The sequence below is a fragment of the Dicentrarchus labrax genome, unplaced genomic scaffold (assembly GCF_905237075.1).
Source record: "Dicentrarchus labrax unplaced genomic scaffold, dlabrax2021, whole genome shotgun sequence".
In the NCBI taxonomy this organism is placed as follows: domain Eukaryota; kingdom Metazoa; phylum Chordata; class Actinopteri; family Moronidae; genus Dicentrarchus; species Dicentrarchus labrax.
The window spans coordinates 15,196,221-15,447,761 of NW_026136704.1; the positions used below are offsets into that span (position 1 = coordinate 15,196,221).

At 40.3% G+C, this 251,541-nt stretch overlaps 10 protein-coding genes across 25 annotated transcripts; 5 read left to right on the top strand and 5 right to left on the bottom strand.

The window, feature by feature from the left end:
* Positions 1–762: 762 nt before the first annotated feature.
* megf6 (multiple EGF like domains 6) lies at positions 763–65,052 on the bottom strand. Of its 2 annotated transcripts, XM_051396825.1 has the most exons (37): positions 64,784–65,052; positions 63,651–63,785; positions 63,144–63,253; positions 62,874–62,978; positions 40,065–40,187; positions 36,668–36,790; positions 34,994–35,119; positions 32,793–32,915; positions 31,547–31,669; positions 30,718–30,855; positions 30,456–30,578; positions 29,964–30,086; positions 29,591–29,833; positions 29,355–29,483; positions 26,983–27,111; positions 26,249–26,377; positions 22,114–22,248; positions 21,477–21,611; positions 19,882–20,013; positions 19,532–19,660; positions 19,232–19,363; positions 18,780–18,908; positions 14,531–14,659; positions 13,605–13,733; positions 12,665–12,793; positions 12,349–12,477; positions 11,776–11,904; positions 11,548–11,676; positions 9,825–9,956; positions 9,404–9,532; positions 9,023–9,151; positions 7,889–8,017; positions 7,310–7,438; positions 6,967–7,095; positions 3,603–3,731; positions 3,346–3,474; positions 763–2,955 (listed from the first exon to the last, which is right to left on the bottom strand). In XM_051396825.1, exons 1-37 carry the CDS (start codon positions 64,870–64,872, stop codon positions 2,876–2,878), a joined length of 4,752 nt encoding a protein of 1,583 aa, XP_051252785.1. In that variant the 5' UTR covers positions 64,873–65,052; the 3' UTR covers positions 763–2,875. The 2 variants fall into 2 exon arrangements, with proteins under 2 accessions (XP_051252785.1, XP_051252786.1); XM_051396826.1 differs by lacking the exon at positions 14,531–14,659.
* Positions 23,008–26,164, top strand: LOC127361842 (EH domain-containing protein 2-like). The gene is made up of 6 exons (XM_051396878.1): positions 23,008–23,366; positions 23,478–23,654; positions 23,921–24,018; positions 24,442–24,854; positions 24,964–25,128; positions 25,239–26,164. The coding sequence occupies exons 1-6, from the start codon at positions 23,146–23,148 to the stop codon at positions 25,797–25,799; spliced, it is 1,635 nt and encodes a 544-aa protein (XP_051252838.1). The 5' UTR covers positions 23,008–23,145; the 3' UTR covers positions 25,800–26,164.
* Positions 65,053–65,778: 726 nt separating the features above from the next.
* On the top strand, positions 65,779–70,913 carry mffa (mitochondrial fission factor a). 4 transcript variants are annotated; one of them, XM_051396886.1, is made up of 9 exons: positions 65,779–65,969; positions 66,367–66,453; positions 66,589–66,806; positions 67,201–67,370; positions 67,490–67,581; positions 68,510–68,674; positions 69,596–69,652; positions 69,851–69,935; positions 70,034–70,913. In XM_051396886.1, exons 3-9 carry the CDS (start codon positions 66,593–66,595, stop codon positions 70,163–70,165), a joined length of 915 nt encoding a protein of 304 aa, XP_051252846.1. In that variant the 5' UTR covers positions 65,779–65,969; positions 66,367–66,453; positions 66,589–66,592; the 3' UTR covers positions 70,166–70,913. The 4 variants fall into 4 exon arrangements, with proteins under 4 accessions (XP_051252846.1, XP_051252847.1, XP_051252848.1 ...); XM_051396887.1 differs by having other exon boundaries at positions 66,627–66,806; XM_051396888.1 differs by lacking the exon at positions 68,510–68,674.
* On the bottom strand, positions 70,914–73,404 carry dnaaf1 (dynein axonemal assembly factor 1). The gene is made up of 2 exons (XM_051396863.1): positions 72,205–73,404; positions 70,914–72,125 (listed from the first exon to the last, which is right to left on the bottom strand). The coding sequence occupies exons 1-2, from the start codon at positions 73,160–73,162 to the stop codon at positions 71,197–71,199; spliced, it is 1,887 nt and encodes a 628-aa protein (XP_051252823.1). The 5' UTR covers positions 73,163–73,404; the 3' UTR covers positions 70,914–71,196.
* mrpl44 (mitochondrial ribosomal protein L44) lies at positions 73,397–75,625 on the top strand. The gene is made up of 4 exons (XM_051396883.1): positions 73,397–73,606; positions 74,127–74,595; positions 74,739–74,917; positions 75,057–75,625. Exons 1-4 carry the CDS (start codon positions 73,431–73,433, stop codon positions 75,229–75,231), a joined length of 999 nt encoding a protein of 332 aa, XP_051252843.1. The 5' UTR covers positions 73,397–73,430; the 3' UTR covers positions 75,232–75,625.
* A 1,046-nt stretch (positions 75,626–76,671) lies between these two features.
* agfg1a (ArfGAP with FG repeats 1a) lies at positions 76,672–97,936 on the top strand. Of its 9 annotated transcripts, none has more exons than XM_051396865.1 (14): positions 76,672–77,060; positions 83,294–83,387; positions 85,764–85,879; positions 86,838–87,003; positions 87,316–87,478; positions 88,652–88,768; positions 89,999–90,070; positions 91,948–92,163; positions 92,817–93,006; positions 93,182–93,261; positions 94,210–94,326; positions 95,759–95,911; positions 96,076–96,170; positions 96,433–97,936. In XM_051396865.1, exons 1-14 carry the CDS (start codon positions 76,894–76,896, stop codon positions 96,490–96,492), a joined length of 1,806 nt encoding a protein of 601 aa, XP_051252825.1. In that variant the 5' UTR covers positions 76,672–76,893; the 3' UTR covers positions 96,493–97,936. The 9 variants fall into 9 exon arrangements, with proteins under 9 accessions (XP_051252825.1, XP_051252829.1, XP_051252824.1 ...); XM_051396864.1 differs by having other exon boundaries at positions 76,673–77,060; positions 88,649–88,768; XM_051396867.1 differs by having other exon boundaries at positions 76,673–77,060; positions 88,649–88,768; positions 89,999–90,031.
* Positions 97,444–102,454, bottom strand: slc19a3a (solute carrier family 19 member 3a). The gene is made up of 7 exons (XM_051397248.1): positions 102,194–102,454; positions 99,225–99,460; positions 98,567–99,137; positions 98,392–98,470; positions 97,963–98,155; positions 97,709–97,850; positions 97,444–97,593 (listed from the first exon to the last, which is right to left on the bottom strand). The coding sequence occupies exons 1-7, from the start codon at positions 102,338–102,340 to the stop codon at positions 97,444–97,446; spliced, it is 1,518 nt and encodes a 505-aa protein (XP_051253208.1). The 5' UTR covers positions 102,341–102,454.
* A 411-nt stretch (positions 102,455–102,865) lies between these two features.
* On the bottom strand, positions 102,866–107,350 carry slc19a3b (solute carrier family 19 member 3b). Its single transcript, XM_051396896.1, has 8 exons — positions 107,040–107,350; positions 106,708–106,887; positions 106,264–106,429; positions 105,804–106,101; positions 105,408–105,559; positions 103,937–104,129; positions 103,352–103,493; positions 102,866–103,090 (listed from the first exon to the last, which is right to left on the bottom strand). The coding sequence occupies exons 1-8, from the start codon at positions 107,187–107,189 to the stop codon at positions 102,944–102,946; spliced, it is 1,428 nt and encodes a 475-aa protein (XP_051252856.1). The 5' UTR covers positions 107,190–107,350; the 3' UTR covers positions 102,866–102,943.
* A 1,042-nt stretch (positions 107,351–108,392) lies between these two features.
* On the top strand, positions 108,393–117,243 carry daw1 (dynein assembly factor with WDR repeat domains 1). Its single transcript, XM_051397132.1, has 13 exons — positions 108,393–108,478; positions 108,692–108,764; positions 109,360–109,504; positions 110,290–110,348; positions 110,449–110,571; positions 110,701–110,800; positions 111,065–111,172; positions 111,779–111,885; positions 112,043–112,145; positions 112,653–112,767; positions 113,065–113,141; positions 115,589–115,751; positions 115,951–117,243. Exons 1-13 carry the CDS (start codon positions 108,439–108,441, stop codon positions 115,983–115,985), a joined length of 1,248 nt encoding a protein of 415 aa, XP_051253092.1. The 5' UTR covers positions 108,393–108,438; the 3' UTR covers positions 115,986–117,243.
* Positions 117,172–222,741, bottom strand: sphkap (SPHK1 interactor, AKAP domain containing). 4 transcript variants are annotated; one of them, XM_051397126.1, is made up of 13 exons: positions 222,576–222,741; positions 168,764–168,860; positions 143,805–143,907; positions 142,340–142,450; positions 129,673–129,732; positions 129,152–129,292; positions 128,115–128,382; positions 123,269–126,656; positions 121,490–121,651; positions 120,403–120,486; positions 119,534–119,583; positions 118,847–119,031; positions 117,172–118,371 (listed from the first exon to the last, which is right to left on the bottom strand). In XM_051397126.1, exons 2-13 carry the CDS (start codon positions 168,805–168,807, stop codon positions 118,219–118,221), a joined length of 4,749 nt encoding a protein of 1,582 aa, XP_051253086.1. In that variant the 5' UTR covers positions 168,808–168,860; positions 222,576–222,741; the 3' UTR covers positions 117,172–118,218. The 4 variants fall into 4 exon arrangements, with proteins under 4 accessions (XP_051253086.1, XP_051253088.1, XP_051253089.1 ...); XM_051397128.1 differs by lacking the exon at positions 168,764–168,860; XM_051397129.1 differs by lacking the exon at positions 121,490–121,651.
* Between the last annotated feature and the right edge of the window lie 28,800 nt (positions 222,742–251,541).

Here is a 251,541-nt window from a genome sequence, read left to right on the forward strand (position 1 = left end):
GGAGGGCTGATCCAGAGGTGCAGTGGCCACCCAGAGCTCTGTGGATGGATGGCCTCTCTGGGCCTGTTTGACTGGAAACAGGTGTGTGTCATCTGAAGATGAAGGCCTGGCCGATAAACATTATTGGAGAACATCTGCTGCCTGTCACAACACAGGGCGAGCTGGAGTGGCCCCCTATCCATCAGCCACACCGGAGTGGGTGGGTGCGGGGGGCTCCATCGTCCGCTGCCGGGCCTGTTCGCCCATCACTCACCCCGGGGGATGCTGGATATGGGTTGCATGTTTGGTCCAGGCACCTGCCTGCCTCCACCAGACCAGAGCCGCCTTTGGCCAATAGAAGAGAAAATGCTCCAGCGCGCTTGAAAAATTCCTCTGGGACAGTGCTCACTCTGACACTGAAACCCCCCCATACAAACACAGAAGAGCGGGCACATACACACACCTTACACCACCAGTGGAACCTGCTCAGGTGCCTCCAACACCCCCACTCACTTTGGACTACTGTCAGAGAGGCAGGCATGGCCTTAACGCTTGACCCTTCTCCGGCTGATGAGAGAAGCCTGGTAGTAGCCTAGCACAAAAACACACACTGACATATCCACACACACAGGATCCCATAGCTCTTTATGACAGCTGGAACCTCTCTCCCCCTTCTCTACCTCCATACCTTACTGCTCCCTCCCACAGAAATCAATACTATGCAACACTGCATTCAAAGCACACAATTCAACAAATGAATGGTTAAAAGCAGGTGTCCACAGATGTTTTTGTTGTTATTTATTTTTTTGGATTGTTTTTTTGTTTTGTTTTTGTTATAACACAACCACAGATGATAAAGACACATGGGCAAAATAATGGAAAAGAGAACAGTAGAGTTTTTCGATTTTATACAAACAAAACGTATGTAGCACCACTGTCATAGATGATGAGCACAGTGGGTTATGACTGATATGAGTGGCACTGACCTGAGATATAATACAAAAACAGTTTTTGCAAATAACAACAACATTTAAATGAAATGCACATGTACGGTAAATAATAGCAGTGGTGATATATGGGATTTGTAATCTTATCTTCTTATATTATACGATCATAAAAATGTGTACAGGTGCTGCAGAAAAAAAGTCATTCTTTTTTTCAATTTCTATAAGACTCCTAAAGTCTGTTTCAGCTGCTGACTCAATAAACACAGATCTGAAAGAAGTGCAATGCGAGCAAGTTTTACCTGCAGTATTTCGCGACCGCACACCGCGCTGCCATAAGAAAACCCATGATCACGATGCCAATAATTGGAGAGTGTTCATATTGTGGTAAATGAAGCTTGTTCGTGTCAGATTCAGATTCCATGAGCCATGTTGGAATAACTTATGGATAGACAATGTCTTCACAGACCTTTGTAAAAAGTAGGTGTATGGGAAATAAAATAAATTAAGGTGAATATGAGTCCCATTGCTGAATGCTCATTGCACCAATGATCTGAGTTGCATTCGTTTTGGGAAATGATGCAGTTTCACAAAGAATACAGGGTAAATGTAAAAATGTAAAATTATAAGCAAGGGAATAAACACACATGAGTAATATGACAGGGAGCCATTTCAGTGTTTTGTGGGTTACTGTGATGGAACTGAACACTGTTTCAGTGGTGTGTGCTTCATTTACTATAACACAACTGCATTTTAAACCTAAAATATGTGTATGTGGTTACAGGATATTTTCAGCAAAATATATTTTTTAAAAATCACAGATTTAGTATGCTTCTTTATACGTCAGTCACCCTCAACTCCAAAATGTGTTTTGCTTCTTGTTGTCTCAGTTGGATGTGTGTCACTGTGTAGAATGATGTATGTGCAGAGTTTGACACAAGAAGGATGTTGTCACTTTCATCTGGTGAAGGGGGAACGTTTTCGAGTTTAACACATATACAAGCAGAATTTTATAACATTACAACTAAAGGCAACCATGCTCCAGTATGCAACTGTGTGTGTTGTTGAAACATGAAACCTCCAGCACAGATACACTTTCCAGTGAAGTATGAGACATCTTGTGACTAGTTTTGAAATTAAGCATCTTTGTTGATAGATTCTGGATTTCTGGAGAAGGGGTATGACACAACTTTTTGTGGGAAAAAAAACATATCAGACATAAATGATCATTTTAAGCAGAGTATTATATATTATATACAAATTTTATTATGAAACATCTCCTGATTTACCATTTATGGCTCTTCTACTGAACCATATTTCTGTGGCCCTCATGCCTGCAGTCCCTGTATGGACCTTTTCAGAATAAGCACATAAGTCACTCATATATTTCTAAATCTGTTTTAGAGGAATTTAATGTCCACCAGAAATATGCTTGGCATTCTGTTATGCTAACCATCAAGTTTTTTTGTGGATAAACATAGAAAGAAATGAAATGTTGGTAGCAGCTGTAAAGGTTCTCCAGTGACAAGAAAGTCTCAGATTTAGTCACATCTTGTCCAAATGCTCTTAAGAAAGAAACTGAACCCTTACCAGTTCAATAAATTAATGCTTAATGAATGCTTTCAACAATCACAAACATCAACAATTACAAACATCACAATGTGACGCAGATATTTGTGTGTATTGCTAAGAAGTCTGTGTAACCCTAGAAATTCTGGGGTAAAGGTTTAGAATTTATGGTCCTTTGAAGGCCCCTCACATGCCAGGTCCACTGGGTGATAATTGTCAGCTCCGGGCTCAGAGATGGAGTGCCAGTTTTTGACAGCTGAGTACCAGTTTCACAAAAACACAGCATTACAAACATCACCTTTACTGAGATGATCTGAGTAATGCCTCACGGAGCCAAGCCCTGTGTCTGAACATCCAGTCAGGAGTCTGCACCTCTGCTTGGGTTATGTGGCTTTGCTGCCTGCTCTCCTCTTTCTCTGGGACACAGAAAAGTTCAATGGTCCTGGGGTTTGGTGTAGCACTTCTGAAAAGAGAAAAGAAAAAAAAGCCAGAAGACATCAGCACTATTTGAAAATCAAAAGCAAATGTGCCGTTTTTTTGGAGGAGAAGTAACTGGTACGTAGTCTCCCGTGTGCTCGGCTTTGAGGAGGTAAAACAAAGACAGCCTCAAGCCCGGCTCCATGCTGGGTGCAGATTAAAATAACTGTCAGGAGACAGGAGCAGCTATTGAGGGAGACAGGGTGACACACAGAGTGATGGGGCTCAGCCTCTCACACTTCATGACACAGTATTTCACTAAAGCTGGTTCAGCTTTACAGCCTGTGACCTTGTGTGTGTGTGTGTGTGTGTGTGTGTGTGTGTGTGTGTGTGTGTGTGTGTGTGTGTGTGTGTCTCAATAGGAGATTAGGTTTACCTTCACTACAGGTGGGGCCCAGCCAGGTGAGCGGGCACAGGCATCTCCCATTCAGCCCATCACAGCGGGACCTGTGGGAACACTGGCACAGCAGGGAGCATCCAGGGCCAAAACGTTCTCCCCCACAGTCTGACACAGAAAAGATGGAGTGGAAGGGAGGGAGAAATTTAAAACATCCATCTTTTTTTCATTTTAACTATTTTTGATTTGTGTTAGTCCTGTTAATAAAAGTGTAGTTTCCCCAAGGTGATGTCTACCTTTGTCACACCTATGTCCTGTCTTTCCTGGGGGACATTGGCACTGTCCAGTTGATGGGTCACATGGGGCCTCACCAGCACAGTCACATGATTGTCCACAGTTCAATCCAAACCTGCCAGCTTCACACCCTTAAAATGAAAAAACACAGATACACACATTTAGTTGTATTGCTGCAGTTATGAGCACATTCGTTGTCTGTGAGGTAGAACAAAAAAATGTCTAGCTTTTGAATGGATGGTTGTATAAAAATATTTGACTAAAAATGTATACACTTAAACTCATATTAATTATAGGCGGAAATTGAGTAGTAAATAAAAAATCCAACACCATGGGTAATGTAAATACAAAAGTTTGTGTAAATGTCTGGTTCACAGTACACAAACCAAGACAAAAACTATACATTTAATAAGGGTTGGGAGGGTTACTTTATAATTTGAATCCAAGTATTACAATATTAAAGTAATGTAACTTGACTACTTTCTGTTTCGTTTTGGATTTCTCAACACCAATTGCTTGAGAGACAAGAGAAAAGAAAAATATCAATAAGATGACTTTTACCAAGTGTATTCCATAAGACAACAGAACAATATAACCATAGAAGAAGAATGATTTTTAGCATCAAAATCCTGTCCACTGCTCAGCGTATTTTTAAAGAAAAACTTGCTTTTCATAAAGAAAATTCTGATCATTTTCACAGCTGGAAGGCAGAACTTGCACTGTACACTGATGTTGTTCCTCTTTTCGGCTTTAATGATGGAATAATTAAATGTCAAATTTTTTTTCACTACAGGCTGATATTGAGTGGTTATTGTTCAGGTGCGTCGCATTGTATTCTGGTTGTTGTGCGCTTTTTTCCTTCTGTGCAAAAGGGAATACCACAGCATCTTTTTTTCCTTTGATCACATAGAGCCAATTTTTAAAATATTTGTGTTTCTACCCAGTTTTATGAAAAGACCATCATTTCAGTGATGAAAATACCATGCAACCATGCTGTCATCCACAATTCTGTTAGGGCAGTCTAGAAAGTTAGAGGTACAGAATTCAATGTATGGCAATCCAGCTGCAAAAACAAGGACATTTTTTCTGTTGTTCTGTTCTGCATTGTTTCTCTTTGCAGTACAGATGTGTTAGATCTTGCACTTCTTCAGCCTTTTCATACATGATTGGTTTGATGACTGTCTCCTTCCATCATCTTTCACAGATTGTATTGATTGTGTTGTATTGATTGGAACAAACCTCTCTTTGTCTGTATGACATATGTGCATTAGGACTGAAACTGAGCCAAACATGCTGCAACTTGCATAATACAAGCATGTCAGTGTCATCACTCAATGATGATGTCTTGGTGAGGTGGACAGCATGTAGCACTGTTTTGATGTCAACCTCTTCTTGATTACTCATCTAATCAGCCAGGCTCTCCATGCCATCCTTTGGTTTCTTCTGGTTTCTTCTGGATCGTCTGTTCCTCAGCGAGTCTACGTGTACCTGAGCTGGTTATGCAATTGCAGGCAAAAGTAAAAAGACTGTCAAGTACCTCTTATAAAAACCAAGGCAATTGATTTCTCCCCATGGCAGTGAAAAGACAGAAATAAATGGGATGACACTGAGTTGTGTCATGGTGCTTGTATTGCTTTTCTTTTATGCAAGTTGTGGCATGTTTGGCTCAGTTTTGGTCCGAATGCACAAAGGTCATACAGGCAAAGAGAAGCAAGCTTGCCATGCACTGACAAGCTGTGATATTACGAGCAGTTATTCAAAATAAGAAAAAAAAAATGCTTTCACACAACTTCAGAAGCACTTGGAGGGGCTGCAAGTCACTTAACAACAAGTCTTGAGGACTCATTGCCTGCAGCCAGGCATCACACACTCATTTTGCTAGAAGAAGAACGATAAAGGGGATCAGTTTACCAGTCTGGATGAGTTTAGGTATTTACTGGCACCCACCTGCATGTACTCAGAACCAGATATTCAGCTCGAGGGATGGATGTAAGTCTGCCTACGCAAACACATCTCTGAATAAAAGTTCATACAATTATGCCACGGACAGCGCTTGCACTCAAGCAGAAAGTGCACATATCAACCTCAGATTCTGAGATCACAAACTCATGCTGCCTGTTACAGCCTTAGTCACCTCGACTAATAAGTCAGTGCCATAGATAGGGATAACTTTCAGGAGTCAGATTTGGTGCCATTTGGTCAACCACCAAATGCATGTGCTCTGGCTAACAGGAAGTAGACATAAGGTCAAAAGTTAAATGTGTGCTGCACCCATTAACAAGATCAGAGCAACAGATCATCCTGTGTTTTAATCTAAAAATAAATCTAATTAGTAATTATAGTATTTACACTTTAAATATACAAAAATATAAATAAGCCACAGATATGTACACCCAGTCCCAGTTTGGTAACATTCTGATATTTATTTACAGAGATAATGTAATAAGGCAGACACTGTAAATGTTCACCATTTTCAGTTTTGGGAAGGATCCAAATATCAGTCAAATAAACAAATTTTGCAGTAAAACATTTTGATACAACCATCCACTTCACAAACTAGAAATATTAAAGTTATGAAAAAACATGGATGTACCCCAGGTAACGGTATCTTAAAAGCAAGTGCCGTTTTTTGGATATGTGTTGCTCTACCTACATGTTAAAAGGTGAAACACAGATTATATAATATATAATTCACAAGTGCATTTAGTGTTAAGAAAAGAGCATTTTTCTCACGCAGACACACAGATAGAGCCAGGTCTATCTCTGGAGCCTCTGGCTGCCTTACAGCTGCTCTGCAATGCTCAGTCATATCTCCTGCTGGGACCGAAGTGGCCATTTAGGCGCTCACACTGCGGCAGAGAGCCCCACGAGCAGGCAGGAGGGCGCAGGGATGTAACAGGAATGCATTAAGCAGTCTGGAAACACCTGTCTCTCATCAAATAACCAGCCTGCTTCCCTGCCCACCTACCTACTAGCCTGTCTGTCTGCCTGCCAGAACACATTCATACACACCAACTTTTTATCTCTTATTCATGTATGCTCATATCTGCCCATGTCCCACTGCAGCTGGGCATCGCAGGTGGCTGTGTATTAATGTGCACTAACTTAAGACTCACTATGCTTAATAGTGTTTCTGTCTTCATGCTGCTGCTTAACTGTAAGAATCTCTAAAACCTATAAAATGCTTGAAAGAAGATATTTGTATTCTCTTTAAAAGGATCTATAAAATTTGGTTCATTAAATCTTTTGTCTTTTTGATTTCAAATTTGATGATTTTTGCCCTTTTTGCAACCCAACCAAAATGTTAACATGTAGTTTTATGGATTTCAGTTGATAATTAACCTTTAGATAGCGATATATACTCACGTCTTTGGCATTGTGGACCATAGTAGCCTGGTGGACACACACATTGACCTGTCACATGGTCACATGTCTGCCCTACTTTACAGTCACATGTATGGGCGCAGTTGACTCCAAAGAATCCAGATGGGCATCCTGGGAGACACACAAGACACTGAATTTAGACTGAGGTTACTTGTTTCAGGATGTGGTTAGAATTGGTCACATAATCATGTTCTATCAAGGTTCATTCAAGTCACAGACTGTCACCTACTTCACTAGGAGAGTTTTACATTACTGTTAAAGAGGTCACAGTCTGGTAACGTCATCACCAAGTTTCTGTTTCTATTACAAATGAGTGTTTGCATACCGTGTTGACAGGAGGGGCCATAGTATCCAGCAGTACAGCTGCAGGTGCCGATAAAACGGTCGCAGGTCCCGTTGTTGAGGCATGAACAGTCTTGTGCACAATCAAGCCCATAATTTCCCTGTGAACAGGCTGCACACACACACACACACACACACACACACACACACACACACACACACACACACACACACACACACACAAAAGACACACACACAAAGTTGTACATTTTCAATTGAAACTGTATTTATAAAGAAACTGGGATGACAAGCAAAATGATATGGCAACTTCTGATAAAGCTGACACACTATGAACAACACAAACTCTACTATAATGGATGCTCATGTTGCTTGATTGCTTATCTTAACCATTTGTTACCTTTAAAAAACAGAAATAAGTGAATCTGGAGACATTTCCTTAAAAGAAAAGCTCAATTAAAGTGCACCATCTGATAGTAAACCAGGAAGTAAACAACTGCATTGAATTCAGTTTTGTTGTTTGTTGTTTGATTTCCCATGACTGGTGTACCGTTGTGTTCAGTGTGATTGTTATCTGTTGTGTCTATTGCCTGTGAAGCTGTACCTGTGTCACAGTGGGGTCCAGTCCAGCCTAGTCCACATTTGCAAGTCCCGTGGACAGGATCGCACAGACCCCCATTCTGACAGTCGCAAGTGTTTCTGCACTGCAGGCCGTAGCGCCCCCTAGGACACGCTGGAGAAACATTCAGAGAACATCAGGACAAGACAAGAACTATAGGCCAAACGGTCGTGCACATCGTGTGCTCTGTCTATCTATCTCTTTCACACACACACACACACACATACAAGATTGCACTAACCACATTCATGTTTATTTAAGCAACAGTTCATTAAAGAGATGGCAAAGTAGTCTAATTTGGCACTGATATAAAAGAATAATCATGTTTCTCTGGGTAATTTAGGTTGGGAAAACAATAAGCAAGCCGTCTTTGATTTTCCTGTTTATTTATTTGCTTCCTTGCCAATTCCAGCGACACGGAACACAGAGAACGAGCTACTTATAGGTTTCTGTAAACATTCAACAAGAGGAACTTAAGAGGTGGTATGTCCAAGTACATGCAGGAGGCTAAAGAAGAGAACATTTAGCACAGGCAGTGATGGAAATCCCCGCTTGCAATCCAGCTGAATTGCTGATAAAGGGAGAGATTAGGAAAACCCGACTCTGCCTCTGTTTGCCGGGAAAACAGCCCTGTGATCATCTGAGGCCTCAAACTGAGGAAATGGAGAATTTGTTACTTAAATATACAATGAAAAATGTTGAAAAACACTCCCTCATTTTAGTGCTTATTTCTCACTTTCTAGTTAAGACCTATTTCTGAAGAACTCATTAGGGCTAGTGGTTGCCACTGATGCATGTCAGCCTCAGTGGTGACTCTTTGTATACTCTAGAGAAGGATAAAAGATAAAAGGCTAGATACAAACCATGTTTGATAAGTGTGATATCGTTTTGCTCAGAGTTTAACTTGTAATTTAGTACATTTACACAGTGCTAGTGTGCATAATATTTACTGTATGGCAGCTGTAAACTCCACAATACTTTAAACCAAACTACAATTATTAATAACAATATTTTTTTACTTTAACTCTAAAATTATTAACATTGGCATAGCATCCTGGTATGTCATAGCTTCCCAACATGGGCTACAATAAACAATTAAAGACATCAGTTTGGCGTTACCTTGTTGGCAGGACTGTCCCATCCTACCAGGGGCACAGATACACCTCCCGGTTGCTGGGTGGCACTGACCTCCTTCCCCACAGGAGCACAGCTTAGCACAGTCCTTCCCGTAGTAGCCATTTGGACAACCTGTGGAAATAAACATGTGTTCATTCACACAAAAATAAAAGTACAAGAAGTTATGAAGATAAATATCTTCATTTCATAGGCCTTGTGGGTTGCCTCAGTCATGGTTGACCTGAATTTTCCAATACAACAACGAGGCTGCAAAAACCAGCTTCACTGAAACAGTAACTCCAAATAATGATAATAAAGGGGTGCAGAAAGACAAGACTCTTTTTCATTCTGGAGTACAAACAGGTGCAAAGTTTCCTGACTTACTTGAGCTGCAATCAGCTCCAATATAACCAGTAGGACAGTAACAAGCCCCAGTCCTGAAGTCACAGCGACCACCGTTGATGCAGCTGCATCTAGACTTACAGTTTGGCCCAAAGGTTCCTGATCGACATCCTGGAGACAAACCATAGCAACGGGAAGAAAAGAGAATATAAAAAAGGAGGGCAAAGGCCGTTGTCGTTGTTTTAGGTTATTTTACTTGCAGGATACAGTGGACAGATTAGCAGAACTATTAGTTTTGCTTTGTAAATAGAACAGGTGAACAAAAATGCAATAAAGTCCTGAGTGGACTTTTATTTATGAATAATATCTTAATCTTTGACTTCAATGTGCAACCCAACTTTAACTAAAGGCATATTAGTACGTCTTGTATTAGTCCACACGGAAAAATCAACAGTATACTTACGTAGCTCACAGCGTAACCCGTAGTAACCAGGTAAGCAGCTGCATTTCCCCGTCACCGGGTGGCACTGCTCTTGGTCTCCTGAACATTGGCACAGCTGGCTGCAGTTTTGTCCGAACATGCCAGCAGGACAAGCTAAGATGATACATCCAGAAACATAGATCAGCCTTCAATTGGCATAGTAAAATGCATAACAATGCTATGATATGTGAAATCATTTTCCTAATTAAAATAGAAGAAGAGAAGAGCACCTCTGTAGCTGAATGGTTACAGTGCATGCCACATGGTTGCAATCATCACCAGTTTAATTCCAGCTGGCAACCTAGCATGTCATACCTTGCTCTCTACCCCATTTTCTGTCTGCCTCTTCACTGTTGCTGTCTAATGAACGTAGAAAATGCCCCAAAACAAAATCAAATGCTATGCTCGTCTGTACAGCTCAGATGCCGTGTGCTGAGCTGTTTAAGGTTTTAGAATTTAAACCAATATAGGCAATCAGTGTTTCTGGATACAGGTGTTACATTGGTAAAATTAAAAGAAACTCAAGCTTCATAATGCACTTAAAATACAGCTGTCAGATTTTGTCTGTATCTGCAATACATTATCGCACACCAAAAATCAGCGAATGAATGCTCATAACAACTCCAACATGACATTAAGCCATTACATTGTACAGTTATGTGTAGTTGTGATGAAATTAAGACAACAGATTGGGCCTTAAACAAGCAACGTTTGCAGTAGTTGGTGGGAACAAAGACAAATGCCCTTTCCCTTTTACTTCATCAGATTATTCTGTGAACATACAGGGACATTCAGCATTGACTGGCAACCAAACCAAAACTCCCAACAACTTTCCCTGGTGCCCAAACCCAGATGGACGCAGAGGGGCATTCTTTCACACACCCTCTCTGCATACATACGTATACGCTCATCACAATAATGAATGGAGTCCACAGACAATCAGTCATAGCGAACAAGATGAATCTGTGAACCGAACATGTTTTCGGGTGAGACCGCAGCACTCTCAGTCAGGCAGCAGCAGGCAGCGTGGGGGACAGATAAGAAAAGACTCCAGACTAAAGAGGCAATTACGGCGCTGTCATTATGCATGTCTGCCTTCCAAAGGCCCTTATCCGCCGCCGAGGAGACAAAAACAATGCCTTCTGTTTTACTTGGCAACTGGTGTGTAACATTTATCAGATGTCTGGGGAGTGTGTGAGGAGAGGAAGGGAGCTGAGGTGGTGAGAGGGGGGTGTAGAAGGAGTGGTGAAGGGCTGAGTAGAGAAGCTGCTCATATACAGTCCTAAAGGGTCTAAATAATGAAACATTAGCATAAAGTCCTGTGACAGTGAGGGTTTAGTGCCGGTGTAGAGTGCATTTCCTGGAATGGAATAAATGGTAATCTTTCCCTGGAGGACAAGAAAAAAAGAAATTTTAATCAGTATTAACAGAATGATTCTTGGAGATCACTTCACTCCCATGATGCCTTTTGGGGGGTGACAGTGTTTCTATCAACAAGGCACATATGTTAGCCAAATGGTTTTTAATGCTTTGTGCAACAGTGATATTAGCCAAGTGCCAATAACCAGTTATTCATAAGGGGCATCTACATTTCCAACATTTAGTTATTACCTAACTGTTAAAACACAAACCTCATGAGGGAAAATCTTTATATTTGTGCAGTAAAGTTTTATTTTTCCAAGATAGTCTTTCTTTTCATTCTTACGTTTCTCGCAGCCAGGTCCTGCGAGTCCAGCTGGGCAGCCGCAACTCCCCGTCTCATGGTGACAGGACACCCCAGCCTGGCACTGACACCGCTGGGCACAGGAAGGACCGTAGGACCCCGGAAGGCAGGCTGCGTACACATGCATAGTCACTTTACTCTCATGTTCAAAAGGTCCTCTATTGCCAGTTTCATTCCGTTGCAATTTCCACGGTCCTATTACACACTCACGTTTGTCGCACCTGGCTCCCCTCCAGCCTGGCATACACTCACAGCGGCCCGTCACATGGTGGCAACTCGCATTATGGACACAGTCACAACTCCGCTCACAGCCCTCTCCAAAGAATCCCTTAGAACAGGCTTCAGACAAAACACAAACGTTTGCGTACAGCATACAACATTAGTCTGAGAACAAAACCTTTTTAAAATGTTCCCTTTTTCAGTGCTTATTTACTCTAGCCTAATTGTACAAATTGTTTTGACACAGTAAGTTTTATCATTCCAGAAGTAAGTAAACCTTCACTTCTTTTTTGCTGCTGTTTGAAGTGTTTGCAAATGCAGCACAAAGCGGTGAGACAAATGTTTTTTCAAGATGCAAAATCAGGCACTAGAGAGAGCACAGCTGGATGTCAGAGTGGCTGTATATATATATATATATATATATATATATATATATATATATATATATATATTTCACTGGGACAGGTGAAAAACAGATTACAGATAATATGTCTGAACTAAAATGCTAAATAAGAACTAACATGCTGCCATGCAACAGTGCTGATGTGATGCTTAGGAAGTTACCTGACTGACAGAGCTCTCCTATCCAACCAGGCAGACACACACATGTCCCTGACACTCGGTCACATCTCCCGCCATTCGTGCAGCTGCAGGACTGGGTGCAGTTCTCTCCAAAACGTCCTCTCTCACACTCTTGAAGGGAAGGAAAGATGAACGGTACATTCAAGAAATTATTCACCTCATTAATACAGAAGGGTTTTCCTCAGACATTGAGTTGGGAAGGCAGGGACAGGTGGGCAAAATGTTAAATCAAGAAAAGTACATTTAAGAGTCACATGTGTCACCCTTTCAATGTAACACATGGTACTTCATGACTCACCTAACTCACAGGCAGCTCCAGTCCACCCGGGCGGGCAAGAGCACTGACCAGTCCCACTATCACAAGAGCCTCCGTTCTGACACAGACACTGGATAGAACAGTGTTCCCCATATTGTCCTGCAGGACAGGCTGAACTCACGCACACACACACACACACACACACACACACACACACACACACACACACACACACAACAACATAGTACAGTAGAGAGAGTTAATTATCTGAATGGGTTTTAAGATTATACAAAAGGCTAGCAGTGACGAAAATACTAAGATTATATCTATCAATGTGACATTGATTATTATATAATGTTGATTAGAATCCATCCAGCAGTATGCACTACGTCCATCTGATCATGACTATTAATCACTTACTACCATTAAGTGTCAGGGTATGGGTTAGCACACCTGACTGCTCTTAAAACAGGTGAAAGCTGCCCCCACACACTGTCAACTTCATGTATATTTAATATTTGATCTTTTCATTGAGAAACAAATGTAAGTAAACCTCTAGCTGCAATTCTCATTAAAATGTTGATTCCTGAGGTGTGTGTATTTGCAATTTTTTGTGCATATTTTTATATCAATGCATTTTTATACCCATTTATGTGTTTAGGTTTTTCGCATGTGTAACAAAAACATAACAATTTAGATATTCTGGGTGATTATACACTAATGAAAACAAACGTATGAATATTTCTCCCATTTCTGCCAACAGATCCTCCTAAATGTTACACACTGTTCCTTTAACAGCAGACAAGATACATCCACTCCACCATTTCCAAGACAAAACAGCATAGTTTGTAAAATGGATAGCTGGGATGTAAAGTCTAAGTAATTTGTATTAAATGAGCTAAAACCCACTGCTATTGTCTCTTAAGTAAAAAGCAAGAAACGGTTTGATAGGGTTTGTCATGCTGAGTGATGAGCTACTCACGCAGTTGGCAGCGGACTCCAGTCCACCCGGCCGCACAGCTGCATCGCCCGGTGACGTGGTCACACCTGGCTCCGTTCTGACACTCACAGGTCTCACTGCACTGCTCCCCAAAATGACCCTCTGGGCATCCTACCCACACACACAACACACACACACACACACACACACACACACACACACACACACACACACACACACACACACACACACACACACACACACACACACACACAGGATAACATAATACACACACAAAATTAACTTAAATGCAACTGCAGCTGTATTTGCAGCAAATGTATGAGACTAGAGGGCTAAAGGACATTTTGAGACATTATGGTTTTCAGCACACAGATTGTAAACTTCTCCTTAATGATCAAAGTCCAAGATGACATTTGGAGTCTAAGAAGGAGGAAAATGCGCTAATGATAGAGATGCATCATTAAGTCATGCTAGTGGCTTTCTGCTGACTCTGGCTCTGGTAGTTAGGACCACAAAATGGCTGTGGCAAGAGGAAAGTCTTGAATAAGCCTACAGAATGACAGACTAAGAACTTTAGTGGGCATTTCACTGGATCCATTAAAACAACGGCATGAAATCCTCAAGAAACTTTAGCATGAGAACACTGATTGGTTTGCTACTAAAGAGTCTTCCGAGTTATGTTCTCCCTCTCCTAATGTTGATCGCTATAAACACGTGGGTGCATTTATCCAGAATAGACCTCAATTAAACCATGTATGCTCGAGGGCAGTCTTGTCCTCCCTCCTTTCTCCACCCTTACCCATCCCTAAAAAAAGTCATTGGCAATGTCTCATTATAGAGATAATTGTTCACAAACACATCGTAGTTGTGTTTAAGGAGAGGATGTCGTGATGGGCTGCAGTGAGGGCCTCCCTCACACCCCGTTTTAATGATGTGGCTTCCATTACCCAGAATGCAGTGTGGTCCTGCCCAGCCGGCGGTGCATAGGCAGGCTCCTGTGATGTGGTGGCAGCGGGCACCGTTCCTGCACTCGCACATCTGGCCACAGTCAAGACCGTAAAAGCCGTCCGGGCACACTGTGGGCCAAGATAAAACATCCGACTGGTTAGAACTGGCAGCTTCATAAAAAAAGAAGAGGAAAAGGGTTAGATGCCAACTTCTTCTTCTTCTTTTTTAGTTCTTTCTCTTCCCTTCCCCATCTCTCACTCTCTTCTCCTCCTCCTACTTTCCCTCTCTGTCTTACCACCTACTGAAAATACCAATATCAAATTGCAGTACCATGCTGTGGCTGTTCATTTGCAGAGGGTCTGCGTTCGTTAAGCAAGCTCATGTCCCACATGTGTGGTGGATCTGGGCCACATCAAAGTCGACGGCGGCTCAGAGGCTGTTCCCTTTTTTGGGGGTTTGAGGGGGCACATAGAGCTGGTAATTAGAGCACCTGCTGAGTCCACAGGCCTCACCAATACACAGCAAAACAAAGCCAGGTTACTGTGTCCCTCCAACACACACATACCTACAGTATCGCTGCTGATGCAAGGAGATGCCAGTGTAAGTCTGTTTCCCATTCTCAAGGAGAGCCAGAGAGATTGTTTAAGTGTGTGTATAGTCAATTGACACTCAGAGAGTTTGGTAAACATAGTGCCTCCCATCCACCAAGAACCTAGCCAGAGGCAGTGGGATGAATGAGCCTTTCCACTACTGGCATGTAAATATTGTCTGTAAGCATAACTTCACCAGAGCAGGAAAGAATGACTCTGTTTATTCACAGCCTATTTTTGATCGCTCAATTTGTCAAGAGATCATATCCTAACTCAAGCATCATGGCTGTATTTTGCAAAACAAAAAAAAATAAATCTTCCATTCTGGTCTTTATTTATTTTTGTGCAGCCAAGGTTTTAGTTATTGACAGCCATTTGCAGATATGTCTCTCTTCGAGTACCCTCTCCTGTTTTCTGTTGCAGTAATATTTGAAAAAAACTGAGCTTGGCGAGGGTTTGGGTAGATTCTGTCCCAATTATCTCAGCAGCCAGCAGCTTTTCATTCCCTTTATGTACTACCTCCTCTATCTATAAGAAAAGCAGCGGACCGTGTTACCAAAGGAAGCCACAAATAGGGAGGGCAGGAGAAATGTGTAACTTGGTGGTTTTATGTATATCTAAATACCACAGTACTCAGGGTGTTTCCCTACAGTTTATGCATCATACCCTCCTTCTCCTGCTCCAATTGATGATGCTGTCCACTCCTCCTTCTTCTGCCCCAAGGCCTCAAATTGGGAGAAGTATCTTTTTTGCTCAGCAGTTTCTGGCATGGTCATCGCTGTGTTCCCACGCTGACAGCATGACGTCTTTGCTTGCCTCTGTTGTGGTTAGGCTGCGATGCCATTAAAGTCAACCCACTGACGATGCTGTCATTTTAACCCAGCTGTACATTAGGTCTGTGGTTGTACTGTAGCAAAAATCACTGGTTTATTGTCTGCTGTTTATTATTATAATAGCAATGGCTGACACCATGGCAACAATCTTTCTGTCCTGCGGGAAAATGTTTAGGGGATGTTACTTCAATATATCATTTATTTACCAATGAGAAAGTGTCTCAACGCATCTGTGATGTTAAAAAATAAACATCTCAGATGAGTGATGCTCCCTTTTAATGAGGTCTTTATACCAGACTCAGTAATCACCTAAACATGTTTAAACACTTTGCTTCCTTTTCAAGTGCAGCAGACAGTTTACTGCAGCACACACACTCTACGTTAAATCTTCAGGGGACATACTGACACTTCAGTTTATTGATCGTTTATGCCAGCAGGGGGCGACTGGTTTCCATATAAACCACAGAGCAGCAATCTGTCATCTGGTATTAGCACAGTGTCTGCATGTGTTTGTAAGTGAAGACTCATCCCTCTGTGTCTTTGTTTATAGGTAGGCACAGAGGATTCAGTTCACCACACACACACACACACACACACACACACACACACACACACACACACACACAAGTTCCAACGCTGAAAGACTCCATCTCTAGACTAAATGAGCTCTTTAAGACAGGAGGATTATTTCCAGATCCCTGGTTGTGTAAGAGCCACTGCTGTCAGCCCATAAAGCAGGTCCAGGGACCACACAGCCGGGGAGAGCAGACCACAGAAATAGAGCGGATAGGGAGAACATAGAAAAGAACTTCCTGGTGCCATTCAGGGTCTATACACTGAAAGAGGTCAACACAACAACAATAAAACAATCCAGCTTCTTCGACAATAACGCGGATGTTCGATGCCAGTTCTTTTTACTGCGACCAAACAAACTATTTTTGATACAAACATCAAAGCTGCAGACCAGAAACAGAGCTCCATCCACGTTAATTGAAGAAGTGGTCTAGTGTGCGGGACCCATGTCAGCACAATAGCTTGTTTCCTCTGACAAAACTTCACTGAAATGTTTAGCATCAACCTCAGGGCCACAAGAATGCTCAATGAAACTATGCATTTGCCATAGTAACAAGCTTTTGAGTCTTGTAGAAAGCAATTATTCCCATGAATAACATCGCCCACGTAGAATCAAACACAGAAGGAAAGTCATCTCTTTCCATTTTAATTCTGTGGAACAGATGAACTGGAGAGATCTGGTCCTTCTCACAGCCCAGGCCTCTTCCTGATTTCTCCTGAAGGAAGAGGCCCAGCAGAAGACTGAGAAACTGGACACCTCTGTTAGAGGAGAAAAGGCCTTCAGAAAACAGAATCTGGTCAGACCGATAGCCCTATTTCCACAGCAACGTCCAATCAGAGTGACGTGTGTGTCTGAGGCCATTAGACTGTTATGACTGGGGATGTGAAGCTCTGTTCTAATGTGACATGGCCATGATTTACAATGCTCCATGTGCTATGGAGGTGGTATGAATTTCTGGGCCTGGTAGTACACTTACACTAAATCTTACACTTTGCAATAACACGGGGCCACTTCAAGTCAAAAGACTATAATCAAGAACAAATCTATTACGTTGTTAAGACTGTTGGACTGTTGGTACGTCTTTCAGTTCAGTAAAAATATCCCAATGATGAGAAGAATATTTGTTACATGAAGGGTTTGCTATGGCAGGATGCTTGAAAAGACTCTGCAGGCTATGAATTACAGTCCATCTATCCCAGAATGACTAATACAAATTATATCTTGGGATTTGTGTGGTTTTAAAGTGGTTTGCTTATGACATTACTTGGACAATCTGATGATTCATTGAATCTGTGTGATGATTCACTGAAACGGTGTAAGAGATGAGAAATTCAGAAGAATATCCTGCAGCGCCCTCTAGTGTATTAACAGTTGAAGACTACTAATGTCTCACAACAGAGAGGAGGCTTTTAAACAAGTGGGCGATCACATTTGTCCCACATCATTTATAGCTCAACAAAGTCAGCATGGATAGTTTAACAAACAATCAGAGAATAAAATGTAAGTGCTTCCGAATATAGTATTTAAATCTTTCACTGTAAAATTTCAAATGTAACTGAATTCAGGGATTGAAATGTTGTCAACAATCCAATTTCACTATTAATAATATTAAATATAAAATGCAACTAATTATGATTATTTTATTATCAATAAATAAATGAACGACACATTGTTTTCTGGATTAATAGAGTAATTATTTCGTCTGAAAAAAGGCAGATAATAGTAAAAAATTATTCACATAAGTATAGATGAGTAGATTGATGATAGACTGCATGTTCCAAACGCAAAGATATTCAGTTTACTTCCTCATACGGCAAAACAAGCAGCAAATCCTCACAATTGAGAGGCTGGAGTGTATTGTTTGAGTAGGTATGTGGTGGACGGGAGGACAGGTGGAGGGAGGGTTCTGTACTAGTAAGTGATTATCTTGGATTACCTGTGTGCTCAGCTTTAAGAAAAAATAAGCATAACTATATTCCTATGCTTTTAGAGTGAAGGAAGGGAAACTGAATTTCACATTTTAGTCAAAGGAGCACAAGCCTTTTAAAATATAACCTTGTGTACATTAATATTAACTTTGTTTTCCTACAAGTCGCAACTGCCAAGTGGACCTTAAATTAATCTTGTAAATTTCCAAAAACCATTTAATAACATTTCAGTTAAAATGACTCCAAAAATAACAGATACGTTCGGGGGGAAAAAATCACTTTTCTCTCAAAACAGCCACTTATCAAAAAAAAGAAATTCTTACTTTTTTCACAGTACGTGCCAGCATATCCAGGAGAGCATGTGCAGGCTCCGCTCACATGGTCACAGAGGGCTTCATTCTGACACTGGCACTGCTGGGCGCATTCCTGCCCATAGCTGCCATTCACACACTCTAACAGTGAACATATGAGGGAGACAGACCAAGAGTGACTTAACAAAACAACAAAAACTATTTCAGTTTTAGGAAACACTGTCTTGTTGCTGTGTAATGCTTGGTACTAAATTAGTTCCTGAAGATAAATCCCAGAACTGTAGGAGAAAATGCAAAACTCACTGAAATAAAACACACGCTATAATATGCTACAAAATATCCAGGAAATTACCTCCAGTCTTGGATATGAGCGCAAAAGATGTTATGAGTGACAATCGCCCCTAGGTGGCAGCATTCACTAAAATATATCTTTTGAAACTATGATATTTAAGAAGCAAACTTACTCTTTTCACAGTGGTCTCCAGTGAAGCCAGCCTCACACATGCACTGACCAGTGACTGGGTCACAGCCCACAGACATCTCTTTGCACTGGCATTTACTGAGGCACTGTTGCCCCCAGTAACCAGATTCACATGCTGCGGAGGTCGGAAAATATTGGAGTGAAAGTTAAGCACAAACTTTTAATACATTCACTGTTTTACTGTCATGTTGTCGTCTGCCACTCTAACACTGTAATTTCTTTAAACTTAAACTGAAATGAAGTACAGTATTATGATTTTTGTAAGGATAATTACAGTTCTTACATGTTGCACAGTCATGCCCTCTTTTGCCAGGAGGGCAGACACAGTGTCCAGTCTGTGGGTCACAAGTAGCATCAGGGTGGCATGTACAGCGCATTAAACAGCCTGGTCCATGGAAACCTGCGGGACATTCTGTACACAAGGTGACATTCATAGGATCATGCTTTAGTAATCCACTCTTTTTGACTGACAGAGTGGGAACTGAAAAATCTCAGATTAGATCATAGCAATTGCAAAATCTCCATTCACTTAATTGTTCAACTGTTTTTGTTTGAGATGTACAGATTTGAATTAAAGGTCAAACAACATCACATTAAAATGGTTTCTTGACTCTTAATTGGATTAAAACTCACCATTTTGGCAGAGGTTGCCCATGAGGCCTGGTTTGCAGTCACACACGCCAGTGTGCTTGTTGCAGGAGCCTCTGTTCTCACAGTTTGGACAATATGACTGGCACTTCACCCCCCAGAATCCATCTGGGCAGTCTGAGGAGCATCACATATCTTTCAGATTAAGTGAGCAGTAAGCCACTTATGTCAGTTATTTCTCTATAAAGCCCTAAAGCTGCTTATTTTGGGGAGAAATGCATTAAATGGCAAGTAAGCTGCAAAGCAAAGGACAGCTTTCTAACTGGTTTGGTTTAGCGAGGCACCAAAGAACACAAACATCCTGGTTGTTCATTGGGCTAAAGATAATACTGCAGGCTCACAGTGTCAGTGAGTTCAAACAGGTCCTCAATCTGTATCACATGTCATCCAATTTTCTATTTTGTACCACAACATCATTAGGCTATACCAAAAATCAATGGAACATGAACACCATCCAAAATAAATGTACCTTCATGACACGGAAGATTAAAACATTAAAACAGAGACAGATACAACACAACAGTCACGGCAACACATGCACACAAACACAAGCCAGTGTTGTGCAATATTGCATAAATGGGCTAAGAAAGAAGAAATAATAATTTTCTGTTTATCTATTCAGCCTCTGCCAATAGCTTCTACAGGAGTAACTGAAGTAAATTGCCCCTGTCGAGACCTGGCCTGCAACTTACTTACTTACAATCCAGAAATTGTGGATATGTTTTCCCTTTTTTTTGTTTTGGCTTTGACAAACCCAGCAAGCCAAGGCCTGGACTGTGCATTAGTGCTGACATACTGTAACTCTGCTCTGTTATCTAAGTCCACTCCACAGAGACATAAAGTCATGTTTTTACCAGAGGCTCCTGAACAATATACAGTATCACTTTAACTCACAACACAGAGGGTTGAACTTTCCATCAACCGGCAAAGTAAACAGTCAGGGGACACCCTGCTGTGGAGGAACACTCATAGTTTCAGTTGTTCAGTTTGTACATAGAAGAACACCTGCACTGACCAGGTGAATTCAAGAGAAAGCCTTATTTATTTCACCTAGTAAATCCACTCAATCCATCAAAGGTAGCAGAGAATGAATAGAAAAGGACAGAATAAAGAAAGATTTATAGGCAAATTGAAAAAGGTTGCGACAGAGGTTGAGAAATTCAGAAACTCATTCATAACAATTTGTGTTGACATCAGAAAGGGCACGCATTCGCGCAAGCATGAAGTATGCAAACAATATCCACACATGTAGACGCATGTGTCTGTATGCAAGCCCACGCACTTCACATATCCACACACATGCTCACAGTCAGTGTATCCACAGTGATACTTTACTATAAAAGTTACGGCCACATGAGGGCACTGTGCAGGGGGACATCCCACATCATCAGCTCTGTGTTTAAAATCATTGAAAGTAAAAAAAAAAAATCGTATGGATGCATGCCAGATGTTTGAAAGAAACTCTAAAACAAAGACTACACCTGAAATAAAGTGCTCCTTACGCTTACATTCACTTTTAGAAGTACTTTTAGAACACGTTTACAGTCCGATGAACAATGTAAAGCAGTTTTTTGTCTCACCCAGCTGACATTTATCTCCATGAAGGCCTGCAGGACATTTCTGGCTGCACTCTCCAGTCCTGGGGTCACATGACCCTCCACCTGGACAGTCACATGGCTGCTCACAGCCTGCACCAAAGAAGCCAAGCTCACACTCTACATTGGGGTATATACACACACAGCAAAGGGGGAAGATTAACAATCTCAAAACACACTTGCAAACATTTTGTGAAACTACGTAGCATAGACAGGTTATTAAGATCTTAACCAGTGATCGACTTGATTCTGTGATCACTGTAGGCTGGTCTCTAAGAACAATCACAGCAACTTCTTAAACTGCTATTTCATTGTACACCATTATATCAAAACTGCACTGCAAGGAAACAGCAGGCTCCAAGTGTATTTCCCACAGAGCAACTGAAATTATTGGCACAATAGTCCTTTTACTGCACCAGGAAATAAACTTGGATCTATATAAAGCTGTGAAATAGTCAATACAGTAATTTATCCACAAAATCAACTTGGCTGAAAAGTTAGGCGGTAGACCTGAACATGTTTGTGTCAAAACGTAACTAAGCACGGATCTTAACCATAATTCCTTGCATGCCGAAGCTGTCGGTGAAGAAATGAGCTGGTGTTTTAGTTTTAGTGCTTATACCTTTCTCACACTGTGGGCCATGGTATGCAGCCTTACAGAAACATCTCCCTGTTTTGGGGTCACAGCCAGTGGAATGTTCTTGAACACAGTCACATTCCTTGGAACAGCCTGCACCGTGCGTCCACCTGGGACAAGCTGAGGGCCGGACGAGATCAGTTTAAAAGAGACAAAAAAGGATGAGTTAGGTTGATGTAGAGCGATGAATGGTTTCAACATGTTTGCATGTTTGTATCATGTAGTACAAAAAAATACAGAATTACACTTATATTCATATGAAGAGCAAGCTGCACCTCCTACAGTATTACTGCACTAAAACAAGGTTTAAGGTTAAACAAAGAAAACAAATTCTTCCACGAATTTATGTTTGTTAAAATTAAGGTGGTCATGGTTAATTGAGGAAAAAACATTGAAATGAAACCTTCTGTGCTATCATATTACATTTTTGTATGAGCCAAACGAACACACCCAACGACCATATTATCACAACATCTGACGTCTGCAAGTTTAAGTCATGTGACCACTGCTTCCAGATTCACTCGATTTATAGAAAATGATGGTGCATCATTCATCCTTACTAGTGTATAATTATGAATATAATTTGAGATAAGGCTGACAATTTGGGCAAACAATTTCCAGCAAAGTTTGTTGTGTTGTCAGTAGCCATCGCAAACTTTATCACATTAACAGAAACACTGAACAAACATATGTGTATGTGAGACTTTTAAAACTGAAGCACTGCCACATCTCCACTCAAATGTTTAGCACAATCAATCTGCATGTATTTTGCCAAGATTGTCCCTACTCAGCAACAAAAACTCCACTCCACCCTGTCCCTCTCAGCGCTGGCTTTATGTTAGGTGCAGCTGCAGGCTCTGGTTACACCCTCTCCACCCTCTAAATGTCCCGCTGCAGGATGAAGCAGACAGCTGTGAGAATCTGATAATATTCCTTGTGCACATTCTTCCATCATTCAGTTTGGTCTTAGAAGAGTGAGCCGCTTCCACGCTGAGAAAGTAAGAGCAGAAATCCGCCATGTCCATCCGGAGGCTTAGGAGCAACCCTAAAACACTTGGGGATGTCAATATGGTGACTGGGGAGCTGAGGAATCTTTATTATAAGAGGCTGCTGCCGATAGAGAAGTATTACTCTTTCCATCACTTTCATTCTCCAAGCTATGAGGATGCAGACTTCGACAACAAACCAATGGTCTTGGTGATGGGTCAGTACTCAACGGGAAAGACAACTTTTATCAGGTCAGGATCAGAACTTTTTAAAACCTCAGATTTGTGCATGTATTATGCTGAATGTATTGCACCCGTATGTTGGGGTAATAATGTTGGTGGTATGGTATTGCTATGTTTCAGGTATCTCATAGAACAAGATTTTCCTGGCAGCAGAGTTGGACCAGAGCCAACCACTGACTGCTTCACTGCCCTCATGTATGGAGAGGTGGAAGGAATCATTCCAGGCAATGCCCTCACAGTGGATCCGAAAAAGCCCTTTCGCAACCTCGACCCTTTTGGAAATGCTTTTCTGAACAGGTGAGAAGATACAACAGACAGAGAGAGAGAGATGAAGGAAGAAAGAGAGAGTGAAAGAAAAGGGAAAGGGGAGTTGTTGTTGTTCTTTCCTCCTTTTTTCTTCATTTATCATTTTTATTTCTTTTACTTTTTGCCAATGTTCTGCCTTCAATATCATAAAAGTACTGCAACAAAACATGTAGTGTTAAGATACTTCAAATTTATGAGAAATAGCTAAGAGATTATTTTGAATGCTTTTTGGTGACGCTTTTTTTTTTACTTTGCAGGTTTCAGTGCGTTCAGATGCCAAATAAAGTCCTTGAGAGTGTCAGCATTATCGACACACCTGGCATCTTAACTGCTGCTAAAAGAAAACTGAGTCGAGGTGAGAAAGAGTACCTTTCTAAGGTCCTTTTCAATGTCAGGAGGAATTAATAGGTCTTTACTTTCAGTTTTTTAGACAGTTAAGGTTGGAAAGCATTGTCACTGTCAGAAGGATTTACATTCCTGCTAAGAGAAGAGTCATAGTAGCTGCATTTCAGCCCAACACAATTCAAACACTTAAAGTCAGAAGCACAGCAGATGAAAGTAATATCACAGTGAGTTGGAAGGAGAGGAGCAGAAAGTAACTAAGCATTCCTTGCTTTGTTTTATGGACGCATTAATCTATGGGTGTAACTGAAATGGCTTGAAACCAGTGAGGGCCACTGGGATACATTATATGTTCCTCCACTTCTTGAGGCAGTGGGACTTGCCCCATTACATACAGTGTTAATGAAAACCCTGTGTTTTCGTTCCTTATCCCCAGGCTATGACTTCCCAGCAGTGCTACGCTGGTTCGCAGAGCGTGTGGATCGAATCATCTTGCTGTTTGATGCACATAAACTAGAGTTCTCTGATGAGCTCACTCGAGCCTTTGGGGCTCTGTGTGGCCATGAGGACAAGTTGCGTGTTGTTCTCAACAAAGCTGACAGGGTGGACTCACAACAGCTCATGAGAGTTTATGGTGCCCTCATGTGGTCACTGGGGAAAGTGTTTCGAACCCCCGAGATCTTGAGGGTTTACATCGGATCTTTCTGGTCAGAGCCGAGGCAGATGTGTGACCATTACCAGCTGATAGAGATGGAGGAGGAAGATCTGTTGGCTGACATAAGGAACCTGCCGCGCAATGCTGCAGTACGCAAACTGAATGACCTGGTGAAGAGGGCACGCTTAGTAAGGGTGAGAGATTTCATATATTCAATTCCAACCCATACTTTAGGTAACCATTTACAAACCCTAATGCAGTTATGGTGATTTTTGGTTTCATTTGTGCTTTATCCCCTCCTAGGCTCATGCCCACATTATCAGCTACCTGAAGCAAGAGATGCCAACAATCTTTTGCAAAGAAAGCAAGAAGCACAATCTGATTTACCAGCTTCCTGTCATTTTCACCAAGATCCAGCAACAGCATCGAGTCCCAGCCGGCGACTTCCCTGACTGCACCAAGATGCAGGTCAAACATTACTTTTCAATTGCTGTCTAAATACCATATATACAGAAATATAAAATTGATTTGCCTAAATGTGCTTTGTGAGCCTTACGTGTGATTGCATATATTTTCAGGAGAAACTTTTGGGTCAAGATTTCTCAAAGTTCAAGACACTGAAACCAAGTCTAATGGCTTCCCTGGATAAACTCCTGACCACTGACATAGCAAACCTGGTGCCTTTACTTCAACAACAAGAACTGAGGAAGAAATCTCTCCATGGTGTGTTGGACGGTGACTTTTTGGGGACATTCAGGCCCGAACATTACAGGAGAGACCCTTTCAAAGAACCCCCCAGAGATGACGAGAGCAGTGAGGCAGATTTCGATGAGTGGGCAGTGGAGAAATTCAAGCCAAAATACGATGAGATTTTCTACAACCTCAGTCCAAGTGAGGGCAAACTGAGTGGCACCAAAGTCAGAGAGTGGATGACGACCACCCTTCTGCCCAACTCTGTGCTTGCTCACATCTGGAGGCTGTCTGATGTAGATGGGGATGGCATGCTGGACAATGAGGAGTTTGCTTTGGCAGTCCACCTTATTGAGGGAAAACTGGAGGGTCACTGGCTCCCCCGAGAACTGCCGTCTCACCTGGTACCACCGTCAAAACGGCTAAGTACAGCCAGCGATGAAGAGTAGACATGACATTGAGAGGAAGCTGAGGCTCTGTGTACATTATTTGTAAAATTTGTAAATAATTTCTTAAATGTAACCTAATCTGGTAGTAGCAGTCTGGTAGTAAACTAACCAAGTGTACCGTGCCTGTCCATTTGTATGTCAATCATCGTGACACCAAAATTGAAAGATTCCCGTTGATGTTTTGATCACTGCAAATTTTTCACATCATATTTTTTCCTCACATATCCATGGGAATAAGAAAAATATCATCATCAGAACTTATCTTCAGTTTGGTATATTCCTTTTTCTTTATACAATATAAGTAATATTTCACATTACCATAATGTATTTTTATCAATGGCATTAAACTTGTAAACATGACCAGACAGTTTTATTTCATTGTTTGCGATAGTATCATCATCACCACCATTATGCAATGGGTATTATGTTAAGGTCAGGTTGGTACTCACGCAGGTGGCAGAAACGGCCATAAAGCCCTGGAGAGCACAGGCAGCCTCCATACAGACGATGGCAATGTCCATTGTTGGGACAGTTGCACTTTCTTTTGCAGTGCCTCCCGAAAAAACCCCTTGGACAACCTGTAAACATGAATACTTCAGGATAGGATGCCCACTTACATTCAAATAAGCTCCACTGTGATAAGAGCCAACATTTAAACAAGGTTACAGTTCAAATAAAATAAAAAATACGATACAGTGCTCATCTCAAATTGGAAGACAGTATCTGTGGCAGTGTTGACATGAGATGACACATTCAGCACACTGAAGGCTAATGTAGAGCAGTGGTTCCTAACCTGGGGATCAGGACCCAAATAAGGGGTCCAAGATTAATATAGTGTCACATGATGATTGCCCAGGTGACAAATAAGATAATACATAATTGACCTTTCTTAATGTTTTTGGCTTCCCTCTTGTGAAATATTGTGGCTTTATCCTATTGGATAAAAATGAACCTCTGAAAATAATTCAATTGAAAGACTTTTTTAAGGATAACATTTATTGTTCCACTGAACTGCCCACAACTTGCAGACATACAACCTATGACAGACTCATCAGGAGATACTGTATTATATTAAGGGGTCACAAGGACAAAATGTTTAGAAGCAGGGAATAGGAGCCTGGTTGTTGTATTCACACCTGTGTGTGTACTGTGTGTGCATCTATATAAATGTGTGTATACAAACCATCCTCGCAGAACAGGCCCTGTACCCCAGGGGGGCACAAACACTTCCCAGTCACAGGGTCACACGAGCCTCCATTCTGACAACGGCACAGGCTATTACAGGCCTGCCCATAGGTCCCCTGGGGACAAGCTGGAGAGGGAGAGGTGGGAAAAAAGGGAAACATTGGGAAAGAGCATTGACACCTTAATAACTGCAGTATGACTTAATGAATCCAACTGTGGAGAATGCCTTTGACACTCAAACACAGACTCATGTATGAGGGAAGACAAAGTACATGCAGCCGTGTTAAGAAGTCAGTCAACACTTCCACCCTCCATCCTGTCTTTCCCCATGGTGTGTGCCCTCATGACACTCTTAATCTTTCTGGCCTTGTTAGCAGTTACAGCATGAACCAGCTGGTTGTTTAAGATGTGCTAAAGTGTTACAATCCATCAGGGGAATGTCTGCTTAAATTCCATGTCACATTTTATTCACAGCAGTTTCATGTCACTCATGGGAAGACAAACCAGTTTGAAATAATCAATGGGCTTAACAGCATTATAGTATCTTGTAATATCAAAATAGACACAAAAAATACAAGATTATGTGGTGCTATAACTTGCACTAGACGTGATGTGTACATGTGGAAATGCAACCAAAGTAAATGAACAGTACAGTGGGTGGGGTTATGAGGCATTGATTCTGCTTCATAATGATGGAACTGATACTGGGGTGTTTCCTTAGGCATGTTGAGGCAACATGCAAAACACACAGAGCTTAGAGTTTAAATAGCACAAATTATTGCTCTACCAATAATATTAAAAGTTGACTCTGGGAACTTGTCAACACATGCTTCTAGGCCATCTGATTTTCTGTTTGGTCAGAATTAAGTGCATAATCAGTAATTAGATAGCCGCAACATTTTGCAAACAGAATAGTCAAGTTAATTCAAAATTTAAACAAGATAATAGGCTGTGTGTGTATAAACATCTGGTAAAACACACTGACTGCATAAGTGAAATCACAAAAAAACAAGAAAAAATGAAGATAGACATGTTAAAGAAGGCAATTAAAAGAGATTTTAACTGAGATTTGAATTGTAGAAAAGGAGCTAAAACACAACATACTGTAATGCCAGGATGATACTGTATTTTGTACATTCAGCACACAAACGTTTAAATTATTTAAGTCACATATTTCTTTCTTGTAGCTATAACTTCATAGTGAAGTGACACCTATCAAGTATATAAGGTCCTATGTCCGGCCACTATGTTATTGCCTACTCTAACAATTCCCATATCTTTGCTTCAGGCAGTAATATTGCTCATCCTCTCTACCTCAAAATGCTACCCGTGTCCAGATCCATCACCTCCAGGGTGTGCATCTGAATACTGCCACCTCAGGAGCTTGTTTCTAAAAGTGACAGATTGCTTCTAACGGACTTGTCCCACGTGGCTCTCCTCTTATGATTACCAGCCCCACTCGGGTTCAGACCAAAGACAGCCATTAATCATGGAGCTGGATGGGAACAATGCAGCCTTGCTTTCTAACCCAGTAGTGGACATCCTTGGCCTCAGGCTGTGCTCTTGCTGTGGGCCCTGGCCTCACTCCAGTAGCAGACGGATTGATTCCCCCGGTGCTCTTGTGTTCGGGAGCCCATAAACAACCCAGCCTCCCACGCAGAGGAGCCGACAGGTTTTGATACATGGCCCTGGATCAATGCACACAGGGAGCTATCTCATCTCTCTCTAAAACTAGACCACATTGGTATGTGTGGTTCAAATAGCCCAAGAAGACGATGCGTCCTGTGGGAAAGACCAGGTTGTGTGCATGTGCATGTATGCTGCACTGTTAACATTATCCACTTGTCATGTATCTGGGATCTGGGAATAAATTATTCATTTTGGTCTCCGGTCCAGGCACATGTCTTGGCCAGAGAGTCATTTATATTTTACATCCTACATAATGGAATATTCAGGTCCCCAAACCTTTTAAGAGATAGTTTGACATTTTGAGAAATATGCTTATCTACATTCTTACTAAAAGTTAGATGAGAAGACCACTCTCGTGTACCACTCATATGGTAAACATATGAAGCAGCTAGCCTGTGCAAGGGTAGCAAAATCTAGTAGCTGGAGAGGTGGTAGTTCCACCTCCTGGGCACTGCAGAGGTGCCCCCAAGCAAGACTACTAACTCCCAACTTACCCTGTACACTGCCACAGCCCATCACTCCACTGTCTCACAACATTTATATGTCTGTGTGACTGTATTTTGGGCCAATGTGTGTAAAAGAGATTCGTAAAGTAAATCTTCTTTGAGAATTTTTGTTGCAAAGAAAAGATGTAATATACAATGCACAGATGTAACTGTATGTGCTGTTAACTACACTTACTCCCATTGCAGATGATCCCAGTCCACCCAGGTGAACACTGGCATCTGTCTCTGTTTTCACTACACGCTCCATTCACACAGTCTTCACAGCTCACACTGCAGTCATCCCCAAACGAGCCATCAAGACACACTGAAAAAGAACACCGGTATAGAGATTTAAAAGGAAAACAATACAATTATATCGAATATCTATTTAATTTATCACCAGGCGTACATCATTCATGGTTTTTACTGTACCTATGCTGCTGTCCAGTCTAAGTTCTCCTCGACGCTCCCTCTGAATCTCTAATTCTTTTTCACTGTCACCATCACTACCATAATCATCCTCAGTGTCATAACGGGAGTGCAAGGCTGCTGTGTACTGCAGGAGCTGAGGAGCCTTGCGGAACAGCAGGTCTGGTAATCTGTGGACCTCCAGCTGTTCATCCTCTTCATCCTCTTCCTCCTCTTCTTCTTCTTCCAGTTCTCTGCCATACAGAGCTAAACACACCCAGTACGAAATTAGAGTCAAATGATTTTAGATGGCAGAAACACTTATAATGTGTTAATTGTCCATGTTGTACAACAACTATTCAATCCAAGAATAACTGTGATACAAATGTCAACTCACAAATGCAGGAGTGCTGGTCCTGATCCAAGCGGAAGCCCAGTCGACAAAAGCACTCATATGTTCCCAGGGTGTTGACACAGTAGTGTTCACAACCTGAGGTTTCTGCTACACACTCATCAATGTCTAACAGAAGAATACACAAACAACACACAGCTCAGAGAATGAAAGGGTATTAATAACAAAAGTTTGCTGGGAGAGGGGTTGTGCAGATCAAGTTCAGGTGGGACCATTACTTTTGTTTCACTTCAAGGTACTCATTTAATTAAACTTTTTCTACCCATCTGGCAGTTCCTCTCTAGATTGTACAAAAACAGTTGCTCCTTAGTGAGAAAAATGCTCTTTGTATTGTTTACTGCTCTGCAATGGCCTTGAAAAACTTAATTTCAACTGAGCAATCAGTGAGTAAATTCGCACTTGGAATTTATGTCCTTGCACACAACATAGAAAACACAAAGCAGTCTAGGTAAACTGCTATCAATCTAGCACTCTTACCATCACAGCCACAGCCATCTGGGTTCAGTCTGTGGCCAGCTCTGCAGCTGCACTCGTAGCCACCTGGGTTGTTTCTACAGAAGTGACTGCAGCAGGACTCCCTACTGATACACTCATCACTATCTGATGAAGGCATGCAGTGGTAGGGTACAACAGAAAGCAGAAGTAGAGAGTCAAAAAAGTGTGAATGAAAAAGAACGAACAGGGAAAGAAACATAGACAGAGACCTGAACTTAGCTGCGTCACAGAGAGAAGTTCTTACCTACACAGGTTTTCCTGTCATGGTCCAGCTGGAAGCCGTGGTTGCAGGAGCAGAGAGGACCGTTGGTGGTGTGCTCACAGTGATGAGAGCAACCTCCGTTGTTCTTCTCACAGCTGTTGACGATCTCCATCTCAATGCCTGGAGGAGAGAGGAACAAAACCACAATTAAAGTGCACAACCAGAGCTGAAACATAAGGACAAGTTTATGGGGCATTTATGAGGCCTATTTTGGTTTCTCCCAGTTTTGTAATTACAAGTTACAGATGAGGAGAAGGGGGAAAAATCCATTCTTAAGCACAGATATAGTTTAAATTACAATGGAATTAGAAAGGTAAGTAAGTAAGTAATTAAGTACATTTCATTGTACTTACCTACATACCTAATGTGACTGCCATGGCTTTGAAACTGACATTTCTGATGTATTCTATGAGGCGTATCATTATCATTGTCATCCCACATGCTTCCTTAAGACTCTTGCAAGCATGCATGCAAGTTAGAGTGCAGCTTAGGATGTTTGTCAAAAATGTCAAATGTCTTTATTTTTTTGCAGTCATGAAGTAAATAATCATTTAACTTTATTGTGAATTACAATCTATCTGTTGGTAACTAAAGTGGCAGTATACTATAAACTAAGTAGACACAAAACTATGTTGCAAGTGTAGTTTTGGTAATTGTTTTGTTGTTTACATATTGCATCGACTGCACTGGATACAAATATTCAAATTTATTTTCCTTATTTACAAGAGAATTAAAGGACACAAAGAATCGTGTTCAACAGTCAGCTGGAGTTTGCAGAAGGCCATCTTTAGTTTCTACGGCTTTTACTTACGGTAGCACTGTTTTCCGTCAGCACCAAGTTCAAAGCCTGGATGACACACACAGCTGAAGGAGCCCAGCATGTTGACACATCCATGGGAACACTTGGCATGGCCTGAACCGCACTCATCAATGTCTATAAGGGACAGGTAATAAACCACAAAGGCGGGCATGTTTACACAGAGATATAGTGTACTGTACATACAGATAGACACACAATGCTTTTAATGTTTGATTAATTGATGTGCGTTGTACATATATTGTTTTAGTGTGTTGTTTCTATTACTTATCAAAGTTATTTATATTAACATATGTGAAGTGTCATTGAGTTCCTTGACAAGAGTTCTATAAATAAAATGTATTAATATTATTATTATTATAAAAACAAAAATCATAGGAGCATGAGAAAGTCATGATGGCAAACATTTCTTATCAAAGATTTATCTGTTTTACAAAGTTGCAAAACACAAGAAAATATCTCTGGGTCATATTGAGACATAGTCAGGGTCCAGATATTTTCAGAGGTGACATATGTCTTCCTGTCCTCTTTGACTAGGAATAAGCAACCTAGCCCTCTTGGCCAAGTTGCAGTTTACACAAGACCAGAAGGCCCTGGGTTATTATGGTTCATACTGCAAAAGAAACACAGTTTTTTCAACAGACACACATGAACATTGAGACAAAAAGTTTATACACCAACTCAGAGCCCTTGCCTGAGTTTTAGCTACATGCACACACTGACAGAAAGTCACAAATGTTTAAGGTCACAAGTTTTTGGGGGTCAGGTAGAAGCACTTTTAAGGGGCTGAGATAAAGAGAAGCTCAGTGATGCCTTTGTTTGGAGCTGTTTCTGGCACTAGATGTTAATGAACCAAACACACATAATGTCACAGCATTAGGAAACTATGCTCCCATACGGTCTTAAAAAAATCTGGATGGGTAAAGGATTTCAAAACAATATAGCAAACACTTCCTCCAGCAGGAAGACTTTCAGGTCTCTCAGGTATCAGATTTCTCAAGCTTTTCCTTTCATTTTAGTAGGATGGATGTAAGTAAAGTTTCCAACATCAGCCTCTCAATCTATACTGCTCTGTTATAGAGCAGATTTGCTTTCAAAAGGAGGGTCAGTGTTGCTGCTTATGGAAAAATCATGTATTTCATTCTCTTATTAAACTGTTTGATAAATCCACTCTCAAGGTATGTGTTTGTGTGTGTGTGTGTGTGTGTGTGTGTGTGTGTGTGTGTGTGTAATTCCTCACCTTCACAGTTCTTGCCATCTCCAGCCAGTGTAAAACCAGGTCGGCAGTTGCAGCGAACCCGGCTGCCTTCTGAAAGACACAGCTGGCTGCAGCCTCCATTCCTCTCCTCACAGGGGTCCCTCACTGATGCACACAAACACACAGAGGGAGAAGCACACACACAGAGACACACACAGACACAAAAATGTAGCCAGGTCAGCCCAGCAGGTAATTCCCTGACCTGCTGGTTAGTTCATGAGCACAGATTAAATTCAAAAGTTTGACTTCTGCACTTAACAGCATTTTAAAAAAATTAAAAAAGGTTTCCGATACTGTGTGAGTCTGGTTATGACATCTGTAAGATGCCCAGTAAAAAAACAAAAAACATTTTCAAATCTGGGAGGACAAATCTGAATTCCTGCTCTTTACTGTACATTAACTGTTTCCAAAGCTGTTTCTCAAATTAATTTTTTTTCTCTACAAGGAGTAGCCACACAAAATGTTAACAGTAAAAGCAGCTAGCTAAAGACAATAGATTCCTTTTTTTTTTTTTTTTTGGATTCTCCAATTTGCTTTTAGTTCGACAGAGTGACCTTTCAGCCCATGTCGGTACAGTACTAGTTTCACTGTGGATAAAACACACCTACCAGCTTCAGCCAGCATCTTCACAAGGTCTTTGCTTTTGTTCTTGGGTTGATATGCACATTTCGGACCAAAGCACGTTCAACTCTGGGACACAGAACCCGTCTCCTTCCTGAGTGGTATGATGGCTAGACACTGCCATGGTGTTTATACTTGCGTATAATTATTTGAACAGATGAACGTGGCACCTTCAGGCATCTGGAAATTGCACCCAAGGATGAACCAGACTTGTGCAAGTCCACAATTCTCTTCCTGATATCTTGGCTGATTTCTTTAGACTTTCCCATGATGTACACAAAGAAGCAGTGCGTTTCAGGTGTGCCTTTACAATACATCCACAGGTGTGTGTCTCTAATTAACTCAAATGTTGTCAATAAACCTGGTTCTGTGTCCCAGAGTTGAACGTGCTTTGGTCCGAAATGTGCATATCAACCCAAGAACAAAAGCAAAAGACCTTGTGAAGATGCTGGCTGAAGCTGGTAAGAGTGTGTCTTTATCCACAGTGAAACTAGTACTGTACCGACATGGGCTGAAAGGTCACTCTGTCAGGAAGAAGCCATTACTCCAAAAGACACATAGGAAAGCCAGATTACAGTTTGCAAATGCACACAGGGACAAAGACCTTAATTGTTGGAGACATGTCCTGTGGTCTGAAAACTAAAATCAAACTGTTTGGCCATAATGACCATCGTTAAGTTTGGAGGAAAAGGGGGAAGCTTGCAGCCTGAGAACACCATCCCAACTGTGAAATAGAGGGATGGCAGCATCATCTGTTGGTTGATATACACATTCGGACCAAAGCACGTTCAACTCTGGGACACAGAACCCGTCTCCTGAGCGGTATGATGGCTGGACATTCCCATGGTGTTTATCTTGCGTATAATGTTTGAACAGATGAACATGGCACCTTCAGGCATCTGGAAATACACCCAAGGATGAACCAGACTTGTGCAAGTCCACAATTCTCTTCCTGATATCTTGGCTGATTTCTTTTGACTTTCCCATGATATTACACAAAGAAGCAGTGTGTTTCAGGTGTGCCTTAGTTGCAGCGAACCCGGCTGCCTTCTGAAAGACACAGCTGGCTGCAGCCTCCATTCCTCTCCTCACAGGGGTCCCTCACTGATGCACACAAACACACAGAGGGAGAAGCACACACACAGAGACACACACAGACACAAAAATGTAGCCAGGTCAGCCCAGCAGGTAATTCCCTGACCTGCTGGTTAGTTCATGAGCACAGATTAAATTCCCAAGTTTGACTTCTGCACTTAACAGCATTTTAAAAAAATAAAAAAGGTTTCCGATACTGTGTGAGTCTGGTTATGACATCTGTAAGATGCCCAGTAAAAAAACAAAAAACATTTTCAAATCTGGGAGGACAAATCTGAATTCCTGCTCTTTACTGTACATTAACTGTTTCCAAAGCTGTTTCTCAAATTAATTTTTTTTCTCTACAAGGAGTAGCCACACAAAATGTTAACAGTAAAAGCAGCTAGCTAAAGACAATAGATTCTAATGAACCCTGTTTGCCCAGTGATTTCTGACATATTCTTGCATCTGCTGGCAAAATGACTTACATTCACAATGTCTCCCATCTCTCTTCAGGTGGTAGTTCTTTCGACATTCACATTTGTAGTGATTGTTCCCCATGTCCACACACTTATGTTCACATCCACCATTCAGAACCGAGCAAGAGTTAACAGCTTAAAAGAAAAAGGGACACAGAAACATGCATGATAAATAAGCATAAAACCCCATCATCTCTGGTATCCAATTATGGAAACATTGGATGTTAAACTCTGACCAGTTAAAATCTGAACTCACACAGGATGACAAATATAATTGAATTTGTTGGCAATCTAAAATGGCTTTCACACCTCAAACTCTGTGTAATTATTGAAAACACTCGGGCAAAGGCTGGAAGCTGGAAAATGATATTCAAGCTGGGTCCAGCGGGTACCCCTGGTTACTTTCTAATGATCTTTCCATCCCATTACCCCTGTGATTTAATGATGTGCCAAATATGAATATCAGCCCTGTGCCTTCTGGGTGCTCTAAACACAGACATGATGACACAGACGGCCTGTAAAACTGAGAGAACGGCTGGCTTTTAACATTGATGACTTCAACAGGCACAATTAGCTATCCCTCTGCCTCCATCCCTATCCTCTACCACTAAGCTGTGGTGTATTAAGAATAAAAAATAAGACCAAAAGCAACAGAGGAGTTCCGATTTACAGCAAGTAACAAATTCTCTCATTACCTACAGATTTTATGGTGCTAAAATGGGAAAAAGTACTACCATCTTATATTTCTCCATTTCAAATCATGTCAGAATTTCCCACTAGACACTGGGATTAATCATGAAGCTCAGCACTCCTTTTCTTTGTTACTTAAGTGTTGCTGGAAAGAGCTGCAATGCATCTGCTATAAAGGGATGGAGATATTCCTCCAGGTGTTCTCACACACTGGGCATGGCTCACACTGTCAGAATTGGTTGTGATGTGATCTTTGTATCCTGAAGGACCGTAACAATATGAAACATTCAGCATTCGAAAAAAAAGGAAAAATATGTCCAATAATGTGTATGCATTGGATTACTTTAGCATGGCAATACTTTGACATAAAATACAAAACAATAAAAATACTGATATATTGTGACCTCTGACAGATGAATGCATCTGTATTTGGTTGTGTTTTCTCACTTTGTAGCATGTGCATCTAGAAAATTTGCAATGGAGTTTTTTTTTAAGTTGCAGTACATTGAGCTTTTTGCAGCCACTGTAGTATATAGTTTAGTCTATACTAAACTTTTTGATTTGATTACACTACTAGTTATCATATGACACCATTAGCTGTTGTTGTTGCCGTAAAGTTGCCAGGCAACCAAACAAGAAATAGTCCAGCACAACTTTCCTCTATTTATTTATTTTTTTATTAACATACAAGATATAACCTTTTTATTACTGAGCTTTAGAGGGGCTATTACCTGCACACAGAGACAGGCTAACTGTTTTAAGTCATTATGCTAAGCTAAGCTACCCTGCTACTGGCTCCAGCTTTATACTGAACATACACATATAAGAGTGGTGTCAATCTCCTTATCTAACTCCAGGCGAGAAAGTTTTAAGCTGCATTGTATCCATGTTATTCCTCTACTCCATTAATGAGGAGAGAATGCAGTGTTTGGGGAGGAGTCCAAGGACTTTTTTTTAGCACAAGTGTAACAAATATTTCTGTTTTGTACTTACCAATACATGTCCGGCCATCAGTGTGCATACGGAAGCCTTCGCTGCACTCACAGTGATAAGAGCCCGGTGTGTTGACACATGTTTGCTGGCATCCTCCATTGAGCTCCTCACACTCGTTAACATCTGAACACACACATTGTCAGATGTCAGTCTGCTTCTGACTGTGTCAAAGACTTCATTTAGCAGCATGCCTGTCATGAATAAGGCACAATTAGAAGCCCATATAAATGGCCTCTCTGCTTGAGTCATCTTGTGTGTTAAAAAACTGGGACTTCAGCTGCTGAACAAGGACAGATTGAGAACTTTGGTAGGAGTTGTAGGATAATAATTCTGAATTACATCCTTTATAAAATCTCACATCCAACTTTGAGGCGGTCTAATTAAACATTCCTTCTGCGGTGAGCGAAATAAAGGAAAATGAAAAACACATTTGTATTTAAAGAGTTGTAATTGTGTAATTTTTACCAAGTTTTACTTTTGAGTAGAGTTCAGTGTGTTCAATGTGTCAGTGTGCCTTTGAGCAAGACACTGAATCACCGTCTGCTTCACAAGCACAATACCACACCGACACTGTACTCTGACTCCTGTAAATACATGTATAATAGGGTGAATGGCTTATCGTGCTCTTTGTGCAGTAGTACGCGTGTAATCCATTTGTTTCCTGCAGAGGAGAGAATTGCATATGGCTGCACGTGTGTCAGACTGAAGCTCATGTTCCACAGAGACAGAAGCAAGCTGAGAAGACAACATACCTGAACACTCCACTCAAGGACAATCAGACTTTACTACACATCTGGACAACACATCACACATCCTCCTGACCTCCTCCAGGTTGTCATCTCTGACTCGCAAGGGCTTTTTCGGCTCACGCTGGTGATGACAGAGTAGATGTGTGCGAGGAGCGTGGGAGGGGAATATAATGTTGCATTTACCTTTTTTAGGGGGAGGGGGTTGTTAAACACTAAGAACATGTGGTTCAGTTTATTTGAGCATGCAACACTACCATCATTTTGGTTCCGCAGAGGTTTAAGTGCTTCCCAAGTAGTGCAAATATTAGAAATCATTTTTAAATAGTTTGCGTGTGAGTGTGTGCGTGTGACAAACCCGTGGGAAAAGAAAATGATTTCAAGACTATTTTAATTAGCTTGTTTCCAATAAAAGGAGCTAAAGAGAAAAGGGGGAGGGGGGTGTCAAAGTGGAGCCCAGTTGCCAGTAGAAGAATCCTTTTCATGCCCTGCACATAGTGTGATCAGGTTTAAGGAATTCATATTCATTTGCCTAATTTATTTAGACATCTGTCTGAGTGAAGAAACAAATAATTACTAAACAACCGCCTGTGAAGAATCACACATTCATGAACCATCCTATTAGGGGGGCTCTTTTGTATATTAACACATTGGCAGCTATTGTAGAGAATGCCTAACATACAAAACAATAGACGCAGGGGGAGGTTTGTCAAGGTTAATATACTTATTGGTCTCCTCATGTGAGAGGATTTCAATGGGAGACACACAATGGCTGCTTTTCACCGGTGGAAGAGGTGGTGTGTGTGGCAGCAGGGGCGGGGGTGGTGGTGGTGGTGGTGGTACTGGTGTCAGAGGTCGAGGGGCATGAGGTCTGAACGGTATCGCGTGACACTGTCTGGCTCTAAGTGGAGCTGCTGAGCTGGCATCTACAGCTATACAATGTGGCGGACCAAACATTTGGGAGCGCTGCTTTGGAAATGAACAGGTGGTTTTCAGAATGAGCACCACAAGAACTGAAGTTACTAAAATAAGAAGAGGACCAGAGGCATTCTGGTGTGAGAGCAATCATTTATATGTGTTACCTTATATGACAGTATTTATCGTACTTTTCGGCAGTCATCTCCCACAGCTCTCAGTTTCCAGAGTGGCATACTAACTTTGAAAGTCCCACAATGATTGATGATTTAAAAACAATTCCTCCACAGGTTTATTCTTCTTCAAGAGTTCAGACCCAAACTCGCTGTCTATCCCCATAAATACTACACATACAATTCACACAAAAAGCCGTAAAAGAAGAACTTCACAGCTGCTTCTGTTTTTCTTCTCCATTGGTTAGTTCTCTGACTTTAAATCATTAGTAAGTGACAATATCCTGTCTTAAAGGTTAAAGGTCAGGGGCACTTGTTCACACCTGTAGCTCTAAAGAACAAATGGGCCTTAGTGCCCAACACTAACTCAGCATATTTCTGTCAGATGAGACGGGCAAACTGCTGCTAGTATACTGTCTGAGAAGAGAAGGTTATTAGAAAGCGGTGCTGCCTGTGTGGTTGGTTTAGACCTTTACAGCCTCGAGTCTAGACGGTTAAGTAGGTCTTCAGTTGGTCAAAATAGGCTAAAGCATGACTAAATCAAACGACTAAATATTTCTGTAATTCAGTCCACATTGAATTCATTCTAATTAATTCTATTCATACTAAAATACATAAAAAATAAAACTTTTTAGAGCAATAATGGAACTGTATGTTTACAATGTTTTCTGATAAGTGGGTTGAGACTCAACACACTGCTACAACCTGCAAGGCGAGGGTAACTTGACTGACAGCCAGAGGTTTTTGGTAGCCTTGCAAGCTTGTCTACTTGCATTGCAGAAAAAGGACAACAGTGAAGAAGCACATAACACAACTGAAAATGAGTAAAACAGGTCTGACGTGATACACAAGAAAACAGCATTGTACATTTATAGTTAAAAAGTAGCAATGTGCCAATAAGAGGAAGAAGAACACCTCAAGCTGATGTAAACAATGCATGTTTCAGAACACAAAAAAGAACTTGGCAAATGTTTATGAGGCGCTGAATGCATTCAACATGTTTTTGTTAAGCTCAATTCATTTTGGTGAGAAACACTGAAGGTAAACAAAACCATGCTTCTTTACAATGATAGCTTCACATAATACCTTTAATCTTGTAATTTTCCCCATTATGCGCTATAATATACTGCTGTACACATTACACTACACAGTGGAATGCATATGACTAAAGACTAAAAGGAAGTTTAAAGTTTTTATTTTATCTTTGCAAAAATAGCTCAAGGGTATCATAATAAAACAAATAAATTGACTAACATGTGTACTTATCTAAATCTAATCAGGGCAAATTAAGACTTATTTTGGTTCACTGCTTGTGAAAATAGCTATTTTACAGCCATAAATAAATTACATTAAAATATAAAAAATGTGTTATCGTATGCGTCGTGTGTGATATTTTGTGTTTGTTTTTTGTTGAAAACATAACACGCAAACCCCGGAAAAGTCATTCACATTCTGACATAAAAAATAAATAAAAAACAGTAAAGGAAGCCCTGACTGGGCAGAGAGCCTTCTACAGTGTGTCTGTGTCTGTACACATCAGTTACATCCAGATGTCCATCTTACCATGACATGCCTTGCCATCTGGCCCTAGTCTACTGCCTTCCGGACACTTGCAGTAGTAGCTGCCAATGGTGTTACAACAGTATCCCTCACAGCCGCCTTCATTCACTTCACATTCATTAACATCTGAAAGAAAAGGATTAAAAGACCAGTTTTACATAACATAACATAACATAACATAATGCACAGTCCACAAAACACTGCAGCTGAATGAGGACAGAAAGGTTTCTAACTACCTTTCAGCTAACCTTTCTTGCTTTCTGTTTAGTCCCTTCATGTATTCATTTATTTCCCCTTTTCAGCAGGATAGAAATCTACAAAACCTTTCTAGAGTGTATTTGCACTTATCACTTTACAGAGCCCAACACAGTCTCTATGACAGAGATACTTTTGGTGTCAGTTAACTCCCAGAGGTAAAAACAAAACTGTTGTTTGTGAGTCTGTTGCCAATCATTACCAACCAGAGCATTCCTGGTGGAAAATAAAAGGAAAAGGAGAAGCTATAACTTGCATTTTTCTACATGTTGTGGTTCACCAATTTAATTCACAACAGTAAAACTGAGAAGTCTGCAGTCTTCTACCTTCACTTCATACAACATATGCCAGTAGTTCCACTCTGTCATTAGTGTGTATCTAAATCCAATCAGCTATTTCCAAAGAAGCCTTATGTTGACCCACTCTGTTTTCATGGTCTTCCCATGTTTCCAATGTTCTTACTTGTCTCTGGGGGTGAAATGGTTTCCAGGTTTGTTCCCTGTTTAGATCTTACACAGGAAGGGCTCCTTTTTCTGGTGCTGTATAATGATTCCTATCAACTGTGCATCACTACCAAAGAATGTCTCTAAACACATTATTCTTTGTGACACGCAAGAGAAAAGTTCTAATATGATCAATCTGTGACACACAAGATGTTGATATACCCCAGTGATTGTCATTTTTTTTAAATTAAAACTGGCTTATGTAAATGTATAACAGGAAACATTTGCCTCATGGCACTGTTGGTATCTGCAAAAATGTTTTTTTTTTTTTTTTCACACTTTATTTATTGGTTTTCACAGTTGAAAATGTGACAGCATGTATACAGAAATACAAGAACAAACTTTTTCCAACCCCGACCCCCCACCCCTGGGGACAAGCAAAAAAAAAAAATAAATAAATAAATAAATAAAAATAGATAAATAAATAAAAAATAATAATGGACCTTGTATCAATGACAAGAGCAATCAAAGCAGACTAACGGAAAAGCAAAACAGAAAAACAAACAAAAAAACAAAACAAAGACAAAGCGTGTGTGTGAGATAACAAACATGTGGCTTTCAGTAATAGTAAAAGACAGTATATATAGCTGACCTATAGGACAAAACCTCATGTTTGTTCGAGCAGATATGTAATGAAAGGTTGCCATATCCTGCTGAAATTATCATTAGGACGTCGTAAAGCCAGTCTAATCTTCTCTAGCTTCAGGAGTTGTAGCGTATCTCTAATCCAATGTTTGTAGGACGGCGGGGTAGCCTGCTTCCAATTAAGTAAGATTATTCTTCTCGTCAAGAGGGTGACAAAAGCAATGCGATTGGATTGTGCCCTAGGAAGATGATCAGCCTCACATTGAATGCCAAATATGGCCGTGAGAGGGTTCGGTTCCATTGGTCTTTTAGATATCTTGGATAAGGCATCGAATATAGAAGACCAGTAATCTGAGAGTCTCGGAAGAGACCAGAATGTATGAGCCAACGTTGCAGGTGAAAAATTGCTTCTATTACATGAATTATCCAATGCTGGGTACATCTTTGCGAGTCTGGCTTTAGACAAGTGCAGTATGTGTACAACTTTGAATTGAAGTAGGCCATGTCTGGCACAGATTGATGAGGAGTGTATTCTTGAAAATATGTCTGACCATTCAGTATCTGTAATTTGTAAATTCAGATCAGCCTGCCATGCTTCTTTCAATGCATCAAGAGATGCCAACTGTAGGGATGAGAGTTTCATATATATGGCGGATGTTATGCCTTTGTTAGATAGGGCTGTTGGAATCAAAGTATCCCTGGGCTGTTGTTCAGGGGCTGCTGGATATGATCGTGTTTGATTACGAATCCAATCCCGGACCTGCAGAAATCTTAAAAAATGTGATTTTGGTAAATCAAATTTAGCTCTGAGCTGGTCAAATGAGGCAAAAGTATCTGCTATGTATAGATCTTTAAATGAGATAATACCTTTCTCGCGCCAGACTAATAAAGAGTCATGTTCAAGTGAGGGGGGAAATTGATGGTTTGCCACGATTGGGGCACAAAGCGAGCCAGCCTGCCAGCCGAAGTGTTTTCGTACCTGAGCCCATATACGCAGTGACTGATAGACTAGGGGGGCAGTAGATGTGTGACGTGGTGTGATGGGCATTGCCGAATACAACAGGGCTGGGAGGGATAATGGGAGGCTTGCATCAGCCTCCATTTGGACCCAGGCGGGGGTTTCATTGTTAGCATGGGTTTGAAGCCAATAAGCCAAGGCTCTCAGGTTACTCGCCCAATAGTATAGTTGGAAATGGGGTAAAGCCATCCCACCCACAGATTTGGGTCTCTGCAAAAATTCCTTACGCATACGAAGTGGTTTCTTTTTCCAAATGAAGTCAGAGATAATCTTATTGAGATGTGAGAAGAAAGATTTGTTGATAAAGATCGGTATAGTTTGGAACAGGTATAAGAATTTGGGCAATACGTTCATTTTTATTAGGTTAAGTCTGCCAGCTAGTGAAATAGGAAGTGTAGACCATCTGTCAAAGGCCATCCTGGTGCGCTCTAAAAGAGTAGTAAAATTAAGTTTAAAGAGGTCTGAGATTTTTCGAGCTATAACTATGCCCAGGTACGTGAATTTATCAGTAGACACCTTGAAAGGGTAAGAGCTAAAAGAGAGTGATTGTGCAGCAGAGTTGACAGGGAAAAGTTCACTTTTCGAGACATTAATCTTATACCCAGAGAGCTTGGTAAAACGATCTAATGTAGTCATAATATGCGGTAAAGTATTCTGGGGATCAGTGATATATAACAATAAATTGTTAGCATATAACGATAACTTATGTTCCTTTCCACTCCTTAATATGCCGCGAATCTCAGGTAAAGAGCGCAGTGATGCTGCGAGAGGTTCGATAGCTATCGCGAATAAAAAGAGGTGAGATTGGGCATCCTTGCCTCGTGCCACGTTGCAACGGGAAATATTGGGAGTCCATATTATTAGTGCGTACTGACGACATTGGGGATTTATATAACAATTTTAACCATGATATGAATTTATGGCCAAATTTAAATCTCTCTAGACACTGAAAAAGGTAGCCCCACTCGACCTTATCAAACGCCTTTTCAGCATCCAAAGAGATAATTATTTCAGGTAGCGGCTGATTGGGATCCGCGTTCTGCATAATATTTAAGAGCCGACGAATGTTAAAAAAGAAAGGCGTTTTTTTATAAAACCAGTTTGATCTGGAGAAATAATTGAAGGTAGGGTATCTTCTAGACGGTGAGCTAAGATCTTAGCTAACAATTTGCAGTCCACATTCAGGAGTGATACTGGACGGTAAGACCCACAACTAAGGGGATCCCTATCCTTTTCAATATAACAGAGATAGAGGCCTGAGAGAACGTGGGTGGGAGTTGGCCCTTGGCAAAGGATTCCTCAAAAACAGTGAGTAAAATTGGCAGCAACTTATCACTAAATCCCTTTAAGAATTCGACCGTAAACCCGTCAGGTCTGTGAGATCCTTAAAGCGCTGTTTCCTACTCCTACCCTCCCAGGAGGTGTATGAAATAATCACTCCTCTTAGAAAAGCTTTAAGCAAATCCCAGAGAATAGATTTGCTAACATCTGGTGTGTCATTTGTGGACAAGAAAAAATCAATTTGTGTGTGTATGCGGTTAACGAACCCTTCGTCACTGAGTGAAGCATTGTTAAAGCGCCACGGACGCCGAGCAACTTTCTTAGGAAAGGATATTTGCAAAACTACAGGCCCATGATCAGAAATGACAATGCCTTCGTACCTGCAATCTCTGACTGAGGTCAACAACTGACTATCAATTTAAAAATAATCAATGCGCGAGTAGGAATGATGCACGGGAGAAAAATGAATAATGTCTTAAATCAGGATACAGGAAACGCCAGGGATCAGTCATGTTATATACTTGAAGGAAGGAGTTAATAATCTTCGCTGATCTTGTTATATTGTAGGGGGTGCTAGAGGAGCGGTCTAATACCGGATGTAGTACACAGTTACCCCCTAGAATAAGCCTGTGTGTGTTTAAATTGGGTAGTGAGGATAAAAATGTCTTCAAAAATTGTGCATCATCCCCGTTCGGCGCATATACATTAGCCAGAATTATAGGTATATTATACAGGGTACCTGTGACCACAACATATCTCCCTCGGTGGTCTGCAGTTTGCATAATAAAAGGGGTATTCCTATTAACAAGAATTGCAGCTCCCCTACACTTGTATTGATAATTAGAGTGATATAATTGCCCCACCCACCCTGTACATAATCTGTTATGGTCGGAGGTCATGAGATGGGTTTCTTGAAGGAAAGCGATGTTAACATCAAGCCTTCTCAGATGGGATAAAACTCTGTTACGTTTGATAATGTGATTAACTCCCTTGGTGTTCCAACTGATACAATTCACTGCAATATCGCCATTACTCCTGGTCAGCACTGAATTAACCATAATCAGAGGTAAGCAGGGAATTGACTGCTGTTAAAGCATCCACAGAATATCGCTGACGCCACCACACACACCCATTAATACGAAACAATAAGTTAAGCATACAGACAAAAAAAAAAAAAAAACATCATGCCCCCTCCCCGGAATTACCTCTTCCCAAACGAGAGGTAAAAAAACCCATAAACACTTGGTACTCTTCTTCTTCCATAGCGCTTCCATACGCAGAGAAAAAAAACCACAGCAAAAAAGAAAAAACAGCACACTGCTCCTTAGTGTTATATGTTTCAGTAGTCACAATTAAAGAAAAATTTAAATCTCTGCCTTCAATATCCAGATATAAACATGGATATAACCATGGAGAACCTCTCGTGATGATGAGGGAAACTAAATATACACACACACAAATAAAATGTTGTGGTCTGCTAGAAACGAGGATATGAGCTTGTGAGCTGTATATCAAGATGAAAACATATGAACATACCAGTCCTGTACCTCGCCAAGCCTAGGATCAAAGACCAGGAAAATATAGCAGCCCGTTTCTTGTTATGTGTAAGTGTTCATCCAAATACGTCCCACACCAAAAAAAATAAATAAATAAATAAAATAAAAAAAATAAAAAATTAGAAAATAAATAAATAAGACATAAGTGTCTCTCTTCCTTCCTCATTATTAATAGGTCTATAGAGAATAAATCAGGGACTGATCAAAAGTCGGGTCCAAGAAGACATGGAATAGATAAGTAATAAGGATAATAGTAATAATGATAATGGTATTTGGATGGGAAACAAAAAACTTAAAACTTAATTCAGTTGGAGGTAACAGAAATATGGCTACATCATTACGGGTTATAGTTCTAGTAGGAGAGATTCGCATGTAAAACGAGACGTCTGCGGGTTCCTTGAAGGAGTGTGATACGCCGTCGCAGGTGAGGCGTAGGTCAGCTGGATGAAACATGCCATACTTGATGCCCGCCTGTCTGAGCTTCGCCTTGACCAAGTTAAAAGCTGCTCTGCGGCGGCTAAACTCGGCGCTCATATCCGGGAATATATGGATCCTTGCCTCTCTAAATTTTAGTTCGCCCTTGTTTCTGGATAACTGCAGGATCTTAGTGTAGTCGCACAATCATGGGTCTCGGGCGGTCGCCAGGTTTGGGTTTCGCAGCCAAGGTCCTGTGAGCACGGTCGAGCACCAAAGGGCTCGGTATCTCCTTGCCCAACACCTCGGTGAGGCCATGAATGCAGTGGGTTTGCCGTTTTCTGCGCTCTCAGGGATCCCGATAATCCTCAGATTCTGGCGGCGGCTTCTATTCTCTAGGTCATCATTCCGGTCCTTTAGTTTCCCGATCTCCCGTTTGAGCTCCAAAACGACGCTCTCCATGCTGGTGATGCTGGAATCATGACAGTTCAGCGCGCCCTCGATCTCCCGAACAGTAGTTTCCGTCTCGGTCTGTGTGGAGTGCATAGACGCCATTTCAGCTCTGAGCTCAGACTTTAGAGAGGCGATGTCAGCCTTTGTGTCTTGTCGGAGAGCCTCGAGGTCTTGTTTAATTTCAGCACAAAAAGTCACCATCTCTTGTTTGATTATATCGGCCAGTTGTCGATGAGAAGACTCCATCTCAGCTTTAAGTAGCTGGACAAGAGCGTTTTCCTCGGGTATCTCTGGCGAAGACGGGAGGCCCGGGTGGTGGGTGGTGGTAGCGCTAGCATTAGCATTAGCCATGAGCGTTCGCTTGAGTGACGGGCTAGCTAAACTTTGCGCTGCTGCTTTGGTCGATTTCCTCTGAGTTTTACTCGCCATACCACACACAAGTGGTTCTGCAATACATGCGCAGCAGAGATATGCCACCAAAAGGTTAAAATGACGTGTCCTACTCAAAGTAATAAGTTAACATACGGAGCGTGTTGGACCTGCGGCTACTCCATGTCAGGTGTTAACTGGAAGTCCCAATCAATCTGCAAAAATGTTTTTAATCATAATTTTAGCTGATTAATATTGCAGTATAGTCATTCAGGTAAAAACTAAAAACATTGCGGTTAATCGAAACTTAATTTCCTCGTGTGCTAAATATATGCTATGACATTCAATATATCAAAACACTACAGCACAGTCTATTCTACATTTTCGCATTTTATGTTGAAAAAACTATTTCTCAGTTTTCTGTTGACAGCATTCTTGGCCAATTATGATAACAATGCAATTCTCATATTGTGAAATGCTTCCGTATATGCAGAGATGGCTTGAGAGGTAAGAGGAATTTCTCATCCCTTTCAGATGGAGTTGAATGAGTCCATTCCTTGAAATAATTCTGATACAAAATATTATTTTCTTATGTGAAATACAAAATGTTCCTGGATACAGTATTTAATCTAATGTCCTTTGAACTGTATCCTGATCCTTGTAGATCCTTGTAACAAATGTTGCATCCTGTCTTAATGGGTTAAACTGATGCTATTTTCACTGTAGTACAAGTCCATGTGACAGCAACATAGCCAAACCTTTCACAGATGATGCAGTGCTGTATGTTTGGTTTAGAAAAAGGAGATGGTGACAGAGAAATGCATTGCCCTTCCATGGACACCTCCTGTCAAGGAGGGAGTTTAAGGTAACAGAGGGGAAAGGAAAAGTTATTTAGTATTTTGTCCCCATCTGTTTAAATGCTTAAAGGGACCCCTTAGCTGTGCATTGAGCAATAGTTTGTTTATCTTTGAATAACAGGAAATTTCAGTAGCTCAACTTGGAGAAACAATTTGGAAAATAAGTGACAGGAGACTGTGAGAGGTAGACAGCAGAATGCTTTACAGAAACAAGATGGCTGGCAGGTTGTTTGTGTAGATTAATTTAGATTATGAGATTATATAATTAAGGTGTATTACCCAGTTGCCTATGGCTCTTCTTTAATAAGCAAACCAATAATTTCCACGCTTGTAATTAAGGTTTTTAACATTTATTTAGGCTGTAATGTCCCATTTCGTAAATTTGCTGGTGTAAAGGCATTTTTGCAAAGGTAAACCTAAAGCACATACTGTTAAATGCATCGTTAATAAGTAAATGAATACATAGATGCGCTCTATGACCCCTCTGGTAAAAACCTGAAAACTACTTGTGTTTTAGGTTTCAACATGCTATCAAGTAGACTCAAGGCCTTGCCAGTATTCTCCTGTTGGTCCATTCAAAGTTATGTCCACATTGTGTGTATTTAATCTGTCTCTAGCCTGGAAATCCATTTGAGCAAAATTATCTCCAGCTGACCATGTGACATGTATTATCAATACACTATTCAGATCATTTTAAATGATGGGATGCATAGCACGGTGGTTTGGACATTGCTGAATCATTACAACCACATGTATGATATGAAAGCATTTGTTACAGTAGGTGAAACAAGCCAAAGAGAAAGAAAGGCAGCTGAGGTAAGCTCATAGAACAAATATTTCTCTTCTATAGAAGTTATTAAAGGGTAATACAAAACAAATGTTTTCGTGTCCCTGGCATTTTGCCATTGTTTTCTTAGACAATTGACATAACAATTTACCTTACTTTACATTTAGTATGCTTAATAGAAGTTAACCAAATGCTAATATATAGGCCTACTGTGTATATTTGTGTAAGTTTTCTATTACGCCTTAAAATTAAAAAGGCCTACTGACCTCCATTAAACTTTGGCTTGTGCAACATCTAGTGGCAAGTAAATTTTAAATACAGTATATACCCCACTGACAGTATATATGATGAATCAGAGTCAGAATCTGAATCAGGTCTATTGCCAAGTAAGTTTTCACATATGAGGAATTTGCCTTGGTACATTGGTGCATAAGAAGAGACTTATTAGAGCTTACAGGTCTGAGAAGTGAAGCCAATGTGCAAGTGTCCTAAACTTGGATTCTTTGTAATGGCCAGCAGGGGGCAGATCCACTGGCTGCAATAAAAACTAATACCATGCACTCTTATGGAGAAATGACCTGACTTCTCACTTGATTTGTTAGCTTAGTAAACTGTTTCCTAATGAGTTTATGGTCTCGATTGCTAGTTTCAATTCTTTTTCCATACATTAGGATGTTCATTTAGCAAATCACGGTTCAATTTAGTAAAATAGGCAGTAAAGCGGAGGATGCTTTTGAGCATGGCCACCTTTCGACTGACAGATCATTCTGAGCTAAACTGTCAAACTACGCAGGAAGACCACAAGATTCTGTTTCTTGCGTTACCTATTACTCGCCTAAAATCATTTCAGAAACATATTTTAGTGAACTGTTTATCTGTAATACGAGATCACGTGTGACTAGGCAAGCTGCCATTGTTTTCTGCTGTGGACAAATCGGAACTGCACAGCCAATGAACGCAGCTCAGCTCGCAGTAGGTCACATCTGCTCCGACGAACTGTCATGGCGACGACAATAATGCCAAACTCAAGGCTTCAAAACAGTACTCCACAAACCAAAGGGTGACGTTGCGATAAGTTCCCACTTGGTATGTAGTATTCTGCAGGACCTCAGAAACTAAGGATGGGTCGCCATTTTTGTTTTTCAGGCCACACCCACACTTGGTTTCTAAGGGCAGGCAGTGTTCTGGGTCATCTGGCCTTATAAGAGGATACAATAGAAGAGAATGTTCAGCTGTCCTTCTGGTTAGGTGGTGGTAGTTATTTTATTGAAAAATAAGAAATAATTGCCTAGTTAGGATTATATGTATGCAATTTGTTGTAAGTGCATTGTTTTCCTCAGCTAAGAATAATAAATGGCAGAGTGACACTGCTCACAACAGCTGTTTAACCCTCCTTGCCCTGTTCTGGCCTCCTTAGCTGCATTGCCCTGCTTTGGCCTTTATAAGCCTATACTTCCACAGTAGTCCAACGTTCAGCACATTCCCCTTCACTAGGGGGATCTAAGAAACCTCCGGTCTAACCCTGAAAAATGCACACGCACACATACACAGTTGCACACAGAGAAATAACCCTGCTCTGCACTTTTCATTAACTTCTCGGGAAGTGACAGTGGCCCATAACCTCAGGGTTCTGCCCCCTTACACATCTCCACTTTGATCCTGCAGCTCCTGAGAGCCCTAATGAGCTCTCCATATCAGCTCAGGGTCATTTGCCATCACCATCAGAGCGAAACCAAATTTGAAGAAACATTCATTCAGGCTCTGTCAAGGCATTTAGCGTAACATGTTAGCAGTGCCTACCAAGACCAAGCTGCACTGCCAAAACTCATCTCCGTTCCTAAGTATAAGCCTTATTTTAACTGTGACCTAAAATAAAACCTGCATTTGCTATTTTTGAAACTTTGTGGCTTGGCCTTCCACAAGAGTCATCCATCATGCTGAAAGTCATCAAATGAACATAATTCTGGAGTAAAAGTGCTTTAACATGAGAACGAGAATAGCTGACTTGTTAGTGGGATGACTCTTGGACCAAACCTTCAAGAATATTTTACTATAGTATGTATGTATTTGAGATACTTAAGGAATTGAATTATAAAAATAAAATGAAATATAAGTAGATTTAAGTCTGTTACATGCAGCCAAAAAACCCATGGTTTTTACAACAATCGCGTGAACTTTTTAGTAGCATAAAATGGATTTATAGAAGGGCAATTATCGCTTTTCTCTGGGTCTAGACATTACAAGAGAGTGAAAGTTCATGAAAATGTCACTGAGATATGAAGAAATAGCACAACTTTAAAGAGATCTGTTGAACAGACAGACACAGTTGAGATAATCCACATGGTATCTGCACACTCTGACTTTTAATTCCTTGCTAAAAAGGCTGAAGCAAAAAGAACATAATATTATTATTATGTGGATCAGGGCTACATACACAAGACACTAACAAAAATATAGCAACAACAAGCTAGATACTATAAGACTTTAAACGGTATATGTTTTGGGGAATGTTCACCTTCACTTTTTTCGTACCTAAAAATCTGGATCATCAATCTTCATCTGACTGATGGACTGACAGAATAAATGACACATACTTACTTACATACTGACACACCACTTACCTCAACACAGACTCATTCTTTTATACATTTTGGAAACACATCCGTATGTCTTTGAAAGTATTAGAACACTCCATCACTTTCCTACTCAGTCTTTCTCTCACACACACTTTATTAACGCTGTCTTGTAAAAATAACTGAAATACTGTTATATATTTCAAATGTATTAATTTGTATACACCCCTTGAAAGAGATCATTCATAGTGCTGGTCTCCTCTTGGTTTATGAATGGTACTGTGGTTTCCCATCAGGAAACGGAGAGAACAGACAGCTGCTTGAATGTTCTTGTGTTCTCTGCGGTCACACATCGGCCACCAAGTTCTGCTTTTCTCATTAGGTGTTATTGACATTACTTGTCCTCTACAATATAGTACCTCCTCTCTCCAATTCCCCCAAGGACCAATGCTCTTCCCTCCGCTGAAAAACTATTAAAAATACTTTAGCATTTAATAAATCAACAAACATTCAGCCATATGCCCATTCCCCATCATGTTAAAAACATTAGACGAAGAAAGTGAAGATCAATAACTGAATCAGCAGGCCTCAGCTGCAGGCTATGTCTCTCAGCGCTGTTCAATCAATGTGGAAGGCTTAGATCTCAGACCTCAGTGGTCGGAAGTGATTTATTGTTTCTTCCTTACTAGATGGAATTTCAATCTCTGGTAGGAATGTCTTGTATTTCCTACATTTTCTAAGTCTTTATTCCCACATTTCTATTGTAACAAATGCACACAGAAAAGGAATGTGACTTACCAAACAGCTTGTGTCTATTATCACAGCTGGGCTGGCAACTTTTATTTAAGAAAAGACTCTACTCATGTCCTAAACCCTACAACTCAACAACTTATTTCCAAGCTTTTTTATTTAACCAAAAATGATTACCAAAAGTAGACAAGATATTTGATATTGCAACATCCACTCTAGTAAACCAAAGGGGACAAATGAACTATCATAACAGGAAATATTCTCTAACTGTTCTTTTGAACATCAGAAGGAATACTGCACCAGAGCCAGCTAATAAAGTTTTCAAATCACTGCAGTTTGCCAGCTGTTATATTTTAATACTGAGATATTCCAACTGATGATTTGAAAGGCTAATTTCTGTTGCTTCACCAGTTCTTTGAATCCTTTTTTGGCCTTATCACAGCCACTGATGCATTCATTATTCTAATTTGCAAGCTGAAAATGTAGGGCAACTCCTTGTTTATTAGGATTATTTATTGTTCACACTACATTGTGGCAGCTGCACTGGTGCTGTGATGTGTGCATTTACTGATTTGTTTCTATGTCTTTGCAAGTTCCTTGGGGAGCACTAAGTGGTACGCACAAGGTTTGATGTCACGTGTGTTTGGTTTGGATCTAATCAACCACTTAACTGACAATGACCCCACATAAACGTGGGTCAATGTCGCTGGGTTGGATGTGAGCTAGGCTGCTAACTGTTAACTCACTTCAAAAAAGGTTCAAGCTCGACCTCATGCCCCCTTCAGGATGAATTGTAATAACTTTGGTTAGACCTTTAATCCTAATAACACCACAAGGATGACATTATAACTTTCTGGCCAAATACTTACAAAAACTAATAGCATTCTCATTAACCACAATTAATTTGTGTTTAGTGCTAATTAGCAAATATTAGCAGGCATCATGCTAAACTAAGATGTTTAACATGGCACGTGTATATGGAACATTATATCTGTTAAACATTCACATGTTTTCATTGTGACTATTTTAGCATGCTGATGTCACCATTTAGCTAAATTGCTTGATTAAAAGCATGTTAATAACACGTATTAACCATTTACACAGTTGCAGTCCCATGAGCTTTTATCCATTCAACAATATGCAAAGACTAACACTGCAACTTTGCTCTATTCCATGCTATATTTTGGGGGGATGTACAGTTAAGTTCAAGAATGGTTATTTCTAGAAACTCAGATCCACAGATTTCATCTTTGAACAGAAGATGGCCATTGTGATAGAAGGTTAGTTGCACTTTGGGCACTTCAAAGAGCATTTAAGTAGAGGAAAGAAAGGTCCATCGAGTGCTGTTAGGAATAATACAAGAACCTGTGACCTAGACCAAAGGTCAAAGGTCATTCATAGACAGCTGAGGAGCTTTAAGGAACCTGTCACAGAGAGGAAAGTAAGCTTCAACAATCAGCTCAGTGCCAAATAAAGAGACAAAAGTTGGATTGTTTTCAAGATGTTGCATTGAATGAAATGGACAGCTAGCTTGAGAAAGAGATACAATCAATCATGGCTTTCAACACAAAGAAAGAACATCTTTGTCTTCAGGTTCTCATTCAAGCATGCAATAATAGAGAAACAGAGCGAGTGTTTGATGATGCAGAATCAAATTTAGAGTATTTTGTTATCTGTCAGATAATGTTAATATGACTGATCACGGGGGGAACTAGCGTTGAGAAAAACTAAACTTACTAAATTTGTCATTCAGTAATCCTGTGTATTTTGGACCACATGGTTGCCTGCTTCTACCACTTCACCCCAGCAGCTCACATGTTTCCCATTTGTCCCTTCAACACAGAATTTATGTCCTAATGTACTGGGGATTTTCAGAGACTGTACAGTTTATGTTTGAATCAGATGGGACAGTCTTAGTGGGGCACAGTTTCTTCCCTTGCTGTGCACATATTTTCCCCTTTTCGTCTTTTTACAGCATTAATACAATTTCATTTGTTCCCTCACAGCATGGGACAAATGACTTGAAAAAGGAAAACTGGGTGATGTTCTGTTTTTCAGCAGACATATTCGCCACATGAGTTACAGGTTACACACTTAGTCCATAAACCGAAGTCCATGCTTGACTTGACATGAGAACTAAATCACAGAGTTAAAATGATAAAAGTGATTTTCCTTTATCAGTCCTAAACAGAACTGCAGTGATTCCCACATGAACTAAAACTGAGATCCATTCAAGTGCTTCAGTGAGTTTTAAAGGAAGTGCAAGAAAGTGTCTCCTCACATATGCACAGTGTGAGTCACTTGCACATTAGTCTTCACAGCTATTAATCACACAGTCTTGAGTCTTGAGAACATCCTTAGTTTGCAAGTGAGTTGATATTACCAGATTTTGCTTATTACTCAACAAATGTATTCTGACCTGCGCTTAAAGTCTAACTTTTTGCCCTATATCGCCATGAAAGCCTCTGCCAACTACATCTGGAAAAGCCATTCTCTTTGGTTCACCAATAGATAGGATAAAAAATGTTTTCCACAGAAAGGAGGGAATGTGGCTGTAAATGTATATGCCTTGCTCAGCAGGTATGTGACTACTAACAGTAAAAAATATAAAAATAAAAATTATTTGATTTCACAGACATAGATGAAGCATAATTTGTGCTCAGAATTCTTGTTCTGTGAAAACTACCATGTGAAAATTGATTTCACTCTTGGAATAGACTTAATCCATGTCTATAAAGTCAACCATGAAACAACATTTAGACTAAGTCACTTTTGAGAGAGTTACACAACTTGCAATTGTCATACATCTTACCAATAACTAGTTCCAGTGATGTATACTGTAGTGCCTACAGCCTCATGTTTGTCTAAAACCTGGTGAGGTTTGTATGTCCACCTGACTGACTGAGTGAGAGACTTCTCCAAACGAACAAAAGGAAAAATCAGCATATTCCAAAAAGCGCAAAAAGAAAAATGAGAATAAAGCTACTCCAAAAAGCTCATACTGAAAAACCATCATCTTTACTGTCTTATTCTGTAGCCAAACAGCTGTACAATGGGTCCAAAAGTCAGATATTTATCCAGTGTTTTGACTGATCAAGGCCAAAAGGGGTTTAGGTTTATCAAGCTACCTTGCTCAAAGCCCATTATCAGTAGGTTTTAGTACAGTGAGGAAGATTTTAATATGCTCACATGCCCATTTAAAGGATTCCTACCAGCTCATGCTAACACTACATAGGTATAGCCGACCCAAGTTCAAGGAGGATGAACTCCTTTAACTTGAGAGTGCTGCACTGCTACTGTTGGAATCTCACAGTGAGCCTGGAAGCACATGGTCAATCACACAGACCATTAGCTCCGGCCCGCTCAGCATTAACCTGGTAAACAATGGTGCCTTGATGCATTTGAAGAGATGAGTGTGTGCTTGTTTAGTGTGTGAGAACTTCCCAGCCATATGGCAGCCATTAAGGTTCTAATGAGCTTCTTCCTCTGATAGCTATGCTAAGTATGTAGCACTTGCGTTGCCCAGTCTGCCCTCCTGTCAGGCCAGCCTGTGTAGTGACTCCTACATCCACAAAGTTAATGGCAGACTTGAGAGTGAAAACAGGAAGTTGGGGTACACAGGGCTTCGGGAAAGCAATATCAGCAAATGACAAGTGGATGCTGCCATCATAGTTGCATTGTATTATGGACATGGCTCTGTTTATCTATAGGAAGAGTCACACAAGTCACACAATGTGTACTTTGTGCCTCTTTCCAGGTCTCCATGGTGGAGAGGAGGGTCATGTGGCCCAGGTCTGTTTGGTGACACCTGAAGGTGCTCAACGTCCTCCCGAATCCATATTCTTAATAAATGTCTATAGTCTATCTATAATTATGTCATCCTGATTGCCCATACTGTGGACTTTTATTATGTTGGTCTATTATGTATACACAGCATTTATAGCATGTCTGTCCATTGTTTCTCTCCTAAAGGGCTTTTTGGGGGGAGTATTTTCTTATCCAAATTGAGGGTCTAAGGATAGAGAGTGTCATGTGCTGTACAGAATGCTGAGCCCCCTGAGGCAAATCTGTGATATTGGACAATACAGATAACATTTTCTTGACTTGACTGCTGTTCAACTACTTTGTGTTCATGATGATACATTACTTGCATCCAATCACTATTAGTTATTGGACTTCAATGCTCAGCTTCCTGTAAGTAATAAAAACATAACACTCAAAAACAGCTGCGCTGACATTGCGTGTGGAAAAAAAACCCAGCTTTAGTTGAAACAATAAGCCACCTGGGTTTTGAAATCTTCCCACAGGAAAAGTTTGTAAAACTCTGTCTACCTTTCCAGTAAGGCAGATAATCCTCCTAACATAAACGAGAAAACATTTGACAAGATTTTCTTTGGTGCTTTGGTGGCCATTGATTTTTCTTATTCCAGTTTCTTAACTGAACAATCAAACAAGGGCTCTAGTGGTTCAGTAAAGCTTGTCTCCATTAAAGGTCTGAAGTATTCTGCCATTACCTAAAGAGGCTTTTAACTCTGTGTTCAATTGCTGATCATCACCATAAATAATTGCCTTAAGTAATATATTTGAATGTGTTTGGTCAAGTATAGTTCTGGGTGTCCAAAGAAAATGTCTAGGGAGAAAAGTACTGATTACTCAGTGATTAAGTTCATATTACACCAAACTGGCTAGCTTTAAAGGGATCCGTTCATCTCTGAAAGCTTACGTTGTTAATACAGCTTTCAGTGAACCTTTTCAGTAACCTCCAATAAACAGAACGAGAGAGCTGCCAGCCAAAGCAAAGACCAACCTGTCAGAGGTAATCATGAGGTCTGCACTGCAGTTCTTTATGAAAACAAAGCACATCATGACATCGACACCCCAAAAACTTCAGCACCACAGTGGCTATAGCGACTAAATTTTGGTTAAAGACATCTTTGAAACGAGACCAAAACAAACAATAAAGCCCGCCATCATTACAACCATATGGTTGCCATCATATCTTAATTCAAAACACAGTCTGCTGCACACTTTTGACACTATTCAAGCCATTTAATCTGTTAGATTAGGGTCCAGAATCCAGGATTAAACAGTGTTAAAACCTAGAGAGAGTTTGCTGCATAAATGTTATTGCAGACAAGATTATTTCCTCAACTCACCTACTGACAATAATTCAGCCTGGAACAATGGCAGTCCTACAAATGTATCATTTTGCCTCATTGTCAGAGAAATGCTGAGAAAAATAGATGTTCAATAGGCTCATGTTACTCAGGAGCCAAAACAAAATGCTTATAATTGACCTGGAGCTCTGCAGAGAAACTAACTGCATGGAAAGACTCAGAGAGGATAAGCTCTAGGCATAATATGTTAGAAAGATCTTTCCAGACCTGTAAAAGACATCACTGTTCCTTAAAGTTGTGAGAACAACCACAGGAGTTACAAAGACATCATCTTTTACACCCTGTTTTTCATAATAAAATGTTCACCAAAAGAATCCACGTCTACATTTATTTATTTTTCCTCAGCTAAGTTTCTGTTGTAACCACACCTTGAGATTTTGACTTGACTACATCTTAGAGCTTAATAACCTCCAGAAACCCAAAAGAAAGTATAGTTTCTTTCCATTTTAAAAAACAAATTCTTTCACAGGCACTCTTGTTAAGGTTCAGTGCAGGAGCAGCCATACCAGTAAAATGAATAAAGGGAAGATTTCTCCTCTGTCCAACAGAGTCCAATGCAGGGATGTATGATTTTACTGTGTAGTATATGTGAAAGCAGTGGAAGAGAGAGGATCAAGCTGATGGTGATGAACTGAGGACATTACCAGATTTTTGTTCCTGAGTTTTCCCAAGATGCAAATATTTTTGAGCCACATTCAAAAGCACCTGTCTTAGATGAATTTTACTTTCCTTTTTAAATGGACACAATAGTGTACAGATAGCAAATGCCATTCTTCAAGTGTTACACCATGAGCCTCATTGGGAGGGAGATGCTATACCTCATCTGTGCTGAAAATGGAGGAGAAAGGTTTTTGCAACTCTACTGAGACCTCCTAGGGCGACACACAAACAGAGCCCCTGTAATGAATGTGGATGACACAAACAACACCTGCCTAGTGCATATTGTTCACAGGAACAGGAACAGACCTAACAAACCATGAGGATGAATGCACTGAGGATTTTAAATGTAGAGCTCTGAGTCAGCATCTTTCCCCCCATGTTTTATTCCACTCTACCACAAACCAACCTGTACAAGGAGCCATGTGGCCACCCTGAGTCCTGACTTTACCTCAGTCTACTGTGAACTTCCATACACTCAGAGATAACTGCTGTTTTATTAACAAAAAAATATATTTAGAGTTTAAGGAAGGTGACTTTGAAGAAGGACATATATTCAATATTTTATCCAGTAAAAGCAAACACACATTGTATGTTTTACCCAAAGACTCCAGACCGGCCCTACTGAAAATTCTGGTGTTATCAATAAATACTACTCTCATAAATAAGCACAACTTAATACAGACAGACGCAGGCATATGTTCATAGGTTTACATACATGGATATACACAGAAACAGGTGTGTTTCATTTAATAGGGAAGGAAACCAGACATGAGCTCAGTGATTGAGGTGAGAACCAAGCCTATGGATGACAGCCCAAGGTCCTGGGGATTAAACACTTGAGTTCATATGAAGAAAGACGATTCCCATGTGTGAAATTGTGATTTACATTGCAGCGGCAACAACTGTAAAGCTTTCTGCAGAGTTCCCCAGAGTGAATGCTTGAGGATAACACTGTCCACAGCACTTTTATTGGTAAAGACAATTTCTCACATGATAAATTCAGTCTTGACTTTGGGGGTGTGTCTATATGTGCATGTTCGAAAGAGAAAACTGTAAAATGTATTGTATTCCCCCCCCCCAAAGTAAAGATTGTTGGAATTAATGTAGAACAGTGCCATCACAACCTGATTCGGCCCCTTACTTTTCCTAAAGGTCCAGTGTGTAACATTTAAGAGGATCTATTGGCAGAGATTGAATATAATATTCATAAGTATGTTTTCATTTGTGTATAATCACCTAAAAATAAGAATGATTGAGTTTTTGTTACCTTAGCATGAGCCGTTTTTATTTACAGAGGGAGCAGGTCCTCCCTACAGAGGCTGCCATGAACGCCCAGAACAGACAAACCAAACACTGACTTTGGATAGAACCTTTCATTTTTTTTTCCATTGGGAGAGTGAGGTGAGGAGGTAGTACTCTCCAACTTTGCTAGATGCCACTAAATCCTACACACTGATCCTTTCAATGGGAGAAATTCCTCCATTCTGCTGACATCATTAGTTGTCTCATTACAGATCTACAACCTCCACTACAACAGGATCCAGTTTTAGGCACTGTCCATAATCACTCTACTATAAAGTGCTCTGAAAACAACCAGACTCCCTTAGTGAGGACCAGATGGTTTCTGTCCTCACACTGTTATGTGCCTGTGCTCTCTTAATTTCATGCAGACCCATGCACCAATTTAACCAAAGCAAAGCGTAATCCAAAGCTTAATAGAGTGAGACAGAATGGCATTCACAAGCAGGGGTAAATACAACTATTACAGAGCAGGCTCCAGTGTCTCAGCACATGCTTGGGCTGTGTCCAGGCTGTTTATTACCTCACACTGTCAACACCACAGCCTTGGTGTCAGTGGCTGACATACATTTCCATAGACGGTGCCTTCTGTCTCCTATCAGAGATTGGAAGCAGGTGGCTGGTCGGCCCCCACAGCACACAGTGGGCTCTACCACCACAACTTGGCAGGGTTACTAAAGAGAGTAACGTTCAAGAGGCCAGTCCCTGATGAGTGCTGAAAAGACGGGAGAGGGAGCAGAGCACAGATTCTCACTTGAACTATTACCAGAGCCAGACTTTTCTTTAAAATTGCTCTCAGTGTACATTTTCCTTCTTCTGAAGTCTAGTTGGAGTGAATTGTGCTGAAAAGGTGAGGCTGATAAGTTGTCTCTGCAGCAACCCCTCACATCCTGCATCCTTACTGTATGATTTAGTATCAGAAGAGTTAGTAACGATAGTGAATGATTATTTGCCATACACATAGTGATCCAAAATAATATTTATTTTTCAGTAAAAACCTAATTTCATCTACTAATTTGCAGTTTAGGCTGAGCATCCTGTGCCATTTCCACCTCAAAAAGAAACCCATTCTTTAAACCTGCAGTAAATGAGTGAGTTGTGTTTCTGTCAATCTGGCAAATGTAAATCCAATAATCCAATTTTGGCTCTGTTTTAGGTCTCTACCAACTCCAGAGTGAAATATCTGACTCTTAGGCTGCTAAGTGTTCCACTATGTTCATCAACTATTTGCTAACGTTTTCTGTGTGCCTTGTATGACGCTGGGTAGGTAGAGTAGCGGGTATTTAGGGGTTTTGCTGAAAAACACCTTGTTGTGGCTTGAAATGAGGTTGATGAGAGTGGTGAGAGTTAACCAAAAAAGTAAAGTAGCAGACCTGAAAGCAAGAAAAGACCCAGGTGAAAATGATCTGTGTTATGTGATTGATGGTTAAATGAAAATATAGATTATTGCTCCTTTAATTTCACCTTGCGACACACAAAAGCATCCGAGCAACACTGGCCGGGTGGCAGGGTGGAAAACAGACAGAAGCACAGGGAAGCCAAAAACGTACACGCTACAATACCACAGGCATTACATGCAGTAAGATCGAGAGCCCATGGGAAAGGATAAGAACACGCAGGAAACACAATATAATAAATCTGATGAAGCCTTGTGAAACATCTTCATGAATCTACAGAGGTCAACATCCCTGCCTCTTTCTACCGTATCTGCTTTTTCTCCATTATACTGTGCATGAATCACATACAGGACAGTCATAAGTCTGTCATTGTGGAATGCTAAAGCCCACAATGCAAATCTAATAATAAAAAGGAAACCCTGGTGACTCAGTGTGCACATACAGATAACCAGGTTCCCAGGTTGAGCTATTCCCTTGTGGTAATTATGTTATGCTGGAATGTGCAATACATACCTTATATCCATTGTACACACACATCCGTTTCCCTGATCTTACAGATAATTCTGTTCAACAAAGCCTTAACTTTTGATAATAAGATGTTAATAGTCAGATTTGTCAGAATTGTTCATGGTTTAATATTGCTGATGTAGGTTTATTTTGTGATCCTCTATCCATTTATATGCTTTCCAGTGAGCTTTAGCTTTGAAAGATCTAGCTCCCTTATATGGAAACAAAACAAGTTACACTTGAGGGTTCTTTCCTTTATGGGATGCAGTCAAGGCTGGACAATGGACCAGGCCAGTGGGGACAGTGCTACGGGCTCTGAGACTGCAAGGAGGCCTCTAAGCCTCGGGCCCCACATGGCACGTGGCCTAAGACTCCCAAATGAAGTTGAACGCCAGGGCACTCAGCACAAGCTGACCACTAGGCTCCTAGGTGCCAACAGTGTGAGTTAACCACTGAGGCCCCCAAGACCGCTCAGCACTTACAATGTGTGGGCCCCCAGGCCCCTTGGTGTTTAAATAGTGAGCTGGCCACCCCTGGCCCCTGGTGTATACATCAAACGTAGCCCCTGTGTGCCTTGGTACATACTAGGGTTGCATTTTCAGTAGTTTTTTATAGTAAGTTCTTATATTCTCACGTTTAAGATAATGCTAAAGGCCAGCAACATTGTGTGTGTTAACAAAAAGTCCTAGATCAAACTACCAGGGATGATTTTCACATTTACGTTCTCACCAGCTTTGTGTATTCCTGGTATTGTTTTAGCAGTTAAGGAACAAACCTCAACTGTTATTACTCTCTACAGAGCATTGTCATTGTCAAGTAACATATAGTAGTACGGACTATATAAGACTTTACAACTGAAATGCTCTAAAAAAGGCCTGTACTCAAACCCTTAAAATACAGGGTCATTGGTGTATATGCCTCTGCACTGACCAGAGGTCCAGGGAAGGAGCCTGGCTGAACACAGGAGCTTGGCTGCCTTTCTTATGGTATAATGATTTTGGCAGAGGAGTGAGGATAAGTCTGTCTCGAGAGATGCGAGAAGGAAAAACGTTTTACAAAAAGAGAGGAGCAAAATGAGATCACAGCACAGGATGTCTCTGATTATATCTAATATCTCTATCTGTTCCCAATCTGTCACTCTGATGTGTGAAAACCAAAGAGTCCATGTCAAAACAAACGCACGAGAGAGCTACCTCTAACAAACAACGACACTTTCCTGTGAAATGTCTAAGCAAGAGGAAGAACTGTTTAAAAGCCCTTGCAGGCAGACCCTTTCTCCTGGGAAAGTCAAGGAATCAAACGGGAAAGCCTTTGCGGTGTGTGTCTGTGTGTGTTTGTGTGGGGGGTAGGAACCAAATATCCTCTGTTCACCATTCTGTCTCAGCAGGACTCTTTCAAAACACTAACAACCATCCTCCTGTTTGCGTGTTGACGTAGACCGCAGGGGTTTGGACAGTAGAAAGAACAGACGCTGACGGTAACGAGACAATGCTCACAGGCAAGAGGGACAATCAGGTTTTGTTTACTGCTTACTGTAAGTGTTTACCATTTATTGACGACAGATCCCAGGCTCCCTCTCTCGGGGTCACTGTTCAGTTGCTCTGTAGGTGGAACTACCTTGTTTAGAAGTCTGAGCCTGAGGTTACTGGGGCATTTGTGTCCTCAATAAAGACCTCAAAGTCTTTAACAGAGAAATGTTTTTCATTTAATTAATTCTCAAGTTAGTAAGCTCTTAGTTTTTAAATACAACTCAGTAAGTGATAATAACTGATTACATCTTAAAGGAATTGTTTGAAATTTTGGGAAATTTGCTCACTTGCATTCTAGCGGATACTATACTACACTGGTACCGCTTGATATTTGTCACAACAAAAACAAATTTGAGTAATCGAACATATTAAAGAAATGTTGAACTACTATTCCTGAAATATTATTACATGTGACAAAATTTGTCCTATAAGCTTTTTTTTCTTCTTAATCATGTCAAACTACAACTGCATGCATACTCATTAGCATACAGTTTTTATGGAGTGTAGGCATAGCTAGGTTAGCTCCAGGCTTCAACCTTCAAAGGAAACCATTCCTCCCAGAGAGCACTTCTTCTACCTTTAACAACCCAGAGACCCCTGCAGAGCAGCCTCATCCAATCACAGCTACTACAGGCCCATTCTGCAGAGTAAAAGCATAACGTCTAACCTGGGCCTGTTAAAGCTTTTACAACATGTTGTCCTCTGAAGATGTAAGTCACTTCGGTGGTTCACAAAGCTGTGCTAGTTCATTGCTGTACACTGCATATGAACGCCTGCAATGCAAAGGAATGGAGGATGCACGTTTATTTAAAAAATTTTATCAGGTGGGAATGAAAACTCACCATATTGGCATCGTGTCCCTTTGAAGCCCATTGGACACTGACATATCTGGTCTCCAGTCTCTGCACATTGGCCTCCATTGAAACATGTATTTGCACCACACACCCCTGCAGGTACCACATATCATATATAATAATAAGGCTGCTGATATAATTTACATTTTCTCAGTTCAATTATTGTATTAATTTTCAAAATGATATATATAACAACTTCATAACAATATCAGAACTAGTCTTATTTAATATATATGTATGTAAAATCGTATCACTCACTATGCAGACAGCCCATCTCTTCACCCTTCTGAATCCAGCCAGGGCAGCACTTATAGACTGTGTTCATATGCATGCTGTACACCTGCCTGTACACTGTGTAGTATGCTGTCCTGAGGAGGAGACATTTTGTCATAGTCACATAAGAGGATTTTCTGGAAGTTACATTAGAGGTGTATTCATATTACTATATATTATTATATAATATAACATATCTATAAAGATGATATGTGCTGTATAGTTATTTCAACTTACTATAACATGAAGTAGATGACTTTAAGGCTATTATCTCAAAACCTACAGAGCAGTCTCTCTTCCCAGCCTCAGTCATTGCAGTCAAGCTTATAAATGGTAAAGACTTAGCAATGGCACTTGATCAGAAAAAATCAGACTTGTTCAGTGAGTCAATGTGTAAAACACTCCATCACGACTCAGCCTACTGCAGCTACAGCAGCACCTACCTACTGTGCTTCGTCTTCATGGTCAATGAAAAAGTATAATTTCTCTTACCTTCTCTCGTGGCCCATACACCATCTGTGGCTGGTGCAGCCCTGTTTCCACACCTTAACCGTGCGGGTGAAAGCCTGAACACAAGGCTGACGCCCACCCAGCATGGACATCTCCTGGTCAGCACAAACATTTGGCCTGTGCATGGAAAATCGAAAATATTGTTTTAAAATGAAAAACATCATATACTGTTATGATGACTTTCATTTTTGTTGTTCTGCACTATATGTTGAGGTAGTTAGTTGACTGAGTTGAGAGGAAAACTAAAGAGCTTCTGATGGTGGTCTCAGCATGCTGCAGAGTCAATGTATGTATTCCAACAGACATGAACTTCCACATGTTCTACACATGTTCAGTTGCATGAACATCAGCTCATCACACACACTGTCAAACAATTATACAGCTTCCTGATTGGTGCAATATGTGTAATTAAGATCCAGAAAAAAAAACTGCCCATGGTTTGGACACTGCCTACAGCATAGCATAAACAACCAATGAAATTCCACAGGAAATTAATTCAGTTTTTTTTTCTCCTCCTGAATTGTTTTTGCATGTTCATATATTCATATGCATGCATGCACTGATGTGTACATGCTCATTATACACCATCCGTCTGTGTTGTAAGTGCAGGTAAACTATGCAGAGGTGTCCTCCAAAATCCATCTGGCTTCAATAAACAGCAGCCTGAAGTTAATTAGAGGAAGTATTCGGCTTCTAATGAAAACTATTCCTTCAATCATGTCCAGCAAAGTCTATTTAAATTCGGGAACCTCTGGTAGAGTACTATACAATAAAAAAAACACCACATTCCATTGGAAGCTATTATGCAGATGCAAGTTACAGCAGTGCTATAAAAACACAGATCCATCCTCATAAGGGACCTGAAAGAGCGACTCCTAGTGGGCATTGAACGAAATAAACTATAAAGTAACCGAATTACAGACAAAGTTAAATAACTTGTAAAACTCGGGCTAACGGTGTTTTTAACATGTAGGCTATGGCACGTTGCTCCTGGTCTATTTAAGCATGTAAACTTAAAACGTTTTAATTCACCGGATTTATTATTCAATAAAACCTGAGCTAAGTGTGCAAATTAAAAACAGTACAAACTATCTAAATTACAACACATCACTTACATTCCAAGGTGCAGCTCCAGAGATGATGCGATGCGCATAGTGCTGAATAAAATCACACACAAAATATCTGGGAACATAATTTTGACCATTTCAGACACGGAGAGAAGTATTCAATCGGCGCAGCCTGTGTCCATCAAATGAAGAGCATCCTGACATGTATGGAAGTCCGCCTTAAGACATGACTCAGACGTTGATGTTTGTCTTGCACTAATATTCCTCCAGATCCAGGTTCCCGTTTACTGGTTAAGCAGAAGGACGACTTGTCTCATGTCAATCGCAGTCTTTGAATGGCTCCTAGTAAATGCACCACCCATAGTCTCTATGGGGCCACCTCCCAAAACCCCCCGCGACATTGACCTGTGTATATTATTAGCACATCCAGACATGTGTTTATATTACGTCTTGAATAAATTCATGATGTTTTGTTGTATCAAAGGGAATTCTTGCCAAAAGTTTTCTTATAAATATATCATATTGAGAAATTCTTCCACCCTTGTCAATGAAAAAAATAAACATCGTTGATTTTAATGCAGTCCAATAGTCACTACCACACAGACAGAATATCTATCTTTATTTTATATATTTGACATTAGATAGTAGATTAGATTAAGATCAACTTAATCAAGTCAAGTGTCACAGCAGCAAAGGTAAGTAAAAAACAGATGCAGTGTACAAATTATGCATAATAATAGTTGTAACAATAAAAACATAAATGTACCCCTACATAAAACTTTGTACTTTATGAATATTTACCACAATATGAGGCGTTAAAAAAAAAGTAAATACATGATATATACATACAATATGAAACATAAGAAATACTTCAGTAAAATACATATTTATTATTAATCGGTAAGTTCTATTGTTTCCACACCGACCCACAATATCAGTATATTCGGACTAAATAAAACAAAAATATCTGTTTCTGCTTTTAATTTCAGCGCTTGGTGCTTGCAACGTCACTTGGAGTGGTGATATTTCCGGTTTGTAGCAGACAGCGGAAGAAGAGAGGAGGTTCCTCTCTCGTATCAACACAGGGAGATGCTTGGCAGCTAGGTACTTCATCTGTAATACCTATACTGAACCGTGCCATTCGTAGTACATTTACAAGTTTTTATGTCCTTTAGGATTTGATTAAGAAAAGGCTTCTTCGGAGAGGTATCTGTCCTTAGCAACAAACCTAACGGTAAGAAACGAAACTAACGCGCGGGCTCGAAATGGCGCTAATGTGTTGTGTAGCTGTCTGACCAAAACTAACGTTAGCTTCAGGATCTCCCAGCAGTTACTGAAACCGCCAGGCTGGACACTATCACTTTACTAATGCTAGTTTAAAGTTAGCAATACAATAACAACTGTTATTATTAGCTTAGTATTAGCCACTTATACCATCGTTAATATTAGCATTGTGTTAGCATTCTTATCAAAGACTGTCCTATCCTGTAATGCGAGCAGAAGCAGCTGCAGCTCTGCAGTCAAACTAGTTCATGTAGCTCCTTTTGTGTCCGTCTGCAAAGTCAGAAGACCTGAGTTATCATCATATGATAGTGTCACGAGCAATTTGCATGTCTAACTCCTGCCTACAGCTCATCGGCTGCACCAGTATATTCCGAGGAGGTCCTTGAAGAGGAGTTTGTTTTGTGATCTGTGTGCAGCAGCAGCACCTTGATAAGGTATGCAGCATGTCAAGTTAAACAGAACTGAAAATGAATCACAGGGAGTTCTCACATTGGCATGTTCTCTGCCCTTTGTGACCTCTTTGTGGCTAACAATTAGCTCTGTGTTGCTGAACAAATCATTCCACACAGCCAAATGAACAGAGCAGCATTCCCTTCCCCCACGGCAGAGATGGCAGAGATGAACCGTATCCAGTATGAGCTGGAGTACACTGAAGGCATCAGCCAGAGGATGCGCATCCCTGAGATGCTCCAAGTGGGTTCTCAAGGCCGCGAGGACCCTAATGTTGGATCTCAGGAGGTCCCCCACAGTGTCATAATGCAAGTCCCAGAGAGAATTGTGATTACAGGTCAGTATACTGTTAAATGTAGGGCTGTGCTGTTCAAAGTCTTTCACTACATACAAACTCTTCACTGGTGTCTGTCGTAATCTAACTATTATGTGGCTTTGATATGGCCATTGACACATACTAGATTTGATACTCTATCAGTGGCTCAGGACTTTGCCCACCCTGCTCCTGATGGCCTATTTACTGATCAGCATTAGTATCATATCAATCATGTAAGAATGAAAATAAAAACACAACTGGGATGTAGGTTCACTGTATATGTGACAACTGCTAGAAGTCATTATTTAACTTGAGCATTCAAATCACAGCACATTGTTTAAATTGAGTGAAGTAGAAAATACATCAGTCTGTTACCTGAAACTCTTATTCACACTTCTTCTTCTTCTTTTATCAGGAGACAGTAATGACCCCCAGTTCCCAAGACCCAGAGACCTGGACCTTATCCAGTCAACGCCACTAGAAACGCTGTCGCTGAAGACTCCACCCAGAGTCCTCACCCTCAGTGACCAGCCCCTGGACTTCATGGAAGAGGAGCAGCGGGTTGCTCCAGACAGTGAGGAGGTGGTAAGTGATAACGCAATACATTTCATTAAGTAAGGACACTGCATAAAATCCTCATTGACTGAAATAATTTCTTTATAGCAAACCATAACCTGAATGTCATGTGTCATAATTCCTTGTAGATGCGTCCCCAAGGACGATTACGGCGGGAACGCTCAGCCAGTGAGAACACAGCTGCTCGTCATAACAGTCAGCTGGTGCGCAATGATTCTGCGTGAGTATTGGCCTGGATATTCCATCACTAGCTTGGTACCAGCTCCATCTTACCCACTTTACGTATGCACTAGCATGTTGCATCTTTTGTTTTGGTTCTGTTTTTTGTTTCTGCCCCCTGTCTTTGTGTCGTTGTAAACCAAGCTGCTGCTTTCAGTGTTTATGCAGAATTCAGCTGTTGCCCCTAATCCATTAACACCATTATTTTAAACGTTTGATGTACTAATCCGTTTTGATATGATCAATTATGGATTAAATGATTTCAGGATTACTGAACAGGTGAATAAACAAACTTAAAAACCACACTTCCCCTTTTAGCAACAGCAGGTGACAAAACACGATAGAAAAACATTAAAGGAAAGGGATGTAAATTCTTAATGGAAAGATATTCAGATGTTAAGCATACGCGGATTAGCTTTTCTTTAAATGTAGACCTACTTTACACAATGTGTGCTCTTTTTAGGTAGAAAATTATAAATATTAGATAGTGTTTGCATATATTATTAACAATTTTCTAATTCTGTGGCAAAAAAAATATGTTTTATGTCCTGATCTCTAACCTTAAAACAACTGTATGTGACGCCCTCGTACTGTTGATAAAATGTGTGACGTGAACTGTGAACAAGACAGCGGTCTCTGATTGGCTTTGCAGCACCTTTCGTTCACATCTCTTCCATTTCTGTGTTTGTTGGGTGAACTGTATGTTAGTAAAGCACTGTTTGTGGGTGGCAGTTTACGTCTTGCTGAGTCGCTACTATTGAAACATAACTTTTATTTACTTCAACTCGGTTGCAATTTTTACAAAGTCGGTAAAGTCGAGGACAGTTTCTTTTCCTTATTTCTCTCCCTTTCCTTCCTTTCTTTCCTCTGTTGTCTTTTTCTTCCCTTTCCCTCTGAATTGGCTGCTCTTAACGGTGGGCACTGAGCAGTGCAAGCCGGTCCCCCCCAGCCACTGTCCACCCTTGCCCCCCTCTCACCGTGACTGAAGAAGAACATAACCTGTACAGCGCTACTGGTGTTCTATCTTTCATCCAGTCCACTACACGTCGAGCTTACCAGCAAGTCCTGGAGGTCTTGGATGAAAACCCTCGCAGGTGACCTCCCAATCATCCGGTCATTTTTTGCTTTAAAAAATGTTGAAGATTTATTTAGGTATTGGTCAGAGAGGATAGTACTGTCTGTATCAGTTGTCTTTACTCATTCAAAGCCTCATTAAATCAGCTTTTATTTCTGGGTGGTGTTTCTGAAATATTGTTTGGCCTTTAGTTATGTTGGAAAGTTGGTGGTGTTTCTGTGGGAGGCGCAAGGACATTTTCTAACATCCATTCAGTAACAATGTTAATACAGCATGTATTAATCAAAATGTAAAATGTAGCCATTTTGCTTTGTGTACCTTTCCAATCTGAGAGTTTGATCCATTACCGCTAGACATATATCAGTCATGTAGTAACTATTCAGGTGAAAGTGGTGGGAGTTGACCAGCTTGTTTAAGTTCTTAAGTTAGTTAGGTTTGCCTAGGCCTCATCAACAATTTTAAATGTATCTAAATGTATTTATTTGATCCCCTTGAGGAAATGTGTTTCTTGTATCAGGAAAAACTGTAAACAAACAGACCATGTGCAGAGCATAACTAATATTTTTTCCCAGGCTTTATATGTGAGCAGAAAGAACCCTAATACTCACAGATTGTTTCAACCTTTGACTGTTTGGCCTTCCTGAGGAAGGCGTAAGGAGGAAGCAGAAAGGCCTTAAAATATTACCAGTGTGTATTCATACACTCTGCCCACTTCAGGAGTTTGATGGACAAAACTTCCCTTCACATTCTTAGCCACACGTCTGGTAGGGGCAAGGTTTCTGAAAATCAAGGTGTCAGAACAGAAATAAAATCTCATTTAAGAGCACTTGTGTTTTATATGAGACTGTCAAAGGCCTTGCACGCAACACTGTACCATGTGTATGCCGCGCTCTCTTATTTTTCCCTTCTCCCAACTCTGTCTTTCCCCCACCTTTTGTAGCAAACCGTCACTGCGAGGGGGGTCGGCTTCAAGCTCCAACCCCCTGCATGAATCCAGGTAACTTCACCTGGCTATCTTCATTCTGAACCTTTGTCCTGTTTTCCTCATCTTTTCCTACCTTCCATTCTCATTTCGGGTGGAGGAATAACATTAGATCATTGTAGAGTTAAGTTGCATGATATATCTAAAATGTGTGAAATAAGACACTCTGTGGTGGATTTCTGTAATTCTCAAAGTGAATGTTCTCTTTTAAAGGCTTGTATTATCCACATTTGAAGCCACACTAGACGGTGGGCCTGATGACATGACTGTAGTTGATGCAACAACACTTCGACGTCAGGTTAGTTATTAATAAATATACGATCTCCATTTTGTCATGTGAGACAGTTGTGGAACCCCTGTGACTGACAAAACTTTTTTTTTATTATTTAACTCCAGCTCATCAAATTGAACCGGAGACTCCAACATTTGGAGGAGGAGAACAAGGAGCGAGCAAAGCGAGAGATGATCCTGTACTCGGTCACCGTAGCTTTCTGGCTCGTCAACACCTGGGTGTGGTTGCGACGTTAAAACCAGCCTGTATTTATGCCATCACCGCGACAGAAGAACGTCCTATCCCTTATTCTACGTGTCAAATGTTAGCTACTCGCTGCACTCAGTCCCTGTATGAGGAAGACCTTGACGTGTGCGCACAAGGCCTGTTGCTCACAGGGCTGATATTTTTGATTTAGTTTATTTAATACATGTACAGTTTTATTTTTTTACTCTTATTTCATCCTGTCTCATGTTTTGTTTTTATTACAAATCATTTTGCTCGATGCTAAGCATGACTTCTTGTAAATATTTGTTCATGTCACTGAGAGCTTTGGAAAGACCTCCTCCAGAGATACAGTATAGCATATATAGGTAAATAGAGCTGCAGTGTGGAGATGTAACATGCTGAATATTTATTGCTGAGAGGGTAATATGTGACTGGAACTGGGAAATGTAATACAATTTAGTAAAATCATACATATAATGTGTTGTCCTGTATTTTTATTGATGCATTAAGTGAAATGCACACATCACTATAATTTTGCTGTTATGTGAAAAAGGAATATACCTCTCACATGAGGTATGAAATTGATTGATTTTTTTCCCCCATTTTTTATTTACACTGTTTACAATTTATAATCACAATTTCTTTTTACTGCTGCAGTTTCATTTTTCATACATGAATATAACTGTATTTTAATGTCTTGTTTGTTTAGAGGCACTGAAAACTGACTGAAAGTCAGTGTAGAGTACTGTACAGACGATTAAAATGATTCTAAACTGATCAGATTAAGTAAGATTTATTGCTTTCCACACAGCGTTACAATTGACTATATAAACAAAATGGCTTTAAAATTCTTTAACACAAATATGCTACACAATTAATTACCTTTCACTATGTTATCAGCTATATATATATATTTATATATATATTTTTTTTTAAAGCTGAGCCCTGATTGGGCTTTTAATGTTCTCTCACAGTCTTTTGCCTATCAGCATTAAGACATTTAATTTGAAGATGTGCCTGTGAGACTGTACTTCATCACATGCTTTTAACCTTGAAAGCATCATTCCAGCTCCTCAATCAGGCAGCGTGGTGGAGAGGAGGTTTGGTTAGTTTTGGACTTTCCCACTGGTTCACAAATGAGCGGCTCAAGGGCATCCCCATCCTCTGGATAAACCAATGATGAAGACCTTCTAGATTTGTCGCAGCCACTCATTAAGAACAAAGAATTTTGATCTGGACCAAAGGTGGGGTTGCCCTCACTCTGATTCCCAGTTGGTTCATCCTCATCACTTCCTCCTGATATGACCTCTATTTTTGGTTTGAACACTTGCTGAGAAGAGAACATTGCAGTGAAGTCTTCTGTGTCCACATCCTCTAAATCAGGCAGGTCATCAATACGCAGTGAGCGATGTGGTGGAAGGTAAATGGTTTCCAGCTCCTCTGCATCCTGCAGCTCTGTAACCAGTGGTCCAGGACCGTGTGTTGGTACAGACCCATAAACGTCAGGAGGAGCTGCCTTGACCAGAGAAGGCTCTTTCTTTTCAAACGTGTCACTCGTGTTTGCCTGCTCTCTCTCCGCTTCATTTATCGTGAACCTGATTCCACGTGACTGGTTTGGTGGTTTGTTGTCTTCTACGTCTTCTGTTTCTAATATCTTTCCTGTAATCATTTCCTGCTCTTGTGCTGGGAGCTCTGGATACACCCCTTCTTTCTCTTCTCTCACAGGCTGCTTTATCTGTGATTTGTCCAGGTCATCGTCTTCTGACTGCTCTCTCTGCAATCTTTGACCTGGCTGCTCTGCTTCTAGGAGTCCACTGTTTGGCTGATGTTCTTTGGGCCCCTGTGTAGATTGATGCTGCAAGAACTCCTCATGGGCATCTAGGCTGTCCTGCACAAAGGCTTGGATCTTCTCTCCTTGTGGAGAAGTCGAGATCTGGGTGTCATTTTCATCACATGGATCCTCCGCAGTGGTAGAAACCTCAGTCTCCCCTGAAATCAAACAGAGTGAACCATTTAAAGATGTCAATCCACATTTACTCTAGGCTAGTAAAAGCTGAAAATTGCCCACCTTTCTCCTGTAGCTCTCGAAGGCGCCGTCTCTCCTGGGCCTTCTTTCTGATCATCGCAATGCCGTCCAAGCTGTCCTGAATTTTCCTCCTCTCTCGTGTTTCCCATTGCTCCCTCTCTTTACGCTCCCCTTCCAACCCTCCAGTCGCCCACGCCTCTGCACATGCCCTGTCCTTGGGGAACACAGGGCGATCATCGAGGAAGGTGAGCTGCTTGAGGCGCACAATCAGGGTCTTCCTGTAGTTTGGGATTTTTTTCACCACCTCATTTCCCATTAGATTTAACACTCGCAGTTCTGGCATGGCCTCAAGCACAGGGAGGATCTCAGGGTTGTATAACAGATTGTGAGACATGTCCAGCACACTGATGGCCAGACACTGACTCAGATGCTCTATGTCCCCCACAGCCTCCAGCTTGTTATGGGCAATCTGCAGGGTGCTCAGGTCAGGAAGGCAGGAGATGTGCTCTATGATTTCAATGTAGTTGTTAGAGACATTCAGGGTGCAGAGCTTTTTCAGAGGTTCAAGGTTTTCCAGCTTGTGTATGAGGTTCTGCTGAAGGAACAAGCAGCGCAGGTCAGTCTGGGCATCCAGATTCTCAATGCGTTGAAGCCCATTGCTTTCCAGCCAGAGACACTTCAGTCCTGTGTACTCCTCTAAGTTCTCAATGGTGGAGAAACCCTTGAAATGCAGGTACAATGTGTCATTCAGGCAAGGTGTTGTGTAAAGTTTGTGTAGCTTACAGTGGTCTTTCAGGAATTCCTTTGTCATTCGTGGCAACGATGGTTTTCCCCTTTTCTCTTCAAGTGGGGTTTCCAGTTTTTTGTTATATTCCTGGTTTCCTTGGACACCATCCTTTATCGTGGCCTCCACTCCATTTTTGATAGAGCTTATTTCGGCATCTCCACATTCCATATGAGCTTTATCTCCCGTCGTTTCCTGGACTTCAGCAGTGGACATCGCCAAAAAAATTTTAAATTAACAAGCAGGAGGAATAAAAATAATATATACTTGTTTTGTTCTTGTAGTCTAGCCGTTTGTAAAAACGCGTAGTCCCGTAGATTTCACTCAGAGGTCCACTCTGTTGGCTAACGTTAGTTAACGTTTATGTCCGTTCCCATGGTAACGCTAGGGCATCACGATTGGGCCGGTCTGTGCAGGCCGGATGTTGTTTCTTGTACCGCGTCGGACCGTTTTTAGCTGTTGCACTCCGCCGTCAGTGGTCAACATGGCGTCCGGCTACATACTGAATCGTGGTGCGATAACATTAGGAATTCATTGTCAACGCGTGTGCAGAAACATAGCAGTATCGCAGGTTAGAGAGAAAAAGCGATGGATGAAAGCGTACACACACCTCATGGACCGGAAGTTAAAGCTGGAAGGACCTCCACCACCGAAACCACGGTGAGGCTAACGTTAGCTAACACAGGGCTTCACTAGAGAGCACCTCAAGGCCATCCATGGATTGGATATATATAACGTATATAACTCTGTGTGTTTATTCGTCTTTCCCGATTTGGCAGGCTTGATATAGAAAGTAGTATTTTTCGCATTACACACATTACCAATGCAGCTTTGTTTCGTAGCGTTTGTGTTGCTACTGTTTTTGCTCAGTTTTTAACAGGAACCCTGGTTCCTTCACACTAGTGGAGGGAAGTCTGCGCTTCTTATTGTCACCATTTTATATTTAAGAACTTTGTACTGATGGTGACATTGGCACCATCAGTTTTGCTTGTACAAAAGTATTAACTCTAGTGTAAGACTGTCTGCTCGGCTCAAACACAGTGCTGCACATGGGTATTTTTTCCATAACGCCAGTCAGAAGAAATAACATTTTACAACTTTTACAGCTAGAACCAGTTTGGATTATGTTTGTAGAGGAAGTCAGGACTCAGAGTAAACTCCGTGTTTGACTTTTTTTCAGCTGTCAACAGCCAAACTGGGATTACCACACTGAGGTTCAGGCTTTCAGCATCCGCCTACATGAGAACTTCTCCCTGGACCTACTGAAAATGGCCTTCATCAATCCCTGTTACCTGCAGGCGGAGCAAAAGAGGAGACAGGGGTTAGGTGTGGACTCTGAGGCCTCCGCTCTTGTTCTGAAGGATAATATTGAGCTGAGTAAAAAGGGAGCGGGTTTCACCAAAAGCTTCCTGACAGACTGGTGCAGGGCCAGTTTCCCGAGCCTGCCGAGCGAGGGGGTGGAGAGCATCGTAGGGCACCTCACCAGCTTAGCAGTTGTGGCCCATGTAGCAAGAAATCTCGGCATTGAAGACCTAACCATGAGTGCGGAATTCCCTGTTCCTGATGATGTGCTTCATTCCACGTTCATGGCGGTGATTGGAGCTCTGCAGGAGAGCAGTGGGGCAGAGAGAATGGGATTTTTCCTCCGGGTAAGAGGCTTGCTGCAGAGTATAAAGAGTACTAGATATTTTGTTTAAATAGACTATAATTGGTCTACCTTAAGTTGGCTTGTTGTTTATATAAAAGTTTATCTTTTCTTCTCCCCTACCTTCACCATCTGCCCTCTCCGTAGGATTTCCTGATCACTCAGCTGATAGGGAAGGACCTGTTTGATATGTGGACAGTTGTCAACCCCATGGGGCTACTGGTGGATGAGCTTACTAAGAGGAATGTTCCTCTGCCAGAGCCTCGCCTCATCAGGTCGGCTGGAGCCAGTACCGTCCTGCCGCTATACTTTGTTGGCTTATACAGGTGTGTGTGCTGTTGTAGGTGCTGTTACCAAAAGTACAGCAAATGATGATATTTTTTGTATTGTTTAATGTTTTTTGTATAATCTGCCTGTTTTACTTATATTACTTTTTGTATTTTGTTTACCCGTGTGTTAATTCAGCGACAAGAAGCTCCTGGCTCAGGGTCCAGGAGAGACACTCATAGCAGCCGAGGAAGAGGCGGCTCGTGTGGCCCTCCGGAAACTCTACGGCTACGCTGAGAACCGCAAACCTTTTGACTTCTCTCCACCACAACAGCATCAGCAGCCATTAATTCAATCAGTCAGCAGCAATTAATGAAGTGACGACTCTTATGCTATGGACTAAAGACTTGCTGTGGATTGTATGGGCAAAGTAAAGGAAAAGGTCACCGTGTACCTTAATTAACATTTGTCCCAACAGTGGTCAGTGTCAGGATGGTTTCTGTTGGGCATTTAAATGTCAGTTCCTCACTGTGGGTTAAGATCCACGGACAGAAGATGAATCTAAGCTTGTTTTTGAATAAATAGCATATTCAAGAGTAAAGTCCACTGGTCCCATAGCTTATGTTGAACCTAATGGTTCAGCAGTCCATGGCACAAAATACACATCATGTCTGGTTGTCCTTGTAAATAATACAAGTGCCATTTGGATCACTTTGGTTTCTGTTATAATATGTTGTTCATCTGTAATAAAAAGTAATAAAAATAAATGTGTACATTGTGACTTTGTGCATGCATATTTTTGGACCATCATGACTATTTCCTCACATATTATTGTGTATGCTCTTATGAGAGTTAATTTGTTGATATAAACATTTTCCTAACATTCAATGTGATATGTCAGGTCATTGCTTAAGGAATTAATGAAGGGTTTCCCTTCAAGTCAACAAATCATCTGTTTAAATGACAACTAACGCACACATCTACATGAAACCCAATTAAGACTTGTCCCTGGAAATGGTTTCCACCTGCTTAAGCCTAAATCAATAAGATTTTAGATTGAACTGGAACTCTGCAGAGGGCTTACCTGAAGAATCCTCACTCGTGGAAAAAAAGATTTGTTTTACAATGTCAAAATTTTCTTTAGTAACAAATCCACTGGCTTTTTTGTTTCATCTACATAACTTATTAAATCTGTTTTGTACCATTTTCTGAAATTAAAATGCTTTAGAAAGAAACACAACGCCACTCTCCCAGTATCCTTTGGACAGCCACACACAGTATTGCAGTGACGATGCTAATCCGCAGAGCGGCGCTGATGAGTTAAAGAAAGCCTAGTAACGGTCTGTGCACTGTCATGAGTACAACCAAAGATATCTCATTTAAGAGACAAGATAGTTACGGTCCTTTTTTTATTCTTCGGACTCCGCATTTTTCACCACATGCACTCTATTTACCGTAATGTTTCCAAACACAAAGGCATGACCTGATAACAACAGATAACTTAACATACAGTGATTTCTTTATTTTTTTTTACATTCATTAACTGATAACTGCAAGACGGTTTTGTCATAGATGCCCGTCAAAACTGCGCAGTACGCAGTACATACACGCTATTGCAGCAACATTATTATTGTGTATTTCAGCGTATACTGGTGCCTTAAATATAATTGGCTTAACAAACTAGAGAGGTAAGATAATTTGGTTCCAACAACTGGAAACGTAAGGAGTATAAAGACACCCATATATGGCCCTGACCCAAAAAGAGGCGGCGTAGTCAGCATAACGGGATTTAAACAAAGGCGGAAGTAGACAACAGGAAACATCTTGTTCCGTTAGTCAACCCGATCCAACGCCTCAAAGTCCTTGTTCAGGAGACGCGAGGCCCCCCTGACAACAGAGCCACCTACCCAATCCTCCTCTGTCTCTAGCACGGGTCGGCTACCGGTAGAAAAGCACAGCCCTTTGTTTTAGTTGTACGTTAGCTGACCCTCCAGTCTCCCCCGGTTTTATTTAATCCCGCGGTACATCCCTCACCATGGCGGCGAGTGCGAAACGAAAACAAGAAGAGAAACACCTGAAGATGCTGAGAGAAATGACGAGTTTGCCTCCCAACAGAAAGTGCTTTGACTGCGACCAGCGCGGCCCAACCTATGCAAATATGACCGTGGGCTCTTTCGTGTGTACCTCTTGCTCTGGCATCCTGTAAGTGTTCACTTGGAGTGACCTTAGCTTAGATATGGCGCACAATGATATAACGTTTTGGTACGCTTCAGCTAGTTACACACGGCAAGACAGTTAGCCAATTAGCGCTAGCTAACGTTAAGATGGGTTTCCAGTTGTGCCAGTGAGCTTAGCTGTTTTGACATTGTCTTGCTGTGCTGTGTTGGGCGGGGTACATAGAGGTGTCAGGGTTCCGCACAGCAAGCTAACGTAAGCAACCACCCTGCTAGCTGACTTTAGCTTCCAATGCTACATTTCTCTGACATTGCAAGCTAACTGTTAGGTGTACTGAAGAGCCAACTAGCCAGCTGCTGCTACCAGTTGCTGGCCACGTCTGGAAGCAGCAGCTTGTCACTGAGCTAACAGCTAATTGATTTGGTTATGGCGTACCCCACACAGACACAGACACATGAATACATATTTAAATCATCTGTTGGTCGAGGTTTCATGTTACATCCACGAAAATGTACTAACGTTATGTAGCTTATTGTTATATACTCACTGGAACCGTGCAGAGTCAATGTAGTCTTAAATTGCTAAATGTTAAGTGATGGTAGACACCGGGCGTGGGAAAGACGCATCATTTTGAAAATTGACTGACAATGCAATACATCAGTATTTATGCCATCATCAGTTGTATTGTTGTATTTTATTTAGAAGTGTAACACTACTCAGTTTCTCATAGATGTACACAGCTAGACTTTCACTGACTGCTGATCCTTTTGTGTGTATTCACTTATGTCAGTGCTTTACCTCCTATTTATTTATTTATTTAATTATTTATTTATTCTTATTTAGAGAGAAAAAAAACTGTTCACTGCATTGTTAGTGTGACTTTAGATAGCGGTTGCCTGACTATCAGCTTTGCTGTGCAGTTGTGTAACCAAGCATCTGTAGCTTGTGATTTGGGATTAGTGAAGCTTTCCATTTCTTCTTATTCAGCTAAAGATATCCCACCACTGTCAAGTGTTGCAGGTTAAAAATGTTTTGTATTGTGGGTACATGTTATGTTGGCCACATTCAAAAAGGGCTTGCTGGGATCCAATGGGCTCCTTTACAGTAATGACAATGCAAGTAACAATAAATGACCAATTGGCATACAACATGGTGGAAATATTTGCCTTAATTAATATTTGGTTGCTGGGAAGCAAATTATGCTCTCATACATGAAGTGATATAGCCATACAGCTCAGTGTTCCCCCTGTACAGCAGTCTTTTGATGTGCACGTTTTTTTTTTTACCCAGCTCTGGTTTACGAGCATTGAATCATATGATGTTCTCTCAACACTGTTAAAATGGATATTTGCTCACAAATAGTTTACCATGTTTTTGGTAAATGTATAAATTATGTTTACTTATAACAAGCCCTTGTAAGTGAAAACATTTTGAGAAGAGTAATTGGCAGTGGGCCATTAGCAAGTAACTCAATAAGCTGCTCATCTGTCCATCCTGTTCTGCTCATTCACACAGTCAGCACCCTGCACTGGTCCTTCTCAATGCTTTATGGAAATCACCCTGCCATTTTCCATTTTGCAAATAATGATTATTCTAGTAATGTTGCAGTGGAAATGGGAAGTATATGTTGCACAGTAATTTCCCACTGCTGACCTTTCTAGTTTAATTAGTTTGCTTCTTTCTTTGACAGTTTTCTACTGTTTGTCCCTCAGACTTTGTCTAAGATACAGCCCTTGTTTGACTAAGTTTAATCTATGCAAACTGTGCTAGCTGTCTCTACTTTTGAACATAAAGTTTATTTACTGTAGCATTGAAAAGAATAAGATTAATGGTGTGTTTGCAGATGGGCAGAGTTTGCCCTTTATTTCACTTCACCAGTGGGTCTGTGGGGACTTGAATTTGTGAATTTCCTATCTGCTCACCCCAAGTGTGTAATGTGAGTTAACTGAGTTCTTTTATAGCTTGAAATCATAATTGCTGCTTGTTCTCTCTTGCTGTCCCTCTCACTCACTTTTTATCAAGACAAAACATGTAAATTTCCAGTGCCAAAAATCTACCCTGCAGAAGAGTTTGGTTTTGAAAGGATTGATGTCTGTGTGCAGGAAGCCTGGTGTGATTGTAAGCTCAGGAAGCGGTATGGCCCCAACGTGCTGCTACATCAGCAGCATGTGCTGTTATATGTGCCACAGGAAGTGGCAGAGAGGTCGCTGTCTGCCTCTCTCTCTTTGCTTTTACTTCTAGAGAGGCAAAGACATTGTCATTGTGTGAGAGTGCCTAGAGATTCATGTTCAGACTTGATATATATTGTTTGGGTTACTTTCTTGACTACCTACAATGACTGTTCTAAGAATAAAGGTAGTCTTTGCTTTTGCTTCAAGGAAAGCAAAGCAAAACCCATTAACCCAGTTAATGACCTTTTGTATAAATTTTTACCCTGAGAGATTATGTTGCTGGTTCTGAAACAAACTTAAGTCCTCACAAGTAGATTTGACATTGCTGACACAGTCAAAGGATTTTTGGAAGTTGTTTGACCTTTTCCTTTTTCATTTGCAAGTGTTTAATTGTTTAGGGGTCCTAGCAGGGGCATGACTACCTAGCGCAGAACAACCTTCTCCCCTCTTAGCTGTGGTTGTTTAATGGGTGGAGTAGGAATCCACTATGTAAACACATTCCTTATGAAGGTGGAGGCGTTCCCAGGAGGAACACCACTCACAATGTCTCTTTCTAGAGAATTGCTCATGGCAGGAAGTAACCCCACTTGGACTCTGTGTTACTGAGTAAGCAGGCCTCTAACAGGGACCAGAGCGTGACAGAGGTGGGGAGGTGTCACTGACTCTAAATTTCCTGGATAATAGTAATCAATGGTAAGATAACAGATATGACTTTATCTTAACAACTGAGCCTGTCTGGTTATCCTGTACCTCTGACATTTGATTTGTTAAAAAGGTGTGGCGTCAGAAGCACCATCGGAGTGATAAAGTGATGATGGTGCAACTTGGCATAAATGCTGATTGGATAGTGGGCCATGAAAATTAAGAATAGACATTTTCTGTGATAAAAGGTACTTAACAAAATTATTGAAGACTGTTTAAAAGATTAAAAAAAAATCCTTTTTGTAGGGACTTAGAGCAGCAACATAAAATATGGTGCATAGCCTCTCCTCTCTTTTGAGACTTAACACTGCCAGTTTTCTCTCACCCTGGAGCGGCTACAATATGCAAATGAAGCTGAGTTTTGCTGGCTGGGCTGCTCTGATGTACAATGGTGACTAGGTCATAATTATTTTACTGTGCAATATGTGATACTATTCTCTGATACACTATGCTACCCAGTAGACATTATGTGAAAATAGGTAAGCTGAGCAATGGTTTGATTAATTTGTTAATCTTTGTGTTACAGGGGGTTGTGGGTTACTGTAGGAGCATTGTGTCACTGGGTACCAGATTTTTCAGAATCCACTGAACATTGTACACCACAGTCTGGATCTCAGATGGCCTTGTTTATAATGTGATTCCTCATTTTGCATTGCCCCTTACCGACACAGATAAATAAGATGGAGTAAATGAACAAAAACCAAATAACCAGTATCAGAATTCCTTCAGTGGACAACTGGGTAGAGATGCAGCCGTCATGTTTAGACCTTAGGCTAATGGAGTTTTCACCCTATATCTGACCTAGTTTCATCCTCATGAGACGAGGATCTGATCAGTCACCTACTTTGCATTAAAGCTCAATATACTCACACACTCTAGCCTCCCATGCAACCAATATATTTTATAATTTGTTTTTGTATTTGATCAATCTCAAGAACCCTAAGTGATGAATAGCCTCAAAACAGCCTCTGTTCTATAAGGAAGATGGATCAAATCCTTACATTTGGGGAAGGTGTGACCAACACATGTAGTATTATTATTATTATTATTATTATTATTATTATTATTATTATTAATTAATTCATTGTATCCTTTTGGTTTTCTGATTGATTTGGTGATTATGCAGCTTTTTATTTCCACAGTAGATCCTATAAATGTTCAAATATAGCAGTCGTGCAAAGGTGTTTTCTGTTGTGAAAACTGAGAGCATGTTGATAAAGTGTTACCTCTAGAAATAGCCCTAGTAGTTCTCATGGATCTACTCCAGCAGCTTTCTAATAGAAGCATGGTTCTTATTGTATACATTTGCTTTCCATCTTGTGTTCTTAAATAAGAATTTACACAGCTACTTGGATGTTGACATGAAGACTGTGTAGGGTAATTTCTGGCTATTTCCATGTCAGACTGATTAATATATCTGTTGTTTGTAACACTTTGCGGAACAATCAGCTGATTGGTGGATATGTAAAGAATGGCTAGAGATGAGAACAAGGGGTTAAAGCAGTGAATAATTTAACAGTCTTGTCTAGTATTTCACTGCCTTTAGGATCTGAGTCCTCTATGTGTATAACATTGTGTTTGTAATTGTGACTCGGTGGATCTCATTTCCTAGTTCCCAAAGTGGGTGCCTTGAGGACGGGCCAAGGGTGCTGCAAGACTTATCATATCACCGTTCATGGTGCTGTGAGCTGCAGGGTATATTACAATGGGAAAGCAAACAGCTGCGGGTTCAAACATCTTTGCAAAAAAAGTCAAATAGTTCACAGAAACTTTGAGAGAGAAGTTGGGAGAAACTTGAATATTGGATTGCCAGCTAGTTGAAAACATTTCAAAAAATATACTTTGATAACACTTTATGGAGACTGGATAAAATATTTGCCCAACATGATTTTGACTATTTCTACATATTGGTACCCAATCTTATTATAATTGATTCGAATTATAGAGCCAGACCGATAACTCGAACAGGCCAGTATCAGCCGCTATTAGCCTATTGCCAATATACTGATATTGGTGTATATGTTGGCTGATAAGTTATATGAACTTGCACTACAGAAATGCTGAACTAGGTTACTGACAAGTTGACTTATCAACTGCAAAATGTCCTGCTTAGTATGTATCTTGGTCACAATTTAAAAATAAAACAAAGACAAGGTATTTGTTCTGTATAAATAGTTTGTTTATCTTATAAATTCATTTAAAAAATCGGCTAACGTATTATCAGATTATCTCAAATATTGACGTCGTCCCAATGCGGCCTCAAAAATCCAGTATTGGTCTGGACCTTGTTTAATGCTTTGTTAAAATGGGTTGTCCTGTCATCAAAAGACAATCAAGAGTCATTAAAGTTTGTGTGTTAAAGTTGAGGTGGGTTGTGTTTGGTTATGGATGTGCTTTCTCTGGATTTTACAGATGTAAAAACATTGATTGTTTATTGGACTATGAAGGCTGTCAAATGCTTTTGGGTACACATCAGTACTGTGGATGAATGAATCCACAGCAGGCAATAATGGAGGAATACTGCTGCTGTGCTGCTGACATGCTTTTGTTATGCAGCCGGTATAGACGAGGAGTAAAAAGACACCTTTGATGCTTTTGAAGGATGATGTAAAAGGTGTCTTAATGATATCTGACTGATGTCTGCGGCATTATATTTATTGACCGGTCAGCAGTTTAGTTGCTGTAAAAAAAAAAAAAAAAAAGTATGGATGCATTTATGACTTTGGTTGGTTAATGCTTAAAGGCACTTTCTAAGTGGTGCTCAGCACTTACAGCTGGTTGCAGTTAAAACATTCTGCTTGCATCCTAGATGCTGATTGGTCACCTTCACAGACAAAACAGGTGGTGACCTTGGAGCCAGTGCTACATTTGTTTTCACTTACTGGTAGGTCCAGGAAAGGCCTGGAGCTTAATATAAAAGCCTAATGATGGCTCTTTTTCATCTGTTACAGTTAGCAGGCATTTTTAATTTGCGCCGTTGCGGCATGAGCGGTGACCTTCTCAGGAAAATGAGCAAGGCTTGTGTGGGCTAATGGGTGTCACCCCATAATGGAAGATTCTATATTAAGGGAGATCGTTTGTTCTTTCTCTTTGTTGACAAACTCAGTTCAGTCGATGGCAGTTTCGGAGAGAGTTTCACCCACTTCCTCTGTTCTGCTCTGCTCCTTTTCTTTTTCTGTCAGAATTTGTCTCTGTCAGAATTTGTCTCTGTCATTTCTCTCTGTATTGTTGTCTTCCTCACCTCAGTTACACACACCAGACAGTCCGCTTGTTGCTAATTAAATGGCCCCGTCCTATGAGGTGCAGTCTGGAGTTTGTCCACATGAGGTTGTCATGTACGGTGTCTTTGAATTAAATTGACCCCTGTTTCCATTTCTCCACCTACAGACGAGGACTGAATCCACCTCACAGAGTCAAGTCCATTTCCATGACAACCTTCACGCAACAGGAAATCGAGTTCTTACAGAAACATGGCAACGAGGTAGGCTGTCTGCCCTTTCACAATTGTTAGGGTTGAGGTCAACTTTCCCACCGCTTTGGCAGATATGCTTTACATACTGTCTGTGTAGCTTCTCATTATGCCGTCACTATTTGATCCTGGATTTTCTTTCCACCTATTACATACTTTTTTTTTTAGATAATAAGGAGAATCATTGAAAGGTGATGGAATGTCATTTATTTGTATTTATTTAGTGATTTATCTATTTAGTGAGAATCTGCGTGTCATCCTAATTCATCATACTAGTGTTTTGGCCCTTCACAAGCAAGACTTTAGACAAAAAAGTCATCACAGTTAATTGTAATACAACCCTGCAGCTCTACAGAGCGTTTTAGCTGCCTTTTTTAGGTTTTTTGGTTTGGTTTTATGGTCCACATTTTTACTGCTTGGTTAAACTTCACAGCTCTCATCAATCTTGTATTTGGTAGTATCACACGGGTCTACCTGACGATCTCTAAACATAGTACACTACCTGCCCAGCACAACGAGCTGGTGAAGAAAGTTGAACAATACTGAATTATTATCAGGAGTTGGAGGTCAAACCAACACTGGAAGACCCGTGAATTTTTTGACGGCTTTTATGTGGCCGGACTTCTCTTAGATCATTATGTTGCTCTGTGTTGACTGGATGAGGAAGTAGGCAATTGTTTGCTAAAATATTTGCCACAGCAAGTTAATGAGACAATGATATGTCAGGGCTGTGAGTCTGTCCAATTTGAGTTTACAATGAAATTTCTTTGACCAAGTTACTCTTTCACACATTTCATGCATTATATTGATACAGTACTTAGTTTTGAACAGGGTAACACTGGGTACCAATTACAGTTTTTAATTTTTAGGGCAAATGCAGTATGACTGACCTCTTTCTTTATTTGAAATTAACATTTAACAGAAATTACATGTTATGGCATTTTTTGTGATAGCATTTTCAACATTGCAAAATACTAATAGAATAAATAGATACACAAAATGTCAAGTCATGTTAGTGGTCAGAGGTGAAAGTCTCCATGAAACGTCTGTTTATCATTCAAATTCTGCAGCTCTCTTACCTGTCCATCATAATAAGATAGAGTAACACCACATATTAGTGCACAGAGGAACCGAAGTGCATCATCATTCAAGAGCCATATATGGTAAATGGAGTATGAAATAGAACAATGCCACCTGGGAAGTACAGCCTATTAAAAGCTGTAGCAAAGTGGCAGGGCAGGAAGACTTGCAGGAGACTCAAGGTTGGAGCTGATGCATATATCCTTCAAGGCTGCTATATAAATACTACATCCCCGGCCTCAAGTTGCTTTTTGTCTTTTCGCACAAAAAAAAAAAACTGATGTAACAGGGTGCACTTTATATCTTCAACAGCTGCACTTTTGAAATCATACAATTTGCTGTAAATGTGTGTGCAGTTTGATCAAAGGCCACCTAAAGAAATTAGCAGAGGCTTATGCACAACATGCAAGCCATGCAGCACCATCGCTTCATTTTCAATGCAGCACCCTACACTGAGAGCACACACGCATGAAGCCTAAAAATCTCTCTTACAGGATTAGGCAAATACTTTAGGAATGCTATCCAAAACCCATGGCCAAAGAAAGGTGAGACTTAGACAAATTGTTCATCTAGCAGCTATGTTCAACCTGTGTTTTCAAACGTGGGGGCCAAATCGTGTTTGATTCCTCTACTCAAAACATGGCAAACCACTCTAAAACATTAGTGAGTGTTTGAACTTGACTTGCACTTAATGGCTTTAAGGTGATTAACTATATCATCAATCAATGGCTTGTCTTCCCATTTCCTTGTTCCACTATTTCACTTTGGCTTAACAATTTAATTTAGTTTAATTATTAGGGGTGCAGTGATTGGGAAATTCTGGGCCTATACCAACGTTTTAAAAATAACAATTTGGCCACTAGCCGATGTCAATGTGGTTTTGTTATTTATTCAACCTTCTGTGCCAGGGAAAAAAATAATTCTATAAAGAGAAGTGCCTTGTTGCAGCTTAGTCTTTTTCTCTTGAAACACAGAGCTGAACAGCCACTCACTGTCCGTGCTGCTGCGGGGAGGACTTAGGTATTTGTGTGCAATTTATGCCAGCACTCTAAAACAGAAGTGATCATTTCTCCAATATCCAAGATGGACATAACCAACGTAACATTTAACCAGCGCAGAATTGATGCAACATGACAGATGAGCATCAGCCTCTAATATCTGTGATTGCCATCTTTTTTGCCAATTGGCCAGTGTCAGTCTACAAGGCAAATATCTGTTGATAATGATGTTGACAAGCCCTATACTCATTTATAGCTGTGTGTGCTACAGAAATGTTCCACCAAAACTTACTTGTTCTCTGTGTCTCAGGTGTGTAAGCAGATCTGGCTTGGCCTTTATGATGATAGAACCTCGTCAATACCAGACTTCAGAGAACCACAGAAAGTCAAGGAGTTCCTTCAAGAGAAATATGAAAAGAAGAGATGGTAAGTCAGTTTTACAATCTGGCAGTGCAAAGATATGAACAATCCTCTGGCATTGTGCACTGCGCCAACATGTAGGTTTTCTTTGTGTCTCTGGCTTGGAATGTCCCACAGGCAGCTCATAGCAGTTAGCCTCGAGCAAGCCATCAGATATCCTTCTTTAAAAGCACAGAATGTAGGTCATTACAGTCAAGCTGCTTTATGTGCGAGATCTAAATGTTCCATGAAGTTGCATGCATGAGGTTAAGCATGGCTGTGTCTGGTGAATGTGTTACGCGTGATGACTAATAAGAGCTTCAAATTTTAGACAAATAAAAGTCATGGCAGACCTAATCAAACAAGCTTCTGTCATATTAATATAATCAAAAGTAAATATTAATTTAGGGAGACTGTTGGTTTATGCTTCTAGCTGTTTTTTCATTAAAAAAACTGAGACACATCATTAACACCCAATAGTCGACCATTAGATTATTACACTTATTAGTTTAGGTAGCAGTACTTCATCATCCCTTCGTGCTTAATGTCTGAAGTCTGACCAAAATGAGCAAAGTTAGCAGTGCATGCCTCAGCATGCCCCAATTTGCTGCAGACAGACATTCTCAGTCACATAGATATACAGACATACTGTTCATAAGTGAATCAAGGCATGTCTGCTGGCTGTAAAAATGAAAAATAAACATGTCCTGTTATCACATTTGGATTTGCATAACACTTTTTTTGCCATAAGGCTGTGACGGCATTTTTTTTGTAAACCCATGGTTATGTATTATCGAATTTTTCTTAAATATTATTTCAGTAGCCAATTAGCATCTGGTAGGTTAAATCATACCTTGGCTTTCTTAAGTATTTGAAATAACATTGTGATATACTGTACTGTATTTTTATCTACGTAGATTTTTTTGGTGCTTTATTTTTGACAGCTGCTTGGCATGCAATGCGTGTAATGTGAACTGTTTCCTAGGTACGTGCCTCCTGAGCAGGCCAAGGTAGTGGCATCCGTCCATGCTTCCATCTCTGGCTCTTCAAACAGCAGCACCAGCAGCACCCCAGAGGTCAGACCACTCAAATCTCTGCTGGGGGATACAGCCCCCTCCCTACATCTCAACAAGAACACCCCACCTAATCAGGTAGGGTTTATTTAGTGCACACACGCATACATGTGTTATTATGAATTTGTAATTATTGCCAGAAATGTGGGCTTGCCTATCAAGAGTTGGTAAGGTTTAAAGGTTAAGTGTGTAACATCTAGGAGGATCTATTGGCACCTAAATATAGGAATTGTTATGTTTTTGGTACATGAATGAATGAGTCTTTTATATTTATCTTCCTTAGTGTTGGTGTCAAGATTGTTGGAGGATCCATGGACATGCACCCATATTTATGCATGCGGACCAACTTATACCTGTAGTTTTTTCAAATTCGTCTCTTGTCTCCACCAGTCCCCAGTGGTGAGCCGTGGACAAACTCATCAGCAGCAGTTCCATGACAAGAGGTTTGATCTCCTCAGTGACTTGGGTGGAGACATCTTCGCTGCCCCGCCCAACATGAATGCCGGTGCCAGCTCTGGTTTTGCTAACTTTGCACATTTCAACAGCCACACAAGTAAGGAACAGAAAAAACAAATGATTGAGCAATACATCTAATGCAAAAACACATTGGAGCATTAGTGTGGTCTTTTGTGACTTTTAAAACGGCAGGGAATTTCAACATTTGAGAAGACAGAAAAATATGTTCCCATAATAAAAACGCAGGAAAGTGATCTGCTGAGACAGTAAGGGAATGCAGGAAATGAGCAATAACTGCAGTGATGATAGGATTTAAAATGTTGTCTCAGTCACATTATTGCACAGGCTATACCAGGAGCATCAAATCGAATGCCATAGAGGGCTGAATGCATGCATGTTCTCAGTCACTGGTTTTGGTCTCGTTACTACAGTTAAAAGTGTTCATTGGTGAAATCACATCAGTTGTTTAGAGGATGTGATAAATTTCAGCCTAAAGAAATGGATATTTGTTGTGTGCATTTGTACCTCTTTTTGTAGAGAATAGTATGTTGCAACCATTTAAAATGCTTCAGGTGCTTTTTAAAGGCCGCAGCATGATGATTGATGTTGCATTCTAATTAACGCCTCTTATAGACTGTGGCGGAAGTTCAAGCTCATACAGAAACTGTTAAGTGTCATCATCCATGTATATCCATGATTGCAAAACATAGCCATATATCATGGAATAGTACCAGAGGTGCTATGGACAGATGGTTACAAATGTCTGTCTGTGGGCTGTTAGTGTTTGCTTCCCGTGGAGGATAATGTCCTCTCATTTCCCCCTCAAAGAGCCATCAAGACTCACCCTTAATGCAGTGACTAAAGTGGCATGTACACATGTTCCCATGGCAAACATGAGCACAGACGTACACCTCTGAGATTAATGAAGTGTGTAGTGTTACGCACACACTTACACACGTTGTGTGCTCAGCAACCAGTACAGACAGTAACTAATGGGAGAGGGTGAACATCAGACTTGCCCGCCTTTTAAGCTGCTATGCATTTTATTGTTATGTGACGCCACGCTATGATTAGCTTTCATATTAACCACATAATCCACTGTATCCATTTGTACATATCCATGTATAGACCTGTATTTGTTTTGCAGTCCATGCCTTTTGTCATTGTATAAATCCATTCTGTTACATCATCCATTGTTTTCCTCTCATTGTGTTTCTATTTTTTTTTGTTCATCTGCCTGTCTGAAACTCATCTTGACCACCTCCAGCAGCACAGAATGCCAACGCAAATGCAGACTTTGCTAATTTTGATGCATTCGGGAGCACTTCTGCGTCGACAGGTGGTTTTCCCTCTGCACCCCAAGCCCCATTCCATCCCTCAAATTCAGGTAGAGCAACTCTTACATAAAGACATTACCTGGTATAATTATGTACAGATATTGAGAATGTGAACAAAAACAACCTATTCACATGCAGCAGATTATCAGCCATGTTTTCTGTCAATTTTGTTGCCATTTGTGTTTCAACACATTTCCTCGGCTTCCCAGACCTTTCCATCTGTGCAACGTCCATTCATCCGGTGTCAAATTTGAAAGACCTCCGTGTACCGGATGATTGCATTAAATTACAGTACATTACATTCCAGTTGTCCAAATGTTTTAGAAGTTCAATAATTAAGAAACGTAGCAAAATCAGAACGCTTGGTTTATAAACTTCATCAAGGCAAATAAATAATGCTGATACATATTTCTGTATGTGTATTCTATTGTGCAGCCAAGGACTATTGTACATACAGTTGTCCTTGGCTGCAGCTGAAATACCTGACCTTATGTTTACATGGTATGTGCTTTAGGCCAAAAACTCAGAGGACATGGAGCAGGAAGTGCTGTGCACACTAGTGCGGATACACCTGAAGCATTCACTCTATGCCCCACTTGTAGCATATCTATTTATTTTGACCTACTTTGAAAGCTTTATTATACAAAGATGTCTGCTAGATTTACACAGGTTATCCAGATATGTGAAAAATCAACAACAAACCCATTTTAAAGAGCAAATAATGGTTGCACGCCAGAGTAGTATATACTTGCTATACTTCAGATAAAAAAATTCATGCAGTTTTACATAACCTTCAGCATACATGTTATGTAAATCTTCCAAGAGTATTTGTTCAGCAGTAGCTGGCTGTTGACCTGAGCACTTTGCCTTTTCTCTCATACACAAATACACAATTAAGCCTCCACCCCCTAGCCTCAGGAACATGTTGTGTGCTACAGTGCCCTCTGCTGGAGGTGCACATTGACTACTATCTTTGTATGGAGCTGCACGGGGATCTCTTTAGTATCCCTATTACTTGATGGATCAAGCTCCCCTCTCTTTCGTGGATTTATAAGATAATCCCTTTCTCACAAACACTGACTGTGCTATCTGGCCTAAGCTGTCCATTCTGTCTCATGTGTTTTTCATCCTTTTGCTTCAGCAGCAGTTGATTTGCTTTAACCTCACGCTTTTTAATTTTTACCTCTGGTTTAGTTGACATCTTTTGTTTTCTTTCTCCGCCCTGTATTACATTGCTCATTGCCCCATTTCTCCCTCCCTCTTTGATTTTTGGCTGCCAGCGTTCACTGTGCTCTCATCCAGCCGCAGTATGGGTGAGTTTGCCACTGCTCTGCCTCTCCAGGGTGCACACAGTAAGTCTCTCTCTGGGCTTGCCCTCTTAACAGCTTTCACCCTTTCCACCGTCTCTAATGTGTAGTCACTCTGATCCTCCTCTCTCTGGATGTAAATGTGTGTCTCTTAGCATGTAGTTCTTTCTGTGTCTGTAATTCAGAATCACTGTTGACAATCTCAGTGGTTGAAAACAGGGATGATAAGCTCTGATTGTTGCTGTCATCATTCAGAAACACTGTGGAGAATAGACCAAATGGAGGAACATGAGACCAATGCAAAATAAAAAAGGATTAGAAAGAGAACCAGATAGTTACTACACACTAACATATCCATTCCCTTTCATTTTAGATAAATAGTTACGAACCACAGGATCAATGTGCTCTTGAGGTCTATTCCATCAGTTATTTATAAGTAACTGATCATTTTTTTATGTTATGTAAGAAATGATACAAGAAAAAGCATGATGCCCAATTATTTCTGTGAGTTACTCCAGAAAAGGACATGGGCATCTTTGCTCTTTCAGGCTTTTGAAAACTATCATCAGGAACAGGTTAAGGCGTGAGGAAACAACAACTAATAAAAATCACATGTGCCTGATATTCTCAAGGCTCTCAATTTCATGTGAACAACTTCAGCTTCTACACTACTGTTCAGACAAGGTTTACATCTGCTAATGTCAAATTCTTCCTTAAGTTCATATTAGTATTTTCTTGTAGGATCTCACGGACCTCTCTATTTTACCATTTACCATTAGCAGAAATAAACCTTTTGTGAATAGTGTTTTGACAGTTGCTTGCGAGATTGTACCTGTCCTTTTGCCCTTGACAGATCTTATACAGTTTGCTTTTTCTCTTAGCTTAAGGTATACAATACAGTACTCCGTGGCATGCAATTAAACCTCTGGTTTTAGATTTAACTGGTGTGGTGGTTTCAGTGTCATTAATGAACATTGCCTTCTTTCCCCTTCAGGATCACAGAGACTATGCTGTGTCCAAGTTTGCTCATTATCCAAAATCTTTTTGTTCTTCTTTGTTTGTTGTTAAGCATGAAATGTTGTGATGTATCACACCTTTTTACTGCATTCAAAACAAATCAGTTCTCCCTAACTGAGTTCTTAGTATGCTGGAGAAACTCATGGAGTCTGACCTGAAAGTGATCACAATATCTGCACTGAAAAAAAAAAAGTTGAATTTTCATCTGGTACCCATCTTAGAGGCTTTCTTTATACAGAGGGTAAGTGCCTGAATTGGCATGGTTGTCACACATAAACATCAAGTGTGAAACAAATGACACACATAAGTATTTACAATGGTAAATACCATTTTGCACAAAATGGGTGTACCCTTCCCTGTTTTCTTTTGTTGTTGGGTTTTTTGCTCTAAAAAAGCAATGACTAATGTATAATAGTTGTTTGTTTCCCTAGTAACAATCTTAGATCTGGTTGAAAGTGACATTCTACTCATTACAGACCTTAGTAATGCCTACAGGGTGATTGGCAGACTAAAGATATTTTCCGTTGAGTATGAAGTTGTTTTCCATGTCACTGTTAATACATTTTGGGTTGGTTTTGTCTGTAACTTGATCCACAGTACGGTGCTGAACTCAGATGTAACCGAGGCACTCAAGAAAGGTGCTGTTCTGCACACTATGTGCCTCTTACACAAATAAATGCTAATTTTATGCGTTCCTTAGGTTCATAGGCTAATGGGCAGCCAGCATAGTGCAGTGTTACTATCTGTCCTGTAGATAATGAAGGTATCCCACCCCCAGCCTGACTCCACCCCAAGTTTATCCTCGATGCAGCTTCTTATCTCCCTCTCCACCCTGTTAATGCTGTTACTCCAAAACAACAATCGAGGTCCCCCTTATGACTTTTTAATCTCTCTCTTTCATGCAGGTAGCGCCTCAGGGGGGCTAGCGAATGCCAATTTTGCAAATTTTGACAACTTCCCCAAATCGTGTAGCGCTGACTTTGGATCCTTCAGTTCCTCCTCCCAGAGTAACTCCACAGGAGCTGGCAAAGATGCTGTACAGAGTACTAGCGTCCATGCCGATAGATACGCAGCCCTGGCTGACCTGGATAACGTGTTTAGCTCTGCCAAAACAGAGCAAGGTAAAACTCTCCTGCCTAGCCTGTTTCATAGATCTGAATTGTAGGGACAGAGGTTGACCAGGAAAAAAAAAAAAAAGAAGTTGACACAACTAAAACATTATGTTGAGTCTTCTTCCCAGTGCAGGGACAGGCATAGTCTTTCACAAAACAGGAGTGATTTACATTTTCTAGCAAAACTCTATTTCTCTGTCATTTGTATCTGTTTTTTTGGCTTAGCTGAGGCTTGGCTAATGAGATGGCCTTTCCATTTTCTTATCCCAAATCCCTGACCTCAGTTCTACTAAACCAGCCTGTATAAATAGGACAGGCCACTGCACATGGTGGAAATGCCTCCTTGCTTTAAAGAATGCTTTATGTATGTTTCATTGGAGAGTTTTAATGTCAAGTGGTCAGAATTCTGGCGCTAAATCATCTGCGAATTGTACTGGGTTGGTACTAGTTTATTTTGTTTGTATTATAAACTGTATTTCTGTGCTAGAAAATGCAAATTTCCTAATGATTAAACCTTTATTCCCTATCATTTTTAATAGGTTGAATATGGCAGCTATCTCCGGACCTTTTTGTTTTTGCCTTTTGAAATTTGAATTTTTAGTGGATTAGTTGAGTCAAGGTGGATTGAACCCTGCTTTTGCTGTCATGTGCTACTATTCCAGGAGGTGGTATTCCTGGTGGGGTGAGCTCAGCCACAGCAGCGGCAGCAGCAGGAGTGAGTGGTTTGCCTCAGAAGCAGCCAGCAATGCCAGCAGGGGGCGACCGCTATGCTGCTTTAGCTGAGCTTGATACTGTCTTCAGCTCCTCAGCACCTGCCACCAGTGTTTACAACACCATCAGCACCTCACAAGGGTGAGACACTGAACACACCTGCTATAGTGGGTTCCAAAAGTCTAAATCTCCAACCAAATAGAGTGTAAAGCTACATCATCTACAAACATACAGGATCCACACTCCTATTACACAGAATTGTTCAGTTATCTCAGTTCCTCTATTCAGCTTATGTGTTGACTTTGTTTAACTGCAGGGGGATGTTTGGCCCAGAGACTGTGGTGTCAACAGCACAAGCACAGCAGGCCCTGCCAGGCATGGCTCAGTGTTTTGGAGGTGAGTGAACCTTTGTGTTCTGATGATCTATGCTAATTGTGTTCCCAAATTCAGTCATGATTTAGAAACTCTAAAGTAGTGTTAGAAACAAGGGAGAACCCCAGGGTGAGATACAGTGTACTATAGGTAATTAAAGTGATTTTGAGTTTGGCAGTTGACAACTTTTGTAACCTTGTGGGATCTTGAGGACTTTCCTGGTTGAGATGTCAATAAGCGGGTTGCAGCTCATCAATCTTTCACACACGGCACCACCACAGACTGTCTAAAATGCACACATGAAGGCACATTGTAGCAGAGCTCAACCACCATATGCTTAAGTTCTGTATTTTTTAGGATAAACACTCCTACAGCATTAGTTATTGCTTTGGCACAGTGTGGATCTGCAGTAAGATGCTGCCAATCTGTTTTTGTCTTGTTCCGCTAATTGTCACATTTTGGTGATGCTGTCATAAATTACTTTCTTGAAGCGTTTCCACTGACATACCCAGCTTGAGTTAAACAATGTTTAAATATTAGTTTGACACTAATCGCTGCCTATTGAGCTTGACTGACCCGGCTAAGCCTACTAGCATGCTACAGCTGATAGAAAACAACTGGTGCACTGCCAAAACTTTCCAGGTAAAGCCCACACTCTTCTGTTTCGCGAGTGCAAACAGCAGACATAAGTACGTTATTTTGACAGTAATTGTTTTGGTCACAGTGCGTACTGAACTGTACATCTGTACCGAATGGCTTTGGCACATATACACCCCTAGTGTATGTGCAATAAAATTACAGCAGTTTTTGTATGTTTCTTGGAAACTTTATCGTCTTACTACGTAGGACACTACACATATCTTAATTTGTTAGCTGGAATTTGAATCGATGCTTTTGTTTTTAAAATGTTATGGCCATGAACTTTATTGTTTTGTAACTCATGTCTAGTGACTTGATACCTCTCTCCAACAGCTCAGTCAACCAATCCATTTGTGGCTGCTGGAGTTGCTCCAGCAGCAGCTCCCACCAACCCGTTCCAGAGCAATGGCAGAGTAGCAAATATGGCAGCAGCAGCAGCAGCAGCAGCAGGTGTGTTTATGTGTTTTAATGTTTGTGTGTGTCTGTGAATGTGTTGCAGATATAGCACACCCAGTCAACCTGCTCAGTTAGTTCAATAGTGCAGAATAAAATCTTTATAATAAAATGCAGGTGTGTTATTGTACAGTAAATGTAACATTTGTTAGATTCCCTAATCGGGGAACACACCCAACCAGGGAAGTAGAAGAGAAAATAACTTAATTGAGATTCAGTTGTCTGTTTGATTGCTCTTGCCATGCTGGACAGACTTGATGAGGGTTCTTCATGGGCAGGGTTATCCTCCTGCCTTTGGTAGGTTCCCTTGTGCTCTCTGCTTCCCTTTTGCTCTGCTGTGCCTTGCTCATGCAGTGCCTTCTTGCCCCTTCAGTAAATCTATCAGGAAAATGTTGTAGAGGTAAAAAAAAAAAAAATGTCCGCATTCATATGGAGAGAGTGATCAGAGTCATGTAATTTCATTATGATTTAAAAATGTCAATGATTGTTGTATTTATCTAAATAATGGTTATTATTTTAATCCTGAAGAAGAGCAGTGCCCTAGCGCCCTCTATTGGGCTCCTGTATATTCACTAAAAATGGCTCCCTCAACATTTTCCTTTTACCAGTTGGCAAGAAGCCCTAATTCTCTTCAGCCTGTTTTAACACATTTAATTCTTAAAAATAAGTATGCATTGTAATGAAAACTAAGAATCATCTTGTCATTCATTATAAAATGCATAAAATGCTTCATTCAATAAACAAACCCAGTAAGACACTGCAAACTGTTGGGTCTTTAAGACTCAAACCTTATCCTTGTTGGATTTGTTTGTATATTCAGTTAGTTACAACTCCAGTCATTGACTTTGTTTAATGAGAATTGGATGTAGCATTTCTGCCAGATACAGGATTTCTCAATTGCTAGTTGACTGCTTTACTTACTGCAATTCAATTCCACCTGTTGCACTGTGGGAAAGTCATGTTCCTGTGAGGTCATCTGAGGCCAGTCACTGGTGTGACACTCACTGCAATCTAAATTTGCAAACATGCTCTGAGACTCAAAGAGAAAAGGTTTAATGTACAGTTTTGGGCATTGGGAGTCACACTATGGATTAGAGAAACAGTGACTGATATGTTTCTATTTTTTTTTGTCTTCTTGTTGACTGTTCTGTAATTGAGTTGTTCATATTCTCACTCATTTAAGTTTACCACTTATATATTGCTTTCTAACAAACTGCTGATATTAATAACATCTTAGTATTTGCCTTCAGTTATGTTTTTTTTTTCCTGCTGCTGTGTGCCATCTCCTGTGTAACGTCACATTTTATAGGCGTGTGTGTGTGCTATAAAGTTCTTAAATAAAATGAAGCAATAGCTTATTATTTTGTCATATCCCTGAAGATGTCTTGTACAGGTTCCTTTAACCACTCACTGTCCTGCTGTGTTGCAGCGTCTTTCGGCACAGGCTCCATGAGTATGCCAGCTGGATTTGGGAATGCTGCAGCCTACAACCTTCCCACCAGCTTTAGTGGAACCTTCCAGCAACCTTTTCCTGGCCAGGCCCCCTTCCCTCAACCTCCTGCATATCCCCAGCAACCCAACGGTGTGTGTCTGTGTAATTATGTGTATATAGACATATCTGCATTAATAACTATGCTGAAAGTCTGCGGTCGGGCTCAAAAAAGTCCTTCTTGATTGGTTTGTTGCTATAATTAATTTGTTGGATGGATATTCCACATCTCCTAAATGACAGTGTGCGTCTTTCAGGTGGAGGATTTCCAGCCTTTGGCCAGGCCAAGCCTGTTGTGACTCCTTTCGGGCAGGCAATAGCTGGACCAATGGTCTCTAGCAACCCTTTCCTGGTTAGTAAGAGGGCTATATGGCATTATTTCCTGTAAAAGAAATTAGTTTTACACAGACCATTGTTGTTAATAGAGATTAGGCAGTCACCTAACTCCTCATTTTTAATTCCGTTGAATAGCCCGTTGATTACATTGCCACTATTGTTTCAGTTCTAATTTTAAAAAAGACACAAGTGGTTGGATTTAAGCTAAACATTGTCATGTTATGTTAATGGTTAGTAACAAGTACTTTTTCTGTTTGTGTGTCGCTTATTTCTTCCAGGGTGCGGGTCCATCTGCACAATATCCAGCAGCAGGCTCTTCAACAAATCCATTCTTATAGCGATCCATCCAATCAGCTCCACTACAGGGTCAACAACTGGCGCGCTTGCACCTATTGCACTGTTTTGTTTCACAAGTAGCTTTAAAAACACAATGTTTGTAAGGATTTGTATTTTCTATTGCAGTTTGTCACAGATGGAACAATATGACAGACAGTCATGCTGACTTTGTCTATGGCTACAAAACCAAGTGATGGTGTGTGCAGAGGGAGAGGTTGATCCCCTCTTCTCTATTGAACCTGTGAACTGGCCTCTACTGAACCACAATGTATACTCAAACTGGCTGAAAACTAAGTTATTGCATACAGTGTATCCCATTCATTATGCTGCAATTCTGTACATATTAATTTTCTTTTAGGAAATTAGCTCTTTGTGCATATCAGTATTTGTATGTAACACAAGATTTGTTAAGACAGAACTGTTGCTTGGAAAAGCTAATGGGTACTGCCACTTACTGTATTTGTGAAGAACCAAACTGTTTATTTGTGCAGGATCCTTTTAGGTAAAATGTTCTCGCTAAAGGAAAAAAAAAGCCTATTCTGTTGGCAAGAGATGAAAATGAAAGGAGTGACATCAGGGATGGGCAGGGGACTCAATTCTCTGCCATCCCCTGCCCTGGTGACAGAGACCCAGGTCACACTGCTTCTGAACTACAACCACACCTAGAAGTGGGTAACAGGTATGGCTGTTGAGCTGAAAACCACTTATATTGGGTATTAGAGAATTTTAAGTTAATATGTAAATATATACAGAATATATATTAAAATGGATTTTAAGTAAGAAGGACTGACCAAACCATTCATTTATATGGATGTATGAAAATCTTGTATATATTTGTTTTGTATAAAAAAAAAAAAATTTATATTCATGGTCTTGCAGTCAGTAATTTTTAATTTTTTGCTTTGAAACCAACATGTGACCACTTGTTACTATCTCAGCTGGCGGTGTCAAATTCACAATCTGTGTTCATCAGAGTCTGGAGGTTCATTTTTGTCTGGAAAGGTGGACTCTTTGCTGCTTCTCTGTGCTCTCCAAATGGTAAACACTCCCCGAAGTGAAAAAACAACAGCGATGACTGAGAAGTAGCTGGCATATATGGTGAACTGCAAAAAAAACCCACAATTTGAAATGCACTTGTAACTGTAATGAGTGGACATATAAACACTTCTGCTACATCCACGGAAGGCCTGATTGATATTTTCTGATCAGATGGCTCACCTGTGGAATGATGCCCAGGCCCAGTCCTCTACTATCAACCACAACAGAAGTGATGATGGTCTGTAAAGCCAGTGCTCCAAAGTTGTTTGCTCCAAAGACCAGTGCATATCTTTCCATTGACAGGTCAGCTGCAATCTGGTACCTAAGAGAAGTGTTTTGTTCATTGAAATGTTCTTTTTCCTGCTCTGCTTGCAATAAAATTAGGCCTGAACTAAGTGGTACAAACAACCCCTTTTATCGTATAACACTCTTACATTGCAATAGTTATCAGCAACATGTACAGGCACTTGAAAATGACATAACCGGCGTAGCAGACCCAGATGTTTCCGATGAAAGTCATGAGGAAGAGTGATGCTGCCCCGAGTCCAGAGAAACCACCCAGGGCCAGCTCCCCCCACTGTTCCCACCTCACCTCAGTGAAGCCTATACCATAGGCTGTTGCTGCACCTGCAAAACATGGATTTAGAATTATTGTAGTAGAGGTGACAATTGAATAGGCATTGGGAAAAATGGGTTTGAGATCTATCAAAAGCTTTCAAGTCATTTTCCTTTCGTAATCAAACATATTCCTAGAATTTGGTATAATAGCGTTCCATATAGAGGCCACAACAATAAGACACTAGGTTATATTTGTTTTTTCCCTTTATTGGTCTGTATCCTGCACTGGGAACGTTGCCACCTACCCAACAGGTTGGACACTGCCTCCACGCCTCCATTGTAGATGCTGAAGTTTTGAGAAGGCTGCGCATGCTCCCACAGCACCTGCAGAATATATTGCAGTGACCATTAAAAGTGATCCCGTCATAGATATGCACAAAGTATCTTCGCTTCTTTGTTTATGTTGCCTCCCCAACTGACCTGCACGTAGTTGACAGTCTGGTTATAGCCGCAGGTGGCCATCGCCCACCACACTGACCAGTACAGCAGCTGTCTGGAGGCATAGCACTGTCGGAAGTCCCTCCACACCTGGAGGAGGACTTTGCTGCAGTTATCTGCACCAACCGACTCCTCAAGGTCCTCAGCCTTATGCTCTTTTTCATCCAAACCATTTCTTGCTTCATCCTCTGTTTTTCCTCTTTTTTCCACCTTCTCATCTCTTACTTCTTCCAGGGATACATTTGAACCTCTTGTGTGCTCTGCTGCATCCCCAGTCCCACCTACACTACTATGCCTCTTTGTTCCCTCTGTTGCTGTTTTTTGTCCAGTATGTCTGCGGTGAAAGAACATGCTCTGCTGTGGCATTGGCAGGAGGCAGGAAGTGAGGAGAGCGATGGCAGTGAGAACTAGAGTGAACACCAAGATGTTGTTGTAGGACATGAGGTTGAAGCTGACGAGAAGCTGGCCCAGTACAGAGCCCACTGTGTAGCCCAGGAGCTGGATACTGCGGCAGTAAGAGGTGGCCTTCCTGTACCTCTTCACATCTACCACACTGTAATAAACAACATAATCAAAATGTCATATCTGTCCAAACAATGCAAAAAAGCAAATCCCTGCCCTTTGAGCTGCAGTGCAGGACCTGTAGATGTAGGAGAAATAGGCCACCTCGCTGGCTGTCACCACCCCGTAGAAGAACTGCATGGCCTGCATGGCTGGTACACTTTCCATCCAGAGGAGCATTGCTGTCGTGATGAAGAGGCTGACGCACTGGAACACCACCACAGGCTTGTAACGCAGCCAGTCAGTCAGCAGGAAGACCGGCACCAGCACAGCCAGGTAGGAGTACGTCCACACCGGGAAGATTTGATTGTTTACCTGATGAGTTGACGCCAATAAAAGGTTTCATGTAAGACGGGAACTGTATTGCTTCATACACTGTTTACCCCGAAAGTTCATTCTATGCAAACAGTTTGAGTAAATACCACTTTTAAAGATTAGTTTTATTGCATTACTTTAACAGTATGAGTATATAAAGAGTGTGTGAGACAGTCATTGGGTGTACTCATTTTTGTAAGTTTAACAAACTTAAACTATCAAGTTTTACCTTAGGCCACAGTGCTGCCCTGTTGTGATTGGCTCAAAACTCAAGACAAGTCTGTGCTTGTCCGTTGGCAGCTACAGAGAAAGTTGTGCCATTTTCTAATTTACACAGAGCAATTTAAGGTCTTTGCACTTTGCATGCTCCTTGGACAATACATGCCTGCATTTTTCTGTTTTTAGCAAGTTTGGACGCTCTTAAAGGACATTTTCCTGCCGTAAAGAGGATACCATTTCTGCCTGAATGAGGTGAGTTGTTTTCTCTATTCAAGTATTAGAAACTGCTGGAACATTTCTAGTTTGAAATGTGTACATTTGAATGTGTGTAAATTTGAGGTTGACTTATAGGTACATTTTGAGCGTTGGACAATTGCAATTGTGACAATTGTGATTTTTGAGTAGCTCTCTCTACTTGTGTGTCTTCTACATACAGTTTTGCAATAGTAGTGTAAAATTCAAATGATTCAATGTAGTTTGGAAAAAATTCCAATGCCCAATTTTAACATTAGCCTCATTTGCCCTACTCTGTTTGTTTTAAAATGCCTTGGAAATGCAAGTACTGCCCTGCCATCTGTGAGAAGAGAGCACAGTTTTTTAAACATTATAGGCTAAAACATGGGACTTATGCAAGAACTGAGCCCTTTCCTTGCTTGCATCAAGAATGTATGTGTACATTCAAGTCTCTCAATGCACTCAGACACCTATACATGAACACACACAAATGCCTCTAATCGCTTGTTTACACAACATTATCTAAAATAAAACCACTGTGAATTATGAAAATCATAATATTTATGAAGACCACACAGCTGATTGTAGACAAATTGCTGTTAACCTGAATATCCTCCTTTTGTCTCTTTTCTCACACTATAGAATCTTAATGAGGGAGACTGTGGACATTCCCGTGGGAATCCTCTGCTATGAGGACACCAGCACTCCAAGCCCAGCAAGCCCAGCAAGCCCAACATCACCACAACTAAACCCCTCAAGAGTGGGCATCATCCTAGAGGGCAGCCTTGTAATGGCACTCACCAACCTACCACAGGCAATGTGTCTCTTGTTTGGCTTTACCTATGCACTCCACCTGCAGTACCCGAAGTGCATAAAAAACACATTTGCCTTCAGTCAGCAGGTAATGCTAAATTTGGGTCGAAAGTAAGCTACCTCCCAAGGTTCAAAAGCTGAAGAATGATGTTGCAGTGTAAGACACATTAATGCTCATGACACAATTCTTCATGTCCTTGCCTGGATTGTTGCACAAATACGTACATCGCACTGACTGGAGCAAATATTCTTGCAGTTGCTCATTTTGTATGTGATTCTTCTTGTACTAAATGTGTCTAGTTTTACTTGTTTTACTGAAATTATTCTACAGAGGACACATTTTAGAAAGTTGCAGGGTTTTTTTTTTTTTTGGTTTTTTTTTTTACCAACTCTGGTCCTCACTGCATAGTTTTTCTTAATGCTACTGTTTTTAATGCCTGCTTTGTTGTGTGGCAAACAAAGCATACAGTTTTTCATTTTGCAGTCGCAGTATGCTGTTACATGGTCAGTGTTGTTGTTTTTCTTTCATACTTGAAAATTGTTCACAAAGCAAAAAATTTAAAAACTATGCTGTGATTGTATTTGGAATGAAATCGTTTCCTAATTCAATACACATGTTCTGTTTGCTGCATCATAGCAAGGTACTGTAAGGTAATGTCTGCAGCAAAAAGTAAGAATATACTGTTGTAATTGTTGGCAAAGACCCATTTTGATAATTTTATGAAAACAAGGTCTTACTGTTATTTTGGATTTACATCTGGTGTTTCACACAGCATAATTGTTAATACATATTTGTTGCTTTGTTGTGTGTCTAAATAAAATAAATAAAATGTACTGCATTGTGTGGTCATTGACAAAAGAATAATTTAATTGGACTTTCCTTATTCCAAATATAACATTTTTAATTTAATATATTCATATTTTTAAATAAAACTAGAATTGTGAAGTGTATTTGACTTTAATATTAAGTTTTGACTATTGTACTTTTAAGTAGACTCCACTACTTTTCTATTGTGATGACTTAAACCATTTAAGTGTATGTAACTTAAAAATGTTAAATTCTGACTATGGTACATTTAAGTTGACTATAATTAAACAAATTAATTTTCTCTACTGTCAATAACTTAAAGCATTTGAGGCAATCACTTGACACAAATGGTTTAAGTACAATCAACTTATCCGGGTTTACAGTGTAGCAATAAATCAAACGACCAGAGGATCACCGTGATTGGATTTTTATCACTCAAGTAATAAAGACTGTATTAAACTCTTTAGTGTGATTCATAAACGTGGTTATTTTGTAAAAAATATAATATAAATGTAGTTTCTGCAAGTACAAAAATATTTGTTGTTAAAGCCAAGACAAGTCAAACAGAAACTGTATGTAGGCTACATGATTGCTCTTTTGATTGATTTATATTATGTTTTTCTGATTCATAATTTGCTTAAGTTATTTGTGTTTCATACCTGTTCTGTTGTCAGATTCTTGTCCGGTCCTGTCAAGTATGGGATGATGAAAGGCTCCAGGGGTTTAACTGTGCTGAAGAATCCATAAATGCACAGCAGAGTAGTTGGATACCTCCAGTCTGACCTCCACCTCTTCACTGCTTCCATCTCCTGCTCTTCTTCTACTGGTTTACAGTGTGTGTGTGTGTGTGTGTGTGTGTGTGTGTGTGTGTGTGTGTGTGTGTCTGTGTCTGTGTCTGTGTCTGTGTGTGTGTCTGTGTGTCTGTGTGTGTCTATCTTCCTTGTCATGCTAGTTTTCATGTCTTGCCTCCTTGTGAGAAAAACACCTTGAAGTTGCCTAAGTGTTTGAGCTTGGTTTGTCAATCAACAACCCGGTCAAAGAGCAGCACAACGTTGGTGACTGTCCAACTCAAGCTCAGATACATGTGTCACGAAATTAAACAGCCAACCAGACAAATCTCAGAACTTTATCTTTAATATACTTATCAGTTATAATTTCAGTTTTATTATACTGTTTGGCTTTCTCTGTAGATAATTATAGAGATAACAAGTTGTAGAGAAAATATAGAAAACACCCATGGAGTCAGTCTGCAACTAAAGGCCATTGTTGTATGGGCACCATTTTGGAGGCAATATAATGCTCAGTTTACACTCAGTAGAGAACAATAATGCTGTTTTAAGAAGCACAATTATTTTATTCCCCATAAACAAATGGGACAGATCAAGAATATAACAGTTTGTTGACCTTTGTCAGAAACTTTCAGTAGAAATCACTTCCACACTTGACTCCTTGGTACGTGTGTGTTCAGGGTTGTGTTGATTTGCACATGCGGTGTAAGTCCCTCGAATCAGAAACAGCACAGAGATGGCGGCGTAGTAGCTGCCGTAGATGATGAACTGCAGAGAAAGCCTTCTGTCATCCTCAACATTATTATTTTAAGCATGCTATGGATCAGTCTTCATTAGACATGGCTGCATGCAACAGTGAATAACACCCACAAGGTGTCGCCCTGTCCTCACATTTTAGTGTTTATCAGACGGAAAGCTTATGCTGCATACTGTACATTCTTGATTCACCCAGAAATTTATCAGCATTAAACACCTGCATCCTGCCAGAAAAATAAATAGGTTAGAACTGAGCACTGTGTACATACATACCTGTGTCACAATGTCCAGTCCCAGTGTAGCTTCATCCACAACTATGAGTGTAATGATGGTCTGCAGTGAAAGAGCTACAAAAGTGTTGATCCCGAATGTCAAAGCGTAGCACTCCATGGAGAGGTTGGATGCGATCTGAAATCTACAACGACAAAGTGCTTATAATTTCTGAGAAAACTATGCTATTTGTTTAGACTGTCATAGATATTTACAAGCAATGCACAATAGAAAACTGAAACAATTAGTCGGCAGAAAATTAATCAACTATTTTGATCGTCAGTTCATAGTTTGGATCACTTTTGAAGTCAAAATGCCAAACATGCTAGTACCAGATTCTTCAATTAGTATTTTTTTTTTTTTTGTATATTATTGTGAATTAAATAACTAAAGGTTTGGGAATTTTGGTTGGAAAAAAGGAGCAATTCAAAAACCAGCCTTCTTTGACTGTAAAGCTTGTTTTACAGATAAAACCATACTGCAGGATCTTTCTAATAATTCCTATGGAGTTTAGTAGGGTTAGGGTTAGATGTTCTCCGTTACACACAGAATAAAAGTTTGTTTGAACGAATTCCACCGTGAACTTACGCTGTGATGGTGATGAGAAGCATGTAGCAGGACTTAAATATAACATAACCAGCATAGCAGGCCCAGATACTGCTGGTGAGCGCCATCAGAAACACAGCACCTGTGGCCACGGCTGAGAACAACCCTAATGCCAGCTCTCCCCACACAGCCCAGTTCACCTTGATGTGGCCCACGGAGAGGGCCGCTGCAGCACCTGACCCATGAAAGAGAAAGATGAACGTGATCAATCTGTCATTCCACCAGACAACACCTCCACTGTGCCTGTGCATTCTTATGATTCATTCATTAATCCTACAGCAACATTTCTTTCCTTGAATGAAGGTATAAAGGGCGATGCGGCCTCTACATGAAACCTTATGTGCACACATGCCTTTGCTAGTCTCCACGGAACTAGCCTATTATGATGAACCACTTCCTCCCAGCTCTTGGATTCAACTATCAGCAATAATCAGAGAATCCATTACCACCTAACTCTATCTCCTTAATTGAAGCAATTACTCTTCTTCTTCTTCTCATGCTGAGCCAGGTTGAGGGTAAGCCAACAGGACCATGGTGCTGCTATTCCCTTTCAAAATCAATACATATTTTCCATTTAAACAGGTATCCCATTAAACCGAGAATGGCAAGGTTGTTTTCTTTTAATTGCAAGTTTTTATAGGTCTGTGTGCCATCAGACATGGCAGCTTTTAATAAAACTGTTAAATTTTATTTCAGTCTATATAAACTTCTGCCCTCTCCCGTGTTAATTTAACTCCTGGTTGCTGTTCTCAGTGTGGTGAAAATCAGGAGTCATATTTATTTAAAAGATGAAGCTGGCGATATTCTGTATTTTTATTATTGTCAACAAATCCCAGGATGGTGTATGTGGGATCAACAAAAAAATAACTAGAGCGCCCACATTCATTGTAATGACAAACACGTCAACCAGTGGAATAGTGTTGATCATTGATGTGTTTTTTAATTGTTTTTGGACAATAAAGGAGGTCTACAGCACAGAGGAATAAACTATATAAAGCCTTGGCTGCACAGGCGATACTTAGTTGGATAAATTCATTGTTGATTTCGGTTATTTCATGGGATGAAAAATATAGAATATCTACCATTAAAGGTCCAGTGTGTAACATTACGAAGATCTATTGGCAGAAATGGAATATGATATGCATGCTGTAGTTGTGTTTTAATTAGTGTATAATAACCGGACCTAACCTTCGTTGACTTTAGCTGTTTTTATCTACAGATGGAGCGGGCCCTCATCCACAGAGATTGTCATGTTTCTACAGTAGCCCATAGCAGACAAACTAAACACTGGCTGTAGATAGGGCCTAAATCCTACACCCTGGTCCTACTTCACATGACGATATTAACTGGTAAGGTAGCAGAAGTATGATCTTACCAGAAACAGGAACCTCTTTCTCTTTCTGAATGGTTTTATGTCTCTCACACACACCCACACACCTACAACCAGTCTTACCCACAAGAGAGCACGCAGCTTCTACACCTCCGTTGTAGACGGACGATGTGGCAGATGGTTCTATATGGTCCCACATTAGCTGGATGTAGTTAAAAATCTGCACGTAGCCAGCTGTGGCCAGAGCCCACCACAGGGACCAATAGATTAAATGCCTGCATGGTGGACATTATTTAAACAGATTATGATCATGATTGTATCAAAAAAGCTCTTCCTACTATCTAAAAATAAGTATATGAATACATTATAGAAAACACCACAATGAAGAATCATTTCATTTGTTCATTTGCTGAAGTAAAAAAAAGCTATGACACAGGACAAAATGTATAAAAGTTGTGTGCTCAGCAGATCGGCACTTAAAGCGTGATGCATATAAAAAAAATAGTAAAAAGAAAATGCCTGGAAGAATACGACTCCTTGAAGCTTTGCCAAAGTAGATGGCCTGCCGTTGCCACATTTTCCCCGCTGCACCAGCCAGCACTGCCATTATGCTCCATCTTGTCTTTCCCCAAGCCAACTTCATCCATATCCATCACTGGTTCCTCAGGCCCCCCCTGCTGGGACTCCAAGCCCACAGCTGCAGCCTTTTTCCCTTTGAAGAACAGGCTCCTCTGGGGCATGGGCAACCAGAAGGAGACGAGAAAAGACATGCTTACAATCCCTAAAGTGATAGCATTGATGTAGAAGTAGTCCACTCCTGTTGATTACAGTTCATATTTGATCAGTGCTTGCTCAAATAGTTAATTTTGTCATGTATGCAGTAAAGGCAGATTTCCAGACTTATATATAGACAATATAGAGCTCCTGTATTTATCTAGTAGTTTCATTTATTCAGTATTTATAGGCTTGGAAACCCTACCTGCCAGGGAGATGAGTATTTGGCCCAGGCTGGCGCCAAATGTATATCCAGCCAGCATGGCACTGCGCAGGTAACCAGTGGCTCTTTGGTAATTCTCAATTGGAATCACACTGTAAATGTAGGATAAGTAAGCCACCTCAGTGGATGTCACTACAGCATAGTTGACCTGTCGATGGGATGGAACAGTTTTAACGAGATGGCAGGCTATGATGGAGCACCTTGTACCAGTAATGTGTAACATAATGCATTCTATCCAAGTTCCTCTTGAGTAATATATTAAATAATATATTTTGGGTTATTAATAAACTTGTATGTCAGGACATACGACATCAGGTGCATGTCTGAATTATAAATGCTGCAGCTTTGATTATTTTGAATTGTCACATGAGGAACATTATTACTATTCAACCATTTTAAACCATTTTTATCAGGATTTCAGTCGACCTGAAGGAAGATCATAGAAGGCAGACCCGGAGCAAAGCAGAGAAGGATGTAGTTGGTGACCAGGAAGAGCCCCTGTACCATAATGAGGGGCTTATGCCTCAGGAAGTCAGTCAGGAGGAAGACAGGAAAAAGAAAGGCCAGGTAGGAGTATGTCCAGATAGGGAACAGGTAGTTGGTCACCTGTGAGAAGCAACAAGCACCAGAGAATAAAAATACTGATCCAGTCTCTTGTCTATGGCATGCTTATCTAATTGATGCGGTTGGTCTCGGATAAGTACTCCTGATAAAAGATACAATACTTGATGTATACAGGCTGTATGTGTCATTCTTACCACATCTCCAGAGATGTTCTTGTGTGGTCCAATTAGGTACGGTATGAGGAAGGGCTCTGCCATTCTACAGTTAGCAAAAAACCCATAAAGGCACAGGACGGCGGTGGGGTAAGCCCAGGCAGAGGATTTCAGGTTGGCCCAACAGAGCATGTTTTTACCTCAAAGAAAACTCCCAGAGATCGTCGATTGGTTTTTAATTCCAAGAGCGCTTCCTGAGCACCGTGGTCTTAATTTGAAGTCTGACTACCTGGACTATCCTTTAAGTGCAGTGACTTCTTGCGGCTATCAGAATTGATCAGTAGCTAGAATACACACACATAATATTTATGGTCTGCACTTGACTTTGTCACAGTTTATGAGTGATAGACTTTGACCTGTTAGGAAACGGAAGGATAGCTGAGTGTTGATGAAATAAGTATTTCTTCAGGATATACAAAACAATTTAAAAGGTTAAAATGAAACTTCTTTTTGTTCGGCAGAGGCAGGCAAAAATTTGGTCAGTGAATAATGACTCCTTCTGCAGCATAAAGGCAGATATTTATTAACAGGAAGTTGTTATTAAGTGATTAAACAATTCTCTAACTGTATAAAAAAAAGTTAAAGAAACAGCTGTACAAGGCAGTGATATAATAAGCACAACAATATTACAGTCATTCACAATATACAACACAAATGCACGTTGTAAGGGGGTTTAAATTCTATGAGTTAGTCTATGAGAAACATATAGCAAACTGCTGTTTATACCTTGTATGTTCCTCAATTACCTAGGCATAAAACACCAAACACCAGAATTTAAGGAGAGAGTTGTATTGGTACGGGAGCCCAGAATAGTAAAGCCTCGAGCATTAGTTCCCAACCTTTTTGGTGTCAAGGTCCCCCAAATTGATAAACATCAGGCCAGCACTGTATGTGATGAACTGTAGTCTCAGTGATCCTGACTTACCAATTTCTATAACTGTCTATACTGCAGATTGGCAGATTAATAATGAAGAGTGTGAAACCTATGAACAGAATAGTAATTCTTATATATTCTCTCACCGGGCTAACTTTTAGCCAATCGAATAATAGTAAAATGAAAATATTCCCCATTGTTCTGGGGACCCTCTAGAAACCCTCTCAAGGACCCCTGGGGCGTCCCGGACCACTTATTGAGAACCCCTGGTCTAGAGCGCGATACTACATTGTCCCTTGTGCAGAACCCCCCCCACACCCCCGAGCCAGGACGCGGAAATAAAGATAAGATAATAGTTATTTGTGTTTACCAGCTTTAAATTAAACTTCTGTTGGTTTGTTTTTGTTCTTACTGCGCATGAGTAGTGAGTGCACGCGGTCATGTGCAGCAGCTCTGTCGCCATAGCAACGGTTTGTTGATAGCTGAGTGTCCGGAGTTCATGGCAATATGAAACTCAAGCGGTTCCTTCTCAGGTATTATCCACCAGGTAAAGCAAATAATGTTATTACTATACGTTTTCCCAGTTGTAACGTTAGTTCTTTTGGAGGGAATGTGGCACTGTTGTAACGTTACAGGAATGTTTTAAACTTTCGACAAATGACTGTAACGTTACGTTAGCTGAGTCCATGCTAGCGTTGGTATGTTCAGTGGAGCCGTTATGAGTGGCCTGTCCTGGTTTCATTTGTGTTTCTGCTCTCAGGTATAATCTTGGAATATGACAAAGGAGGATATTCGAGGACCAAATCAATCGACCTTTTGGATTTGACTCCAGGGTGAGTTGTATCATATAACGTTCATAGCTAATGTAAGTTAGCTCATAACTTATCTATCTCCCATAGACCCATTTGTGACCTCAGCACAATGAGGGAGTCGACTAACTAACTTACCTAACGTTACTAGGCTACAACAGCTAACTCCCATTACACTATTTAACCCTGTTACATGTAGAGGGAAGTTAATTGTACTGTAAATTGTGAAGTTGAAGTTCCTTAATATGATGTAACACAGATTAAAATGTATTGTTATGTCTGGTGTACATTTGTTTAAATGAGAAAGATGAGACTACAAATTAGGGATAACGTTAATCAGTTCAACTCAGATTATACTGACACTCATCAGTGTACTTAATTCACCAAGAGGAGCAGTGTTTTTTCTATGCATACTGTATATTTGGGTAAAGGGCTGAGTGAATTTATTTCCTCTGTATGTAATCTCCAGCAGTGTCTCATTTCTTCCTACTGTTGACATCTACAATTCACTGACACAATTCTTATTATTTTGCTTGTAATTTTTTCTTATGTTATCATGTTTTTAATTATCACATCAGGTGATTTGACATCTGAAAATTGCATTTTTCCCCCCATGCAGAGCAAACCCAGACGAGCTGTTGGCAGAAATCAGGCAATCAGAGCCTCTGATCACAGAGTCCAGGGCTGAACAGGTCAAACAGCTGATCATTCGACTTCAGCAGAAACAGGGCCAGCAGGACCACCACAGGTTCTGTTTCTCCAAGGCAAGAGACTGGTGTCATACCGACATTACTGGCCAATAATAAGCAATTCAACACAGTGACACAACATCTAGATACAGTAAAGTAGCTGTTATTCATTCATTTTCTATTAGAGTCTATTGTTATTCAGTCCCAGGACAGATTGTGAAATCTATGTATGATTTTGTGAAACAAGTGTCGAAAACGCTTTGTTTATCTATCAGACTGTGGGACTAAAACAAACTCTTGTGGATTTTTCTTTCTGTAAAGCTGCATTACTCTATTAAACACAAGCAGTTGAAAAGATTTTGGATGATGAAATGCTTGGCAACATCAGCTAAATACAGCAGTATAGTAGTTTCTTGAGTTTTGCCTTTCTGTTATTTGTTATCTGTGGAAAGTTAGGAGTTTGCGTAGTGAAATTAGCCAGTGCTCCAAAGAGGCACTAGAGAGCAGCAGTGGTTAGGTTACTAAATTGTAGATTAACAAGCATGCCAACAGTCTAAAAACATGATAACAACAACTGCTGCCTCAGTGTCTTAAGGAATAATAATTGGTAAGAGGTCAGGGTTGGTTACATGGCTAAAGGTCAGAGGATAGTGGTGCTTTGTCTGAAACTGGTGAGAGTCTGTTCTGCGTAAGGAGAGAAAATCCTTCCACCACTGTAAGGCCAGGAGGGAGAGGTCCATTACATCAAAGTCAGAGTAATTATATATGGTTATTACATGGGTGATCTTAAGATGAATAAAGTAAATAACTACCCTGCATGAAAGTTATATTTTCTCATTTCTCTCTGGTCTTTTCTGCAGGAGCTTAAGGCACACATACTCCCACTGACCAATGTTGCCTTTGACAAATCAGGGTCGAGGTAGGTTAATCTGCAACTCAAAAGCCTCGCACTTTGGAGTTCAGGGAAGTCTCTGTAGTTTTTTGTGTTGTTATTTATTGTTTTCACTAACAATCTGCAGGTTTATAACTGGGAGCTATGACAGGACATGTCGAGTTTGGGACACAGCCTCAGGCACAGAGCTGCATACTCTAGAGGGTCACAGAAACGTTGTGTATGCAATTGCCTTCAACAACCCCTATGGGTAATGAGCTGTTTCAGCAAAACTTTCATAGCAACTGAGAACATTGCTCTAAGTATTTAGCCTTTCAAAGGGGCTGTTCATCTTACGAATGACAGTTGTTTTGCTTTATTTTATCTTTCTGGAACTTAGAGACAAGATTGCCACCGGCTCTTTTGATAAGACCTGCAAACTGTGGTGTGCAGAGACGGGAAAATGTTTTCATACCTTTCGTGGACACAGGGCAGAAATAGTATGTATGACAATCTGGTTTAACTGAAAATGATTAATTCTTTGGTTTATTTGTACTAATTTCTTGCTTCATACGCAATATTTTACCGTATATGACCAAGTGCCTTTAGCTGGGCCCAAATGAGCATTTACATTGCATCGTGTAATGCTTTTATTTTGGTATTATGTTTAATGCTTAGATAATAAATAAGTCTGCCAAATCATTTTTGCCTTTGTAGCTGAATCCAGCACTAGTGAGTGTAAAAGAGTGTTTTGTACTGTGTAGGTGTGCCTGTCGTTCAACCCCCAGAGTACACTGGTGGCCACAGGCAGCATGGATGCCACTGCCAAGCTGTGGGATGTGGAGACTGGAGAAGAGGTGGCCACTCTGACTGTGAGATATATTTTCTTTACTTATACCCAGTGCCTCTCTTGCTCTTTTTTCTGGTATGGTTCACATCCTTTTATTAATAATGTATAAATAAACATTCTACGAGTAAGTATTACAAAATTGAGTGTTGTTACTCCTACTGATGGCCGGTGCCTTTTCTACCCCACGTAGCTGTAACTCCTTAATAAGGCACCGATAACCCACTCTGAGGGGAGTAGTGAGCTCTCTTTGATGTACAGACTGCACGTGGGTCCATGGTGTGACTGGTCGGTTGGCTGGCTGGCTGGCTGGCTCTGTCTCAGTGAGAAGAATCTCTCTGCAGCTCTCTCTGTTCTTTTAGTACTTTGCACCATGAAGAATCAATCATCCTGACAGCCGCCAATTGAGCAGAGACTGTTAAGCGTATGCCCATTTTTATTTATTTATGTCAAGAGTTTAAGAATCTACCTTTAACGCATGAGTCTGTATGTTTATTTAAATGAATAATATCGTGTTTTTGGTGTGTATTTTGATCCGTACGGGAACAAAGAGGGAGAGAACGAGAGGGAGTTTAATAGAGAAAAGAAATGAGGCAGTGAGGGATTATGTTCTCTTTTTGATTTCACCCAGGGTCACACTGCAGAGGTCCTCTCTCTGTGCTTTAACACAGTGGGTAACCAACTTGTCACTGGCTCCTTCGACCACACAGTAGCTATATGGGATGTTGCTTCAAGACAGTGAGTCAGACATTGTCATTGTTTCTGCAATCATGTATGCGTGGATTTGTGCATGTGTCATCATTTATAGTGTACAGTACATGCATAGCACCTATAGATTCTGCATACAAGAGTGCACAAGTGACTGACTCACTGCTGTGTTTTCTGTTCTTCTAAGACGTGTTCACACTCTGATTGGTCACAGGGGGGAGATCAGCAATGTTCAGTTTAACTGGGATTGCTCCCTCATAGTCACAGGCTCCATGGACAAAACCTGCAAGGTGAGCTATCATCACCAAAGGCTTAAATTGTGTGTGTATTGTTTTTTTTTTTAACTCCTGCAAATACATTTATTTTTGCCAAAAAGTCAATTTACTGACTGGAATTGCCCACAGTAATAGTTTGTCATTCATTTAGCATTTGAAACTATTGCAAGGCATACGTATTTGAAATGAAAGGCTCTTGTCATTCATATTCACCCTACCCTATTTCCCAATCACCGTCTCTTTCCACCTCCTGTCTCTAAGGTCTCCATCATTTAAAGGAGAAAAATGAATCCTTAATTCCTTAATTATGCCAAGATGAGTCATGCTCACAAGTAAGAATTATCCACCTCACTGCATTTCTCCAGGGGAGATGGTTAAAAAAAAGCCACTTAAGAGCTTAACAGCTACATACTAGCATATTTTATGAGACTGTGTATGTTTTTTTTCTGCTTATGTGTTTCCTGACTGTGTGTGTATAATTATAATTGTTAAATGTTGTGTGTTGTGTGTATATATTTGCAGTTGTGGGAGGCCGTCAGTGGGAAGTGTGTGGCCACCCTAGTCGGACACAAAGAAGAGGTGCTAGATGTGTGTTTTGATTTAAGTGGTCACCTCATTGCTACTGCCTCTGCTGATGGTAACAATTCATTTAATTAAGATTGACATTACTAGTAAAGTTTATTTATGTATGCTTGTTCGTGTATTTATGTATGCTTGTTTGTGTTCCTCTTTTTTCACTCACTCTCTCCAGCAGTGTTCTGTTGTTTTAAACACATGCCTGAGGTTTACTTGAACTTTTCTAATGCCAGAAGTCCGCCAAATTTTCTACTTTTCCTGAGGCTTATATTCAACAAAATCAATATTTTGATGTGTAAAAAAAAAAAGGCATAACGCATGAACACTTACAACCCTGCATGTCCCTGTTTTTTGTTAGGTACAGCGCGAGTATTCAGTGCAACCACACACCAGTGTCTCTTGATCCTAGAGGGCCACGATGGAGAGATCTCCAAAGTAAGTCACTGGACAGCCTGTGAAAAGTTATTTTATGTGAACATAGATTGCCAAAATCTCTCCCCATTTGTGGGTTACTTTCTTTATTCTTTTAACTTTGAAAAAAAAAAAAAAACCTTGTCAAACATTTTAACAAAGGTATAACAATGAGTGTGTTTTTAGCTCTTGCAACTATGAATCCAGTATATACCATAAGATTAGGACACCTGTGTTTCTCTAAGTCTATCCAGAGAGGTATGGTAACAAAATCTTAGCTTATGTTTCAGCTTTTTATAGCCATGTATTGTGTAATGAAGGCTAGTTGAACAGAGAGTAGCACAGAAGTGAATCACAACCTAGGCCATTTCATCAAAATTGTGTATATGACTAGAAAATTAATAGGAAACCGCATGGGGCACATTTACTTCCTGTCAACCTTTGATATTAATGGCAACAGAAAATAAAATGTTAGCTATTTATAAAACGTATTGTTTGAAACTGTAATAAGAACCTTACATCCCAGACCTGTTTGGGTGTAAGTATTATTATAACGGGCCATGGGGCACAAACACAAGTTTGTAGACGCACCAGGGTACAACCAGGTCTGGATGAGCTTGTGGTTTTTGTGTAACATTAACCCCCAGTCTCTAGCTACAGCTCTGCTGGCCAATGCTGTAAATAGGATATTGCCATGTTAACATGGGAAAAAGCATGATGCTGAAGTGCAGGGACAGGAGTCCAGGCTTCAGGCTGTTTTGTGCTTACTGCGTCACACGGTAAACCTAAGCAAGTAGGACATAGAGGGCTGTAGCGATGCTTATGTTGATCTGACTAATTGAATCTCTGGGCTCCAAACTAGATGTGTTCTTTTTCTCCATGAGAAGTTACAAATACCATCTGTCATCCCTGACCATAAGTGAGCATAGTCTGACCTTGGTGTTATTAGCCTTTGAACTCAAAGCACCAAATGCTACACCCATGCCATCACACGTAATCACACATCTCCAAAAAGAAGCTTTAACTTGGCCGGCCATTAGTTGAGTACTCGTACTTTAATGCGAGTGACTTAACCCATTTACCATTTCCCAGGTGTCTTGCTCTGCATGATGTGTGTGTGTCCTGCAGGTTTTGGCTCAGAGGGTTTCTGTGTATGAGGGGCTGAGAAGTTTCCTCTGTTTACTGAAACACATCAGGCAGTCAGCAATAGATAGACTGGATGGAGGATTATGACACTAATCTCTCCCTAACAGGACACCTCTCCCCCTCCCCTCCATGCTTCTTAACCATGACTTTGTTTTTTTTCTCTCCATTGGTCTCTCTCTTCCTCTGTTCAAGTGTCTCACTCTGTATGCTTACACCATTCTACCTTTTCCTGTTTTAAATCTGTGAAATATAAATGATGGACTGAATGCATGTTTCTACCGTATATATAACATCTCATGTCAGGAATCCACACAACCTTTTGTTTTCAAATGTTTCATCCCTGATAATAAGTAGTATCCTACCTTGGACGTACAATTAGTTTTATTCCTGACCAAAATGACAAGTTCGCGCAGAAGATTTTTCACAATCGCAGTTTGTTTTCGCAATTTCATATTGCCATGGAATGTGTTGAGCACATCAACAAAACAGTGCTTCCAAGCTGAAAAAAAAAGGTACATGTAATAGTTCAGCCTTTTGTTAATCCTTGAGGCAAGGTTACATGGCATCCATAAAAAACCCACTCAGTAATCAAGCAATTTTAGTATGTATGCTGGCAACTTTAAATATACGTAATGTTTGCATTGTGAACTCCCTATTTAGGAAATTAGGTCAGAATTATAATGTAATATGGAATTGTGACACATCTTCAGTCTTGTTTATTTATACCTCTTTCCTGTCATTCTCTCTTTCCTGGTGTTTTCTTTTCTCTTCTCCGTCCATTTTAAACAGTTTTTATTCCATTTCTGCTCCTGTCATAGCTTCAACTTTCATCTTCTTCCTCCGGTCTTCTATCTTTGTCAGCTTCTTCTCTAGTCAGTTTCCATTTCCTGTCTAATACTCAGTTTAGAGTTTTAATAAAAACACACTTTACTTTCATGGCCATCTAGAGCCAGCCTCATTTAATCATCTCTTCCTTTACCTCACTATGGGGATATAAAACCATTCAGGGAACAATAAACCTGGGATCTAACACAATCAGCTTCAGCCATGATTTTCATAATACTCCACCGGAAAAACTCTTCACTAAGTGATGCCACTGGTGCCTTTATCCTCCTTAAGTATTTAAAGTCGAATGACCTCTATGGGATAATGCTGCTGACATGGTGAAAGTGTTCTAAACTCATTCATTTTCCCCTCCCTTCGTCATTTCAACCACTTCTGGTATAATCTCTTATTCAGCACTCTCTCTTGCTCACTTACCGCTCATGTAGAACACGCTCACAGACACCTCTGAATAAGACTAACTCTTCTGACTCTCTTGGTAGATCTGTTTCAGCCCCCAGGGCACCAGGGTCCTGACTGCCAGCTCAGACAAGACAGCTCGTCTGTGGGATGTTCTGTCTGGAGCCTGCCTACAAGTTCTGGAGGGGCACACCGACGAGATCTTCTCCTGTGTCTTCAACTATGAGGGTGACACTATCATTACAGGTATACACTGTGTACACACACACACACACACACACCAGATCTGACAGCCACACATACATCTGATAACCACGCACTGTTAAAACGAAGCCCTGAGCAGCTCCTCGATGGCCGTCACAAATGCTTAATTGCACATTTTAGATGAAAAGAGTGCAGCTGTACCCTTCTGTGTAGCCACCTGTTTGTCTGTGCTCTCCTGCAGGCAGCAAGGATAACACATGCCGGATCTGGTACTGACCCTTCCCTTCACCACGTAGTGGCTCAGGCAGACTATACATGAACACAACGATCAATTTGCATTGCCCAGGTATGGGCCTATAAAAAAAATCTGCAGTCACGTTGAGGTAATAGTCTGGTGAGGTTAAAGGGGATAACAAATCATCATCACTTGGTTATATACTGTTTCCCTAATGATCCTCCTGTTACTGAATCGGTTTGAAGCTCTGCTTGTTCCCTGACTCTACTTACTTCATACTGTGGCTTGACCAGTAGACCTAGCTTTTTGCTGACCTGTTTGGTAACTCTCAAGTAATTTGAATTCTTCAACCACATTTCTGGAATAGCTTCACATTTTGGGACATAGGCTTTCTTGCTGCGCATATTACGAGAACATTGATTGACATCACTGACTTTAACGTCTGTGCATCAATTTTAGACCTTAAGCAAGGAGCCAATTAGCTTAGCTTAGCATAAAGACTGGAAGAAGCGGGCCACAGCTAACCTGGCACTGTCCAAAGTTATTAACACACTTCACAGTTACAGAACTTAAGGCTGCAAAACCAACAACTGTTTTTACATTTCTGCTTGTGTCAGTGGCTCTTTCCCCCTGCCTAGTTAGTAGTTGCTATGCTAGGCTCAAATAGCAGCTGCAAACATCCTTTTTGACACGAGAACAGTTGGAAAAGACAGTGAGCAAGTAAGCATATTTCCCAAAATGCCAGACTAGTTCTTTGACGGTTATTGGTAAAATACTATGTGAACCTGATTTGTGAAGATAACGGTTTCTAAATGTGCGCTAGACTCTGCTGTACATTCAGTACATGCTGCATCCACTGAAACCTTTGTATTTAATCATATACATACCTGAGCATTATTGTAAATGTTTGCCTATTCCATCTTCACAAGCCCATTATCAGCTAACATAGGTAATGTGATGTTTTTGTTCCCACTGCCTTGTATGTTTCTGTGATGTGTACTAAGCAGTATTATCTGAAAGCACAATACATAATGATGAATGTTTATTCAGTAGCTTCCTAGCTGGTATTCAAATGTGACAAACCTCCCCAAAGATCATATAGCTGTGGTTTTACAGTCTCACTTACATGCGCTTTTGAGAGAACCAGGTAATACTGATGAGGATAAATGTGCTACTAAACAGTATTCAGTTGTTTTTCTGCTGAATGTTCTGAATGATCAAGACTGCTTGTATTTCACATCACAGAAATTTATTGATGTCAAAAGATAAATACATTCAGTTCTACCGTGACAGAGTTTACAGCTGAATCGTGTGCTTTTTCCCCAATGCTGATGTATCACTAGAGTACTACTATGTAGAGAAATCAACAGACCAAATTCACATACAAATTCAACATTACAAACCTTACTCTGTCCTCCTGACATAGTAAAAGCTAAAGAGAGCAGTCCACTACTCCAAGGTGCAGCAGTTCCAAATCTACAGTATATACAGTACAGCTATCCAAAATAATCAGTTCTCAAGTAACATTAACAAGATAACACACTTACTTTGAACTGAATTTCAAGGTCACAACAGAGGTGGTATGTTGGCAAATGAACACAACAAATATATGGGCATTTTGCTTACTTTAAGCAAATGTGCACTTCTAAGTGGCTGTCATAAGAAAGTGAAAGAGCTTTTTCTGGGCTTACAATTCCTCACTTAGCCTCTTTTACAAAGTAATCTTGATACAAAAGGTTTGAGCATGTTGAGTTGTGGGGAGAATTTAACCTGATTTTCCTATCTTCTGTTGGTACTTTGCTTCATGTGTGTTCATTTGGAATAAATAAATAAATAAACACATAATTTGGTTGTGAGAATCTGTAAATATATATATTTATATATAATCTGGAGCAGTTAAAACCTGCTGACTATAATCTCTTGAAGGCTAGTTCATTCCCATCAGGAATGTCCAACCCGTACACCTACAGTTTGCTCTGTGTTTGTGTGTGTCTCACTAGAGAGGTGAATCTGAAAACAAAAGCATGCTTTTATTAAAGGGAGACTTGTCCGTTCATGGTTTGCGAACAGACAAAAAGACAGAGTTTCCATGGACAGATTGAAGTTTATGAATTTCTCAAGTATGCTAATTCGCGTTGGTGCTTACAGCCTGCAGTAGGAGACACTTGGTGTGATGAGACAGGAAGGGGCAAACAGCTGGGAACATGTTAGAAGTGTGAGTGAATGAGTGAGCGTATGGGTTTTTTGTTTGCAGTATGAGGAAGCTAGTCCGCCCTACAGGGTTTCCAACAGCCAATCAAACAGGCTGGACAGAGACCGGCCCTCTTCTTCCTCTTTCTCGTGTAGCTTACAGAACTGAACGACAGCGCTGAACAAGTCTGCAATCCGCCACGCCTTCTGAGACATCAGATGGACCACCCTCTGGAACTGCAAGAAGACACACGTAATGAATCCAACAAGAATCGATACAATACATGGTCAGCACTTTACAGCATTTTACAGTATAGTTTAATTGTAACTTTTTTAAATGTAAAATAGATTCCCAATATATAACAGTTCTCCCACAGTGGCTACCACTGAAGACACTGAAGTCCTCTGTATTGTTTCTGGAATTTGCACATTTTAGCAACAAGGGGGCAGAAATGTAGAAAATACCTACATATGGTGAGAAATACATCATAGAAAGACCGCTGCTAAAATATATTTAAATCACAACACTTTTAGGCCAACAATAATAAATATAATAATAAATAAATACATAAAGAATTTAATTATTTTCAGCATCAGCATCAGTGTCTAAAACAAGGTTCTAATAATCAAATAAAAACTACAATCAGCAGAATTTGAGTGAAAACTGAGTCCCCCATGCTTTTATGTTTGTTGATTTGACAGCTATGTCTACCTTTGCGAGCCTCTTTTCTTTGGACTTCCTGAAGTAGAGGGCAGGTAGGCCCAGCTCTGAGGCAGCAATCCACTGCAGGGCCACTCTCAGCTCAGAGTCTACGCACTCAGGCTCAAGATCGCAGTTTACCACCAACAGCACCCTGAGGTTGCTACTGCTGCCAGCTGTCCTCACAGAGTTGGTCTCTGAGAAAGATGACAGGGCATATTATAGCAGGAGGGCATCCCAATATTACACACCTTGAATGTTAACTATGTTGTCCTCATATCAAAGCGCTGTAAGACTGCACAAACAATACATTCTTTTCTATACTTGGACATCAAAAGCCATCATGCCAAACCTCTGCATGCAATCATACAACGTGTTTCATAAATAGAAATATTCTGGGCTCAGTTTTGCTTTGAGATAATCTTGGTTGGAGTCATTAAACAAAGATGAACTTTGCGTGGATACACTTCTGGATCTATGGGCCCTTTTCAATTATTGATGATCATCCTTACTTCAGAGAGGAGAATTTTATTCAAGCACATGCATTTGAGAGATTAATCACACAGACCCAGCACATACTGTACCTCGGGTCACTCAAGAGCTCTCGGTGAGTAGAGAGATGTTAAAGCTGACAACAGTGGTGAATAATTAAGAAGTTGATAACATTGAGATGACATGAGAATCCATCACTACACTTACCAAAGACATTCTCCTTGGTTCCTGCCAGATGGCCTTTCTCTGTTTCCTCGCTGAGGAAAAGAATATACCAATTCAAAGTTACGGCAATATACAGTATCACTTCAAGAGCTAGTTCCATATTTTGGGAGATACACTTATTTCTTGGCAAGGAGTCCAAGAGTTAGATGAGAAAATCAATACAACTCTTATGTCTGGACGGTAAATATGAAACAATTGGCCAAAGCTGGTTAGCTTAGCTTAGCATACAGGCTGGCAAATGAAGGTAACTACTAGCCTGAGTCTGTCTGAAGGTAATAAAACCTGCCTACCAGGGCCTCAAACGCTCACTTATTAACAAGATATGTCTTGTTTGTGTAATCAGTTGAAAAACCAAAACGTAAAAATTACACATTGTGGGGAGTTTTGTGCCTGACTACTTCATCTAACTTGTCACAAAAAGGAAATAAGCGCATTTCAAGTGTCTATTACTATTTTCTATTCCTTTTATTTAAAGGTATATTACACTGTTAATCTGAATGTGTTTTGAACTTTACAGTTGAGATAGCTATAGAGACATAGAGAATAAAAGAAATGCAGCAGACTGGAAAGGCTTTTATGTCTATTAAACAGAACATTATTGTCTGTGCTAGAATGACAAAGGAATACGCAATTAGCTATAATCTGTCATTTGCATGAGTGTTAGTCTGGTAGCCTGTCAGAGTCACATGTCACCATGTCACGATTGCTACGCTCTGGGTGAGAAAATGAGAAAAAGCAATATACTATGTGGAGAGCTTCTGTTGTGTTAGTAAAAAAAATGTCATTATGGGCATCAGAGTGACACATTAATGAGAAATATTTCAGCAACGGCGTGTGACACTGACAGTTACCTGATTACTGTGCTCTGAGTGGGCACATCAGAAAAAGCATCCAGGTCTGCCAGGCCTAGGCTGGATGCGCTGCTGGTCCCGTTCCTGTTAACCAATAAAAACGAGAGATAGCGTCATCCGTACGTTGTCTCAAGACATCCTACATGATCGCTGACTTGTGAAGAGAACAATAACCAGGCGCAGCGATGCAGGTCATGTTGTTCATTAGCTGGTGATTAACATATAAATAGCAGCTGCAGCAGGATCGGATGCTCAAGGTGGGAGAGCTGGTGATTTTGGTCCAGCAGCAAGCCTGTCTGAATATGAAGATGAGGAGATTTGGAGGTAGTTTAGGCAAGTAGGGTGGACAGGCAGGGCTAGAAGCCATGCCCTTGTGTCACAACATGGATCAGGGAATGAGGTGGAGTTAAAGTAAGCAGGTAGATGGAGAGGTTGCAAGGAGCAGCGAGTGTTATGGTGGTGCAGTTCACTTGTAGTTAATTAAGCAAAAAGCAAGTATCCTATATCATTGCCAGTCTGAACATATGGAGCCTTCCATCTCTCTAAGTAAATGCATTTAGATATGCAGTTTATAATGTTTACTTTAGTGTTTGTAACATCATTTGGTCCATAAACACAGCATACAAGTCCTTTTTAAGGCAAAGTGAAAGCAGGGCATTTCTACTGTGAGCTTATTTCAACGAGCAAGCACAGAGCAGTGACTCCAGGCTATTTGGTAAAAGTTGAAAACGGTGTGGTTGGCTAAAAGGAATGAGAATTTGATGAAGCAGAGAATGGGGTAGCAAATGTTCTGAACTAGAGGCTTTTGATGTGAGAGGTCACAGCGCTGTGCCGCTGCAGCCTACTACTGCAGGTAGTTGTGCGTGGGGTGCAGGCAGGATCTAGCCCTGTATGCGAGCTATGGAGAGGGCTTTGTGGAGCGAGCTCTCTGCCATATACTGCCTTAGCAGGCGTGGATATTGCAGCAGCAAGAAGTAAATTGGCATTGGCACAGGAGAGCACAAGTGTCAGTAGCAATGGGCCAATGGGAGTGGGGTGAGGGTGGGAGTAGCATTTGGAGCGGTATCAAGGAGCAACGGTTACTGACCCCTCGCTCAGCTGGATAAAACTACTGGTCTCCTCGTGGGGGTCATCCTCGGGGGTTATATGGGACCAGCTCCCCATGCTCTCTTCACTGCTAGCACTCATAGAACGCTTGTCCCTCTTCACTACTGCAGCCACCGCCACAGCTGGCCTGTCCCTCTCACTGCTGGGGAGAGCAAACCGCAAGATGGTGGGAATGACCCACGACTAGTTGTGCACAATGTCTGCTGCAATGTGTGGTTATTTTGGCTGTTTTCCCAGAGTTGTTCCCATGTTCCTCTGTTCACTAATAATGTAAACATTTAGTTTCATTAAAACTACAATGCATTTTAAAAGACAGTTATCTGACAGTGAATGCTCTAAAAAATTTAAATCTACAGTAATTCTACAAATGACAAGCTATTTGAGACTTGAAATAACTATGCGCCACATAAACAGAAAGCTAATTCCTTTCAATATCTTTAATGCATCAGCAAACTGCATTCCTCAGGGGCACTGTTAGATTTTTAGTGTTTTTCAGGAAAACTGATTAAATTAAGTCATAATCAGATGATTGAGGCCTGCCATCCTCTACAATTCCATAGGGAAATCAGGTTTTATTGACGAGGCGAGTGATTGAGTTCCACTCTTACACAAGGGAAAAACAGATGCACTCCACTCGTTCCGGGTTGCATGTTCTGTCAAGTGAAAAGGAGCGTGTATTGTGCCTCTCCTGTGGCCCGGGAGCCTTTCAGCTGTTTACTTCTCATTCACTATCGAACTTAGTCTTAATCTGAGCATCTAAATTTTTCAGTAAAAGACAAACAGACCACAACTGATCCTCCACATCTGGATATTATATTTTCACTTAGCTCTACATATCCCTCTCTTGCACATTATCAGCTCTTTCCACTTTACATTTTCACAAGGTTCATTTGACTCCACACTGAGACAAACTATGAACAGCTCCCGTGTTCATTACCCCCAGAATATCCACTAAAATGTCTTCTGGGAGAGTTTACGCTCTACTGCCTTCTCTGAAAGGCCCCTCAGACACTTGAATCTTGCCACCTTGCTGTGTTCTAGTCTTTCTAAAATGTCAATGTGGTTCGAATAAGACATGTAAGACTGACCATGTCTAATACTCTAATAATCAGAAGGACTACATACCCTTATTACAAATGAATTGATCTTATATAAACACCATTCAAGAGCTAACCTGCTGCCAAGCACCTTCTCTCAAGCAAGCTTCAATCTAATGTCATATTATTATTTGTGTCAATATAATCTAAATACCTATGAGTGTCTTGTGGTTTTAGTGTGTTAGCCAAGTGTGCAGCTTGTACTGATCAAGGTGAGTTGAACATCCCCGCAGTGGATAAAAGATGAAGCCACTAAAAGCTTTCTGCACACACAGTACATCACCCAGACAGTGTAAGTCAGAGCCTAGCCAAAGGTTTGTCAAACCTCACACACTGCTAAAATAAATTAGTTTTCCCAGCGAATCCTGTGCCTGCCATTGCCTTTGATCAAACTAAAGTAAAAAATAGCGTTGGTATGCTTGGACAGTTGTAGGGCTGGGATTTCATTTGTTTAGGGCTGATTTTCTTTGACAGTGTTTATAGTTTACCCTGCAAAAACCAGAAAGATTCTTAATCTCTCACTCTCACTCTTGTCAGACAGATTCATCTCTACTTTTCTTATCTACAGTATCATGATTCTGCTGCTGGGCTTTAAAAAAACTTTCTGCCTGAAGGGGGTTAGGGTGACTTATACACAGAAGGCCTGTGAGCAGTGCTAATACCTGCTGCCGTTGGCTGTAGCCCTCTCTGTACGTTTGATAGCTGATACGTCTGTGGGTGTTTCCTGAGGTCCTCCTCCTGTCCTTTCAGGGTTTAAAGGAGTCTCTTCATCCCTCTGATCTCCCTCAATATGGATCAGTGGTACATCTCTGGGGCTTCTCATGCGGGGTGCACTGCTGTCACTAGACACAGACCCTATGCCAGTACAAGTTTGCTCCTGGCTGGACCTACTTCGACCACAGCTTAGATGAGATTGTTTGAACCCCCTCCTCCTTTCACCAACAGGCATGTGCGGCTGTGGGAGTGACCCAGTTGTGCCCCCAGCTACATCTTGTTGGCCTCCCAGTGCAGACTTGCCAATATCTACAATGTCAGCTGCCAGGCGATTGGCAAACTGCTGCACATGGGGCTGGTAGTCCCCTCCAGCCTCCAGCTCAATACTGTCCTCTGGATCAGCAATGATCTTGTTCTTTCTCATCAAAGACTCAATTGAGCTCGACCAGGTCTCATGAATCAGCATATCAGTAATCTGGTCAGTCTTACCCCTTTGATAGAGGCAGGAGTCTGACTTACACAGTCCCGTAGCTGACACTGAGTTAGTGGGAAAGATATTCAGTGTATCTCCATGAACATTACGGGCGAATCCGTCAAAAGAGTTGGCTTTAATGGGTGAGTTGACAGTCAGTCGCGAGTCTGAGGAACGGCGGTCTGGGACAGAGGACTGTCGTATACAGAAGGGTGTTCTAGGAGAAGGGGGGAACAAGCTGTTGCTCCACTCTTTAGTCTTGGCAATGCCATACTCTTTGTTTTCCTTATCCATGTCCCGAAGCATAAACCTATAGAACTCCTCTGTGATGCTCTCTGTACTAGACTGTTTGGATAGACAAGATGAGGTCCTGACATTAAGGTGACCATTTTTCTTTGATGCAGCCTGTTGCACAGCTGCAGCCAGGATGCTGCTGGCATTTTTTCCTGCGTAGTAGTCTAGCAGAAGGTCAAAGCCCCTGCCCTCAGTCTCCATCTGGTTTACCATGAACCGTGAGAATTCATCTGTGATGCTCTCACAGCTGGACTGCTTAGAAATTGAGCTACCACGACTCAGGTTCTGACCTAACCGACTGCCGGGCCCCAGGGTGTTGGGTGTGCCTGAAGGGTCTGCATCTTCTTCTGGAATGCTCTCATAACTAGATGCCTTTCCACGACTCCACCTCTCACACTGCAACCTGCTGCGTGGCTGGCCTGGTTTGGAGGTATCCACCACATTAAGCTCAGGGCAGTTCATGATCCTGGCTGTGACTTCAGAGGCAAAGAGGGCAAACGGGTCCTGTGGTTCATCAGGGTTGACTGATTCGTCCACCACCCGGTTCACCAGCCGCTCCATCAGTTCTGGTTGCTCCTCCGTTTTCCTCTTAATCTCACTGAGGCGTGGTGCCCGATGTTTCTTGGAGGCAGCATTGGTGCTCTGACCCTCTTTCCTCCTGAGGACTGTGCGGCAAGCAGGAATCAAGTAAGCTTCTGGCCCTTCGGTAGACATCCCTTTTAGCGCACAGAACCAAGGTTGTTTCCCAGTGGAGTTCTCCAGGCAGATGGCTGCTAGTTCTGTGGCCATGGACACCACTGTAGCAGCCAAATCATCAGCATAGCAAGTAATAGGTGTTCTGGACTCTGAGTCCATTCTTAAATAGAGCAGAGAACTGCAAGAGTTCAGGGAAGACTGGGGTGTGAGGGAGGCCTGTCTGCTGTCACTGCCTGTAACTAGTCGTCCCCTCTTCTCTGTACTATAAATTGGGATTTCACTCCAAGGTTCTCTGATGGCGCCGCTGCTCTGCTGGATCTGCTGGTGGTCAGAGAAGTCCTTGGCAGGCAAGGAGGTGGATTTAGAGTGGCTTTGTCTGCATGATGACTGCTGTTGCTCTTTGCTGTGTGCTATGGAGGAAGATGCAATGAGATCACTTTCCTCAAGCACATATTTCTCCTTCAGCCCAGGAGCCATGGTAAGCTTATCTGTGCAGTGTGGCATGCCGCTGTGGTTCTCACTATTAGCGTATTGGCTGTGGCCAACTAAGCACTGTAATTGACTTAATGGATCCTTGCTCTCCTTGGTGGTAGCAGGCTCCATAGCACAAGTATCACCCTCTTGTGTTTCAAATGACCCTTGGTCACATCCAGAGACGTGACTGATTTTCTTCTGTGTCAGGCAAAGGATATCAAACAGCAAATTGTTTACACTGTCCTGTAGAAAAACCTGGAGATTTGGTGCATCCTTTCCAGTTCCCTCCAGTTCTCTTTTCTTTTTTGCTTTTTCTAAAGCATGCTTGAATAGGCTGTCTGCCACCTCATTTATTAATTCATCCATCTCTCTTTCATCCATGTAGGATTTTTTTGGACAAGTAATGCCATCTACTATCTTGTTATGTGTGGCCTCCAGCAGGTGGGCTACACTCCTGTAGCCTTGTGGCTGAGTCAGCACCTCAGCTGCTTCCCTGTGTAGGACCTCAGCAATGTTGGCACGAAACGCTTCAACGCTGGTACCCTCTGCCACACTGCAGTGCAGCGTGAAGGCTGTGGAGGCCTCAGCAGCAGACATCAGACCACGGGATGCTGTGAAGGCTTCAGTGGAATCTGCATCAGAATCGCCGCACTCCCCCGCCTCCTCTGTTAGCTCCACAGCTGCTACAGCACCAGCTACCTGAGCCATGCCACACATGGCTGAGGAAAAGGAGTAGTCACCTCTCTCCTCTGCCTCCTGCAGCTCCTCCTCTGTTTCTTCCTCTGAAGCTGATTCCATGGCAATCTGTTCTGTCAGCTGTGGGGCAGTAATGGTGCCAATGACACTGGCAGCACAGGCCAAAGCCACCTCTACATGTTTGGATGGGTGTCCTCCATTGTGATGGGGAATGTGGGCCTGTGTCCCATTCTCTGGCATATCTCTGGCTTTGGCATTGATATCCTGGTCAGGCACATGAGACACCTGGGTCTCGGGCCATTCTACTGCTCCGTCAGAACTGTCTGGGCTTTGAACTATAACAATCTTGGGGAGTTCAAAAGAGCAGGTGCGCTGTTGGGAAGGCTCTCTGGTCTTTGAATGACCAGTGGAGTTAGAAGGATGGCTAGAGAGGGACACACTCACAGCTGCCTCAGAGACAAAGGTGGTTTCATCTTGAGAGAGGCGTATGAAGGCATCTTGCAGTACTGACTCAGCCAGATTGGTGGCGTAGTGACCAGCTGATTGCTTAGTGTGGAGGTTTGCTGGCTGATGGCCGTCCCTTGTCACCTCAGCATCCTCCCTGTTCTGATGATGGGCCAGCTGTCCCCTCTGACATGCAAGTCTGACACAGTGTTTCTGTGCAACCTCTACCAAGCTCTCTGCCAAGTCACCACTCTCTGGTTCTGTGAAGAGACAGGGAAAAACAGAGAAAGACAGAGAATGAAAAATGTCCACACTGATTAGAAAGCAGCTCTATCAGTTTCCAAAGTGTCACAACAAGCGTAGAATATTACCCTGTTTACTCCTCACTGAATATTGGAGCTTGTTTATGTCTTGTTTGTCCCATTCAATTTCCCCCTGGACAAAATTCCAAGAATTATTTCCATTTAACACATTTCATTCGTCATTGGGGTAACACAGTGGCAATAATTATATACTTCTCTCTTGTGTTATACATTCTCAGGAAGTATAGAAATGTTTCAGTGCTTGCTACACAGCTGCCTCTGTAATTTATCTGCAAAACCAGGAGGAAATATAGGGTTTAGTTGTACTCAATATGCTGTATGCTTGTTTTCTTTTTATCTGATATCTGTTCAAATATGACTAGAGTCAAATTTACATGTGTTCCAGTATGATAGAAATAATGTCAGAATAGTTCACATATTCTGTCCACACTGTCCACAGGGTATTTCAATGAATCTTACTTCGCAATTAAAGTATTTAGCTGGGTTTTAAATGTATTCAGTAACTATATGAGATAAGAAGTGTAGTAGGATTACCATCACTTAAGGAGGAGGAAGGAACTGAACAAAGTTTTATACACATAGATGCAGATCATGGTGGTTGCACTCGATGGACTTGCCTTAAAACCACCATTAACCTTCTATCTATGCTTCTGTCTGTTTCCTTATTGCTCAAGAAGGGTGCTATCACATAAAAATGTGTTTTGGAACATCCACTTCATGCTGCATAGTATGTGGTTAAAATTTTCTCTAAGGTTTTGAATGGACAGCATGCTGACTCAAGCTGTGAGTAAATGCAAATGTATCACAGGAACACTGTGAGGCTGTTCAGGCTGTATAGTGCCATGTTTACATGGGCAGATGTGGGATGAAATCTTTAACCCTGTGTTACTGCACACTGGGTCATAAAAAGGACAGACTGGGCTTACAGCAAGTATGATTAATTCAATGACAGATTAAATCCACATTTATATGAATGCTTAGCATGCATAAATGCATACAAAACTCAATGCATAAATGTCCCATTTTTTCTTGGAACTATGACGAACGACAACATAAGTAGGAATTTATCCAGATTAACTATCATAACTTTTGAAAATTAAAAATCTGGGTCTTAATGTCATCAAAACACACAGTGATAAACAATCGTGTGATACATTTGTTATTTTCTTTTTGAATAAGTGCAATGGTTCAAGAGAAAATAGCCAAGATATTCAACAATACAAAAATACTGAGAAACCAAATTCGATCAACACTAAAAACAAATAACTTGTTCATTGGCCTTACTTTCCACTGGCTTTCATCCAACCCTGCTTAAAGCTTTTTGAGATATCCTTCCAACTAACACACAAACAAGGACCAAACCAAAACTTCTATAGTGGAGGTAAAGAGGCTTACCATTTCTGAAGCCATCATCCTCACTGTCATCCCCAAGGTGTTCTGAAGCAGTCAGGAAGTCTTCTTCTATGGACGAGATGGAGCGATTGGTGTCGTCATCGACCCGTTGCCCTGCTGCACGGCCCTGCTGGAGCTGTCGCTCCTTTCCCCACTGCAGACCAATCAGGAACTTGTTGATATCGAAGATGATGCTGCTTGGTTGGGTGGAGCGTCTCTGCCCTGAACACTGAACCAGGCACACACCTGTACCTCTCTGCTGCTGCCCGCCCTGCATGGAACATGTACAGATACCTATTATACATGCACATACAGAGATACATAAACATGCCCACATCATGTATATACAAAGTTCTACATGCATACATGCACATACTGAAACCACACAAAGGTATACGCCAATCATGCGTAAACACACAGTGGACAACACATACACTGAGCCACACATTTTGAGATAGAATATTATAAACTTCAGACTCAGTGAGTTTTTGTAGCTCTAATACATGTTTTTCTTGCTTTAATTCAATATACTATTAACTCACTGGACCTGTTCATGCAAGTTTAATTGTCTGTGTAGGCTCCTCAGGCTGTGTATTGATTTGAACAGTGGTTCATACAGTGATGTATTTGGCGGGTCAATGGCTGTAAGGAAACATCATATTTAAAGATAAATACAAATAAAAGCAGAAAGAGAAACTTGTTAGCTGGTATAGTTTGTGCGTTCAAAGTATTCTGAAACAAGAACAAGAAGTCCATTGATCTTTACCTGCAAGTGTTATTGTCTGTACATTTCTGTCTAACAGCACTTCTATGCCTCAGGAGATGAGTAAATGTTTTTATTGGAGTGAAAGAGAGAATTACTAGATTAAATGAATGCACTATCTCTCTTGTGGATTTTTCCGAGCTCGAAAGGTTCAAATCTAATCACACAAAATTGTGGTACAAAGGAACAGCTTGCACTCTCTGACTCGCACTCTAGGCCAGTTAATTCAAAGGCTGAACATACTTGCAAGGATTTGAAGACATCGCTGCTTACTCACCTGAGAGGGGGAGTGTGGGTGTGTTTGGCAAGTGTCTGAGGCTCCTAGGCCACCGAGCAGTAGGATCTCATTTTCTTTCGGCTGGTGGACAGTCAGTAATTCAACAAGCTTTGGCAGGTCTGGAGACACCGATGCCAGTTTCTGCAGGAGACATGCAGACACAATGGTAGATGATAAAAAAATTTCAAGCAACTTCAAAACTGAGCATGTGTTCGCTGTGGTTAAAACTTAAAGACACATAATTATAAAAAACGTTCCTGCGAGAAGTCTTAAGCCCTGTGGAATGATTATTGATCGCCCACCGCTGCCACCACCAGCTGCAGAACGCTGCAAAATCTGCATATTATCTAAACAAATCAACCCTCTAATTCTGGGTAATGATTTTGAATCCATGGCAACTGAGCCAGTGTTTTTATGTGAAATACAATGAACAGAGTTCCTGGGAGATGAAAAGTGGGCGGGAAGAAAAAAGGGGCTCACGCAGGAGGCAAAGAATGAGTGTAGATGAGGATTTTGCTCACCTTGATGCTTCTCTCATCACGGCAGTCCGTTTTCTGAGGATCCAAATTTACAAAACAGATCTGAGAGAGACAAAAAGAGAAAGTCAAAACATTAGAGTGACAGTGTGACTGGGAAAATTTTACCACAAAAGCTGAGAAGGAGTAGAGTACAAGTGTCCCAGATGTCAGATGTGAGAGTGCTGTTAATGGCAAAATTACTACATTGCCTTTCCCACTGCCATTTCTTTGTCACAAATCCTACAAACCAGACAGGAGGATGGGGTTTCTCTAAGTGCCCCACCATTTAAAAACTAGCTGTCTGTCGTGTCTGAGTAACCACTGTAAGGCACTGTCTCTCACCGGCAGAGCCCTTTCTAAGAAGACCTTGTCTCTCAGGGGCTGTTAGCAGCAAGTGTAAATCAGCAATCATTTTCTTTCCGTCTCTCTCTCTTTCTTTCCGCTTTTCTTTTCCTCTGTCTCCACTCATTCACTGCGCTTCTGTCACACTCTCTGCCTCCTCCTCTTCCCATCTCACCCACCTTCGCCTCTGGCTGCAGGTTTAATGGTGTGTGATGGAGTCCTCGTGTCAGTGCTGGGAGTCTGGGACAGTCTGACGGCTGCTGTTTGAATCTCCAGCACACAGCCTCTGATCTAAGTTGGCATGGCCAAGTTAGTCCTGTGTGGCTAAATGGATAAAGCACGTCACCAACCGCATGTGTATGTGCAGAGCACTGTGAGGCGCTTTTTGAGAAGTGACAGTGTCTGTCTCAGTCACAAACACATACATTTCTATATATGTCTAAATGTTACAGCGCTTGTCACTACTAATCAAACCCAGTCTTAATATGAGTCACTGAGGCAGTCTCGATCTTTTTTAATGCAAAACACGCACAGGTGGGAGCCTGCTGGCTCTCTTTTACCTCTGCCATCTCCACATCAGCTCTGCCTGCTGCTACCTTGCCCACTTTCTCTCCTCCCTAGACTATGCAAAAAATATATATAGTTTCAAATAATCACATCTTGACACACATCACGGTTTGAAATAATTTCTCTTGAACTGTCTGAGGTGTGTGATTCGTTTTGCTAGGCATCCAAACAGCCTCAGCGCTCTGAGACAGCATATATTTTCCATGATTTTCATCTTCTTTCCATTTATCTGTCTTGTATTCAATGGGAGATATTCCCAGAAAGTCAAGTCAATAGTATAGAATCCAGCAAAATTATCATGTCATGATCAAAATCATGTCATGTTGTCAAGTGAAGCAAAAATTGTTGCAATAAATATGTCAACATAGTAATGCGTTTATATTGGATGCATAAATAAGGTTCTGATTCTACTACACTGTGTATATAGTATGGGTTTGCTTCATCAAAGTAAAAGCTAATACTAAGAAGGAACATTTCCAGGGAACAACAAAAACTGTCTGCAAAGCCAGATCAGATGAGCCAAAATGTCCTTCAGATGAAGCGGTAATGCGACACATTCAGAACAGGCCAATTTCCCCCCTCACCTCCAATCTGGTATCCTCCAGTCAAACATAATATTTTCCAAACTATTAAATCTAATGTGATGAAAATTGCAGCTTGAAAATGGAGTCAGTCAAGTATAAAAAATGTGAAGTCAATGACAGCTGACGATGAGAGAATATTTGAAAAGGTTTTCCTTTGTTGCCCTGATCAAGCCAAGCATGTGTGGTCCTTTTCTTTCCTCTGCCCTTCATGGACTGCGTGTGTCACCTATAACGTTTATCTGAATACCAAGAGGTTTGCTCCTTTGTTAACTTTCCCTCAAAATAACAGTAATCTACTCACTGAGGGGTTTGTTCATTTGCTTGTCTGTTGTTCAGATCAGTTGAGTGAGAGTGAGTGTGAGAAGCACCATTTTGTCATAGCTTTTAAATGTCAGTGACATACATACAGGACCTGAGATTAGCCATCTCATTTACTGAAACCAAAGATAATAGCTTGATTTTGCCACCTTCTGACCCTCGTTTCATAAGAATATGCCCTTTATATTCTGTTTTTAGTAATTCTGCAGAGTACTTAAACACTATTGTTTTTGTTGCAGATAATATGCATGGGTATGCAGATATGTGCCCTTTATGGAAGTGTGAATGTGCTATATGAACAAAGAACCACCTCTTGGCTTTTCCTCTACATAATATTATAATAATTAAATGCATGAACAAGCAATAGCCTACCGAGTTGTAATTTGGTATCTAACTCCATTTTCAACTTCTACACATACCACAACATGTATATAAGAGGTTTGGTGTCCTTGCTCAGGAGCTCCTCGGCAGTATTCACTTGTACTGATATTGGAAATCATCCCAGAAAAGCAGCGACAACACCATCCCCTGCCTGCCATCACATCGCCTGCGGATAAAATACAGTTTGAGGAAAAGTGAGGCGAGTGATCCGCGATTTTGACCTTGAGAAGGGTTAAGGCAATTTAACCCCATCAGATGGTGAGAGCCAAGAGGCAGTTGTTCTAAATTTGGGAAGCAGAGAACCATCTAGTCATCTCTGTGTCCATGTGTGAGACGAGCCCAGGGACACGCTCTGATTCTATCAGTTTTTCACAGACACACTGGACGACACAGGCTTGCGTCAGCCTGTCTCTGAAGGACTGACCACGTAAACAACAGTTGAGCAATATAAAGACGGAGAGAGGGAATTAAATAGAGGGACAGGGAGGGTGAAAGTAATGGTTTGATGTGTGGATGGAAGCTTATCGTGATACACTTGAATAAGGACTTGAATAGTGCTCCGGATGAGAGAGATAGTCGGAACTGGTTTTCTTCCTTTTGCAATTTGTTTTTGGTTTAGACAACTAAACATATTTTTTTTGGCAACATGGGGGCAGCAGAGACAAGGTTTAAACACAACACTGATATATAACCTTTTAAGTTAATATGACAAACTTGTTGTCAAACATTTAACACATCCGGAAGATACAGAGCATATTCAAATTCATCATGTTTCTGGCCACCTGACGGATCTAACCAATATTTACTTTACTTTTTTTTTGTCTTTGGTTTGGTTTAGTTGCTAAATTCTCCACTATGTTCACCAACTAGTTGCTAACTTAGCTGTCTAGTGCTGAACAGGTAGCATGTGGTTGTTTTTTAGAGCTTTACTGCCAAAACACCTGGAAACGACACTATAAGACCGGTGAGTGTGAACGAAAATAGTAATGTTGCCCAGACATGAACTAAAAGATGTTATGAACCTGGGTGGAGCTGAGTCGTGGGTTTATCACTACAAGCAACCCCTTTCACATAAACATGATCATGTGATTCACTGTATGAAAGTGTTGATTGTACCTACATTAAGGTTAGGAAATGTTTTTGGTCAGGGTTAAAAGAAAACACCACATCCATCCAACCACAGCCTCACTATAACTTTCCACAGCAGTACAAGATCATGATACATTGTTAATCTGTTTGAAGCCAATTATCAGTAGAATGAAGCATCTAGGTTGCAGCACAGATCTCGGTGTCTCTCCACATTTTCTTGCTTCACTAGGTGCTCAGCCCCATGTAAATCTACAGCTGTGCTCAACATCAGCCCAGCCAACCAAAGTGAAACTCAGGGTGACTCTGACCACCTGTGATGGGCTGCTACGACCAAACTGGACAGTAATAACACTTACAGGAGGCAAATCTATAAGCATCCTCAGAGGCAACTGGCAGCAGTGGTATAGAGCATATTTTAGTTTCACCTTCACCAAATGTTAATGATTGAGTCTGAATGTCTGCAAGCTAACTAATGAAGGGCATCTTGACATGTAGGTCCCTTAGTGTTTTTGTTTTCTACACAATAAAATAAGCCCCAGTTCTGTCCTTACAATGTTATTACTGATTTTAATTAAATATGTTCATTCCTGACCAATAGTTTGATCCCACTTCAAGGTCCACTTACTATCTTACATGCTTTCAACCGTATGGATGTGGTTTTCATCAGTAGATGGAGTTTGCTCAGTTGTCACAAAGGCAGATGTGAGCTCACTAGCTGTTGGACTGTTTATCTGATACAGTTGAAAGCTCCAGAAAACTGGAGGTTGAGTTGCAAGTGGTCCTATGGGCATGAATGAAATCGTAAGACGTAACTGAGTCTATCATGTTTATCATGTCTATCTATGACAACTCAGCAATAGCTGAGATAGCAGATATCACTCCTCTATTTTAAGATCGTAGGAAGGCACATTTTGTCTGTAGATAATCTACGATTACTACAAAATTCATGTTAAATGAAGATTAACCATCAACACCTACATTGACCTACATTGTAATCTTTGTGCTTTGTGCTAATTTTCAGAGTTCTTTCTCCCCTATTGTATAATATTTAAAACATGCTTTTGTCAATTCATGTGGTATAATTCTAAACTTGTGAGGTAGCTGGACTCGCAATATCAAAAACAATAATGAGATCATGTGGGAATCAATCTTGCCAGGCATCTGGCTACGTGCCTTTATCTGAACCACAGTGGTTCAGACCAATCGGCATCCTCTGAGGAACTACTGGCAGCTACAGCACGAGCTATGAGCATAGTTTAATGCCAGGTGTGTGTTACAACGTCTGAGAGAAGTGCTCCAAAACAAAGAGTTGCTGCTAGCATCAGTTAGTCTTTTCTCGATGGAAAAGATGCGTTTGCTCTTCTCACACTGACTTCAGTAAGACTATGACTACATTATACGGTTTGTTTGTTCGTGATAGACAGATGGCCTATCCAATCACTTGCCAAGTATTGTTTTGACAGTACCTGCCCTTTTCCAAACTGTTTCCAACAACAACTTTCCAGATACTTCTGTTATTTGATTACTCGCTGTTGAGTGCAGGAATAGTTTCTGTAATTTATTTCAAGGTTATGAATTCTAACACTGTAGACTTAAAAACTGAATGCCAGTATTCTGTCATTTAGCTTCAGGAAACATTATGTCAGCATTATGACATTATGGGTTGGTAGAGTTGATACACATACCAACAGGTAAACTCAGTTACAGTATGTTGGGTTACTGTTGTTGGCACAGTATTTGTTATATATTGTTTACTACAATATTATATGCATAGACGTGGTCGATATAGCAAACCATTACAAACATTTTAGTCTCCTTTGTCCATCAAAGCTTCATTCCTCCGCAGCGCCCTCCCCTTCTCTGCTCACTACTCTGATTCTCCCACACACAGCTGCTGCTCTCAGTCCTTCTGTCCTTCTGTCTTTTTTTCTTTAACCGTTGCTCTTTTTTTTTCTTGCTCTTTTTCGTGACTGAAACACAGAAGAAGTTTTGTTATACCGCATATTTAGTCTTTCATATACTATATGCTTGTTTTGTGTGTGGTGATTCTCCTTAAAAGCAACAATAAAATATGGGGCATTTTTATTTAAACTGCCATTCCCCACAGCCCTTGAGAAACTCCACTGGTGCTGCATGGAAAATGTCCCTAAGGCCGCCACCAACACGGGTTCATTATCACTCTGAGGTCACAAAACTAAACAAAGCTTGTAAAGCGTTTTGACTTATCTCAGTGGCTGGCAACTTTAATGATAATCCCTTTTGAGATTAATTTAATTCAAATGAAGTTTGGGGGGAAACAACATTAAGGCTCACTGACTCTGCCATATTAATTTTGTGATGCGACCCACAAGCAACGCAGTGCTGGTGTAGAGACCAGACAGGCATGCTGATGTCACATACTGGTGACTATAAACAGCCTTATTTTGTGTTCATAAATGATAAAATGCATAACATCAGCTGTTCACAAAGCATAGCAGAAAAACACCATATGATGAAATTTCACAAGCTACACATTGAGGTTGTCCAGGCTTTTTACCTCTGACTGAGCTGCTTCCTATTTATCTGGTATTCTGCTTCAAGTATTTCAAAAAATTGTAGGATGTACCATCCTTGGATACAGATGTGTACTTGATAAACGGCTGTGCTTTTCTACTGCTGAAAGAAACAGGACATATGCAGTGTTATGAGTAATGAATATCAGACACACACACACACACACACACACACACACACACACACACACACACACACACACACACACAACACACACAATTAGTGTTTGGCTGTGAGTTGCTCGGCTTGGGGCCCCAGGCTAAAGAGAACATCAAAAAGCTGATGCTTTCGTGGTTCTTCTAAAGACATGAATAGTATGGATATGTTATGGAAAATGTTAAAAATAGGGCATATATAGTATAATTGGGGAGTGTATAAAAATGTCCCTGTAGGTCTGCAAATGTAGTCAGTAAATATGGACAGGAATATGTTTATAGGCTCACACAAGAGAACAAAAAGCTATAATGGACTCAAAAAGAGATTATGAACGCAGTAGTCGATACTCAGTAGCTTCAGTGTCTTTGAAATGTATGAATTTTGAAGTGTTGCTTTCACATTTGGAGAAGTGTAAAGATGTGTTTTTCACAATGTTTTTAATGCTACTGTGAGTGTTAACAGAATATTTTTTGTTTTATCTTCAGAGGAGAGTGCATATGAAATTAGATGTCTTTGTTCAAAGAATAACATTAACACTGAAATCAATGTTTTATTATGCTACTTTATTGATCCTGGTCCAATTTTAGTGTTCATTGCGACATGAGTTATGTCCACTTGACCTCCAAAACTCTGTGATAAATCTATGATGTGCCCTGAGACATGCTGACCCACCCAACCACCACATATATTTGCAAACTTGCGCTTGCCAGATGGTTAAGATGCATACCATACAAAAGCAATATCTCTGGTTCTATTCCAGCTAGGGACCTTTGGTGCATGTCTATATGCATCCTTAAATCCTGAAACTGAAAGGCACCAAATTCTACTTTATAGATCTTTATATAAGAGTGATATTATCCCCACAATGCTAATGTTCCAAAATAAATTTGCATGTACAGTATATAAAATATCTCAAATTAAATTGGTTGGAATATAGATGCATGGCTCATTTGTGTTACATAACAAGACCAGAGGATTCATATGTCACTTGCTGCACTATTGACTCATCTACAGACTCCCTGTTTTTACATATTTTCATCCTAATAACAGATATTCACTTTTAATAACACAGAATAACTAATAGTATGTAGGTATTTAGATGACAGGTCTAATTTTTAGAGAATAACACTGCACCAAAGACAGTAGTTTTTCATTATGTCAGATGGACAGTCTGAAGTAAAAGTAAAGGTTTAGGTTCGGTTAAAGTTTAGAAGAAAAAGAAGGTTTGCCTTCCTGCTCTGATCCTGCTGTAAGTCAGCGCTCCTGCCACGGCTGATGGCATATTTATTCTGTTCTCCCTCTCTCTGGACCGGGAAGGGACAGGTCAGGATACAACACACTACCCAAGTGTGAAGTGTTTGAATCCAGTGATGAATGGATCACTCTCTTCCATGGACTACAAGTTCAAAGCAGGAAGACAGATAGCCAGAGGAATGGACAGTGTTTTTTGTTCTGCATTTGAAAAATGTGGCACAACTGCTAGCATGAAGTTTAAATCTAGATGGAGTATCAAATTTTCAATTTTTATTAGATGTCTGGTGTCTTTTTTATAGGATTGTTTCTTTTTCTATTCAGAACTATGTTTTATTTTAAAATGCATTCTCACTGAAGTTAAATACACTGATCAATACAAGGTAATACAACATGTAAAGAGATTAGCTATTAACTATTCGCCTCGCAAAGAAAAAAATGGTGCCGTCTTCCTCTTCAGAATGCTCACCCTGTCAAATCTCTCAGGGGTGTGATGAAATTCAGTGTGACTATCACAGCAACATGACACTTCTTTGTGACTTCATGCATTAAAACATGAGTGAGTGATCAAAGGTGACAACATGATGCAACCAGAGGTGGATGATAGAGCGACACACGGAGAAAAAAAAAATCCAAAACTCATATCTTTTACTTAGCTCACAGTTTTTGGCCTTCCGCGCTCAAATTTTGAACTTCTCCTGAATACAGTGATTGAAATGAGAGAGTTGTCATCTGCAACTACATCCCTAGATGACTCTAGACACTGGTCAAAGCAAACAAACAAATCCCTCTCTTCATTACCCTGTGGTCTGCCTTTCTGCATCGCTCTCTACTGACTGAGTATCCCATGCTCGTATCGTGTGGTTTTGTGGCTTCCTCTCTTGTTGGGTTTGAATCAGCGTACGTTGTCTCACCCTCTTCTCTTTCACTTCTTTCTATCTGTTTTCCGCATTCTGCCTACTCTCTGCTTCCCCTCTGCCTCCCTGTACAGTTCAGGCCAGGACAGAAGATTTTATTTCTCACACAGTGTCATCAATCGTAAGCTCCTGTTTGATTGATTTGCTGCGTAAAAAACCACGGAGAAGCCGAAAGGAGAATCGAGAGTCAGAGGAGCAATCTGTCACGTCAAAGTCTGAGAGCGATGCTGCGGGAAGATGGGCCTCGTCTGTTCACACTCGCATTAAAGCTCCCTTTTTTTCTTAAGAAACAGACATAAAGTAAAGGAAACAAACAACCATTGTCATGTTTAAACAAGAACTGTAAAGATGAAGCTGCTTTGTTTTTACATTTCACAAAAGAACAATGAAGATAAAACTGTAGGCATAATCCCAAACTCAGGTAGGAGCTTGATGAGAAGCGGCCTGCTCTGCAGAGACAAGGACAGCACAAGGGATGTTTTTGTTTTCAAGTTGGCAGCTATCACAAATACAGTAACATTCCAAGTAAAAAAAGATGAGGAGGAAAAGAATCATGGTGCAATGCATAAATCTACTTCACAGGACTCTATCAGCGGGCAAGTTGGGCTGATGTACAGACCATCTGCCCTCCACTAAACTTTCATGAACGAGTACAGTATTGCCAATATACTGGAAGCTAAAATGAGTGTGAATATAAAACAATTCTGAAAAACAATAATCTTTGATAAAACTAACGTGCAGTTGTTTGAGTCCTGTGTACGACTTGTCCTAGATAGTACAGCTGGTGTCTGGGGGTTTCAGGAACATTCAATTCAGCATGCGGCTGCTCACACTTACAAAGTGTGACATGAGTGTGAGAGAAAGCTGCTCTTTGCTAAATTATTGCTATTCCTGTTACATTGGCAATGATTATTAAGCACTTGAGGCATGTTTTATGTGAGTATATGGGAAAAAAATTCAAAACACTGTGTGTTAATGGCATTTATTCTGCATAAAATGGACCAGCTACAGTGCATGATGGAGGAATTCTAAATAAAAAGTGACTCTTGCTCAAGTAATGATTGTGTGGCAGTTCAATGGCAATCCTCTAGAGAAGGCTTGAAAAGCTTGTTATGGTTGTTGACTGTGTTTAATCACCCCTTTGTTATTTATAATTCTTGATGTTGACCCTGCATTAAATCCTATGGAAGGAGCACTAAAACGAGACCAATAGTCTACATGTTAACATGGGCGTAGCGGTGCTTTGAACTAAATGCTAATATGCTTAGCAGGTATAATGTTTATCATGTTCACTATCCAAGTTTAGAGAGTTAGCATGTTAACATTTGCTACTCGCTCTAAATACAAAGTACAGCTATATTGATGGGAAGGTAATTGGATTTGCAGATGTTTGCTCATAAGAGATCATCAAATTGAAATTTTAGAACTGTTGATGGCAACAGATTAAAAGTTTAGTGGTCATCAAAGTTAGTACAATTCATTATGAGGGGACCATGAACGACCATGGCAATCCATCCAGTAGTAGTTGGGAGGTTGCCACCAAGAGAGTTGAAATCAGATTTTACTCTAAACTGCAGAGAAACTCATTATCACAACTTGTTTCAGCATCTCTCTGTGGGGAGGTTTCTTTAAGGACTAGACTTCATCCAGATCTGTGAGACTGATCCCACTGCTCTTGCAATTAAACCTGGATCACTAAGATGAGGCTCTGATCAGGGAGGTGTAGGTCGTTGCTCAAAGATAGTGCGGCTCAGAGTCTGGAGGTATAATTTCTGAAAAAAAAAAAACAGAAATGGCAAAGAGGGAAGCATAGGAGATATTTGGCAGCTAAAGGTGAGAAAACTGATTTCACCCCTGAGGGGATGAAACTCAGACTTATTATTAGGCTATCACTGAAGTGAGGGAGAATATGACATCCATCTTCAGAAACTACAGTTCAGATGATGTTATTAGAGAGAACAGATTATGTATTCCAGGTACTTTATTTAATGAGGCCCACCTACAGAAGGAATCTTGAACCAAATCTCATCTTCTATGAAATAATCCTTGATGCAGTCCTTTTTAATTTAGTGTTTAGTGCAGTTTATAGTCCATGCCTGTATTAAAATATAACTGATACGCTTTAAAAATCAAACGGCTGTTTCCCTCCCAACCACAGAACGCCTTCGAGCCAGACAGATATAAATCCTGAATGCAATTCATGTTTAACTTGCAATCTCAAATGAATGACTGATCAAAGGTGACACATCAGAATTGGGTGACAGAGAGGATTAAGCATGCGCGTCCTCTACAGCTAAAAGCCTTTCTCTTTTTTGTTTTCTCTCTCGATGGCTTTTCCAAAGTCCAACGTCCTTGTCTAAACAATGTCCTTAGTTATCCAAACAAATAATGTGCCCAGAATATCCTCGCTAAACATCACATTATACTATATGTATGCCATATTGTGTATAATTATAAGAAAAGAGTAATTTGTGTTCACACTTATCACCGTTCTTTCCATTTCTAATGTCATTTCTTATGTTTTTAAAGAAACAAGTATAGTATGTTATCTTTGGTGTCATTTCCTACTACTCAAAACGCTGCATATGCCTTATTACTGTAAATGTGGCGATACATGACAACATTTAAAGGATGGAAATGTGAAATGATGCTGCAGGCTTGTGGAGTTTAGGCCACTTGAGTAAATCAGTGTTCATAAAGAGTGAAAACCCCATGATTAAAAACTATATATAGCAACTTAATGCTCAGTAGCTAGAATCATACAATCTGATTACAGGATGTGAAAGCGTCTTCCTCTCCATGTCAGCTCAAATAACAATCCTAATTTTGCCATGGTGTTTCAAGATTTCTATTTCTGCTAAATCTATCCCAGCATGCACTTACCAGAAGGCAAAGAAAATGGCTTGTTTAGAACCACTTAAAATGTACCAAACAAACAACTGTGTACAGTCAAACCCAAATCAGTGGCATTAACTTAACTCTGCTTGTAAGTGTGAAGTTGAATCCACATGCCTGGACTGACGCTGTCATGCTGAGAGTCCAGGAAGTAGACAGGTAGAGGACTAAAGTCCAGCAAGAGTGTAGTTCTCCTAATCCCAGGAGAGTCAAACTACTGAAATCTTTAAGAGACTGTGTTACAGCAGAGATGACTAATATATGATTTATTTGCAATCACAGAGTGTGATCAAATCAACAAAACAGAGATGCATTTACTCTACAAAACCATCTGTCTTTAATAAATTGCCTGCTGAGACCAAATTGAGCTTTTAACAATCTTCCAGCAGAATGAAATTGCAGAGCTCATAACATCTACTTAAAGAAAATCTGCTGGTATATTTCAAGCAGCAAAGTGATTATGAAATTGTATTCCGTTCATAGATGCAAAAATAAATGTTCTTTTCCAACTCATTTTAAAGAAGACAAATACAAGAGAAATACTTCTTTCATTCACAGAACACATGGCTCTCAGCGAGTGGAAACATTATTACAGAGTTCAGCACCAGCATCAGCTGGCAACATTGGAAGAAACATTGTTTATAGATTAATTAATGCATAGTTCTTTAAAGTCCCCTTCCAATCAAAAATATGTTTTTCTGTGCTCACTGAAAGTCTGATTTTAAGAGGCGAGGAGAGTATGATTTGTGACGTTACAAATAATTTAAAAGTCAAACCTAGTTCAGTATGTAGAAACTTGAACCCAGCAGTGCACATGCACTCAGAATGGACTTTACAGTGAAGTAGGAGACATCTTGTGTCCAGCAGGAAAACTTAAGAAATCAACAACATTAGCATATTCATAGATTCTATCATTTTTAATGAAGTAGAAGGATTAGATGCCTTTTTAAGGATTTTAATGTGGAAATTATACCTTTTATCAGACACACATTATTGTTCCAAGGAGACTATTTGTATATGTATTAATACATATATTGGGGTGGGATATCTAAGGTGATATATCTCTTCCTGCCATCAAACCCATGAGCAAGACTAATTTCATACAAGGCTGAAAAGCACTGCTTCGCTGCCCTCTTTGGTTATCAAGAGTCTTGACAGGACAAAATGCATGTTAATTGAATGCATGTTGTTAGATTTTTAGGGAAAAGAGAACAATATCTGACAGTTGCACTACTTAGTAATGCAAGTACATCCATTGCAATAGCCTAAATCAAGTCCATTTTCACAAGAAATAAGAAGTGACACATAACACCTTAAAAACAAGAACTCTCTACTAAAGAGAAGTAAGGGAGGACTAGCAACCTGCTGCAAAAATGTTTTTTTCCACCATCTCCATGCCCACGGGCCACTCAAGAGGAAGCAGGTTGAAGAGAGTGCAGTTTTTTTAGATGTCATCTCACATCACTTCTGTCTTTAAATTCAAACCGTTACCTCACTGTCATTTGAGGCCCACAAACCTGCCTCCTGCAGCCTTAAAACTCCACACAAGAGATGACTTGGTTCATCTTTGTTGCCAAAAGGGTGCGTGTGTTTCCTCATCCACAGTATGCTACTCACCACGGTGCAGCTGCCCTCCGCGTCGTCGTCCAGCAGGCCCAGTCTGCACAGAGTTTTCTCATTCCTCAGCCAGTACTCCGATGAGTCCAGCACACTGTTGCTGCACAGCACCTGCAGCACACAGATAAACCCTGCTCAGGTACAGCAGCGCCACTTAAATCACACCACGCAGAGACACATACATGGAGCATATCACTCCGCACACACCATATGAGTCACACATTCGCTTTCATCTGCCAGTCTTGGTGTTTTCCCCCCTTTGGTTGTTGGGATCAATTGACCTTTCTCTAGGACCTTTATTTCAGGATAAGTGTCCGCATCACATGATCAATAACCTGTCAGCTAACCAGTCACTGCACAGTAAATACACAACAGTTATAGTTTCCCACCTGGGGGGGCATTTTAATGAAGGCTTTAGGATGAAAGCTACAGTCATAGAGCTGCCTCTGTTAGTGACAGACAAGAGTCTTTGTCCTGCTGATTGATGTGCTCATTTATTGTAAACTACTGACTTTTCAGTTTTAATAACCACACAATTACAATCCCAATTTATTTACAAGGGTGAAATCAAAGATTCCCTTGATGCTTATCACAGTGCAAGGGTTTGACCTTATGGTATATTTATATTTATTTCTAACACAAGAAGAAAAACCTACATTTCAAATATCCTGCGCCACCATTCTACAGGCAAGATTAAAATCACATGCTATAAATATAATAATATAAAATATAATTACTTTGACATATGACAGACGCATGTGTTGTTCATTCTCACTGTGTATTTTTAGTGACAAATCATGCACCCCCAGGAATAGGCCATCTGTCCAGGCCCTCGGCCAGGTAAAGGTGACGTAGAATGAGCTGATCTCACTGAGGGCGATCATATCAAAGGTTGCTGCCGCAGGCCAGCGGAGCACGAGGCCCAATTATAAGTAAGACATCACCTTGTGTCTCTACAGGACACTTGAGTGGAAGAAGTCAGTTAAGATCATAAGCGGTAGACTAATTAGGAACACAAACCAGCGTGTCCACCTGCACGTCGTACACATACAAGTAAGGGACATACACAAACAGACCTACACAAAGGAAATTCAATCTAGCCTCCACCTCAGCCCACTGTTCTGGACTATTTCCCCTGCTGTCTCTCCGGCACTGGGAGATGATAAATCTACTGGGCTGACCTGAGGGCCTGGCAGTTCCCTCTTATTACACAACCCCTGGGTGTCACCGGCACCCCAGAGGAGGAAATGAAAATCTCTTGCACTGCTGGAAACACACAAACAGATAACAGGGGAGACAGATATGATGGACAGGTGCACAGGCACATGAACAGAGAAAAAGACAACAAAAATAAGACGTGGTTGACAAGCGGCCATACAGCAGACAGACAGAGGGACACACAGGCAGATAGGTGTACACTTCCATCCCAACACAAGCACACGGGACACAGCTCTGTTTCTTTTACCTTCTTGCAGGCGCTGATGGACGAGGCCATGGTGCTGTCTGTGCTGCCTCCCTCCACCTCGACAGACTCTGAGCCTTCAAACATGGCAGACGACTGGAAGTTACTGCAAGATAGATAGATAGATACTTTATTTATCCCGAGGGAAAGGCAAAAAGGGCATGGGTTGACTTTGTCAAAGCAAGTTCTTGTCAAGTGCTCAACACCTCACTTTTAAAAAAACTGTCTGAGATGAGTAAGGATGGCTTATTGCCGCTCTCTGACTGGACAAGCACATTGTCTGTCACAGTTGTTCATACCGTACAGCTGTGGCATAAATTAACCAGACAGATACTGTCGGACAGGAGAGTCATTACAATATTCTGGGCTGAATACTTAATTCCTTCACCTAAATCATTCCCAGTCATCCCATCATTTATTGAAGAGTGCAAAGAGTTTTAGGTGTTGGTCTGTGGATGTCAAGACCTTTCTTATCACATTATTATTCATGAGAAACCACTGTAGCCCCTGCTAAAAAGTTTCTTTAGGGATTTCTGTGATGTCGCCTCTCTCCACATGAAGGCAAAGCCAACTGCACATTGGAGCCATTAGTGAATGGCAGCTTTTTGCAGAAGGTTAACAGTGGGTTTGAGAGACTGCAGCAAGTCTCCAGTTTCTGTATATCAAGCACATACTATTATGCAACTAAGCTTTAAAGTGTCAAAAACTCATGGACACTTTGCCAAATCATGAAATTTGATGGCAAAAGAGGATTATAACGGGACAAACACAACATGTGACCTTCATTTGGTGCATGAGACAAAATTATTTAACAATCTGTAGCGACAGGAATGTCTGTCGGACTAAGGCGAACCAAAACACAACATAGCAAACTCAAAAATCCCAGGAAGGCGTCATTATCCTCCGTGCATGCTTTCACTGAGATAAGCCAAATCGAAGCTTATCTGGAATGGCATTAATGAGGATCAATTTGGAAAATAAAGAGGCTGGGGATGCATATTTAAATAGGAGATGCTGTTTTTTCCCTGTAATCCACATATTTCAAAGCAAATTAAAAGTGTTTCATTTTGAAAGCCCCCGAGGGATCACACAACTGTATCTATTTGCAGTTAATGAACATGCCTGATGTAAATAATTGTGTCACAGGAAACGGGAGTTTACTGTAAATAGCCGGACACACTGACAAAAAAAAGAAAAAAAAGATGGTGTACTGGAGATAAGTGGATATGATGTGCCTTTAATAGGCTGCTGTATGTGTGAGGCACATCAAAACACCAAATCCAATACACACACACACACACACACACACAGAGAGAGAGTGAGAGAGAGGCACTGATTCTGCAGTGAATGTTGGATGTTGGATGCATGCAGAAAATGGGAAGCTAATGACACTCTAGACTGCTTTGAATGTGTCGTTCACGCAAATGTTGAGAGATTTTCGCAGAAAATCTGAAGGAGGCCTGGGATCCATTTGTCACGCACGACCTGCTTTCTAATCTTTACGCTTAACGACCTTTCCATCACGACACGGTGATGATTGACAGGCTGCTCTCGTGCTCCCGGGGCCCCGGGTACCCAGCAGACATCAACCTGATGTGAAGACACAATTAACCCCTGAAATGTCTCGCCTTCAAGGGCAACCTTCAGTCCGCTGTTGTAATTTATTGCGGAAGCCTGTGTGGCTCAGGATTTCAGACTTCAGAGGCCAGAAGGCCAGTTTATTAGGGCACAAAAAGGCAACTTTTGGTGGTAGCCCTCGAATTTCACTGCTTTGGACACCACAGAATAACCAGTGTGGTAAGTTTAGGTGCTGTTTTCTTTCACCTCTAATGTTGACAGTTACCCCCAAAGAAAAACAGACATAAGACTGAATCTTATTTTTTTTTATTTTTTTTTTAAAACAAACACATTTAAGAGTAAAAATTGAACATTTCTATTTTGAACTTTTCCTATTGCCATGCATTTCTATCAGTCAGGCCAGGCAAGCTGAAGCCTCTTGCACTGGCAGTCTGCTGTGACAGAGGCTTCACTGCATCACTCGTGGATTTTTGGTGCGCTTTTCCAACACTACGCAAACTGACACACTTTGGCACGATCAAAAAAAAAAAAAAAAAAATCACTACACTTGGATTCAATACAACATATAATACATGCATATTCACCTCACACTCACTTGTCATTGTCAATGCTTTTGTAAAAAATAACTAGAATACTATATCATTTTTAGAAGGGTGCTACAAATATTACAGAAACTCCATTTGTGAGATATTGTAGGAAAATATCAGAATGTTGAATAGATTCAACAAAAGCACCATTTAGTAGATGTTCACTGCTGAGAATCAGACACACCGTTTAAGTGCCTATAGAGACATCATGTTGATTATGTTTGGGAATATGCGCCGGTGCTCATCGATATTATTTCTTTATCCCGGGATAATAAGCAGTCTCTTACCTCGGCGTTTTCAGAAGGCACTTTGCGCCAGCCATTCTGTCCAAAAAAAAAAAAAAAAAAGCCAAACTGTCCTCAACCGGTGGGATTATTTCCTCTGTGGGGGCAGGGGGACAGAGAGAGAGAGAGGTACAGCGGTACAGAGGTACTGCCTCGACGCGTAATTGTCCCCGGGACACTTTCCGATCCAGATGCGCATCCCCGACTGTGCACTGAAGGAATCCCAGACTGCCTCGCTGTGTGGAGGAAGACTTTGGTGAAGTGAACCCCGCGGTATGAGCAGCAGCAGACCACTGTCTGCCCTGCGCGTCTGTCCGCCAAGTGCCGAGTGCAGGCGCGGGAGCTCCGCATGGATCAAACGTAATGAGCGGCACGACGCAGGCAAGGGCATGGATATGGACAGTGCACGCGCATGTCGACGCACACGCAGTTGTACAAACAGACGCACGCGCACACGTACGTAGTTGTTTTGCTACCAATACAGCACTTACAGTATGTGCTTGTAAAGGCTGAATAATGTGTTGATGATGGGCATGTGTGTGACACAGAAAACGCACAGATTTAATTAACAGCAAAGGCCACAGTAGTGAAACTGGCAGCTAATATGTCTATAATAGTAAATTAATATCTCAATCACAACGGAAACAAATGATTGTTCTCAGTCACATGACCTGTAAAGAAGAGAGGAAATCCAAGGTGTGATAGGGCACTACAGACTCACTTTCAGCTGTGGGGGAATTTCACTTCAATTGTTTCTCATGTTGTTTAGGCAGATGCTCTCTTGGCACAAAACAAGGTTAATGCAACAGATTTTACAGTTGAGACCCTTTTTTCCCCCTCAACAAGCAAACAAAAATCTATGAATTCAAGTGCTTATTTTCCAGAAAAGCTGCTTTTACTGTATTTGTGACTGAGCTATAAAAGATAAACTTAGACACTTTCACTGAGCAGTCTCCATGGAAATATCAAAGTCTTCTGCGTATCTGTATACTCTGGTATAATTACAGTGAGTGGATTTTAATGTTCAGTAACTATCAGTGTAGAGACAGTGAAGGACATTTAACACACTGAAATATGTTATTTACAGAACCTTGGACTTTTGATCACTTACATATGCATTGATCTATTTTTTGGCCATGAGGTGGCAGCACAACCAGCTGTAAACACAACTGTGACATTCAATCATCATAAAGTTAATATGGCGAGTTAGTACGTGTTAGCAAAGAGTTGCCTATTTACACATCCAGCAGACACGGAGCAACATTAGCGTTAAATATTCACTCTCTTTTAGCTCGGCTTTTGGCCTCCACCCACTCCTGAGGGAAATATCTGGCTCTTTCGTTGCTAAAGACTCCACTATGTTCACAATCTAACTTGCTAACTTTGGCTGTCTGCTGTTTGGAATTGAACAGGTATTTTACGGTTTATCAGGGCTTGTTCGCTGTTTGTTGCCAACTGCATCTGGAAAGGTTGATGAGAGGGTGAGAATAAACCAAATTCGAACAATGAACTGAAGGAAACAGCACTCCATGGCTTTTTTTCAGAACATTGAAAAAAGGATTGTGTGTGGTTTGGGTTTTTTTTGTTTTGTTTTTTGTAGAATATTTCAGCTTTTAAGTTGTATTTTTTGTATTGTGTCAGGAAACTGATAAGCTAATTAGTGGTTAGTTTTCTGTGAAAAACACTATCCAGAATCTTAATGAGGATAAAACTATCACTACACAAAAAATGAATAACTTTCATGAAGACCTTCAAAAATATCTTTGATATCTTAAAAGAAACAGCACCCCTGTGAGCTTTGACAACCAGAGTCAAAGATGAGGAATGCACAGAAAAAAGCACTAAAACACACATATCAGATTTCCAATTGCCACTTAAGACAGCTATCATTCCTATCACCTGAGCAGCAATGAGAGGGCATTGAGAGTAATATCTACATTCTTTGTATCTGATAGTTAGGGTAAAATATCCCTTCTTGGTCCATTAGGGAGGTCACCAAATAATCAGGAGGGGGTAAAAGGAGCTGTGACCTTCAGTTCTCTATTATCCCACTGAGACTCTCTCTCGAGGCACTAAAGAGGTGGGCAGAGAATGAAGGAAATGGTGGATATTCAGGAGAAGGCAGGGGTCCTGATGAGATGTGTGTGAGAGAGAAATTATGCTTCTGTGGGTTCGTACGGTGGCCAAAGTGTACGTCTTCACTCGGCTGAAAGGATCATTTCTGCCAAAGAGAATACTTATATTCAGCATGCCCTCTACCTCAAAGTAGATAGATTTTTACATGGTGTTATCAGCTACCGTGTTATTTCTCGATGCCATTTGGTTTCATTCAACAACAACAACTCAACAATATGAAAAAACCCAATTTCTGTGAGGGCGAACTCGATGTTGTAATGCAACCCACAGGGTACACATATGTTTACAAAACACTAGGCCTCGCCTAATAAAATATGAAACGTGAAATACCTTTCCCATTCATATTTTAGCAGTTTGAATTAAAGTCCTCACTGAATATATGAACTTGACTAGCTCAGCCAGTTTCACCCAAATCTCTCATTACAGATTCTGATATAAATAGCAGATGTCTTGCATTAGCCAGCACTTCTCACCAACTGTTAATGCCCTGTGTGGTTATATACTGTACCATCTAATTTCATGCCTCTCAGCTGAGGAAACAATTTTTTCAGCTCAATACTTTCTATAAAATGATTACAATGAGGTGCTAAGGAAGCAAAATGTATTCTTATACCCATTTTAACATTTTAAAAACATTAAAGTGTGATAGCCATATCACGCCAAGGCTAACGGACAAAGAATAACTGAAATCAAACATATCAGCAAGTAAAAAAGCTTGTGACTCACCACAGCCAGACTTAATGCATAAGTGTAAACATGAAATGCTGTATGTAATAATAATCATCCATATTTTCAGATTCTCAGAAGCTACTGTAAGTCTGAGAACCCTTTTCAGATGAACTGAATAGTCTGCCATCACCCTTCATCACTCCCCTTAAAACCATCAGAACATTGATGGGACTGTGTGTGTATGATGTGGCATGTCTGTGTGCACACTTTTGCTTGTGTTTGCAGCATTGGGCAATGATAAAATATTTATAACACATCCTAAACACAAAAGCATGCAAAATGTTTTACATTTTGTATGGGAAATATTTATATATTAAAATGTTTTGAATACAGACAGTTAACAAATAAATGGACATGCTCTTTCTATATTATTGTCTATATTTCTGATACATACGGTTAGGTTGCTGACTTTAGTTAATCTGATATGTTACTGCTTGACATTTTGATCAAGTGGCTTCCATAGATCATGTGTATGAGCCAGGAAGGAATCTGAAGTATGAGGGTATTTTGGTTTTGGCAGAACAGAAACTCCCACATCATCTTTCAGATTTTGTTTGATGGTGTGCATGAGTGACCCTACCAGGCGACCCAACTAGAATATAAGGAACACCGTTTTTTAACCTGCACTGTTTAAATATAGATGTAGAATCAGAGTTAAGAGCATGAAATATACCATCAGCACCAAAAAGAATGAAGATGTGTTGGGTGTTATGCTATTGCACAGACTCTTGCAGCCGACAGTCAGCACTTTTAATCATCACAAACTTAACTGCTCATTATTCATTCTCAGGTTAAGCCAGTACCAGTTATTGGTCAGCACATACAGTGTCTGACTGGGCTGAATTGATTGACTGTGACTGTAGCAAAAGGTCACAAGATGTAGTCTGACTATGTATCACAGTTCGTATTCCCTGCTGAATTTATGGATATTCCTATGTACTAACTTGGCACTGAAACACTATTGACTATGTTTTCAGAGTTAACCCAGCGCTACTTCATAAGTGCAATACAATGTGTTTGAATGAGACTGGGAACAGTTCGCTTTAAACCAAGGGCTTGTTTAATCATCCAACAGCATCTTAAGCACTGTTTCTGACGGATTGTACGAACGTGTGCATCGTTATTCTCATCTGACGAGATCAGGCTGCCTAGCTCCTTGTCGTCTTTTAAATCCCTCTCAAAAACATATTTTTTATAAGTGCGCTTTCACTGGGTTTTTGTGCTGCATTCACTTTTAACTACTGACTGGCATTTTCTTAACTCTTACTTTAATTGATTATTGATTAGTAATTATTTTATATAGTTTTATTTGACTTATTTTATTATTTGTATAATTTATTGTGTCACTACTCTTGCTATAGCAGCAGGCTTTCATCCGCATCTCGAATGTGGCCATTTGGAGCAAGTATGAACACTTTTGTTGGCCAACACGTATAAGCTAGTTCATTTGACGCTTACTGAGATCTTTTTCTTGACAACCTAAATTATACACACTGGCCTACACCTCGTATGTGATTTTTATCTGGATACATTACCTCAGTAAAGACATCCAATCCACCAACATTTACATTTACATCTTGCATTCATAAGCGTTTATCTCCATTTTGCTCACATTGGTCAGGGAACATGATTTGTCCCACTCGGTCAAGGGAAGCAAAGCAATGGACCAGCATCATTCATTTTTAAATCATTTTTTGCGGGAAAACTTGCTACTGCTTGTCACTTTTGTCGGGCTTACTTGGGTTAGCAGGAAGTGGCGGAGTTAGGTGACCTTTTAACTTGTTGAACAGATTTTTCCTGCATTTACACCGGGCATTAACAAGTGTTTTCCTTATCAAGCTTAGCTTAAGGCCAATTGTAAATGGAGTCATTTTGTGATGTCATATGAATGACAGATCAACAGACCTACAGACAGCTCAAAAAGAAGATCCCCCAACTTCTTTTATCCTTTATTTCAAATAGCCTTTGTTTCTATTAGAAAGTATTGTGACAGCACTGTGTGGTATTCATGCATTTAGCATTCAGGCTCAGCATGCAGGATGCTGATGGTTTTGAAAATTTCAACATTAAATCATTCCAGCAAAAGATCGCAGGGCTTCCTACTGGTTAGAAACTGTTTCAAACAGTCGCATAGCAACAACGAGTCAGTTTTTGTGTTTTTGAAAGGAGCCGACAGACGGACCATAAACAACCAAGTAACAGCTAGCCAAGAAGAAATACAACACAAACTGTTGCACAGATTTTGAACACCCAACACAAACTGGATTCAAACTTGCCTGATGTTTAGTCTAACACACACACATTAAATACGATGCTCTCTTATCCTCCTTCTACTCAACGATTCCCCCCCCCCTTTCGCTCTTCACACTACTTCCTCTTACATTCTTCTCCTCCTTATCTTCTCCTCCTCTTTCTTCTTCTTATATTCTCTTATATTCTGCCTCCTCTTCTTCTTCTTTTTTACCATCCTCTCTGTCGCCCTCCACACATCTTAATCCAAAGGCTTTTCAGGGAGGGGGGAACTAATCCATTGCACACGTTCTTAAAATAAAAGATGGAAGGACAACTAAAGTGGAGATGAAAGCACAGACTGCTCTCATCAGCAGAGAGGAGACATCTGAAGGAACTGGGAGAAAAAATCATATGAAGAGAGAATCAGCTCTACAGGCTCTCTCACTGTCAAAACGCTGTCTTAGTGGGGCTATTTTTAATGTTGTTACTGACTACAAAACAGAAATACGTCACGTCAGAGGAAGAACATGAGGTAAAGAAAAAAATATGGTAATGAATCTGAGCAGTTGGTGTGAAGGGTCAACCTTGTGCTGTGGGGAGCAGCGAGTTCAGCCAGTAACAGCTTTTAGTTCTACCTGCAGTTCATGTGGAGTTCTTGTAACTCTGCTTTGATCTCGAGATCATAATAGTTCAGATAATGTAGTCATTCCAGAAAAAATAAACAGGCCTGGTTTACATGTTTTAAACTTATTATGTAGTCAAATAATGATTCAGGAAATTTTTATCAATAAACTCTTGAATTAGACTACAATGGATTAAACAATCATATATTTATTTTTTCTATACCACAGTGACGGTCCACTACCCCTAAACTCTGAAACAAGTAAAGTCAAATTCGACAAACGGATATTCAAACGTTACAGCAGTCTGAAAAGTTGTGTAAAAACCAGCTGAATACGACATTATAGGATAGTGAAGAAAATCCTGTCCTCTGGTTGGCATTAACTGAAGCATCAACTGACTTGATGTGATGCCACAATGTGCCTCAGTCAGGAAATGCGGAGAAGTGGGGAAAACAAGGGATCAACCCACTCACATTTATATGAAAATATGTCCTGTGTCTAACCTTATTTTAGAATTAGCCATTTTTATCTACAGTGGAATCGTCCTCTACAGAGTCCACCATGTAGAACCACCATGTTTCTACAGTAACCCAGAACGGACAAACAGAATATTGTCTATAGATAGGACCTTTCCATTTTTTTGCGAGTTTCACAGCCACTGTAGTTTCTCCTATGCGTTTGGAAGGTGAGCGGTACACACTGGTCCTTAAAAGTCATTTTGGTTTTGATAAATAGCTGTACGTATTTCAGTAAAACAAACACAAGAATCCATCTTACCAGCCTTCCAGCTATGGGAATGTTTAAACCACAGTGGTTCGGACAATCAGCATCTGTTAGATGAATTACTGAGAGCTATGGCATGAGCTACGTGTGTGAGAAGTGACTGCTCGAAAACAACAATGGTGGCTAAAGAGGTTAGTGTAGATGCTGCTAGTATCACTTCTAGTATTTATTCATTGAAAGAAGAGCAAAGAACAGAACTGAAGGCTTTTTCTCGATGGAAAGATGTTCTTCTCCCAGCTGGCTTTGGCAGGAGTTTGACTATGTTCTATGGTTTGTTGATCTGATTGGTTGAAGTCCGCCTGCCCTTTTCCAAATCGCTTCCAACTTCAACATCCCAGATGTTTCTGTGTAACAACATTCAGGTTAGCAATCTGGTACCAGACTCCTATAATAGCCAAGCAAACAAATTAGCATTTTACACACACACACACGCACACACACACACACACACACGCACACACACACACACACACACACACACACACACACACACACACACACACACACACACATACATGACTACTGGACAGTGCATAGTAGCTGTGAATAGGAAACAGTATTTTCTAGCAGACTGTAAGTTCTTGGAAGCAATTAGAGGTAATGGCCTTGTTAATCAGAGTAATCACAACCCCCGCTCACCTCAGTTATTCCACATTTATTTTTGTTTAACCTTTCCATCTATCTTCCTTTCCACCTGTGCTCTCATCATAATGGAAATGTATGATTACAGGACCTGATCATTATAATCGCATGAAAAGGTTAATGATGGACAGAGTCATTGGTTTTGCTTCTCAGTGACATAAGTTATTACTAGAGCTCCTTTCAGTGTACATATAGAACAAAAACAAAATAAAGAGGACCACATTATACAAGGGTATTGGAAATACCTTTTTCAATATGTTTAATTTAATTCTGATATATCTTTGGGCCCCCAGCCTGCTGTTTTTACTGCCAGTTTCATAGTGAAATATGTATCATTCTCTGGGCATTTCTGGATAAAAGTCTTTCCATCATCTGTGCTATTGAGACAGCTTCTGCAAACCTGCTGTCTCTGTACTGAGACAGAAAAACGTTTTCACAGACTTGATCAGCATAATAAATGTCTCTAGACATATGTATGCTAACTGTTATGCTGTGTTCATGTGTTTGTATATTAATACAGATCCAGGATGCCAATTTATCTTCTACAGGATTTTGGAATCTCCAATTCTCTCTTTCATAGACTAAAATTAGTTTTATTTCGATACTAACCAACCAGATTCATCAGGTGTATATAATCACCTGCTATGTATTTCTGATATGGTTATGGATCCCTCAGTATAAGACCCAGTTTCAAACATCTGACTGACTTTTTGTTATTGCAGTTATTTTCTTAATCTGTATTTTTGGCAACCTAGTTTTATGCACCAATGTGTTACACCATCCCCCCAGTTTGTTTGATCCTGCTGTTGTTGAGTTGGGTGAGTGAGACAATCATCTGTCACCAATCACTGACTTCATTTCAGAATATGAGACTTTCTTTATCTGCTGAGATCTACACTAATTCCCTAAAATTGCTTGTGTGATTACTGTGTGTATGTTTAAAGCATTTACTTTAAATAAACAACAGTATATATTCATTTATCAGTACAGGTACATACTGCTTTTGCCTATAAACACATTTGGCATTAAAAGATTATTCCAGCAATTTAACATAGCTGCTGGACTCAATTTTGTTTTGTTTTTCCAAAGTCATGTCTTTTTTATTTAACATTATTCTTCCTTATCAAAACCCAGTGCCTGCATTTCTCACAATGTCAAGTGACATCATTTGAGTCAATTTATCTGATTTTGTGCAGCATCCTCTGAAGCCAGAATAGTTGGGTTTGTTTTTTTCCCACTAATGCAGGAGTACTTCCCAAGACCTATAAACAGACTGATGTGTGAAATCAGTTCCATTTTAAGATTTCTGTAGCTTCAAAAACATCTGGTATATCCCCCGAATCTCTCCATAACCAATATAGATCTGACATTATAATGATAAGTGTTAATAGAACCATAATGCTGCAATTGCAATACTTTCTAAATTCTGCTGTGTTTAAATGTGTTATGAATGCCTATCTAGACAAAATATCATTGTTTTCCATCTGCTGTGCAATTTTAATATTGTATTATGGCACTATAAAGCAGAGGGTGGAGGGTTGTTAACTGAAAACTCATCTCTTTCAAATATGTTATGTTTATCTCCCTTGTTTTATTCAATTTTCTCCTTTTTTCTCTTTTAACACTTTTCCTTCCTCTTTTTCTCTTACTTTAACAGAAGCAGTCCTGATGTTTGTACCACTGCCTTTAGCTGCTTAAATTGACCTAATTGTGTAATTATGTCACAATTCTGATGCAAATCTTAAGCTTACTCCTGAAAAGGTAGATGTTGGATGATGTGAAAGATGGTGGAAGCAAAGTGTAGTACAGTACATAGTATTAGTGAGGGTGGGATGATTGGACTGGATGGGGCGTTTGAGGACCGGGTGGTGGAGCTGGTGCAGTACAGGGTGTAGGAGGGACTGATGAAGGCTGCAGTCAGGAGAGGTGGCGATAGTGACAGAGCTGCACTGTACTACAGTAGGAGTTGGTGATGGTGACAGATTGTGTTTCCGGTCTGCTGCTGTGTAGATGCCGGCAGGTTTGGGCCAGACACAGCCAGTGGCCTCGCTTGAGCCAAGTCAGTGACAAGCCTGCTGGGTAATAATATAATAAGCTGTATTTAATGCTGATGAGAATATGAGTACATGCGTGTACATGTACATGGAAAAACTCCTTCAGATGACCTTGACTAAGCCTTGGTGGTGACAATATCTGAACACAATGTGACGTACAGAAGCTGGAAAATATGACACAATGTCTCCTTGTGGTTTTATATTGAGTATTTGACTGCAACATCGCTGTCCAGACTTCACTGTCAGATCAGTAAGCTGCAAAGCTCATTGAAAACCTGAGCAGCAGGTTGAATTGATTTCCTGAAGACTCAGTATAATCTCTCACTCTCTTTCTGGGTTACTCTCCCTCTTTCTCTTTCCTCGTATTTGTCCTTACTCCACTCTTCCTCCATTCTCCTACTCTGAATGTACTGTAAACCTCTCTTTCACTCTCTCTATCCATACCTTTGGTCTGCCTTGGCAATTGAGTAGCGTTTCTCCACCCTAATCTTCCCCACACGGTGGAGAAATGGCTTTCTGGCTTTTTTTTTTTTTTTTTTTTAGACCTTTTAATCTTGCAGGGAGAAAAACAGATGCAACCAAAGATGAGTACACACACACACAATTAATTCACGCTATTGTTAGACATATCAGTTGGATGACATATTGGTTTGGTCCCATTAAATGTCATCTGCCAGTCATGGGACGGGAAGTTAAGAAGATTGAGGTTCTTTCTTGATGATTACTACTAAAAACCTAGAATAAAATGTTCCTTCCATGTTATTTTTAAAATTGTTTCTCATTTAACTGTTTCTTGCTCTCTTCATTTTATTTCACTACATGTCAACTAGGCATGACGTAAATTGTTTTTCTAAAAGCAACAATGACATTTTCCATTTTGTGTTTCATGTCTTTGGTTCCTGAAAACAGATGCTTACTAAATACCAAAACATGTAATGTAAATGTAAAATATAAAGAGACCCAATGCAAAAGTAATGCAATAAACTAGCAAACCTGTTTTTTTGTTAATCTAAATATATAAAATTAAATTCAACACAATAGAGCACCATGAAGTACAACCTAAAAAACGTCCATGAAACTGACTGCACACCTCTCTGACTGAGGTGGCGTCTGAGGGTGCAAACCTGTTTGGTCATTATTGGTCTGACTTTGCTGTAAGGCAAATGCGTCAGCAGCCATTAGCTGTATGGATACAAGCAGAAGAGGAAGCATTGCCAACATCAAGAGAGAACTTAATTAACATTCACAATTAACATGAAGAACAAATGGACTACCAGGTGCTTTGACTCCACAATTCAATTATTGCTTCTTACTGGCAACTGGCTCAGTGAAGGTCAAGGCAGTGCCATAATTTTGGAGCCCTGTGTACTATAACAGCACTGGGGATTATTGAGAGACAAAGGGCTCTCTTTAAAAGGTTAACTATGCCGTCTGTGGTAGTGTGTAATAAGCATAGTAACAGAAGGCAGCGTTTGTCTAATTAAGAGACTGTAAAACGTCAGCCACTAAACATGAGGGAAATGTGGCACTGATAGAGATAATTACTGTGGAGTATACTGGATCTTTCTGAGCTAACAGTACAGCAAACAAATGTCCTGGTCCAATCATCATGATACTGTTTTACAGATGCTCTCAGATGATAAGAAAGACACTTTTTAAGATGATAGAAATATAATTGTTGCCTGTTTTTCACTTGCACAGTGTTTTGAATATTCTGAATATTTACTGTTTGTGAGCCAGTATATTGTGTACATAAATGCTTGGGCAGGATGCATTATCTTTTAGCTGTGCTAGCAGTATAGATAGATAGATAGATAGATAGATAGATAGATAGATAGATAGATAGATAGATAGATAGATAGATAGATAGATAGATAGATAGATAGATAGATATTCCTTTATGCCATTCACACTTTGTGTTTGGTGCTAATTGGCAAATATAACATGCTAACATGCTAGATAGTAAACAGAGTAAACATATATTATTAACACAGCATGTTAACATTATCACTGTGAGCATGTTAAATCAGCCACACAAAGCTGCTAAAATGGCTCTTAGCATTGTTCATGTCTAATACGGTATATAGACATAGAGCAGAGTGGTGCTAATAAAACTATTTTATTTATAGCTGGATATCTTTTTAAATGTCTCCTTACCTCTCACTGTCTCTGTGTAAAATCACCCAAATGCTGTTGCTTAGAATGATTCTTTGATTGATGTTGATGTCCTTGGCACTGATGTTAAATTGCAGTTCAATTTCTTTAGACTGGAAGGCTTTCAGTAAAAATAGCACCAGAATGCAATGCTGTTTCACAAACGACTTGGGAGTCCCAGATTAAAGACTATCCAAACCTGAAAATGCCTAATGGCAAATGCCCAGGACCTGAATCACCTGTTACTTGGGCAAAAAAAATATCACATTTTAAGCCAAATCCATTTGTAACAGTCACGCACCTCTACCTTCAGACAAGTGACAACAACCTTTCAGCTTTGTTGGAAGAGGTAATTAGGTGAAAACAGAGGTTGGTAAGGCAGAATATAAACTTGGGGGGAGGAATTAAATGAAGCATCACATGGCACAGAACAAAGGATTTGCAGGTGAAGTCGGGTCGGGGTGAAGGTGAGAGCAAGAACTGGATCTGGATTTACAAGTTAATTATCAGACACAAAGGTAATCCATTCACGTCTGAGGATTTCATGGTCCAGTCTCAAAGCACAATGGTTGGAGATTGCGATCGCCTTCTTACTTTTCAACATGCACACATACACAGAGACGTATACATAGAACAGGTGTGCACACAGTCGCACGCCTGAAATCTGACCAACCATTCTCAGGCTGGGAAATGACGTCCGGCGGATCAATATCATGAACCCATACACTCAATTAACCATGAACTAAGAAAAAAGGGACACAGAACTCCACCTTCAGACATCAGTGGAAACTGTGATTCATAATTCATTATCAAATCTGTGATCACTAAGACCACAGTGAATGGTAATGACTAGTTGACTGCAGCCTTTAGTATAGAACAATATGCCAACAACTAGCTATGAATGAATTATTACTGGTCTGGAAGAGGCATTAGTGGTAAAGATTTCCAAAGTTTAAAAATTCATGAAGAAATGGAAAAGCTATGAATGAAGCGGGAGGGGCGTAAACAGTGTGATCAATGCTTGCTCTTTGGCGGGCTAAATTTAGCCCCTGCCTTACACTCTGTCCCATAAGCCTGGTTTATCAGTATCATTTATCAAAATCTGTGACAGGCCGGACATTGCGGCTTCAGTAAAAAGGGCTTTTCTGGCTGCTCAGGAGGCATGAAATCACCTGGTGAGGGTGGGGATAACGCAGATGAATAAACTGAGTGGAAATATTAATCTTAAGGAAACATCTGTCCTTAGAGAGGGAGCTGCTGCTGACTCATTCCCTCTTTCTGTCCCCTTCCTCACTACTTCATCACACATCCACTCAGCCTCTTTCCTCAGCTCCATTTGTTTTTGCCCCTTTGATGGTTTTTGGTGTTTTTGTTGTTGTTGTTGTTGTTCACATCTGATACGGCCTGGTAATGTGCATTCATGTAAAGTAAACACTTACTGGGTATACAATATTCTTCAGCCCTGCCACATAAGTGGGACGAGGGTAAACCTTGGAGACCTCTTTGTTATTATTATGATAACATTTCTTTCAGCTGTAGTTTACATGGTTATAACTTGGAGGTTGTCCTCCATCAAAACATAGTAAATATCAGTGATTAGCTGTTTTATACTCCACAGAAAGCCACATCAGACCTGAATGTCATTCATTTGTCTGTCCTTTATTTGCCTTTAACCTAGATGTGTATCCTTAAAAACACTGAGGAAATACAACACACAGACACTCACAGTGGTGCAGGTCATTGTCTACGAGTTTTAGTAACTACAAAAAACCTTGAATAAATGTAAAAACCTACCACTCACGGTCCGAATGACCTTCCAGGCAAGTTCTGTATATAAATAGATGCCAGAGGACCACCTATGTTGGATGAGAGTGAAACCTTGAATAATTCAGATGGACCCAAGCTTGACAGGCTCCTAGAACACGCTAGAGATTATGGACAATGTTGTGCTGTTGTCATTGAGCCAGAATTGAACTGTCTGACTTTTGTTTAGCGATACTGAATCAGGTTGGGCTTTCCTTTAATGTTTCTTTTTTTGTGTGGTGCAACCAAGGGGCAACCTCTGTGGCTGGCAAATGAAGCAAACAAGGACTTAACAAAAGCTGCAGTTCCTCGTACGGCCACTTGTGGTTGGCTACAGAAGTGAGTCAATCTCCATCAGGCCCCATATTAAAACATACTACTTTACAATAGAAATAAACATATTTACAGCCTGGTACAAAAAAACAATTTCCGTCTCTTTAGCAAGATTCCCTGTTCACAATGGGGGTGAACTGTATGGGGGGGAATTTTTAGATAACACATTTCAGGTATATTAAGTCTTAAAGTTATGCATAATCAAGGGAATGGCCTAATTGAGTGACAGGTGGGTGCTTTCAGTGACCAGGCTTCATACCCCACACCATTTTTGGATTAGCTGGGAGCAGGCGGAGTCAGGACTGCCAAGATGAACCGAACACACTGAGTTTCACACCGGCTCTTCAGAAATATATGGGTGACGTCCCAGAGCAGCAATTATGTTTCCTCCTGAACACACAATTTTTTGTAGACAGGTTTCCATATTTATACACACACTGATGGTTTTATAAGAGTCTTATAAGACCGTCAGTGTGTCAATATATTACAATATATTATATACATTATATTAAATATAAATATTATATTATCTGCAATAATAACAGCTGATATATATTCGGTTGTAGTTGTAGTTGTTGTAAACATTGTAATTATGACTTTGGTCACTTTGATGAAAGGAGCATTTTAGAGGTGAACCTACAGAGCCAGAATGACTTCCTAATAAGCTTAAAGGTGGGGTCAGTTTCTCTGGAGGAAGATAATTGATTGTTAAGTCTTATTCCCAGGTCGTAAAATACCTATGCTTTTGGTTATGCTAAAAGGGAAACAAACAGAGTGGCTCGGAGCGAGGCATACAACACAACAGGCAGCATTTGTGCTCCCAGGTCATCAAATACCGACACTTTGAGTTGCCTGAAAGTGAGCTACTGAAACAATTTAGATTGTTTAAAATATAGCTGGGAGAAAACCCTGACACCGAAACGGTCAGCGTTTACTGAAGAAACACCTTAACTGAGTGACTGATGCTTTTCTATCAGCGGAGTGTGTGTTCAGCCGAGTGGAAAGGCTGCAAACACTGAAAGAAAATACTCACTGTACACACTTTAAATAGGATGGCCCTCCTCCACCTCTCCTCTGCTCTCCCTGCTTCCTTTTTCACCTCGCTGGAGGCGACTGAGTGCTCCTAATCAGCAATCATTTTAAAGGTCATGAATGAGACGACTGTGGGAGAGGCTGCGGGCTGTAAGCTAACAGTTTGTCTCAGTCAACTGGTGCACAGAGCTGGCACTTCCTCAGCTATAGTTTAGCTAAATTGGCTTGAGAGCCTTTTCACTGTTGGAGAATTTATTATAAATACAAGTGGGAAGAGCATTATTTTAATTCTTTCAGAACAACAGGTCTATTTGTTTTTTTTCCAAGGCCCTTTTCACACATTCTGACATGGCACAGTAGGAAAAGAGCAGGTGTAAATAATAACATTAGTGATTTTAGCTGCTTTAGTGTCAGGGTCCTGGTGTTTCGTATACTGACTCACTGTCATGACTTATTGGGACACTTAAAATGGAGCCATCATTAATGTTATTAGTAACACATGTGCTTTTTCTACTCTGACAAGTCAAAATGCCTGCTGTGAAAAAGGCTCACATGCTCTGACTGAAATTAGCCACACACACAAATGTTTATTAATGTTAATGCTGTCAAATAACCAGACAGGTCCACATATTACAGCTTATAAATGGATATATTCTCTTAAAGGAATAGTTTCCTTTTCCTAGAAGCAATAGCAAACTGCTAGCCTGGCTCAGTTCAAAGGTAAAAATACCACACTTATACCAGCAGATCTAAAAGTCACTACTTAACATGTTATATCTCGTTATTCTAATTTGTAAAAAAGCTGACATGAGCAAGTTGTGGTTTTACACTGGGTTATGTGTGACCTTTTCATGGTTGGGAGCAATGACTTCCTGGAGTCCCTGCTGGTTGCCTGGCAACCTCACAGTGATAACAAGACTAAGCAACAACAAGATTAAAGAAACAAAAAAAAAGAATCAGGTTATTATTGAGCTTTAGAGGTGCTGGTAGGTAGTCTTTTAAAAAATGTTGGACAGATCCTCGTTAGCTGTTTACTGCTGCTTTGAGTGCTTTGCTAAGCTAAGCACCTCCCTGCTGTATCTTCATAACTATATATATATTTAGTACAGAGTGGTATTAATCTTCTAATCTAAAGCATCAGCTGCAGTGAAGCTGAAGTGATGCTTTGTTTGTTTGATCAAACTAAATCCTTTAAACAATTGTCAGATTTTGTTGACACTGCATTTTTCAGAGTGCTCTAAACTAATCAAAATGCCTTCATAACCATGTGCAGAACGGTCTCAGAGCCAGTCTGTGTGCATAGAGATGCGGGGGACAGATGGCCGAAGCCAGATTTACTCAGGCGTCCTACCGTCTACAACCACAACACTGTCTCCTTCATCACAGATACAACAGTGTCCATCTGATCTCTACGACCACACAGCATCTGCCTAAGCATTCTGGTGTGTGTTTTGTTGTGTGTGTGGGTTTCCATGTATATGTTTGTGCAGTTTGTGTTGCTTGTGCATGACAGTACAGCGTATTTATACAGTATGTGAAGTATGCCAGTATTTGTGAATACAACTACATATGTTCCTCTCCTTGTTTGCTCTTTTTGTTGAAAGCATTCTTGTATAGCCAGAAGGGCCAAACATGCAGATGAACTTTACCACAGAGACATTAAAATCTCCAATCAATGAGAGTTCAAACAGGTTTAGAAACAATCAAACTTTCAGAGAGAGATAGTGACATGAAAGAGCAACAGGTGATGAGAGGAAAGGACATTAAATGAGAGAAAAGAAGCTGAAAGTGAGATAACAAGAGTAACTTCTAAAAAACTTCTAAAAGTGTTTCAGAACAGCACTGCAATCACCAAATGAACATAATGAGCTTCACAAAATAAACAATTCTGCCAAAACAAACACACACACACACACACACACACACACACACATTTGTAAGCAAACTCTACTGCAGTCTACCGGCCACCAGTGTGAAAAAGCCTCTAATGACCCTCAGTCCTGCTTCTCATTATTCCTGCTCTTCCATGTGCAAGCCCGCCCTGGAGCTCAACAGCCAGTCCTTCATATGTTAATGTTCTGTGACAGGGGTCCCTCCATATCTGACACTGTACAAATGCTACAGATCGCTTTTCATGATTTTACTCTTCCAACACAGTAGAGTCACAGTGTGTCACATGGCTTGGTTCGTCAGGATTATTGACCCAAAATGATCACAATATATTGTCTTGATCACTATTTATTTCTAAAATGGAAGTATATATATATATATGTATAGTGAATTACTGCATATTTATATCTTTATAATTAATTTAAAAACATTTTTAGCCATGTCAGTGGTACGACTGACGATGGTCATCTGTTAGTCGATCTCAACAACCACTGGTTTGATATTTTGTACAAATATTTTGTATTGATATTGATCATTTTTTTGCCCCACAACCCTGTGTTGTTGTTTTTTTGTTTGGTTTGGTTTGTTTGAGCTCCCACTGTACTGCTGGTCTGGCCCCATTCATATGAATGAAGAGGCTGCAGTTTTTCGTGCAGAGCTAAAAACGTCTTGAATGCATGTACAGCCTGAGCCTGAGTGGCCAGCATGGTGTCTCTTTTCAAAACTAGTTTATTGTTAAAGAATAAAAAACACAGCCATACCAGTGACTAGCGTCTAAAAGAATACTGCAAAGCTTATTCCAAAGCAAACATAACATCAGATTCCTATTAAATATTTAAAAAATGGTTCAATAATGACGCAATAGAAAAGGGTAACCTGTCCTTTGCCCTAAAAAGGGTCAAGCAGCGGTGTGTGTGTCCTATTTCTGCTTTGTTTTTCTCTGGTTTTGCTCCACTATGTCAGCTGAATGAATGGCAAAGATAAAAATACACTATAACCAATAATATGTATCTATGAGACTGCCTGTCCCTCCTGGTCCTCCTCTGTCAGACCGGATGCTGAGCTCCAGCCTCTAGCCTTCTCAGTCTCACCCTGATAATCATTGCTTCACTCCAAACTGGTAGTTTGTTACAGCGTAGGTGAGAGAGGGTTGCGGAATTTGGGCACTTGCTACAGTCTCTCCACTAGCCTGGCAAGACCCCTTGTGATAGTAAATGTTAGACAATATCAACATTACTCCCTTCCCACTCGGCTGTGAAAAGGTTGCCAAATCTCAATTTTTGCCCTGCGAGACACTGTAACACGACTGTTCCACGGACAAACAAATCACACTCAGTGCATCTCATCTGCTGCTCCAGTTTCCAAACAGTTTGCTTGACCCTGGTGGCCAAATGAGAGGTGTGATGTTGGCACAACACATAACTGAGCCTTTCTCACCTCCCACCATTGGCTTGAAAAGTCAAAGTCACTCTTTTTGTCCTTCTGCTGGAAATCAATGCTTTTTCTCCTTTACAGAAGGAAACATTTCACAGTAGAGGGTGAACACAAGTACAGTCTGTAAAACCAAGAGCTGAAAGCAAACTGGCCACAGAAAAGCACGGACGTTTGGTTTCACACTCTAACCCAGCTATTTTGCTAAAGAACTTCCATGCATCTAGATCTACCTGTTTCATTAAAAGCCACAGACAGGTGGATAATAGACCTGAAAGAAAGCGAGACAGGACTGAAGATGGAGGAAGGACATAGAAAAGCTGAGAGCAAAGAAGCCAGATAAAGCGTAACACAGCGAGGGCAGCATGGTTGGAGGGCACAGGCGCATTACCATTGTTCTGCTTTATGGTGAGTGCATTCATGCAAAGAGAGAAACAGAGAGAGCTTGAAAAAGAGAGGAAAAAGAGACAGTGAGAAAATAATTGCTGATTTACACCTGCTGTTAGAAGCCCCATCTTCTCTCTGATTAGTCTACTTCAGACATAGCCCCCTGTGCACTGATTACACTCTTAGAGCAGCAGACACCTGCACACCGAGCAACAGCTACAACCCTGCTTACCATACTTGCATGAAGAGCTCTTGATTTGAGACAGTTTTGTATTTTCTGACAAGGCAAAGCAAGCACACTGCCTTTAATACTGGTATCGTTGGTTTCCCACCAATTTTGACAGCTCCTAGAACACCAAGCTGGAGTGTCATGCCCTGTGGGATCAGTGCTGTACACAACTGTCTTTCTGTTCAGCTCGAGACTAGACTGTGTACGTTGCTGTGGATATGCTCAAAGATTGTGTGCCAAATGCTTGACACAGAATTTCAATGCTGCGTGTACAGAAAGAGCTGCTGACTCCAGTCTAGCTGGTGGGATTACATCAGATACCGCTCATGTTTGTGTTGTCTAATAGACAGTTTAGGGTTTCACAGACAGGTGAAGGTAAATATGCGGTTAGTCAGCAAATGCAACATAATGGTTCAGTGTTTTGAGACTGGGGCACTGCAGTGGAGGCTGGGGGATGGGTATCTTAGTATGTCAGACATTAATCATAAGCAATGAGATTAAATGTGCTGCCACTGTCCATGCATGTCATGTTTTGTTGCTGTATCTGAATTTACTGTGTGTTTTTAGCCATACTAGCGGTGTAGCAATAGAGATTTTTTCTAGGTCAGTCCTCCACTTTGGTGCAAACTGAAATATCTCAACAACCGTTGGATTGACTGGCATGAAATTTGGCACATCCTCCCCTGAGGATGAATTTCAAATGTGTCAAGTACTTTGGTTTGCAAATGTTAGCATCCTAACACACAAAACTAATATGGCGATCATGGTAAATCGGCTAATATATTTGCATTGTCATTATGAGCATGTTAACATGCTGATGTTAGCATTTAGCTCAGAGTACCATTGTGCCTACAACCACAGCTGCTAGCCTAGCTTTAGACTACACTGTGTCTACACAAGAGGTGTAGCGCGAACATCACGTTAGCAGAGCCGCATGAGCAGCCGCACTGTGTCTACACAGGATGCATTCAGGCACAGTATTTAGTAAAGGTCACCCACGTTTCGGCAACACAAAAAAGCCCAACACACAATCACTGTAGTTACGCATGTAAAAAAGAAGAAAATAGACCTCAAGCATAAAAAGAGATACAAGGACTGGCGCATCTGTTCCATCAGGCGTGCTTGAGATGGACGACTGAAAAATGGGTCTTCATTATTGTTATCATCATTATTGACTACTGTATTTGAATAGTTGAAGAAAACTGACATGCAGGCTTCAGAGTTTCTGAGGTCTGGAGCCAGGCTACGAAAACAAATAAAGACAAGAAGATAAAATGTAATCTAATGTAATGTTCAGGTTAACCAGTACTTTGTGGCCGATCAAATTTATTTGCCATATCCTGGAGAATAAAATAACTAGAATTACACAGACTGCCTCTGCCAACCAGTCAAGTTGCAGTTTACATTCATGTCTGAAATGAAAGCTATCACTATATTGACATGTATGATTCCAGTTAATAATTTCCAGTGATAAAAAACATGCTGTCTTCACTTAAAGACTATTTTTACAGAGGACTAATAGAGAGCTTTGTCACACCATGGATATAAAATGCCATTATTTTATCCTATTAGACATTTATACATATAAATATGTATGCATTTGTATTGTGAGGTTTACAGTGACCTTGAGTTTTGACCACCAAAATTAATCAAATCATCCATTTTAGTAGTTTAGGTAGATGTTTGTGCCAAATTTGAAAAAAATCCCTCAAGGCGCTCCAGACATATCGCACTCACAAGAATGGGACAGAAGGGCAGACGGACAACGAGCAAACATAATGCTTCTGGCCACGGCTGTCGCCAGTGCAGAGGCATAGACATCAGGAATTATTAAGGGCCAGTCACCTAAAAGAATAAACACAGTATTATAAATAATATAAATAATAGCATTCATTCATTAGGAGAGTGACATCCTAGATTTTATTTTGCATCATGATTTATGAAGATGGATCTTCTTTAGTTATTTCACTGATTACAGCCATGATACTGTGCATGTGTCCAACACTTGTCCACACACATAAAGACCACTGATGACAGATGAACCACATTGAAGCACTTGAGCACACGTACACATCCAAGATGTACTCCCAAAGTACATTTTGACCTACAATTATCTTCTGCCCTACTTCCATCTCTCCCAGGTGATTCCACCAAAATAATCTCAGCGCATCTGAAGCAGGTGTTTCTGATGCCCTTCACCATTTATCACCTCTGTCGGTCAAAGCGCTCCCCTGAAGTTTGATCTGCACATCTGCATGATGCTGCTGTCTAAGAGTAGGTCATGGCTGTGAATAGGTATTTTCAATTTAAATTGGAATCAACATGCATCTTATGTTACAGTATGGGGAAATGAGAGTTACATATCTCATATATATATGGATTCAGTAAACTCTAAATGACAGTCGTGGCATTCAGGTGAAAGCTGTTCATCCAATGCTCACTGAAAAAGTATATATTGCCCTCTTTCTTACTCTTGCTTGACTAGTCTTTTTCTGGATTTTCCTCTCTGTCTGCTGGCCCACATGAATAACACAAAAAGCTGAAAAAAATATGAACATTGCCATTTCCCCAGAAAGTGAAAACAAATCACCTACAGCAGCACAACCCACAGCACATTATTTCAACCTCAGCTATTGCCAATGTAAAGTTACCAACAACCAAAACATCTCTTCCTGCTCCTCCACCTTCGCTCTAATATTACATAAAAACGCACAATGCTCCCACTCTTTTCACCATCTGTCCCATTAGTTTTTCTGGCCAACTCTGGGGTTGTGGCACCTGTTATCCAGGCGGTGCTGCTGAGACATCAGTACTGTTGCTGATGATGAGGTGTCTCTCAGAGGCCTGTGCTCTCTCAGCAGCCCGACATCCATTAGTGCTTTATGACCAGATCTCTGCCTCAGCAGTCCCAGCGCATGCACAAGTGTTTGCCTTTTCATTTTCCTCCCTCTCCCTCACCCTAACCAGAGTCCATGGGGGCCACTGACTCGGGCCCCGATGATATATTGTGGCAATTAAGTGTTGTAATCACCCCGAGACTGGAGGCAGATGTTAATGGGGTGGAGCAACAAAGTGTGCCCCCAAGTGGTGGGGAGGGAAAATGCTTTAGTGATGCTGGGGATGGCTATTTTATCATGATGGTTTTAGACAATGTAAAATGAAACCTAATGATCCCTATGAAAAGAGAGTGTAGTAGAAATTGTGATACAGAAAAGAAATGATAGTAGAAAAAGTGAAAAAGCAGAATGAATAGGATTTCACAAATACTTGGGTCACTCAACTGGAACTTTTAACACCAGAAAATGAGAAGCAGAATGGAAAAATAAAGTGGATTCCTGGATTATTAGTCTTGGTATCATCACAGCTGGCGGAGTCCTCTTGTTAGTAGTTGAACAACAAAAAAAGCTGTGCTATGTATTAGAATGATCAAATCTTCTAAAAGACATGTACAAGGATCGGAATTACATCTTAGCATTGAGTGTGGGGGAAGGATTTTTCATTATTTTCAAGTATATGATGGCTGCCACAGTGTGTACTGTAAGTATGTAGGTATATAACTGCATTTAATAAACAGTTTTTGACAAATAAATATGCATTTCGCATAAATCTTGTCGGTCTCTGAAAGCATATTTTAAGACTAGGTTAGACATTTCTTTATCCGTGTTTTTGCTAGCCCCATGACACCTCTGCGTGAATAACGGGCATGCCTTTCAGTCGTTTCTTTCATTGATCTAACATCTGCATGATATAACGTTATATACAAGATTTTTTTGGAGCTTGTTTGGAAATAAAGGATGTGGAAATATAAGATAATGCGATGTAGTTGTGTTCCCACATCATTTATTATTTAAAAAGCTCAGAAAAACAGGAACATACCTTTAGGCTAGGAAAAACATGAATAGCCTAAATCTGTAGCTTTTCAAAACCATTTCTGAAAAAGCAGCACTTTTAAGCTGCAATGATAATTCAGTGTTTGATATATGTTTTCTAAATGCACCTAGTGGTATTCAAACAACATACACCTACAACATGACATCAATGAAAGAAGTTCTTACAGTTCAGTGAAGGTCCGCAGCGCCATGAAAAATGATGACAGCATCTTCAGTCCGAATCTCCGTCTACGTTCCCAAGCAGTTAGTCCAGCTTCTTTACCTGAAATACACAAAGTTAGCTGAATGGATGAAACAGCTTATACAAATGTACAGACATGCACACTATATCAGTGTCGGAAGGTAGGAACAGATGGCTGCCTTTCTTTGAGGCCGTCTCTGTCCAGCATTCCTCCGCATCATCTGGCAGGTGGATGTAAGCAATTTAAAGCACAGCAGTACATCTTCACCTCTCACAGACACACGCTAACACTGTGCGAGTGAGCATGTACATTCATGCACTAACACACAAGAGAGTGAGGTGTGAATAAATACACAGCTATTGAAAAAGGAATGCACAGATCTGATATATCTCAGGTGATAACAACAACAGATCTTGCTTGCCGTGTTTGAAGTTGGGGGTCAATCATTCTGGAGAAAGATAGTTGATTGTTGAGACTCATTCTCAGGTTGCCAGAGCAAGCCAACACAACCGGTAGTGTTTGTTTGCTTTGGCATCCTAAAGGTTCAGAATTTGATGACCTGGAAATGAAACAATAACCAATAAACTTTCTTAAGAATGACTGACCCCACCTTCGATACCTCTAATACCAATTCAGTGGTGAACTGTTTTGCGTTTTAAGATTCACCAAGAAGGGCTAAAACTTGAATACTGAATATTTGCCATTGCACAGCTGCATTAGGCAGCTTCAAAAGAAATACAGCATAACAGCATACAACGGAAACAGAAAAGACTGGGAATTTGTGGCTTGTTGCTGTTTGGAAGCCAACAAACAAATCTTAGACATCAAAGTGTCAAGGTTTGACTGCAAGAGCTTTGGGTTCAGTTGCATTGACACAATTTTTACATCAAAAACATTCCTACTAGATATTGTGTGTGTGTGTGTGTGTGTGTGTGAGTGGGGGGGGGGGGAGAGAGAGTGAGTCTGTGTGTGTGTGTAGGTGAGTGAGTGAGTGATTTATGTTTTTTCTGACACTCTTAATAAGACTCCATATTATAATTAATATAATATCAGCCTCATTAAGCACATGGTCACCCCACACTGGGTATAAGGTGAGAACACTTTGCTTGCTATCTAGCACCATGTCTTTAACACCAACTGTAAATGTTCCTGCATACTGCAACTGTGATGGACATGGTTTTTATTCTAAGTAATAAAACAATGGGTTTTAGTCAATAAACAAAAGTTTATTTAGTTTTATATGGGTAAAGGTAATTTAAAATAACTAACACTAATTAGACATTGAATGTCTAGATGTGGAGAAATAAGAGACGTCCTCTGTCCGTCTAACAGCGTCAGGGAGACACTGAAGGTGAAACTGCTTTATTCTGTGTCTTTACTGGTTTTAACCAATGACTCTGTTTGTTTGTGGAGAGGAGACTTCTGCATATAATTCCATATAAAGCTCCTGGTAAAAAATGGTGGTGAAGACAACAACTCCCATGATCCAACGCTACTTCATGATGTCATCAAACTTTGTGTTTTGTTATTGTTTTGCTGTGATAAATGTGAGAGCAGCAGAAATTAAGTATTGTATGTTTAAAATTTGGAAAAGCTATTGAAATATACCTTAACAGAATACCTTGCAATGGCTGCAATCATATGTCTGTGAAAAACACAGACATGTTGTTTATTTAAATACTCCTTTACCTCTATTTTTCCCTATCTAAAACCACAGCAAACTGTATACAAACAGGTACAATAACTTCTCTGCTTCAGTGTAATTCCAGATTATATAGTCATACAGCCCGGTTGTCACAGTGCCACGATGAGGTCATGGCAAATTGTAATGAGGTTGCCGCACACATTAACGAAGTTATTGGGTATTTTAATGAGGTCAAAGCACACAGTGATGAAGTCATTAGACTAGTGTTGATGCTTAATTTTTTTTTTTTTTTTTATAAGTTAATCTCTATAAACGTAGTTAATTTACACACACTGACAATTCAAGCAGTATGAGTATCCATCAAGGGAAATTAGCAGCATCAAGCAAATATGCAAGGCAAGCCAAACATGGGTTAAAGCGTGGGGGCGGTGGCATGATGTGACGTCAAAGGATGCACGGTGAGCAAATATGGTTGTAGGGTGTGTGATGGCCTAACATAGAGGTACTACAAATGCGACTACCACCTGTGTTCATTATAGTGAACCGTGGGAATTACGGGCAGAGCAGGTGCGCACAACGTCCTGAACAAGAGCTGAGAGGGGAGCATGACGTCAGGGGAGGGAATACAACATGTGCTAATGGTATGAACAGGGCGCAACTCCACGAGAGTAACGGGACAAAGCAAACATGAGGGGACATTGTGGTGCCAAAAGACAGGGGTATGGTGTGGACTATTTACAGCCAATAAGTTCCCATAAATGTGCGTACATGTCATTGGCAATGCGTGGAGATGGCACAAGGGGACCAAAGTCTAAGATGAGCAGAATGACGGAACAGTTCAGGACAGCAGCATTATCGGTAAAAAACACTCGAACAAAGGACACACACACACACACACACACACACACACACACACACACACACATTAATTGCTTCCTGTAACACAATAAGGCCACATCCTCTTGATGATTGCTGAAGATGGATGCAAACTTGATTAATTCTCATTAATGCATTTTATGCAACAGCAAAGTATATTACAATAACACAAGCTGAGAATTAAACTGAGTCAGTTCAAAAAGTCAGCAAGTGGAAAAATCAGTTCAGTTATTTACAAAAGTAAATAAAGTGCAGTCATCAGTTAGCACTCCACTGATTGTATGTTTACCAGTTAGGAAGCAAACTGTATAACAAAATAAAAGACTCTGCCACAGGAGCTCACTGTTTGTTTACTATTCCCAAACGGGCAACTTTGGATTCTTTTAACCATGATCATGATCAGTTCTCTGACCTTCACTAAGTGCTTATTATTGTAACCATGACACGGTACCTTAACATTAAAGAAGCAGTCATTTGAAGCCAAACCAAGATGTTTTTCTAATAAAGCATAGTATGTATTTTTCTGTAGGGCAGGTGCAAAAGAAACCAAAACGTATTTTGTCAATTAATTCAGAGGACTTCATGGATAAACTTGGGGAATGGAGGGTGAAAATCTGGAGGGTCATCTTGCCAAATTTCAAGTTAAAACTACATAATTGATAACCCACTAGCCACCGTTAAGACAACAGCTACCGTTAGCATTCAACTACTTTCTAGCTCATCTTGGATACATTTATTTAAGCTTTATGTTCTGTTTAAGTCCGTAACGTTATTGTTTATACAGAAGTACGCATTCCAGTGAGCATAAAGTCACAAAATTTGATTGACTTAACCAGAACATTACTGAGGCTGGGTGAAGAGACCGCAAGACAGTACCATTAAATTGCAAGCTTGATCACATTCAGTGCGTACATACATGCATAGAGAGTGGGAAGAACAGGAGATTAATAGGGGCCTAGAAGCTCATTTTTGCCCTGAGGTCCTCTGACACTTTAATCCGACCGTGAGTAGAACAAGATGTTTTGAAGCTTTGAACACACAGCAAGCATACATGTTACATCATCGTCTCTTCCTTCAAATGGCTACTATTAAAAAACACAGTATTGCACCCTTTTAACATCACCATCAGCAGACAATGTGCAAAGAGAGGAAACTTCTTGAATTCCAAAGAATATGCCTTATTTCCACTGCCACTTTCCTACCAACACCGGATGATGGAGTTACAATGCATCTACACGCTCTGAGCAGCAAATCAAATATGATGTGACAAAACATATCAGCCTCATCCGACAAGACAATCAGCACTCAGACAGACAGGCCCTGATTGGCCCCTTCAGCCGGTCTCTTGAATCCGATCTACAACCCAGACAAAAAACAGATATAGGGTATAATCCATGCGCAGCCAGAGAGAAAATAAGAATTGATTCGCGTTGCTTTATTGATCCCTTCAAGAAATGTGTGATTTTTTTGGTGTCTTACTCAATAACACTTCAGAACAACAGGCCCCCTGATCAGCTTGCTGATTCCCACCTATAGTTTTAAGTGCCTCTTTAAGCAGACCAGTCTTGCCTAAAAGTTAGTTATGACGCAACATTACCATTTTGGAGATTGAGTAATTGATTAATGTTTAGTTTAATATTCACTCTCTTTTAGCTCACTACAAACTTTGGAGGGAAATGTTTGGCTCTTTAGCTGCTAAATGCTCAACTACATTCAACAGCTAGTCACTGTGTCTGTCTGCTGTATTGCGCTTGCTAAGTTGTAGGTTGTGTAAAGCTGAAAACAGCTGCCTGCTGTGCCCAAAAATGACACCATAAGAGCAGTGAGAGTGAACCTAAACAGTAGCAGACAGCAAAATAATAAGCTGACTAACTTGATAATAAGCTCTTTAAATCTCAGCGAATTCTCTGTTGTTTTCACATTCTCATTAGGGATGTGTATTGGCGAGAATCTGGCAATGATTTATTTTTTAAAATCTAGTTTTAGTAAAACTGTTATAGTATGAAGAACACACCATCATACATAAAATCATAGTAATAAAAAGCTATAATGGAACCAAAACAGTGAAATCTGCATTTGTATCTATCAGTTATCACTCCCTGTAACATTCAACATGCCCTCAGTTTACACTGCTATCTAACAGTTGGGGGATTTAAACACAAAAATCGACAGTTTTTGAGAATCAATACAATTTCACGAAACAAAATATTGCACTACGAAAAACATTTTCTTACACCATGCCTAAGCGTCATTTGATACATTTATTTATAAAAATATTGATTGTAGCTGCTTTAAAAAAAAAGAAAAAGAAGGTCTGTAAAATAAAGGTCATCACTGCAGGAGAGCTTCTCATTTGCCAAAATGAAATCTGGTAAACACAGATTATAACACCTGGCGTAGGCTCTGCAAACATATGGAAGGGTTATAAATTATATCTTATATCCCCGTAGAGACAGAACATCCCAGTCCTCAAGAAGACAACACACAGAGGACTTGTCAAACAAGCCTTTCAATGGAAACACACATTTTAAAAAGACATAATCATCATAAAACATTTAGGATTAAAGATTCCACTTGCTATACTTCCTCTATTACATGCCTTTTAATTTATATTGGGTTTTTTTTTCACAGCAAGGCAAATGTCAAGGTGAAACAAGATTAATGAGCCATTTCAGTGTCTGAAGCCCTCTCCCACAGTATTGACAACTTATTTACGTCATGAGTCTTCACACATCACAGATGTGACACCCTCAGTGTCTCAGGTGTTACATTGCAGAGGCGCAACAGGACATCTAGACCATGCTGAGAAGAAAAGGAATTGCCAATAACACTAAGCATTTGCTTTAACATGCTTGGAGAACCACACATGTGGCATCTGCCTAAATTCGAAGTCTACAGTAAATGTTAATTACAAAGGGATTATAACTTATTTCTTACAATCAGAATTATCCCAATGCAGGGGATACAAATAATATATTTCATACTGTCCACAAGAATCCACAACTAAGATTTATGTTAAAGTGATCTTTACCCAATTACACCCCCCCGGGGATCAATAGAGTATTTCTGATTCTGATCTTTCCGTCAGGTCTGAAGAGAGCGAAGGACAGGGCTTGAGGTAAGTGGGGCCAGGGGTGCACTGTGACTTCAGTAAGCATCACTTGCTCTGCCTTTTCATTAGGGGCAGGCAAATCAGGATGGCAGCTCAGCGTCACAGAGTCAGCCACGTAGCCCTTCTGGCAGTTTTTGTGCTAGTTGGGCTTCAGCATGGTGCCAGGTCTCTCTACAGTACCTGCCAAAAAGAGTCTCTTCTCTTCTCTTCTAAGTGATTCTCCTCTTTCCTCCATTATGTTTAAATTGATGGAGCTAAGAAAAGCAAGAAGGACAATAAGAGAAGCCTATGTGTGTTAAAGTGCCAGCCACTGAGACTTCAGTGATGAATTCACTGTGTAACCTCTGCTGACTCAACTACTCCATCTTGATTAAGTTTGATAACCTTCATCCTTCCATCTTCCCTCCTTGCTTACGTTTCCATATGCACCTCCATCTGTGCGCTGTCTCACGTGTTCACTTCCCACTTCATTTATGTGCTGCATGGTTGCTTCTCTTTGCAGGCTCAGTCTTTAACTCAGAAAACCTCAATACATCTCTACACACAGAGAGCTGTTATAAGACAGCGCCATCAGTGGAGCCAGCTTTCACTCTGCAAGTTCAGCATTTACCCACTGTGATATTTTCTGCCTTATTAATATTGAAGCATCTTTAAACTCTGCATGTGCACAATGCCAAGAAAGTACAGTCATTACAGTAATAGGTACTTTGTTCACTACTGCTATTTGTATTAATTACTGTGCTTATCATTATAGCCATTAACTGCTATTTAACAAACCAACAGTGCCTAAAAACTAATGATCCATTATTCATTGAATGTAAAAAGGAAACTGGTAAGCTGTCGTTCTGTTAATTTTCTAAATAATGTCATATGCTGGATAAATAAGAATGAAAATAAGACTTGAATTACCCACTGAGCTGCTCAATTAGAGCAATAACAAAACACAGCACTCTGTCAAAGTGAACAGTGATTTCAATCTGACCCAGTGTCAATACTTCATGTTGAGATGGCAAACTTAGAGCTTCTTTTAACTCCTTGTTCAGCAGGATTATCAGTGGCAACATGCTAAAATCAGCTCTACATCTTCTCGGGTTGTCACTTAGTGACAAAGTGGCTCCAGGATGGAGGGGTGAAGTGTAAAGGCGTGGGGAGATGCTGTCAAGCAAATGATTCATCACAAGGATTAACCTGCATGGGGAGCCTTAGTGCCTGACAGTTTGGAAGAGTATGCCAGTGTGTGTGCATTGTCACAGTGTGCAAATGTGTGAGTGACAGGGAGACAGAGAGAGATGAAGAGCCTCTGCTTGTTCTGTTAAAAGCTGCCTGTTGTTGCTCCTCAGACTTTGGAGTACTGGGTACTGTCTCTCACTGATGTTTTGTCAAAGGCTCATTATGGGCGCCAATCAGCAGAGTGACCGAGGAAGTCTTACCAGAGAGAGACACTGACTAAAGTGACACTGTGGATGCACTACACTGCTTTTCATTAGTGCTGTATAAGAGAAAGCAATACAACAGAATATATTGACCACTCGTTTTCCACTCCAGCTACCAAAACAAAAAAGAAATATTCATGGTTGGCAAAAACAAGCGTCAATTACACAAGAGGTCGAGTGTCGGTGGGTTTCGAGCTGCATGTACACAGTCTGTAATTTCATCACGGTGTGAGTGAACAGCTCAGAGCAGCCACCAAAAGCCCCACGGGAAAAAAAAGCAAAAAAGGAGAGGAAGAGGGAAGATGATGCCGTAGGGAAGGATGGGTAGAGGGCACAGACAGATGTACTGACATTTCCCACCCATTACCATGGTCCATAAAGTGTGTGCTCACTCTGTCCACAGACACTGCTGTGCAACGGTGTGGAACATAGACTGGCTGTAAGTGGGCATATATTTACAGAGCAACTCAGGTAACAAGATGAGGGAAATGTTTGGATGTATTGCCCAAAGCAGGTTTTAGGTTTCATAACTGGCACCACATCATGAATGAGAGTACGTGCTTCAATAAATAAACACTCTGGTAAAAATAGCATGTGGCAAATGTATTCATGTACATGCACCAGGAGTGAGAAGCTGGGTATATAAATGTCCCACATAAGCAGAAGTGCTGTTGACTTACTGTAAATATTTTGGATTATGGGTGTAAAAATCCTTTTATCCACAGTATAAACTGTAGAACAGTAGAAGAAGGCGTTAAGTTTGTATCTAGACTAACAGTGGAAGTTATCTTACTTTCTGTCTGCATGCAGATGAGAGCAGAGATACGGCTTCTAACATGTAATATCACTCCTTCAGCCTCTTTCTTACTGTTTTTCTCTGCTAATTAGTAGCAAGTGAAGTAACAGTCCGACAGATATCATTTTTCGATGGAGGCGGTTTGAGCTCATTAACACTTTTCCCATTGTGAGCCTTTTTCTGCTTTCTGTCATGGATGTAGGCAGCTAGCTTGGTAGGAAGATGGAGGTCCCTATTCCTAATCCTCCCTACAAAGTTCTGATTCCTTCAATAAGCACAACACCAATCAATCAGTATTCAGATCACTGAAGAAACTGGGGGTGTGAGCAGTAATGGATGTGTGCAGAATTCGGCTGTGCACCACCAATTGGTTTTATTCAGGAAAAAATAAACAAGAGTGGCTCCACATGAGCAAGGCCATCAAGATTTTCCTTTTTTTTTTTGGCATACTTTATTAGACAGTGACAGCTTGAAAGATGGACAGGAAAGCCAAGGGAAGGAGCTGAGGATGTGTGAGAGAGGGAATATTTCACCCTCCGTCAGCTCTACTGACAAATAACTCCTGAGCAGGGCACTTAATTCCAACTCCAACTTCTGAGCTGCTCAGTAACTTTCCCTCCCTTTTTGACTTCTCACGTCCTCTCCTGATGATCTGCCTATAAGTATCTATACAGTACATGACAGTAATGTGACAGCTCTACTGTAGGTGAAACACTGTGTTTTAAATGCACCAACAGGTGATTGGCATTTGAAGGGTGACATAATTCAAACAACCCACTGTTCTTGCTTTTTATAGTGACAGGCTGTGCTCGACTTTCCATCTAAACCTTAGTTTCTTCTTATCGCTGCTTGTCGTTTTTCCTGCTCTCTTTCCACACTCTTCAGTGCTATGCCATCTCTCCTTCTTCCTCCCCCCACCCACCCCACACTGTATACATACTGCATATTTGATAGGCTAGTTTGTGTTTGATTCCACGTGCCCAGCCTGCCTGTCTGGTGCAGTGAACACTGTATTGAACAAAGAGATTTCTAAATGGGGCTATTGATTTTGTGTCTGCCTTTCTGTGTATGGTTTCAGCTGTTCTGGGTGAGGAAATATACCCAAATAATTTTTGTTTGTGTGTTCCTTTATTTAAAGCAGCCGAATTTAACATGGAGATTTAAATAGGCACGTGAGTACATATGCAGTGTTTGGTTAGGAGGCAGTTCTGAAGGAGAAAATTAAGTCATCACAGTATCAGAGTTAGTCATAGTATAAAAGGCTGGGCAGTGTTGAGGCTTTTGGTTCATGAATATGAACCTACAGTACTGCAAGGGTCTTTGAAAAGGTTTTGGAAATAAATGTATATACTGATTTTTCTCATTAAAATCAGATGTAACCTAATAAACATTTTCCCTTTTCCCTTATTGCAGCCATAGAACTGCTGTGCACTTGTGAGCGCCCACAGCCTCATCCACAATCAATGTAGTTAGAAGGATGCTTTGGGTCTCAATCAGTGTTGGCCAAGTTACTTGAAAAATTTACATTTGTAATTACTCATTCTGTGTTAGTTATTGAAAAAGTAATCAAATTACTCAATTTGATTACTCAACAGCAAAACTAAAAAGTTTAGTTACTTTGCATACCTTTGAACAACTCAAAATCCTCCACAACCATAAGTCACATCTCATGCATACATACATACAGTTACTGACCATCAACAGTTGGCCATTAGCCACAGTGGCTGCACACAGCACTACGCATCTTCCTCAAAATCTGACCAAAAACAGCAGATTCTTGAATATAGGCTCCCCACTGGCTAATGCTGGTGAGCAGCTATGAACACACAGCATATAAAAACTACTTTGGAGTTCATTTGTTTTTTTTTTTTTTTTTTTTTGTTTTTTTTTTTTTTTTTTTTTTTTTTTTTTGGGGGGGGTTTTTTGTGTCCCCCCGGGAAAAAACCAGATGCAACCACATTGCATTCCAGCTATACTGTGGCTCTGTCAGGCCTCCACCTGTTACTATATTGCGTCTCTCTCTAACACTCATATTACATAAGTGAGAGCTGCCTTGAAAAAACATAAGCTTGCGAGGAAAATCGGACTATTGTGTTGTTGCAGCTAAAGTGAACAACAGCAACTTCTTGTCCCTTAGCTTATTTTCCATATTGTGGTTTTATAAGTCACAATGTGTAGCCTGGGTTGTGAGTAGTTTCCTAAGGGGAATCCTTGAGGGATCTCAGCTCATGATCAGAGTCCAGTACTTAAAAGATTCAGACCCACTGTTTTGGGTAACCACTAACAGCAGCCACTGCAAGTTCTCTGCATAAATGATGCATCATCTACGAAGGGTGGTGGTCTTTTAGCTTTGTGTCTGACAGTTATGCAGTCATGTAGTCCTCTGTATCAGGGGCAAATGCTGCCTGAATGCAACGACAAATCATTCTTTCAGCACTCTGACTCACACAAGTCATGTGTTTGGTTCTTTGTCTATTTTTTTTTGTGTTCCTCTGCTTCTTTATCTCCTCTCCCACTTGTGTTTCGCTCCCAGCCCACTCTCTCAGTAGGGAGGAGGGACAGACGCCGCTTAACTAATGCTCCTGCTGGCTCAGTGTTAGTTTTAGTGTCACTTTTTACTTGTATACTGCAAGTCAACTAACAAATGGCCATTATTGAAGATGTAACTAGATCGCTGCACATCTGTGGCTCACAGTAGGTTGTCTGGACAACTTCATACATGTTGTAACTGAACAGTTGGTCCGAAAAGGACGCTGCTGCTCCAGGATTTGTCATCATTCAACCAAGTCCATTTTCACTTGAAAGGAGAGTTTCACATTCCTTTCATGCACAGAAGCTGCCTGTGACAAACAAAAAAATTTCCATTAAGACGATATGACTCAGTCAGGGACAGAGACGATTTCCAGACTTAGACATTTACAAATGCTGCTAGAGACAGAAACAAGTCAGAGGTGCCTCTTCGAGGGAAATTTTCACAAAGAAAAGTTTTTGAACACGAAAAAGCCAACAAACTTATGACTTTCCTCTTTGTTTCGTTTCCTCGCCCCAGTTTCTCCAACATGGCATGAGCCAGATGTGTCCTACACAAGCTTATGAAAAATGGATCCCTCTGACTTTGCTTGAATTCTACAAACAACTCAAAATAACTTTCTATTGTCACCGAAATAAGAAGAAGAGGAGGAGGAGGAGGAAATAAACTGTTTTGTTTACATACCACTCCACACACTGCAATGTGCATATCCTTTAGCAAACATGTTAAATGGATTTTCTACCTCAGAAAAAAACATTTGCAAAGAGTCTATTGCCTTGCACTCTTGCTGTTGCAGTGCAACAGATTAACACAGATCAAGAACTGGGGCTTTAAAAACACCTCCTATTGGCTAAATGGACTGCGACAAATCTATCTGTGCAAACAGAGATCAACTGGGGTCAGTATGACCAGTGTCAAACCTTTACTTATATTAAGAAAATACAGAAAATAAGTTTCTTTCTTTAGTGGCCAAATATTAACACAATCATGCGCCACAATCTCTGCAACTTTTACTTCAAGCTGACTTGTTTCAATATCAATCTGACCATTGAGGAGGAGTGAGAACCATTTCTTGTACTGGTTTGAATTGCCACAGAATTCATCTCACTTGCTAAAAGAGGTGATTCACTGGCAAAGCTAAAAATAAAGAATTTGTGATTTTCATACTGCGTTTCAAAGGTTTTAAATATTGACCTCAGCTCTGACTTGATCCAGTCAAGAAACATTTATTTCTGTGTCCATCTGTCTGAGTCACCTCAGATGTGTATATGCATGTACACACATTTGTTTGTTTGTAAAGGTCTGGTCTAACGAGCGTGTGTGTGTTTGTGGATGGGTGCGTGAGTGTCTCTCTGTCTGATGTGGCCTGTCAGGTGCGACCATGCAGTGCCCAGTGGGAGAGGACAGAGGTGACTCAGACGGACACGGTAGTCTTGTTTCTACTGCTGGAAAAGGACAGGGTGTGGACGAAAGAGAGCATGAGAGACACATGATCGAGATGGTGTGTGTGAAGAACCGGAGGGTCTCCATCACCACGCTCCCTCAAAGAATACCTCTGGCCTTTGAGCTGCCGTGTCCGCACAAATACAAATGTTCTTGACACTTGGCCGGGCCGTGTGTATCTGCTGGCAGCGGAAAAAGGAAATGTAACTCTGCGTTTGGCATTTGGGACTTTCTGCCCCACCTGGAGGTGCAGCTGTAATTAATGTGTCTTGCTCCAGCAGTTTACATGCGGCATTTGTGCGGAAAAAGTGAGCTTATTTCTCCCAGTTGTGTGGAACAGGGTACCGGATGTGCACACATGTGTTTGTATGTGTGTTGCAAGGCAGAGGTGGGTGTATTTATAGCACATTCTGATGATGTATTTATCTGCCGGTCATGGTCATGGGGCTCGAGCAGCACAGGTCCATGAGGCACTTAGTTGTAAACAAAGTCTCAGCACAATGCTCCAATCAGGGGAGCAATCAAAAACAAAAGAAACGATGGAGGGGCATTCTCTACCTGTCAATTTCACCTCCAATTTCACCCTGAGCAGGAATCCAGGATGTGTTTCAGCTGCATTTATCAGTTTTCGGTCTCACGTCTATCTGACAGAACAGATAGTCTTACTTATTTTAAGTGTGTAGTGGTTATACACACATAACTGATTGAAAGTATTTTCTTTAATTGAAGACTATTTAGCTCCATTTTTACACATGGAAATACCTGATCATGTATTAGGCTGTCAAATGAAGCTGTCAAATGCTTTTAAGTGTGCAGAAGTAGTGTAGCTGACTGGACACTGACAGAACCTGCTGCTCTGCTGATGTTTTGCTTTTTTTTAGAGAAAGTCTCCTGGATCAGTGCAAATAAATTCCAGTGTAAATTGTACTTAAGGCAAAGTGACCTTCAGCTAGTCATTTATACTAAGTGCATATTTAGCTCAGCCAGTGTATTCCAGCTCAGCTTAGTCATATTCACCTAAGTTGACTCTCACCCTGTCCACTCAGTCCATTTCTTTCTAGTAATATCACACTGAATCTTCTCCTATAGAAATTTAAGTAAGAATGAATGTTTGTGTGAGTGCAGCTGTGTATGTTTAATCACTTTGTGCTACACACTGCACAAAGCTAATTGTGATTGCCTGTTTTGAGACCTCCAAGCCACAAACTTTAAATCAAGCTAGAGAAGGCACAGGAGATGTAGCAGATTTAGGGTAACCAGGTTTACATCTAACAAAACAGAGCTTTTGCATGCTCATAGAGCTTAAAACTGGTCAAACAAAATGCAATTTAATTTGTCCATTATGCATAAGTTATCATCACGTTTGCCCTGCTATAATGCAGCACAGCGAATGGCAGCAGCTCAGTGTGGTACCAGGGTTTTGACAGAAAGGGATTTTTTGTACATAACTACTGTTCCCTGAAGGAGGGAGATGGGTACATTAGCACACTAGTTTGCCCTTTTCCAACTCTTCCTGAGCTCAGCGGACAGAAGCTGTTAAAAGGAGCCTCAGCAGGTCTGGGCCTCCACTCCTGCCAGGGATCATCAGCGTTTTCAGGCATGACTGAAATTATCTAAATGATGAGTCAGGGAACTGTTATGGTTATGCCTTTAACCTTGTGTCTTACATTGTATTGTTTGGTTGTTGTTTTATTTGGCTCTTTCGAATGTGCATCCATTACAAATAACTTCAGATCAATATTATTAGGAGCAGTGTTTATTCTTGCTTTTACTTTTTGTACAATCCATTTAGAGATACTGTACAGAGAAACTGCTCACACTAACATTTCCTCTCATTTTCATTCATTCATGCCTGTCCCCGTCCATCCTGCCTCTCTCCCTTCCTCCCGTCATGTGTTTGTTTTAGCCTTCTTTAATGGCCCCTCTGCATTATTTACATCTCAGGGCTATTTTCAGACACATTGAATTATGTACATACAGTGTCTAAATTAAGCCTGACAGCAACCAGGAAGTGTTTGATAGCTTTACTGATCCCTCGCATGTGTGTTCAATTCCAGAGAGTATATTTGCTGACAGCACAGTGTTTTCCTTTTGTTCTTTCTCTGGACAGATGTGTGGGGCTGGATACATGAATAAATACTGTATGTAGAGTAAATGACAGTGTGTACGTGTCTTGCATGTATTTTTAAACAAATATCTGTACATCTGTGTGTGTGTTTGCCTGGCAGCCTGATGCCAAGTGTTCCAGTAATACTGTAAAGATCAATTGTCTCCATGTCCATTAGTAAAGCGGTCTTACCCTTTGGGATAAGCATGGAAGCGGATGCCAGCACTATCGCAGCCCTGGCGTGTGCTCTCATCCATTTCATCCATCAGCCCCTTTGTCTCTCTCGCTCTCTCCTTCTGTTTCACCCCTGCCTCACCCTCTTACATTTTGTATCACAGCACATTTGTCCCTTCACAAGCTTTGCGTCCTCTCTTACACTGATTAAATGCTCCACCACCGCTGTACAATGAATACTATGGTTAGTACACTGCAATGCACAATCAACAAGCAGGTAAGAGTAAAAGGTCTAACTCCTCACTTCTTAAAAGGATGAAAAAACTGAAATCACTGGCACATCTGCTGTGGGCTATTTTTGAAAAGATACCGTCCATGGGTGGTGTATCTTCATCATGTTTGTTGTTTTCTGTAAAACTGAGCTATCAATAAAAGCTCATACAATTACTACTGTCACGTCAAGGATATATCTGGCCCTCTGCTATGGAGTGTATATTGTTTATCGGAGCCTTTTTTGGGAAAACTGCTGCTGCTGGAAATAATGTTGATGAGAGCAGTGACAGTGAACCAAAACAGTGAAGTTGCTGGCCAGAAAACCAAAACAATGAGCTAAAAGACACTAAAACACTATGTAGAGCTGAGGGGAACTGCAGAGTCGGGTTATAAACATTTTAATGAAGAAATGTATCTGTAATCCAGTATTTTTTACTTACTTTGGTAAAAGCACACAATAAACTTATAGTATTAAAAGTAAAGTCATCATAATGAGCACATTCAGGCAGGCACATGCAGGTATAACACATCTTAACTACTTTATATGCTGCTGGAAGATTTAATTCTGTTTTGTGTGTAAAATCTTCTAAAAACATATTATATTCCATTCTTGCCTCCTAAATGTTATTGCACTTTATTGTCAATATATTTTCAAAACAGTGTCTGTATCATTCAGTGGTTTTAATGTCACAAAGAAAAAAATTAATCATATTGTTGTAGCTGTAGAGTACTGAGAACGATGGATTTCTTAATGTGGCTGAAGTGAAATTAATTTGACCTCAGTTACCCTGCGCTGCATTTGCCAACATCCTGCACATTTCAAGTCTCTTGAGCTTAAATGGGGTGAACATGACGACCACTTCACATAAAATCATGATGCATTAAATTGGCTGAGTGATGAAAAGGAGAAGTGTCCTGCGAGAATGTGTTTTGATAATGAGTGATAATAGGCGAGAGAGACGAAAAGAGACAGGAAACGACAGACAGCGTTCATTACTTGCGTGCCCAAAAGCAGCTCACTGCATACTAACAGCTCAAACTAATCTGTGCTAATGTTTAATATCACTTAAAAGTCTGTTGAGGAGAGGAGAAGGGTAGAGAAAGATAGAAAAAGGGAGCAAAGGACAGAATAAAAATGATTAGAAAGAGAGAATCATTGAAGTTGGTCCCATAGCTCTTTTTAGAAGAGAAGTCAGTGCAAAGAGAACTTATTTTTTTTTATTTACTTCAGTTTTATGTGTCCGGTCTGTGAACTCCAAATATTTTTATCAATTTGGAGATGAAAATGAAAAACATACAAGCATCCGTTTAAACAGTGGCCTGTACGGAGGCTGGCTATCTTCTTGTTTCTGTCAAATAAACAGTCAAATCAGAAAAGTTAAAGATGAAGGTGTCAACAAAATGAAGCTCTTCTGTCAGACAAATGGGGTAAAACTATTTTGCTAAGATTTGACATAATGCTATAATGCTATAATGATATAATGATATAATGATATAATAGGCATTATGTTACAATAGACACATCTTACTAAAGACGTGACTGTCCTCATTGTGTCCAAACACTTAGTCCTAAAGAAGCCAAGAGTTCTGTATGGCTGCCAGGGGAAAAAATAAACATAAAAAATGAGTCCAACGGACGTGAAGAACAAAATCAGTCAAGCCCTCGCTCTCATTTCCCTTTTCCAACTCTCTCAAAAGCCTCGTCTCCCTTTTTCTGAATGCTCGTCAAAGAGATTAATTGATTACATACTGTAGATTTGGCTCATTAGCGGGCTACTTGCCCACACATGTGAGGTTTAACGAGCTCTGTAGCAGGGGGGGCTCAGCCAAGAGCTCGTTAAGGTTTGTCAAGGCCCGTCTTAATTGCTCCATCACGCTGTTTGTCCGGTTTCTGTGGTGACGTGCTGCTTCATTGACTCAGCCAGGTATCTTTGGCTCTCTCTCTCTGACTAAATGTACATGCACACATATATTCATACACAAATCTGCATATATGTGCTGTGACACACAGCACTACATATACATCTTCATGCTCACACACACGGACACTGTATTCAAATATCTACCAATGCTGAACAAATTAACATTTAACATGTGATTATGTTTATTTAACTTTTGTCTTATGGGTTTGTTTACCATGCAAGCAGCATGTGAATACAGTGCAGTTTGGCTGCCAACTTGGAAGTCCTGAATGATGAATCTTCCATGCGCATGAATACAACAGAACGGTTCTGGCTAAAAGAAACAATCACACAATGGCAGGAAGCCCAGGAGTGGAAGCACAACATCTAATCGATGGGATTTTTTGGCCAATGGCAATCTGTCAACTAAATTCAAGCCAGGTTTGTTGGAAGGCCTAACTTTTTAAGACAGATGAGGCAGAAATGAACCCCTTCCTATTTTGAGTAACTGCGCTTTAAAGCAGGGTTATGCAACTTTGGCTGAACAGCAGCCGTTGTGGTAACAAATGGTGATTACAGGATAAAGGAGCGTTGAGTTTCCCTACAACTCCCCAAATTCTCTAAAGTCTGTTGCTCAAATGACAAAGCAGGACTTTGACTTATCATTGTAAGAAAAGCATAGATGTTACTGGCAACATTAACAATGGCTCTGTTCTATTCAAGTGCCCCAGAAAGCCATGACGGTGTGACAGTGTGAAATAGTAGGATATACATAGGTGTTACTAATGACACTAATTAAGGTTCTGTTCCATTTAGTGTAGCAGCTGATTTCTAGCAAGTGACTCTGTCTTCTTCTTGTTTTATAGTTTATGAAAAAATAAAATTGCAAACATACTGCTTTTTTGTGTGCTTGTTTATGTTAGCTTCATCTGTTGGTGAGCCGACAACCTCAGTGGCATTTGCATTCATGGAGGAAGTGTGACTTAGTAATAAAACTGGTTGTGTTGTGTTGAGTTAGCACAAGGTTAATGTTTTACATGCTTAATGGATTGACTGAACCCAAAAACATAACCGAGAGGAGCAAGATTTAGTGGCCACAGTTGGAATTGCAGGTCATGTGACACCCACATGCTCAAAAAGCCCTTTTCCCCTTACACAGTCACTACTAAAATAGCTGTAAGAGAGTCTTAAACACTACTTTCATTATTTGAACCATGAGGTCTAAAAGCTATTGAAATGCCATATCGGTATACTACTTTTTATCCCATTCATGTGTTTAAAGGGGTCAGCCGGCTCAGCCAGTGATGGACTTTAATGTGCATGTGCATTTGAAAAATAGGTTGAATATAATCTTTGTTTATTTAATCAGGACCTCACTTAGTTTGAAAATCTAGTTTACATAAGAGTTATAAAGCATGGGTAGGAAGTAAAATAATCCAGAAGGGAATAAAGGATCAATTAACGTCCATGTGCTGAACAGATTACATACTGTTTTCATCCCTGATTCGAGAGTTTCTGGAAGATACTGTGTCATTGGAGGTCTCTTGACACTTGAGCTGTTGGTCTGGCCACTTAATTAATAGCAGGTTAAGAGGGCTGCTGACAGCCTGATGGTCTCTTGGAGGAGTATCAACATTACAGTCTGTCCCTCCATGTAACACGTGGCTGTAGGTCTACAGAATTAATCGCATTAAAGTTGTGATTTTGATTCATACCTCTCAGCAGGCTCATCTGTTCATGACGATTCTCCCACATTTGCATTAGCAGGGAGAAGTGCAGCTAATTTATGCCCAAAACTCAATCAACAAATGACAAAATGCCACACGAGGGACTGTGAAAAGGTAGGAGGTAACACTGTGACAGAAAACACTTTGGACAAACATCAAGCGATGTGTTTCACAGTTTTTTGTGCAGAATTGCTGCCTGATGTTACTCCAAACCAAACTTTAATTTACTAGATCACTCTCAAAATGATTGCAAGGACTATAAATTAGGGACACATTAAATAATAAAAGGGCAAACACATCCCAAAGTGTAGCATGAGTGCTTGTACTGCAGGAAGCAAAGAGAAACACTGGGGAGGAAGAGAGTGGAATTAAAGCTTCAGAAATGTGACAGCCCTTATTACACACAAAGCAGTAAACACACAAGCAAGCGCACTTGGATGAGCACACACACAGTCACAGTGATATACACTGTAAATCCATAGCTTTACAAGTTAATTTTATGTACATAAAAACAAAAACACACACAGGGCAGATATCTTGTTGGTAAGCCTTGAGGCTTAAGTTGATCCACTAAACTGTTGTGTGTGATGTCAGATCAATATCTATCAAACCAGCGAGGCGAGCCAACATACCCACGACAGCCACCGAGAGAGCGAAGACAGTGAGCAAAAAATGAGATAGTGAGCTCAGTTTGTGGAGTGTGATGGTACGGCCATAGGTTATCAAGACAAATATCATAGTGGTACAATACATTTTCATGGCTTTTTTCATCAACTTTTCATACATTTTGTGACAAATGTGACAAAGTACTAAACGGACAACACCTTGGGAATTTTACCCATAATTCTTAGTATGTAGAGTACTGTACAAATCCTGGCTTTAATACCGTTACCCAATGTAGGCTACTGAGGCAATCCAAAGACATAAATCCACACAATAAGAATAAATGTACTGCCTTTAAGCAACTGGAACCAGCTTTAGTGAGCAGTTAATGAATAGCAGATGGCCTAAGAGAAATACAGTAATACAGTGTATTTATTACAAATATTATAATACCCAGCTTCCTTTAAAAAACAGGGCTTCTGATTATGAAAACAAATGTACTTTTTGTAATCCAAAACCCATTTTAAGGGGGGGGGGAGGCTGCAGAAGTTGATTTTTAAGAGGCTGATTGTACAGTAGAAACACAAAATAACACGTTTAATCACAGAAAGCAAGAGTAAAGGCATTTGCCCAACACACAGAGGGACCTCAAATCAGCTGACCATCTCCTTCCTGACAGGATATCAACCAAGTCCCACACAAAACATGGGCACTGTGGAGCACACTGTTTGTAAAGGAGAGGAAAAGAGGTAAATTGATTGGTCATGTTTGAAGCCCAACTGTGTCAGTCTTGCCATGGTCTCTTTCTGATGAAAATATCTATTGCCACATTTTGTGCACTTGCACCATGCCTCCATGATTCTCAAGACCACAGTCCCTAAACTTTCTGCTCATTCATTCTCATGTAGAGTTCCTTCTCCATATGGAGGTAAAAACATATGGTCAGCTGCACAAGACAGCCTTGTAAAGCCGGTATGATTGACTTAAAACCAGGTTATCCTTGCTCACTACACACGCTGTCTGTACCTAATTATATTTTAGACATGACTCCAGTAATATGCTCTTGATAGTGCGCACCACACCATACCTCGGACTTGGCACTAGAACTCTAATTTGATATAGCACACCCAATATTGTCACTTAACAGTCTTCTAGCTCTGAGCTTTTGATCTGCCACTTGATCAATTTTCTGCCCTGTCAAAAGCCATTAGCCAGTCACAGCCTCTTATATGGGTGTCAGGAAACAGAGAGGGACACTGACAGTATCACTGAACACGGATCATATGCCAGTGTAAACACTTGGACAAGACAGACACGGTGTGACCGACACACGGTCACTACAAACAGCAGGAGAAGGGAGGGAAACAACTCAGAGAGGAATTCAACTCTTTTTTTCTGTGTTGAAAGGTTGAACTCCAGTTTTATGTGTTTACAGGAACGCAGTGACACACTGACAAACTAATTTCCGTGGGGCACATTGATGTTATTCCCTTGACTGCACTGGTTTGGCGATGTGCACATCAAACTTGTCATTTTGGTTAATTATTCTGCAAAGTTACTGCAAAATAAATCATCAGGTGTGTTGGAGAAAGACCCATTGAAAACAGTTCAAACAGTTCCATTAAAAAAAATAATAGATCAACTCAGTTATTACTTCCTGAGGACTGTCTGTTCCTGCCAGTCCTCACCCAAGTGTTTCCATCCAAACAGTGGGTAACTCTGGGAACAGCTGTATAACAGCAGCAACAACAACTCTGGCTAAAGTACCGTTTGTGCTTCGCATTTTTAATGACAAAATGTGTGACTGATCACCAGCATGATATGAGATTGTTCGGATTAAAGGACCAGTTTGTAGGATTTAGTGGCATCTAGCGGTGGAGTTTCAGATTGCATTTAATAGAACACCGCCTGCATCTGATGACCTGGGAATGAGAATAGGCTGTGAAGTATGTAGGAGAAACTACGGTGGCTGTGAAACTCTTAAAAAATGTGGCCCTATCTACAGCCAATGTTTAGTTTTTTTTCCCCCTTCTGGGCTACTGTAGAAACACTGCAGTTCAACATAGCAGACTCCATGGAAGAGGACCCACAGCGTCTGTAGATAAAAACAGCTCATTCTAAGGTAACAGATACACAAAGATTCATATATTCAGGTGATTATACACTATTGAAAACATACCTTTACATATTATATTTCATTTCTACCAATCGATCATCCTAAATGCTACACTCTAGACCTTTAAAATATTCATACAATTTTGAGGGGGATGGTGTTCAAATAGTGCAAAAAGCAGCAATATGAGTGGCTAAATAGCACTTTGAACAAACATGCCAACTAAATGGTACATTTTATGTCACAAAATCAATACTAGTAAACAATTGAGTGAAGTCCTTTCATGCTGGGCCTTTATACCAGATGAGCTGAAATCCTTTTAAGTGAGAGGAATATAATGCCAGTGTACCTAATGATGTACCTTTTCAGAGTAATGAGCAGAGATTGCTTAAGCTTTAATCAGATTGCAGTTTAATTGTCCAGTCAATGTGAAGAGACAGATGACGGAGTAACTTAATGACTCTGATGAAGACTTATTGAAGCGTTAAGTGTTATCACCAACAGCAAGGTTAGAGAACTAAAGTGAAAGGAAGTGTCACTTCTTTCTTTTTGGAAGTTATCTAATTTGGCGTCATCCTTTGCTTCATTACACAAACATGAACTACTTACTGCAGATTAACATTGCCATGAGTCAAATCTGGTTCCACTGCATCACACATATGATCCAAGTCTCCTTTGTAAAGTAATAGCCTCGCTGCAGTTTTTGACAGATATCATATCAATCAGTAGGCTCCATACTTTTGCAGTCCATCCAGATGTTGAACCACCTTCTTTCCCAATGCTATAATGAGTACATGATGAGCCAGCAGTAGCTTCAGCCCTCCCCTCTGCCTTATTTTGCATTCATCAAATTAATGTGAAAGGCTGGGCCCGACTTCACATCAATTACTTTAGTAATCTTATTCATACTCATGTTTGACGTCAGTCTTGTTGTGAAAAGAAAGGCAGAGTCAGTGGTCACGTCATCACCAGGCTGATGATTTATCTTAATCCTCCTGCAAGCACTTTTTCCTTGTTAAACTGCTTTGTCAGTCAGTGTTTGATAATGTATTGGGTAATAGAGGGCAGAGATGTAATTTGTGAATAGTACAATCAAAGAGGTGCACCTCAAACTATTCAGCAGAAATAGAGGGTGAAAGAGAAGAGCTCATTGACTGCAATAGCCCAGTACACCTGGAGGAACTTACATTGCGCTTCATATGCGTAAACAACCGCTGTCAAAGCCTGTTACGCCAACACTTACAAAGAATGCTACCTCGCTCTCCATCTGTTGCTAGGTGGTGACACTATAATGGCCACCACTTGCAGTGCAGGACAACTCAATTTGTCAGAAGACTGTTTCTTACAACAAACACTAACCGACAACAAGCTCACCATGAGCTAAATCTGTCACTGCTCTCTATACTTAACCTATAGACCATTCAAGTGTTTTAGCCATTTGTATGTCTGGCAGGCTTTCAGTGTACACTGAAAAAAAAATCTGGGGTTAGCATAGACCTACAAATGTGTCTCGTGCTGAAAGAATAATTGAATCAATCAGAAAATCCCTGCCTACAAACCTACATTGTATATTACACAGACTTGTGGTATAATAATGATATGTGTTTTGACTTGTAAACTTACCTAAAACGTCTGTTTGCTACAGAGATTTTTTTTTACTTATTATTTAACAATGTAAAAAATTCCACTGTAAATCTGTTGCTGACAATCTTGTATCTTGTTTGAAAGGAATCACGACAGCAACACTATTTTTTTCTATTAATGACCCAATTGCTGTATGGGGTATATGTGCTTGCCTACACAAGTGTGTGTGTGTGTGTGTGTGTGTGTGTGTGTGTGTGTGTGTGTGTGTGTGTGTGTGTGTGTGTGTGTGAGTGTGTGTGTGTGTGTGTGTGTGTGTGTGTGTGTGTGTGTGTGTGTGTGTGTGTGTGAGAGAGTGTGTGTGTGAGTGTGTGTGAGTGTGTGTGTGTGTGTGTGTGTGTGTGTGTGTGTGTGTGTGTGAGTGAGTTTAACCAGAAGGGAGCCAGTCAAAGCCATACATTAGCATTACCAACAAATCAATAGGCCTCTGTCTCCTGTTGCGAGGAGACTGAAGTACTGATATTACTGATAGTGGATACTAACCACTGTGGCACACACCTGGGATGAGAAATCAACACACACACACACACACACACACACACACACACACACACACACACACACACACACACACACACGAAGATGTGTGTGTCTATTTTGTACCTGCATGTCTTATGAGGGTTTTGCTCAGAGGGATGCTGTATATACACTGTATACAGAGATGTTACAAAGGGAGCTATTTTGTCTAGTTGTTGGCTGATTGTATCTGTATTGATGCTCCAGACTCACATGTTTCCCTCTGATGCATGCAGATAGCAGACAGAATCATGTCACCCTGCATTACTTCTGACTTTGAATGAATATGGCAAATAGCTATGGCTATATTTGTACCCTGGCTGCATTACGTATGTATATGCAAGTGTCTGTTCATAGAGCTGTGTGTGATGTCACATCCATAAGTTGAAACGCACGTGAAAAAACACAGATGAATCTGTGAGGCAAAAAATGTCAGAAAGACTGCAACTAGGCGGAGCAGAAAACAGATTTACCCCTCATGTCTTTTGACGCAAATAATGCGAGTTCAATGCAGATCAAATCCATTTGGTCTCTGGAAATACTGTGTAATTAACGGCTGTAATTAGGGATGGCACAGATGACAGGTTGTAAGATGAAAGGGAAGAAGGGCAATGTGGGCGTATAGGGAGAAAGAGAGACTGAGAGAACCACCATATAGAAAGAGTGCAAGCAAAAAATGAGAAACATCTGAATAGCAGAAACATCTGCTAATTACAGTGGTGCATCATGTATGCTCCTTTTTATTGAAAAGCTGCAGCGGTGAAATGTAAATCTCCATCTATATTTTCATAGGAAATGTGTTTTCAAACTTTAACACAGGCACATAAGAAAATTGACACATTTAGGCATCTCCCCCTTGGGACCCTCTTGCTCTTTGTCTTTCCCCCTCAGTTGTTATTTGATGCCAGAGTCCCATCAATATAAGCTAGGTGATGTGGGAAAGGTGACCCTAATGGGAAATCAAAATGATGCCACTCTCTGCGGAAAATAGTCCATCTGACCCCTTAATGCAATTAGTTCTATCAGGCACTCATGATTGATGGCTGAAGTAATGTGTGTAATTTTTTTCCCCCCTTTGATAATTTTGTTAGAATAACTGAGTGATACAGGAAGGAGAAGAAAAATAAAGGAATGAGAAGGCAAAAAAAAGAGAAATAAAAAATGTGGAGACAGTCAGAAACATAATTTTGGGATATCTTGTATCTGCTAATCTAAACCTTTGTCATCATCATCATAACCCATATGCTCACAATAACATGTATTACTGTGCACCTGTTTCCCAGTATAGCCCATTAAACTCAACTCAGACCGATGTTTCATTAAATTTGCATGGTTACATCACACTAATGCAAAGAAAGCGGCAGTATGTGCCTTGACAGGGTTCTGTGACAGACAGAAAGTTGTTGATTCAAGGGACGACAATGTGACTTTTCCTCTAGCACCACCATGAGGTTGGCATTTGTGGTTTTGATTGAAATGTCTCCATCACTGTTGGATGAATGGTCATGAAATTTGCTGCACACATTCATGACATCCTGTAATAACTTTTCCTCTAGCACCTTCATCAGTTTAAGACTTCTTAATATATACAATACTTTGGTTTATGACCAAATACCTGCAAAAATAATGACATTCCCATCAGCCTGTTTCAAATGCATGCCAAACTATACATGCTAACACACCAAACTAAGTGGTGATCATAGTAACCATTAAGTCAAAACAGATGCCGCTTTTATACTTGCTAAACATCTACTTGTTAGCAATGTTAGCTTGTTGATGTTAGCATTTAGCTGAAATCACTGAAGTGCTTAACTACAATCTTGCAGTTGCCAGAGCGGCTGCTAGCCATGCAAAAAGGGGAAGAAAGGTGAAAATCATATTTCACAGCTGGCATTTGTGGGTTCACGCCATGTCATGATATTAGATCTCTCCAGAATTGATTACCCCACCTTTAAACATCTCCAGATATATCAAACCATTGGGCAATGCTGCAAATCAATGAGCAGGACTTTTATTTATGATCATGTTGAATTTTCATGTATTTTGTCAGTGTAATTAAGTTTTTGTCTGTGATGATTTAATATATTATTCCTGTCGGGTTAGATTATCCATTAACAGTTTCTCAACCAATTTTTCCACAAATTTTAGTGTTTCATGATATCTATTGATATTGTGAGATAAAATCACCTCCTAGCAGAGGTTTATTCTGAGATGCTGTCTGAGCTTTCCTCCTTGGAGAGAGAATCCTTTATTCAATAAACTGAAGTGAAGTGGAGCTCCCAGCAGTTACAAATCCTGTCAGTTTATTTTTTATGAATTCTAGGAAACTATAGGAAGTCAAACATGAGCATGTACAGACTAACAGCCATTATTCTTCTCTCCATCAGCATCTCCATCTGGTCAAAACAATAGCATGCTATCTCAGCTAAATTACACTCACACAGCTCAGAATTGTAGAGATCTGATTACAAATACCAATGAAGCTATAAAACAAGGTTGGCATGATTAAATGCATCTATATACTGAAATGTGTATCAGGGTTAATAAAGCCTCTCCATTCTCCATTCTCCATTGTGATGACAGTGGCTCAGTTTGTGTCTCGCTTGCAACATGCAGAGGATGTATCCAAGACGTGTGACACAAAGAGAGAAAAAAAAAGAAAACGTGAAAAATGCCCTATTTCTGTATCGTGGCTGACTCATCAATTGTGTGAGCATTTCGCTGGGGAGCAAAAACTGTCAGTGAGATCTCGAGTGAGTTTGTGCTCCACGAGGGGGGCTGGGTTTTGTTCTATTATTTCTAGAAACAGTGTGATCACGCTTATTGTCTGATCTGCAAGCCAGACTCTCTGTGTCACTGTTAAACTTCAGAGGTGATACACACACCCACACCCACACACACACACACACACACACACACACACACACACACACACAAAGGCAGTGACAGTTAACAGCTGGAAATGAGAATAAAACATCACTCCATGCCAATGAGGGGTATGTTTGTGGAAATAAACGTATTTGTGTGATAAAAGTAAGCAAGAAGGGGAATGTAAGTGTCACCATTTAAAGTGATTAGCAATACTTAGTTTATATGTTTATCTGCAGCTATGTAGAGAATGTGTTTCTGGAAATGTCAGCGCTTCACAGCATGTCTGTGTGCAACCCTGTCTTCTATATAATACATTTATATACACCACATATTCACAATACATGTCACACAAAACATAATAACTGCCTGATTCATGTTCACAGTTTGTGTGTTGTTATTAAGCCCCCAGGAAGCCCCGTCCTTAAAAGCCAATTTGACATAGTGGCCATGTGATTACACAGCAATGGCGTCCGTCATGTGATGCACACTGGCCCAAAAATAATTTTTCCCATAAGGTTAAATTGTTAAAGAAGTGGCTGTCAAACGGTGCATATATTTTTTTGTGCATCACAACCCCAAAAATGTCTAAAAGAGCTGCACGATTAAATCGTCTTATCCCCATTCAAGTTAACAGAGGGGAAAACTCTATGAACCACAGTTGCAAAATGTAGCAAGTACTATGCGAGCAGTATGTATTCATCCAGGTAATTTCTTTACAGCAGGAAGTTGCTTTTTGGCTTCATGCGCCATTGAGCAGCTTTCATAGGAATGGACGCTGCCCTGCCTCCAAAGCTTTATCCAGTTCTCTTTGTATGTCAGTAGTTGTTTAGACCAAGGTTAAAAGTACTACAAGGACTTTTTAACTGGTCTCAATTTAATACTGATGCCTCTATGTGACCTACATAAACAAACAAGACCACCAGCGAGAAGACTGTCTATTTCTATACAGTTATTCTTAATGCCACCACCACCTGCCACCCACTGGGACAGATTCAGGAAAAGAGGCAGTGGAAACACTACCACTTTTGTCCACAGGGGCCACCAGAATCAACAAGTTACTTGTAGCTGCTTTAAGTAAAAATAATAATTAAATCAATAGTTTGACATTTTTGGAAATAAGCTTTCTTTGCTGAGAGTATATGAGAATATTGATACCCCTCTTATGTCTGTACATGCAGTACATATGAAGCTACAGTCAGCAGCAGGTGAGCTTTGATAGACAAAGACTGGAAACAGAGATGCCAGCTGCTTGATTTAGCTTCACATTAAATGCAAAGACAGTGGTAGAGAGTGGTACCAGTCTTTTCATACAACTCTCAAGTTTAGGTAGAGATTGTGGTTTTGATTCCTTATCAAAAAAGTCAACCCTTTACTTTCTTTCACTTCAAGTGAGTTTATTCAGCAAAGACCACATATCTTCAGAGCTTCAGCAAGTGCTATGAGTTACCACAAGACCACCCTCAAAATGGTCACCATGCTCAGTAGTGGATATTTTACAGAAGACAAAATATTTAAATTACATTGGCAGTGAACAGTTTGCAGATCTGATCAATATCAACGCCTCCTCATTATGTTGACTACAAAACAACTTGGCATTTTGTTTCAAACAAAACATATTTGCTACTGCAAATAAGTTAACATAGACAGACATGCTGGTTCAATGCCTGAGTTTTTACGATTAATATTAATATATATAAATCAATATGAATGTATTCCTCACACAGCGATGAGCTCCTACTGCCCGAGGGACCAAAGGGCATACTTTATCAGAGCCAAAATCTGAAACAAAACAGTAAATTCTGTGTCAAGTTAAAATTCAAATTCAAACCTCTCAGTCTGACAAATGGTTTGCTTCGTCTATTTGATTCTCATCACAAGTTCCAGCACAGTCTATAATCTGCTCAATTTATTGTCATGCGCTCAAGAACGATTAACTTAGCGAGACTTGAGGGGGCGAGAGACAGAAAGGGACCACAGACAGCAGAGACCGGCAGATGCAGAGGGAGAAAGGGAGACCGAGAGCATCTGTCTACTTTGCTCCCGGCGGAAGAATGTTTGTCACCACAAGCTGCTCAATATGAAACTAGGAGCCAATTACAGTTAATGGTAAAATGAAGCATATGCTTAGATTACATTGCTGTTCGATTCCTCCCTCAGAGGCAGAGGCAGGGATGGCAATGAATTAATTTACGGTCAGCCTCATCCATCCACACACTGCTCTGGAAGTTTACCTGTACTGCAAGGGTCACTTGGTACGCTCCTGAAAACTACCCAATAGCCATGAAGCATAAAGACTATAGCAGCCTATAAAGAGAAATACATTGACTGAATTCATTAAACTCGTCAACACTTGAACAGAATTCTGAAAATATTGTTTTGTTAGAATTACACTTTATTAAAACAAGTGTATTAGACTGGAATAAGTCACAAAGCACTCAATGTGGTTTTACTGTACGCTGTGCATGAATTGCTCGTTTTGAGTACGAGACAATTAGTCTAATTACTGCATATAAATACAACAAGCAACTGTTGATTAACCAATTTACAAAGCACTAACTCGTCATCAGGTACAGCCATTACAGAGGCACTACAAGGTGTTAATTGAGATACACAACCACAAGACAACAAATACGTGAGATATGCAGAGAGTCACTGAAAATGTTCACATGCAGACAGAGAAATTATTTGAAGGACCTCTGTTTCATTAATTTTTGACCTTCACTTTAGCTATGAAATTAAAGTTTTGAAAGCCTGTTCAGACTAAGGACGGGCAGTGATGGTTCTGCTACATTGCTGATATTCAAGATTTTAGACTCAGCTGTCAATACATGTTACATTAACATTTCATAAGGGATTTTACTGAAACATTTAGAGGCTCAGAAGTTGAACACTAAGAAAGCATATCTGTGTAAAGAAGGATTTTAATGATTTGACTTCTTTTGTTCAGTTCAGTTGAAAAGTAAGTTGAATATGAGGAAGAATCTGTTGAGTTCGAACCAGAGTCTCTACAGTTTGTGTTACTGTAGTTTTGTATTTTTCAGTAGTTTTTATTTCTATTTTGTTTTAAATTCACTTTTGTTTCAGATAGTTTCCATAGTCGATTTGCTAGTTTCAGTTTAGTTTTCATTGTTTAAAAATGTTTAGATTTAGTTTAGTTAGTTTCAGTGTTTTATATATTTTTGATATTATATAAATATACTGACTATTTGTCAGGGGCGAGACTGAAGAAGTTTAGAAAGTAATACAAAAATCTATGGACAGTGATTTAGACATCCCAGTGTTAATAAATATATGCACCAATGCCTCCTCATGCTTGTGTTGACAAATTTGACCAAATTGAGGACTTAAACACATTTCCTACATATTTTTATGTTATATAAGTTAGTACACACAATCATTTAAGTTTTATTTTTATTTCACTTAACTAAAATAACTTTTCACACCTAGTTTTAGTTTTTAGTTTAATCTTACCATAATAACCTTGGATTAAACTAGCACACAATTTGTTTAAATAACTTTGAATGCAACCCTAAACTACATTGCTCCATTCATTCACAATGTCTCTCAGCAGTGCTGTTGTATTAGACAAATTCAGTAAAGTCTTATTTATCCATCAAATGCGTTGTTGAATTCCAAATGCTTCCTCACATTGCATTTCAGAGAGTTTAATGTAATGATTACCTGTTTACCACTTCTTTGAGGAAAACCTAGTGCATTTATTGAACAGACGACTACAGATTACATTCAGATTTCAAATACAGTAACAGTCTTAGCACCCATACACACTTGATAGGGTCTGAAATTTCATCAACATCTCTATAATTAACCACGCTACAGCAATGTCAGTCAGTCGATTGGTCGGTCCATCGCTTTGATCCAGACTGAAATATCTCAACTACTACTGGCCGAATTGTCATTAGATTTTGTACGGACATTAACGATCACCAGAGGATGAATCTTACCTTGGTGATCCCCTGACTCTTCCTCCGACACCACCATGAGCTTGACATTTGTCAAATGACCAATATATATGAAGAGATGGAAATACATAAACACCGGCTACTTTGCTAGGGTGGGTTAAAATGTATGTAAAATCGTGTCTCTTAGTGTGATATGTTTAGTAGGCCATGGAGCTCTGGGCAATAATTTAATACACTGTGCTTATATGATAATATAGTAATATTACGACACATAGTTTGGTTGTTATTTAAAATTGTTATTCAAACTGTTTAATATGTTATCTTATAAAAGAAAAAAAGAAAAGGGGCCTGCAGTCAACTCATGGACCACTGATATCATTTCAAACTGACGCTGACGTTTCCTGACAGATTCTCAACACCTCACACTGCAATTTGTCACGTTGAGCTGCCCAATAAGAGTCGGAATGAGGTTAAAAGAGCATAACGAACAATTACTATCAAGAGAGTAATTCTGGTTTTGAAACGGTTGCTGATGAGGGAACGATAGCGAGGCTGACAAACAGATATAATAGCATTGACCTTTAATGTAAAAATGTTTTAAAAAAGCTGTTCTTGGTATAAAAAAGTCTAAATTAGAGAATGAAATTTACATAAACAAAGACATGCAAACATGCAGTAGACAAAGGAGTTAGATTTTTTCATATTATTTACATTAAAGTCACTTAATGGATTTCTGTTTTCAAAGTAAAAAATGCATTTCTCCCCCTCTCTTACTGTGCTGGGTTTAGTTTTTCTCCACCTTTTTACTCCCTTGTTTGTAATCAATACCTCTTTATTCTCTTTGAGCTTCCTCTCTTCTCACCAATCTTGTCTACTTTCTTGTCCTTTCTCATTTCCTTTTCTTTTCTTTGCTCTCAGCTGTCCCTCCTTACGTCCCTCGTATTTTAAGCCATTATCTCTCCATAAAGCCTCTGATCCAGTATGTGTGTTTGCACACGTATGTTAGGGTTAGCCAACTCCCAAAAGCGCCAAGATGAATTCACACTTATTCTGTTTGCAACAACTCTCACTTCTCTTGCAGTGCAGTTTTCACAACATCTTATGCTGCTCTTTAGCAATTAACTCTCTCCTCTCTCTTTGAAGTGTCTCCAATTGCTCCATACTCAAAGAATATTACAGTCAGTAGTAGTCTACATACTGCCATGCCTACAGTGCCTCCATGAGAGATGTAATTTCAAGAATATGTCAAAGTGTAGTCGCAGAATATGTGTTGACTTTATTACTGCAGTTCGTCTGAGCCTGCTCTTGCACTCTAAATCTTATTTTTTTTAATCTAAGCGGGCAAAGACAGGCTCAAAATAACTTCATAGCTACTTTTTGCTTTCTTCCTTTCCCCCCCAAATATGCACAAGCTCAGTACTTGTGAGTAGGTGAGAGATTTGAATTTCTTCTGATGCTTTTTTTCCCTTTTGATTCTAGCGTCGTTAACTGTTGGAGCTATTAATAGCATGTGTGTCTCTGGGTTGTGTTGAGGGAAGGGATGAAGGCAGCACTTGCGGAGGATGGGGGGAGCCAGCTGCATTTGACATTAGACCCTCCACTCCTGAGGGCCTCAGTGAAATCATATACATGGGCCGTGAAATAAGCAATCTGCAGGGGATCTTTGGAGGCTTCAAGCTTCCAAAGATGCTCCGTCTTGAGGCTGGGGTCATCGGTTTTGGACCCGAAGCAAGGATGGGCTGAGATGATAAGTTATTGTTTTATGTATTGGCTCATCTACACGGTTACCTTTCAGTGTATCTGCCGTCACCCCACTTAGCCTCCCCATATGGGTCCCTCTCACAAGTAATGAAGAGAGATAAAAAAGATTCCCCCGGCTGCTTTGGCCATAACACAATGCTTTCTCTCATTTAAAAGAATGCATTTTAGTCAAACAGCGGGGTTTCCTCACAGTGGTTAAATATTGCCCATATACTGTATCTATAGCTCCCTCCACCCACAATAGATGACAGTCTCACCTCAGGACATTCAAGACAATGTCCCCAATCTGCAGGGAGATAGCACCATTACTTGCCTACTGGGGAGAGGGAGGGGAGGAAGGAGGGGGAAAACAGGAATTTAATCTCCTTTTAAAGCCTGGTGAGTCACCCTAGCAAGAGTGTTTGTTGTTTTCTTTATTCCTGAGTGAGATGGCGGATCCACTGGGAGCAAGAAAAGCCCACTCTGACCTTTTACTAAAAAGGCATGCCTTTTGGTTTGCTTTTTCCTCTGGTGCACTCACGCAGGCAAAATAGACCCATATCCCCCGCCTCAACTCCCTCCTCCATCTTAGGAAAAAACGTTTCAGAAATAAGGACAATAAATAAATGGCATTTTCTTTGCTGGCCGACTGTTAAGACAGGTGGTAATTTTTTTCTTTGCTGCTGCATACTAATATTAGACAGGAAAACATGAAAGCTAAAGGCTGGTGGTTAGAAAAGGTTGCACAAAAACACGTATTTATTTCAGAAAATATCTCAAGGTAAGACGGAATGGACAAAGGACAATTTACTCAGGACTTAAATTAAGACTGTCATTTGTGGCTCCAAAGTGACTAAACAATGTCTTATCACAGAGCACTGATTACCCATCATCCATCGAGTGCTGCCACCGAGCAAAGCGGAGAGATGGCAAAGGATGTAATTATCAAAATTCTCTCTTTCCTGTTTACCACTTCATTCCTCACTTCTCTTGGCTGTGTATGCTATAAATCCACGTGTTAAACTCATTTACTGCAAAATGCAGACAAAAAGACAGAGATAGGGTTTGTTTGAGTGTGTGTGTGTGTGTGTGTGTGTGTGTGTGTGTGTGTGTGTGTGTGTGTGTGTGATGGATTAAGACCACATAAGTCAACCTCTGCTCTTGACCTGTGTTGCAGGCAAGGTGGCTTATCAGCAGCAGGAAGAGCAGCACCGGTGATCTACTGCATTGTTCGCTCACCATATCAATTTAATTAAATGCCATTGATTCCAGACTCACTCTCTCTGGATGCCTTTTGTGTTCTGCTCCCTTCTGAACCTGCTAAGTCCTTTTCAAACGGCGCCTAGTTCAGCGCACAATGTAGAAGCTTATCACCACCAGAGTCACCGTCCTTTAGCCTTTTCCTCTCCAGTTCTTGCATTAGAAAAATCTAAAGTGGGCTGGCTTTGCCTTAAGTCAAGCTTAGAGCAGGATGGCTTAGATGATGGGGTTAGGGTTACATCTTGAAAACATAATCCAACTAGCTTTAATGTGTTGTAGACAACAACCCTCTGTCGATTTGGGTGACCTTTGATGACCTTTGATAGCTCTACAGTCATGTCACATTTAAATACCTATTCTGTCCTCGACCCACTGTAACTATGACCAAGAAAGCAAAGGCTAACTAGTGAGGATATTAGGTATTGGCTCAGGTCTGCAGCGCATTGAGTGATGTCTTGCTGATAAATGTAGTGAATTTCAAGTTGGCCAAATCTTTTAAATATCTGGATGAGGGAATATCCCACCACTTAAAATACTCTTGTTTGTAGTCGAACTGAGAGTGAGATGAGAAAACTCTTCGGCCCAATTTAGCATAAAGACAGGAAACAGCTATCCTCTGTCAAAGGAGCAAAAATACAAACTACTTTTAAATCTTTTTATTCTTGTGAAATGTTATATGAGAAGATTGAAACCATTGTCATGTCTGCCCATTAAATGTGAAGCTACAGCCAGCAGCTGGTTAGCTTCGCTTAGCATAAAGACTGGAAATAGCTAGCCTGGCTCTGTCCAAAGTTAAACAAATAATTAAAAAATTTAACTATCAGTAACTCTAAATCTCACTAATTAATATGTCCTCTCTAGTTTGTTCAATTATTGTAAAATAATGAAGTGATGTTTTTTACCCTTGAAAGGAGATCTTGATCTTTCCTCTTACATAGCCCTCAAAAGTTCATTCTGTTTGAAATCTGCTCCTCAGTAGGAAAACCCACAAACTTCATTTCATTCCATCTCAGCAGCAGCATTCACCAACCGTGGGTCTGCTTAGTGAAAATGCAACAAGTGGAGCTACTGTTGTGAAGCCCTTGTTCTAGCCCCTTGACTGTTTCCAGAGGCGGGAGATGATCTCCTCCATCGAAGGGAACGATTGAGCCGTGGTTTACAGGGATTGAGTACACACTGCAGGGGGAATCAAGTATTCATGACATTTTATATTTTCGGTTTTGCCGTGTCATTTCTGCCTTTAACTGGTGGCAAGTCTGAAATTTATTTATTTATTTATTTTCTCTATCACTGCGCTTTCTCCCTCCAAATGCAATTCAGACTGAGTTGTAGTTGGAGGGCATTTGAAATGAACTCCTCAGAGGCCCTGCTTAGGAAATGAAATTGCCTTGGCTATGGCCTTTTGTCATGTAGCTCCACAGTGCATATTAATGATCAGTGGCACGGCTAAGTCTAATCAGACTTGCTGCACATTCACTGTCATTGTCTGTTATGTGTCTCTTTTGTCTCTTTGCTGCTTGTTTTCTTATTAGCCTGCCTTAATACTGTTTTATTGTGAAAGTCTAACAAGAGCCAGTAGCTATTAACATAGATGTTATATTGGTTTCACATTTCCAAGAATATGCAAATGGAACAATTATTACACACCATAATAACCCCATCACTAATAAGAAGAATACCTTTAGTTAGAAAATAATGATCAAAAAGCTGCAACATTTACAAAACTGAATGTTAAAAACAAATATCACTGGTGGCGAGAATTTAGACAGTTCAAAAACTACACAACATGGAACTCGCTGTGGAGGACGTGGGTGTTGATTGACTACTAACACGGTCTAAATCAGTCCACTTTCCAGCAACAATCAACACAAGAGACAGCAGTGCCTTATTGCTCATATTTCATCATGTCACGACTGAGCACACCTGTAAATAAAGCAATTTGTCAGAGTTGGAAGAACTCTGCAGGCAGTTAATGCAAAGCAAGTTACCTGATGTGTAACATTAAATTACCTGCCATGAGTTCATAAATAGTGACAGACTATTATCTCATTCACCAAAATAGCTTCTAAAAACCATGACTTCTGCAGACTTTTCAGGAATGAAGACGACCATTATGTGTGAACAGTGGTAAACTGCAACTAGTTATTATCTTCATTATTAATTCATCTGTTGTTTGTTTTTGTAACTAATCAAGTAACTTCAAGTAAAGTCACTTTGTCTATAAAATGTTAGTAATGTTAAAAAATTAAAGGTTCACCTCAAGCCCAAGTTGAAGTCTTTAAATTTCTTTTTCTTGTTCAAATATTAAATTTGTGAACAGAGAAAACAAACTAATCAACACGTTTGAGAATCTATGCTTGACATAAACAGTCAATTGATCATCAAAATTGCTGTTGATTAATTTTCTGTTAATTAACTTATTAGTTAATTGTCAAATTATCTGAAATCGATGTCACTGCACATACAAAATGAAGCTATACTGAAGTTTCTCAATTAATTTTAGCAAATTAAACATGGATTGTGAAATGTTTACTCAAATAGCTACTTTCTTGAGACAAAAAATCCTCCTTGCTTGACCTAACACAACAGAAAAATCTATCCGAGTCTCTAAGAAAATCAAAGGCTCCAACACAATTATTTTCTACTCTTTCGGAGAGCTATTATTTTGGGTGCAGTGCTAAGAAAATAATGTAACACAATCTTAGATGAATCTCCACTGTGAGCTTAGTCCCTCCCTGCTGGTGGGCATGGGAGGATAGATGAACATTATTTCACCGTGCACTCCATCCTAATGCTCCTCTGCTCCACTTTGTGTATGTGCCTCTCACAGGGAGCAGAAACACCACAGAGAAATGAGATAGAGAAAAAGAACAAAAAAACAAGATAAATAAATAAAGGTTAAATTACAGTAAACCTCAGTGTGAAATATGAAAATCATATTATCTCCGCCTCTCTCAGTCCCACTGTGCAGGGACACTGGCAGTAAAGAGAAGTATAGATGTTAACACACTCACAATATGTCCCTTATAGTCCTCAGTGTCCTGTGAGAAAAATGTGAAGACTAATGTGCTGTATGTCTTCTTTACTGCTGTACAGATGTTGTTTCTTAGCTGAAATATATTAAATAGCAGATCTACAAGGGACATCAGAGCCAAGAAAAAGTGAACAAATCTGCAACGTGTATGCGGAATATAGGCATTGCTCACAATTGTGGATTTAAAAGCTATTTACTGTTATTAAACATCATTATGTCTCAAGCTAATGGGAAATACACATATTTGCTTTCTGCTGGAGAGTTAAGTAAGAATGTTCCCACCACTTTCACAGAAAGTTACTGGTCCCGGTCAAGAAATACTTCCATCACATAAAATGCTGAATTGTTCTTTCAATGCATGGCAAACATGAGCAAATAATCACACAAGTCAGCATTTATGCTACATTAGCCACCAGTTTATTTGTGAACGCATCTGTGGTCTCTAATAATCCGTCATTGTTCTATAAAACCATGAGTGTGCACATCGACGGTGCGCACAGTGAGTTGAACCAGGACGTCAGGCTGTAAACTGGAGTGAAAACAAACTGTTGGGGCTCTAATTTACTGTCCACCTTCGTTTTCTTTCCCACATACATTTGACTAACCTGGGTGCATTTACATGCAACCTGTATGATCGTCTGACTGTTTGTGTTTGTTGTCCCTTTGGACAGCAAATTCTATTATCATACCTGATAGAGCCTTATGGCTGGAGCTGAGAAAATAAAAGTTGAGTGTTTCACAAAGAAAGAAAGACAGAAAGAATATTCTATGGTCTAACAGTCCCTGTGAGGACGACTTGCTTGTCCCCGTATGTCCACACATTTGTCTTGTCATCTGTCTGTCATGCTGGCCAATCTTTCCAATCACCCTGTCAGCTATATGCAACAATTTCTCCGCTCCATGGGAGGTTCAGTTCTGTGGACCTACTGAAGCTGGAGAATGGCAATCACCACCTTGTGTAATATCTCAGAGTCCCTGAGTGTGGACACTGACAGCCCCTGAAGCATATTGGAAGAAGACAACTATATTCGACAGGAATAATTGAATTTCTTTGCTGCCATTTTACTTGCAGGAACAGTCTTAGTGCTCGGCTGCTGACACTTGGTTACATTCATGTCTGAGCATCAGCTTCGTAACCATCACGCTGCGTTCACTGTTACTGCTTTACAGTATCAACTCATGGAGCCAGCTGTTGGCTGCAAAGTGTGCACTAGGGTTGGGAAATATGTTCAAATTTTCAACCGGCTACCTTCAGTCCAACAGTTGGAGATTGCAGATGTATTCGGTCATGCGTGTGTGCATGTAACTGTATTTCCTGTTGTCAAACTAGTCATAATAAACCCTTAATTCACCGTTAGATGTGAAAACACGCTGGCTCTACAGCTGTTTCTTTCGCTCCCTTCTTTGGCTCGGTGTGTGTACTGCACTGCTGAACATCTGTCACCGAGTGGCTCTCATTCTTCAGAGGAAGACCATTAAGAGGAAGACCTCCGCCCCCCCCAAAAAAAAAACAACCGGCGGTGAACCAATTGCAGATAACCAATATCTTTGTCCAATTGCCCGAGCCTAGTGTGCATATTGACGGCACCATGGATCCGAATAACAAATTGTCTACTAGATCTACTCTGACCAGCCTTCTGCACAGTTTACACTCTTAGAATCAAGTGTCCAGCACACATTTCTAGTTGAAAGCATTTCAAAATCAGCTGTGGGTTGTTTGCTTATGTTGCCAGCACTGCCAATCAAATCTAGGTTGTTTTGTATTAAGTGATGAATATTTAATGTCATAGAGAAATACATACAATTATTATTATTAATATTATTATTATTATTTCATTTAAAGAGCTTTTCAGGATACAAGAAGACATTTTATGTTTAAGTTAAAATAATCATGGAAAACAACGCACTAAAAACATATAAACACACAACATCAATCACACACTAAAGCAGCTCTAAAAGCACAAGTTTTCATTCGTCATTTATTTGAACGTGGACAGATCAGTGCAGTCTTGAATATGTTTGGGGAGAGAGGTCCAGAGGGAGGGTGCAGCTATGGAGAAGACTCTATCGCCCTAGGTCCGGTGTTTGGTCCTGAGTGGTGGAGACAGGAGGATGGCATCAGACAAGCAGAGGCTGCGGGACCGAGGGTGGTGGTGAAGCAGGGTGGTGAGGTAGGAGGGGGCCTGGTTATGAAGGGCTCTGTGGGTGGTGAGGAGGACTTTTGTGGGACAGGGAGCCAGAGGAGGTTCTGGAGGACAGGGGTGATGTGGTCATGAAAGCGGGTAGGCAGGCGAGCAGCAGAGTTCTGTACATACTGGAGTTTATTTAGTCATTTGGATGATAAGCCATAAAAATTCAGTTGCAATAGTAAATTCTGGATGTGATGAAGGAATGGATCAAAGTTTTGGCAGCAGAGAAGGGAGTGAAGGGCGAGTGATCAATGAGCAGATCAAAGGCAGTTCTACTGATTTGACTGACGTGGTGTTCGAAGGAGAGGCTGCCATTAAAAACCGACTGAGGGTGCGGATGTGTGGGTAGAGACAGAGTGGAGTTATCCATCTGAGGCAGAAGTTGTGAGTGGTCTTGGTGAGGGATTTGGGACTGATGATGATCATGTCTGATTTAACACAGTTTACTTTGAGGAAGCTGGCTTGCATCAATGATTACATTTCACCGAGTAGTGATGTATTTCATGCAGATGTAGTATTTAGGGGTTCCTTGTGGAGTTCTACACCCTAGTAGTGCCCTTCTTGTTTTACACATCAATGGGTGTTAAATGAGGGTATCAGTGCTTCAAAAATTCAACAAGCAATACGAGGGCCGGTAACAGTTCAATCTAAAGGATTGATCGATAATGGCTGTCCGTTACCTGACTTCAATCTTGTCAAAGTTTTTCCAAGTTTTATTGTTTATTTAGAAGATCAGTGTCTTTAACTTTATGTTAACATGTTTCACGGTAATGTGGCTAGCAGGCTGAGGGACGAGGTTAAAAGAAACCGTGTGAATGTTGAAGCCAACTAAATAATGAGAGTAGCTTAGGTTGGATGCCGGTAACTGTTTTTACATGTTGCTATTTGATACACAATGCGTTTGATCAGTAACACCAAATGTGACTTTGGCTTGTTCACAAGAAAACTCTACATGGCCCCTTTAAGATTACAAACATGTTTTCAGATTTCAATATAAGGATTTGTTGCTTCTCTGTTATATATAATTATAAATTGAATAGTTTTGGTTTGGGATTTGAAAATGTCAGCTTGTACTGAGAAACTGTTCTGTGGACACTAGAGCTGAACCTATTAGTCAATTAGTCACTTGGTAGAAAATGAATCAGCAACTATTTTCAGAATCTTTTAAATATTTTTTCAAGCAAAAATGCCAAACAGTCGCTGGTTTCAGCTTCTGCAATGTTTGGATATTCAGATTTTAGACTGTAATGTAATCATGGAAAATTATAATGCATATATTTTTGGACAATTTTATGTCAATTAATTAATTGATCGTAAGTTGCGATGTGCGAGTGGACACGGGGAAATCTAGCATGTCTTCTTTCAGTGAATTTCTCAGCACATTTCTGACTGTTTAAGTTTTAATCAAATGAAGACAGACAAAGGTAATATTAGGTAAACATGGGAGGGGAACAGACATGTCAGTGAGTATTGAATGTCATTCCCCTATGACAGATTGGTGTCTCCCAGGTATAAGGAAGGAAAGTAAAAAGGTAGAGACAAGGTGACAGTGTGGGTGCTTTAGAGAGCCAGGTGGTGACAGAGAGAGGAGTGACAACAGGAAAGAGTTGTGGCACAAGACGCCCCACCCAACAACAATTTGGTGTCATGCTATAGGCCGTGACCTTTCCTAATGCAATATGTTTGGAAGCAGCCAGCCATGAGTGGACAGACCACACTCCATAGAACAAGATTACAAATCCAATTCCATACTGCTGAGAAAGAGTGAGGCACAGAGGTAAAGACTGTGAGAGAGACAGAGAGAGAGAGAGAGAGAGAGAGAGAGAGAGAGAGAGGAAGAAAGACTGAGCACTAGAATAAGAGAATAAAGTGTTTCATTTATCACCAAGTGAGAAAAAGCCCATTCATCTATAATCCATTAATCTAGGACACTTGTGAGAGCCTCATTCCTGTCTCTCTCTCTCTCTCTCTCTCTCTCTCTCTCTCTCTCTCTCTCTCACGTCTTATGACAAACGGAGCTAATCACAGAGCAGAGAGGAGAAGCATAGATCAGCCTACACTGTAAAAAGTACTATCCAGCTCTATAATCGGACATTCACGAGTCCAGTTTGATCTTCAAAATGCCCCCATCATAATTACCGAGAGCACATCTTGTTGTTTCAGTTTTTATCCACTAGCAGTCTAGAACACATTATATATAGGTATTTAATGAACAGCGATGTAGAACAGCCATAGCAGCAAATCCCCACATCTGAGTAGTTGTTTGACATTTTGGCTTCATAAAAGATTTTAAACATTAAACTTTTTATTACATTTGTAGGGAATTACTTTTTTGTTCATCAATCAATCAAATTATTGTTGTATAAAAATATTAGTCCTATAAGAACTATTACAGATGCTTAATGTCTGGCTTTAGGTAAGTCCCAAACTGATGTTAAATGTGTTCTTCTTCAACGCTGAAACATAACAAAAGTTTAAGTCAACCTAACTGGGACCTCTTATGGTCATCTTAATTATGACTTTTTTGTTTGAAGCAAAGGCGTAACTAGTCATAATGTGACAGACCAGCACAACCTCTTTGGTAAGAGTTCATGATGGATGGACGAGTGGGTCAAAAGATCATTTTTGCAACAGTATTTTGTTACTGACAAACAATGCTATCTTGTCAATAATGCCAAATTAGAAAATACAGTACTTATAGTTGTCATTTTTGAAGGCAATGACAAACAACCTGCTGTGTTTAGTTGTGCATTGTTTTTTTAGTTTAAAGGATTTGCTAACTACTTTGGATTTGGAGAAAAAACACTTGGTGCCAAGCTACTAAATTCCTACTACTGTGAAGACAGGATTCAAAATTATATATTTTGTTTGCTGAGAAGCTCTTTTAATCCTGCCCAGACCTTTCTGTCAGATTTTTAGAATGACACTCCTCTCTCCCTCACCACAGGCAACCCTACTTCTGGCTATATTCAAAGGCTTTATTTCAATCATATCTAAATTTGATTGGCTTTTTACGTTTAGTGTAGGTCTGCTGTAGGCTAAGGTGTAGCTGCATTACTCAGGGAAATATAGATATTAAATGGGGAATCAGTAATTACAGATCCTCAGCATTAAATTAAATGGACAAGGGGGCAAAACCCTGATTTAGTGTTGGGACATCCCTCACAGGCCTTTGAAAAAGGGATATTTTGAAATAAATTTGGCATTTTATATGTGTCTTCATTGGAAAATTGCCTTTTTGTTGAACCAACCTCCACAGGGAGGGCATAGTGCACAGAGCATTGCCCGTTGTGTTTCAGTGTCTTATTCAGAGCAGGCAACTGGGACCTTCGGTTACTGACCAGTCTCCCACAGCACTCCTCAACTCTGCAGCCTTATTCAACTGTAAAGTATATTCTAGGACAACAAGGTGGTTAAAATTCCCATCACTTTTATCAGTGCGTACCCCTCAGTGTAATAGAAAACAATGAAGAGATTCAGGGAGAAGGTAATCGGCTGCTGGGTGATGAGCCAGGGGATCCAGGGGCTCCTTGGCCAGCTATGATAAGGCCACACTCATCCCACAACACCCACTGCTGGGATTCAGACTCATGCATTGGCTGCCATCTGAAAATACATTTGTCTCCACACTGAGGGACACTGCCAACTCGCAAAATTATCATTTTCACAGAAACATTCCTTTCAGCGGAAAACTACACACACACATATCCTTTAGCAAACAGAGAGAACAGAAAGACAGAGAGAGAAAATAGAGAGCAATGGGGACGGAAACCCATCTCTAGAACAAAAGTCTTACAACATCCATTTATTGTAAAGTCACATAAAGTTAAAACAGTTCAAGTTTACACTGGTATTGAATGTCTTGCGGTGCTTGAGTTGTGGAGGGTGATTTGGTTTATGTGTATAGTCTGGTCATTTGATATTTTCTCCAACTGCTGCTGTCCGTACCGTTATAGAGGGCAAGGATCTTTTCTTTTCCTATTCCAATGAAAAAGGGGTTTAATATAACAACTAGATGAACACTGCTGAGTGGAAGTGGAAAAATGTATCATCTCCAATATGGCCTCTTTTCTAAAATTATATATAGCTTTACTTAAAACAATCTCACAAAGTTCTAAGACCCAAAGTGACATTAGAAAAATGTAATAATTTGTCCCACCAACAGCACATAACCCAACAATCTACAGAGACAAATCCTTTTAGCATATGTGTGGTAAGTTTGCTTGACAAATGGATAAAACAACCTAAAGTGTTATAATTAATTGTTTTGCACTAATACAAATTACTCTACAAAGTGGCAGAAAGTATGGATGCATCGATTGTGAAATTCTGGGCCGATACCGATGTTTAAAATAACAATTTGGCCGATATCAATACTGATGTTTTTTGTGTTATTTATTCAACCTTTTGTGCCAGAAATCTACAAAGATAAGAATCTCTGCCTTTTTGCAGCTCAGTCTGTTTCTCTTCTCTTCCAAGATGTGAGAGGCAGCTGCTCACTGTCCATACCGCTGCATGGAGAACATCAGTATTTGTGTTCAATTTGTGCCAGTCCCGGAAAATGGAGGTAATTATTTCTCCAATATCCAAGTTGGAAATGACCAACACAACATTCAGCCAGAATATGATTGATGCAACAAATGGTCGCTGAAATCGGTGAAGGACATCTTATTTGACGATAGGCTGATGTCAGTCAACAAGGCGGATATCAGCCAATACCAATGTTTGCCTGATATATAGGTGCATCCCCAGCAGATACACACTCCCCAACAAACACTTTAATGTCCTGCTGCTCTACAGAGAGCAACAGCAGATTAGCTCTGAAGCGCCTGCTTATAAAGAGCAGGCTAATAGTGATAATGCGAAAGGATTCAATTAAAGGAAATCTATGGCATGTTGTAACATTTTTCAAAGACGAGGGAAGAAAATCTCTTCAGAGTGACAGCACCAAACCGCCAACCTGATCTCCTCCTCTCTAACAGGATTACTACTAGGACACCTCTCCTCCTCGCTCTCTCTGCTACCTCTCTTTATGCCTCCATCCCTCTCTCTTGCTTCCTCAGACACTTTCTGACTCCTCTCTTCTTTCTCATTCAACTTTCTTATCACCCTCTCACCATTTCCTCCACTCCATTTCCACTCTTCCCTCCATCCCTCCCGCTCCTTTTCCCACTTTGACACTCTTTTCAGCATGTTTCCTGTCACCTCCTGAGAGCTGATACGAAGTCAGAGGCAGACAAAGGGACAGAAGCAGTGACCCAGGATGAATCGCCCCTTATGCAACAGAAATGCACAGGAGAAGCAGGGGAACCAGTTTCTACATACTGAGTACATCTCTAAGATGTAGCTACTACTGGGTGTGGTAGGGTCCCTTGGGGACACACATGTTAGAGCATGTATCTGACTCGAAATCGCAGAGAAATGAACATCGGCATTTATTTCTCTCCGTCGCATCATGTCAGGTTAGTATTTATGCCTAAACTCTATAAACCAACACTCTGTTTCACATTTGTAAGAATTGACCCCCAGAGCCCAGTGAAGGAGAAAGTATTTGTTGTGAGGAGCTACAGAGGTAATATCTTAGCATGTGCATGTATATGTACACATATACACACTAGGGATGTGCGCAATTAGTCGACACCAGAAATAGTCGGCGGTTAAACTAAGTATAATTTTTTTTATTAATGTACAACATTGGTTAATGTCATCTTTACGCAGCCACCCGCCACTACCGCTGGGACTAATGCCATCACTGGTTTTAAAAGTCCTCTTTGTCCCACTTTAGAAGTTCTAGTCCTAACATTTGGTTACTGCTTTGGAATTCTAGCAGCTAATTTCACTCTCTACTATCTAACTTCACACAACTAATCTGTTGGAGATGGCACTATTCAGAGGAAAGAGGATGGTAGAACTGGCATTGAAAAGAAAATATAGTTTAATCATAATACGGTACGATTGTCATGAGTCTGCATCTCACGTAAGCGGGGAAGCCAAATCGGAACTGCTTATTCAATCACATGTTTTCTGAAATACGCAGACCCCAACAATGGGCTGGGTTGACTTATTTCACATTTATTTCTGGGTTGGGAGGCACTCAAAATACCTAAATGTACTGTATTTGTGACAAAGGTGACATTTTCATAATATTCCCCCTTTAACATTTCATGCTGAATCCTGTAAAAGGTTTATAAATCTTCACTTGATGGCTTCATGTGATATAACACTAAAATGCAGAAGATAAAGCACGTTCCACTAAAAAAGTAATCCATGAAGAGAACATGGAAATAAGGTGCAAGTTATTCCTAGTGTTATAAGGAAAAATGTAAGATCAAACTCTTACTTTATTCTAAAATAAGCCTGTTTATATACCTGGACAAACAAAACAGGGGTTTGACTGACACATTATTGTTCCTGTATCAGTTTCACTTTTAACAAGTTACAAGAGAAAATGCATTTTTAATCACTGTGAAGCTAAGTCAATGAAACCTAACACTTCCTGTTTCACATTAAAAGCCTTCTGACAGGTCAAAGGGCATATCCTAAATCCTTTAATTTTATCTGACCTGATCTAACCCTAACTAATTATTGTTCGTATCCAGATCAGTTTGAACCTGTATGATTATCCCTCAGCGGAAACCTTTTAATTTTTGGGGTTATTGCACACAGATACACATGCCATCCTCGTCATTATTGCATACAATTTTTTACTCATACAGACATTAACACTGCACATTGTCGATCTAAACACAATTAAGGCTCCTGCCTCATTAGCATGCCTGGGCTGGTATCCTGTTTATTCCTGTCTGTCCATTCGGCTGTACTCTGGAGAATGTCAGCTGTCAAACTGCTGCTCATACTAGTGGATCCTCATCACTGTCCTGACAGCATTCTGCACAACCCCAGTCCACTCTGTACACTGTGGTGTCCCCCAGCAGGCACACAGATATTCACACACTGACATATGTACAACGAAAACACACAAACATATGCTGCTGACACACATGAGAAAAGTCGCACACATGCTACCCTCCCATCTGCAGCTGAGCATATGATGGATGGTCCTGTGAGGGGGTATTTCACCTCTGAACGCACCCTTACTTTCTCCTCCCCCCCGTTGCCAGGATACTGTTTTCACATTCAGACGAGATATTGGGTTAAAAATCACACCAACCTCAGAATAGCTGACATATCACATTAATAACAATTTATCTTGCACCATGGAGATTTTGGTCAAATCTTATTTGTTTGCTTTTTGTTTGCTTGGGCAGTTGGCATATATAGATTAACTGATACGTAATCAGAAAATCAATACAGGAGTCAGAGCTTTAGCAAACACACATCCAAACTAAATTCAGAAGGAAATTTGTCAAAGAAAATCAATAGGGCTGTCAAAAAATTAGTCTGTGCTACTGTGGCTCGTATGTGCGTTGGGACGAGAGAGACTCCCCCTGCCTCCAGTTACAGAACTACATCGATCAGTGCACTTCAACAGAAACGTTTCCACATGGATCAAATGGTCCAGCATGCAAAACCTGCCACAGTACCATAAAACACACCATTAACTTCCCTACTAATTTAAGAAGGCAGCATATTATTGAAACACAACATAGTACTGACACTAGGCTGCAGGATTATATCAGTACTATGGAATAACAAAGCTAGCAACAAAGCTAGCATTATCAACTAACACTACCTCCAAAACCCACCTGCTACTTATACACTGGTCAAAGGAAATATCAAGAGCCAAGATACCAATAAGCTGTCCAGTCACACGGATAAGCAGCCATACAGTTTTGTTAAAAATGCTGGATTTAGACAGATTATACTGACCATGGGATAGAGGGACATAATGCCCACTTGGCAGCATTTCAGTGAAAAATGTATTCTTCTTAGGAGCTGCCAAACAACTGCCCTGGGTATCACTGCCATTTGTTTACCATTGTTGGTGAATTTGGTGATTTATTAATTGAAACAAACATGAAACATTGATTATTTTTAACTCTTGCCAGACAGAAACTGTGTTTTTTTCTTTCATTTGATCATAGACATGTACAATAAATACCTATTGAATTGTGCAAGAAGAATGGCTGTACTTGTATGGTGTCCTCTCAAATGATTATGTAAGGATCAGGTAATTAATTATATCATGCATTATAATTTGTTATCACAAAACAGGTGGTCTTCTGTTTCATGAACTTCCATCATTTAGGCAGGTTTGGAGCAACTTCAAATCATATCATCCTCTAAACAAAAGTCCTGTCACGTTCTCAATAAAGCAATTCAGACTGTTTTGCTGTACATCTAGGATTTTCTTTTCAGTCAAATGGAAACGCTCACAATCTGGACTAATCAAATCAAAGGAATCAAATGATTTAATAAATATAAAGAATTCTGTAAACTGGGTTTTGTGTGAGCTTTTCATTGGAAACAAACCACCACACATTGTGCAGTATGTGGCCTCTCTTCTTGTAGATGGCAACAGTCCCTTCAGGCATCAATTTTTTAGTAACTGGAATTCTGTTTATCTCAGTTGGTTTGCAGTTTTTCTATCACTGGCTGCTTGCACACACAGATAATCACAGATGGAGAAGGCAGACTTGTGAAAGTAGTGCAGTAGAATGGATTTGTTTTTGTTAAGTAGTCAGCAAAATTAACCTCGGGGAGTCTAACAGCCAAAAGAAAATGTCCTCTGCTTATGAGTGCGACACCACAGAGATCTGAAATAAAATCTTCCTTCTCTTTTAATGGGTGTGAGTTCAAGGAGAATGGCGAGCGTGGTAAATACTGCTGTCAGTGGAGGTAAATGAAAAGCTGACCTCCGGCGGGTTACTGAAAATACTGACTGACTGTATGTTTTTAGTCTCTCAGTGAACTTTCTGTTATAATGATTTTGTATAAATGTGTGTCATTGAGTTTTTCCAATACAGCCACACATACCAAACAACAAACAAAAAGCCTGAGACAGGTTAGAGGAGCCGCATAAAACTTTATCTTTATAATCTTTATATTACTTTATAACTTGATAATGAATATTGTCAATACCATTAAACAGCATGTACACAAAGGCACTGCAATCAAGCCTAGCAGGCTAATTTTCATCTGTTGTTCCTGGCCAGATTTTTAAAAAGCACCCTAAAAATAGAATGAAACGACACATTAAATCATATCTATAGAAAAACAATATGCTATTCAACAAATAAGCACAAGATAGTACATATCACTTGCGATGCATTTTAGTCATTGTAAACTATTAAAATGTTAATCGTGGCACAGGTGTTTAATGTGAATAATGTGCCATTTATTCTATCTTACTCATGGCAACCACCAACAACCCCTCACAGCCCTATTCTGAGGGGTTCTTGGAGCTTTAAACTGGTCAAAACTTCTTACTTACACTACAGAGAATGGACAGGAAATGATCTGAGCCGTGGCCTTTGTCCTGGCCCTGTCAATGGAGGCTCGTACGTTTGCGTTCATCGACAGTGACACTTTCTGCCAGGAGCTTGAATAATTTAATACCCCACATTCCCCCCCTCCTTTCCAGGACTGTGTGTGCGTGAGAGTGTGTGTTTGCGAGGGAGGGAAAGGGATAGAGATAAGTAACCAGAAAGAGAGGCGAGAGAGAAATCAGATGAGAGCATCAGTGAGTGGAAAACAGTGAAAGACAAAGCGGGACAGAGATTAAAAGAGTCCTCTGTTGTTGTGCTCTGTTGTCATTATCCTCCATTGTTGAGAGGAATAGTAGAGCGCTGCAGCAGGGAGCAGAAATTGGCCAGAGAGGGTGGACTGGTGATGTAGATGCTATTGTTTCCTAACTATTATTAACTCATTGTTCCTGAGATCTGCAAGGGACATTATATTACCCTGTACAGTAGCATGTTATTGGAATACTCAGTAATTTCCCTACTCTATAATTGTGCCAGGGTGTTCATTAGGCTACTTGCACATTAGCGCTTCCTGTGAAGATTAGAGCAACCACTAGTTATTGAGAGAGAGATAAACGAAAGAAAGGAGAGAGAGAGAGAGAGGACAGTCAGACAGTAAAGTATGGGATTTGTAAAGCTGTAGGAGTTACTGTGAGAGTGACTGTAAGTAGGTTACTCATTTTCTGCCCTCAATCTTCATCAGTGTGCAAAACCATTGAGCTCAATTATCAGGGTTATCAATATCACATATTATTATGTATACATGGGGAATAATTTAATGTAGAAACCAAAATGCATTGTATAAAAAGGTCCAGTGTGTAACATTTAGGAGGATCTATTGGCAGAAATTGAATATAATATATAACTATGTTTTCATGAGTGTATAATTGTTATTGTTACTTTAGAATGAGACGTTTATATCTACAGAGGCCTGACCCGCCACATGAACTAAACACTGGCTGTAGATAGGGCTTTTCACGTTTCTTCTACACACACATCACCGGCCATTCTCATTTCTAGATTGTCAATAATACAGACTCCAGCAGTGTTCAGTTAGTTGCAATCACGCTGACCGCAATTGTTCATCAACAGTGTGTCTACAAAACAACATTTTCAGCATTTTTAAATATTGCAAGGAGCTGTTGGATGAAGAGCTGCAGGCTGTGCACTTCCAACTCCTCAGCAAGGTGCACTGCTGTTGTGTGGAAAACTACTAGCACTGTGTGCAGCATGAAATCAGATTGTTTTCTCATGGAAAAAGGCCAATTATTGACTAACTCTTATTAAAACAGCTCAAGTTTGTTTGGTTGCACTGTTAATAGACAGGCCAGTTGCTCTTCTGTGAGTGTTTGCTATACTATTAAACTGCACTTGCAGCACATTAATGTTAAAAATGCACTGAAGCTCAACAAGTTAGAGGTTGTTTTTTTCAGTAAAAAGAGACATTTTGCCCTCAAATGAGAGTGGGGAATTCATCTTGTCTTCAGCTTTTTTGACAGCCACAGATTAAGAGACACATGCATGAATTGTGACAGCACAAATTGTTGAAACTACACAATGACAGTGATGGCTTCACTGACAGCCGCATTAACTCGCTTTAACCCTGGGGTTTACTTTATCTTAAAAACAAGATCATGTTTAAAAGCCCACGCTCAACACTCCACAAGTTAAAGTGAAGCTCTGTCACAGGAAGGCAAACCCAAACTTTAGCAACAGCTTAAAGCTGTGATAAATTGTTGCAGAGCAGGTAATTTGGATATATTTGTTTTAGGAGATTATCAGAAGTGAAATATCTGAGTTTGGGCAGGATGAAAGAACAATGCAATGGACAGCTTAATTTTAAAATCTTTAAACTCTAACCATGTACATTAAACATATCTACAATTCATATCGAAGTCTTTATAGTGGTCTGCATTGCTTGTGGCGGACTCTGCCATTACTTGATTCAGATGGCATGCACATGCACAAACTATTTGCAACAAGGGTAAAGAAAACATCTTGTGAATCAGTTTGACGTCCCTAGTGAATGATAAACGTGTAATTTTGAACAGAACTGTGCACTTGTATTAATAAGACAGTATTACCATCAGTAACCGCATTGTACAGTTTAGTAAAATTTTGAGTTGTTAAACAAGTAGAATTTTAATTCCTGGATTATTGTTTACACATTAGAATATCTATAAACAATGAACATATTAAATGCAGTCAGTTCTTTGTAACATGCTTGCCAGGGCAGCGAATCACAATTATTAGAAAAGTAGCTTCCCTTTTGTCTGGTGGAAAGTAGAAACTGAAGCCAAAAGTGGATAGATGTTTTTAAGTAAGTGTGTATGCGAGAGTCATTGTGTGTGTGCCCTGTGCACATTGTCAGTCATGTGTCATCGGCCCTAGAGTTTGCCGTTGCTTTATTTGATTTTCCTCCGTGGTGTCAGATTTCATGTGTGTCTGTGTTTCTGTGTGTGCGCAAGCTACAGCAAAGTGCAGCGCAGTTAAAGCTACAGCAGCAGTGAGGCAGCAAATTAAGCAATCCTCGCTTGGATAAAGATCACAGGAACAATATTAGCAATCTGAAGTGAACAAGCTGAACCTTCGGCCTTTGGGAGCTCCAATTAAAAGAACACTTTCCCCACGTTATTTTCCTGCATTCCTGATGTGCTGTTGTGGCAGCAACATTTTTCTTCTTTTCTCCTACTCCTTTCTCTTTCTTCTATGAATGTAACTCAATGAGAAGAGTCAAAATGTTATTAATACTGCAAATATTAAAACATTTGCTACTGTGGTTTGTTTTGATATAGCCTTGCTCTTTCTAAAAAGTCCTCTTTGAAGCTCCCCATACTACATTCTTTTTTATGATATTTATCGATTTTAGAGATGGAACAGAGCAGGTTATTTAAATAAAATAGACTTCAAGAAGATGATAATATTTTTTTCTCAACTGTTGCAGCTAAAATAATTATTTGAAGTGAAAAAACAGAAGAAAAAAAAGAGATAGTGTCAGTGTTTCCTCCTCTGAAGCCAAAGGAAGCCAGCTAAACCGCCTTACACTAATCCAGTTAGCTTCCCCATAATTCCTTTTTTGTGCTAAACAGTTACAGCAGTCATCAGCCATACAACCATGCAATCTACTCTCGTCCCAGGTCATACATACACTGCAAAGGCTGTATGCTGGGTCCCAATTCCATAGTAACAGTTTACAGTACACAGTATATAACAGTGCAGTTTGTACACAAGATATCCATCAACAGGATATTATTCAGTATGTGCAGTGAAGGACAATAATCAATCTGCAACACAGAAAGGCAACTGTCAGTTCAACTAAAGAGGCCTGTTGGTTGGTCGGACCACCACTTTGTCCAGACTGAAATATATTAAGAATTGGATGGTGCAATTGATGCAATTTTGAACATACAGTATATTCATGAACCACCAGAGGATTGATCCTCATGACTCTGGTGATCCCCTGACTTTTCATCTAGTACCACCATGACGTTGAAACAGTGGCTTTTAGTGAAATATTTCAACAACTGTTGAAGAGCTGCTGGTTGTAAACTGAACCCTGAAAATCCACCGGGCACGGCTTTATAATGTTGCATGATCCGCATGTCTTCAAATCCCACCGAGAACTTTTCAGAAGGGGAACGTCTTCAGAACTTGCCTCTCGCTGATCGACTTCTGGCCTGGTGCCACAATGTTGATCTAGCCTGAAATTCGATACGGAGTCTATATGCTGTATTTGATTTTAAAAATTGACCGGATTCTGTTTGCTGTTTCTGTGTCTGACTTTCTGCCAATGCAATCTGCTCTGTGCTGCTTGATGCGAGTGGGTTGCATCTTGCTTCGAAAATATACCAGCCGCGTATTCCGTGCAGATCAGAGTAGACACCCGCTTCTGGGACAGACTGTGGCGGTCGAATTTAGAGCATTGCCTAGAACGGACGCCATCAGCTCTGGCGACTGTGGTGGAGCTGGAACCCCTTGCGCCCGTGCCTGGTGGAATTTGAGGGTTAGTCTTGTTTGTTCCATCTTCCTCAAGCTGTTTCACCACATTTAATGTTTTGCAGCTGTAAGAGGCTACTCCATTCCCTTTGTGGATTGCATTTTGGCATGGTAGTGTACAATACAATAATTTCCAGAGTGACCAAAAAAATAAAAATAAAAACCTTCTTATAATTTGTTGCATGGAAAACAGCTCTTTTGTAATCAAAATGTACATTTTCATTAGCCTGCAAATACTTGCAGCGGCAATACAATAAGATGCTCAAATGACAAAAATAAAATATGAAAGATTTTAAAAAGAGTATTACACAATATGCATTTCTGTACTTCATCTGAGTCAAAACAGCCTAAATGCAGAATGAGTAATGAGGTCAAGACACATGTAGGAACAGACTGTTCCTGACACTCCAACCAGGGCAGAAATTACACAGGGGCCATGATGGCCTTGATGCCCCGCCCGCACTGCCCCTGTTGATTTCGCCATTTTTTCCTCTGCCTCTTTCCTACAGTTTTTAGACATCGGTCTCTCTTAGTTGAGATTCTTAATTATTTACATAATCACTGGTGAGTTCAATTTTGAGCCTGGTATGAGCCACTGGCTATTTATGACGATAGTTTGACACAAATCTAGCACTAGCCAACCAGGAGACTTAATCAAACTAAAAGCTGTGACTGAGTGAACTTCTGAGATGAAAAGGCCTTGTATCTCTTGTATAACGTTAAATGACCTGAACACGGTGGATATTTTACAAGCACAGACCAGGTAAAGCAGGTTCATTGAGGATCTGACTGAGGCTTGCTCAACTGTTACTGGAGCAAAGAGCAAAAAGGCTTAGGAAGAGTAAATTACAGCACACTGGAGAAAAACACTGAAACGCAACAGAGAAAGACTTTTTGAAAAGGCACTGATCTGTATTAATAGACTAAGGCAGGAGTGGATGGTTGAGAGAAGGCCTGGCACAGTAATATACTCTTTGAGCTAACTGCAATCAGTGTTGGGGAAGTTACTTTTAAAAAGTAGTGTTTGCTCGTTACTTCTTAAAAAAGTAATCCCTTACTTTACTTAGTTACCCTCTATGGAAAGTAACTTTTTACGTTACTCGTTACTTTTATGGTGCTTGTCTTTGGGCAGAACCCCATCTCATTTCCTAAATGTGTATAGGCCTACATAAAGTTCTACTATGGAGGACATAACAGGTATTTATTTTGTGCTCTTTATTATGAAAAATGCCACAAACAGAGCACTTGACAAGAAAACAACAATACAAACAATAATACCAAATAGCATAGCCTCGATGCATCTTAACATTTCTTGGTCGATGAATGAAGCAATAAGTTTGTCCAACTCTTGTTTAGATACCTGGTGAAAATGAAGTTTTAGCTGCTTATGTGGGCTTGGACTCGACATATCATCATTTCCCTGGGGATCTTGAGCTACAAGCTTCATGTTAGCATGTTTTGTTTTCAAATGCTTGGTGAGGTTGGCTGCTGAGTTTACGGCAGTGGACAAAAGTTTCTGTCCAGGGCACAGTGTACACCTCACACTCAAATTCTTCCCCTTATTTTCAATCAGTTTGAAATGATGGGAATACCTCCATCCCTCAAAAGTTATTGTTATTATTATTATTGCTCTCTGCATGCTATTGCTAGTACCAGCCTCAGTGTGGAATGAGAGCCCGTGACTATTGCGCAAGCGTGCAGCTGAGGCAGTGTCGCTGTCAAATCTGTCCCTGGGAAAAATAACGTTGTGCCCAACTGAAAAAGGAACTACATTTCGTCACCATAATTTCAGTAGTAACGCGTTACACTACTTTTTACCCGAAAAAAGTAGTTGCGTTACTTTGTAACACACACAACACTGACTGCAATTATTTTGCACCATTGTTTTACAATCAAGGGAATCTCAAGTGTCCATCTGCTGGACTGAAGCATATACGACATGACTGATAGCTGTTACAAGCTCTAAGTCTGCAAACTTAGCATTCAGCTGTACAGAAGCACATTATTACAAGCCAATAGAAAAAGACAAAATATCAAAAATATAGAGTCATTAAGATATGATGTGGCAGGTGTAGAGTGTGAACCTGTGCTGTGTTTTGATGCATGTTGAGACCTGCTGCACACTGAACAATTTATGTGACCATGCATCCATGTAGAACCATGAGGTTTAGTGTGACATATGCCAACACAACACTCCTGCCTCACAATAGGGATGTGAACGAATTCAAGCTGAACATAACTGTGTGTTGCCTAAATATTTTAAATTAAACCGTTGGGGTGCGAGGAGCCACTATTGCAAGAAGAAACAAGTAATTGCAGCATTGATCACAAAGACCTTTGGTACAAGCAAACATACACACAAATATGAAAGGCATATGCACCCACCGCCACCCACGCTATTGTTGACATCCACAGAGGAAGTACATCAAACAGCAACAGGTATTATCACAAGATGGTCAAAAGCACTCACCACGATCATGAGGGTCGATCACATCGCCTTTGTAGAGAGAGGTTAGTCTGCTCTCCCTCTCTTTTTCTTTGTAAACGGTACTTTCATAAAATCAGTCCCTGCTCTCCTGCTGCTTCTATCACTACAACCTCTCACTGAGGCTCAGGATAGAGGGTATTTGGCTTGTGTGTTTACTTGTGCGTGTGTGTGTGTGTGTGTGTGTGTGTGTGTGTCGCAGTGTACCTAATCCCTGCTGAGTAAAGTGGGTGCTAGGCAGCACATGTTCACTGGAGAGTTAGACACACAGAACAGGGGTTAAATTGGGATTTGTTATGTGGAGTGGACCTGTTATCTTACGATGGCTCCGGCTGTCCTCGTTCGTTTTTAGTATTTAACAGATTTATCAAGTATTACAGAACCATTATATTTCAAAATTAGGTACATTTACTTGAATAATCAATAAATACCCCAGTCTATAGCTGTATAGCCCACAGCCAAATTCCCTAAAGGTTGATGTTGCGTCATTCCTTTCTCTGTATGTCAGTGCAGACCCTCAAGTATGTATCAATAATTAATAATCACAGTATCACACTAAGTTAGGCAGCAAGTATGTGCCCACACTTGTCCACATACATTGATCAGATCATTCTGTACTGAGACTAAGCGGAGTGGGTGGTAACTGTCAGTCAAGCTATATGCAGTCTAGACGCCATGTTAGTAATACTCTGCTGCTCCCAATACAAAAATATGTATGATAGAATAGATGTCGGACCATAGGTCTGGAGTCTTGGATTGCTCACGGTAAGGGACTCAAAGCATTTGTGATACTTCAATCAAAATCTATATTTTACCAAAGCATCAAACCCCCCTCCACCCTCAATGGCTCAAAAGGCGGCTGTACAATTTTAATAGATTTCTACTTCACAAAAAAAAAGCATTTGAAGTGAATTTTTAAATTATGACACTTTTCACAGTAGAAAATTGTCGAGAGAAACTTCTAAAGCCGTTCTAGCAACATTACTTTCTTCCATCTGTATTCGTACTGTGTCCCAAACCTCATTTTGGCCAGAACACTGCTGAATACGTTTATTACATAGCCATGGAGAGGAACTGTGTTAAATTTGTACACTTAACTTGAATATACTAAGCACAGGTTTTGACAGCAGAGTATGCCACCAGGACTTCAGACGCATGTTCTGGTAATTAAGCTAACTGAATGGTAATGGAGTTAATTGGATGTATTTGTTATTTTTTCTCCAATAAGGAGTCTGCTGACGATAGTCCTGCTTCAGAAGCCACAAAGCTTATTCTACGCGAGTAAAGGACATCAACCTACAGGATGTAAACAATAGAGTTTATTCCTTTGTCCAGCCCTCCAGGTCACAGCCATTGCTAATCAACACAAAACCTTGCTCACACTCACACAGACACACATACACGCACCATGAAGGTTTAAGTAGATTAGTGGGCTGCATGATGAGCTCTTAACAGGACTAGTCCTTGACACAGAGGCCAGCGGAGCAGGACGACAAGCCCAAACCTTGGCAAAATGCCATACTCTACTAATGCTTTTAGGCGTGGTGATAACCTAAAGGGTGCAGATGCAGGCTTGTGAGTGTGAGGATACCTGGGTGGAAAACTCAAGGTGGATAAACCAGCCAGTGCTCTGCTCTCTCACAACAACCTTCAATGCGTCCTTGAGGAAGGAGGACACAAAAAGTCAAATATAAAATACTTATTATATTAAGATGGCATGGGCTATCACATGAACCATTACAATAATTTTACAGGTCCAAAACTATGATAAAATTATCTTGATTGTTTACCTTTTTCTATACCTGTTTGGTTGAGTTATGTCTTAGTGGATGGCTATGTAGCCCTGAGGCATCATGTGATATTTATCATTGATATTTCCTGAGAGAGAGAGAGAGAAGCCAGGAACTACTTCAACCTTTGTTCAACCACATCTGTTTACAGAGAGCAAATTTGTATCAACAGCAACAGCCTGCGAGGGCATTTGTAGCGAGTGAAGTCGGGTTAAAAGCACACACACCCTGGGGCTACACACCACTATCACATATGCTTGGCCTAGGAGCAGTTGGATTTTCTAGGAATCAGGGAACTTCAGCTGCTGCCAAAAAGCCTGCCTAAGTTACTAGATTTTACCAATGCAATCAAAAACAGTCTCAATATTTTCATTAAAAAAAAATGATTGCACCATAATGAGAGCCAGCAACTGTTACTGCTTATGCTAATTACAGAGTCACTCAAGCAGAATATGGTGTGCAAATTCAAAGTGACCAAAAGTTTTAAAAAATACAGAATTTAAATAGGTGTTCATTCTGCGTGTGCTGCTGGAGTCCAGTTATGCATATATGAATCTTTAATATAGATTTTCACACACACACACACGCACACACACACACACACACACACACACACACACACCAGATACAGTCATGGGTAAGGAACAAGATAAATGTAGTTTATCTGTTCTTGCTGTTTAAATGGGAGTGCAGAGTCCAGTAATAAGGGCAGAATACATTTAGGGAGCACCAAATGTAAACACTTTGGCTGTGTATTGAAGAGAGATAAACTGAAGGTTCCTTTTAATATTAACATACAATAAAAATGTCCTCCTTTCACAGGTGAGTCAGACGTGAGTCTCTTCCAGCTGGCTTCATTGCTGCGGAGGAGATATAGCGAAAGGTTTTCTGTGGCTCAGTTCAGAGGCTAAATCCCTGCAGATATGTGGAGAGATTAATTGGGCACAAGTGCACCTTGTTGACCCACGACTCACTTATGACCAGGGGTGGAAACAACAATCATTGGAAACCTACCACTACACTGCCTCTGACTGGGCCTGACACTGACATTTTTTTCAAACCCTGACCATCTCATCACTCCACATGACTAAACCTAATTGACCGGTCAATCAGAGGCAGAGCAGAGCAGGGCGGGTCTTTGCAGAATGGAAGGGAGAAAAAAAAATTCCATTTCAAAGATGTACATTTAACATAGGCCTACTATTACTTGAAAACATTATTTTATAATGTTATATTTTATTTTATCTCAACAGCTAGGACCAGTCACCTCCCAAATGTCCTGTGAAGGTGCCAGTTATAAGTTAACTAAATCCAGGTGACTTTGGATGGACTGTTAATTTACTGGTTTGGACTTTTAATTATCTTTACTTTCTGTAACTTTAAACAGATCATCTCTCCAAAATCTGGCCTCATCTAAAACGGTGTAGAGCTTCAGTCAGAAATCCATGTTTCTCCAAAATGAATAAGGCTAAGGGTGCTTTTATCTGACAATCTAAATGGGAGCATGTGTCAACACAAAGGAGGTGTATTTCTGTTATTTCCATTTTATTCAACCCTTTATCTAACCAGACAGGTCCATTAAGATTTTTTTGATATGTAATTGATCCATTCTCACCAGAGACATTCAGGTTCAAAGATGGGCCTTTATCTCCTTCCTTTTCTGTGAAGTAAACATCACTTTTGTCAATCTGGAGAGTGGAAACTGTTGAAAATCGCCACACTCAGACCAAACCACTCCTCAACCCCATCATCCAAAGCTCTCGCCTGCAGTCTTTTTCTGTTAAGAAAACCGATCAGACATCTGTCTTCTTCTGCCCGGAGGGATAACACGCACAGGCAGACAGGAAGAAAAGTTAGGGGAGTGACAATGAGGGAAACGAGGAGAGGAAAGAGATGAAGAGAGGGTGAGAGACAATTCAATACTGAGGGAGGAAGTGAAGAGCATCAGAAACCCAACAAGGAAACTGTACACACACACACACACACACACACACACACACACACACACACACAGAGTAAATTATTTCAGAATCATGCACAATGCACAGTAAAGTAGAGAAAAGAAGCAAACTTGGGAATTAAGAAGACAGTTTTTTCAAAACACTATCTTTTTCTCTACAGTCATGTCCTAAATAGGGCGGCAGCTACTGGTTATTTTACCGATCGACTATTCCACCAATCATAGCATTAGAAATACTTTTGCTCAATATCAAAGAGAAAATAATAGAGTGTTATATTGGGATAATAGGGACCTTTAAATATTAACTCATTTGGTGTGAGTTAACTGGACCTTTGTGATGGGCCACTTCCTGTAACCGTAATCTGATTCCAGGGCATCCCATTGTTCGCCTTCTTTTCTCTTCTCTTCTTTCTCCTCTCGCCCACACCAGGTGACAAGCTCTCTGACCTCGGTGTGGCCAGGTCCGCCGACAAACTCACAACAAAGGATTAAAGTGTGGCACAAGAGCCTGCCTTTTGGTTAGCACACCACTACAAACAAACAACTGTTTGCTTCTGCAGCTTAAAAGTCTGCCAGCTGACTCTACGCAGCTTTTTTCTTTAGTTTAGATTGTATATCTCTGTTTATATATCTGTTTTGCTTTTATTATCTGTTATATATACATCTGGGCTTTTTTATTGCCTTTGATAGTGACAGAGAGAGAAAGAGGGGAATGGCACGTATCAAAGGGCTGCAGGTCGGTTTCAAACCATGGGCCGCTGCAGCCATGGCGCAGCATCGATACGTGGGGCTCTACCAGGTGAGCTATCCAGGTGCCCCAGCTTTTATTATCTTTTTAATCAATGCTTGTGTTAATACATGCTGGGCTATTTAAAGAATGGGTGATATCAGCCTCTTCTATACAGAATTCCAAATCCATCCACTTCAGCTAATGATATGGAGATTTTGGTTGTTATTATTAATTTAATCATTAATCCAGTTTCCATTCTTTAAGGGTTATGTTATTTAAATGTTAATTAAAGTAATTATTTATTATCTTTGCAAATTAATCACACTTGATAGCCAGGATTTAACTGATTGCACAAACACAGTTTGGTGACCCTTTAAAGCCTTGTTGTACCAACAAATGCTGCTGCTGTGTTCACCATGGCACCTACACTTAAAATGAAAATCCAATTGGTTTCTAATTGGTTGGCTAATTGGTTAAGATATTTAGGTTACTCGAGGGACCATTTCAGCCCCAGTCCTATATGATCATTTCTGATGCTGTGGTGGCTTTGAACTTCATTGCCAGACCAGTTAGGACTTTTATCTTGGATTTACATTGATTAAGATACCATTTCTTACAGTTTCTAACAGTTTTGTTGTTTACTGTTCAACCAGCTATGGTATCTACTGTTGATGTTGACTTGATCAATTTGCCTTTCAGTTCTTTCCCAACCGATCCTTGTTGCATGAGACATTAAACACTTCTGCTGCGTGTAGGATTTATAGGAGATACCTGTACCAGTGTATATGCAATAACAGAGGCAAGAAATATTCAAACAATTCTTCTTGCACAATTAATCTAATCACATGAAATTGGTCAACCTTTAAAGGTTGTTGTAAGCAGCGTGCAGATTAACACTGTTACGCTTGTTTCAGAGATAATGTATCAAACTAAAGGAAACCCACGGACTACCTAAAATGGCACTTTTTTACTGCTTCATCCACAGTGGTTTTAAATAACAGCCTAGTCTGTGGCGCCTTCCCTCCATGGGGGAAAATGACAAGGCACTTTGCACTATTAAAGAGGCCAAGGGGACTGGGCTCTAGTGATCTGACCCCCACTGGTCAGCAACATGTTTCTTGTCATTATCTTTGATATCCCACCACATTTCCTTAAATTTGCTAAATGTTTCAGCTCTCAGAGACATCAGCGTGAACGTGCTGCTGTGACACGCTGTCACTCAGCACTTTTTATTGGTCACGCCAGCACTATGACATTGGCACATTAGGTTCAAACATACACAACAAGTGCCTCTGCCTCTAATTTACATTCAGCATCAGCATTCAGGGAGATGAAAGCAGCGTGCTACAGGTGAAGCTAATTGGATAGATAAATGGGATGGTGACTGCTGAATAGCTTCTGTGTGGGTAAATAAGAGTGTTACCTTTAGGCTTAATTGGTTGGATGAATTAATAATTACATGGTGATTTAAAAAGAGAAACTAGTATAAAGGTGAGAGTATGATTGGTTTGGAAAAATTGGCTAGTTTATACTTTTTCTACTCCTTTTTCTACACCACCAAGCAGCCAGTAGGAGAAACTAGTACAAAAACACATCAGCTTGCCAAGTGCCAATTGCGTTTGATGGAGCATCGGGCCAAGCCCGAAATACCAGATTGAAACTGGGTCTCTGAGGTGGTGGGTTAGTGCTTTTTACTCCTGCACATCAGATATCAGATCAATCGCCAAAGGAAAAAAAATCACTCTTGATTCTAAAAAAAATGTTGGATTTTTACTCAAATTTTATAGTGTGGGCAAAACAAGGTTCACAGGATATGGCCACGGTGAGAGAGATACTGGGGAAGAAGGAAATACCAAAAAAGGGAAATGCAGAGGAAGAGAAGGGGAGAGAAACAAAAAAGACATAAGATCTCTGAAAGTGAGTGGGTGAAAGAGACAGAAAGGTAAACAGACCAACAGAAAGTCTATGAAAGGAATCGGGGAGAAAGAGTGTGCAACAAAGAGAAAGGTCATGGCCATAATTGGGGCCATTCATCATGGGACAGTATTACGGGTAGTGTTATGTGCCATCCATCCACTGAGCCAGTTGCTCTCTGAGTGGCTGATGATAAGACTATCTGGAGCCACGCCAGCCAGCTAACAGCTTCTGTCCATTTACTGCTGTATGAAGCTTCAAAAGCTGCTCATACATTCTCACAGTATGGACACCTTGGCATGTGCGGTGTTAGTGTGCAAAGTTACTATGGCCTAAAGGTCATACTGTATTTATGTAAATTATAGAATGAAACTTGGTAGTCAGCATTTTTTGTGAACCAACTTTCACAAACTGTGATTTCTTAGTGTGGCTTCCAGCTCCTACAAAGGAGAAGCCAATGCTGATACAAGTTCAAGGATGAAGCCCAAACGGCACGTCAACCCTGCATCCTTATTCAACTCTGCTAAGTGAATTCTCCTCCACTGCAGGTCTCATACAGTGAAGTAAAACCACTGACGTTAAGGATGCATCGATAACCAGTTGGGCCTGATGCTGTGCTTATCTTCTCGTAATTGTAGTCATAAAAACTACTCCGATACCACATAACAGAAACGTGACAATAACCTCTCATTAGTTGTGTAGTTAGGACGAGGAGTAATGTCAGCAGTTTGGAGATATTTTAAGGATATTTTAACCATGACAACAAAAGTAGAGCAGAGTGCAAACTGTGCTCTGGTAAATCGTCAAAAAGAGGCCTGAAAAACTCCTTTAACACACGTGATGACATAACATCTGATGAAAATAAAATGTGTTGTCAAAGTCACTGTTAGAACTGTAATGGTTTTATTAAGTACTCATATCTGTACTCAGTATCGGCAAGTACCCAAATGTAAGTATTTGTACTTGGTCTGAAAAAAAGTGGTCTATGCCTAACTGAAGAGGACAAGAGAAAAGACTAGATGAGAGTGTGGGAGAGAAGACGATGAAAAAACTGGAAAGGGAAAAGGAAAGGAGCAGAAGGCATTAGACAGACAAGAAAGACTGAAGAAAGAAGTGCAAAATTAGTTTGAATGCTACACAAAAGTATATTGACAACATATTAGTATAAATAAGTTTTTATAATGTTAGCACCTCTCAGACCACTATGGAAGATGCAACAGTGTCCTGCACTCAAGTACCAAAGCCAAATATGCATTTATGCACACCTATTATTAGAGGAATGTTTGTTACAATATGTACTCATATAGTTTAACTATAGAGTTAAGGGTTTATATATGAGGCTCTGTAGCTCAGGAGGTACTGCGGAATAGAAAGGTGCTATACAAGTACAGTCCATTTATCATTTATGATTCGCAAAAATCAACATTGTGTAGGCCGCAGATAGGGTTATTAGCTGGGTAGCTAAAATTAATTAGGTTGATAATGTAGCAGCACCAGTCTCCTGAGAGGTGATCTCATGCAAGCTGCTTGTTGCTTATTAAAAAAGGTTGCGCAAAATCCTCTTGGTTACAGATACACTCGCTTACACGGTAAGACAGAAGGAAAAAGGAAGCAAGAGTCAGAGCCGCTGAGCAAACGGTGGTGTTTGACCTTGGCGACGGCCCTGAGTGAGTTCATGCATGTCTAGCTGAGGCCTCCACAGTGCAGTGATGTGTCACGCCCTTGTGGAAAGGGATATAGTTACATGGCAATGAGAGAGCTGTGGAGGTCATATTAGACACGTACAGTAGATCCATTATAAACAAAAACATACACAGTGCAGGCTTACGTGTTATTCATGCAACTAAATCCCTCCAAAAAACACCCAAATGTGTGAAATATCTGGGATGTTTTTACAGAGAAATCATTTGCCGACGTCTTCAATTTCTGGTTGCCAGTTCTGTGTTCTGCAAGCATTTTGAGTTGTCCTTGGACCTTGTAGTGCTCCTCTTAACCTTGCTGTCAGAGTTCCCTGTGGGGTTGCAGTTACAGAGGCTTTTTCACAGCAAGCCCACACTGGTCTCAGTAGAGCCAACCCAATAAAGTCTTATAGAATGGGCTCAGACAAACCACTGGTGTGCACAGCAGGGAGGGCAGGACTGGTCCTGCTGTTTTTGTCCTTTTAGTTCCTTTTTATATTGAAACATGGAGTGGTATTGCTAAAACTGACAAACCGTAAGATAAATTCTGTCCAAAGGGCAATTATAAAAGCATTAAAGCAGTATTTTCTCTAGATGCAAGCTGTCCAGACCAGGAACCTCCCAACATTGTGGTACACCTTAAAAACCACACCAATGCAAGTGAAAACGAACTATACAGTTAATACGACAGTAAGTGTCAAATTGTTTCCATGTGAAATGACTAGTTTTAACAGACAGAAGCAAATTCCTTACACCTTTAGAAGAATTAGAAATGGTCCACTGTGAGCATTTAAAGCAAACGTTACATTTTCATCCTCCCCATTAAATTGGTAGCTCCTTCAGAAAACAGTGAAAACAGAGAGAATCACAGAGCAGATGTTGGTGCCTCAAATTGGTTTGGACAGAGGCATTACCTCACGTGTGCCATCACTTGTTACCATTACGGCAACACGCTCTCTACATGGCTCTGGCAGCAGGTAGCCTACTGCTAACTAGTAACTTCCTTAAACTAGGTAAAAATGCAGAGCTTAACGGTCTAAAATGTGGCAGTATTTAAGTCGAAAGTATTCCAAGGAGGTGCAACAAATGTTCAAGAACAGGATACACTCAAGCAGATACAAGCAGAGGGATGCACTGTGCGCAGCTGCTTGTGTGACCCCATGCCATGCACATTAGCCAGCAGTGTGGGTCCCTGGCCCCGGGAAGGGGCACACAGATATAAATAGTAGATGCGATCTTTTAATAATGACTTGCCATTATACAGACCATTGATGTTTACGACAGCAGCCTTTCCTCAGGTTAGCATATATAATAACATTTATGTAAAAGTATTGATGAAGTTTGAAGCTGGATGTTTGAATATGTTGTTAAATTTCAAGTTCAAGTTTGGCTAAGAGTTGGCTAAAAGTTGTTTTTTAATCAATCAAACAATCAAACAATCAATCAATCAATCAATCAATCAATCAATCAGCCATTTTGTGCTTCTTTTTTTTAGAAAATGGTCCCATTTTAAAAGTATAATTTTAGCACTAGTATTGGGAGAAAAACAACAACAACCAAGCCGACAGATAAGAGCAAAAACATAAACCTTTTGGAATAAGCCATAAACGATGAGAGAAATCCACTAAAGATGGAATACTGTGTATGAGACAACATGTATGGGCAGGAAAATGGACAATTAAGATGACATTAAGACCAGAAAAGTGTAAACTAGAGGACAATAATAAACAATCTGATAACAAGCATATTGGACAACTAAAGGTTGCAAGTTCATCCACAGACTAGAATAAGTACTCCAGGGTCAGCCAAGATCCGAGCATCAACACACCCCCACAATCATCAGATATCCAGTTGGTAGAGTAGCTATCCAAGAGACCAAATTCAAGCTGTTGTATCAAGACTGTGAATCTCCTGACAATGCACAGAGGATTTCATCAAAAATCCAGCAGAGACTCTACGGCAGCCAGAAAGAGGAGGGACTGGAGCTTAGTCAGTGTCAAGGCTTCTGTCCTCAATGAAACACAAATCATCCATCAGTTCAATGGATTGAAAGGTATTTTGACTAAAACAACGGTCCAGTGTGTAATATTTAGAAAGATCTATTGGCAGAAATGGAATATAATACGAATGGAATATAATAGGCATAACTATGTTCCATTAGGGCTGCATTATTTGGCAAAAACATCATATTGCAATTATTTTGACAGATACTGTGATTGCGATATGATTCATGATTAGTGAGAATTATTTTTTGGTTTTTGCCTCACAATTTTTATTTTCACAGAAAAAAAACCTACCTAAAATCATGCAGATGTGACATTTGTTGGGGTATGTACCAAACATACATGTTTTCTTACATCTTGAGGACAAGAATTGTAGGCCAGGGAATCTCTGTAACACTTCATTATAATGCAGTTTTGTCAAACATTTTACGTTTAGCAAAAAAAAAAATGCAGCTTCTGCGATTTGGATATTGCACTTGGCCATCGTGTGATTTAGATAATATTTAGATTTATTGTGCAACCCTAGTTTTTATTAGTGTATAATCACCTGGAAATAAGAATCGTTATGTTTTTGTTACTTTAGAGCAAGCCTTTTAAATCTACAGATGCCACTCCTTCACACTTAGAAGGAGAGTGTGAAGCGAGAGAGTTGCAATTTACAACTACACTGCTAGATCTCATTAATCCTACACTGGGCCTTAAATACTGTTTCTAATAACGATACAAACAAATTCTCTTTTAAGAGAAAGTTCTGGGGGAAGAAATGGCAGCACAATTACGTTTTACGAACCAACACAAACCCAACATTTATTCAAAGACTCATACGGGAATTATTTAAAGATATTTGAAAATAGGGCAAATGAGGAAAACACTTCTCAATAACAATAAAGTAATTAGGTATTTGCCACAGTGCAATAAAAACACCTGAAATTAGTTTTTAAAGATCAAATCGATGTTTCTTTCCATCATACTTCTGAAAGCCTCCAGCCTTCTTGGGGAAGATTTCACCCCCCGCAGTTTGCTTATGAAACAAACAAGATTCAAAATTTTTAACATCTCCATGCAGTCCATCTATCAGTCCAAACATAAATATTTGATGTATTCAATATTATGGAAAAAAAAAAAAGTTTGGACTGTAGCAGAGCAACATACACAATGAATAAGCCTTTCTGTAGCTCTTTTGGGTCCGGCTGTAGAAATAGCTGACGGAGAACTCTAACAAACCAGAACAAGGCCGGGGCTCTTGGGGCTCAGCAGCACCTAAACAGCACACACCATAATTCCACTAATCTATTTGGACTGTAGCTAATAACAAATGTACAGACAAACAAACAGCATGTGTGTTTGTTTTTGAACTTGTTTGTTTTTATTTTGTTTACAGAACATCAGGAAGGAAAGACAAATGACCTGTTCCAGGTGTTTTATAACAAGAGGATATCTACTGTGACACACTTTCTCCTGTACACATACGCACACAAAACCTGTCCAAGGTCATTCCTTGAGATGAAATCCCCCTTTATTTATGAGTGAAAATATTTAAATATTTCAGGGTATGGACAAGGTGGAATTTTGCATTTTTCAGATGGTAAAAAGCCGTTCTCTGGTTTGCTTTGTGCCGAGCACAGTTACAGCTACAAAAGAATAATCTTGATTCCACGCTGAGGAACACCTGTTTGTTGCTATAAATAAATAAATACAGATCCGTTCTTCATTGTGCATCTTTCTTTCTGTCCTTTATTTTTATGTAAAGCAACAACAGGCAAGATACCCGAACATGCTTCTGGATTAAAAGCCTGAACTACAAAGTAAAGATGCGACTTAGAAAGAGTTACCCCACCCACCAAATCGATGCTGTTGAACTGCCAAAAGTAAATTATGGTGCATCTTTGTAGAAGATGAAGAATGGACCTTTAGAAAAAGGCAATAATAGCAACAAGGCAAAAAACCTATTATAGGACAGAAAAACCTGCACAATTATTTTAAGGACTGTTGAGAATGGCAGCCATCATTACCCTTTTTATTATTACCATTAAACAGTCATATAGCCATGCTGGCAGCTTTGAGACTGGACTTTGAGCTAAATCAAAGTAATTTCATGCCACTCTGATAGCAGTGGCACTTGCATCCGAGAGTTTCCCAGACAACAACATAGAGGTTGACTCACACTGCAAAACAGCACAAGATTTCCACAAGAATGGATATAAGGGCTGCACAGTTTATCTAAATATTATTAGCATTATAATGAAGAGCTGAAGTGCTGCAGAAATGCTACAAATGTTGTTATTTGATGACTTCTGCTCTGTAACCAAACTATAAAAAGCACCAGCATAATGTTGCATTGTTCATGTCTGTTTGTTTTTTGCCTTACCATAACAAAATGTATCAGTTTAACACACCTATTACCAAACAGTGTTTTGTCTGTGAACGCATATAATATGATGTGTTCTTGTTTGTATGTTTCACCTTCACCAGTGTATTTCAGAACCAACCCACAGGGAGCAGATTTATTTTATGGATGCAGAATATGTATGAGTGTCTAGGCGCTGACCCCGCAAACAGAGATTGGGGAATGGCGATAATGAAAATCACATTAGATATAGAGCACCGCGCCAGCTATTGTGGAATCAACTATGTAAGGGCCAGGATCCATGTGGCATCCAACCACTGTGGGGAATATACCGCCTGGTGGATTGAGATGTAAAAAACTAAACCGGCCAATGCTGATATGCAGCTGCAGACACAGTTCAGCTATTAAGCATATTAAAATCTCCAAAACTCATGGCTTGGTGCAAACGTTTCTTATGAAATGTTATGGGGTATAATAAGCAGATGACCATGAGTACATGAGTGTGATTTTAAGGTTGGTAATGAGTTTAGCAGCAGTGTAATGTTACACCTTAAAATAGGAGCTCAGCATGTAATAATGTGAAGGTGCAAGTTGTAACATAAACCTTTTGGTTTTTAGTTAAATATTTATTTAATGCTCAGCTGGACATGTGAAAAAAAAAATGTGTCTACTAGTTTCTATTGGTGACAAAAAATCTATGTTTAATTTCCCATTAAGCAGACGTAACAGTGGACTGAAGGCAAAGCAATGCTCATGTTTACTTTCATATAAACCCAACAATATTACAACAGGCAACAACACAACAACCTAAAACCAATAAAGCCTGTGATACTCAAACAAAACTACTCACTTACCCACAATGCAGAAAGTGTGCAGCAGTAGGTAGCAGCCAACAGATGCTAAAAGACTGTCCGCAAAAAAAAAAATTATATATATTAGCAGCCAATTAGCTTGGGCTCATGTTTAGCTAGCTGCCGGCTACCTAACATACACAGTCACAATGTGCAGCACAAGCGCCGGATACTGAGTTTACTGAAGTGCAGCGTTGGTCCCCAGCATCTCATGGGTCAATAAATCCTTCTGAAGAGCCAGTTTGAAGCCCTCAGCCAAGAGCTTGCATTATGCTATATTATGCTACATGGGCAGCAAATGTAGCCACTGACAGTTTAAATAGTCCGCCTCATTGCAAAGGGTGCGTTTGTTATATGTTACATCAACTAGACTATGTCATGTGTGACTGAAGCAGCGCAATGAACAGCGTCTGATGCTTTTTGCTCAATTTAGTTACAAAATAATGGATGTCGCTATTAAAATTATTAGCTGTATATCCAATTTAAAATACATATTTTTGTTATTGTGGATGTTTTTTTTTTACCTCAGTGTTAATCTTTAATTGCACTTCAACCTCACCATGTTTATTTTAAATGTACAGTTCTGCATTATGCAGGATTATCATAAAATACCATAAAACATAATACCAAAACACAAAAATAAATAGGCTGATGACAAAATTGGGGGTGGACAAGTACAGCACATTATCATATGATTAGACATAATGAACTTATTTACAGGGTCTGCTGACCTGTATAGGGAAGCAAAATCAGCTCAGGTACAGTTTCAGGGCTCACCACAGTCATGGTCATAAACCTCTCCGCCTCTGTTAAACCTAAAGCAAATGTTGCCTTAAATAACTTCCTTACACTAAGCTTCTCTACACATACATAGCTCAGTGTGTTTTCATGAGTTACCAGACTTTTCATATGCATGTGGGGTTTGACAAAAGACTGGGTACCTGGGGCTATAAACTCACAAACAGTAATCAGTTGTGATTGGTGGTAGTGAGAGTCAACAGGAGAGGCGGACGGTGGCGAGGGTGTTCGAGCGAGCTCATTAAGAGATGAGTAATGTGCCCTTGAGGATTGTTGGACTTCATTAACCCTTCAGATGAGGTCTCTCTCTCCCCATGTTTTCTCTGTGTCAGTTTTCTGTCTTTTTCCTTCTCCACCTCTGCATGCCCCTCAGCCTCTCTCTCTAACCATGTGGATGACTGGCCTGTCAGAGGGTTAACTGCACAGCTGGAAAATGAATTGCTTTTCATGTGCTGTGTTCGCTATGGTCAGTAAGCTATTGTGGCTCTTACAACCCTCCATAGAAGGCAGAATCCCACAAACAGGGGAAAGTCCACCTGTATCTTTGTTGTATGGATGGTCAAATATATACGCAGTGGTGCCAGAATCAAATAATTTTAAGGTAATCAGAACACTATATATTACATTATATGATTCATCTGTTTATCTTGTTTTCAACTAAATATGGCATCTAGGAAGTGAGGAAAAAGTCTTACAGCAGTAACTGTGTGTTCATACAGAATGCATCATGGAGACGTCAATTAAGTCAATGTAAAGACACGAAAACAGGGGTGACCCACCTACGTGAGTTGAATGTTTCAGCTTGATTAAGGTACATAAAGCCAGGAGGAAAAATGAGAAAGACTGGAGGGGAATAATAACAGAAATAACTAGAGTTCAGTCTGAGCTGAATACAAACACACAGGCAAGATCCCACAGACATGGTCTTGTGTCCTTTGTTAGCTAGCCTACAGCTAATGTACCGTTGATATAATGGCTGTTTGGAGCAGACGCTCAAAGACTGCAGAAACAGTCAAATTTGCTCAAATGATACCAAAAATTAGCTTTGCTTTCTGTCTGAGCACACCGTTTATGCAGGTGCATCGTAGAGCTCTTGCATTAAAGAAAAGGATTGAATCAGTACATCTGACTACCGTTTCAAAATGTTGTACTGACTCATCTGTATCGCGTTCATCTCCTTTTCTGCAAGGCACAATGCATCCAGCAACCTTTGAGTTAACCACTATCTCTGTGCTCTCAGGTTTGCTGCTGCCAATTGATTTTTTAGCCACATTTTTGTCCAATACTTTGGTTTATGACTTAATACCCTAAAAATAAATTTTCAGCCTTTGTTTAGTGCTAATTTGCAAAAATATAAATGGGATTTATGTTTAAATATTTGAAAAAAGGGATTTTTAAAGGATGCGGTTCATCAAATGTTCATTTAGAGTTGCCTAACCTGTATTTATTTTGCCAACTGTGTATTTCTTGTACTTCTACATGAGATTACGTATATTAAATCAACCAACCAGTCTCATCACAACAACACCTCTCTATTGGTTAAGTTTTATGAAAACTGACCTTATACTCTTATTTAAAGTAGCTGTACGCTCTTGGCTTTTTCAGTATATCTCCTTCTTATCACTATAAGCCTAGCAATCTTTTCATTATTAGCTAGCAGCTATGCATGATTCTCTCCGGTCTATCAGAGAGGATGAGTGAGTGACCCTTGACACCAAGACACTGAAGACTGGAGGCAAATCAAGCACTTTAGAGTCTGACTTTCTCAAGATAGTTTGACTGTGCTCAAGAGTATGCATTTTGAATTTGTGTGAGTGTGTGTGAGAGACGGATTGAGAGAGAGAGAGAGAGAGAGAGAGAGAGAGAGAGAGGAAGTGAGTGACTTTTTGGAGCTCATGTTTTTCTCTCCAGACATGACTCACATCCCATCAACTCTTCCATTTCGTACCCTTATCAAGGACCACACAGGGCATAAAATATAAGCCTGGCTCCTGGTACAGTAGCTTTGGTACCAAGTCAGGGCACAAAACCACTAAGCTTAGAAATAAACAGAGGGATGTTTTCTTTACCACAGATTCAAAGTGCATGTGAGGGCAGGGACAGCCGGAGGACACAGGGAATAAAATACTGTTCATTTACATTTGTTGCTGCACCTTTAAGTCAAATGTTCAGTATATTCATATTTAGAGGTTGTAATAGTTACACTTTTTCTTTCATTTTCTTACCAAGTGTAAAACTATAATATCGTCCAAAAACATCCTCCTTTATCTAATGTTGCATACTACTTCCATTCAGCAACTGCTTTGTTTTCACAAATATGTTTTACATTTTGTTTTGTTGTTTTATGGTTTTCTTTCTTTTTTTGTTTGATTGATTTTTTTAAAAATATAATAGATCACATGTATCTTTTTTTTGCAGTCTGATCAGATGTAGCCCAGGGCTGTTATCACCCTTATTGATAAAGGTATTTGAGAATGACTAAAACTGATAGATGCACTTTTGTAGACATGTGGTAGATTACATGATGTTTTTCAGGACTGGCCATGAAAATGTGCATCTGGATTGTGCATCAACATGACTAAAAAAAATCTCATTTTATTTTTCATTATAATGACTTAGTACATTACTTTGGATATGTTAGGGAAATAGCTCTGTAGCTTTACAAAAAAAAAGCAATCATGATTGCATGAGACAAATATGTCATAAAAAAGACATTTTGCCCTTCTTGTAACAAATCAAAAAACTCATCAACTGGGTTTATATCATCGGCTCTTCACCAGCTTTGCCTCCTGATTCAAATGGTCATCTTCATGTGATATTTTGATAGTATATGCAGTCAGGGTGACCTTGAGTGGCTCAGTGTTTTGTGGTTTACAGAGCCCTCGCTAAAAGTAATAGCACCCTCATGGAGGTGTTCTGAGATGAGTAAGAATACAGATGGACACAGTAAATAAGATTAGATAGAGTTAACATGCCGAGCTCTTGCAATGATGTACACCAAATGACTGACACAGAGGTTGTTGTTACAAGGACACATTTTACCTTTTAGTGATCCAACCTTCTCTGCATCGTTTTAGGTAACGGCTTTAAATCCATCAGTCACACAGTCTAGCTCAGTGTGAGCCAGACACTGAAGAAAATGTAGCGCTTTTACACGGCCGGTATAATGTTTTAAATCGTACATCCATCTGTATGGTGCAGGACTGTAAAACACTTAAACCATAATTTACTGTGGTTGGACAACACTGAACTCACTTCACTCACAGTAAAAAAAGACTGGTTTATCATGGCTTGTTGGGTTTAAGCCATCCTGTTTGATCATGCTCAGGCAGTCAGCTCAAACAGGAGCGAAACCACTGCAAGGGACTCATTTCACACCATGTTTGTATTTTCATGCATCAGAATTAACTAACAGCTCAGTAGTGGCACACATGGTGGTTGCAGAAAGTGATAGATTTAAAACTGCATTATCAGTAATCTCTGTAAACACAACATTTATGTGACCTTAACAATGACTGAATCGCTCTGACAATAAAAGGTTGCTCACATCCACCTCTTTCTAACACAGTGGTCTTTGTGTCTGTATCTCTTGCTGTCATCCTGTGTTCCCCCTGTCCACTGACGGCATGAGCATCAGAGAGTTTCTCAGACCCAGGGAGGCGAACGGATGCTTTTCTTTCCTTCAACGACGCCGCCACCCTTCGAACAGGCCAACCACCTGCTTTGGCCTCTGAACTCCCTGGCCTTGTTGTTTGCTCCCATGAGGCCTGTAATGAACACAGAGGGTAGGCAATGAAATGTCAGAGCACTGATGGGGAATTGTGATGTAATCACAGAGAAAGGTCAGGAGGAGGGAGGAGGGAAGGAAGGAATCCAATATTATTAAATAAGTATAGGGATACTGAGGAGTGGAGATTGGCTGTCAACCAAAGGAAAACTAAGGAGAGAATCACACAGATATTCTTGTCTAAGGTTATGTGATTATATTTGGCTGGAACATTATATTTTGCTGTCCACATTTCAACTCATGTAACCTATACCACATCTCTTACTGCCATAGACATCATGGTTTGCATTTGTCACTACAGTTTGTCATTAAAGTGTCAGACAACTGAGAAATATGTCGCATTCGAACAGCAATTCATGAAAAATAAACATGCTTAAATTCAGACATTTGTTAGATTTTAGGGTTGTTTGCGTCAGATTTAAGGAGAAGTTTTGGGAGATACACTTATTTGCTTTCTTGTCGATCGTTAGATGAGAAGATTAATACAACTCTCATCTGTCTGTAAATATGAAGCTACAGTCAGCAGGCGGTCAGCTTAACTCAGAATAAAAGACTGGAAACTGGGGAAAACAGCTACCTTGGCTCTGCCCAAATGTAACAAAATTAGCCCACAAGCACCTCTAAAACTCACTAATCAACACCTTCTATCTCACTTGTTTAATCTCCTCTTCCTGGAGTCTCAGCATGTTGCCTGGCAACCTCAATGTGACAACAAGACTCCTGGACATCAGAAGGATGACACAAATTAAGTAAGTGTGACTTGGTGAGCTTCAGCAATGCTGGTATGCAGATTCTGTTACCTTGTTACCCAGAACCGGGCTAGCTGTTTCCGCCTGTTTCCAGTCTTTATGCTAAGCTAAGCCAAAGTCTGAGTTGCATCACCAACAAGACCTCAGCTTGTAGTGCCTCAACTGTTTTCAGTCCAAAGCTTTGGATTAACTTCCCTCGGAGCTGTGGAAGCCTCTCATTAGCGCCAGAGGTGACGAAGGCTTCCCTGTTTGATGGGAGATTTGTCTTTGCCTGTGTACCCGACATTATCCACATAGACATATTATTATTCATGAGAAAAGTCCATTCGGTTCAAGTGCTACCTCTGTATTTTCCTGACATTGTCTACTCCCCTGAAGCAGTTTCCATGCCTTATTTATTCATGTGTTGAGCGAGCTGTGATGCCTGCAGACGAGTCCAAGGACAATGTCTCATTAAATAGTCATATGTAATGTCATGAGGAACAACTGCAGCTCCTCAAGGACACCCGTCGTTTTAGGACAAAAGTCTAACAATACAATGTGTTGATCCGTGACAGAGGTGTAAGAGGTGTGAAGTTGTGTATTTGAACATGTGTTGCCAGTCATATTTGTACTTATATGAACACAGTGTCCTGACCTAATTGGAGGTATTTGTCTATCTCACAGTGGGTCAAGGAGCAGCGTCTAGTGTTGCTGATCTCACTGAGCACTTTATCCACTCTGATTCTCAGCATGTTAGTGCAAGCATAGACACAGCAGCATTATGCATGTTTTAATTACTACTGGCAAATGCACAGACGCACATATGCACACACAGACAAACACACACACACACACACACACACACACACACACACACACACACTTGGAAAGCTCATCCCTTAGCACCACCCGCAGCCTTGCCTCTCCAAGAACAGAGCTGTGGTGGGATGTGACATGTTGACAGGCAAGTCTAGATAACCCAGAGGGGGACGGTCCAGGAACTAGTTAGACACACACACACACATACACACACACACACACACACACAGAGAGAGAGAGAGAGAGAGAGAGAGAGAGAGAGAGAGAGAGAGAGAGAGAGAGAGAGAGAGAGAGAGAGAGAGAGAGAGAGAGAGAGAGAGAGATGTCCTTGAATAAAGGATAAAGACAACTGACAAGGTGTCTGGTTACAGACCAACAGAATGTCCTTTCTGGTGACAGTTAATGGAAACAGTTTTATAAGCTCTCCTGACCTCCTTTGCAACTTTCACTGTACAAAACTTACACTTACACAAAAACCTGAGGGGCTTTGAATTTGACAAATTCACAAGCAATTAAATACCAAGGTAATTTGTAACACTCTTATTTAGTGATGACGACAGCAAGGATCTACCGTAGCTCTCAGGCTTGGCAGGCCCCCCCAGAAACCTTCCCAAGAAAACACTGATGACTGAGAATATTGGAACTCTTGAGGTCAGAGCAAATCAGTTGGCTTGGGATGACCAGCAACTGATGAGGCTGATCAAGTGAGCCAGGGTTCCTTGGCTGGAGGCTGATGTAACTCTTTTGGTACGCAGAGAGTGAAATGTTTGAGGGATTCATCGGGACATGCAGAGAATAAGAGAGGAAGCTGAATCAAGTGACCATGTGGCAGGACTCAGGAACAGAAGGTCAACTGAAGGACTAAAGTGGGTTTAGTTCAAATGGAAAAAGGATGACTCCACTTTGGTCAATTATGTTTAGTTTTAGATGTGAGTCAGGTTGAAAGGGTCGAAATAACACGATGACAAAATTGATGGATGAGGGCGTCCAGTTTTATAAAACATTTATTTTAAGTTAGTAAAAATTGTAATTACTGTACAGCGGCTCCACTTCTGAAAAACCTATCCAATTCAATTTTAAGGTTCCTCCAGGGAAAATGGAGATGGAGCTAATGAAGAAACTGAATCAATACTTTGACCAGTAACAAATTAATGAAATTAATCAGCTCCATTGCTAGATTGTGTTTGCCTCCATCAAATAAAATGAGCCCTTATTTATGCACAAAATCATATCATTAAACAGCATTAAACTGACTTAAAGTATGGTGAGTGTGGTGTAAACAATATACAACAGAGAGCAAGTCATTATATCTGTGATCATTTTCTCATTAGTTAGAGGAGAAATTACATTTGCCGAGTTAGAAGGTGACACTTTCAAACATACGCTGATTGTGTGTATAAGGAGTGGATAAGTTAATTAATTGATAATCAGCAATTGTAATATAGTATATGAACTGAAGCTATAAACACGAGTGTAAGAAAAAGCACTGCAGTTTGATCAGCTGTGTCAGATGTCGGAGACTGCAGTGTTGTTGCTGGTGATGGACTTCAGTATGACTGAGGACCTTGTCTAAGCTGGTTAAGTCACTGACTTTGTTCTTGAATACAAAGTGCAGTGTCTTCAGCAGAAAATTAACACATGCAGAACCTTATTATCACCACTGTGGCAACATAATGACTTGATAACACAGGCCAACATCTGACTGACCAAATAATCACAAACAGGGTTGCTTATAGCTCTGCAGTTAAGCTCTAAACATTGTTGTCAAATTCTCCAAAACGGTTTAGGAGCAAAGGAGGTGAATGAGATTTCAGATGATTTTAGAGCAGAATGAAAGATTTTCATAGTATTGCTTCATCAGCGTGCAGCCTGACAACCCACCTGTGGCCCTCATCTCACAGCGAGTGTATACCTCTGCATCATGCTCACTGGGCTCAGGTTTTCAGAACATTTTATTTACTGAAAGTGGACATCTACTGTTTCTTTGAAGGGTGAATCCCTGGACATATCTGAGTATGCGATACCAAGCTGATATTGTGAGCTGCGTTCTTCTGAGAAAGATAGATTGCAGTAATGTGAGCCTCAGTTCAACTCTGTGTTCTCTGAGGCTTTTCAGAGGCTCTTCAGTTTTCAGACAGCCTCTCTCTGTGAGGCGATGCTGGGTTTTGTATCACTGGAACTGTGAATGTTGACAATGTGCAGAACTTTAACAAGATCACCTGCAAAGAACTTCTGCAGAAAAGACTGAGGATAATATTTCAGGCTGCAGAATTGTTCTGCTCAGTAATTATGTTTTTTCTTTGCAGACACCAGGCAATGTAATTTCCTCATTCCATTAGCTGACGATAATAAAGAAAAACTGGTTTTATAAAAGCCCTCACTGGTGTAACTTGTTATGCTGATACACAAGCCAGACAAGACAGAAACTGCACAGCCAGGTGTATAATGGTTGTGCCAGTTGACCTCACTGAAACTACCAGTTATCAGGTGACTGCGACACGATAGGTAAAGTGACCTATCGTGTCGAAAATTTAATTTAAGATGAAAAAGGAGAAAACAGTGTGTAAGGTCTGCCGAATACACACATTTTACACAATTTAACCAAGAAATTTAAACGTGTAACAACTAATTACCAGTGGGGGTATTTAACTAAGTATATTTACTTAAATACTGTACTTGGATACAATTGTACCTGTAGTATAATAAGTACTATGTTATTATACTTCTTACTGCACTTCTGACCCACCATTTACTAATGTACTTAACACAATAATGTGTAGTGTTATTTTAGAGATTTTAGTCATAAAACATCTAATCAGCTTTAAAAATATGATACATTCGATAGTTATAGTTAAATTTGCTGCTGATATTTCAATGTAGGAAGGGCAGAAAGAGATGAAGATACCGCTGAGCAAAGAACATAAGAAATCACCAGTCACTGCAGACAAGAATTGAAAAATTAAGATAATTTAAATAGAACAGGTTCCTGGCAGCTTTAGCGAAGCAATCCTTAAAATCTATAGGCATTGTTGGAATTGCATCACAGAATATCAGCTGAATTTACTATGGGCTGACAATCCCCCTCTTTAAACCTGTTCAGTCTAACACTGAGAACACTGCAGAGGGCCCAATGTTAAACAGGTTCCCAAAACATTTAGAGCCACATTTAAAATTGAAGGGTATTTGGGGGACAATAGTTACAATAATATTATTTTCCTGTCATGCATCACTGTGGGGACAGCATTTAATTATCCTTCTTTTGGGGGCCAAACTATTTCAAATGTAAATGAATTATTTGATGTCTGAATTATACTGTAACAGCCATTATTGAAGAAAACTTTTGAATGGTATTGTACATAACATCTTCAGTGCATAAGACAAATGTTACATTATGTTACCGGCTGTTACAGAGAAAGACCCGAGGTCAGATTGCGTACTACACTGAGACAGACAGAAGCAAGGGTCCTGAGGTTGTAAATCCTGACTGCGTCTTATTTCAGTGGCACAGCGTCTGAGTTGTCCCCCTCATCTAGACAGAATGACCTGTGACCTTTTTCAGTCCCTATGTAGTGAAGAGAGGCGACTGGGTGATTATCCTCAATAAAGCGCGCCGACAGACGATGGGCAACATTATTGCATCTGACAGCGCTCCGATGCTCAGCCGTATGTTCTGACAGCAGACATGCTGTACCAGATTACAGGGGATTCAGCACGCATTTTGTTGTACTCTGGCTCACCGTGGACTCACCATGACCAGATGGCTGTAAAATTAACGGCAATGACGTTCCCGCACAGGACCCTATATGGCCCTTGATGGGATTGACCAATCACCTGGATTGTCAGAGGACCACTCAGAAGATGGCCAAACAATCATCAGTCACAGTGAATGAAATCAGTAAACGTGTCCGCTCAGTCACACGGAGCCTGCATCAGTGTCACTCACTACTGTCTCCAGTAAATCTTGACAGCACTTTGTCACCTTGTTGCTTCTGACACTTCTGAGCCATTCATGTACCACAGTTCTGAGTAAAAATGACAGGCTGTGTTAGTCCTATACAGTAATCAGATTTCAGTGGTACTACTGACAGTGAGAAACATGGTGTCCATTTATTTGCTTCAGTTTCAGGGTCTTGATATTGTCTATGCTGGTCACACTGTCATGGCATACTGGGACACTTTAATGGAACTTATGTTAGTAACATTGTAACATGTTTTTCTACGAACTGGTTTCAATGTAATACTGATGCCTCTATATAAGCACACAGAGAGAAGAAACCTGACACAATCAGTGAGAAGATTGACTATTTCTATGTAGTTATTCTTAATGGCTGCCAGCAGGTTGGATTCGGCCTGATTCCTCTTGAAATAAATGAAACAAGGAGGTGGAAACACTACCACTTTTGTCCACAGGGGCTGCCAGAATGAACAAAAACTTGAAAGAGACAGTTTTAATTTATTCCAGAGTCTCAGGTGTGCCTCGGTATAAATGCATGCGTACCATAATTTTAACTTTTTTTGGCTAGTTGAGGTGTCCTTGTTGACCTATTTAGGCAAGTCACACCTCAGGAGGAGAGGAAACTCAAGAGGAAAATGGCCGATAGAAAGCACTACTTCCAGGTTAGCTTCTGTTCCATGAAAGTAGCTCATGGTCGTCAATGTATTTTCCCATACAAGGTTTCTTTCTTTGGTTTTCCTGGAAGCAAAGTTATGATACTGTTCGTATTCCAAGATAAATTGGTATCTACTAGTATAGCAGACTGCTGTAGTTGAGCAGCTTGTCATTTTAATCCAGATAAAAGAACGATTATTTCACTGGTATGTAACAATAATCACAGTGCTGTATAAATGCAAAATCTAACATTCAATTGGCAGCTGATGCAGTATCAGAGTGCCAGTAATTTGGAAACTCCTTTTGGCATCTGGTCTGATTGTAATAGCAGTTGTTCATTTTTGTTCCAAAACACTTCAAACCAGAATTTTGTTTTCTTCCATCGGTTTCAAAACACCTTTATTTCTTATTCAGCTGTCGTGTAAATCTTCATCATTACAGTTTGAAAGCAGCGGACCTTGAAAAGACTCAGAGGCTCTCTTATGTTAATAATACAGTACTCAACCTGGTCACCAGCTGATTTTAGAATAATGACTTGCTGTGACATTAGTTCTGTGTTTTATTTTAAAGGCAAGTCAATTGTATTCAGGTGACTTGCCTTTAAAAGAAAAATTCAATTACTAGGAGATTGTTTTGCTTCTGCTTTTATTTGTTTGTCTAAATGTCAGCAAATAAAAGCAGATTATTGTCCTCTTGTTTGCTCTACAAATAAAAACGCACATGATTTCAAGTCACCATACACCATATATAAAACATATAAAGCCATAACATTATCTCATTGCCAATATGGCCAGCTCTAAGCTCTAAGCTCTAAGCCCTCCTGTCTTTGAAATCGGAAGCGTGTCAAGGAGCGCTTGATATCTACAGCATGCATCATATATGACAATCCTATCACTGATGACAAACATGAAATCCATTTCCCATCTCGGATTAAGGTTATGAATCATTTTCACACAAACAAACAGCCATCACACACACACAGTCAGATGAAAACGATAACACAGTGCTGTGAGCTCCGTCTTGGGTTCAGAGATGGTTTTGAAGTTGTGCTATAAGTTCCATCTCCCTCCTTCCCAACAACATGCCGAGCCTTCTGGGCTTCAGGATTAAACCAGCTGAGCCACACAGGTAGCTACTACTTCAGAAGGCAGAGTGAAATGTCATTGCACGAACAGTCTCTCTTCAGTTTCTGCTGCTTGCTTAGGGGGAAAAATCATTTAAGATAAGAGATTTTTCAACCTTTACAGCATAGCCAACATTCTTTACATTTCTATAGGTAAGATATGGCTGTATGCTAAATTCTGGATTAAAAAACAGGATCATCTGTGATATCGTGATCTGCCATCATGATATGTGTTCAGTGATCTCATCTTTGTGCTCCTCTCAAAGGCTTTGACATGTGGGAAGGGAAGCAAAAGTGAAGGGGCATCCAACCAGAAGTCATGACATTTTCAATAAAGAAACCCTGTACAGTGACGGAGAGGAGACTGAAATATCTCAAATATCCTCTTGACACCTCTAACATTTAGTTTAATTCAAAGTGGCGCTGTTCAAACAGGCCATGTCTGTCTTATCTCAGTAATTTCAAAAGTTTTAGTCATTTCAGTTCTCCCACTTTGAGAGGTCACATTGTAAAAAGCTTGAAGAGAGAGAGAGAGAGAGAGAGAGAGAGAGAGAGAGAGAGAGAGAGAGAAATTTACAACCTTTTTATTCCAATGCCCCCGTCTGTTTTATACTCATAGCAATATAAATACAGATCTCTCTTTAAAGTATAGGCTAGGTTGCCAACTATAATCAATTCAACAGTTAAACAGACTTTTTTGCAAAAAGTGTTCTAATCAGCACAATCCCATTATTGCAATCTCACTGAAGTCAATCCTTTCTCCAAACAATATAGAGAGCCTTTTAAATGCTGAGCTATGCTGACACCTAGTGGACAAAGAAGGTAACATCAGCTGAATGAGGTCTAGTCATGAGTAATATTTAGACTATTAATGAAAAAGTATTTTTCCTTTTCAGGCATCTATCTATTTGTGTCAATTACCTCATTCATAAGCAATGAGACAGTTTGGTCAGTTGTTTATTTTCTGAGCTTTTATTTTGGCCCAACCAGCAGGATGTGACAGGGAGATTACCCAACTCTTCCCTCAACATCTGGGTGCAAGATGCCCAACCAGATGAGCTGTGTCTCTTCACTCCTGTCACCTATTCATCCTATTTTTTTTCTCCACATGCATTCCTCTCCACTTTCCTCTACTATCTTCTACATCTCCTCACTGCTTATTTCCTACGACTCCCTTCTTCCTTTGGCATTGAACTGTCCAAGTCTGTTTTTGTCTATAAGCAGCATGCAGCCCGACGATAAAGCAAAAGACAAATACAGTATGTGCTGCTCACCAGTACACAAGAGAGGGATAAATTACATAAAATCTAAAACTGAAACTGCTTCATTAAGTATTGAAACATAGGAAAACTAAACATACTTCTACATTAACTTAGTTTTGGAATACCTTATAGACATTTTGGGAAATATGTTTATTCACTTTCAATCAATCATCCCATCTAATTCTCGCAAAAAAGTAAGTAAGACTGTTTCCCGAATGGCCAAACTATTTCTCTAATGTAAAAAACACAACACTGAACCTCGAAGCATGTGCATTTTGGACTCACATGTTGTTTGTCAAATATCAGTTCATCAGTGTAGCGTTTCCACCACATAGTTGGCTTACTAGACCCATCATTCAGTTATCTGAAAAGACACAATGATTCATAAAAAGTGGGATATTTTCACATATAAAACATGTTTTAATCATGTTAGAAACCATTAAAACAGGCCATCTTCAGCTATTTGTTTACCTACCTAATGTTTACTTGCATTAAACTCTGAACAGTAGCCGGTGTGCAGTTAACACACTTTGAATAGCTTCAAAATAGTGCACAGAAGGACTTTGCAGACAGAGCCACAGACATTAGTCCTCCAGGATCTGTTTTAGCTTGTTGTTCTCTCAGACTTTTATCCCTTATTCCTGACAAAACAGCTCCTCTTGGATCTCAGTCCAGACGTTTCCTGTCCCCCAGGGATTCAGGGCAGCATCTCATCTGTAAGTGTATTACAACAGAGATGTGCGCTGAATCCGCAGGGCTTAGGCTAACAGAGACTCAGGAGTCTTGTGATGGGCAGGCGCAGACCCCCCTCTGCCCCCCTTCTTCATTCCAGTCAACATTTCATTACGACAGGAATCTTAAATCATATGAATGCTTCAGGGACCAGTCCAACAGGAGGGATCATAGGGGATCTGGACATGATCAGAGGAAATGGTTTGTGTGTCAGAGAGAAAGAATCTAACTGAGACTGTCCTCTTCATTATTCATGCTCTGGTCTGGAGGATACATTACCTTCAGTACTGTAGATTTTAAGCTAATTTTATTTTCATATCACAGTAATACTTTATTATTACTTATATGTCTGTATTTGTTTGACTAATTATAGGGAAATAGAGACAGACAGAAATGTGAAATTTATAATTGAACATATACAAAGAATATTTTAATAATAAATAAACAATGAATAAATGTTTACTTGGGTACAAATAGGACAATTCTTTCAAGGAAATTCCATAACAAGCACAATACTACATAAATCCTTCCAGAAAACTTCCAAGGAGATTATTGTGGAATTATTAGAATATTAGTAACCAAAGCACAACCCATATTATTCTTCAATTTTGCTTTTTTCTTTCTTTCATAACAATATGCTTTTGTCATCTTTTGACAATAATTGTTTACAAACGTTTATTTCAAGTTCAGTTCAAGTTTATAGTGCTTTTAATATAATGGTTCAAACTGTTCAAAAGTTTCCTAACATCATGATGATAAAATACCAAGCTGAAACTTTAAAAGTGAAAGACTGTCCTTTTCATGCGCACAATTAAAATGCTTGCACTGAATTAGCAGTGCAGTCTTACTTTAGTTTACCACTTTTTGAATGTTTAACACATAAAATATTGTTTCGCCATGTTGAACCTATTTGCATCTTATGCAATGTAAAGTGCTTTATCAGTCAAGCCAGAAAGAATGTGTACAGTTCCTGGTCCATTTCACACATATGTTACACACATATGTTTAGTCCACCTCTCTCTCTCTCTCCAAGAGGCCTGGGCCCCCTGCTTGGGGAGCAACGACAGACAGAAAAAGAGAGAAAAGCAGAGATAGCGAGCGAATAAGAGGAGTCTGATCAAAAGCCAGTATTGGCACCAGTCCCCGCCCCAACCAGACCTCAAGCGTGTGGGTCCTTGGCGGTGGATAGACAGGCGGTTCTGGGACTTGGAGGAGGAAGAGCGGCCAGCTGGAGCAGTAACAGAGTGGTATTGTGAACTGACTGACTGACTGACTGATGCCTCAGTGGAGCAGAGAAGCAGGCTGCCGGGGTGGCCTCTTTCTGGGCCCCACAGGGCCCCTCTGTGCTGATGCACTGCTGGAAGTGGGTCAGACAGACACAAGAGCACAGTGGAGAGCAATCGGAGAGTGTACTCTCAGCAGAGATTCAAGACAAAGAGGCATCTAAACAGTGAAGCTTGTGTACAGTGAGGTGGAAGAGACAGGGACAAAAGGTTGACATTGTGTTATAAAACTTCTAGTGCAGAGATTATCAGTATTGTGGTCAAATGGTCTCAAGTGATTGTGGATGACAGTTCAAGACTTACAGTTCTGTTCAATAACAGAGCATTATGAAATTAGGAAATGCCTGCCCAATGCACATTAATATCCATTTGGTGCAGGAAATCCATCAGTGTGCAATTTATGTCCAATGATGAAACAGCAAGACAATCTGTTTCCCTGCTGCTACATACAAAGCAATGATTATCATCATGAGGAGGTGGACTGGTTATGACAACACAAAAAGACCTCTTTGAAAAAATGTTCAAAGCAAAGA

Excerpts from the sequence above, each read along its gene's own strand:
- LOC127361842 (XM_051396878.1), top strand. The coding sequence starts at position 23,146 with ATGTCCATCCGGAGGCTTAGGAGCAACCCTAAAACACTTGGGGATGTC. Across the intron at positions 23,367-23,477 it reads GGAAAGACAACTTTTATCAG|GTATCTCATAGAACAAGATT; the intron begins GTCAGGATCAGA and ends GCTATGTTTCAG. Across the intron at positions 24,019-24,441 it reads TAAAAGAAAACTGAGTCGAG|GCTATGACTTCCCAGCAGTG; the intron begins GTGAGAAAGAGT and ends CCTTATCCCCAG.
- megf6 (XM_051396825.1), bottom strand. The coding sequence starts at position 64,872 with ATGGTCAAAATTATGTTCCCAGATATTTTGTGTGTGATTTTATTCAGC. Across the intron at positions 30,087-30,455 it reads AGATGGCTGTGGCTGTGATG|ACATTGATGAGTGTGTAGCA; the intron begins GTAAGAGTGCTA and ends TTCTTCTGTTAG. Across the intron at positions 11,905-12,348 it reads AGGAGAGCTCTGTCAGTCAG|CCTGTTCTAAGGGATTCTTT; the intron begins GTAACTTCCTAA and ends TTTTGTCTGAAG.
- mffa (XM_051396886.1), top strand. The coding sequence starts at position 66,593 with ATGAACAGAGCAGCATTCCCTTCCCCCACGGCAGAGATGGCAGAGATG. Across the intron at positions 67,371-67,489 it reads CTCCAGACAGTGAGGAGGTG|ATGCGTCCCCAAGGACGATT; the intron begins GTAAGTGATAAC and ends AATTCCTTGTAG. Across the intron at positions 67,582-68,509 it reads CTGGTGCGCAATGATTCTGC|TGCAAGCCGGTCCCCCCCAG; the intron begins GTGAGTATTGGC and ends GGCACTGAGCAG.
- dnaaf1 (XM_051396863.1), bottom strand. The coding sequence starts at position 73,162 with ATGTCCACTGCTGAAGTCCAGGAAACGACGGGAGATAAAGCTCATATG. Across the intron at positions 72,126-72,204 it reads TCGAGAGCTACAGGAGAAAG|GGGAGACTGAGGTTTCTACC; the intron begins GTGGGCAATTTT and ends GTTTGATTTCAG.
- mrpl44 (XM_051396883.1), top strand. The coding sequence starts at position 73,431 with ATGGCGTCCGGCTACATACTGAATCGTGGTGCGATAACATTAGGAATT. Across the intron at positions 74,596-74,738 it reads GAATGGGATTTTTCCTCCGG|GATTTCCTGATCACTCAGCT; the intron begins GTAAGAGGCTTG and ends CCCTCTCCGTAG. Across the intron at positions 74,918-75,056 it reads TACTTTGTTGGCTTATACAG|CGACAAGAAGCTCCTGGCTC; the intron begins GTGTGTGTGCTG and ends GTGTTAATTCAG.
- agfg1a (XM_051396864.1), top strand. The coding sequence starts at position 76,894 with ATGGCGGCGAGTGCGAAACGAAAACAAGAAGAGAAACACCTGAAGATG. Across the intron at positions 83,388-85,763 it reads TACAGAAACATGGCAACGAG|GTGTGTAAGCAGATCTGGCT; the intron begins GTAGGCTGTCTG and ends TCTGTGTCTCAG. Across the intron at positions 92,164-92,816 it reads CTCTGCCAAAACAGAGCAAG|GAGGTGGTATTCCTGGTGGG; the intron begins GTAAAACTCTCC and ends CTACTATTCCAG.
- slc19a3a (XM_051397248.1), bottom strand. The coding sequence starts at position 102,340 with ATGGAAGCAGTGAAGAGGTGGAGGTCAGACTGGAGGTATCCAACTACT. Across the intron at positions 99,138-99,224 it reads TATTTCTCCTACATCTACAG|TGTGGTAGATGTGAAGAGGT; the intron begins GTCCTGCACTGC and ends TGTTTATTACAG. Across the intron at positions 98,156-98,391 it reads GGCAGTGTCCAACCTGTTGG|GTGCAGCAACAGCCTATGGT; the intron begins GTAGGTGGCAAC and ends CATGTTTTGCAG.
- slc19a3b (XM_051396896.1), bottom strand. The coding sequence starts at position 107,189 with ATGCTCTGTTGGGCCAACCTGAAATCCTCTGCCTGGGCTTACCCCACC. Across the intron at positions 104,130-105,407 it reads AGCTGCGTGCTCTCTTGTGG|GTGCTGCAGCGGCCCTCTCC; the intron begins GTAAGACTGGTT and ends TTCATGGGTCAG. Across the intron at positions 103,091-103,351 it reads GACTGGACATTGTGACACAG|TTCATCATCTACGGCAGCTA; the intron begins GTATGTATGTAC and ends CTTTCTCTGCAG.
- daw1 (XM_051397132.1), top strand. The coding sequence starts at position 108,439 with ATGAAACTCAAGCGGTTCCTTCTCAGGTATTATCCACCAG. Across the intron at positions 110,572-110,700 it reads GCCTTCAACAACCCCTATGG|AGACAAGATTGCCACCGGCT; the intron begins GTAATGAGCTGT and ends TCTGGAACTTAG. Across the intron at positions 115,752-115,950 it reads GGGTGACACTATCATTACAG|GCAGCAAGGATAACACATGC; the intron begins GTATACACTGTG and ends GCTCTCCTGCAG.
- sphkap (XM_051397126.1), bottom strand. The coding sequence starts at position 168,807 with ATGCTGTCATCATTTTTCATGGCGCTGCGGACCTTCACTGAACT. Across the intron at positions 128,383-129,151 it reads ACCCACACTCCCCCTCTCAG|GGCGGGCAGCAGCAGAGAGG; the intron begins GTGAGTAAGCAG and ends TGTTCCATGCAG. Across the intron at positions 121,652-123,268 it reads GCTACAGCCAACGGCAGCAG|CAGTGAGAGGGACAGGCCAG; the intron begins GTATTAGCACTG and ends TGCTCTCCCCAG.